Source organism: Plutella xylostella, chromosome 22, assembly GCF_932276165.1.
Source record: "Plutella xylostella chromosome 22, ilPluXylo3.1, whole genome shotgun sequence".
In the NCBI taxonomy this organism is placed as follows: domain Eukaryota; kingdom Metazoa; phylum Arthropoda; class Insecta; order Lepidoptera; family Plutellidae; genus Plutella; species Plutella xylostella.
Genome location: NC_064002.1, coordinates 1,537,920 through 1,826,277, shown reverse-complemented (window position 1 = coordinate 1,826,277; position 288,358 = coordinate 1,537,920). Strand labels below are relative to the sequence as shown.

Genomic DNA, 288,358 nt, shown 5'->3' with positions numbered 1-288,358 from the left:
TGCTAAATTTTATAGATACCAAATTATTTTCAAATATGAAATGTTCGTATTTACATCCCGTTGACCCCTATACAATTAAGCAAGCCTGTAGTGTCAAGTTTAGTGCCTATATTGCTCCGCGAATTTTTCGTCTGGATTACCGCGATTACCGAATAAGCGGTGTTCGAATTAGCGAGGCCCTTCTACTGTAAATGTATTATTATTATGTACTAGCTGTTCCCGCGCGCTTCGCTTCGCATTAAAAAGTTTTCCCGTGGGAATTCCGGGATAAAAAGTAGCCTATGTTCTTTCCCAGGGTCTAGATCGTATGGATACCAAATTTCATTCAAATCCGTTCAGTAGTTTTGGCGTGAAAGAGTAACAGACAGACAGACAGACAGACAGACAGACACAGTTACTTTCGCATTTATAATATTAGTTAGGATTAGGATTATTACTAACGGTTTCTCGTAATGATGTGTCTGTCTGCGGTTGTATATAATTGGTTTTGAGTTCGTTTTATGTTCGAGTTTATTGGCAGGAGATGGAAAATTATGTTTATTCAGAATTCAGGATTAATATTCAGTTTTTTTGGTTAAATAGAGATTGTATGCTTGAAATGCTTTTCATCTTTGATACTATCATTTATGTAGGGTATTTGGTATTTTTAAATTCAATACGGTGCTACTATTAATTTAACCCGTAATGAATGTTTTTCTTTTATTTATTATGTAAATTATGGCAATAAATAACTGAATTGGTTTTTTAAGTTTTAAATATACCTACCACATACCTATCTATAATTTGTTCATTAAGAAAAAACAGGTAGTACTTGTATGATATAATTATGATAGTGCGTACGGGTGCACCAATTTGAATAAGATTACAAAACTTTCCATCAAACGTTCAAAAGCTTGGTTGTCTAGTTTGTCCACATTGATTGGTCGGGGTTAAAAATGCATGAGAAGGGGTTAATTTTAAAAGTTAGCTGTGAAAATGTTTGCGTGTCTATAAATAGTACTTCGCTTCGTTGCCCACGACCGGCGACCCCTCTACTATTTTCAGTCATTAAGTACCCTTAGGCAGCGTTCCCACTACGCCGGGCCGGCAGATCTGCCGCGCCGGTAAATCTGCCGGAAGAGCTAGTGGCTGTACAATTTATATGAAGCTATTCACATTATCCCGGGTCCGGCATTTTTGCCGAGCCCGGCATTTCTACCGAACGTTTTGTCACTACGAATTGCCGGTAGAACGACCGGGCCCGGAGTAATGTGAACGAGTTTGTGCCGGTATCTGTCCCCCGCTCGCCCCGCTCGTGGTCCCCTCGCCCCGCTCGTGGTCCCCTCGCCCCGCCCGTGTTCCACTCACGTCATTCGGCTCGCATGTTCTGGTAAAAGTAGACGTTTAGCATGGATATTCAAGCAGAAACTTTAATTACGCTTGTCCAAGAGTGACCTGTTCTGTCGGATAAGACCGAAGACGTCTATAAAGACAAAAACTTAAAGTTAGCAGCATGGCGTGAAGTACCTATGTTTAATACTGAAACCAAACTTAGATGAACTGGATGAGGGTGTACCCAATGTTTTCTTTTATTTTTCCTTCTATTAAGATACCACCACAACACAACAATTTCGTCGTCCATTGTGCGCGCAGGTCCAAATTCAACTGAGGACTGTCTGAATTTCTTCCGGGATCCGATGTAATGTGAACACTCTGTCCGGTGTCCGGTTTTCGGCAGATCTGCCGGTCCGGCGTAGTGGGAACGCTGCCTTACAGGGCGCCATATTCAGAATAACTTAGAATTTTCTAAGCTGTACTGTATTTGTTGTCAGTTGATACGTGGGCACTATTTTTACACAGTGAATTTTACAACGAATCCACTCCAATCTTTGGAGATTTCGTAGTCATAGTACCCGGCGATTTATAAGTAAATACCAATAATAATATAATAATAATAATCGTTATTTGCACACCATAAAACTATTTAACATAAATGTACAAATGGTGGTCTTATCGCTAAAAGCGGTCTCTTCCAGACAACAGTTGTAGAACCAGAGTAAAAAAAGCTGAAACCCTGGATCTGGATTAACTTTGGCTTTTAACGCGTAATTGCGGCAGAAAAACTTTCCAATACGAAGCGAAGTTCGCGGGCTATAGCTAGTTCCAAATACACTCACGGGCAATGAAATAGTTCCACTCACAAATTACCGACACCCAACCAACCCAATTTTTTCAAACATATCATTTAAAATTTTAACAAAATATTACTGTTTTTAGTTGTTTATATCCTGATGCTCTGTTAAATGTACTTCAATGTTGCAGAAGGCGTCATTAAGCTAGATTTTTCAGTTTAGAAATAATTTTACGCTTTTCTCACTGGAACGTCTGGAACTTTTTCATTGCTCGTGAGTGTAAATTCATGAAACTAACTCCTCTGTGTTAAAAACCTCTACGTTTCCCAATAAGGTATCGATACCACTCCGCCATTGATGTGACACAGAACCAATCCGCGAACACCAATCTCGGGTAATGCAATCGACACTGTGATAGAGCGCACACAGAGTGTGGTTCACATTAGACATATACAATATACATGTGTATAGTGTGACAAACTTATCTGTTCCGGTGAGAGCGAACTAAATTGATCCATATCTCATTACTTACTAATGAATTGTATATTGTAAATGATTAGATGGGTTTATTAACACCGCAAGAGCGAATTAACAATACGAGCAAACTTAAAATCTTATAGAATTAAGGAATATTAGTAATTTATGTGAGCTGTCACCGGAACAGATAAGTTTGTGGCACTGTACGATGTTCTAGAGTGCGCGCCAGATAAGTCTGCGCGTGACTGCTGTGGGAAATTGTTTACCAATAAATAATAATAAATAATAATAATATGTGGGGACATCTCACACACGGCCATCCGACCCCAAGCTAGGCAGAGCCTGTGTTATGGGTATCGGACAGCTGATATATGTACACAAATACATAAATAGATACATATTAAATATCAACACCCAAGACCCGAGTACAAATATCTGTCTTTAAACAAATATCTGCCCCAGCCGGGAATCGAACCCGGAACTTCGGCTCAGCAGTCAGGGCCACTAACCACTACGCCATCCCGTCGTCTAAACAACCATACATAAATAGGAGATGGGGAAAAATCTAACTATGTATGTAAATAAAGTGAAATACGGCCTTATAATATTTCAAAAGTAATAATAGAAATATAATTAATAATATTAAATTAAAACCAAATTTTTAGAATTTCTGGCGCGCACTCTAGTACATTAGTACGTCACGCAGTCTAGTACGTCAGTGAAGAACTAACATCGGCCGTACTATTTGCACACTGCGCCGAATAGAAGAGATAACTGACCCCTTATTTATTTATTTCCACTTTTGTGTACAACAAACAAAATACCGTTACACAATATAAAGTTTGAAATAGTAAGTGAGTTTACAAACCCTTGATTGGATAAGAACTAAGGTAAATATGCGAAACTCTTTTCATTAACAGCAAAAAAAATAAATAATATAAAAAATAATAATTAAATAAAACATAAAAGGTGCTAATTCGGTTACTAAATGAAAGAAAAAAATATATTTTACGGGTTGCAAAGTTATCGTTGCCGGACTCTAGTGATTCTGTCCGACCGGATTCGGTCACGGCGACTGTTACGGCTGGGGAGGGCGTCGGTCGTGTGCCCTCATATGACTTATCCTTTATGAGTGATCCCTCTACGTAACTATTCAATATACGTACTAATCAATTTCATTGCAGAATAGCCTGAAGGTAATTGAGATGAACGACTTTTCAATAAACCCGCTGTGATATTGATAGGGTAACGACAACATGATAAATTATTATTGGACTTAAGTATGATTTATGCAATCGTCTATCTGTACGAAATATGAATAAAATTTATAACATTGATACTATAATTTTAAATAATATCACTTTTGTGACGTGGACACGGTTTTTATAAATATATTTTTATTAGATAAGTAAGTAATTGTAATTATTAACCATGGATATGTTATATTTGAAACAATGTTGCATGTCACTGATTTTTAGAGCACTTTCATCATTTTGAAAACCAAAGGTACAGCCTGCCATAAGTTTTGGATGCGTGCCAACTAATACATAGATACACCTACTCAGTATACACAAGGCTAGTAGGTAAATTATAGCCGTATTTTTTGTGGCAAATTAAAACATATGTACTTACTGCTAGATTCCAACCTGGTAAGTCTTATTCTTCTTCACTCATGTAGGGCTCCCAGTTACAGAAATAAATGATCTTTTACCCGTTGCAATGTCAGCTTTGTAGGACTCTATACTTACCTATGACATTCCTGACCAAAGGTACAATCGTTCAACGTTCAACGCAATTTGATAATTAGCAATTCACATAATTGGTATTGCCTAACAACATCTGTTATTAATATGTCCTGGATATAGGCTAGTGAATTAATCCACTGAGGCAATCATGTAACATTGGTGCACAATGGCCTTAGGCTCACAATCGGCCTTTGTCCGCTAGTCCAGCGGTTCCCAAATATTTATCGATACGGAACCCCGTTTTGGCAGAACCCTGGCTTAGACCATACATTGTACCATACACCAATTTGCGCTACACATGCTTGATTTCAGTATTCTTGTATTTTCTCGGAACTGCTGATGGCCTCTTACGGAACCTATGGGTTCCACGGAACACTAGTGGAACCACTACACTATTACACCCCGCCCTTCCCTTATTTCCCATAATAGCTCGGTACAGGGGGGTCACTCTCTAAATCGACGAACGAGCGATCAAGAATTGTCACGCAATCGCCACGCTTAGCTCCAATTTCGCCATAGTCGGTTGGATTATAACCAGGGAATGGTTCATCAATTATACGTCATCTCCATATTAAATTCTTGACAAATGTGTCAAAAGTCAATCAATAATCCCTGGTGGTCTAACTCACTATATAGAGCCGTGGTAAGCGCAGCGCTCCGACAGCTTAGGAAAAGCATAAGTACCTGCAGTGCTAACCACGACCCAATAGCGTAGTTTCAAGCGGTCCGATTATATGACAGCTCTCGTTCGTTCGACTTGGTAGTAGCCCCCCAGGCCACGCCGTAGATAGACCTAAGGAGGTTGATTATTAATAAATAGGACACCCGCAGCGTTGTCGTAATGACTTGGATGTTGGTACCTGCATGTTGTAATGGGTGGATTTTGTTCAGTGAACAGGATAGTGCCAATATCGCGTGAGTTAAGGTCTTAGCCAGAAAATAGGTATTTTTAAACGAAAACTCCTTGATAACTGATAACAATCTGTTAAACTCAGCTCTCAACTTCAAGCTTTATTCAGGCCTAAGCGATGTCGCCGTCGTAAAAAGATAGCTAGATGTTTAAACTCTATATAAGATATCATAACCATTATTTATTATTTTTTAATCGTGAGGCCGTGGGTTCAAATCCTGGCCTGTACCAATGATTTTTTTCAATTGTGTTTTCAATTAATACCACGTGCTCTTACGGTGATGGAAAACATCGTGGGAAAACCTGCACATCTAGATTCTAAAGTGTAATTCTAAGTGCATTGTACTTATTCCAAAACGGCGATATGGTTCGCAACCTATCACGTGAGTACAAATGTGCTGCGAAAAGTGGATGGCTCACTTGTGGATTACAGTCGTGAGTGCATATATATATACATACACACACACACACACACACACTCACGCCTTGTACTAATGTACTCCCTTGCGGGGTAGGCAGAGGTGCATTGCTGCACCCACTTTTCGCCAGTGTGTTATGTTAGTCCCAATAATAGGGGGCGGGCCTATTGCCATTTTACGGGCACATCCAAGACCCGAGAACAAATATCTGTGTTTAAACAAATATCTGCCCCAGCCGGGAATCGAACAAGGGACCTTCGGCTCAGTAGTCAGGGTCACTAACCACTACGCCATTCGGTCGTCTATACATATACTACTCTGTGTAAAAAGTATCGAGACTGGATCAATAAAACACAAAATGTTTGTTATTCATCCAAATTTATTATATTACCTTCAAAATATGCTCTTTTAGAATCGATGCACATATGCCAACAAATTATCCAATCATCACAATTTTTTTTATACGCTGTTTCCAGAGTTAAGCCGCAGATAAGGTTTAATCGTAGACAAGGTGTGTGTTTACATGTTTAATAACGCTTGACAAACTGGTATTCTTATAAATAAACGACCTAATTGAGAGAAAACTTCTAATTTTATAATGATGTCCTAGTACTACACTAGCGAGTATAATACAAACTTATACTCGCTAGTTAAACAAATACACTAAACAAGCATCCAAGAGGAACTTGGCATAATAAGACTCCCTCGTCGTACGCCCGATTTCTCATTTGACTTTGACTCAGTGTACCTAAGCATACATCCTGCTCACTTACAATTCAGACAATCTTAACAGCGATTTACACTTCAATAAGTACAGTACCGACATCAGTTGTTTCACATTTGTATAATATGGTCCTATCGCCGTTTTGGAATGAGTACAATATACTTCGGTTACACACCAAGAAATATAGAGGTGCAGGTTTCCGCACGATGATTTCGTTCATCGTATGAAAGGTGTTTATTTAAGATACTTTTGTATGTACATTATTGAAAAGTTGCTACACAATATAATGTATATTATGTACCTAGAAGGTAACCAATTAGAAACGCTTAGCATTTCACAGACCCTTAATACCTCCGCGTCTGAATTTAATTTTTGCAAAAGTATTCTGTAATTCCTTTTTGTAAAGCGTCTATTTTGGTTCAGCAAGGCCCTTATTTTGGCACTTTAATTGTGTTTGGAGAGCCCCCAGCGGGGTGTATTCTGAAATCCCCAGTATTGCGGACTAATGAGGATACCTGCACAGGGTGATATTTATACAGGGTGATGTTTTTAATTTAGTTTTTAAGAGTATATTACGGGTACACCATTTCCTTCGTTAAATCCAGAACAATCAACCGAGACCAGTCGACGGCATTATTTACGAAAGGATGACTTAATTAAGAATAAAGAATTAGTTACCTGGGTATATTCGAGCACAAGGGAATGTATCCCTGTAATCAGGACAGCAGTTCGGGAATTGTGAGCTTTTTACATAATAACATTATACACAATAATGTTATCTACCTAATTAAGTTAACAACAGTATAAAAAAATCTGTATTTTTTTGCTCTAGCTATCCCACAGATAAACGTTATCCAGTCATACTGAAATCGGTTAAAATCATAAACCGATTTCTCAAAGATGGCAATCCCGAACGAGCTACGAGTTTTGTAGAGCATCTTAATTAAGTTGGAGACCGCTTCCGGTGTTCCTGAGTGACCCTCATCATCTCACAACTGTCGATAACTGGAGATAGGCCCGTCCTAACAGTGTCGGTTTACGTAATGAGGTAGTAACTGGTAATCAGCCGGTTTCTTCGTTCGTTCTTTTTGCTAATTAGTCAGTTACCGCGTTTCCGAGGAGGCCGTCGGTGTGATGGCAAGGTCTACGCAACTATTATACTCTGTCCATTATATTTGATTTTTTGACAGTCGAAATCCCATACATATTTGATGACTGCAAAGGAAAACCAACTTTACTTACCAGACATAAGGAAACGTCAAAAATACAATAACATAGTGGAAGCTCTATAGGGTGCTTTTCCAACAAATATGTGCTATGCTAATAATAATAATATGTCTCCACACGTCTCACACACAGCAAAATTAAAGCAAATTATTTCCAACCAAATAGAAACATCTTTCAAAGAGTTTTAGACTTTTGCGAATACAGCTGAAAATACCACACTCTTGTTGCATGTTGCAGAAACCCTACTACCATAACAAAAGAGAAAATTATTGCATAATATTATGATAAGGTTAAGAAATTCGAGTCGACGTTTTCTGAAGTACGCTTCAGCATCGCGTAGGATTCATAATTTTGCAGCATAATACCACGTTGGATACTTGTGAAATACTACAGTCATCTTACAATGCATGGAAGCTTCTTCGATGAATTAAAAAATGTATAACTTGTAAAAGGGAAAGAATGTGAACTAGAGCAATTTGCAAACGTTGCCTACAGATTAAAGATGCGAGATATGCGAGGTAAATGTACAATTTTATTTTATTGAAAACATACTTAGAAGCGTCCGTAGTCGAGCGGGCCTCAGTGATCGTAACTGATCGCTGAGGTTAAGCAACAACTGACACGGTCAGCCATTGGATGGGTGACCAATTTCAAGTGGTGCTTTTCTGGACGCTTCCGTGCTTCGGACGGCACGTTAAACCGTGGGTCCCGGTTGCTGCTTCGGCAGCAGTCGTTAAGTCTAGTCAGAGGCCTTCGGGCGGCTTGAAAAAATCTGACATTCGGGTTGCCCACTTACCCTATAACTCTCTCTTCACAAGCTTGCTTGTGTTGGGGTCCACCAACCCGCACTTGGCCAGCGTGGTGGACTAGGCCTAATCCCTTCCTTCATTGGAAGGAGACCCGTGCCCCAGCAGTGGGGACGTAATGAGTCGTGATGACAATACATATGTTAAGTCTACGAACCGGTCTAGCTTCCAACTTAGTATACTCTGTCCAAAAAGTTATATGTCCACCAACTTTTAAGCTCAGAGGTTGCAAGGTTTTTGCTTAATTTGTTTAAGGTTATTTTAATTAACCTTATTACAATAACACACAGCGGAGACACTGAGATAATTAAAAATTTGCAGGCGATATTTTATTATGTACTTACTAATTAAAAAGTTAATAAAGTAAGTCAAATAATTACACACAAAACAGTCACACACATGCATATAAATAAGCTATTTAACACCACAATGTTAAGAGTGCATAGTTTTGTGGAAGGCCCGAATAAGGGGAAGCATTTACCTTTCGGCATCGTACGTAACCGACGCATCGCAGTCAGTATTTTTTGTACAGAAGTGCGTCCACTTCATCGGAATTGTCGACGCCGTTTCACCATACATTTATGAGAATCCGTTTGGTCCGACACTTTCCTTGCTGGACCTATAAAAAGTATAGACCTAGTTCGAAGCACTCGCATTATTAGGCTAACGCTCTGGGCCGTAAATTTCATACCTACTTATACGTAAAACAAGGCGAGGAGAGAACATAAATAAACAAACAGCGTGTTTAATTTGCAGCGTCGTTAAATTCCGTATTGCTTTTATTGAAGCGCCGAGCAGATGTTGCGTCCTTCACAGATTGTGCGAAATGTTTTCCTCCAAGCAACTCACCGTTGAAAAACTATGCTGAAAAAATACAAAAACCTACTAAGTACCTTTCTTTACTAATAAGTACCTAATTAAGTTTTTAAAGCAATCGTAAATCACATAATCACACTCATGAGGTCATGAGTAATGAAAAAGTTCCAGTGACATGGAAAGTATGGCAGGTATTTTTCATTGCTCGTGAGCATAGACTTAGTATATACTAGCGTATAGACGAACTGACAGCTCGATAAAACGTGACCAATTTTGATTTTTCAGTGTGTGCATTAGCTAGTGATGTACCTTTCTTTACTTTGGAGGACCATCGATAAGTTATTGAAGTTCGATGTTCGACCCTTGGAGAGAGTTGTTCCATAGACTGTTGTTGTCCAGATTATAATTTTGACATAGTGTAAAAAAATGCATAAATAAAAATAAAAACACTTTTTTCATCGCTCCTTATTTTATTGACTTTTAAACAGAAAAATCTTAGATATTATATTATCTGTCTGACCCATATTACTGGCTCTGCCTCGGATGGCCGTGTTTGAGATGTTACCACATATTTATTTATTTAACTGGTTCATTCCAGTTTCGTTTCCTAAATTATTAAGTTCACATTCATTCTTAAGTCGAATTGTTGCAAATGGTAGTGTTCTTCTTTGGATTCCAACCAACGCGTCCAACTAATTTCAACCACTTTCGTCTTATTATAGTATCTATAGAGGGAATCTGTTGGACAAATTATAGAAAATAATTAGTTTATGTATTTGTTAAAAGATGTACCTTGCCCTGACAAAATGGTTCAGATCCGAGACGGTAAACGCAAGCTAGCATTTATTTTCATAGGTAACATTCAAGATAAAATATCGATAATGATATCGATTAATTTGAGTCAATCCCTAGCGTACATGTAAAATAAATTGATGAAAAATATATCCACTAAAATCATGGAAATTATTAACAAATGGACTTCCACATACACAAAATATGAAAGTAAACCACAGCATTGGCATTATTTTATATTTAATACAGGATAAAAGACAATTTTTAACCAAAAATAAACGCGTCGTAGCAGTGATGACTATTTTGGTATTTACCTGTGAAATGTGCAATTTTCAGGATTATTTCTATGATTAACGCCACAATCACTCGCAGAAGATGTTACCGTTGTTGAATACACTTAGATTTACTGAAAATAAACCACGATGTACGCAAAAAATCCAAAATACTAAGGGGTTGTTTTTCCGCGTGCTGAATTGTGACGCTCTGTCATTCAAAACCAGTCACAGTTTCATTATATTCGCTATCCTTTTCTATCTTGCCAAATTTCCGTAAGGGATTTTCTTCTCCCTCGCTCGCTTTGTTCGTCTATACGCTAGTATATACTAAGTCTATGCTCGTGAGTGTACTCATAGGTAATATTTTGTATGTTTGTTACTCTTTACGCAAAAACTACTAAACTGATGTTGATGAAATATGGTATGGTGGACAACCTAGATTAACACATCACCCACAACACACGGAAAACTTTCAATAAAAATAGATATCATATAAAGATTTGAACTCCATCCTAGTTCAAGCTTTTCTTGAATAAATATCTTTCTCAAGATAATTTCCACCGCATTTTAAACAAAACACCCCGTCGCGTATAAAGATGATATAAACCTCGTTTCATACATCGCTTTGTCTCTTTCTCTCGCGTCGTAAATCAGCCATGAACACGCGACTATAAGCTCTAAGCTTCTTATTATAGCATGTTAGTTTCCCCGTAAATCTCCTGAAAATATTTGTGCAGGTTGTACAATGTTATATAAATATGACTAGGTAGATAGGTGAAATGAAATAAGATATGAAAATGAAACACAATAAAATCCATATAAAATGAAGGTTTTTTTTACATTTTACACTTAGTATTAGTGTTATTACCTACATATGGATAACATTACAAGTACGGAGGAATTACAGATAGTGAATAAATTTTTGGGTTTTTCTTTTGAGCGTATGTATTTAAAACAAAATACATTTATGTTTTCAGGTTATTTTATTTCTGCTTATATTTGTATTACTATAATATTACACTGAATTAATGATTTCTGTTTTTCAATAATTTAATTACAAGATCTAAATTCTCTGGTTTTAATCGCCTTCCGTATAAATATTTAATGAAAAGCCCCAAAACCTTCAGGTAAAAGTATTAAACATTTATTTTATTCATGTCAAAGGCACAAGGATCGTTTTGTGAGGGTGTAAAAATAGGTTTTATTTTTGTTACGCTGAATTTCACTCGTCACCGAGCAAGCAGTGATGGGTTGAATATTTAATAATTGTTTGTTAAAGGATATTTTAGACAAGAAATTCTGGGGCGGTTTAAAACCTTTTACCAAATTTTACCTTCGATTTGGCGACTCAATTAGTTTTTGTAAAGAATCCTTTCATCGAGGGATATACCTTAGTTTCATAGGTATTATTAATAAATTGTGCGATAAATAGTGCTATCCATCCTTTATCGCCATGAGTGCAAAGCCCGCAGGAGTGTTCAAATTTTATAACGTGCGCCATCTTGTTACTTTAGCTTTGTTTGTATACATTGTTAGGATTTTAGGCTGTTACTAAAGCTAACTACTAATACCAAAGTAATCAAGACCTTTATAAATCTGGGTAGGAGTAGTAAATTTAAGCGCCAAAGTATAAAATGTACATTTGTGATCTGAAATATCACAGTAGCAACTTCTTTACTAGTCTCTGAAGTGAACCAAAATTCAATTGGTAATTTGTTTACTCAATTTCGTGCAATGTGATTGGTCATAAACTTATTTGTGTTGGCTATTTTGTATAGGAGGAATTATAAAAATTTATAACAACGGCCATTTTGGCATGTCCCTCAACTTCTTTATTTATTTGCAGCCATTTCTTTCCTTATATTGGTAAAAAATGCCTTTTAACTGCAAATATAACTTATTGACTTTATTTTAAACAAAAATATATTTAAGTCCTGCTTAAACTGAATTTTTCAAAAATATTTTTATAAGTCACCACCCACCATTTTGCCCTGTCCCCGGCATAAAATGAAACTTGTAGCTCAATTTATTCAAAAATTTCTTAAGTAGCCGAACTTTTGGAATGGTTTTTACGGAAGATCTACTAAATAATTATCGTTTGATATCATTAAAAGTGCGAATAATAGCCGTTTTATATTTTTAAATCGAAAACAATTTCGGCCCTGATTTTGATACTTCCGGAAATGTCGGTTTTGTTACCGCATTTTTTCCTATAGAAAATTTACCAAATGCTTATTTTTAGTTTTTAAAATATGGCAATACTAAGATCTTATACATTGCCGGCTTAAAAAAAATAAAAAGGCCTCCGTGGGTAGCTCAGTGAGACTGTCTTTATTACCGGTCGAACTGTGGCCAAATTTGTCGTCAAAAATACAAAATACAAAATACAAAATATTTATTTTCAGTAACTTAGTCTATGTATAACAAAACATTGTTGGGGCTCTCCTATTAAGTAAAAAATACCTGTATTAGGAGACCCCGCTCTTCCTGGACCACTGTACGTAGTAAGTTACATTCAATAAATTTAAATGATGTAGGTAGGTACTTAGTTACAGAAAATAACATTTAAAAACTAAAAAACTAAAAGATTTAACATGCTTAAGTATGTGTTTGTGTGTGTGTGTGTGTGTGTGTGTGTGTGTGTGTGTGTGTGTGTGTGAGTATGTGCGTGTGTGTGCTAGGATTAATATTAAGAATAATCAAATCATGTTAGTTTATAACTTTTATTACCTATTCGTTATACTACAAGTTTAAACAATTTTTCAGTCTCATCATAGCTAAGGCCGTAAAGCCAGTTAGTCACAGCTTTTTTGCACTCGTTATAAGTAAGACTGTAGATATTAAGTTGCCTGTTGATTTTATTGTATATGTAAATCGATTGTTTCACAAATTGTCTTGAGGCAAAAGACGTGGCCACAAATGGAACTGAAAGCACTTTATCTTTCCTTCTTTTATTTGTCAGTTGTGGTTGATAATTGACCGATTTATGCAATTTGAGTGTGGAGCATAAGACATATAATTGTCTGACTGTTAGAAGGTTGCCAAATTTATAGAGCTCATCTGTGGGGAATCTATATGGTAGAAAATACATGACCTTCAACAGTGACCTTTGTGCCCGTTCCAGCTCTAACATTTTAGTTTTCGTAGCTCCACCCCAAACTGGGAGACAATAGCATATCACGGACTGAACCAACGCCTTATATATTGTCTCCAGTAGTTCATTGCTGGCTACATGTCTAAGTTTCATAAAAATCCATATAAGTTTTCTGACTCTACCCATGACTTTTTCTATATGTGCATGCCAAGATAGTCTTTCATCAATAATTATACCCAAATATTTAGTTGATGACACTTTTTCAATGGGAGAGCAGAGGCAAGTTACATTTGGTGGTGACAAACATTTATGAATTTTTAATCTGAAACTTGGATCCGGTTGGGTGCGTTTGTCGATTGAGAAGCAGATATAGTTGGTTTTCGTTAGATTAAGAGTCAATAAATTCGAAACAAGCCACTCTGCTACAGTCGAAAGACCTTGCTCAGCTATGCTACACACTTCGTCCCACGTATTTGCTGTGAATACTATAGCTGTATCGTCAGCATATGAAAATATACTAGCGTTGGTCAGTTTAAGATTACACAGCTCATTTATGTATGTGAGAAATAAGGTAGGTCCGAGTATACTCCCTTGTGGGACTCCGTAGGATATGTTTACGAGGTCACTATTTTGGTTAGCTATTTTAACGCGTTGTGTACGATTAGTCAGATAGTCCTGCAGTAATTGAAGAGGTATACCTCTTATTCCAATGTCTTCCAGCCTTTGCACAAGGATGGGGACAGACACTGTGTCAAAGGCCTTTTTCAAGTCTAAAAACACGGATATACATTTTTTACCCTTATCAACTTGTTCAACAATTAGTGAGGTTAGTGCTATCGCAGCATCTTCTGTCGATATACCGTGTCTAAAACCATACTGTGATTTGGAGAGAATTTTAAATGTATCTAAATAATTTACTAGTCTTATGTTTATGAGTTTCTCTAAGATTTTTGAAATGGATGTTAATACTGAAATGGGACGGTAATTGCTCACTTCCCTACTATCGCCACCCTTGTACACGGGGGTTATTATAGATTGTTTTAAAGCTCGGGGGAATGTACCTTGTTCAAAACAAAGGTTGACCAAATGACAGATAACTGGAACCAATATATTGTGAGCTAGCTTTAAAAAAGCTGGGGTGACGTTATCCCATCCGGGGGCACTATTAGATTTAAGGTTCATTAAGACGTCGAACACTTCCTTATGATCACTTTCAAGAAGAACGAAAGAATTTGGTTGCTTCGTACTTTGAGGTAGTTTTTTACTGCTATCGACATTCCCAGCTAATCGATTGACAACTATTTCCTCAGCTAGTGATTGGCCTACGTTCGAGAAATATTCATTTACAAAATTAAGTGAATGGTAGTTAGAGCTTGCTACACCTAGTAAGTGGTCATTACCTTTTTTCTTGCCTTTAAAATTAGTTATTTTGTTAATACAGTTCCAAAGAGACTTAGGGTTTTTATTAGATTGATTAAGTAGTTTGTTACTACCGTAATCAGTTATTTATTGACACATTTCTTACGATAAATTAATATAAAAAGGCATGGTTAATGCTAAACAAACTGTGGTATTTGGTTTATCACTGCTAGTAACTGAACGGCTCATATATTTTTTCAAAGGTTAGGTGGGCGTGTTTTGTTACTTCGATTTTGTTACTTAGGGTACGGTAACATATAGATGGAACGAAAAAGTAACAAAATCGACAGGTTTACATGGCGACTTTAATAACGGAAGTTGGATTGCTATGACTGTATATTTATTGTTATAAATGTGGTTTTTCGAGCGATATAACCCAATTTAGAGTTTAACTCTATTATTAAGATGTTTAAAGTGAATTTCATGTAAAATTGGGCCCATGTTCTAAATTTATCATGTTCAAATTTTGTGCTGGTACCATGTAAACCAAGCCCAACAATTTTGTTACCGTCCGTTTAGTAGCTGTCCCTGCATTCTGTTCGAAGATTTTGTAATATTTTGTCTAAAACTCTTTACTTTTATAATATTTTTGGTTCTAATTAGTTAGTATTAGTTATTCCCCAACCTATGTAAAAGTTATAAATGTGTTGTTGTCTAAATTACGCCTCAGGCATTAAAAAATATTCTTGATTTGTTGAGTGTGGTAACAAAACTGAGACATTATTGGATTTTTAACTGATTTCTAAAGAATATAGGACTTTTTTCCCTTGATAATGTCATTAAAGAAGACTGTGGCTTTCCTTTAAATACTTTAAATTGAAAGAATACCTAAAGTTTAATTAATTATTTAGGCCCCAAGAATGGTAACAAAACAGAAATTTATTCATAATTACCGTCACATTTTTACATTTTATTAAATAAGTACTAAAAATACCGTAATTTCACAATAGATTTTAATAACTATAGATTATAGCGGTGTTATTTCATTTACTCAAAATATATTAAAACACCAAAAAATAAAAACATAACATTTTCATCCGTTGTTATAAATTTTTATAATTCCTCATAGATATGATACCTGGTATGTTGATTTTTAATAAGATTTCGAGGATTATATTCTGCATATGTAACAATAACGATAACGATAATCGGAGAATATATGTGTTAAATAACTGTATCTTGAAAATTATAAGCCAACTAAACTAAAACGTACTAGTTATTATTCTGTGATAAAACTCAAATCACGACCCTCGCAATGCGACTGCATATAAATTATAAATGCTTCCCTTTATGACGGAGTACGCTTACTATCGATTACTTCACTACATTGTATACAGTTAACTGTACGTTTCAGTAGAAGTAACAATGTAGGGAATTCCAATGAGTATGTTAGCTACAATCGCATGAAAAGCCTTTGTTATTGTGTTTCAGGCTGAATTTTTCAGTCGTCGAAATATGACTAGTGTCCTTGGCCAACTAGTCAGCTGAACAAATATCAAATTCAGTTTTATGTGTAGTTGGGCATCGACCGGCTAAATAATAAAATACTGGTTTTATGATCTTTTTTAACAGTGATTTATTTAAATCTAATGTTTGTTTAAATAACCTAGCTGTGGTTTTTTGACTCTCGTGTAAACTAATAAATCTAATATTATATGGATGACTGTAATAACTCACGTGTCTTCAATGTCTGAAATTACAAAGAATTAGTTGTCCTAATAAACTTTTAGATGTCAGCACTTGTTTTTGTTGCAAAGTAAGCTTAGTCGAACTCTATCAATACTTATCGGCCAATCACCAAGTGCTAAACACGTGTTGAATTAAAGTTTTCCAGAATATCTACATAAGTTCATATTGTACATTAGTTTTAGGACCTAATTCATAGAAAAGTTACAATACGTTTTAAGTAATAAACTGTTTTGTCCCTCTCTGTCACAGAACAAATTGTTCTTTGTCGGAGAGGGACAAAACAGTTTATTAGTTAAAACGTTCTGTAACTTCTCTATGAATAAGGGGGTAAGTCTATAAGTATGCTTTTTTATGTCTGATTTATGTGGTGTTCAATAAAGCAATATATTATATTCTATTCTATTTTATCTACCTTTCAGATATAAAAGCTTTCGTCTACACCCGAAAGGGCGTATCGTAATAGTAATGCTGTAGTCTAGTCTAGTCAAATCTTAACACTAGATTTAGTGCATGCGCTAAGTTTTTTTTCTTTTATGGTAAATGGTTTTGCAGCGATCGCGTGGTCGAAGGCGATTGGCGGCACCCCCTTAAAACCTCTTTTGGTGAGGGCGGGGATGGATGAATACTGAAGAGAGACCATAGTAATGTATAATCGTTTGATTATACAGGGTGTTAAAAAAGGGTATAGCAAATCGAAAAAACGTAGCCCAAAGGATCATACTGAAAAGCTTTAGATTAACGACTTTTTAAAAATCGCGAAAAAAAGGTTACTATTTCTTAGAAGCTTGTGTTGGTCACATGACTTTTTTATTATGAGGGGCATAAGTTTGTTAATACAGCTTCTAAATATTCTGTACTTAACTGGTCTACCCTCTCTACTTTGTTTTTACATAAAATACTAAATGGATTAAAGTACGTTTTACATCGTAGTTAAAATGTAGCCGCTTCGCTAATCTTTCCCGCCGAGCTTCGAACACGGAACCTCATCGGTCAATGACCCGCCGCCGGCCGATCTACCCCCGGAGCTCGGGCTACTCTAGCTTGAACAAAACGAACGAACATGCAATAATACAACTAGGTAACTGCACAACAATATCCAAGGTGATGTAAAAGTGTAGGATATAAAAAAAGAAGATTTCCAAAATTCGCAAGAAAAAATCTTTTTAAAATGACCTCCTGAATCACCCACTTTCTTACGTTTAATTAACCTCCTATAGAGTCGTGCCGTGGCTAGCAGCAGCAGAATCGCTCTGAAGTATCATTATCGTAAGATAAAGTAACCCTCATAGCCGGTTCAAACCATTTATAAGACAAATACAGGTTCCATCTCCACCTCATTGTAATTAACTTGGCGCGGCCTTTGTCCCGCTGTTGCCTCCAAATTGTAGTTTAAAACAATCCATCGGATAAATGAAGACGGGGATTCGGAAGACATTGAAGAAATAAATTAATGGTTTGATTAATTTAAGGGCTGATTTTACAATGGTCAGATAAGTGTTATCTAAAGAATAAAATTGTTGCTGTCACTGTTTAATACAAACATTCAGACGCGAAAACATCAGAATTATTCCACAGAGATAACATTTATCTGACCATTGAAAAATCAGCCCATAGAATAGAATACATGTTAATAACTCTTCAAAAAAATTACAGGAGAAATAACATAGCAAAACGCATAAATAACATACCTAAATAGGTATACCTACATTTGATTTGATTCATAATCTAATACAATACAATACAATATAACTTTATTGAACAAAACACACAACATACATTAAATAACAAAAGGTAACTAAGTAAATCTAAGTACTAAATCTAAAGTCTCTGTGACTTGGTTTCAATTATTAATCTTGTAACATGGTTTGTTTTCGTAGGAGGCTACAAACCACACGTTCAAATACCAAATTTATGTAGTCAACTTTATATTGAACGGTAAATAATAAATAACTCTATACGCCATCAATATCAGTAGGTAAGTAATTAAAAATATTAATGAGTTGGCATTTCCAGGAAGTAACAATATAGATAGGAAGTACTTACATTACAGGGTGTTCAAAAAGTGGTATTATGGTTACCCAAAAGGTGGTAACCCAGTAGGTTTTTAAGGCAGAATTTTGAACATATTTTGTACTTACTATGGCTTTTGTAAAGGGCCAGGCCAGATAGAAGTGCGAGTAAGTACGCGTAAAGCTCGACATTTTTTTGTTGTTTGTGAATTACGCGACGACAAACTGGCGAAAAAGCTTGTCAAAAAGAAACTGCTCATCATGTTAAAAAGTCACTTAACCAACACAGTATTTATAAAAACAAATTTTTCGCTTTGTATAAATGTTGTTTACAATGACCCCCTGTGTCAGTCACCCCCATTTAGCTTACTATACAACACCCTGTACATCGTACATACATATTATATATTATGATGATGAGCTACATATTGAAAACGCGAACATAAGGTATTTGATATCATTCCTAAATGTTACTACGTAACTTTTGATAGAAATTCTTTTTTGGGCCATCATCAAGATTCATCACCCAGACAAAGTATATTATAGAGATAACAAAAAGCCTCAATTTTAAATAAGTATTTACCTAATAATCAGAATAACAGTAGCACTTCAATTATCCTTCTAGCTGTATCATCAAATGTTATACAAGATAATATTACGAGTGAAATAAAATCATAACTACCTATCGGCTTTCCGAGTTTATGAACGAAATGGCCTCTACCGCTTCACGAGTGTGACATTAACATAATATCTCCTGCGGGTCACAGTCAAGGTCTTGTGAAAGCAATAAATCGATAATAGGAAGCACTAGTGTTGCCAGAAAATCGATCAAACGACCAACCGATTGTTCGATTCCGTATCATACAACAGCATCGATAGGCCCAGTCATAGAATAACAAGTACAGTAGTACTACTAGTACTCGTTATTCTATTGCCCAGTGTACAATCTATGGGCCTATTGATAGTTTTGATAGCTCATTATTTTATTGCAATAAGTAGGTAATATCCATAAACAGCAAGTGTGGATAGTGTCGTCGCTTCTTGGGATAGTTTCTATAGTATAGTAAAGTATTTATAGAATATCGATAGTAATGATAGTGTTTGCTATCGATAGTAAGTAATACTGTACAATAATATAGATACTTATTGTTGATTTCTAGTGTATTTGCTGTTTATCGATAGCATGGCAACTATCGATAGTGGACTATTGAGCAACAGCACTAGTAAGTATGTACCTTTACCTTCGCATTCCATTGCACCTGCTTATTACTGGCATGTTCGAGTCATAGAGGTAGAATTCGTTATGAGTAGGAAAGGACGTTTCGAGAATAGACGAGGTACAAGCAAGTAAATGATAACTTTATTGCAAGACTATTAGAGTCGAGTTCCACGAAGAACGGTAGACGTTGTAGTTTGAAACACCGCATTTTGTACCCGTAGGTGAGTTGTGACAAATAAGAATATCTATCTATTTATCTAGACTACATACACTTAAGAGGAGAGTATAGCTTCGCGATCCTAGCGAAATAGGTATTTAGGAAAAGTATTGCTGTCGCTCGTGCACTCGCCCGCGCCGGGCACCGCACACACACATGCAAGTAGCGTCACGCACACATCGACGGACGCTGCCGCGCCGCCACCGCCGCCGCCGCCACCGCACCGCCGCGCCGGTTGGCGAGAAATTGCGACCAAACACGGAGTGTCTTCGTCTTACCTTCATATTATTATTTCTGTGTTGTGCTTGTGAGTTGTGACTTGTGAGCGAAACTTGAAATTATTGAAGATAAATAGAAAGAAGTATAAGTAATTAATAGTGATAATTTCATGTGAGTAAGTATTTTATTATGTAGGTAATTACCTACCTAGTAACGAGTTAGTAGGTAAGTACATAAAATGGATTTTTGATTATTGGAAAATAGACCTTTTGCCGGTACTTGGACTATCATTTTGTATGTAAGGTTATTTACATCTATACAGTGAATCTAAAAAAACATTATGATAGTTTTGTAAAAATATAAGTTTATAAGTACCGGCACGTTAAGCCGTGGGTCCCGGTTGCTACTTCGGCAGCAGTCGTTAAGCCTAGTCAGAGGCCTTCGGGCGGCTTGAAAACATCTGACAGTCGGGTTGCCCACTTACCCGACAACTCTCTCAGCACAAGCTTGCTTGTGTTGGGGTCCACCAACCCGCACTTGGCCAGCGTGGTGGACTAGGCCAAAACCCTTCCTTCATTGGAAGGAGACCCGTGCCCCAGCAGTGGGGACGTAATGGGTCGTGATGATGATGATGATGAAGTACCTACTAACAAAGTTTCGGGGCTGTTTATAAATCTTGAGTTGTCTTAGTATTTATTTCTTTTAGCATGAGAAGCAAAAGCAAGGAGTCTAAACTTTCAAGCGAGACACTCGAGCTTATGAGGCAGAGACGCGAATTTCCGTCGGCAGGTGACACTTCGTCAGAACTACGGGTACTCAACAAGCGTATAAAGAAGCTGATACGAAGAGATCTCCGTCGGTCCAACACACGCGCCATAGAAGCAGCAATTGAGCAAAATCGGGGGTCAAAAGTCTTCGTTCAGCAACTTGGGAGAGGCCACTTGACGAAGTTGAGGTCTGCAGATGGTAATATCGTTGCCTCTAAGCCGGAGGTTCTTGCCGAAATCGAAGGTTTTTACGGACAACTTTATGCTTCACACGCGCAGAAGTCTGTGGCTCAGCTCACCGATTCCAGAGCGCCACTAATACGCCACTACACTGACGACATCCCTGACGTCGACATAGGCGAGATTAGGATAGCCCTTGAGCAGCTTAAAAACAACAAGGCTCCGGGTGAAGACGGAATTACTACAGAGCTTCTGAAAGCTGGAGGTATTGCAATCCTCGAACAGCTCCAGAGGCTCTACAATTCGGTTCTTCACAATGGCATTACACCGGAGGCATGGTCTGAGAGCGTCGTGGTATTGTTCTTTAAGAAGGGTGACAAAACCCTTCTGAAGAACTATAGACCGATCTCGCTTTTAAGCCATGTATACAAGCTGTTCTCAAGGGTTATCACGAACCGTCTTGCCCAAAAGTTAGAAGTTTCAGTTTCGAAAAGGCTTTAGTACAATAGACCACATCCACACAGTAAGGCAGATTATACAGAAGACCGAAGAGTATAATCAGCCTTTGTGGACTATGAAAAAGCCTTCGATTCCATCGAGACCTGGGCAGTTTTGGAATCCTTGCAGAGATGCCAAATCGATTGGCGCTATATCGAGGTGTTGAGATGTCTGTACAACGCCGCTACTATGACTGTCCAAGTACAGGACCACAAGACAAGACCTATCCAACTGCAACGTGGAGTGAGACAGGGGGGTGTGATATCTCCGAAACTGTTCACCAATGCATTGGAAGATGTCTTTAAGACGTTGGACTGGAAAGGACATGGCAAATGTATAAATGGCGAGTACATGTCACACCTCCGCTTCGCGGACGACATCGTTATTATGGCAGAATCTCTGCAGGAACTCAGCTGGGTGCTAAGTGGCCTAAATGCTGCTTCCCGACGTGTAGGCCTCGGTATGAACTTGGACAAGACGAAAGTCATGTACAATGCTCACATCAAACCGGAGCCGGTCGCCGTTGGTGAGGCAACAATCGAAGTTGTGCAAGAATATGTCTACCTCGGGCAGACTATTCGGCTAGGCAGAAGCAACTTCGACAAGGAGGCTGCAAGGCGCATCCAACTGGGTTGGGCTGCATTCGGGAAACTTCGTCACATATTCTCGGCCATTCCTCAGAGCCTGAAGACAAAAGTCTTCAACCAGTGCGTCCTGCCAGTGATGACGTATGGTGCAGAGACGTGGACACTGACGGTAGGACTGGTCCACCGATTTAAAGTCGCTCAGCGTGCTATGGAGAGAGCTATGCTTGGGGTTTCTCTGATGGATCGTATCAGAAATGAGGTTTTCCGTCAGAGGACTAAGGTTACCGACATAGCTGTCAAAATATGCAAGCTGAAGTGGCAGTGGGCTGGTCATATCTGCCGAAGAACCGATAACCGTTGGGGTAGACGAGTTCTCGAGTGGAGACCACGAACAGGCAAACGCAGCGTGGGACGCCCTCCTGCTCGCTGGACTGACGACCTTAGGCGGGTAGCGGGTAGTGGATGGACGAGGAAGGCCGAGGACCGAGTGTTGTGGCACTCCTTGGGAAAGGCCTATGTCCAGCAGTGGATGATTATTGGCTGATGATGTCTTAGTATACTTACCTAAGTAATTATATCATAGAATACATTTTATTATTCGCTTTTGTGGCCTCAAGTCAATTTATAGTAAGTAAGTAAGTATTATATTTTTATGTAAGTAACTATGTTAGTTTAGATGTAAGTAAATAAAATTTTGCCAAGTAACCTAATCCATGTTGAGTGAGGATTAAATATAATATAGTCACTAGTCATTTTTTTGCTTGAAAACCTACTAGTACTTTAAACTTTTCTTATTCACATCTTTTTATATACAGGGTGTCCCAAATTAAAATGCACATCCAAATTATAGTGACTTAATTTGTTATTCTAAACAACTTTTGTTTTACGACTTTTGTAAATTCGTGAAAAAAAATCTACTGTCTATAGTAAAAAATCTCATAGCCAACAAAGTTTCTATGAATTAGCAAAAATAAAATTCGCAAAAAATCAAAAGTCTTAAAACAAAAGATGTTTAGAATGACGAGTTGTGTCACTATGATTCAGATGTGCAATTTTACATGGGACATCCTGTGTATATCTATAGATATCGATAACGCAGTTGGGATCCCATCTCTACTATCGACTTCACTATGGACATCCCTATCGTACGTGTGCTTTGCTTCCCCCCCCGACCCTCAATCGTGCGATAGAGAGCACTGCAGCTCGGGACTGACAATAGGTACTTTTCTTGATGAAATTCTTGTTTTGGGAGAAAACGTTTTACACGAACTAAATATCAACCAATCTCTTTGATTTTAGTGTCAATCGCTTCAGCTTAATATATTCTAGGTTTATAGGTTTCGCTTTTTTTTTAAAAATACGTTGTTATTGATCCACAAACGGCTTAATTCAACAAAGTCGCAATCACAAAAAAAACATTATTTGAGGTGCCTATAAGTTTGAATCTATAAAAAATTTTGAAAAAAGGAAAACCTATAAACCTAGTTATTCCTTGTGTCAATAACATATTTAAAAAATCATGGAGATTGGATAATATTTAGGGGTAGTAAAACGTTTTCTCTTTTTGTATGGACGAGCAAGTGCTATACTCTACTCTTAAGTAAAATTGCGCTGCGCCTGAGAGCCATCACTGACAAAATGGGTTCTGGACTAAGTACCATTTTAACAAGATCTTGTATTACCTAAGCTATACAAGATCAAATATAACTTTTATCCTTCTTTTATCATTGTGAATATTTTGGACATTGCGCAACAGGCTCTTAGAGTACAAAATCTGTTGTTTTACATGATACGTATCTTATCTTGTATTGTTGGTGTAACTTGAAAAGCCAATTTATCCAGCAAGATTTAAGAAAAAAGTAAATCTTGCTGGATTGACTACAATCCTGTCATTGAGATAAAGCTAGGCCCAATCAACATTACATGGACCTACTTAAGTTGGACGGCGTAGATTGCTATCAGACGTAAGGCTCATTTATTTGTCCTGTCGCCTGAGGGCCAAGTGGGTTTTTTTTAATTTTTTTATTCGTTCTAGTATTGAAAAGTTAATGCGAATTTGTATGATGTAGGTATACGGCATGCGGAGTACGAGTTTTTACACCGTTCGATAAGTGGCGCCATACATATTTAGCTTCGATTCTCACTGCTCGAACAGTTATGAAAAACCACTATATCGCGATCACTATATAGAGATCGCTATAAGTAATAAGACCCTTAAACGCCTTTTGTACCCTAGTTAAGTGTTTATGTAAAATTGTTAATTATTCGTGGTGTGCAAATAAAGAGTACTTTATCTATCTATCTACACTACGACCTAGGAGGTAGTGCTACCTGTTGACCAAATAAAAATTAGCGTTTACTTTCACTGGTCGATCAGTATAATAACTCCCTTTCCACATGCTGACGCGTGTATCTTCGCATTCGTTGTCAGAGTTTTAGCAATAAATTTTGTAACGAATTACAATTTGTATATTCTTATGGTGGGTTGACTACTAAGAAGTCAGGCAAATTGAGAAATACTGCCACATCGTGATGATCTCGGCATACATGCGGCAAAGCACACACGTTGTTCAATTTATAAGACGTCTTGAAGAGACACTGGCAAATTGTGTTTCTTATCTTGAAACAAATCATGGCATGTACTTACATAATGTATTAATTTGACAACTAAGTACGTGTATGTCAAATTAAGATAGACGAAAAAAAAGAAATCTCATCAACAGATTAAAAACATCTACAGTATACTAAATTAAGCTTATCTAAGATTTAAGAGACTTGGAAAATCTAGTTTTATTCGTGCTGCTTGCCTTTAATTAAATTAAGAAAAGAAATGCTGGTTTACTAATAAGGTAAGAAATTTAGCAGGTGTGGCTTAGCCGACGACCTTAATGAAGACATAATTATAAAACCTAACATTATTGTTTTTGTCTCGGGATGAAAAAATCTTACTTTTCACAATCTGTCTGCCGTAAAGTCATTGCTTAATATTGCCATATTTTGGTGTTGTGTTTGGAGTAATCAGCATATGTAACAGTACCTTAATGCATGAGATAGTCAAACGTCATTAGAACATGATTACGCACATGGCTGTACACACGGCAACGTTAAATGGTTGGCAGGGCACACTAACGTGTGCATGTGTCTGTCGGCGACGTCGACGTAATTATTTAGTTCTGGGCAACCCACACACGGATATTGTAAGCATGTAGTTGTGCCGGTGACAATGATTCATTGTTTTTATGATATGAAGCAAAATTTTGCAGGGCATTGTAATAGATTGAATGGCTCAGTTGGTATGATACAAGACTTACAACAATCGGTACGGTGGTTCAAATCCCACTGAACTTACAATATTCCTTTTTTGTTTTTTTTTATAGATTTAATTTATTTTTTAACATGGTTGTAACGGAACATAGTCCGTCCGTAGCAGACTTATACATTATTACAATATTTATGTATAGATGGGCGAAATTTTATTATAAGCAAAATAAGACTATACGCTGGTTGGAAAACACAACCATACCGAGATGTAGAAATGCCACACTAGTGCCATCTATTGGGTTAGACTCGATGACGCATTTCCTTATATGGTAATGTTCGGGGGGTGTTGTGTCGTTCGAATCGACAGATACCTAGAATAAGTACAAGTCTTATTGTTGACGCTTAGAGTTTAAAGAGATATCATACTAGATTCGGTTATATTATGTTTCAACCATTTATACGGCTCTGTTAATTATTGTTTGATTATTGAAATGAATGACGCCATAGTGATAAGTTATTATTATGAGGATCAGATTTGCACAACACTAATTTACGCGACACTTTACGTACTACGCCTCCTTGACGCTCAACTGAGTATCTTTTAGTTCTAATTAATCGAATCAGGACTTGAAATTAGTAAATACTAGTTAAATAATAATAATATTAATTATCAATAATTATAGAACAATAGTCCATCGGTTTATTACCTTAAAAATATTTAATAGTTGTGTTATTGTCTAGCTCAGTGGCGCCACCTGTAGTCTAGGATCTTGGGGATGGAGTTGAATCGATAAAGTTCGATGGATGAACGAAAAAAGAAAGAAAAAAAAGAAAAAGGGAGTCGATGGTCAGGGGAGGCTATAAATAGATTTCGGGAAGAAAACTGGCCCTTGGGCTTCCCGCGGGATTTCGTGTGATAACATCAAGCCTTTGCATTTTAGAGTTTTATTTAAAGGGAAAAGGGGATAGAGAATGTATTTTTATAAGTGTGTGGATACGGTGGATTGCAGCTTCGACCAGCCGGCGGCGGCGCAACAAGGAACCTCAGCTAAGTGTCGATTGGATTTTATAATAACCACTATTTCGAGGTATCACAGCATATTATTATCTATATTCCACTCCATTCATAATATCAAAATATCTATTTATTTTGATCTGGTTTCAAAATTCGAATATTTCCATAACCTAAAATCCACTTGTTCTCCATTATTAATTGTTCAGCATCTTGGCCATTTTGAAATTGAAGGCTGCTAGGGTACCTAGGTTTATTAGGAGAGACCCAAGGAAACCACCTTTTACTTCATCAATCAGCCTTAAAGATTCTATCACATAAAACAATCAATTCACAAGCATAAGTACATTCGACTATGGGAAAATTACCCCACTTGTTTCATCAAGCTATGTTTGTTTACCTGGAGGGAATAAACTTAGTTACTTATATCAATATAGTACAGATATTGAATAGTATGTTCTATTGAGATGATGGCTAATGAGTCAAGTATTTAAGTATGTTACTTTTACTCACAGCAATCTATCTACCTGAAATTGTTTCACCCAGCAGTCTTTGCATACCCAGTAAAGAACAGTAATTAGCATAATACAGACCATTAGGTGTACCTATGTTTCATTGTGGTGGATCATAACCTATGTTCCAACATATTTGGTTTACAACCTTACTAGGCTTGCACAACAATCTGAATAAGTACCTAAGTAATAATAATGGATGATTCATCAGATATATAACATAATTATGTGGAATCCTATTCAGTGATAAGTGCTTGCAATTTAAGTAAATCTATTAGGTAACATATTAGATCATTCTGAAATTGTTTAGGTTACAAGAAGATTCATATTCCTAGGTAGTCGGTACTTATTTACTTATCTCCTGAGATACACTATATAAACTTATTTCTACCAACTCCATCTAGTTCTCATGTAAGCATGTACTTATCTATTCAGTCTTGAAACCAGAATGAAGAATATGCTTCAGGTTATTCATATTAAGCTATGAATCTATTTAGCAAAATTATATTCTTATTTGAATCAGCATTCCTATTTAGTACTTAAGTAATTTAAAATCTACAGCTAGCTCAACCTACTTTGATTCTCTAAGAGTGGTTATTATAAACATTACTTATTACTTGTATTCTTAATATTTGAAATGATTTTAAACATTTTTCCACCGGGATGAAAATTGGCCGGACCATATTTTCATAAAATACTATGTTTCTACTTGAATAATTATTGTGTGTACTTGTGTGATTCACTAGTTTAATGATTCTCTATGGTTTTATTATGGGTTTAGCTACACTTGGTAAATTCAGGTATTTGAAGTATTGTTTATCATAAAAGAAAAAACCATACTTAACAATTAGGCAGCAACAAAACCAACAAACATTTAAGTGTTGTATTGTTTGCAAAATAAATCTACTTTCAAAACATTAGTTCAGAACTAAGAAACCCAGATTCTTAATTTATACTTACTTACTAGGTACTTGATACTAGGAACATTGTGTAAAATGTGGGGTTGTATAAAATGCATTTCATCTTCAAACCACTTAGATGCTAAGCAGTTAGGTTTAGACTGTGGGAGAGTAGGTTATTGAATTGAAAACATGCTATCCTTTTGTATCTCATGTGTGGTGAATGTTATTGATGTATAGTTAGTGGATCTAGGCCTCTTACTCATTGATGTGATAGATATGATTTTGGTATTTACTTACCCACCTAAGTATGTAAAGTTTGCTTTATTGGAATTCAATAGGTATTTACTTCAGTACCTCAATTACTAGTTATGTATCAGAAAACAGAATAGAATTCATGTAATTTAGTAAGTATTCCTTTTATTCAATGGTTATATTGGCCATAACTTGTACCTGACTGACTGTGACTAAGACAATTCTTATATATTCAGCAAGTTAATGATAATTTATAATACTTAAAAACCTGCATTATACCCTTTTATTAATATAAATAAAGATTGATTTTGCTTTGGAAAAGATGTTAAGAATATTAAACAAAATTAATAAATAATAGGGTCAATGAGTCAGTTGCCGACCTAGTTAAGCACCAACTTTACTTTTACTAAAGTGATCTACTTGTCTGATTAAATAAAATAAATACCTTCAATTAGATACTTATACCCGTAGGGTCAAGGTTGGATGGCGGCCATAGGAGCACTAACACTATTTTAAGTTAACTGAAATATTTGGAAAAGATAAAATAAATATTTCCATAGTGAATATTCATGCAATTTTACTTTTGAAGGTTAAATGGATATCATTGGCTATATATTATTGACTGTGACCATGACAACTTTTACATATGAAGTGATTAGTAATAATTTATTATACTTATTATCCTCCTTTAATTCTGCTAATATTAATAATTATTGATTTGGGTTTGGATAAGATGTTGATAATATTAAACAAAATTTATAATTAGGGTCATTGAGGCGATTGGCGACCGTAAGAGTTTCAACTGTATTCTATTCTAAATAAAATTTACTAAGTTTGGAATAAGATAGGAAAATATTTTCATAGTACATGAGTTACTTACTACCGATAAATAAATTGAAATGACTTCTTATCAGCTTGGGTAAAGGAAAGCAGTTGCTGAATTGGATTCTTCTTACAAACTGACCAATATACATACCATATACAGGAGGAGATGATGACAGTTAGTTATTAATAAGTAATGTTGAGCTTGACTGTGATGAAGTTAATTAGAGGCAGGGAAACCACCTCGAACAACTTGTAGGTACCATGGTAGACACAAGCCAGCATCGATAAAATATTAATTGTCACATAACTCTGAGATCTACAATATAGAGATACATTTGAGTGATTGCTCTTGACACAAGCTGAAATGGGAGATAGTAATTATATTCTAATTATGTCCATTATTGGAAGACATTGTACTGTGACGATACACATGAGTAGACTCAGGAAATATCCGTGTCGAATAAATGTATAAGTAGACTCAGGGAATATCCGTGTCGAAAATACAAGAGTAGGCTCAGGAAATATCCGTGCCGAATAACTATTACACATTATGGATACATAAGATATCCGTGCCAAATAACTATTACACATTATTAAGTAGACTCAGGAAATATCCGTGTCGAATAAATGTATAAGTAGACTCAGGGAATATCCGTGTCGAAAATACAAGAGTAGGCTCAGGAAATATCCGTGCCGAATAATTATTGCTTATTATGGATACAGAAGTAGGCTCAGGAACTATCCGTGCCGAATAACTATTACACATTATTGATACATTAAGTAGACTCAGGAAGTGTCGGTGTCGAATAAATGCATAAGTAGACTCAGGAAATATCCGTGTCGAATAAATACTTAAGTAGGCTCAGGAGATATCCGTGCTGAATTGTGAAGCTGAATAAAATATTATTAACATCATCTGGATCCCAATCAATAGATCCTTTCCTAGGCTTTGACTGACTGACAAAAAAAAACAGTTTGAATAGAGCCAGTGGGCTAGAGAAGGTAGATGGGTCTGGTGGACAGATCTGGTCGTCCTTCATAGGGTGTGCGAGGCGGGGCGCACCTTCTATTCAAATTTAAAACCCTTTTTTTTTTATAGATAATTTTGTATATATTTAAATTACTTTTGTTTAATTAAATCATGTATGTTTTAAGAAATAACTATTGCTTGAGCTTTGTTCTGTTGTCCTAACAAATAGATAAACTAGGGATTATGAACTAGGGTTCTAGGGATTAGTGCTAGGGTAGGGATTCTCTCAACCTCCTAAAAGAACTTGAGTTACTTCGGAAATGTAGAGTCCTAACCGCTAGACTAGACGATCACGTATTGGCCAAACGAATAATGCAAAACACGTATACCGTTACAAGACTTCTCTTCAGTTCGTTTCAGTTTAGTTAGGGCGAAAAATACGTCTCAAATAGGTAGGTTAGAGTCCGAAGGGTCACTACAGGGGGGTATATTACAATTGATATGCCGTAGACCAGGATAGGGTGATCAGAATTATTAGAAACAGGATCGGGTTGTTAGGAACGTTATTTTATTTGTGTTTTGCATTATTCAAAAACTTAAAAGGCTTTTAGCCTACAATTGTTGCCGTGAAACGGAAGGAGATTGAGAGAAAATGTGTAGGCGTACAATAAAATAGGCATTTTAGAGAAAAAAAAAAAAATATATATATATATATATATATATATATATATATATATATATATATATATATATATAATGTGTACACTTAGGTAATACATTTTGTTTGAACCATTTAAAAGGTCAATAACTGGTAACTTTACCCTTTACATTAAAAAAAAAAAAAAAAAAAAAACTTAGCATAATATTTGTATACTTGTATACATTTTGCTTGAAACATTTGAAGTGCCGATATGTGGTACTTTTACCCTATTGTATACAAATTTGTTGCATTCAAACTTAGTGTGCTTAAAATACGTGTAGGTTGCCTATAAATGCATTAGTAAAACAATCAAATAGGTTATAGGTAGCGTCCTGTCATTATTATTTTGGTATAGACATGACATTGTGATTTAGAAGCTGCGCACACTTTACATGGTTCACTTATACCGATCTTACCATGGTGCACTTGAAACTGGTAGGTTTGGCGCATGGATGTTGCGTCATTTTCTGTAATTATTTCATTAAATTAATAAAGGAAAAGGGGTACCTATAGTAAAATAAAGTAGGTACCTACTAAGTAAACGAGAATAAACTAGTAAGGTCAAAGACCGTTCGAAGTTAGCGTGGTAGGTAGCTATAACTAACAGATGTTTTGGTGAATGCAAACTTTAGTAAGTACCTAAGTACTTGTTTACCTATTTAATTTTTCTACGACTACGATTGTCTAGGGAATAGATTTTTTGTTATTTATACATACATATACACATATTATAGGTAGATAGTAGACACATTTTAATAAGTGTCAGTTTCACAGCGGCGGGTGAGATATATCTACTCATGGCAAATTTATTTTGATTGTGTGCATCCGATTTTAGGTTTAATTCCAAGTGTACTATCTGTCTACTGTTATTTTATACTTCTATTTACCTTTAAATAAAAGGTAAATAAGGATACAACAGGAAGAAGTTAGCTAGCTGTATTTGATGTTCGAACCTGATTACCTGTAGATATCAATGATTAATTGCAGTTCAAGAGTTTTAACACAGATGGCGCTGGTATACATATTAAAATATTTTGCATTGTATAATTTTCTTACTCATTTATTTAGGTAGTCCGTTATGTGGGTTTAATTAAACCATAAAGGAAGAGTGTTGTTATAGGGTTGGTGTATGTTTATATGCTGATATATTTATACTTTCAACGCTAGAGAAAGGGGTGTAATGAGAATTAGTTATGTATGACAAATAAATTTTGCCAGCATAGAAAAGATAGGATTAGTGTTGGGTCTTATGTCAAGGTGACTTTTACCCACAATAGAAGGGGATTGGTGTCATGAATTTGGTATGGATGTAGGTAAGTTCTAGGTACCTGACGTGTAGGTACCTTACGGACAAAGGAAAGGGCTGTTATAAGTTTAGCGAATATTATTGTTATGAGTTTTGTGGATTTTAGTAATAGTATATTCAGCTTTCGTGGGGTTAACTGAATATGTATATAGTTACCGCATTCGTGTCGACAAAATTAAAGACTGTTTTGTACAGGTTCAATGACCTTCATGTATGTACCTATTTAATTAGGCAATGATAGGTAATGTTACTTCTTATTATAATGTCAGTGACGAACAGCTGTCCAGCTCCAGTGATTGTCACTAAGGTGTTTGTCACCGTGGTTAAAAGATTATGTAGTGGGATCAGTTGTCGGTGGCTGTTTGCCGATGCCGGAGGCACTGTTCGTGTGTTGGGTACAGTGGATATGTCACTCCTTTCGTTGTACCTACTTCAATGGCATGTATGTAGTAGGTATGCGTTTTGCTAATACGCAGGTATAGGTAATTAGGTATATAATTGGAACTAGGAGGGGAAATCGATACCTAGCATGTGGAGAAAGAGAGGTTATGATATTATGATCTTATGTTTCTACATGTATGTAAATACTTAGCTGGCTGACTTTGACTACTGTCTCGAGTTCGATCCTCGGGTTTTTGGTGTTCAATGTGTGTTGTGGTGTTAAATTTATGTGCATGGAGATTGTGGAGGTGGCTCTCTGTTGTTGGGGAATTGGAGGACGTTCGTGTCCTGCAGTGTATACCTAAATACAGGCTGCGCGTGAGTGCGTGCCAGCTACATATAGTATAGGTACTGGATTGCTAATTGCGTGTAGGTGCGATTGAGTATGGATTGATATTGTGAATAATGTGCACGACATTAGGGATATTATGAGATAGAGGAATGGTAAGATTACGGTGTAAATAAAATGAGCTAGTGAAGGAAACTATGTTCGTATTTACATACTTACTTATATCTGATTTTATCAATGTGTTAAATTAGGGTGGCTTGGGTTCATCATCATCATCGGCCGTAACATCATTAGATTAAAAGTTACACACAAATAGGTATTCATAGGGTTACTTTAATGTCGTCATCACATATAGGGGGTGTTTAGGACTGTTCCCAGGAGAGGAAGCTGGAAGGCATAAGATAGTGGGGGTGAGCCTAGTGAATGTATGTTACAGTTCTTTAAAAATAGCTTGATTAGAATGACAGCTGTCAAATCCATACATTTTATTTGTCACTTCTTCGCTTTCAAGGGAAACCCAACTTTATTTAGCAGGCATAAGTCAAAGTCAAAGTCAAATGGTTTCATCATCAGCCAATAATCATCCACTGCTGGACATAGGCCTCTCCCAAGGAGCGCCACAACACTCGGTCCTCGGCCTTCCTCATCCAACCACTACCCGCCACCCGCCTAGGGTCGTCGGTCCGGCGGGCAGGAGGGCGTCCCACGCTGCGTTTGCCTGTTCGTGGTCTCCACTTGAGAACTCGTCTACCCCAACGGTTATCGGTTCTTCGGCAGATATGACCAGCCCACTGCCACTTCAGCTTGCATATTTTGACAGCTATGTCGGTAATCAAATGGTTTAGTCGACGTAAAATTTTACAATTATTTGTCGATAGTCATCTACCAGGAAGATCTGTCAATCAAACGTGGTATATTTTAAAGGGCTCATGCTATATTTTATAAACTATAATATGTGTATTAGATTATAATGATGTGTTAGATTATGATGGCCAAGATTCATAATCATCGGGCGGTTCAACATAATATTAGGTAAATGTCACAGAATAGGTATCCTTAGGGCTGCTCCGATTTTATAATCATCATCATCATCATCAGTAGGGGGTGTTTACGAATAGGTGACATGAGAGAGTGGGGGTGTCTCTTAAAGTGAGTAAATATGGGCTGCTCCAATTTTATAATCATCATCATCATCATCAGTAGGGGGTGTTTACGAATAGGTGACATAAGAGAGTGGGGGTGTCTCTTAAAGTGAGTAAATATGGGCTGCTCCAATTTTATAATCATCATCATCATCATCATCAATAGGGGGTGTTTACGAATAGGTGAAATAAGAGAGTGGGGGTGTCTCTTAAAGTGAGTAAATATGGGCTTCTCCAATTTTATAATCATCATCATCATCAGTAGGGTGTGTTTAGGGATATGTGACATAAGAGAGTGGGGGTGTCGCTTAAAGTGAGTAAATATGGACTGCTCCAATTTTATAATAATAATAATAATCATCATCATCATCAGTAGGGTGTGTTTAGGAATAGGTGACATATGAGAGTGGGGGTGTGTCTTAAAATTAGTAAATATGGTTTAAAAATGTAGGAATGTTTATGAATGAGAGTGTAGTGAGGTGATTGAATTGAGTCAATGAATGCTATAAAATAGGAAAGACGGTTGTGATGTGAATGTGGGTTAAGTATTGTTCTGTTGTTACACACGTGGGGGTGAGAGTATTCATCTACAGAAATAGATAAGAGCTTAGGTTATTTGACAATTTGAATGCATTTTAAATTTGACTGTCTTGGAGTGAACGAATGTGCTTAACTTACCTAAGTATTTCATCAACATAGAAAAATATTTTAGAGTTGTTTAATTTTGGGGGTGATACACCATTTAAATCATTGGTACTCAACCTTTTTATGTAAGGGCCACAAACACGTTTAAGTCATAGTACGCGGGCCGCAGGTTGAGTATAGCTGATTTAAATTCTCATTGCACTCCTTTAAATAACTAATTGATTTTGTAAAGGATTTTGGGTAAAACTAAAAGTTATGGATTGGAATAGGATTATTGTATTATGATTAGTGATTAGGAGAGTGGATAAATTCTTAAATCAAGGGGGTGTGTTGTGTACTTACACAAGAGGGATAGCAAATAAGTTTCTACTTGGATTTAAGTTTAGGTACAGGATATCTGAAGGTACAGTGATGATGGTCACACCGTGTAACCGTGTCATTTATTCATTGGCCCTGTAAATTTTATACTTTTGGGCGCGCTAATGTCGGTGACTATACTTTGTTATGGTAATGAAATGGAATGTAATTTTGGAGTACTTCTTCCTATACTTAATAACGTTACCGTGATAGATTACATTTTATAATATATATTTTTTTTGTGTGAAGGTGATAAGTGATGGTTTTTAAATTCATACCTACTGCTGAACAATTCGGATAAACTACTGATAGGCATATAAGACATTTGCCGAGCTTCTATAAGGGGGCTATCAAATGAGTTATCTAGTAGCATTGCTTATTGGATAATGATATCTTTGTCGTTTTTATTGTCTCGACCGACTAAGACTTTCTGCGATGGTCTACAGTGCGGGCTTTCAACGATCTCATATTTGAGAAGGGAATAGTGTGACTTTGGATCTCAACTCAAATATTTTTCATTAATGAGTTATTATTGATTTGCATAAATCACAAAGACATTGAGGAGGAACTAATTTAAATGTCACTCAATGCGCCGATCGTTCTAAGAAAGTACTGAGAGACATATAGAGCGTCTGGTGAGCTTCTATAAGGGGGCTATCAGATGAGTTATTCATTAGGCTAAAAATACAAGCCTCTTGAATAATGATACTTTTGTCGCCTTCGCGGGAGTGCTGGTTTGGTGGGACGATATTAATCTGCAGTGGGGGATTCGAAGTTGTTCCGTGTTCGAGGTAGCGAAGGGCACAACGACTGTTATCTCGAATACTTTGTTTACGCTTACCACTGGTTACAATTTTAGTATGCCGTAATTTATTAATTAATATTTACGTAACTAAGCTATAATTAAGAAGTACTTCCAGAGATGCATTTCTTTTCGTTAAAAGTTTCGTTCAGTTATTTGTTTTTCTTATAAACTTTTATCCTGTTGTCACTATAGCTTACAGGTTTACATAAAGCTAGGTAGGTTTAGTAAATGCTGAAGGTGATAAGACCCAGGGATTCTTAAATTTACCTTACAAAATTCTGTTGATAAAAGTGTTGTGAAGGTGTTGAAGTGGAGTTAATTCAAGTAGAAAAGTAAAACGATTCGGGTAAACCACTGATAGGCACATAGGGCATTTGGTGAGCTTCTATAAGGGGGCTATCGAATGAGTTGTTCAACAGGACTACTGATAGTGTAAGCCTATTGGATAATGATACCTGTGTCGTAGATGGTGTCTGCTTGACTGGACATTCGGTGAGGATCTACAGTGAGGGCTCTAATCGATCACATATTTGAGAGGGGATATGGGTCTCAACTCAAGTATTTAGTTTAACTTTGTTACTTAGGTTCTTTTCTTAATTGCAAAGACATTGGGAAGAAAACAGTAAGCAATTCACCCAATGCATCGATCGTATGGAGAAATCACTGAGAAACATATAAGGCATTTGATGAATTCTTATAAGAGAGTTATCAAATGAGTTGCCTGATAGGATTGATTATGTGCACGCCTGTCGGGTAATGACACCTTTGTTGTCCTCATTGGGTGCGCTGGCCGAGTGGGTGGCATCTATCTGCAGTAGGGGGCCTCGAACTCGTTGCATATTCGAGATAGCGAAGGGTACAGCGACTGTTACCTCGAATATCCTGGTTTTAATATTACTAAGTGACAATAAAACACTGGTTACAATACTATGAATTAAGTAAATTTAATATGAGAGTATTGGGGTTTATCACCTTCACTAAGAGATAGAGTTATCATTGTCTATCAAGTTAAGTAGGTAAATTTTTATCCAATTGCATTTCCTAAAAATTTAGGGGGTGGTTGTAACGAAACTTATTTGTATTGTAAGGTTCTGATATTAGTTTGTTATTTTCATGTACCGTTATTCATGTATAAGTCTTAGATAGGTAAATTTTTATCCAATTGCATTTCCTAAAAATTTAGGGGGTGGTTGTAACGGAACATAGTCCGTCCGTAGCAGACTTATACATTATTACAATATTTATGTATAGATGGGCGAAATTTTATTATAAGCAAAATAAGACTATACGCTGGTTGGAAAACACAACCATACCGAGATGTAGAAATGCCACACTAGTGCCATCTATTGGGTTAGACTCGATGACGCATTTCCTTATATGGTAATGTTCGGGGGGTGTTGTGTCGTTCGAATCGACAGATACCTAGAATAAGTACAAGTCTTATTGTTGACGCTTAGAGTTTAAAGAGATATCATACTAGATTCGGTTATATTATGTTTCAACCATTTATACGGCTCTGTTAATTATTGTTTGATTATTGAAATGAATGACGCCATAGTGATAAGTTATTATTATGAGGATCAGATTTGCACAACACTAATTTACGCGACACTTTACGTACTACGCCTCCTTGACGCTCAACTGAGTATCTTTTAGTTCTAATTAATCGAATCAGGACTTGAAATTAGTAAATACTAGTTAAATAATAATAATATTAATTATCAATAATTATAGAACAATAGTCCATCGGTTTATTACCTTAAAAATATTTAATAGTTGTGTTATTGTCTAGCTCAGTGGCGCCACCTGTAGTCTAGGATCTTGGGGATGGAGTTGAATCGATAAAGTTCGATGGATGAACGAAAAAAGAAAGAAAAAAAAGAAAAAGGGAGTCGATGGTCAGGGGAGGCTATAAATAGATTTCGGGAAGAAAACTGGCCCTTGGGCTTCCCGCGGGATTTCGTGTGATAACATCAAGCCTTTGCATTTTAGAGTTTTATTTAAAGGGAAAAGGGGATAGAGAATGTATTTTTATAAGTGTGTGGATACGGTGGATTGCAGCTTCGACCAGCCGGCGGCGGCGCAACAAGGAACCTCAGCTAAGTGTCGATTGGATTTTATAATAACCACTATTTCGAGGTATCACAGCATATTATTATCTATATTCCACTCCATTCATAATATCAAAATATCTATTTATTTTGATCTGGTTTCAAAATTCGAATATTTCCATAACCTAAAATCCACTTGTTCTCCATTATTAATTGTTCAGCATCTTGGCCATTTTGAAATTGAAGGCTGCTAGGGTACCTAGGTTTATTAGGAGAGACCCAAGGAAACCACCTTTTACTTCATCAATCAGCCTTAAAGATTCTATCACATAAAACAATCAATTCACAAGCATAAGTACATTCGACTATGGGAAAATTACCCCACTTGTTTCATCAAGCTATGTTTGTTTACCTGGAGGGAATAAACTTAGTTACTTATATCAATATAGTACAGATATTGAATAGTATGTTCTATTGAGATGATGGCTAATGAGTCAAGTATTTAAGTATGTTACTTTTACTCACAGCAATCTATCTACCTGAAATTGTTTCACCCAGCAGTCTTTGCATACCCAGTAAAGAACAGTAATTAGCATAATACAGACCATTAGGTGTACCTATGTTTCATTGTGGTGGATCATAACCTATGTTCCAACATATTTGGTTTACAACCTTACTAGGCTTGCACAACAATCTGAATAAGTACCTAAGTAATAATAATGGATGATTCATCAGATATATAACATAATTATGTGGAATCCTATTCAGTGATAAGTGCTTGCAATTTAAGTAAATCTATTAGGTAACATATTAGATCATTCTGAAATTGTTTAGGTTACAAGAAGATTCATATTCCTAGGTAGTCGGTACTTATTTACTTATCTCCTGAGATACACTATATAAACTTATTTCTACCAACTCCATCTAGTTCTCATGTAAGCATGTACTTATCTATTCAGTCTTGAAACCAGAATGAAGAATATGCTTCAGGTTATTCATATTAAGCTATGAATCTATTTAGCAAAATTATATTCTTATTTGAATCAGCATTCCTATTTAGTACTTAAGTAATTTAAAATCTACAGCTAGCTCAACCTACTTTGATTCTCTAAGAGTGGTTATTATAAACATTACTTATTACTTGTATTCTTAATATTTGAAATGATTTTAAACATTTTTCCACCGGGATGAAAATTGGCCGGACCATATTTTCATAAAATACTATGTTTCTACTTGAATAATTATTGTGTGTACTTGTGTGATTCACTAGTTTAATGATTCTCTATGGTTTTATTATGGGTTTAGCTACACTTGGTAAATTCAGGTATTTGAAGTATTGTTTATCATAAAAGAAAAAACCATACTTAACAATTAGGCAGCAACAAAACCAACAAACATTTAAGTGTTGTATTGTTTGCAAAATAAATCTACTTTCAAAACATTAGTTCAGAACTAAGAAACCCAGATTCTTAATTTATACTTACTTACTAGGTACTTGATACTAGGAACATTGTGTAAAATGTGGGGTTGTATAAAATGCATTTCATCTTCAAACCACTTAGATGCTAAGCAGTTAGGTTTAGACTGTGGGAGAGTAGGTTATTGAATTGAAAACATGCTATCCTTTTGTATCTTATGTGTGGTGAATGTTATTGATGTATAGTTAGTGGATCTAGGCCTCTTACTCATTGATGTGATAGATATGATTTTGGTATTTACTTACCCACCTAAGTATGTAAAGTTTGCTTTATTGGAATTCAATAGGTATTTACTTCAGTACCTCAATTACTAGTTATGTATCAGAAAACAGAATAGAATTCATGTAATTTAGTAAGTATTCCTTTTATTCAATGGTTATATTGGCCATAACTTGTACCTGACTGACTGTGACTAAGACAATTCTTATATATTCAGCAAGTTAATGATAATTTATAATACTTAAAAACCTGCATTATACCCTTTTATTAATATAAATAAAGATTGATTTTGCTTTGGAAAAGATGTTAAGAATATTAAACAAAATTAATAAATAATAGGGTCAATGAGTCAGTTGCCGACCTAGTTAAGCACCAACTTTACTTTTACTAAAGTGATCTACTTGTCTGATTAAATAAAATAAATACCTTCAATTAGATACTTATACCCGTAGGGTCAAGGTTGGATGGCGGCCATAGGAGCACTAACACTATTTTAAGTTAACTGAAATATTTGGAAAAGATAAAATAAATATTTCCATAGTGAATATTCATGCAATTTTACTTTTGAAGGTTAAATGGATATCATTGGCTATATATTATTGACTGTGACCATGACAACTTTTACATATGAAGTGATTAGTAATAATTTATTATACTTATTATCCTCCTTTAATTCTGCTAATATTAATAATTATTGATTTGGGTTTGGATAAGATGTTGATAATATTAAACAAAATTTATAATTAGGGTCATTGAGGCGATTGGCGACCGTAAGAGTTTCAACTGTATTCTATTCTAAATAAAATTTACTAAGTTTGGAATAAGATAGGAAAATATTTTCATAGTACATGAGTTACTTACTACCGATAAATAAATTGAAATGACTTCTTATCAGCTTGGGTAAAGGAAAGCAGTTGCTGAATTGGATTCTTCTTACAAACTGACCAATATACATACCATATACAGGAGGAGATGATGACAGTTAGTTATTAATAAGTAATGTTGAGCTTGACTGTGATGAAGTTAATTAGAGGCAGGGAAACCACCTCGAACAACTTGTAGGTACCATGGTAGACACAAGCCAGCATCGATAAAATATTAATTGTCACATAACTCTGAGATCTACAATATAGAGATACATTTGAGTGATTGCTCTTGACACAAGCTGAAATGGGAGATAGTAATTATATTCTAATTATGTCCATTATTGGAAGACATTGTACTGTGACGATACACATGAGTAGACTCAGGAAATATCCGTGTCGAATAAATGTATAAGTAGACTCAGGGAATATCCGTGTCGAAAATACAAGAGTAGGCTCAGGAAATATCCGTGCCGAATAACTATTACACATTATGGATACATAAGATATCCGTGCCAAATAACTATTACACATTATTAAGTAGACTCAGGAAATATCCGTGTCGAATAAATGTATAAGTAGACTCAGGGAATATCCGTGTCGAAAATACAAGAGTAGGCTCAGGAAATATCCGTGCCGAATAATTATTGCTTATTATGGATACAGAAGTAGGCTCAGGAACTATCCGTGCCGAATAACTATTACACATTATTGATACATTAAGTAGACTCAGGAAGTGTCGGTGTCGAATAAATGCATAAGTAGACTCAGGAAATATCCGTGTCGAATAAATACTTAAGTAGGCTCAGGAGATATCCGTGCTGAATTGTGAAGCTGAATAAAATATTATTAACATCATCTGGATCCCAATCAATAGATCCTTTCCTAGGCTTTGACTGACTGACAAAAAAAAACAGTTTGAATAGAGCCAGTGGGCTAGAGAAGGTAGATGGGTCTGGTGGACAGATCTGGTCGTCCTTCATAGGGTGTGCGAGGCGGGGCGCACCTTCTATTCAAATTTAAAACCCTTTTTTTTTTATAGATAATTTTGTATATATTTAAATTACTTTTGTTTAATTAAATCATGTATGTTTTAAGAAATAACTATTGCTTGAGCTTTGTTCTGTTGTCCTAACAAATAGATAAACTAGGGATTATGAACTAGGGTTCTAGGGATTAGTGCTAGGGTAGGGATTCTCTCAACCTCCTAAAAGAACTTGAGTTACTTCGGAAATGTAGAGTCCTAACCGCTAGACTAGACGATCACGTATTGGCCAAACGAATAATGCAAAACACGTATACCGTTACAAGACTTCTCTTCAGTTCGTTTCAGTTTAGTTAGGGCGAAAAATACGTCTCAAATAGGTAGGTTAGAGTCCGAAGGGTCACTACAGGGGGGTATATTACATGGTTAATAATAGTATATACGAATAAAAGCAACACAGAAAGTAAATGAAACAAGTTATTAAGTGTTAATCACCAAATTTATTCTTGCCGTAACATAAACATTAAGGATGTTACGTTTTTGTTATTTTTCGTTTTAAAACATAGTTGTAGTTTATATTAATAAGGAAAATTTTCAATTAGCAGTTTTAAATCATAATAAACATCAGAAAAGGATGGACTGGCTGTTTTACTAAAGTTAATAGGCAAGTCATTAGTTATATGAATCAACATGTTAATTAGCTAGAAATAAGATAACTTATTCCAACCTCAGTAACAATAACATCATTAACACATTGGCTTACCCATAATTGTAAATAATAATAAGTATTTAACAAAATAACTAAAATCTTATACAAATGGAAAAATAAAAATTATTGAGCTAACCCCAATAACTATAATTTACACCACTTTTTCGCGATAATATCTTACGTCCATCCTTGTCTGACTTAAAGGACTTTTCATAACTAAATATCACCACATTGTTGCACCAATCAAAGTTTAAAATAGTCAGTCGCAAAACGCACTCTGTTTTGACGATGCTGATAGGTTAGAGCAATTTTCTTCATCGGCCTCCGACACCGCAACCCAGCAGCACGCAAGTAAACCCGTACGGTTTGTAGGGATATATTGTGTGTTGTGGCCGTAGAACGGGTGCTGCAGAACGGATCAGTGCTATGTGCAGCTACGATTTCTCGATGGCGTGGTGATGCATCCGTATAGACGACTACTGTCTACATATTTCGAATCTGCGTATCGGTGAACCCATAATTGAACAGTTCTCCTCTGCAAACAAAAAAACAAATACTTAGCTTATACAAATACAAATATTCTAACAGTCAAATAAAATATTTGCAATTCTTTGTTACTTACCGTTAAACGTCTTGCGATTTCACTTATTGTAATGTTTTGTTCATATAAATACGATTATCTCCACCTTTTTGAACATGGTTAAGTGTCTTTCCATAGTGACTGCGAAGAGTAATTAATTAAATTGACAAATCACAAAGTGAATCACTTTGCAGACGCAGAGGTGAATTGTCACTAAAACTAATAACAAATTTCGTTTATTCATATTGTATGAGGGTAGAATGGTTTTAATTCTCAAATGAAGAACGAATCATATATTTTTGGCGAAGAGAAATAGTCGACAGCTACGCAGCTTGTAGTCATTTGTCAGTTTCAAATTTATTAATTTTATACTCAACAAGTTTAAATTAACGCAAAATTTGAATTAAGTTAAATAAAAATAACCATCCGTGGACTCGAACTCACGACCTATATTTCATTAGTCTAACATTCTACCAATGAGCTACGAAGTGTATAGACATAGGCAGTGAAATTTTGCTTCACATCAATTTTAAATCTATTTCACTAACATTACCGGTGATATTCTTATGTCACAGCTGGTATACGGGCGGGCGTTTACCTACGCGCAAACTCGTTTGTGCTGTTGTGTGTGTGTGTGTGTGGTTTGTTACTGGTGTGTAGACCGATTTCTGCGTTTATTCACACATAGACAACGTTAGTGTGCACACATACACTACGTTAGTGTGCCCTGCCAACCATTTGACGTTGCCGTGTGTACCTAAAGTGTTGAACTGTTGAACGCATTTGTATCGAATAGTTCAACATAGGGTTGTCACTATCTGTGCGCCACGCGTCTGTGTCAGCGCGAGTACACTTTGCAATCAGGGCTGCCAATCGAGAGTTTCAATTAACATTCACCCTTTGTTCATTTCCTATTTGTCTTCCTGTGCTGTACACACTTGCCTTTTTATTTAGGTTCGATACGCCGATTGCACGTGCAGATGAAATTGAATAGAGCATATATTTTGTACATAAATATAGGTACTATGTATACTTGTATAGGTATGCAATAAGTTGACTGTTATCAAAATTGGTTCACAAAGTGTGACTCTGCCGTAAATGCCGTAATATGTGACGAGTTAACGATGGATGTCAATCAATGTCAATCTCAGATTGAAATATTCATATAAAAACGTAATATAGAGACGTAATATTGACATTTCATTATTATCGTCCATCCTGAATTCGTCGATGAATGTTTTACAGAATAAGCTGCTTGTGCATTTTCTGACTATGCCCGTGACATTCTTCTTCTTCTTTATCAGTCTATAGCAGTCCACTATATGTATGTCTCTCCCAATGCAGGTCACTGGATACGATCTATAGCTTTCCGCATCCAATGATTACCAACATAAATTATGGTTTGATTATGATTTTTTTTAAAGTTGTAATAGAAAAAGTTATAGAGAAATGTTTTTTAGAATGACACCCTGAGATAGGTACCCTATTTTGGCCTCCATCATCACGTAGTTACCATCTTGTGCTAAGTTTTAAGTACATCACACCGTAATAAAGAGTCATCGAATGTCACCAGCAGTTTTGTACAGAATTTAACAGAAATCAATCGACACATATAATGTTCCGCATCAGCTAAAAGCAATTGAAGGAATTTCTTTGAGAAATAAAACAACTTATTGGATGGCGTGAAATACGTTTCAGTTTCTTTCCTGCACACAGAAATAAAAAAAGAAACAACAAAGTAAGAGCATTTTATGTACTTATGTAGGTATTTGTACATATTTATATGTAAAGGTACGTACTCATATGTAAGAACGGTCGCTTAACGGTAAAGTGTTACTTAAGTGATGCTGCAGCACTCAATGACATATATTTTTTTATGTAGTCGAAGGAAAGAAAAGGATGCTGTAATTCATTTTATTTTATTTATGCATTAACGATTCAGTCTTAATTTTATATTTATGAATTGGTATGAACTTAAAAACTATGATTATTGATTTTCGATCATTTAGGCTCTTCAAGCACTTTCGACAAGGAGGCTGCAAGGCGCATCCAACTGGATTGGGCTGCATTCGGGAAACTTCGTCACATATTCTCCTCGGCCATTCCTCAGAGCCCGAAGACAAAAGTCTACAACCAGTGCGTCCTGCCAGTGATGACGTATGGTGCAGAGACGTGGACACTGACGGTAGGACTGGTCCACCGATTTAAAGTCGCTCAGCGTGCTATGGAGAGAGCTATGCTTGGGTTTTCTCTGATGGATCGTATCAGAAATGAGGTTATCCGTCAGAGGACTAAGGTTACCGACATAGCTGTCAAAATATGCAAGCTAAGTGGCAGTGGGCTGGTCATATCTGCCAAAGAACCGATAACCGTTGGGGTAGACGAGTTCTCGAGTGGAGACCACGAACAGGCAAACGCAGCGTGGGACGCCCTCTGCCCGCTGGACTGACGACCGTAGGCGGGTGGTGATGAGGAAGGCCGAGGACCGAGTGTTGTGGCGCTCCTTGGGAGAGGCCTATGTCCAGCAGTGGATGATTATTGGCTGATGATGATGATGAAGCACTGTGAATCACGCATGCAGCGTGAACGTTGCTTGTAAGTACAAATACGTTGTATGTCCGTTGTACTAGAAAATACACAGCGTCCAAAACACAGTTAACACATTTACGTGCATTCATGCAATTCACTCAACACGTAGCGTGGTGCCGAGATGAAAAACGATGATTAACTAATCAAAAATGTCGCACCACGAAACTTAAAGTTCTCTCCTTTCTATTTTTGATGTGACTCTAAACGTCAAAGGTCCTTATCTCTCATTTCATAGTCGAGTAGGCGTAGGCTAGGTGAGGTAAACACAAAGTTAGATTTATTAAGAAAGTTGCCGCCGCAATCCTTTTACGCGTACCGTTCCACACCACAGGGGAGTATCATTTCGGCACAAAGTCTTGTTTGTTTGCGTTATTGTGTAAGTACTGTTTTCCTACATAAGTGTACTTATACGTAATGTTTAAAGCGTGTTGTGTGTGTATTAAATGTGGGCAAAACTCGTAAATGAAGTGTTTGTATGTAAAATTATTGTTAAGTATAATCAAAACAACAGAGTGTTAAGTTAAACAACAGAGTGTTAAGTTAAACAGGCCATAAACATATAATATAGTGAATATTAATAGGTATGTAGAATGCCTCGCTATTATTGACTGTAACGCGATTTCAGTTCATTCATGCATAGGACGTTATATTGCAATTATAAAATGTAATATTTTGGACTGAGAGTGAAGTTGTTCTTACTTTGTCCATACATTTTTCCACTGCTGCGAAAACACCTCCCCTTTATTTCAAAAGAGCGAGGGTTATTCTTATAATTAAATCGCAATAATGCCTCACAGCCACCTCTACAGTCGCAATCATGTAATTCCAACATTTATTTATTTATTTAAGCTTATAACAATCATTAGTGCCAATTTCTCCATAGTCGGTTAGAGCATAACCAGGTATTAGTTGTTGACTTTTGACACATTTGTCAAGAATTTTGTATGGAGATGACGTATAATTTATTAACCGATCCCGGTCGGTTAGATAACCGACAATGGAGAAATTGGCACTTAACCTAATGCGATAGAAATATAGAATAATAGATAGAATATGTTCATTTATAATGGTAATTATAGCGTCCTTTATTTTGTTTCAGGTACGATTGCAAATTGGGAACAAGTGTAAGACAATATTTTGATTGTGGACGTGTTAAATTTATGTTAATATCTAATTCTAGACAATACCTAAATAACATTTAACGAACTAGAGTCAATAACTATGTGAAAAGTGAACATAACAAAGGAACAAATAATACAAAGTACAATAACAAAATAAAGTGTAGGTGTCACAATCAAATAAACGTTAAATCCAACCAGTAACAGTGAAGTGTCGATTCCAAAAACAGTGAAGACATATATTACCCAAATCAACAGTAAACACAGTTTATATTACCCTAAAGAACAGTAAACATAGTGTATATTGCTATTACCCCAATCAACAGTGAACACAGAGTCTATTACCCCAACCAACAGTGAACACAGTGTATATTACTCCAACCAACAACAAACACACTGTAGTTAACCCCAAAAGACAGTGAACACAGTGTCTATACCCCAACTTATTGGTTAACCTCTCGTGAACACAGTGTCCACTACCCCAACACCACGCCACACAACTAGCCGCCACCCACACTGATGTCAGCGTGCGTGATGGAGGAGGGGCGCGAGGAGGGTGGCGGCGGGGAGGAGGGGGCGGAGGACCTGCGCCCGCGTCGCGAGATGTTGCTGAGCGGGCGGGGGCGCCGCGCGTGCAGCGAGCAGGGACCGCATCCGATGCTGCAGCCGCTTCGTGAGTACCAACTGTTTGTCGTTAACCTGTCATCTGTTTTTTTTAAATATTTTTTTTACAGCCGCTTCGTGAGTTGCAACTGTTTTTTGTTAATCTGTTATTTGTTTTTTTTTTGTTTTTATTGTAATGCTTGCATTAAGTATTAATTGGTTATTTTTTGCACTTCCCTACTTTCTGCTCCTGAACCTCCTGGGTAGGTTGACTGGTAGAGAATGCTTTTAGCAATAAGTCCACCTGATTGTTCATATACGTTTGTAAATTGTGCAATAAAAGTATAAATAAATACATTTTAAAAAAAATGCACGGGTCCGTAAAAATATACACTCACGCGCAATGAAAAATTTCCAGTGTGAAAAGCACCAAATTACTTCTAAACGGAAAATGCTTCCTTAATGAAGCCGTCTGCATTATTGAAGTACACAGCGTATCAGAATATTTCAAAACAAAAACGTGAATATTGTGTTCACATTTAATATATAAATTGTGCCATTTAGTGTCGGAATTTAGTAAGTGGAACTTTTTCTTTGCTCGTGAGTTTATTAATAAGAACACCAAAAGAGCTGTACACTGTACATACAGTGCCACCATTTGCAACGCAATAATGAAAACTAAAACCCTATTTGTTAAGTTATATGCACATGAAATAACGTCAGTTTTCAAGTGATCCTTGTACTACTGTAACACATTTGAATAACTTAAGCGTTGCCGTTGCTTGTTTCCAAGTTATTATTATTATTAATTACTGAAAAGCTCTTTCTCTTGCTTGTGAATTGTGACTCAAACTTGGTTCTTCAAGTTTTAAACCTGTCAGGTTCAGACAAATGTGTGCGGAAATGGTGCAGGTATCAAAAAGCTGAGGCATAAAGTAAAAGTAAAGTTTAACAAGCGCTTACGTATTTAAATTCTAGCGTGTGTTGAAAGTTTACCGTCAGTTTCCTTCAGCTATCAACTCAACAATCATCTTCAGTGTACACTTGAGGCGTTGTAAGTTTTATGTTAGAACTAGGTAATTTTCGCAGGTCTAAAAACCTGCACTAGACACAGTTTCTTGTCCAAATTGCTACGGGCTACGAGCTACGGCGTAGCACTTTCGTAGCGCTACGAGTCGATCTTATCGCGTGCTACGAAACTTCGTAGGCTGACTAATATTCCTGTTATTATAAAATAAATTCTTTCTTAGTAAAACAGTGTTACGTTGCTTACAAGGAATATGTACGTTGCTATGACCAAGTTTTATGTTTGACTGATCCACGAGACACTTTAATAATAACGAATTAAAAAGTGCAACAAATCTAGATCTGCCTTCCACGTCAAAGAGGCAAAGTCTTGTGTGTGTAAAATTTACTACCACTTTTGTGGGAATGGTATTGTAATGTATAACACAGCAATGGTAATAAATAAATAATAATAAAACAATGCTATGACGATTTATTATTACACGTCGCCTCAATCTCAATATACAGTTTTGGCAGAGAACAAGCCTTTTGTCGTACAGGACTAGTATTCTAATAGTATTTACCACTCAGTGAGCTACTTGGTTAATCATTAATTACATACAAGGTGGACAAGGCGATGAGCAAATAGATAGACTTAGTACCTATTAAAGCATGTCAAGTAGCTTACTACTACTCATCAGAGCCGCGAGCACAGGATTCGAAATCTCCGTTTACGTTGCGTATCGTACTGTCAAAATGTAAGGAAAATTTCCAAAAGTGGCATTTGTTTTTTTCCATATGTTTGTACGAAAATAGTATCGAATCCTGTGATCGCTCTACAGATGATACATTGCTGTAGGGCTAGTTGAATTACATGTACCTCTAAGTGATGGTAGTTTAATAACCTTACTGAATCCGTTTTCAAGGGCAAGGCTAAAAGAAAACGTCCACCTTTCAGTATCACACATTTATTAAGTTTCTTTGTTCCAATTTTCACGCAACAATAGTTTTAAAATAATATTTTACTTATTTCAAATATTTACCTGCAAAATAAACTTGAAACAATACAAAACTAGAATACATTTTCGTAGAGAAATAAAATTGATGCCCAAATTAAACTAGAGCCAGTGATAGTCGGTGAAACTTCCGTCGAAGTTTTACGTCAGAATAACAATCTAACAACGCTAACCCTGAAACTGGTAAAAGATAGGAGTTTTTTATTTTAACTGGTTGACCTACGTCGTAGACAAACCGTGATATTGTCAGAAATGACAAAGAGTAAATGTTGCCCTGATAAAGTAAACTTATTTTGGTGTTGGCACTTGTTTCTGTTGCATAGTTAGCGTTGCCTGGCTCTGCCGTATCTGCTGACTTCTCGAATAAGTAGAAGAAACTTTGACAACCAGGCTGCTACTGCACTGAGTTGGCCTGCATTTGGGAAACTTAGTCACATGTTCTCGTCGGGCATTCTGTAAAGGTTAAGATACTGTTTCATTAATTTTAAACGTAAAAAGAATTGCGAATTTTTTAAAAGTAAAATTGTAGTATGTTTGTCGAAACAGATTTATATTTTTGATACATTGTCTAATAAAGTTGGGATCTTATGAAGTTACTAGGTAATTCATACTAGACTAGACTTATCTAACTACTAGACATTCACATTCATAATACTTCAGTAAAATTGACTACGAACCATGTAGTTTCCAATATCTCAAATCAGTCATAACATAAAATGACCTTTGTTAATTATTTAAGGTCAATTTGGAACAGAAAATTTAATTAAGAGAGGGTCGTTTAATAACTTAGGTAACTGAAAGCTATTTGCTCAGTTGTGTAACTTATGTAAAGTTTATGAATTATGTGCTTTAATGGCAGTGTACATAAACGAAGTTCTTGGCACTTTTGAAAATTAAAAATAGTGTTACGAGTAAGTTACATAAAGTAAGCAAACTATTAATTTTCGGAGCATATTTGAAGTTAATATTCTGTTATTGATTGAAATTACTAATTGCGGAATCACGGAATTAACTGAATCGGCATTAAGTCTAAATTCACTAAAGGCCAATATTACACCCAGATTTTCATACTAGCAAATTATTGTTCCGATTAGTTTGTGCAAGCGGGATAATTAGATTGGTATTTTCATGTCATTGAAATGTTTCTCGTGTGTCAATTTAATTATTTTAACCCCGGCTATCTATGGATTATATCGATTATGCTGTAGGTATATTGTCCATCTCAGCTAAGGCTATTGAAAAAATGAAATGGATATAGGTACCTACTTAAGTAAAATTGTAGGTACTAGATATAAGTAAAAATTGTAATAGATTATAAGGAAAAAGTTGAAAAGATGCTCGAGGAGTTTCTTTCGCCATTTCTTTCCCTCTCAATGACGGGGCCTTTGTGAAATGGTGGTAGATGACTATCGACAAATAATTGTAAAATTTTACGTCGATTAAACCATTTGAATTTGAATTTGACATTAAAACAACCATCAAACTCCTAAATAATTATATCGACCTATCAACAACACAAATACTTCTAGGCTTACATATTTTTTTTACCTAATGTCAATATTATTTAGGAACATGAAACATGTTATTCACTAAATGGAATCGGGGCGGCAGATACGACGTTGCCATTTAAAAGTTCATAAAATAAATAAATCTAATTATTTAATTCCCGGAGTGCTTCTGTGCAAATGGCGCACACGAGGAGAATTTTTCTACTTTCGTAAACTCCGGCAACGCACGTTCTATCTCATAATATTTTTAATTGAAAGATAAAACTTCGAATCTGTGTATTTATTTACTATATTGGCGACTGGCTTTGTACTGTTGCAATTCTTATACTAATAAAAAATACGTCAATCTATGTTAACATAGTATATTAAGTATAAAAAAAACTATCTATACCTACTCTTGAACAGATTTTCATCATTCATGCAAACATACAGACAATGAGAAGTGCCTTTTTATTTTACATTTTTAATTTAGTCCTTAGAAATTTTGTTACCAATCTTCTTCTATTTATCTTCTTATTTTTATTTTACTTTCCTTAGATTTTCAAAACTTTAAGTAAGTTTTTTCTGAAACTAAATAGAACCCAAATAACTGCCGTATTATTCTATTTGCCGCCACCAAAGTAGAGCGGGCGAGCGGTGGGTGGCAATAGTAATCCAAAAAAATAGCATGAACAGAGACATGACACACCTAGCCCGCTTCGCACTGGTGGACAGTCACTCTTAGCTGTGATGCGGATTTAACGACACCCCAACTGCATACGAGACGTAGCCGGGTGCAGAACTGATGCCTCTTTATATTCATGCAGACCCAACTACTGTTGTACGGCTAATGGTTTTGTAAATGCTTCTTGGCTACACCAATACATTTTAAACGAATATACGAACGTTTTTCAACTTCTTGAAGTCATACCACTGTACAATCTGTACATTTTAAAAGGACCTATCGTACGATCGTAATTACGACTTTTTACCAAATTTAACAATCATGATAGTAGAATAAAAAGAATATATGGTAGATAAATGCTATAGTTCTTCGAATTCTTTCCAAAATTCTGCTTTCAAAGCTCTCACTCAAAGATGTAAAGTCACCGCGCACCGTGGAAAGCATCGACTGCAAACATTTTTCCCGGAAAACGCCCGAAGCATAGTCCCGGATAGAAAATCCAACGTTTGACATACGAGTACCTACAGTCCTACAGTAACGGTAGTGCTATTTGTTGACCATGATGCGTTGTAGCTTCTTCTTAGAACAAAAAATAAAAATGCCATGGAACACAGTTTTTTTTTGTTTATTCTGGAATATTATTATAAAGAATTGCCATTTCTGGGTGTTGCAAAATTGGTATAATCATCATCATTAGCCTATAGCAGTCCACTGCTGGACGTAGGCCTCTCCCAAAGCACGCCACTGGATTGGATCTTTACCTATCCGCATCCCATTTCCCATCCAAAAATTAGTATAGTAGAAAGGGAAGTTATATGCAGAAGAAGAAATAATATGGGAAGATCGCTGGAATACGTTAATAAATTCTTCCTACATCGGTGCGGCGTCGATGCATTATTCGAATATTTTCAAGCTGACTTAGTATGTGAATATAAAATAGCTACACAGAATTATTCAAGTTTATGCATCCGTATATAATGTATAAATGGTTGTAGTTCACCAATCTGAAATATTTTGCTTCAGTATTTGGTATTTCTAGAATTTCTATTTTAGAAATATCATTCTATTTCTACAAAAGTATGTCATCTGCCTCGAGTAACGTATCAATTGAATCTTCAATATGTAAGAATTCCCTGGGAAATCTAGGTTTTTTTCATACTTAAATAGAGAAGTATTAAAAGCTTGATCTAGGGATATTGTGTCTCTCACAATTCATATCCGAAATGAATAAGGCCGATTCTAATAAGCTTATGTCCATTTAATAACTCGGCTCATCGAATATGTTCCAGCTATGTTTTGTTAAAACAAAACGGAGTGACTCAGGGGGTCATTCTAAACAAATTATATATTCTACTACGAATTTTGTGAACTGATGAATACGAGTAGTAGCCTGAATATTACGGTGGGTGATTTGAAGAATTTGATGAGCTTCATGTCTGTTATGAAACTTTTACAATTTCATCATCTTTTAAATATTTTATTGTGGATACGGACAAAACGAAAGAGGTGATGTTTCTTTCAGAGAAAGCAGAGAACCACTTATATATATAACAAAGTCACTACTAACTTAAACTAACTTAGGGCTTATCCTTATTACATTGTCACAGAATGCGCTGTTTTTTTCTATTGGATGATGTAACTAAGTACCTACGTAGATTAAATATCGTAAAACACTCATGCTTGTAACTCGAGATGCTGCCATTTTGCACGCACTTTGCTCCGGTGTCGGTGTCTTACGTTATAGACACCCCCGTGGGCAGTCTTCTTTTTCTTATCAAAACTACGTACTCAGTTAACTAACCAACGTTAAAAATCCCCGATACATTCTACACTAAAAGTCTCATATTTTTTTAATAGCTATGCCTATTTTGTTATAATAAGGCAAGGACTTGGGTTAACATTACTACTATGGTCCTAAAAAAAGAAAACGAAAATCAGTTCAGCCGTTTGATAGCCGGGAGATACGCTGCCACTTACTGATACACACACAGATAAACAGGCACATAATTATACCTGTAAAATTTAAAACGCCTCTTTTTTACTGTCGGGGCATAATACTAAATATAAATTACACATTATTTAATCAGTTCCAATATTTTTTGTCGAAATAAACTAGAAATCTGTATTCTGTTGTATGTACATAATGTAAACAAACTAAAACTTCCGAAGGAGTTTACCGAACAAGTTGTTTCCAAAGTGAAAAACTTTTGCTTATTTGGAAAAAGCAAATACGAATAAAAAATGTCTTTATATTAGTTTCGTGGAAATTCACGGGGTAATACTGTAAGTACCTACCTACTAAGCCTAAACCAATTAGGAAGTTTACATATATAATTTATAAGTAGAAGTGTTGCAAATAATTTAAAAATAAATCGAGGAAAAGTACCGACATAATAAAATCAAACAATATATTTTTTAATACATAATTTGTTAATTGTAATCTACGGCTATATTAAAAAAACACTAAAGTCTACATACCTAGTTGTTACAAATAAAACTTGAAACTTTATGCCCTTAGAATACAGAAAGTCATGTCTGCAACGCCTTACTGCTGTATTAAAAGCTTTTAATAACAACTTGCTTCATAAATTGTCTGAAGTGCTTAACGTAATAAAAAAGGTCACTTTCAATTCGGAGCCAGGCGATATATGTGAGTAAAATAGCGTGTAAATACCTTAACGACACACACGTGAAGTCCTAATAAATTTAAGAGACCCTATTTTACTTGAACGCCAAATAATAAATAGCCTTTTTTATTAGACAGCATTCGAGGTGACTGGCACGGATCGGGCTGACCAGCGACGCTTATATTAAATGCACTATGAGAGGTTGTAGAGAGGAGATAGTTCAATACTCTATAACTTTAATTCACTGGTAGGCCACTGGGAAAACACAGAATGTAGTAACAATATTGGTATGTATACATGTTTCAGGCAATTTAATCACGTTAAAGATCGCATCCAGTGGCATGCTTTTGGAGAGGCCTACGTCCAGCAGTGGACTGCTATAGGCTGATGATGATGATGATAATGAATCACGTTACCCATACGACTAACTCAGATGTAATGATCCAGTTTTTATGCATTAACTAGCTTATATACTAACTGACGTACTTAAGTAATGTTTAACTTACGAAGTAAATAATATAATAGTTAATCTGTGGTTTAACGTAATATTATACAGGAAGTGTAAATTCGCGTATCAAGCACTTCGTGGTTTCATGTGCAGAATTACCCCTTTGTAATGTAACAAAGCGGCTAGCAAGCAGACTGGCGTGTGATGGAGCATGCTCTCTTATTTTATTAACATGAACAAAACTACGTCCAAAGTATGTGTAAAAATAGTGTTTCAGTATCGGCATTGCCAATTCGTTCCTACGATCCGTAGGTGGATACCATAATTCAAATCGTTGCATCATAGTCTATTAAAATAAAAACAATCTGTCAGAAATAATGAAGTATTACTGAAATCCACTTTTGCCACGGCTCGTCTTTAATGATCAGCACATCACGAGCATATTTAACTTTTTATAGTATTTCTAAAACTAGCAGTAATAAGACGTTTCCAACTTCACTATTTGTTGGGTTTAAAACTGAAAACTAATTACAACTACAGCAAACAGTTTCCAGGCTTCTCTTAGATTACTCGTTCTTGGGTAGTTACCGTAACCTTGGCCGGCTGATTGCTAGTCCGAAGAAAGAAAACTGATAAATACTATGAATTAACGAAGCGCTGTAATCAATTATTGCATATCTACCATGTATTGTATATAGCATATCGATTTAACTGGTAGATAAGTGAAAACAATTTATTGGTTTTGGACCTTTAGTTAATAGCACAGGGGTATAATCGTGACAGTTCTGACATTGCGAAAAAGAGACGCTTAGCTACATTAAGCGTGAGAAAGAAACGTTAAGCTGTAAATGTTTTTTGTCCTTTTTGCTGTGGCGCCTGTTTACGTCAGTTCTCTGTGCCAAACAATGAAACAAATGAAAAATCTGTGCCAAACAAAGGCTGACAGTTACAACAAAATTTTCTAAATGCTATTTATTTTTGATTTGCTAGTGATTTGTGGGTGTTTATTAAGTTTATTAGACTATTATCATCACTTAACGAGTGTGTGACATGGGTGGGTGGATTTTGTTCGGTTGTATAGAGCATAATGAACGAAAACACGATGGAATGATGGATGAGATATATTTTCACATGTAAGTAGATACTATCAAGTTTAACAAGCTTACATTCATCATAGTACTATCTATTGGCTCGATTTTAATATAAAACGATACTAATTTTAATACTGTAAGGTCTTTTAGTATCAGTTTTAAGTAAAAATTACGAGGTACCATATCATAACAAATCACATGGTGTTGCAAGTTATTGAAAATTTATTTTACCCACAAATATTATAGTATGCAAAGAAAATACTAGAAATTGTAACGGACTCGGGTTGGGTTTACAAATGGGGCGCACGAATTCGGTTTTTGTGAAGATTGTATTTTGTAGAAGTCATTCTCCTCTTTCAAATCAGGTGCCTCTCATTGTGAGGAAACGTTCGTTTATTTTTTTTTCTTCCATGTGTGATTTCTTCTGTATAATATAAAGTTTATTGTATTGATACGAAATACGTGTTTCCTTTAAAAAAAAACCCATCACATATTTGGCCCACGATTATAATGCTCATGCTCATCCATTTATCTCTTTCATAGGTTTCCGACAGAAAAAAAATATCAAGAAAATGGATAGACATTACCGGTCGCACAAATTGGGAACCAAGGAAACATACAAAAATTGTGTTCGGCACATTTTGAAGAGGATTGTTTCGATTAGACGAAGACAATGAATTATACAATCCACTCAGTTTGTGTATATTAAATAATTATATTGAAATCAAATAAGTATGAGTAAAGTTTTTTTTCTTATATCGTCGGTTGACAGGAAAAACTCACTAAGGCTGATTTTTCAATATTCAGATAAATGTTATCTGGGTAATACAAACATTGAGAAACATTGAGACGCAACAGCATCAAAATTATTTCCCAGCAAAACTTTTGTCTGGCTATTAAAAATTAGCCTTTAGTGACTTTTTCCTATCAACCGACGATATACTCAAGTTTTGTTTTTGTTATTATGATAAGTTAAATTTCCCCATATTTAGGTTTTATTTTTTTGTCGGCAACATCTATGGTTTGAGTGAGAAAGAGAATAGTGCACACGGCGATTGCGAATCTATTTGTAGTTGATCTGAGGTTAATAGCTTAAAGTACAAAATATGGCGGCCATATTTCGCCCACTACAGGTAAAAGGGATATATACTCGGCGACTCGTAAAAGTTATCCTATTGAGATCGACAGTATCCAATTAGCTCCCTTCGTGATTGTTGTGGCTCACATTTTGATTAACTGTGTTACGAAAAAGGTAGAAATTGGGCTACCCTTTTAATAAGCGCTTATTTTAGAAGTTGGACTTTAGGTTCATATTTGGAGGCGATCCGGCCAGATTAGCCCGGTAAGGATCCATTTATGGGAATGTGAAAAATACTTACCTTTATTAGAATGTGGGAAGGTTCTAAGAAATGACTATACTCTGTCATTGTACTTCCTTTTCCACCTACCGTACGACCACCGAAACATTAGCAATATTAACAATCCATAAGCAAGTATCAAGTAAAACACAAGAAGTATCAAACATCAGTAAGTTCCATACAAGATAAGATCAACGAAGAATGCATTGTGAATGGGGAAGAAAACCAAGTGAAACTTTGGCAGCACCAGGGAGTCCGAGTGTGCCTTTTAGGTTCTGACTAACCAAATTGTAGTGGTGAAAAAATGGCGACTGAACCCACCAATTAGAACTGGGGAATTGGGCACAGTCGCCTAAGGCGCCATACAATTAGCTTTTAGTTTTTCTCCCCATTGATAATATTCTGTATAGTGATAACCCAACAGCTTTGATCATGGAAAGATAACCATCTAACCTGTTCCTCAGAATACGGCACGTCCCACCTGTGGGGCCAGAACAGCGGCGGGCGCAAGGGCTGGAGCCGGAAGCGCACGTCGGCGCCGCAGATGAGCTCCGCGCTGGGCTCCATGCCCCGCGTGGGGCTGGTGCTGCGGTCCCGGCGCAGCTGGCCCGTCGCGCCGCAGTCTTGCCGCAGGTATGTGGACCTTGGATCATTGTGATGAGGTTGAATTTTTACTAATAATGTAGCCCCAAAGAGACCCAGCTGCCTCGCGAGCTGCGATCTTGTCGCGGGTATGAACCCTTGAGTTCCCTTGAGTAATAATCATAATTTATTTTGGCATCTGCGACTATTTTGACATGATTAAATACCTCCAGCTCCAGAGACCCAGCTAGCAGGCTCATAGCATAGCACGTAGGCGGCATCTTGCCGCAGAAATGACGTGATTAGTTTGACTACCAGTCTACCACTCAATTGGCTGGCCCATTGTATTGCAGTGTAAAACTTTCTTGTATCTTTGTTACTCGTAGATTTTGTTGCTCTGAGTTTGTTATATCTTCATAAAAAGAAAAGCTCTAGGTATGGCAGCTTTTACTCTACTATTTCTGAATATACCACGACTTATTTGCATTTGTACAAATATAAACGCCACATATATTCGTTGCTCGTGCCTACGAAATAAACAAAATAAGTAAATGTTGAATCTCCTGAGGGAGACTTTTGATAATTTATTACATTTCGGTATAAATGTCTAATACCCCCATGGCTTCGTCTGGCATTCAGGCAGCTTTTAAAGTTAATTAAAATCTATATACATATTTAATTGTATAGAATAACGTTCAAAGCCCAGCCCAAAATGTTGACTACGGGCAAATATTGAACCTGTCTTTGTACCTTAAAAGTGGTTTTGCGGTTTTATGATCGATCAATAATGACGAAACTCTGAGCGATATTGAAAAACATGTAATTAAATTTTAAGAGTTTATATTTCAAGGTCATTTTTAGGGTTCCGTAGCCAAAATGGCAAAAACGGAACCCTTATAGTTTCGTCATGTCCGTCTGTCCGTCTGTCCGTCTGTCACAGCCGATTTACTCGGAAACTATAAGTACTACAGTGATGAAATTTGATGGGAATATGTGTTGTATGAACCGCTACAAAAATATGACACTAAATAGTAAAAAAAAGAATTGGGGGTGGGGCCCCCCATACATGTAACTGAGGGATGAAATTTTTTTTTTCGATGTACATACCCGTGTGGGTTATCAATGGAAAGGTCTTTTAAAATGATATAAAGTTTTCTAAAAAACATTTTTCTTAAAGTGAACGGTTTTTGAGATATCAGCTCTCAAAGTCGTAAAAAGTATGTCCCCCCCCTCTATTTTTATAACTACGGGGTATAAAATTCTAAAAAAAATAGAGGTGATGCATGCTAATTAACTCTTTCAACGATTTTTGGTTTGATCAAAGTATCTCTTATAGTTTTTGAGATAGGTTGATTTAACTGTAATTTTGGTTAAGTTATTGTGCTTACTACGGAACCCTTTGTGCGCGAGCCCGACTCGCACTTGGCCGGTTTTTCTCTATCTATCTACTCTATCTATAATGCACTATATTAATATTGGTATCGTTATTGAAAAACCATACCACTGTCTAAACAATAGCATATTTTAAAGACGGATTTGACTGTGACTTTTTCAACGGCACGCAAATAAGAATAACATAGCCGTTTGGCTAAGTTAAGTTATTCTGGTTCTGGCCGGTGACAAACAGTAGGTAGAGTTCGTCGAGCGAGGGTACAAACCCTCGCTCGACGAACTCTACCTACTGTTTGTTTTCATTCACCACGGTGACAACACCGTGATTACCCATTCACTGAGTGCCAAGTTTGCCCTGGTACATGCCCAGGGAATAGGCTGGTAGGTCACTCGGGGAGACTCCTTTCGTCAGGCAAAGTTAGATTGATTATAAAACATAAATGATTCATATCAAAAATGTAATACGAAAATGGGTTATGCCGAGGTTTAATTTAAAACGCCCAAAATTTAATTTGTCATTAGCAATAAACGGATGGTGATGCCTGATATTTCAATTATTGAATACCAGTGTCAACTTCAGATAGATTAAAACATGGCTATGGATGTTTTGCTGGAATTAAAATGAGTAAATCTAAATTGTAATTAATAAATGATATTAGTTATGAATGTAATTTTAGTTAGAAAATCTGTTAATTAACTTTGTATTTACTTTTCGGCGCTTTATGAACATGGCGTATTCAGACGGGTTTTAGGTCTTTTTAACTGACTTCATAAAAAGGAGGCGGTTCTTAATTCGTCTGTATTTATTATTATTTTTATAAATTTTCATTATTTTCCTAACGTAGTAGATAATATTTAAGAACGCCATTAGTTGAGCCTTTTGTGTGACGCTATACCTACGTGTTATTGTTGGACCTACTGTCATTTTGTAAGGTAAAAAATATTGCAAAAAATTGTAAAAGGGCCTGTCGCCACAAAATACATTGCCATTATAATGCTCTAAAGCATCCATTTACATCTCGGCGGCATTGTTATGTACGTTATATTTTGGATACAGGCTGGTTTTGGGTAGACTTTCAAAAAATATAAGACTTTTTTGAGTAGCTCATGGGTTGTAGTTTAGAGCTGTTACATTTTCAATGAACTTTATTTTACTTTAACGGGTCTAAGCGGAATAGAACCTCCATTTATATATTTAAATGATAAATAGTGTGTTGAATTTAATTTGTTATACCACAGCATTGAGTATGAATCCCGAGTCCGCGTTGTTTTATGTACCACAGTGTGGTAAGCGTGTATCGCATTACAATTATTTTGTTTTGTTCTAAGACAACAAAATAATATACTTTTTTAAAATACCGTATTTTTTCGGAATATATTTTGTCCTTAACATGCCCATAAATATTATTTATCCATTCCTTGTACTAGAATGTTAAAAAAAAACTTTTAAATATTGCTTTGACTTCAGTTAACCTATTATATTCACTGATGATAAAAGCCTAGTAACTTGGTTAATGCAAATTACATTCGCTTAAGTGTTTAACGTAGTTTGAGGGTTAATATTGTCTAAATTAGCGTCAAAATACATTTGAACCAGCGCGTAACTACGTTACGTTACGCGGCTGCGGAGGGCCTTAACACGTCTTAAATAATTACTTAATATGATGCATACTATTACCCTATAGTACAGTTATAATATCTTTAAACACGCATTAATTGTAATAATTTAACCCCGGATTAAAAGACGCGGTGTAAAAGTGTCTTTTAAATTAATACAGTAAAAAAAGGAAATTTATTATAAGTAAGTATGAGTTGGCTATGTATGTGCTATAGATCTTTCTCAAATCTTTCAATCAAACGCGTATGAAGGAAACATAGTGTGTAGTTTTTAAATGTATTGATTTAGTAAATTTTCAATATTATTATTTAATAATATTTATGATCGGTATCATTATTTAATGATACCGATCATTTAGGATAATGTCAGGTGAGTCGCGTTTCTCCGCTCCACAATATTTCATTTTCATTATAGGTACCTACTTTAGCGACATGTTCACATTCCAATATCTAATTTAAAACATTCCATTTCCGGTAGCAAGCCTTCATTGTTTGGCGACACAATGTGGCATGCCTCCTCCTTCCTGGTAATTTGTTTAAATTTGGAAGAATTCGAATACATTTAAAAACAGCACTAATTAAATGATTGCCACGTGATTTGCCACGGTCTTTCATACATTTTCTCTCCACGTGTAAACTTGCACAATTATATCCCTTAGTTCAAGGCACATTTTGTTATCTAGAATCTAGAAAAAGCTGTCCTTCACTGTAAAATGCAAGGTAGGTACATCGATGAATTCCAAAGAACTCATCGATACAAAGGCTGGATTCAAAAATACTTCCATCGATAATACCTACCCGTCCACCATTAACCTACAGTTTAATTATTAAATAGGTACTGTGTGTAGTTGTGTACGGTCAAGTTTATTTTCAAACAATCCATGGAAAGTAGGTCAAGCATAGTTTTTTGGGCTAAAATACATTTTGGTAGTCCTTCCGGTATTTTAGGGAAACCCTGAAAGAAAATTAAGAAACTTCTCTCACAAACCAAGAGGAATCGTAATTTGGATTAGGTTACATTACACATTAAATAACAATAATACCATTTGTAAATTTATAGCCTTTTTGAAAAAAAAACCTCAAAATAGCAGGACATAAAAACCTGCAAAATTTTGGAAAACGCATTTGTTTTTTTTGAGTTGTCGCCGCTAGTCTAACCTTAAATTATTTTGTGTACAAAGATAATTGTTGTTGACACAGCTACTTTTCAGACCCGATCTTGAACTGGCTTCGATACTTTCAGCTTAGTAACCCATATAAATAATCATAAAAAATCCTTGGCCGCCAGCAAATTATCTCAACTTGAGGTTATTTACCTTTTTTCAGTCGTACGGTGGTCCCTTGTTGAGTCGAGTATAATTTGTGAGCTTCCAAATGCTTATTGTGAAGTTTTATGTACTTACATAATAAGTACTGCCTTATTAATTGTGTAGGTAATAATAAATCGGTGATATAGTCTAGTAATTTATTAATTATGATTTTAACATTAAAAAGAAAATATGATTCGGTGAAAACTTCTGAAATTTGTACTTTGGCCCATGTTGTTTTTCCGATAAATTATAGCAATAACTTAAACTACAAATAATATTTTGACCTTTCTGTAAAGCTGTAATGCATCAGCTTGTACCGTTTCTCGGATGAATATTGGCAATAAGTGTTCAGTGTTTCATGGTTCCACGGTGAGCTTTAGGAGCTCAGAATAATAACGGCTTCGCGTTTCTTTGCTTACGCTGCTTACCGTGTCTGTTTGTAAATCATCAAAATAAGTCACGCTTGAGCCAGTTTCAAAACAGAATGAAAGTGATTGACGAAGACCTATAAAACCTCATCTTGCTAGTGTGAACCTAGTTTATAGAGGTACTTAGTATGGAGTCGTTTTCGCAATGTCGTTGCAGAGATGAACTCTGGGTGTAGGCTGTAGAGAGCAGGGTATGGTGTGGTACACAGCAGGGACACCTGGGTATAACGAACGGGTTTTTGTAATTGGCTATCTATCATTATTTCAAAATTCTTATGTAAAACAAATAAGCTGTAAGTTTTCCTATAATTAAATAAATAAATTTTAACTATTTTTAACTAAGTATTAGCTAAATAAAAAACTCAGATACTTTCCCTCAATTATTTTTATAAATGTTATATTTTAGCTGGGAAGAATTTAAAACACGGTAACTTAGCGGAAAATATTAGTTAATTAAGGGTAAGTAATACGAGGTATAAAAACGAATGGTATAACATTTACAAGGTATACGCCCATATGATATAAATTTATTAAGTATAACGATCACTGTGCATAACAAACGAAAGGCATAATTACTAAATACATAATTTCGTAAAGAATAACGTTCAAAAAGTATAAATTCAATTGATATAACGATTAAAATGCATAACGTTCATAATATATAACGTTTATAACATATATTCTACAACGGATATAATTATCATAATGTGTAATGCACAAAAAGTATAAAAGATTGTCGTATCGTATTTTCATTATTATTGACGTTATGTGGGGAACGCTCCGCTCCGCGTCGCTGCGCTCCGCTTTAGTTTCGACGAACATGTGCACCTAACACGCTGCTCCTCGCTTTGCTCGTCGTCGCACCTATCTTTAGGTTTTGGTACTAGGGGTTTTGACATTATTATTATTATTGGCGCTATGTGGGGAGACGCTCCGCTTTAGTTTCGACGAACATGTGCACCTAACACGCTGCTCCTCGCTTTGCTCGTCGTCGCACCTATCTTTAGGTTTTGGTACTAGGGGTTTTGACATTATTATTATTATTGGCGCTATGTGGGGAGACGCTCCGCTTTAGTTTCGACGAACATGTGCACCTAACACGCTCCTCCTCGCTTTGCTCGTCGTCGCACCTATCTTTAGATTTTGGTGCTAGGGGGGATTTGACGGCTTTGGGTAATTAGACACAGATTATGTTATATGTTAGTATGTTTTATGAACTTTATACTAAATGCTAGTATATATTTTAAACGATATACGTAATGTATGTTATACGAATTGATATTAGTCCTAGTAAGTATTATATATTTTGATTTTATATAAAATGTACGTTATACCAATTGAATCTTATACCTTATGAAAATATAGATTTTGTTGTTATACGTAACGTTCATTATATGTTGTGAACGTTATTAATGTGAAATTATACATTTCGTTTTTATACGTCGCAATACGCACCCGTTAATTAAAGTTATGACACCACCAGTCCAACATAGGTACACATTTTAGTTATATTTTATTCTCATCACTATCGGCAATCGCTTACCAAAAATTTGAATAGAGTGAGTTTTCTTCTTTCCATTCATCGGATTATTAGATTTATCGGAAAACCGCGCTTCGGTGATTTAATCCATTAAGTTCTGCCGCACACAGAAATATTAAAGCGCATTTCAAACGTGACCTAATGAAAATACCACGGGTGTGCGGACGTAGAGTTTGTTATTTATAAGTTTAATAAAAATCTGTGTCTGTGTCATCTTATGAGCTGAACGCGTAAACCTAGTTTGTTAATTTCTTATAGTTATTGGCGAAGTGTAAAATTGTTATACTTAATTATTGTTTAAGAATTGCTAAACATAAAAACTAGGCGCCTAAATTTTAGCCCAAGTTGACCCAAGTCACTACAAATTTTACCTCGGTTGTGTGAATAACTTTTTCTGCCCTTTGGATATTTTGTAAAAGGATAAATTTGTCCATCTTCAGGATTTATGACAAAAGGAAATAGAAAGTGATGGGTAATTTTTTCCTGTAGCGTACCCAAAGGGTTCCATATTTTTTGTTGTGAAAGTTTTATTATGTTTATCAGAGATCTCTCTGTTTTCGCAAAAAGATACAGAGGTATTTTCAAGTAGTAGTTTAATGATTTTTGTAGGAAACTGTTTTCAAAATGCTTTTCTACAGATTGTTATTTTACAAAATAAATTCGCAGTTGCTTAGAGCGGGCGCCATCTATACTTAATCTACTACACTGCTACGTGAGCACTACTGAAGAGTATTTTCAGCACAGCGCGCTGAAATCATCAGGCACTTTGTAACCAATTAAAATAGATGGCGCCACATAATCCTCCAAGAAATTCTGAGTATTTTTACTAGGTGTCGCTAGCGGCTGCTTATTTGAGAGTAATTCTCAGGGCCCACGCGTGTTCCGTTCGCACAGCAGCTTTGTCTGGTAGCGTGATGTACGTTAACCCGTTTGATATTGTCCACTGAAACAAACGTTAATTGCATTCATTAATATTTAGGGCCTTTTAATATTAATCTATTAAATACAGAAGTACTTAATCAGTAGTAATTATGTTGTCATATAGATGGCTAGAAGACTAGGGTTCCCTTCTCTATTAGATATAGTTACTAACAAAGCAAACAGTGTTTCGCTTAACGAAACCCACCGTATGCACATGCAATCTCAATAATACCATAAACTTACATTGAGCGTCTCGCCAGCTTTCCCCAGCATTCCCACCGCAAAGTTCCCGCTATGAAGGTACGGGGTCAGATCCTTGACTTCCAAAACATTATTTGCCGGCCATTTAAGAAATATGGCGTAAGTTGCTGACACTTTGTCGGTCTTCAACGGCTTGGAGGTTGGCCTCAAGCCATCGTAGCTGGTTTTACGGCACGTGTACCATACGTAGGCATTCCTGGAGTCGTTCTGGTGCTGCCAGGGTGAGCTTTCGTAAATGGCCTCGCCGTTCACTCGTAGCCATTTGCCGAAGGAGAGCAGACGCTCTTGGAATATTGGCGCTATTGTTCCTTCTTTCGTCGGGCCAACGTTGATTAGGGCGTTGCCTGAGAAATAGACGATAATATTGTTTAGTATGGATGTAATGATATGGTATTATATATGGACTAGGCCTAAACCCTTCCTTCATTGGAAGGAGACCCGTGCCCCAGCAGTGGGGACGTAATGGGTCGTGATGATGATGAGTGTACCTAGGTATCTTATACAAAGAAAAAACAGTATAAATTAAAATAATTTTTAGTCACCAACTCAGTGGTACAGTGAATATTTAAATAATAATAAAATCTATGGAACTATCCTATTTATGATATGAGATATTTAGATAAATATCAAAAAACGCACAGTTCATTTTAATCCACTGTAGGACACGAAGCTGGGTTATTGTTATTATTAACAATATCCATGCGCGATGTAAGTAGCAGGGTGCAGATAACCAACATTTAAGAACTCCAGTGAAAATCTCGTGGTAACACTCACCACCGCAGCTGACAGTAGAGACCACTTCCTTGATCAGGTCGTCCAAGGTCATGAGGTCACGGAGCTGAAGGTCGCGCCGCCAGCCCCAGGACTTGCTGTCCAGGGTGAAGGCATTCTCCCATTTGTGGTTTTGTAACTTGCCTGAGCAGAAAACTATGTGTTAACACGTGTCAAATATTGATGAGTATGAACCATTACCGTAATGGATAGTAATGGATCACAACAAATGTATAAAACTTTGTAACTAGTCTGAAGACCTAGACGAGTAGAGAGGGGCGCAAAACGCGCGCGCTAAGACGAAATAAATGTTTTCCGTTGTATTCGCTTTCGAAGCCGTGCGACGTGAGAGAGCGCGTCGCAAAACTTCATTCGGCATTCAGATTATTTAATTTATCACGCATGTTTTTACTCACCAGGGTTATATCTGTCTTGGCAGTTGTAGAAGTCTCCGTGATGGCACGGTATCCCGATACCCCATCTGTCGTTCACCACAATGCGATCCTTTACTGGACTATCATTGTACAGCCAAGCGAGGAAGTCCGTAGAGTTCCAGTAACTATCCAGAGCTTCCCAATCACCATCGGACCAGAGGATAGAAGGCTCGTAATCGTTAATAAGCTGCTTTAAATCAGGCCACAGTTTAGTAGTCGGGTAGTCACGCGTAGCGAATAGCTCAGACTTATCCTTCAAGTAGATTGGGTTGAACCACTCGAAAAGAGAATGGTAGACACCGAAGACCAATCCATGGTCTTTGACGGCTTTCCCGAGTTCCCCCACTATGTCCCGGTGTGGTCCTACCTCCACGGAGTTCCAGCTGAAAGACTTCTTTGAAGGGAACATTGTGAAGCCTTCGTGATGCTTGCTTGTCAGCACCACGTATCTGTAATTATAAATTAGACCTATTTTATTAAAAGTGGCAGTGGGCCAGCCATGTTTGTCAAAACCTGCGTACAGACCGGCCAAACGAACGCCAACGAACGGGTTTTGTTGACCTTCGTTGCTGCAATCTTCCCTGTATCATGTATAATAAATATCCATCGTTGGCCGGTCTATACGCAGGCAGCATAAGAAACAATGATCGTAAGAGTAGTGGAGTTGCCGAGTCCTACAATCCACCAGACTGATGACTTTGGACAGGTAGCCGGTAGTGGTAGTAGCCATATTATGGCCTCTCTTTGGGGGAGGCTATAATGTGTCCAGTAGTGGACAGTTTATTTCCTGATGATGGTATGATTAAGAATATAAAAATAAAAAAGATTAGAAAACCATATGTGAATGGAAAGATATTCCAAGATCAGTATTAGAACGTGCATTACAAATTATTGCCTCTTCAATAATACGAGTCAAAAGTCATACTTAGCACCAGCCCTTTGAAACAGCTTGGCCCATTCATCAGGGTTGAAGAACTCTGCCGTCAGCATGGTAGCAAACTCTTGATACGTGAATCCGGGTCTGTAATTCTTTTTCATAAAGTCTACGTGAATGCTGTTGTTTCCTATGAACAAGTAACACAATTTTCAATAAAGAAACTCGTCGTGATTACGCATTAGGCTTATATAAAAAGAAAGAATAAAAGAAAAAACAATTCGGTTATTATAAAACTTAGACTAATTAAAGTTTTGGTTTAGAACCGGTTATAGAACTCGTTTTATCTTTAGTCTTAGTTTTATAATAATGGCGGAAAGTACATAGGAAAAGTTATTAGCATAGCAAAGAGAGCATAGCTCGAAAATGGTCTGTCTCAATGGGAAGATTGCTATCAATTAGATTAATAATTCAGATTACTTTACCGTGCCAATTACTCCAAAACCACTCGGATCCGTAGCTCGGTACAGAAAACACACCCCAGTGCAGAAATATACCAATTTTGGCCTTATCATACCATTCTGGCAGAGGTCTTTTGTCCAGGCTCTCCCAATTCGGTTGGTAACGACCCGTTTCACACTTAGCACTTATACAAACAGCAGCTGCGTAAGAAACAGAGAAAAGAAATATCACGAGACGCTTCATCATTAAGGAAATATTATGCTTACGATTAAAATGAAAGCTAGAACATTTTAACTAATATTTAGTTTGTCAGAGCGCGGACAAACTTTCATAAAACTGCGTTCACAGACGACGAAGACAGATAATATAATTCATTCAATCTTCCCAATGAGTTTACTATCAAAGAAGTTGACGTCAGTGACCGCACATTCAGTTTGCTGATGGGGGCGGATACAATATGAACTATATTGATATTTTAATAAAGTTGATTATGGTATATTCTGTTCTGCTATTAGATGCCACTCGAGTTTTGTTGGCCGAAGTTCATAGTATAGTGATAGTGTCGTCGAGTTCATAAAAACAGCTGAAAACAATAATGTTTGTGAATGTTTGGGTTCAACGCGACATTTGAGGCCGGTTGCTTGCTGTATGTAACTGTCTTGGTCTTTCTTGTATTTTGTTGGAAGGCACTTCAGGATTTCAGGATGTTTTAATTTTATTTTTTTGTCTTTGCCATGATTGTTATTGTATGTAAGCAATACTAAAGTTATATAGTATAGTGGAAGAAGCTCTGCCTTAACACCGACAAATTCTGCTCGAAGATTAATAATCTTATACATCTTATAAGTTTAACCCTTTTATTGGACGATATGACCAATGAGGAAAATATGTAGGTGAAAAAATCAATACAAAACCAATCACCGTATTTCTTCTTAGAACTACAAACACCCTACATTTACCTGTGTTGTTAATGTATCGGTAGTACTTGACCGTTCATAGTAAACAATGACCTCAGTCAGTTAACCCCTCTCAAGTTTGTAGCTAATAAACTGTTCAGGATGACGATCGTTAATAAATAATCCCCGTTAATGACTCCCGTTAATGATCACTTTCACATTTACCACTGACGCCAGCGGTTTGGTCCAGGACAGAGAAAAGATAGAAGAGAAAAGCCAAACGAATGTTTAAAAATCGTGACAAAAGAAGTCAAACCCATAAAAAATCCTAATGATGGGTATTATAAACGCGAAAGACAAAATGTAATTGTAGGTATGGATGGATAGCTGTTTGTTATTATTATTATTATTATGTTGTGTCTTTACCATCACGGGACCATGGGGTCCCGGGCATTTGGAAGGCGTGCATGGGGCCGAAGCCAACACGTAGAGGCCCGTTTGACAACATTAATCTATATGAAATGTGACACCAACCGACGATTTTCTCTGTGTAAACTATAGAGTAAACCCAAGAAAAATCCCCGGTTAGTGCAGGACTATTGTAGGATATGGAGAAAACTAATACAGGGTTATGGAAGGGGGTGCTAAATGGACTGGGTAACTGGGACTAAGGAAGGACTATGGCACCTGCCTGACCTATATGTTTCACACACGGATAAAAAGGCAGGGGGTGACTCGCACACACAGTAAATGGGCCCCCCAAAGCAGTCGCTAGCACATTACAGTGACGTAGCAACAGGGGGGCAACATGGCATGAGGTGCTAAGGATGGAGAGGTATTCCACGGCTCTCAGGACAATCGCGTTATCGGTCAAGATCCCTACAAGCACCTTACTGGGTAATACATCCTTCCTGGAGCATTGCTGCTCTAGCGGTACACCACTCAAGCCAGCCAATGAAGGCAAGCAAGAGTTGGGAGATCCTGTTCCTCGTCAGTGTTCACTCTGGACAACCAATAAAGGCAAGCCAGAGATGAGGAACAGGGGTTCTCCCCGGCATCGGGTGGGTTATTATTATTATTATTATTCATTATTACTGGAAAAACGGCCAGAGAAATTGAATTTTTTATACCGGAATTCCCAGGGAAAACTTATAAAGGCGAGTTAAAGCTCGCGGACAACTCTTGTAGAAATTGTAGATTTAAACCGGCTGCATAGGTAGATAAAATATCTTGATGACTGGATGATGAAATTGGTGAGTATGCCGATGGTCCCAGGTACCACATTCTAGTAAAAAAATAGATATTCCCAGGTCTTGGGTATTAAATATTTGTGTTGCTTGTGTCCAACCCGCCTGTATAGCGTGAAGATTATGGCAGTTTTGGAAGAGGTCCATGTCCTGCGGTGTACTGTTTACGAGCTGTGTTACTTCATTATTTTGTTCCAGCAAAGTGTTTGTTTAAAATAAATCGAGAATATGTTTCAATCTTATCATTTTCTAACATTTCTAAGATGTTTGGGTTATAATCTAGAACAAAAATACTTTTTATAACACTTTTATTTATATTGATGTAACCTGTTTTGTGTGCCTTAAATAAATAAATAAATTTTCCACAGTTCAGAGATTCAGAGTAACATTTACCTACCTTATTGTTATAATTTAATTAATGGCTTCTACATTATAGAAACGATTTTAAACTAGCGTCTACGGGTTCAAATATTTACTAAAATATCGATGAAAGCCCTCGGGCACTGTTAATAAAGGCTTCATGAAACATTCATTTTATTCATGTTGATCTTATATGCCCGCGTTTAGCTTCAGAATATTGTGTTTTCTTTAGTGTGTAATAATAACAACCACATTTTTTATTTTCAGAGAGATCTGATCTTATTATACAAAAAGAATGGTACTTATACACAGCTTTTTCGTGTGAGCTTTGCATCGACTTCAAAGTTATCCCTGTAAAATCAATGTTTTTTTTATAACTGGTCTATACCAAAATGTAATACATATTTGTTTTATGTAATATAGATAATAATCCTCTAAACTTTATCAGTTTATGGTATCAGAACACAGGGCATCAATGTAAACCGTTAACAACTTTTCTTCAAAGAATTTTGGAGACTCGAGAAAAAAATATTTCACGTAGGTATTTTATTCAATTTGCGTAGAAAGTCACGTGGATCTCTAAATTTATATATGCAGAAGCAATGGAGAATTTATGCATTGTATGAAAGCATGTCAAGTCAATTTTCAATGTATATTCCCATAGTCTGGTCCACTATTTACAGAACACCCCGTGTAGTTAAGTCTAGTTGGATTACTGCACCCTTCCCATATTACTCGGAACGAGATGTGACGTGTGAGCAGTGAGCGGGCAACTCTCCTGACGTCCTGTGTGACGCATAACAACAACAATCACTTCAGTCATAACTAGTTATAAGGGTGCCCGCACACGATCTACTTTTTGTAGGTAGATAATCAAGAAAAAAGGAAAAAAGGAACCCTTATAGAATCACTTTGTTGTCCGTCTGTCTATCTGTCTGTCTATTTTTTAACGGTTTTGAAAAAAAGGAGGAGGTTCTCAATTCATCTGTAAGTATGTAGTTTCAGTTTGCATAACAATTCTTACCGAATTGTGCAATGTTTTATTGCAAAAGAATAATCTTCAAAACTTTGAATTTGATCCGATAAAAATATTGTTTTACTATTATAAAGCTACAGGGATAACCCTGAGTGCTATATAGGCCGGAATTCTTACGGGAGATCCTTTAAAAGCGATCTAAGCTCGTGCGTAAAGCTACTACAAATTAGATGTAAGACGAAAAAGAAAACCAGCAAAGCCTGCAAAACAGTGTGTTTTGCATGCTCGTAAAATATGAAACAAGTGGCAAACTCGTTTAGTAGGTCACGCTTTCATATGTGAGGTCCTTCAGCATTTTGTGTAAAAAGTAAAGAAAACAGTGAGGGACTTGCTAAGCGCAACACTTTGGATTTGGGAACATTCTTATTGTTTGTGATGTAAGAGTTATTTTTAACCCGCGACGAAAAAGAGGGGTGTTATAATATGTTTGTGTACAAAAGCCCCCCCCACACACACACTCTCACGCCTTGTACTAATGTACTCCCTTGCGGGGTAGGCAGAGGTGCATTGCTGCACCCACTTTTCACCGTACTAAAGCCGTAAAAAGTTATACGATTTTTAGTGTAAAAAATCAGGGGTTTCTAACGTTGGCTAGATTAGGTTATCGACAACCATACGCACAAAGTGTTAAAGCTTTCGATATAGAAATTACCTCCTGAATAAATGTTAGCTTCCACAAGAGTGATGTCGGTAAGTGATGGATGGCTTTTTAACATCCCATAATTATTACGCAAATACAAAAGATATGTCCAAAGCGCGTTCACACGGAAAAGAAAAATGATCCGTGCTGCCTATTGAATAGATTCGATTTCACATTTTGGAGCTGAGTCAGTTTAAACTGCGTTAAACACCTCCACTGGTTGGGGTGAGTGAAGGGTAAAACTGAGGAAGTACACACATAATATAGTGTCCCATTTACGCACCTTATAAAATAAATAGGACAGTTTTTAGTAGATTAATTACCATCCCGCACGCAACGCAGCACCTTTCTTTTGACACTTTATGCTTTTGCTATTACAAATGGCCCCGGGTTGCTATTTATTTTATTTATTATTAATTATCAATACACAAAAGTAATTATTTATAATCAGGTAGACTTTATTAGAATACGTTTGAATTTTTGTAAGTTGTGGTCAGGTACTACATAAATTAAATAATTTTCTGATGTAATTAATGCCTAATGCTAAATGAAAATGAAAAAGTACTTATAAAAATATTATAGCAGCATAAAACCGCATTACAAAATCATGAGAACCGAAGTTTTAGCCTTAAGGACGTCGCGACGCTTCCGCGACTCCACCTCGACTCTAGCAGTGAGCGGAGCGCCGTGGCATGTTAGAAATAATTTAATTTCATGAAATTAGATTAGTCTTTATGTAGGTTCAAAAGTGTAAATGCTCAGTTTTCCTAATTTTCCGGCGTTTGACTCTTGACTCCGCGGGCTTCCTTGACGCCGCCGCCGTGACGCCGCCACGACTCTCGTGCGCCTAAGAAGAGAAAGAAAGAATATCGAACAAACATCAATAAGTTCTCTCAAAAAATTCGCTTTCTAATAACTCCGTCAGTTCAGGAGCTACCTAGCCACAGACATGTCACACTTATACCACATCTTTTACCCCGTAGCCAAAAACCTGCATATCCCCCGACTCTTTTTTATCACCGTTTCTTCTCCTTACAGAAAACCTTTGTGAAATGGTGATAGCGTAACCAATGACTATCTACAAATAATTGTAAAAAATCACGTCAAATAATCAACATTTCCTTACACTTAGTGGTTGCGGCACTGCTCCAGTTCCACCCACTGTAAGGTCGCGCCCCCAGCCAGGGGGGTCGACATTCAACAGGCGGCAGCGGTCGATATGGAGACGACAGGGCGTCACACCGCTGCCACCATGTATCTACACCTTTATACTACACGCTAATGTAGCGTAAACATACATACAATGTTCAGTGCCGGTAAGAGAACCATTGAAGGGTAAAGCTACGGGGAATCGTCTGTGGAGAATATTCCACGCGATTTGTGGCGAATAAGAGTGGGCTGACGTGTTACGTATGTGGCTACGTAACGTATTTAATGTGTGGAATTTTCCAGTCGGCGAAACTACTTTAACACGTTCATAGAACTTAATCAAAGTTTATAATTATAGCTTTGATTTAAACTATACAGTAATTTTGGTTTTGGTGTTAATGAATGATTCGATTTCAATAACGCTACGGGTTAATTTAAGCGTGTTTAGGTAGGTGTTGGGTCCAATTCTTTAGGAATAAAATGTCAAAAGGTGAAGATTAATTCATTTGAAAGGAGGAGATAAAAACAAATCGTAGAACAAGTTGCTCCGCAAGTCGTTTCCAGATTGGGATTGTTGAACGCAAAATTCATTTGTTTTCACGGTCCCCTAGTTTGTTGTGTTCGTGTTCAAATTGGACTGATTTAATTGTTCACGATGGGAACAAAATAAAAGATTTGGGTTGACTTCAGTTGTAGTGCTATATTTTAAATTAGCAAATAATTAGCACTTGTACAATTAGACCCGACAATGGTTCTTGCGTCGCGGTAAGTAGGGAAGTGACGTTGGATCGGTAACCGCATACGTGTCTAATACGCAGTGCGGATGACTAAGTGTGTGCGTTTAGAAATTATGTTAGATTAGTTATTAGAATACTTTAACGCTTTATATTTATTTACTTTAAATTATTTATTTATACAATTCTAGTTTTATTAATTATTAATATTTATTATTTACTTTATATAATGCAAGACGCACACATTATTAAATTTCTGAATTTACGTTGAACTAAAGACCGGCGTAGACATCTTCCCGGCCCTTGAAAGCTTCGGCTTTCAAGATTCATTGGCTTGAGGAGTAGGTAGGATGCAGAGACGATTTAGCGCTCTCCGCACTGTGCCGTGGGTAGTGCGCACGTCGGCGACGCGAGGCACGCCGTCGGAGCCCGGGTACAGCTTGTCGACTCTGCCGAGCCGCCAGCACAGGGGGGGAGCGGCGTCTTCTTTGATGAGGACCAGGTCATCTAGGAGCAGGTCCGTGGCTCTCGTCTTCCACTTCGTGCGCTGCTGGAGTTCGGCGACGTACTCGCTCGACCACCGCTTCCAGAAGTGTTGCCGGTACTGCTCGAGGCGCTGGAAACGATCGAGGCGATTCGGATTAGCTTCCAGTAGACACGGAGATTGTGAGGCCGTTAGTGGCCTGCCTATCAAAAAGTGGCCCGGGGTAAGGGGGGAAAGATCATTTGGTGAGGGACTGATTGGACATAGGGGACGGCTATTTAGGATTGCTTCGATTTGAGCAAATAGAGACGCCAGTTCCTCGAAAGTTAAATGAGTGTCTTTTAATACTCTATGCATGTGGAATTTGGCTGACTTTACACCGGCCTCCCAGAGACCGCCGAAGTGAGGAGCGTACGCAGGTGAGAATTGAAATTCAATGCCCCGACGAGCTGCAAAGTCAACTATAGAGTCAGCTTGTGACGTTAGAAAACTGTTGATCTCCTTAGCTGCAGCAACAAAGTTTCGGCCGTTGTCACAGCATATTGTTTTTGGCTTGCCTCTACGACTTATAAACCTAGAGAGAGTGAGAATAAATGAATCCTTTGTTCGGTCACTTACGGCTTCTAGGTGGACACATTTGTAACGGAAGCATACAAAAATACATAGGTAGCATTTGGTTATTTTGCAGCCTCGTCCCTTGCGGTCTGTTATTAGGAATGGTCCAGCAAAATCAGTGCCTACAGTGTGGAAAGGAAAATCAGGTTCCACTCTGTCGGAGGGTAAATTTCCCATGATATTGTTTAAAGTCTGACCCTTAAATCGACGACACACGAAACAATGACGAGTAACTCGTCGTGCTAGTGCTCTACCTCCGATTGGCCAATAGCGCTCTCACATAGAGGCGAGGAGATGTTGAGGTCCAGCGTGCATTAGTTGTTCGTGCTCTAATTCGAATAAAAGTTTTGTTAGATGGTGATCTGACTTTAAAAGAATAGGATGTTTTTTGTCGTAGGGATAGTTAGATGAGCCTATACGACCCCCAACTCGCATAACACCTTCGCTATGGATAAATGGGTTAAGGGATGCGACATTAGCTTGAGGGACAGGTTTGCCTTTCTTTAATAGGGATAGTTCGTTTGGGAAGGACTCTAGCTGAGCCATTTTTATTAAGGTCCTTAGGGAGTTTTCTAATTCGTTTGATTGTAGGGGACCTTTTCTTTGCGATTTATGATCTTTAACGGAATCAATAAATCTTAAAACATGAGCAAATATTCGTTGAAGACGCACGAGCTTTGAATAATTTGTAAAAGTTATAATTTTGTCATCGCTCGAAGACGATGCAGCCTCCGCCACGAAAGCGGGATTAGCTTTCAACTCTGGCAAATCGACTACTTCTGAAAACTCAGAGGATGGCCATGAAGACTCCGACTCCTTCAGGAACGCAGGTCCATGCCACCAAATAGTTGAGCCACCTACATGTTGGGGATCTACGCCACGGGAAACAAGATCTGCAGGATTTTCTGAAGTAGGTACATGGCGCCAGGATGAAGCATCGGTGAGCTCTAGGATTGCACATACTCTGTTGGCAACAAATGTTTTGGCTTTTTTATTAGATTTCAACCAACCTAGTACGACACTTGAATCTGTCCAATAGACGTGACGATCGATATTGCGATGAAGAGCCTGTGACACTGCTGAGCTTAATTCAGCTCCAAGAAAAGCAGCGCTAAGTTCAAGGCGAGGAATAGTCATCAGCTGGATAGGAGCGACACGAGATTTAGCTGTCAACAGACTGACGTTGACATCACCGTTGGAATTAGTGGACCTCAGATAGATGCACGTTCCATAGGCGCGTTGCGATGCATCGCAGAAACAGTGCATTTCAATAGACACAGCATTATCTATTAAAACTCGCCGAGGTCTGTGAAGGTTAGACAGTGAGTCTAAGTTTTTGGTGAAATTTGACCAGGAATTATGGATTTCTGTAGGGACCGGCTCATCCCAGTCAACTTTGAGAGTCCATAGAACCTGTAAAATAATTTTAGGTTTGATTGTACACAGGGACAAAAGACCAAGTGGGTCAAAAATTTTAAATGTAGAGGACAAAATCGACCTTTTAGTTAAAATTTTGCTAGGCGTGTACTCAATTTGGAAATGTAGCATATCAGATGGAGGAATCCATCCAATACCTAAAGTACTGGTAGAGTTGCTGATTAGGAGATTATCTTTCTCTAGCTCCTCGTTGCCGGAGAAAAGATTAGTTAGGTTAGACCGGTACTTTCGCAAGTTGAAAGAACCCTTAGCAAGTTCGCTGGAAACTGAGCGCTGAATGTATCGAAGCTGCTCCTCTGAATCTGCACCTGTTAATAAATCGTCGCAGTACAAGTCTCTCTGAATGATGGACTTGATAGAGGGGTCACTGCATTCTTCGCCTACCTGCCATATGCATCTGGTTGTAAGGAAACTAGCACTTGCAAACCCATAGGTGACTGTACCGAGTTGTAGAGTCCTCAGTGGCTCGTCTTCGTTGTCTCTCCATAAAATTTGCTGCAATGGACGATCTGACTCTCTTAGAGACACCTGCCGAAACATTTTCTCGATGTCCCCAGATAAAACATACTTGTGGAGTCGAAATCGAAGAAGAATGTTGTAGAGAGAGTCCTGTATAGTAGGACCGACCATTTGCAGATCGTTGATGGAAAATCCGGAAGTAGACCGAGCGCTAGCGTCGAAGACCACACGAAGTTTAGTTGACTCGCTACTCTCCCTGAAAACAGGGTGATGAGGAAGAAAATACGAGAGATTAGGCTGCTCTACTGGGCACTCGGAGAGATGACCCAGTTCCTCGTACTCGTGGATGAAGTCGGTGTAGGCTTTTTTCAACTCCGGTTGTCTCCTGAAACGAGCTTCTAAATTCAGAAACCTTTTTTTAGCCAGACTGTACGAGTTACCTAGGCAATCTGGATCGTCTCGAAGAGGAAGGCCTACACAAAAACGACCATCTGTAGAACGAATAGTGTTAGTGAGAAAATGTTGCTCGCATTGTTTTTCTTCAGCAGTTAATGGCTCTACCTGAGGAAAACTTTCAATTTTCCAAAATCTACTTAACTCGTCATTTAGGCTGTCAAGATTTTCATTGCTTGACACAAAATTGCACAATATGTTTTTATTTGATTTTTTATTATTATTTTTAGGCATAGTTTTAGTTATTATAGGACCTGCGATGAGCCAGCCAAACTTGGAACTTCTTAAAATTGGGTTTTTCTCGCCTAACGAGTGCTGTTGAGACCCTATTATGTCCCAAAATAGGTCAGCACCTATAAGCATTTCAATAGGGGATGGCTCATTGAAGCTGGGGTCGGCTAATGAAAAGTCAGATAAATTTAGATGCCTAATATCGAATGCAACTTTAGGTAAATTATCTGAAATCTTAGGCATTATTAGGCACGTCATTTTGACGTCATAGGATGAGTCATTGGACTGTAGTTGGAGTGCACAACGCTCCGTTTTTAAATTAATTGGTGTATTTCCAATACCTACTATGTTGGTGTTAGATGGCTGAGGGGTCAATCGAAGCTTATCTTTTACAGCTTCGGTAATAAAGGAACTCTGGCTGCCGCTGTCCAGTAAAGCTCGGACCTTGATTGACTGGTTGGTCGCAGGATTTATTAACCTAACCAGGGCAGTGCACAACAGTACTTCTGTGGAAGACTGGGCCGACATTGTTAGGGAGCTTGACTGATTTGAGTCGGAGACTTCATTTGATTGGTGAAGTAACGAATTATGTTTTTGTTTACACAAACGACACGAGCCTGGTAACTTACAATAGCGTGAATTGTGACCTCCTCTCAAACAATTAGTGCACAATTTTAGTGCAGTGACTAAACTCAATCTCTCCTCCGGTTTCTTAGACTTAAATGTGGGGCATTCATACAAACGATGATTAGCTTTGCATTCGACACATTCAAAATGAAATTTAGACGGGGAAGATGAAGCTTCTTTAGAAGTCACTACCATGGCTTTGGTTTGAGGCCTACTTTGGGTGTTGAAATTATTATTATTATTAGGTTTAGACCTATCTTGCTGCCTACTACGCTGCACGGTTTCGAGAACATCAGCACGGTTCTTTAGAAAGTGGAAAAATTGTTCTAGTGTGGGAATATCTGGCAAAGTGTTTCTGTTTTCCTCCCACTTAAAAAATGTACTGGGATCTAATTTTGCTGAGACCATAAATATAATTAGCATGTCCCACTTGTCAGTAGGTAGGCCGAGAGTGCTGAGAGCCCGTAAGTTTTTTGAAACATGATCAATAATAAACCTTAATGACTTATCGGTCTCTCGCACTGACTCGAAGCTTAGAAGTGACTTTAGGTGGTTATTAATTAGTTGCCGCTTGTTGTCAAATCGTTCGCACAGGAGTTGCCAAGCCTTGACGTAATTTAGGTCATTTACCTCTAAATTGCAGATAACTCGAGAGGCCTCGCCTTCTAAGTAGGAGTTAAGATAATGAAATTTATGGATATTTTTGATTTTTTCATTATCATGAATTAATGAGGTAAAAGTTTCCTTGAACTCCATCCATTTATAGTAAGTCCCGTCAAAATTTGGTATTTTAATTATTGGTAATTTGAAACCTAGTGTCTCATCCGGTTGGTGATGACACTGGGAATTGGCGGAACATGATGGGTTACTTAAGTTGTCCTCCTGCTTAGAAGGTGACTTAGTCTGAACAATATTTTGCGCATCCGAAGATTGCAGGTTCGTGTCCTGTCACGGTCGCCACTTTTTGTTCACGATGGGAACAAAATAAAAGATTTGGGTTGACTTCAGTTGTAGTGCTATATTTTAAATTAGCAAATAATTAGCACTTGTACAATTAGACCCGACAATGGTTCTTGCGTCGCGGTAAGTAGGGAAGTGACGTTGGATCGGTAACCGCATACGTGTCTAATACGCAGTGCGGATGACTAAGTGTGTGCGTTTAGAAATTATGTTAGATTAGTTATTAGAATACTTTAACGCTTTATATTTATTTACTTTAAATTATTTATTTATACAATTCTAGTTTTATTAATTATTAATATTTATTATTTACTTTATATAATGCAAGACGCACACATTATTAAATTTCTGAATTTACGTTGAACTAAAGACCGGCGTAGACATAATCTTCTGGAAAGTTTTGTTTGATTTATACGTACGTAGGTTTTGGATTGTATGTGTTTAAATGGTACACCCACGTATAATATTAACGTATGAAGACAAACGTTAACTATGTATTACGCCAATGCCTAATGCTAAATATTTATAAGGGTAGAAAAAGTTGTATTGCGTGTTTATGTAAGTCCTGTAGTGAGTAGGAGGCACTTATACGTGAACAGTCTTCTGTAGGTTCTTCTCCATCCATCCGGTTAGTTAAATAAATAAATAGGCACCGAATATTGTAGTAAATGCTTCGTTAGATATTATGCAAGAGCACGGAAAATGTCTAGTTAAGTACTTACCATAATAAGTAGGTACCCCAGTCTTCAGAGGTATTTGTTCCGAAGTGCAATTAGTAGACTAGACTAGCAGTTCTGAGGTCGTAAAGTGTTTGTTTAAAGTAATTTAGCTGCTAAAACCAGGAGTCAAAAGATGGTGAAAGCTTTTAAAGTTATGCATGAGTTGCATGACAAAGTATAAGTCACTTTAACGTTTTAAATAGCTATAATTTTTGTGTTTCGTTCATAGTGTGTGTCGTGTAGTATTTATTTAGTATTTACAGAACAGGTTGACAACTCATGTATTTATCATATTCTTATTTTATTATATATCGACGGTGGAAAGGCAGAATGTTTTATCCGTCACTTTTGGCGAATATGAGTTATATACATCGTTGGAATCGCCTGATTTTTCTCTTTCGAATGGTGCGGGTCTCGTTTTGATCTGAGCACTTTTTTGGCGCTTAAGACATCGGTGATTTTGGAAATCTTAATACTTTTTTCTTGTATTAAGAGCCACTTTTTTTAGTCATTTGTATATTAAAACATACATGATCAATAATTAAGTTATATAAAACATTTTACCCTTACTAAAACAGTAAAACACTGTGACTTAATTCATTTTGAATGAATGTGAATTTGTATCATTAGTTACTTAAGCGACCTACCTGATTGCGAAATAAAACATAATGGATATAAAACTAAATGCCTTCTTGTCAAATATAGCATAAAAGCACTTAATATATTTTACGTAATTGTAATTTAAGCCTCACTGACCCTTAAACCATTTTACCGGTCAGTCTTACTCGCGGCGTTTGGCGGTTAATACAACTTTACCTAAATCTGTTTAATGGTACAATTGGCACTTAAGCGGTTTTTTGCGGTTTGTAGATAATTGATATAAGTGATATAAAACAATTCAAAAGAATCGCAATGAAGCGGTTTATGGTGTTTAAGCTGTTATATTATTATTATATCCAGAAGGATATTGCGTGAAAACGCGAATATATAAATAGGACCGATTGGAAAGTTGTCACTTCAGTACCCCGCCGGGACGTTCATTGGGAGAGGACGTGCGTCTATGCGACAGTTGGCGCCGCGTGCGCAGCGTAATTATGTAGGTACAAACTCAGATTCGTTCGCCAGTATAAAAATATAAATATTTTTTATTATATCACCAGATAACTACATTAAATTATAATATCTATTATATTACGGTTCTAAATAATAGTGTTGCTATAATTAATATTTATTAAGTTATTAATAAAAATATGCACTTGGATGCTTTCTCCTAAATTGCTGTTTCTATGCAAGTAGTGAATTTTAACGTTTCTCTAAAAGGATCCAACCAAATATTTATTTTTTATAAAATATTTTTTCTTTTTTTTTTTTTTTTTCAATTCGTACATTGTTTATTTTCGCTAATAATTATTTACATAATTTATATAATTTACAATTACAGACTAAACTAACTACCTATATATTATACAAACTAAACCTATGTACATAACTAAAACTATATGTAGAAGAGACCTTCTAAGCCTGGTCCCTGTGGGAGGGTTCCCAACACGCTGGCGACATTGCCCCGCTGGATCGCCAGACTCAGGCGCTGGCGGAGGTACGCCCCGGCTCGTTTGTCCCCTGAGACGTCTGCGAGCCGGGAAGAGATCTCTTTGACCAAACTTTTGGCATCCGGACCCCATGGCCCCATTGTTTCAACGCCAAACGGGAGAAATAGGTATGTGCTGTCGAGCGACCTGTATTTCTCCCGTTTCAGGTTTTCAGCAGTACCAGCCGCCGCTCCCGCCGCCCTGGATGTGTGTGGGACGTGTGACGCCGCCAGTGTGTCGACGCACGTGGCATCCCACACTAGCGACCTCCCGTGTGCCCAGGGAATGAGCGACATCCCGTCGGGCCTCTTTCCGTCGTCGCGGATGACACCGGCAGGTTCCAGCACCGCCGGGGTGTTGACAAGGGCCCGGCGCAGGATGTCGTTCAGTGCGGCGTGGCGGGACAGGCGGCCGGCACTGCGTCTACACGAGAGGCCATGGTGGCCAAGTTGGTTGACCTCCGCTCCGCACGGGCAGTGATGGGGCTGGACAATTTTCATGCCAAGCCGAAGGCCGATCGCCGTCTGGAAAGACCTGTCGTCGAGGAAGGTTCCCACCTTCGGCGAGGGCAGGGCATGGAGCCAGAGGCCAATATTTTTTCTATGATAATATGGTTCTTAATGTAAAATATTTTTAATGTATGTATTAACATGACATTACTTTTTATACAAAATAAACTTATTCTTAAATAATTTACCTATACCGAAATCTAGTCAGAAACAGGATTTCTTATCTATATAAAAATCTAACCGAAAATGTGTTCCCAAGCGCAAAACTCTGTATCAACTTAACCGATTTTGATAATTGTTAGGTAATTATACGAAAAAGAAGACCACGTTTTAAGTTAGTGACCACGAGTACCACCACCTGTTTGTATCCCATAATTTTCAGAATAAAGTACATATTTTAACGAAAAGCAAACCTTATAGGAAAAAGTTGGACATGAATTAAATTAACTTTTACTCTAACTTCACTACATCATCCTCCATCGCTGAAGAGTGCAATATCTATTATATTGCATCTATCCTGCTTTTTATGCCTCCGTAGGAAATCCATCGTTCCCTGGTACTTTGCCACTCTTCAGCGATCGTATGGTCCGTATCAATTCGTCTTATTTGAGGGTTGGATATTTAAATTTCTGTCAAGATACAGGATAGTCATAAATCTCATCATTAATCATCATCACGACCCATTACGTCCCCACTGCTGGGGCACGGGTCTCCTTCCAATGAAGGAATGGTTTAGGCCTAGTCTACTACGCTGGCCTAGCGCGGGTTGGTGGGCCCCAACACAAGCAATCTTGTGCTGAGAGAGTTGTCGGGTAAGTGGGCAACCCAACTGTCAGACGTTTTCAAACCGCCCGAAGGCCTCTGACTAGCCTTAGCGACCTGCCGTTTTTATTAATCATAATGATTACGATTATGCATCAAGATACAAGATGCTCCTGGTATATTTGCATCTGCATCCAACTCCTCAGGTGGTGGTTAGGATCATTAAAAACTTCGACAATGTGCCATACCATCTTGAAGGTCAATTTTCCATAGTAACAAGGAGATATCCTGGGTTTTGTTGCAATGTTCTTCAAGATGCTTTGTATAGATCCTTCATGTTTTCTATGGCAGCCGATGGTTGTGGTCTCATTTCTGGACATAGAGTCACCCCTAGCAGCGTTTGTCTTTTTATAAATTTCGTTTTTATTAAGTTTACAAAGAAAATACTCGTACGCAAGTGCTTCTTTAGAATGGTCGTCTAGTTCGACGTTAAGTCTTCCTTGATGGTTGATCATATCCCATGTTTCTTTAGACATACCATTCATTCTTTAAGTGTTCCTTGTGCCTTATTATTTCTTCGCAAATTTTTAACAACACGTCTTTGATGCGACACGTCCAGACTTAGTAGATGGTATTTGTTGTCGATCTGGATACTAAGTTATCTTCTAACTTGTGGGTCCTGCAGCTTATTTACACGACACCTTTGGCAGATCTTGTGGCCTGCTCCTAAACTACCACTATCTTTAAGCAGATTTTTCTATCGACTAAGTGGTGATCACTATTGACATCAGCAACCCTCTTATTCCTAACATCCAGAAGTGTCTCCATTTTCGACTAATCGTCGGTCGATTTGGTTCTCGGTCCGGCTGTCGGGCGAGACCTAACTCACATTGTGATAGCTAATGGGGTTACCACCACTAAACATTAGCCATTAACAATCCTAAAGCATCGTCGCTTGCTTATCAAATCTAGCATATCTTGTATGAATCTGACAGATAGTTTAAAGCGAGCGACGCTGCTTATGAATTGATAATTGCTAAATGTGTCTTGCCCACACTAACATAGGTGCCGATACATGGACGCTGACCAAGGAAACTGTGCACTGAATCAGAGTTGCACAGAGAGCTATGGAGCGATCCATGTTAAGCATTTTGCTTACAGACCGTATTCCCAGCGTGGTAATTCGCCAAAAAGTCTTCGACGTCGGTATGCAGGTCACTGAACTGAAATGGGAGTCGGCAGGACACTTGGCTCGAAGGCAGGATGGAAGGTGGACATGGACAAAGGTGGTGACAGAATGGTGGCATAGAGACGGACGAAGAAATTTCGGTTGGATTATGATTATTAACTGATGAATAAGTAAACCTGATCACTTGGATCTCAATCTCAAAGTGATTTCGCGGTGAACAATATGTTAATAAAGTTTATAATAACATAATGCTTCGAGAAAAGGATGGTACGGCCGTGCCGCTTCTTTGCTCGACTTAGTGGGGACACTGCCATGCCCCCATATATTATGAAATTTTTGTTTTCAATCTAGCTGACCCTTCTTACCTTTTATACCTTCCCTGGACTTCCACAAATGTTTCTAGACCAAAATCAGTTCAACCGTTCTCGAGTTCTGAGGTCCAATTATAAGTTCATTTATTCTTTAAGTCATTCATCTTAGATATGAATTGCCTTAGTTTGGCGGTTAATTCATTCTTATGGAATGTTTAAAGTAACATAAATTATTATAAAACATTATGCTGGTGTGATGGTTAAATCTCCTTGGTCTTTAAATTGTTTTTACATGTATTTTATTAAAATGTTAATGTCGTTTAAGCGGGAACACCCAAATATTCCGAAAAACTTTTTTCCGAATTTGAAAACACCGAATATGTAATTTACGAAATATTGCAATACCGATTTTTTTAAATGCCGAATTCTAAAAATCACGTAAATTATAATTTCGAATATTATAATCACGAAGATTTGTTATTACGATTGTCAAATACACGAACGTTAAAAAATACGATTACTTAAGCATACGAAAAATAAAATACCGATTTATTATAATCACGAAAAATTCAAATCCCGATCGAAAATGTGATAATTCGTGATTTTGACAAAAAAAACCGTAAACGTCTTAAAAACCTTAGACCCAAAACCTAAAGATAGGTGCGACGACGAGCAAAGCGAGGAGGAGCGTGTTAGGTGTACATAGATATCGAAAAACAAAGCGGAGCGCAGCGTTGCGGAGCGGAGCGTTTCAAATATAGAGCAAAACAATTGCTCGGAATTTTATGGTGTTTAACCTTAAAAACCTTAGGACCTAAACCTAAAGATAGGTGCGACGACGAGCAAAGCGAGGAGGAGCGTGTTAGGTGCACATAGATATTGAAAAACAAAGCGGAGCGCAGCGAAGCGGAGCGGAGCGTTTCAAATATACAGTAAAAATATTGTAAATAGAAAACTATTTGTAGTATTTGTTGTTAAGTAACATAACAAAGCAATAACATTGCTCGGATTTTTACGGTGATTAACCTTAAAAAGCTTAGGACCTAAATCTAAAGATAGGTGCGACGACGAGCAAAGCGAGGAGGAGCGTGTTAGGTGCACATAGATATCGAATAATAAAGCGGAGCGCAGCGAAGCGGAGCGGAGCGTTTCACATAATATAGCTTAAAAAATATTGTTTTATTGTATACGGATTATGCTGTTAATAAACACACTATTCTTAATAACTATTTCTTGTTAACTAAGATACATTCGGGAATTTGTATTTTCAGAATATTAAAATTTCGGGATTCGTAATTTTAACAATTCGTTATAATAAAAGGTCATACTTTTAAAACATCGAAATAATAATATTCGGAAAATTGACTTTCGTAATTTTAATAAATATGTTGTTTGAAATTTCGTTTATTAACTATTCGTGATTTTCGTTATTCGGAAACATGAAATTCGGGATTGTAAATTATTCGGAACTATGAAATTCGTAATTTTAAAAATCGTTATTTTCATATTCGTAAAAAAGTAATTCGGATTTATGTAGTGTACCCCGTTTAAGCCAATTTTACCTGACTGAGATTTCAGATGCCTATGTCTTATGTCCCTTATTACAGTAAATAGAATATATACATTCATTTTTTATACAGAATTACATAGAAAACTATTTCAATTTTAGGTATTTTAATTTTCAAAGCCATAGCTAGAATAATTACAGAAATATGATTTTTTTTCGAAAATTTCAAACTTTAAATCGCTCTGGTGAACATTTTAAGTTATGGCGCTTCAAACATTCTGCCTTTCCACCGTCGATATGTTCATTGTTATTGTTGGCTAAAATTAAATTAAAATCGGGGATTTGGCAGGTGTCGCTTGCCAACTTTAAAGCTTAGAAGTACTTGAAGCCTGCCCGTACACTATATACTCGTACAAACGAATAATCTCGAACGAAGGGTAACGCACAGCAGGATATTGATTTGAATCAGGCCATGGCTTTCCCCTTCTTTCCCCTTTCGCTATAGAATACTATAGATGCAAACAGGTACTTTGACCGCCAATATAACTCGATCAGAAAAGAAAATAATTCAAAAAAATACTTTGATGTTGTTAACAAGGCGTTAAAGCAAACGCAATAATATTTTTTTAAATTGTTTTAACGCTTTCTCTTATTCTATAGCAATTTATAAGATTTACCATTACTCATTATTATTTTTTTACAAAATAATGTGATCATTCAGCAATGCTTCAGGACTATCCAATGAGGAATTCAATTATATACCTAGTTACACGTGAATAGTGAGTGGAGAATGCCCAACCCCAAGTTATATAGTATCAGTGAAATGAAGATTTCTGTAGAGTATCTTTTTCTTCTCCCAATATAACACAGACCTAAGTAATGAAACCAGGTTGAGGGTGCGATTTTCAGCTAAAGATGTGTTGCACACTATAAAACACATGACCCGAGGTAAATCTCCAGGCCATGATGGTCTAAGTATAGAGCACCTACAAAATGCTGGTGCTCACCTCCCAAGGATATTGTGTATGTTTTATAATTTATGCATTAGCCATAGCTACCTCCCACAGGATATGATAGAGACCATTGTAGTCCCAGTTATTAAAAATAAGACTGGTGACATATCTAGTATAAGTAATTATAGACCAATATCTCTAGCTACAATAGTAGCTAAAGTATTTGACGGTTTGATTGAGGGCCAGCTTAATAGGTATATAAAGCTCCACGATGCGCAGTTTGGGTTCAGACCCGGACTCTCCACTGAGACTGCGATACTGGCCCTCAAGCACACCGTCAAATATTATACAGATAGAAAAACAAGTGTATTTGCTTGTTTTTTAGATTTATCAAAAGCCTTTGATCTGGTGTCCTATGATATCCTGTGGGAGAAATGTAGAGAGCTTAATGTGCCTCATGAGGTAGTACACATCTTAAGATTTTGGTACCAAAACCAAATGAATAAGGTTCGATGGGGTACAGAGCATTCTGACAGGTACAAGCTTGACTGTGGGGTGAGACAGGGTGGGTTATCTTCCCCTTTACTGTTCAATGTTTATGTTGACAGCCTGATTGATGAGCTCAGCAGAACACATGCAGGATGCTATGTGGATGGTAAGAGCATGAATAACATCAGTTACGCAGATGACATGGTTCTGCTGAGCCCTTCAATCAACGGACTGAGCAGGCTACTGAACATTTGTGAGAGGTATGCTCTTACGCATGGCCTATTATATAATGTTAAAAAAAGCGAGCTTATGGTTTTTAAAACTAGAAATAAGGCTACTGCATTCAATATACCCATAAAATTGTATGGTCAGCCGTTGAAAAGGGTATCTAGCTTTAAGTACCTCGGGCATATTGTCAATGAAGACCTGCATGATGATGATGATATTGAACGGGAGCGCAGGGCGCTGGCAGCCCGCGCGAATATGTTGGCCCGCAGGTTTGCTCGATGCTCACGTGAAGTAAAAATTACACTTTTCAAATCCTATTGTCAATGTTTTTACACGGGCAGCCTGTGGGTCAAATATACGCAAAAGGCTCTCAGCGCTCTGCGAGTTCAATATAACAATGCCTTTAGGATGTTGTTGGGGCTGCCTCGCCACTGCAGTGCATCCGGTATGTTTGCGGAAGCTCATACTGATGGCTTCCATGCAATTATGCGCAAAAAGGTAGCGTCGCTCATGTACAGGGTGCGCGCCAGTACCAACAGCATGCTAGAGGTCATTGCAGGAAGAACGGATGGTAGCATATTGAAGCATTGGGTGAATAGGGTATTGGGGAAATTGTAAATACTTTTATATAAGCTTGTAAATAGTAATATCTAATATTTTTTGTTTATGTAGTCCTAAGATTGTCTTTTTATTACACTAACATAGGTTAAGTTTAATTGTTACTAACAAAATATGGCTTTTGCTGAAATAAAAAGTTTATTATTATTATTATGTTGTGTCGTTACCGTCTCGGGACCATGGGGTCCCGGGCATTTGGAAGGCGTGCATGGGGCCGAAGCCAACATGTAGAGGCCCTTTTGACAACATTAATCTATATGAAATGTGACACTAACCGACGATTTTCCCTGTGAAAACTATAGAAGTGAACCCAAGGAAAAGCCCCGGTTAGTGCAGGACTATTGTAGGATATGGAGAAAACTAATACAGGGTTATGGAATGGGGTGCTCAATGGACTGGGTATCTGGGACTATGGAAGGACTATGGCCCCTGCCTGGACCTATATGTTTCACATACGGATAAAAAGGCAGGGGGTGACTCGCACACACATTAAATGGGCCCCCCAAAACAGTCGCTAGCACATTACAGTGACGTAGCAACAAGGGGGCAACATGGCATGAGGTGCTGAGGGTGGAGAGGTATACCAAGGCTCTCAGAGCAATCGCGGATGCCGGTCAAGACCCCTACAAGCACTTACTGGATATACTTCCTTCCTCCGAGCATTTCTGCTCTAGCGGTACACCACTCAAGCCAGCCAATGAAGGCAAGCAAGAGGTGGGAGATCCTGTTCCTCGTCAGTGTTCACTCTGGACAACCAATAAAGGCAAATCAGAGATGAGGAACAGGGGTTCTCCCCGGCATCGGGTGGGTGGGGTCGCTAATGCCCAACAGCTCGCCACAAGCTGCCCTGCCGCGATTATTATTATTATTATTATAAACTTATGGAATTACGTATTGATCTAGATTAGTGCACTGAATAATGTTTCCATTTCATGATAGGTATTAAGTTATTGCTGAAATCCTGGCCGAGCATTTGGCACACATGATCGCATAATGTATTCGCGTTGATTTAATTAATTCAATTAGGTACATAATCTGTGAACCGGAGCGCACTTCGCTAATACTCAATATAATGGGAGATTTTCGTTGACAGTTTAAAAGTTCCAAAATCGTCCGATAGATGGCTTCCGGCCTGTCGTTTTTTATGAGCTGCCTTCTTCTGAGGGAACGGAAGATGTCATAAATGGTACAAAGCTGTCTTAAACTAGTTAACACTTATTATTATGCATAATATAACAGCTAGTTATTGCATATTGTTGAATTCACACTCATTGGGTTTTGTATCCGCCAGAAAGGAATGGAATCCATGCCGGCTAAAAAAATATGCAGTGCTGTTGAGTATGAAGTTTTACCAGCGCCATCTATAATCGGTTAATGCCTATGGCTGGTGTCTATGGTTGAAAATCTCCCATTATTTCCGAACAGGGAGTCTCTGCTTATCTGTGAAGGGCACTCACGGAGGTGTATTGAATGGAGCGTCTATTTTTATTTACTTATTGCCAGCCAGTTCGTTGAACGTGAAAATTTAAACGAAAATGTCTGCAGATTGCGAAGAAATAAAATACCTGCAGACGAACTGAGAACCTCTTCCTATTTTCGAAGTCGGTTAAAAAGCAACACTCGCGGGAACTTACATAGCTGTCGCATGTATTTGTGCTTTGTACGTAATTTGTACGTAACATTGTTATGATATTTTTTCACTGAATAAATATTGTCAAATGATGTTATAATTAGTGCACTGAATAATGTCATCAAGTGCACTTGTTGGCACCGACTCAATCGACTGGAAATGTCGTGGCTGCGTCGGCGCCGGCCGGCCAAAACGGCTGTCCGCCATCTTACCCGAAGCCGATGAAGAGGACGTTTTAACGGACACGGAACCCCTGGCACTTCCCAACGAGTTACGGAACCAAATTCTAGCCGATATTAGGCGTGAAATAAGGGAAATAATCCGTGACGAACTGCAGCGAACGCTAAAGTTCTACTCGGACAAGATAGACGACTTCCAAGAAAAAATCGATGAATACGAGGACAAAATTATTTCTTTAACTCACCAGTGCAACGATATCAACAACAAATATAAAAACATAAACCTTAAATACGAGGCAACCGATCAAAGAATCAATCTTCTGGAGCAAAATCTCATTGTGAATAACCTGGAGATATGTGACATCCCAAAAAAGGACAACGAGAATTTGCATGAAGTGGTAAAAAAGATTGCATTAAAAATACACCAACAACCTAACGACATCATCAACGTGTACAGGAAAAGCAGCCGCATCACATCCACGCAAAAAACTCATCCGCCGCTGGTGGTCACTCTTCGAGATGGAATGCGGGGGAGCTGGCTGGAGGCTGCGAGGAGCATCGTCGTCACCGCGGCGGACCTGGGGCTCGAGGGCGAGTCCAGGGTCTATCTCCGTGAGGCCCTCACTCCTGCTACCGCGCATCTACTGTGGAAGGCCAAAACCGACCTTAAGATGACCAACAAGTTTAAATACGTGTGGTGCAAGCGTGGTGTAGTGCTTATAAAAAAGATGACAGTGCAAAAGCTATCGTTGTGAAGTGTTTACAAGATGTGGAAAAATGGTCGCGTGACCGTGAGTAAACTCCGCCTCATTGTACCATCTTAATGTTAAATTAATAATTAAAAGAGCTTGATACAGACAAAATTACAGGTGAAGGAACTTTTAGGAACTGGAATGCATTTGCAGAGTCTATTCCATGTAATTCTCATAGCATTACATCCTTACATGTCAACATACGATCGTTAATTAAAAACTTCTCGCAATTAGAATATATTGTATCAGAAAGTCATATCAAAATTGATCTCATAATTTTAACTGAAGCTAACATAAAGGAAAATTGTACATCCTTGTTTCAACTGGATAACTACACAATGTTTTCAAACTTAAGATTATATCAAAAAGGTGGTGGTGTTATACTGTACGTTCATAATAGCCTTAACTTCATTCAAACAGAACTGAATTCTTTGTATTTTGAATCCATAATGGGTGAAATTGTAAACAGCGATAACTACAAAATAGGTATTTGTGCCATATACAGACCGCCCGAAAAAGACCAAAACAGGTTTATTAGAGATATAAGTACTTACCTTAAGAAGAATTATACACGCCAGGACTTTTTGTTAATAGGTGACATAAATATCGACCTTAAGTTAGACTCACAAATAAAAACAAATTATATTAATGAAATGTGCGTAGCGGGATTGGAATGTGGCATAAGCCAGTACACCAGAGTTGAAAAAAAAGGCGACCTAATAACAAAGTCCTGTATAGATCATGTATTTACACGTAGCCTAAAAGGACGGTCAGTACACACAGGTGTTATATGCCAATCATTAGCCGATCATTACATAACAGCATGCGCCTTTGTGTCGGGAGAATCATTGTCACGATCTCCACCTCGCGTTATCTACAAACTGGACAATGACCTACTTCATAAAGAGCTACAGTTAATTGATTGGAACCCAGCTCTTAAATACTCTGATCCAAACGAAATCTTAAACTTTGTTACTGATAAATTTGATAATATATACAATAAATGTAAACGTAAAATTATTATAAAAAGTTCAAGTAAAAGAACAATGTGTAAATGGATAAATAATAAAGCTATAAATATGTGTAATAAAAGAGATGAATTGTTAAAACTATGGAAAAAGGATGAAAAAAACATGCAAAAGCGTCTTCACTATAATATGTACAGAAACAAAACAAATAAATATTTAAATTTGCTAAAAAATAATTACATAAAAAAAGAAGTCACGGAAAATTTCAAAGATTCAAAAAAAATATGGAAAATAATTAATAGATTGTGTGGGAAAATAACTAAATCAATCGATGAAACTATTTTGAAAGCATTCAAATTGCCCAAACAAAGCCTGGCTAATAATTTTGCCAACGAATTTTTATTTAATGTTAAAAACATTGCAACTACATGTGACACCCCTATATTAAATCCAAAAAGCTATGAAAGGAATCCTGATATTGCAATGCGATTAAAACTTGCTACTAACGAAGTAATTCAAAAAATTATTCAACAGTTAAACCACAAAAAAAGTCCTGGCATTGATGGTATTCGGGCAAGCGATGTCAAATACATTTCTAATGACATAACTCCCGTTATAACCCATCTTATTAACAGGTGTATAGCTGAGTCAATTTATCCTAATAAATTAAAAATCGGAATCATTCGGCCAATCTATAAAAAAGGGTCGCATTGTGTGTATAATAATTATAGACCTATTACAATTTTATCTTGCATTGATAAGATCGTTGAGAGGTACTTCGGAAACGAAATATCACGTTATCTGGAGAAAAACCAAGTTATAAACAAATACCAATTTGGCTTTCAAAGGAACCGGAGCACCTCTCAACTGTTGTGTCAATTTACCAACGAAATAAATATGCATTTAAATAAAAAGAATCATACTATAGTTATTTTTATAGATTTCAGTAAGGCGTTCGATACCCTACGGTATAAAATGCTATTTACAAAGCTTCAGCAGAATGGTATTCAAGGCCCTCTACTCCAGTGGTTTATGGATTATCACATGAATAGAAACACGATGGTTAAGATAGCTGATAGCTATAGTAACAAAATACCTACTGATATGGGCACTGCACAAGGGTCGATATTAGGGCCAACCGAATATTTATTATATGTAAATGACATGACCAATGTTATCAAAGAGGGGTCTATTTATCAATTTGCCGATGACACTTGTATTGTTGTATCACATAAGAACTTATCTACGGCTGAATACATCATGCAGAATAATTTTAACTTGCTTTGTAAGTGGGCGCACGATGTGGGTCTAATCATTAACGCGGATAAAACAAAAGTAATGCACATTCACTCATCTCACAATAAAACCCCATATGTACCTACCATCGTCGCTCACGAACATTCATGTCTACACCTAAATAACATACGGTGCCAATGTAAAAATATTGATTTTGTACACCAACATATGTATATTGGTCTTATAATTGACCACAGGCTCAATTGGGGGCCTCATATTAATTACATTTGTGATAAACTTCGCTCAATTGCAAGCAGATTAGCTATACTGAAGTATAAACTACCATATAGGTTACTAAGAACACTATACCTTGCTCTTGCTGATAGTATTATTAGTTACGGATTAAGTAGTTATGGAAGAACCTATAAAACCTATCTTATAAATATATACAAGCTTCAACTAAAATTGTTAAAAACTATTGTTAACAAAAGAACTAAAATGTTGTATGAAAATAATGAAATAGGCTTATTTCAGCACTGTAACATTCTACCTATTAACCAAAAAATTAAGATTGCTATTCTTAAGGAAGAGTATAACAACTGTATTAGCATATTAAAACCTAAGACTCGCTATAAATCCCTGAGGACACTAAGTTACACTAAAAAATATAATCTACCTAAGTTTAACAACGTATACGGTAGAAGAACCTGCGAGTATCTTCTCCCATACTTATTAAATGATCTGAATGATGATACCACACAAAGTTACCTAAACGACAAAAACTTCATCTTATCGATCAAAAAACACTTTGCTAGTAGTGGTGACTGTGAGTACATGCTGTAGATGTAAGTATTACTATCTTGTTATTGCTTTATTTTATTTTAATTTAACTTCTAATAATATGTACCCACGGATAAGTAGATTGAACCTATTGTATAAGATATGTAGGCATTAATTTGCTGTCTATTGTGTGTGTAAATCGCGGGCGGCCCGCACACACGGGCAGGCGGGAGCGTGCTGTGCGTGCGGACCGGCCGCGAACACCAGCTGATATAAGTGCTCAATTATAAATATAATTTATCTTGCCGGGTACCTAACCTACTATTCTGTTATTGTTATTGTTTTGTAATTGTCTCAAGATCCGAACTCCGCAATCTCAGATAAACCCTGCGGGTTTTTGTGATTGTTGCATGACTGTAATAGATTAAGCTTATGGAAATAAAAACTTATAAAAAAAAAAAAATTATGAATTTAATTGCATATTTATTTCTTTCTCATTCACTAAAAAACATGTACTTGTATTTTGAAACACTATCAAGTTTGAAGGGCAAGAAAGCTATCTCAGGTATTTATGTCATACATAATAATATATTTTTCACTGACCACTCTAGACCGCTTCGTAATTCTACATCATCAACACTATTAAGCAACTACAAATTTAGGGTGCGAGATATACTGCATGTTGAACGTATGTGTATGTATTATATGTTTAATAAAAAATACTCCTATCTTTTATTGTCATCATTATCACTGTTATGTGGGATAGGTATAGTATCTGTTTATTGCTTTGTCACTTTTTGGACAACTATTTTTTATAAAGAATGTTTGTGTTATAAATGCCACCTTGTTGAAAGCACTTTATTCATATTATTGGAGCTCATAAACCACTTTCTATAATTTTATACATGGACATAATACAATACTCGTGATTGTATATTATATGGCTGGCTGTGAATGGCGCGCACCTTTATATGTCGCATGGCCTATAATACTGCCCCTGCGTTCTGTAGCTGCGAGTCGATGTGTGACCGGTCTTCGCGTTAAGTTTTACTTCTACCGCCTTTTATTGAATCTATCCGACATTACGATAACAACTCAATATATATTGAAACTGCCTATGTATTATACTAATTTCATAGTTAAGTTCTTTAAACACAAAGTTATTTACATTTTACCGTCATACGTTCAAATACACACTAGCTATTGGGTATCTACTCGTAAATGTAAGTCAAGCCACTTTATTTATAAGTATGTCACACGCAAATATCCGTTTATTTTAACACCAGTTTACTCAATTTACAGACTACTGTGGAGGTTCGATATTAGACGTTATCAACTTGACCATAGGGACATAGTTACCTACTACTTACTCATTGAACTCGTACAGTGCTTACGTATCATTGTCCGTTATATTGCCTTTCGCTATGTGTTATTCTATTTTTAACCGACTTCAAAAAAAGGAGGAGGTTCTCAATTCGTCGGGATCTTTTTTTTTTTTTTTTTTATATTTTTTTTTATGTATGTTCACCGATTACTCCGCCGTTTATGAACCGATTTTGAAAATTCTTTTTTTGTTGTATTGGGTTGAGCTCCCAAGTGGTCCCATTTTTTTTTCAGAATTTTATCTCACCCCCAAGGGTGGTTAAAGGGGTAAAAACAGGGTATGAATTTCCATTTTGGGCACATATTAACCGATTCTAATGAAATTAAGAACGTAAATATAGTTCTTATAACAAAAAAATATGATGGTGACCTTGAGCTGATCTGATGATGGAAACGGAAGGCAGTCAGGGGAACTCCTCAACGGTATATAGCAACTACTTCGTGTTTAGGCTTGAATGATTCGTATTGATTAGTAGGACTTTTTGGTATCATTTGCACCTTACTTTTGATTGAAAATTATTACAAATAAACTAAAAACTATTAAATAAAATAATAATTAAAAAAATTAAAAAACCGACTTCAAAAAACCACTAAAATGTAAGAAATAATTTAAGGTTTACACAAATTCTACTCGTATGAGACAGTACAAATATACCTAAGCAGGAACTGTTCTTTTTTGAAGTTGGTTAGCGATAGCGATTAGATAGCGAATTATCCCCTAATACTTATGACGTATTCCGTCTGGATCGAGATTTAGTAAGCTCCGGCAAGAGTACAGGCGGAGGGGTCATGATACTAGCTCGCAACTCGCTTGATGCGGTACAGCGCCCGGTTCCAGGGCTGTTCAATGCCACCGCCTCTGCCGCCGCCGCCGCCGCCGCCGCCGCCGCCGCCTCGATGCCTCCCACCGAGATGTTGTGGTTGACTGTACCTGCTCGCGCCGTGGCATCTACTGTTGATCTGCACATAGGAGTAATATACATACCGCCTGAAACACGCACTATGATGAACGATGTCAGTAATCTTTTAAATTTCTTACATGCTTTATCAGACTCTTTTCCTAAGGATAATTATTTGCTATTAGGAGATTTTAACTTGCCTTGCTTGCAGTGGAGTGATAATGGTCCGATATACCTTAAAAGAGGGCCGATTGAAATACAAAACGCTGCGTCTCAACTTATTCAAGAAACTAATTTCATGGGGTTAACTCAATACAATACACTTACTAATCATGCAGGCAACACCTTGGATCTGGCTTTTTCTAATTTACCATTAATCATCGAGAAATCACTTACACCATTTATTAAAGAAGACAAAGCTCATCCAGCATTTACTATTGAAGTACAAGATCTTTCCATAACTTCTTTAAAAGAGGTGCATGTACCAAAACCTAACTTTAGGAAAGGAGATTATGTTGCTATTAACGAATATTTAACAAAAATTGATTGGCTTACCGAATTAGGACCATGTTGTGTGGATGAAGCAGTGGATGTATTTTATCGGCACATTCTAATATGTATAAAAAAACACATTCCTTTGAAAACTAATAATTCTAAATTTCCCCCGTGGTATAGTCCGGCCTTGCTTAAAATAATGAAAGAAAAACTTAAAGTTCACAGACGATGGAAAAAGTTCGGCAATCCCAGGGATTACGATGAGTTTAAACTACTTCGCGCGAGGCAACTGCGTGTCCATAATCTCTGTTTCAAGAAATATACTTCGAACATCGAGAATTCTATTAAAGTGAACCCGGTTGCTTTCTGGTCCTACGTGAAATCACTTAGAGGGGGATCTAATTATCCTAAGGCTGTAACATATGGTGATAACAAATTTACGGATGGTCGTGATATTTGTAATGCCTTTAATAATTTTTTCCAGAGTGTTTTTGGTACTCCCATTGGAACTTTCGTTTCTCATAACTCAAGCTCAAACAACGACTGTCTTTCAGGTTTTAAGATCACTGATTATGAAGTTGAAAAAGCCCTTTTCAACATTAACGAATTAAAGGGACCGGGAAGCGACGGAGTCCCACCTTTTTTCTGGAAACAATGTACGAAGTCGATTTCTTTCCCTATCACTCTAATTTTTAACCGCTCTTTACGTGAAGGGACGTTCCCAAAAAAGTGGAAAACTGCACAAATTGTACCAGTTCATAAAAAGGGGTCGAAAACCAAAGTTGAGCACTATAGGGGAATCTCAATACTAAATACCATGGGTAAATTATTTGAAAAACTTGTTTATGATGTCATATATCCTATTATAAGCAAGGGGATCTCAGATAAACAACACGGGTTCCTTCGCAGACGCTCGACTATTACTAATTTGGCAACTTTTCTGAACTATGTGATGGGTGCTATGGACGGTGGCGGGCAGGTTGACGTGATCTACACAGATTTTGAAAAGGCTTTCGATCGTGTGGATCATGTCATCCTGCTCGTAAAACTACATAACCTCGGAATTCACGGAGATCTTCTACGTTGGATCAAATCTTACCTCACCAATAGATCTCAGGCAGTTGTTATTGGAGGATATCGGTCTGATTATGTTTCTATCCCTACAGGCGTCCCACAGGGATCTCATTTGGGCCCGCTTTTCTATTGCGCATACCTGTATGATATAACTGACTGTTTTAAATTCTCCAAACATCTTCTTTACGCAGATGACAAAAAAATATTTTTTAGGGTAACCAATGAACAAAACTGTGCCACAATTCAAGCTGATCTCAACAGATTATGTAAATTTTACGAAAATAACAATATTACTGTAAATGCGAACAAATGTGAATGTATAAGTTTTACACGCAAGAGATCCCCTATCTATTACAATTACCATTTGAACGGTATAAATGTCAACCGGGTAAGAGTTATTCGAGATTTAGGTGTTTTACTAGACGAAAAACTACTTTTTGATAAACATATAGACACAGTCACTAACAAAGCATACAAAAATTTAGGTTTTGTTTTACGTACCTGTCAACTTTTTAATGATCCGCACACAATAAAGATAGTTTATTATGCATATGTTCGCAGCATATTAGAATACGCCTGTCATATTTGGTCACCCCAATATGTTATATACAAAACACAACTGGAGCGTATACAAAAAATATTTATCAACCACCTAAACTATCGTGCTAGAAAACCCGTGGAGGCGTACATAGATGGGTGCAGATTGCATGGACTGTTAACGCTAGAAGAACGCAGAACAGTGCTTGATATGTGCTTGCTGTATGACATCGTGCGAGGATTACTGGACTGTCCTGAGCTGGTAGGTAGCGTGGGATACCGAGTACCAGGCCGTCGCACCCGTCATACGCCTTTGTTTCACGTTCCATCTTGCTCCACTAATTATGCTGCTAATTCTGTACTCAACCGAATAACACAGACTTTCAACAAGAGATTCGGAAATATTGATATTTTTAACTGTTCTAAAATGTGTTTTAAAAAACAAATTATAGATATACTCACAAACAGATAATATCTATCCTACCCCTATCATTACCAATTCTAATTTAATTAATTAATTTAATGTATTAATTATATCTATATATTTATATGTATGTATTTGATAGTAAATTTTTACTTATCGTAAGTACTTATGTATGTATTGTAATTATGTATTATCCATTTAATATTTTTATAACAGTAATTTATATATACAACTTATATTTATTAGTATAATTAGTCTTAATTCCTATTTGTTACCCTATCCTTCTTCCCAAACACTACTCTGAGAAGCTAATCAATTTTACTTGATGAATGATGGTTTTATTGCCTTACAAACAAGATTTTAATTTTAACTTTAATTACGTAAGTACTATTAATTTTAATTTTAACTTTAATTACGTAAGTACTATACTCACATCATTATGCAGTTAGTTGGACCTATTTAGTTAAACCTATTTAGTTACATTTAAGTTATCTAATTGATAAGATTATAGTTATGTTACTTATATATACCTAAGTTTTTTAAGCCTTTTTTGTGATCTGTCCCGATCTCGATATAGAATTTACTATAGTAATCTTACAGTGAATCCTATTATTAGCCTTACTGTTTTGTTTGTACTTAGCATTAATTTTTACAATGTAACGCTGTTGGATTTTCAATAAAAACTAAACTAAAAAAAAATAATGAAGTACCTACCTACACCAGCCTAAGTACATCCAAAAACACTGAAACGTCCGAAAACCGCACCAACTGAGAGCCTTTTTATTATTACTGCAATATAAATAAGCAACATCAAACGCCGAACTTATTATGCATAAACACTCCCAACAGGATCTTTTTGGATGAATATTTAACTATTTCGGCGAACGGAAAATTGCCCAGCATACCCAAATAAAAATATAATCTTACCTACGGATTATTTAGCATCGAGACTTCTGAGATGAACCTTTTTAACTATTAATGTCTTGGCTGATCATCTATGGCAGTGTTTTTCAACCTTTTTCATGACGCGACCCCCCTGGTATAAAAAAATATTTCGCGACCCCCTTGACCCTTTCGGTTTTTTATCATGTACTTATGTATGTGTATGTTACAGTATTCCCAATATTCATTCCATACGACGTTTTGATGGTCTCCGTGATTAGGATTCAAAGTAGTACATACTTATCGGATTTAAAAACATGTATTATTTTAGTTATACACTTAGAATACGTGTGGCCATGTACATAGGTACATACAACTAATGCCATTGTGACCCGGAATTTCTTTTTCGAAATTTGCTTTTACTATCTGACTTTTTTGAGCATTTCAATATCTTGAATAAAAGTTTTCAACGGTGAAATGAAAGTAAAAAGACAAACTACCTGGATTTACAAAAAAATTAATACTTGTGGTCATCGTCTTTGAACCGCAGGAAGGCCTACCCACGCTACGTTTGCCTATTCGTGGTCTCCACTCGAGAACTCGTCTACCCCAACGGTTATCGGTTCTTCGGCAGATATGACCAGCCCACTGCCACTTCAGCTTGCATATTTTGACAGCTATGCCAGTAATCTTAATCCTCTGACTGACGGAAAACCTCATTTCCGATACGATTTATCAGAGAAACCCCAAGCATAGCTCTCTCCATAGCACGCTGAGCGACTTTAAATCGGTGGACCAGTCCTACCGTCAGTGTCCACGTCTCTGCACCATACGTCATCACTGGCAGGACGCACTGGTTGAAATCTTTAGTCTTCAGGCTCTGAGGGATGGCCAAGGAGAATATGTGCTGACAAAGTTTTCCGAACCCAGTTGGATGCGCCTTGCAGCCTCCTTGTCGAAGTTGCTTCTGCCTAGCTGAATTTGCCTTTTGTCTCCCCGAGGTAGACATATCTTGCACAAATTCGATTGTTGCCTCACCAACGATCATCGGCTCCAGTTCGATGTGAGCATTGTACCTATATGACTTTCGTCTTGTCCAAATTTATACCCCGAAGCCTACACGTTGGGAAGCAGCATTTAGGCCACGTCTATCATCCAGCTGAGTTCCTGCAGAGATTCTGCCATAATAACGATGTCGTCCGCGAAGCAGAGAGGTGTGTCATGTACTCGCCATTTATACATATGCCAAGTCCGGCGGCATCGTACAGACTCCTCGACTCCTCGATATAGCGCCATTCGATTTGAAATCTCTGAAACGCTACCAAAATTTCCCATGTCTCGATGGAGTTGAAGGCGTTTTCATAGTCCACAAAGGCTAGACACAGAGGCTGATTATACTCTTCGGTATTCTGTGTAATCTGCCTTACTGTGTGTTTGTGGTCTATTGTACTAAAACAGATCCATGAGATAATTTAATTAATAAAAAACAAGCTCAGCCTTCGCATTTCAGTTTTATTTTTAAAGTATGAGTACTAATTGTATTTATTGTTTTTGTACTAAAGTTCCAGTTTCTTAGCCCTTTGGCGACCCCCCTACAGAAGCTTCGCGACCCCCCAGGGGGTCGCGACCCACAGTTTGAAAAACACTGATCTATGGCTTCTAAACTCCAGTAGCATTGGATAACACTGTAAAAACTTTGGTAATATAACCAATCAGAAAATGAATTAGTCAAGAGGCGTCTGAACTAACCCATCACATGGGAGCATTAAGGCTAATCGCTGGTGGCGACATCTGCAATTAGCCTGGTGATTTGCTTCACCATCGGTAGTTTATCAGAAAAAGTTACAGGGAATTATTGCTACCGCAAATGATTGCAGCGAATGCAATAATAATTATCTTGCCTTCGTCTCAGAGATTATTTAACCATGTAGTAGCAGGGCTACTACATGGTTAAATAAATCTCCTCGACGAAGTCAAGATAATTAGGATCGAACTTCACTTCAGGTAAGTTCGTTTGATCAGGTAAATATTGGGTATCTACTAATACACTAACTTTTTAATTGCAAAAGACTCCCTCACATAAAAATACGACGAAATTTAAAAAAATACGAATCTATAATATGTACTTACCTAATCTATTTACGTAATTTTTGTTCTTAAGTTTAAATATGTAGGTTATTGGTTAGGGACCTAATTTGGGCAACAGGGCAGTCAGTAGGTAGGTACTACGTAATTAGGTAGGTAAAGAGCTTTTAACATTATACATTCCACTTTTATCTCTATGTAAAAATGTATACCTTTTGCAATTTATTTTATGCCTATCTGCTTATACCGCGAATGTTGATGCGAGGAAAATGGATGCCAGTAATGCGCCCTTTATTTTACCACCTCGTATAAAATGTGAGCATTGGACGCCAAAGTTCACGGACTCACGTAAAAAAGTAGCGTTACTTTGATGTATGTGGAAAACTATAAACAAACTAAGCAGTTTTTTTATTTGTATATTTTTTTGGTGTTGGCTCTTTGTTTCTGACGCAAAGCTAGCTTTGTCAGACTCTATTTTCCCTCATGCATCAACCTATGCAACTGAGCAATATATTTGCGAGAATATCTGACTGCCTCGTGCGGTAAGATGAAGTTGAACTTCTCAAAGAGAATGGCGAAGCACAAAATATACATAGAGATACACAGAGACACACATTCCTCTCTAACCAATGCATGATGCAGATAACTAATAAGTACACAAGAGGGTGGCTTGATAACTTGATAATGACTATCATCATCATCATCATCATCATCAGCCTATGTCAACCCACTGCAGGGTATAGGCATCCCACGAAGCTGAAGTGGAGATGGGCAGGGCATCTGGCAAGGCGGGAAGACGGCAGATGGAGGAGGCCTTATGACTATAATGAGAGACAATGCAATAAACAAACGAAGAAAGTTGAAAAATAAAGAAATGAACGACATTAAACTTTATATATAAAGTAGTGGCCATTTATCTAAAAGCAATCCATCTTGCAATTAATTTTCACGCACTGCTTTCACTATTGATAAAACAGTCAGATGCACACCACTACACCTCAAGGCATTCCCCTATTTTGTTCTGTGGTCTTCTTCCAGCTCCATCATCAAATCCTGAGTTGATGGAAAAGGGAAAACCTCAGGAGTGCGTTTTTTCAAATAAAAAAAACGAAGTATAATTACACACACGGGCAATTCAATGGTCCTACTCACAAAATGCCGACACCAAACGACTCCAATTTTTTCAAACATTTAATTAAAAATTTGTACAAAATATTACCGTTTTTTGTTGGTAGTAATGTAATGTAAAAGTAACCTAATATCCTGATGCTCTATTAAATTTAATGTAGGTACTTCAATGTTGCAGAAGGCATCATTAAGCTAGTCTATTCCGTTAATGAGTAATTTGGTGTTTTTCGCAGTGGAAACTTTTCATTGCCCGTGAGTGTAATTGGTTCACATATTACGGAAAAATCGACTCATATTATAAAATCGCCAATACAAACCTAGCCTGTTTATTTGATTATACCAAATAAAAGTTAAATATGTGCAAACAAACCGCAACCCTCAAAGGTCTAAAAATATTTTTTTTCTGTAGTCATACTTATCCAATTCTGTGGTAAAAAGAAATATAAGTACTTACCTACCTATGTTCAAATATTTATTAAAATTTTCATTATGTTCCATTTTTAACTGACTTCCAAGTTATAGCTTTATTAGCTACAGACGTAACACTCGTAACTTTTTGTTTTGATCGGTATACCCGAGTCTGCGTTGTTCTTAGTTTTTATCCATACTCTAGTGACGTACTTTATACTTCTTAGATTTAATAGCCCAATTAATCTCTAACTCCTCGTCACCGTTGTTATTTCAGTGATATATACTTACTTCTACTGAAAATAAATCAAACAAAACTCTTGAACATTTAAAATATGTGTATGATTTATTACACTTAATTTATATTAATATCCTGTCTTGTTAATGCTGAAAACATAAAATAATAAATTTATATTAATATTAATATTTAACATCAAAAGAATCATCGCTTTTCTTAAAATATAGCTCTCACACTTGTAATAAAATTATCTTTCCTTCCCAAAAGCTACACCTATAAATTCAGTTCGGTTCACCCGTTCGGGAGCTTTCATGCTAGACAAACACACGTTTAACATATAACACTCCACTTTTACGGTCGGTGGTTAACGAATTTCACTGTGCAACAACAAATCATATAGTTCATGTTCCATGTACATACAAACCTAATAGGAGTACAATCAATCCAACTCCAGTCTAGTCCGGTATTTACTTTACCGCGGCTTGCAGCTTCAGACCGAATACCTTGTATGTGTTACTTGAATCAAGACTAGTGTTGCTTGTTCACTATCAATATACACTGCTATATATCACTGTTATAACATTGTTAGCTTCTCTGTTTTAATAGTCCTACCTATTACTGCCACCGAGAATTATTATACTCCTCTAACGAGGATATCAAGACTATCGATAACGCATTAATTATATTATCACCAATATTAATTATGTACTTTATCAACAAGTTAGTAGTTACGATTGGTGACCGGTAACACGCGAGCCCAGCAAGATGGCTACCTAACCCTCCGGTCTGTAGTGTTAGAAGGAATTATTCACAACAGCTTTGTGGCCGCACTCTTATCTCGAGGAATAACACAGAATAGAAGAAAGTTGTCTATGACATGTCTTGTCTATGGGCTGAGCGTTTTCTGACGTTTACCGGCATCTTGTTCTCAAGCATAAATTGCGCATGGCTTCATGATTCTAATTTAATAGAATCCTAACAATATTAACATAGTAAGTAAATATTTTAACGTTTAAAAGTAGTAACTGCATGTGGAAGGCCGAGGACAGAGTGTTGTGGCGCTCCGTATTAGGAAAGACCTATGTCCCGCACTTCGACCATTTACAACCCTAGACGGACTCATCCCATACATCGCCTACATTGAAAACAGGCCAATATTTTATTACTTTTGTACGTGACTGTACTGTCATTCCCTCCTGTCATGTCATTGAGTACATGAAAAAATGTGGCAACGTAAGAAAATTCTACTAAGTTGGTGGAAAATTCATAATAATGTGGTGATATTTTTTAGGGAAATTTAAATTAGTTAAAATCGTTTACATTATGATTTATCCGACTCACCCGAATGGGTTACCACCGCTGGTAATAAAAATAATGCCTGGAATGTGGAATTTAAATAATTTATTTATTTATTAGGTTCACATATATAATAATTGTAGTTTTACAATGTGTTCCACAAAACTGTTTATATACAATCGGTGGGTCGGAGGGATCGGAGTCTCTTTATAAAAAAAAAATTACTTAAGTAGGTATTTTTGTACATAATTGGTAGTATCACAACAAATAGGTAGGTTAAACATATTTTTTAAAAATTTAGTTTTAAATTTAGATAATATAGGCTCTTGTCGTATATCCTGAGGTAAACTATTAAGGAGGTTGCTGGTTTCCAGTAGTTCTCTCCGCTGCTTATAATAAATAAAATAAATATCTGCCCCAGCCGGGAATCGAACCCGGGACCTTGGGCATAGCAGTCAGGGTCACTAACCACTACACTACACCAGTCGCCGAATAGAATAGAATACTATTTATTTTGCACCATTAAAGAAAATTTATATAAAATTAATTCAAGGTAAGTACCTAATTCCAATTTTAAGAATCCAATCACGAAACAATTTATGGTACACTTTTCATGTCGACCGGGTGTCGACAGGACATTCAAGCGGTTCATATAAATAATCATCACTTTTTGGTATTTATTTTCAAGAAAAAACTGGCAACACCGACGAAAATTATATCAATATTTACTTTATTAAATTATTTATATTAATACATTATTTACAGATGGTAGGTGACCTTGTATGGCGTTTTTAGTCGACCTTTGTAGTTTCTGCACACTTTTAAAGCACATACACGCATTTTAAAAGGACAAAACTGAAATTAATGCTAACTGTCAAATATGTGTAGCACCGGCGATGACACAATAGACACTGCTAGAGCGAAATTTGTAGCGGGGCAGTAGTGCCCCAGTTTATGTATGGCAGCAATTGCTTCTCCTATGGGGAATCTAGGGTTGTATATAATCAAAGGTCCCGCAGTGGTTGATCACGGACTGATGATGCGTAAGTATATTGCCTGCCTATAATGTAGTGACATTGAAAGAATAGCAAAAAGTTTAGTATTGACACTATTGATTAGTTTTTTCAGTTTTGATCAAAACATACATATGGATGGATAAGAAAGTGATCTTATAGATAAAACTTTACCTTTTTGACGAACGGTTTAAAAATATAAATTAGAAATACCTACCATTTTTTTTCCAAGATTTAGGGCAACACTAGGCTGCATTAGCCACGGGGCGGGCGTTGGACAGATATTGCACTGACTGTGGCGCCCGCTGTGTGCCCACTGTAAACCATGTTAGTACCAGTCTCACGTTTACTATTGATGTGACCTGTGGGGCTACCAACACCGAACACAATTAACAATTCTAAAGCAAGGTCGTTCGCTTGTCTAATTTGACGTAGGGGAGACCGGGGACAAAAGTAACAGCGGATAGAAAGTAACAAAGACTCTGTGGACTTCCCCAATAGCCTTAACGTCCCAAGCGACCGCTGATTGTCAGCATGCGATGCCCCCCGTGCTTCATATCATTTTCTGCGCCCGTGCCGCGGTTCAAGGTTGTTTTAGTGAGCATTTCGTGATTTTACACACCAAAAGTACGTTTTTTGGTGTTTATTCATTTAGTGTTTACGTAGAATTAAGATGCCAAGAACCATATGACTATTTTTTCATTGATTCATTATAAGATTGTCTGTAGCATGTCATAAATGGTTTTTGAATAACACGTGCTGTTTTAAAGTTATGTCGCCTGATATTTCAAAAATGGGGATGGGTACAAAAGTAACAGCTCGCAGCAGGACAAAAGTAACGTGTTACTTTCGTAAGTTTGCCATGTCACATTGTAAATTTTTACAACTAAAAATATGTTGTTTTTATTAGATATTTGTGTCATAATATTGTATATTATGGCACAAATAAAACAACTTCTTATCAGTTAGTCAGTTTAAATGATGGATCTCATTTACAGTTTATATTAACCCATATATGCCCAGAGGGTCGCTAACGACCCACTTGAGTTTTTTGCATATTTGAACTTAGAATCTGAATCTTAATCATATCCCAAAGTAAAACAACTTCATATAAAAACTAGTTATGGGCATATATGGGTTAAGAAGTTTTTTTTAACTTTGTCAATAAGTCATAAGATTTTTTTAGTTTTGATAGTTTTTTAAGAAGTTTTCTTAACTAAATAATTTCATTGTTTTTTTCTGTTCTTTCTTTTGAATCGTATTTATAACATTGGGCAGAATTTATGGGTTGTTACTTTCGACCAATGCCTTGTTACTTTCGTCCTGACCATGGGGTCGAAAGTAACGATTTCCCTTTTTTTTTGAGGCTTCACAATTGTTAAAATTAGAGATGCATTAAGTAAAGTAATAATTGATACTTGTAGACTATAGACGAAAGTTTTATGTGACTATATTTATTTTATCGTAAATGTTATTAATAACGAGAAATCAGACAGACGGTACAAACTGTTACTTTTGTCCCCGGTCTCCCCTAACTGTTATCAGTTCCATACTGGCAGATGTCGACGGCGAAGCTGCTTTAATTGCTAATATTCGGTGTTGGTAGCACTCAGCCATATTGACACGGACAAGTGTGAATACGTTCATAGATAATGTATAAAATAATACTGCAGTGACACTGAACTGCGCCGGACCTGTGCCGGCACTGAAGCATCACTGATATATTGTGTGAATGGGCCTTTAAGCGACAACCTAATAGAAATAATTAATTACGGGAGACAATTATAAGAACATCCGAATGAAAAGCTAACGCTGAGTTGCAGAAAGGCACTTTAAGCTAATGTCGGCATTAAATCTCTGTCTGTCTCTTTTTGTCCGTATACTGTCAAAGCAAGGCAGGTATACATTTAAGGTCATCATTAGCTTAAAGTTCCTTTCTGCAACTCAGCGTAAGTAAAGCTTTTTACACAACAGACGCACCAGTCTAATACTTCTACGAGTATAATCCTCCACTTCAATCGTTTCTAGCTCATCTCTATCCGTTCTTCTACAGTTCTGTTGTGAGTGTTGTCATGGATACTTATCGGTATCGAGTGCCTCTAATCTGGGGCTTTGTCTGCATGTCACATGTAGTACAGTACTCTTTAGTACCCTTATCTACCTCAATTTTTTTACCCACTGCGTTCCTTTTAAAAAAGTCGGGCATCAAAAGTGTGCATTTTGCAACTTGTCCAAAACTTTTTAAAAGTCATTGAAATTGAGGCAGATGATACTTCTCATAATAAACAAAAAATCAACTTAACTTGTTAATAGGTATGTAAGTACCTAATTAGTGTGTACGGTAAATCGTGCAGTAAATCTGCCAGCCGTGTCTGCGGTTTGCCGCGTGGTTCTGAGAGGAAGCGGCTCATGGTGACAATATTAGGGGTGTCACCAATGATTTCAAAAGGAAGGATACGCCCGTCAGTACGTTTTGTCACAAGAAAATGGCACCCGCGCGCTGGCCCTAATTTCATACAAATTATGAAAGATTTATGAGGTTTTAGGGCCAACGCGAGGGTGTCATTTTCTAGAGCGGTTGGGCCTGTCCTTACGCTAGTAATATATAAGTCAATGGGTGTCACTCTGTAAATCGACGAGCCAACGAATGAGAATTGTCACGCAATTGCTTAATAATACAACAAGATAGAGACGTGGTAACCTTTGCAGTTTGGTTTTTCGAAGCTTCTATGCGCTGCGCTAACCACGGCTCTATCTCAGGGTATTAAGCGCGACGATTGCGTAAAAAATTGTGTCGATTAGAGAATGACCCCCTAGATAAGGGTGCTGTATTACCGCGTTGCAAGTCACCCGCTTTTCGCTGTAAATTTTGAACTCACGTGATAGGTCGCCAGCCGTATGGCCGTTTTGGAATGAGCACAGTGCACTTAGGGTACACATCTAGAAATCTAGATATGCAGGTTTCCTTACGACATTTTCCTACACCGTCTCACGGTGGTGGTATAAAAATTGAACTTAAATTCCTTATTTTTAAGGAATTTATTGGTATATGCAAGATTCGAAGACCTTAAATCTTATTAGTGTCATTACACCACTAAGGTTTTAATAAGGTATAACAGATGTATTAAATAAACATTGGTTTTACGTGTGTCTACTTTTCATTGGAGTTTGTTGAACGATTTTTAACCTCTTAACCTTTAGATTTGTTGGTTTTCCAAGTAAGTATATCTACTTAAAGAAGTTTCATTTTATGAAGAAAAGTATTATTCCTTGTACTGGGTTGGTTTGACCTTTCAACAAGGTATCCTTAAAAATAGATGGTTCATTAAAGTTAACTGGAAACAATGCGATATTTTAGGTAATATTCAATGTTTTGGGTTTGCGTTCAATAATATAGATAAGTATGTACTTACTTATGTTTGTGACATTAAAATCACAAAGTGCGCATTTTTTTAAGTAGGCTAACGATAATAAACCGTGAGTTTTGTTTCTAAATAACTCGTGATGTACAAAATTCGTTCGAACAACAACACAACAGTAGTTACAGTATAGTTGATTTAATTAATGGAAAACTTCCCAGAAAGCGTCTACACTATTTCGTGAAGCTTCTATCTGATATTATCTCTTCAGAGCTTTCGGGATATATCCGTTACACAGCCTTCAGTAATCTGTACTATTTTGTATCCGCAAAGTCTGAAATCTTGGTTGAAGGTCGTGAAGCAACATATTTATATTTATATGCGTGAATATATTTTGTATGCCTCCTGATCTGGTATTTTATATTGCAGCTTTATTTTTTTCGCTGTACAGTCGTACAGAATTCGTTAAGTTTCGGGCGCTAGTGGAATGAGAAACGATGTCTTATTAGAAATGGTGGTAGAGTGATATTATATTATGACAATGGTCAAATAATTGTAAAATTTTACGTTCAATAAAAAATATTTTATTTCATTTGATTACCTACTAGGCTCTAGAAACTTAACTATAATTTTAAGTGTATTATCTTAGCACATATAAAATGCAAATACTTGAGCAATAATTATATTTATTCATAAATATTTAACATATTGTAATATGCATACCCGCACATAATATGGACACTTGATATCAGGTACTACCATGGATAATTTTGGTACACCTAACTCCGTCTATCTTTTGTTTATTGCTCACTTCATTTTTACAAAGTCCAGTTACAGTTTTACAATGGCCAGAAAGAATGAGTTTAATTGAATTAAAAGCAACGATCCATAACAAGTTTAACTTTACACCGCACAGACCCGCCTCTTGCCAACTTATCTACTACTAACAGATGTGATTGACTTTATTGAGACTTTTACACAAATTGCTTTTAACCCTTCACCTACTATGGCTGAGGGGTGTTAGGGTCAAATTGGATTTCTAATAAAGCCTTTGTATAAATAATGTAAAATAAATAAATGTATCGTTGTTGGAACTATGAATGTATCGCCACGTACAAAAAGATCCCACTGTACTTATTTACAACTGCGCTTTCAAAGGGAGGGTTAAAAGGGGCCTAAATGAGATAGGTAGTCGTAGTGGCACTATTAGTGGCCGATCTCTTTGAACATTGGAACCTCAGCGATGCCTGAAATTAGTTTCAGAGTCACTCTCCTTTTGCCGGATATTGGCGCTTCACGGCGAAAATATCAAACTAGGTATAAGATTTGACCTTTATTATTATTGATTAATTATTAATTATCACTTCCACGGCGTAATGAAATTAGTGATGTATAGTATCAAACAAATTTAACGAAAAATATAAATAGGAAGTATAAATATTAATAATCAGACCTAGAAGGGTTATTTTATTTATAGTTTGTATAATATATAGGTAGGTAAGTAGTTTAGTTTGTAACATTGTGTCTAATTTATTATTAGTCTAAAGTTATATTAATTAGATATAATTAAATTCATTATCTATGTAAAAAACATAGGTTTTGTAAAAACATACAGCAGCTCTTTAGTGAAGAGTGTGGTTATTCAGATATACAGTAACCCCCTTATTCATAAAAAAGTTACTGGACGGATTAACTATTGAACTGTTCTGTCCCTCTCTAACAGAGAACAATTTGTTCTTTGACAGAGAGTGACAAAACAGCTCAATAGTTAATCCGTCCAGTAACTTTTTTATGAATAAGGGGGTAAGTATGTAACAGCAACTAACGGACTTATTACATCTTCTCAACGCATGGTAGGGATACAGAAATACTGAAATCTTTGCGTTTGAGACGAGCTGAGCAAGCACTGTCGATAAAGTCCTACCTTTATTTGTGAGAATCCAAAACGTGACCTAGATTCAGTTTATACCTACTTATCCTTTTTTCGTGAAGAATTTTCAGCATTATTTACTCAAGGAAGTATGTAAGCACAAGAGGCACTTTAATAGCGAATCTGAAATGTACCTAATTATTTACCTATATTTACAAAAAAATACTTACCAATGACTACTGCTTAACTCGAATTAAAGTTTATTTTATTTATAATTAATAAATAAATAAATAAATATGTGGGGACATCTCACACACGGCCATCCGACCCCAAGCTAGGAAGAACCTGTGTTATGGGTGTCGGACAGCTGATATATCTACACAAATACATAGATAGATAGATACTAAATATAAATATCTAAATATAAATTTTATTACTAACGTGATAAATCCACTGGCTATGCCCTGACTTCTGGCATTGGCTCAGAACACTTTCATTGCAAAGAAGAGCCTGTATGATAATAAGCTTAATATTTTTTCTTTTTAATATGATTCGCTAAAATTGCGTACAAAACTTCTTAAAAGCCAGTATGCAATAAATAAGTACCTAGTTCAAATTTCAGAATGGTTTAGAGTGAATGTAGCCATGTTTTGTCTCACGGGCATCTGAAATCGTATTAAAATTAACTCGATTTACGTTACTGTGGAAACACAGTCGCTGAAACATAATTAACTTGGCAATAATTACTATAAAAAATTAAGTCTCAAGTTGTAGGTATAAAAATATCATTATTAGGTATTATTATTCTCTGGTTTGACAAGTAATTTAAATATTTATTATTCAACTGAATACCACTAAGATTTCCGCATCAGTAATTTCTTATAAATCGAAAAATAAATTGTTTTGTGCGTAACTTTTAATCAAAATGCGAAAACCTTTATTATAATTTCTGTCAGAAATAATTCCCTCTTTGTGTTCACATTAATCTAATAATTAAATTGTTGTTGTTTCAGGTAATATCTTTAAATGAAGAAAGGTGCAGAAACAGCATGAATCAAATTTAAATAATTTTCGCGGCAATAATCTTAATTAAAGGTGAGGTATACAGTATACAGTGTGATATAGCACGCGCGCCAACAGAACTAGGGGTCGAAGTAATCGCCATGGCCGAAATCTGTCGGACCAAAAATCATCATCACATTATGATAAGAACGCAGGATTTATTTACAGGTAAATCCTACGTTCATCAAACAACAGGCAAACACAATGTGAGTGAGTGTGTTTGTGAATTTGTGATTATAAATATGGTAAATGTTGTCTAACCAAACCAAAAAAATTAATTTAAAATATGACTATCTCGTCCAAAATGATAGTTCTATCCATTGACTTATACATATATTACTGTTCTATCATTAATTGTGTTTTGACTCCTATTTATTTTCACAATATATTATTCTCTGTCTGTTATTTGTCATTTGGCATAAAGGAGCTTTTTATTTAAATTGCCAGCCGCCATTATTCGTGCCCGCAACAATATTTCAATTGGCATTGTTGATAGAAAACCGCCAAGCGCATTGTTCGGACTATGCCTATACAAAATGATTCAAAAGATGCAATACTCGAGTTATGTTACCGTTATTTGTATGTAAATAATTAGTTTGAGCTTTTATTTAATACTGAAAAGGTGGCTTGAGATATTAATAAAAGTTATCAAAAGGAGTAATTTTCAAAATGTATTGAATTCATTTTTTTTGGCTACTTCTGCCGATACAAAACATAGTCTCAACATTATTTATTACGTAATACAGCAGTCCCGAACTCAAAACAACGCAGCAGCGATAGTCCCTGAAAATCACGGCGTTAACACCCCACCATAATTTCAAACACAGGGTAAGTACCAATTCCGTTTCACTATCTACACCATTAGCTAATACTATATTTACATTTTACACAACACAGTGAAACATACGACGGTGTGTTGTTCATTAAAGGGCCCGCGTGGGATTTGCATAACATTTGAATATCGCTCGCAACCCGCAATCTTCCCATTGACGCCATGTGGACAATATTATACACCACATTTGGCGGATTGTGGGAAGTCGGAAGGCTATTCTAGCTTGATAAAAAACGAACGGATGAGAGCTACCATGCGATTGTCAAGTTTAATACAACGGCATAGAGTTGGATAGTTATGCCAGCGGCATTCCATACGATAGAGTGACCTTCCTGAATCGATATCCGCCCGGAGCATGAAAGCTGCATATCAAAGGTCTAAAAGTTCTAAAGTCCGTAAATTTCTAAAAATTAACGCTCTAATATACGCAACAGGCCTTAGTAAATCCTAACTAATATTATAAATGCGAAAGTAACTGTGTCTGTCTATCTGTCTGTTACTCTTTCACGCCAAAACTACTGAACGGATTTGAATGAAATTTGGTATACATATGGTCTAGACCCTGAGAAAGAACATAGGCTTATTTTTATCCCGGAATTCCTACGGGAAAACTTTTTAAGGCGAAGCGAAGCTCGCGGGAACAACTAGTCTGTTATAAATTTAGTAAAGATGAAAACAAAAGATAGCTGTACAGCTATACAAGTAACTCGTCGAATCGCGGGAATTGTTCAAATGGAGATGCATGTTTTTCACGGTTAGCTCGGTAATTTAGCGTTGTTTATTTATCTGCTCCCAGATAGAAATAAATGAGCTGTTAACGTAGTTTATCGGAGTCCGGAATTGTTACAAATTATTCCGTTTCTGAAACGCTTTGCTTGTACAAATAAAGTACTTATGACTATCATTGCGTTACGTGACCAGATTTAAGAGTGCTTCCTGAAAGTTCTACGCTATTTGACGCACGGAGTGCGAGCGGAAAATAAAAAGGCAACTATCATAATAATTATATTTTTTTCTTATTGTAAGTACTGACATCGTATTCTCTCAATACAGCAAGAGCTTTATGACAACATCAATTCGAAAACTAGAGAGTACAGAAACTTTACAACTTATTCCAATAAAAATAATGTCATTTATAATCTTCCAGGAATAAATTTCCAGCAGTGTGGTAATGTGTGAATCTGCGTATTCAACCATAATTTCCAATGGTTTATCCAGTCAGTATTCGCTGACGGGTATTTTCTAGTTTCGCCGCACGAAATGTTTAATTTGACTGAGCTCCGCAGAATGTACATTTTATGACGAAGCGAGGTCCGTAATAGCCGGGCTTGCTTAGATACAAGCTGAAATTTTACTAGATTTTCAGTTACAGCCTACTTTAAAAAGGCTTACTGGAGATGAGCTTAAATTTCTTGCGTAATAACAAAGTATATACCTTGGTATTTTATGAAAATATAAAAGGTAATGATGTTACTCGGTATACTTTTCATAATTTTCTAGCAACAATGTTAGGCAACTCGCCTTCGTAGGTTTTTAAACGTTTTAAAATCAACTAAGTACCTGATTACGATTGGTTTTTTACGTAATATTGTTGTTATCGGATTATACCTAATTAATCGACGACCAGAATGGCGTTGTGGTTAGTGACCCTGACTACTGAGCCGATGGTCCCGGGTTCGATTCCCGGCTGGGGCAGATATTTGTTTAAACACAGATATTTGTTCTCGGGTCTTGGATGTACCCGTAAAATGGCAATAGGCCCGCCCCCTATTACATTGGGACTAACATACACTCTGGCGAAAAGTGGGTGCAGCAATGCACCTCTGCCTACCCCGCAAGGGAGTACATTAGTACAAGGCGTGAGTGCGTGTCTTGTGTTTTTTTTTTTTTAATCGATAAAACAGGATATAACTAAAGTACCTACTTATATATATAAAAAAAAGCTAAAAAGCTTAGAAAACGTATGAAACAAGACAATAATCTCGTGGTTTCCATTTTCAGAGGGCTTTGATAATATGGCATAGTTTTACAGACATTCTGTTTAAATACATAACCCTCCTTTTTGCTTCTCCGCAGTCGGGTAAAAATGCATTAGCAGTCTGTTATCCATAATCCTGCTCGAGTTTGTTTACTTCGCTTGAGGTTCCTTCAGGCTCTTAGGAAACGTATTTTAGTCTCCACCAAGAGCATATTTAACTTTCATGAAGATCATTTTATTTAACAAAAATGCTGGGTTACTTTTGTTTATATGGTAGTATCTACCTTCCTTATTTAATTAATAGAGGGTGGTCATTGTATACCCGCCCGCTACTATTTATTATTGTGCTGGATGACGTCATGAGTGAGGTGACAACAAATGTCCAAGGCATCAGTTGGGGTACAAGTGTTCTGGAGGACCTCGACTACGCGGATGACATTGTACTGATATCGCCAACATTAGCCCAACTGGAAGCAAAGTTGGAGAAACTGCGAGACACTGCTGACCAGATGGGCCTGCGAATTAACCGTCGAAAAGCAGTGGACAAGCGCGTAAAGTCGACTGACACCGACCCACTTGTACTGGAAAATGAAAGCCTACAGACAGTATCCCGTTTTGTGTATCTCGGCAGTACAGTCACCAACCAAGGTGGGACGGACGATGACGTTGCAGCAAGAATAAATAAGGCGAAAGCTGCCTTCGCACAACTAAGACCTGTGTGGGACTCCAACGTGCTCAAGCGTCGCGTGAAAATCTCCCTTTTCAACTCCGTCGTCAAATCGGTTCTGTTGTTCGGTTGTGAAACGTGGAGAGTGACTAAGGGATTGATGAACAAACTACAAGTGTTCGTCAACAAATCCCTGAGGTCGATCCTCCGTATCTTCTGGCCGAACACAATCCGGAACGTTGACCTGTGGAACGTGTGTAAGCAGACCTCCATCGAACAAGAAATCGCATTGCGAAAATGGAGATGGATTGGCCACACAATCAGAAAAAGCGAGCATTGCCTTTGAATGGAAACCGCCGGGTGGCCACCGCAGACGCGGTCGCCCCGTGCACACATGGCGGCGCACAGTGGACGGCGAGCTGCGAGCACAAGGCCTGAGCTGGACGCAGGCCAGAGCGGTTGCTGAGGACAGAACGGCGTGGCGCACGCTTGTTAAGGCCCTCTGTACCACTGGGGTACCATAGGACAGCAACAGCAATGGTCATTGTATTAGTGATCTTTTTCTATATAGCACCTACATTGTACAAGAAGCATTTAATCCTAGCCTCGTGCATAGTCTACTACAGATAACCAGAATGTTCTAATTAAATTAATAAACAACGCAAGCTAACAATATAAAACTAGGACCAACAATAATTGAAGTCGTGTTTGCTTTACCACAAAATAATATACTCACGAATCACGTTACGAGCCTTAAAGAATCCGGGGTTCCTAATCAATTTCAAAACAAACCATTCAAGTATTTATTAATAAAATAAGTAGGTATTAATTTACTTTCCATTTAGTGTTTATATTTTGTACAAATTCCTCATTTATATTCAAAATTGTCTCTCTTAGCTCGTAGGGTTGCCTGGAGGAGATCGCTTTTAGCGATAAGGCCGCCCTTATTGTATTACAGACTTTAAGTTTTAAATGTTATTTTAAGTGTTTTATGTACAATATAGTTATATTACATCTACATTCAGATGAGAGAATGAATAGAACTGTTCAGTAGTGGTGTGACACCAATGGCCGGTGCATCGCGTGCCTCCCGCCAGTTAAATAGATAGCATCACACTGTGGTCACTCGTGTCTATGTGTAAAGGTTGTTCACTTCGGTTCAGATCACCACGAAAATGGCTAGGTATATAGAACCTTAATGAAAATAGGGCAAACAATGATATCTGCACATCAAACTAAACGACTTTCCCAAAAATAAAATCTTATCCTTATACATCGCAAGTAGATGAATAGTGAAATGAGCAACAACTTCTTTCACGTAACAATGTCAGGCCAGCTATCGCGCACTTAATTTGACAACGATTTTAGGATTCAAATTGTATTGAAATTAAATGTTACTTCGTTTTGACTTCGCGATAGGCCCGCAGTACCCACAAGTCAATTTCATCATCCAACATGATTCAGACATGTTTCCACGCGCCGCAGCCGATACCAAAATTAATTATTTCCACAAACAAGCCACGGAACATGGTGTGTATCTGTCAGTTTCTGATGCCGTTAGCTCAAAATAGACCCGTCATAAACTCATAACACGTCTTAAATTCCGCCATAATTTATCTCGGTGTCGGGGAGCACAGGTGCGACAATTATTTACCGGACACCTTTGCCAACACAAACATTGTATTTAAGTATGTTTATTTGCTGGAAATTCCGCAATTTTGTTCGATTCCTGTTCATTATATTAATTGATAGGGAGTGTGAGTGGAAGATTATTAATTCTTATTTCATAAGAAGACGAATATTCAAGACGGGTTGTAGACGGTATGATCTTTTGTAAAGTTAATCATTATTACATTTATTGTTAGGAAAGGAGTGTTTTCATTAAAATATTACGATATTTCGGAAAACCTCTTAATTTTCCCGAAATATCTTAACATATTCGCACAAAAACACTTGGAAAATTCAACTGAAACTTGGACGGAACAATGCAAATATTTGCGAGGTTAATCAACACAGGATATTAAATTTTAGTTTCCGTACAAATAAACCCTCAGTCATTTTCCTCAAAGTCTCCACGGGCCTCGACCTAAGAGCATTTTAGCGTATGGAAAAGTTTTAATAAAATAAAAGTATCAAAGATGTCACTCAGTGACCACTCTATCTTTGTGCCTCTCCCAGGAACTATTAGCAAGTCAATCGCATTTACAATTTTACATAAAGTTCTGGGACTGTCCACCAACTGTCTTACAGATCAAACTTCATTACCGCATGGATTTAAAGCTCTCTAATATTAACAGTTCTTTTCAGCAACAAAATAAATCAAGTTTTAGTAATTTAAATATTTAATTGCTTATTGCAAAGCGATACAATAAATCTTTATTGATGAAATACACAACAAGATACCTACCAACAAAATTGACTTACCTGTTAGGTACTTATTCCTTGTACGCCTAAAAACTCAACAACTTATAGGCTTGTACATACTAAAGGAGCGTGCTCCATGACCTATCATTTGTTATTTAGTGTATTCGTCCAAAGCACTGATAACTATTTTGACCGGCCAATCCCAAGGTTACAAACCCTAGTCAATACGCTAAGAAGAAGAATAACTTAAAGGTAAGGTGGCCGTGAGGCTTCCAGAGTTTATAAGGGTGGCTTATATTGACACTCGTTCTTACAACTTGCGTTGAAATGGGGCAGATAATTTATACGAACAAATTCTGTGTGTAATTCGCAGAATAGGCTACGACGACTAGTAATAATGTTAGGCGTCCCCGGGACTTTCCGCAATTGGTTCCTTTTTGGGGTTAGACGTAAAGAGCTAATTCAGATGTGGATATCGATCTGTAGGAGTCCTATTTCCAGCAATCTCAGCGAGCACAGGGAAACGGGATATTGATATTGACACTCTTGAATGTGGGGAGGCCCTTGCTTACGACTGTAATCCTCTATGGAGTATTCAGGGTGACTCACAAGTGAGCAACAAACTCTTCGTAATTGTTTGGAAGAAACGTAGAAGGTGGATGAAGTTTCAATATCTACCCTTGTCGGTGACAAACACTAGAATTTGTCACCGTGGTGAAATGATTGGATAGATGGCGTCTCTCGATAAAATGGTTTGATGAGCCGTTCTAACAACGTTGTATCTGAACAATCTCTCTGCTGTTAACGTTCTCCTGTTAATACAGTCAAATATGGATATTTTCTAGATATTTTGTACCTCTAGCATTGTCATTGGACACACTCTACAGCGTAATACCAACCAACGGAAGTAAAGATCACAGATTTCAGTGGTAAAATTACGGTTAAAGCACTGTAGGTACTGTATAATTCAAATTTATCAGACTAATCAATCAGTCCTTTTGGTTACTATGTTTGGTGCTCAAACAATATGGTTGGTGAGGTAATGAATTTTGCGGGAACATCATAACGTTGTTATCGTTCGGTGCTTTCCTCATTCAGGTATTAACAACTATGTACTTGTGTAAGGTCCAGTTGGCCGAAACACAACCCATGCTATGCTTGCCTGTTCTTGATCTTTACTCGAGAATTCGTTTACTCTTGTAGTAGATGCAGATCTAGAGACTGTCTTAATATTTAGGCGCCCAAATAAATGCATCGCCTAATATTTTGTTAGATATTTTTGTGAGTATGGGTGTAGAAGCGATGTTACGATCAATATTTATATCACAATAATTGAAGGAAGAACAATTTAATGAAACGGTAAATAAAGCGGGCTTTTATTGTCGCTCCCGGTGAGCGGTGGAATGGAAATGAAAGCGATTTTATGCGAAAAGTTTTGAATCGGTAAAATAGCGTTTGCTTTTAATTACTGTTTAATACAAGTGGTTCGGATGTTATAGGTAGGTATGCGTTTTGATGATGTACAGACACTACACATATCGGTACTCCTGGGACGTGACTTAAAGTACATGTAAACGCACGAGATAATAAAAAAAAACATCTGCCATTGCCGTTGCAACTTTTCATTTCTCATGAATGTACCATATTGTTTTTTTAATAATCTGGACATATTGATAATAATTCTTAATAACTACCAACTTGTACTTATTCGTGAAACTTTCAGACGGCTTACACAGAGATGCCAGAAGTAAACATTGAAATGAAAACTCGACTTTTCAATATCTCCGCGCCGCCGCCGCCGCCGCCGCTGGTTCGAAATCATAGAGCTCACATGTAAATCACTTCGATTTCCGAGCATCCAAACAGACTGAATCAACTTCCGCACAACATCAACCTTCAGTGCACCGCCGTAAAGGCTAATTTGCCATCGACACACATTAAGTCGGCGGAGTAATACTGGGATTACGTGGATGTATACACTTTAATGCGATTAAAATGATTATGGCACTAACTCTACATAGACCACCTACTGTGTATCCTTCAGCATTCATTATTAAGCGATATCGATTTAATTCAGTCGGAGTTTATTCTGCCCTTTCAACCTACATTGTCGGGGAGAAGAAGAGGGTGGACAAATAAAGAAACTCGTCGACGAAAGTTATTGTGGCGACGAGACGTGGAGCCAGGCGGTCCCACGGCGGCCACGACGGCACGGCAACACGGAATGCTTGCCGAATATTTAGGCCGCGTGCTGCGGGAAGAAACTTCATTAATAATTTACAGCATTCGTTAGGGCGCATTACGGCGCTCACCGCGACACATCAAAGCGACTCGTCATCGCTGAAACTAGGCCGGCGGGCGTCATCCTGAACTATGCTCCATTCAAAGTTATTAGCGAGCCGAGCGGTTAAAACATTGTTCACGGCCAAACAACGAAGTGGAACGCGCTCAATAGTGACATAACATCGGAACGGTCCACAGTAACGGCTACAGCATCTCAGTCTTCAGAGCCTACATAACACAGTTTACAGGAGCGGACGCGTCGCGGCCTGGAAGCGCAAACCTTCTAACCTAAGAGCCAATTTCTCTGGCAGAGGAATGAGTGTCTTCTGAAGTTGTGAATAAAGACTGAAACGGAGAGTGGCTGTTGGTAGTTGTTGTGTATGTGCGTCCCGCTCTTGCGGCGGGTTAGTCAGTGCGCGTGCGCGGGGCGGCGCGTCCAGCAGTCGCGGTCCGCCGGCCGCCGCGTCACCTCGCCCCGCGCCCCGCGCCCCGCGCCCGACGGCCACCATGCTGGCCTGAACCAGCCCTCGCGAGCACGGCACCCTTCAGCCAACAGTACTCAAAGTGCAGACTGAAAAAAGTGCATATCTTAAACGTAAGAATATGATGATCCAACTCGGTGCCGAGACGCTTTGCGTGATGATGATGTTGATTTTGGAAATTTGTATCGATTAAGTTTTAGGAAACGAGTTATGCTTATGATGATCAGTTAAATGGAGTTTAATCCGCGGATCACGCGGTGGTAAACAGTGGTGACGTCGCGCGGCCAGTGTCAAGGACGGATGTAACAGTTACGTCCCGAGCGCACGCAACACGGTAATCTAGTTTAGTTTTCGTTTAAACAGAAACATTAGCGGCAATTGGTAGGTATTGTGTGGGCTGTAAAAGATAATTTCATTACTTAAACGCCTATGAAAGCCTATTCACAACGTGGAAAATATCGGTTCAATTTATTGTTATATTTTTCCTTCATAAATATTTTTCCGATTTGCCTAATCTTGTAAATGTAAAAGGTTACCTGAAAGATGTGTTGTGCGAATGAGAAGCACTGATTCAGGTGTTGTTTCGTTCTGTTCCCTCAAGACCCAGCTCAATGTTACTTTATTTGGGTAGGTACCTGTTGATTTCCCCTGTAGCCTTCGGACGCAGTTTAGTGGCCACCCTACCTACATACCCACCTATACATGTCACAAAACGTAACGAAATTAATTCAGCATGCTACTGAAACATAAGCCACCGCACTTGTGGAAATTATTATGTCGCTAGTATACCGGGACCAAAAAATCCTAGACTATCAATAATCGCTTGATAAAAAAAATAAGTATATTTAGCTATTTTAAATTCATTCATTCATTTCTTTTGCTAAATTGACCTATGAAAGAAAGTTCTAAACCTAGGTACGGAGGTACCTGCCCAGATTTGTCTGATGCACTGGATTATCGTCGTGTAATCTGATAACGGCGGAGATAGCAGTGGGAACCATAGAGTTCTGTTATCTCCCGAGGCCGCGAGTGCCGTGTAATTAGCCGGTTGCAGTTACTCCATTATTCATACGAGGCACAGATTAAATTTAATACACTCGCGTGCAAAGAAACAGTTCCACTTTCGATTTTCCAAATGACCCCAATTTTTTTGAACAATTAATAGGATATTTGAACCAAATATTTTGGTTTTTAGTTGGTAATATTCTGATGCACCGTTAAATGTACAAAAATATTGCAAAAGACGCCATTAAGTTACTTTAAACTTACTTTTTCGGTAAGGAGTAATTGGGTGTTTTTCTCACCGGAACTTTTTCATTGCCCGTGAGTGTGTATTAGTTACTAGTTGAGGCTACACGTTTTATCGAGAGATGTTCAGAAACGTCCGTAGCTCGTTTACTCAGTTCGGTGGAGGCACTTAAGAGATTTTAACTGTATGCACAACTAAAAGAAGACCTTTTTTGCGTTTTTCTTGCATTTCTAAGAGTTGGTATTTGCTCGGAGATGGAATTCCCATTCCATGCTCATGATATCTGAAAATATAATTATTAATATATTATGACAGTCACATAGGAAAACTCAGAACATCACTCTTTTCCAGTATGGAGGAAAGAAGTGGAAGCCAAAAGTACACGAATCCTTTTTAGGTAGGTAAGTATGTCACGAAACGTTACCTGAAGATCGTGCACAATTATTTACGAATTCAATTGTAAAAGATGTGTTAATTTACAAATGTTTAAGTACAGTAAATTTTGGATCAAATAACATGTTTCTAGGGTTCGTGACCCAAGGGTACACTAAATCTTAAGTCTTAAATTTAAAAAAAAAATTTTTTATTATAATTGTAACTGATTATGTTTTGAAAAGTAATTGCGATATACAAACACCCACATTTCAATCTTATGACTACAAATTAATTACAATTACAAAACAAAAACAGTAGACAGTACGGGGCAACGAAATCAGATCGCTCTTAGGTAGCAATTTCAGAGGTATGTGATTTTCAGCTATTTTTTGTACTGTAAAAAATATTCCCTTCATGAGTGTTAAAACTACTCTACATTATCTGCACTCCCTGAGTACGTTCGGTTAAAAGCCATTAACGGCATGGTTGTTGATTAAAACCTCAATTACGTAACCAGTTATCAACGATCATTTTCTGTAAGTAAATTATAAAAAATATTGAAACTCGCTACATCGAAAGAGTAATAATATTTCAGAGAATTATGAAATGGATTGTTTACATCGCCCAATTTTCGGAGCACACTTACAACTACCTACCATATATACATACCTAGTTTTTATCAGTTTAAAACCACTTAAAACTCGATATAATATAATTTGTAGTAGATTATTTAGAGTGAATTATTTACTTATATTGTATAGGTATAGTTATATTAATATTTTGGTTAGGTACTCAATTTAGACCATTTTCTATCGTAAGCACTACCAATCACTTTTTCAACATCACCAAAGGTTAACTGGTAGAAAATGCTGCTAGCATTAAGTTCGGGTACACTACATAATTCCGAATAACTTTTTTACGTATATGAAAATAACGATTTTAAAAATTTCGAATTTCATAGTTCCGAATAATTCACAATCCCGAATTTTAAGTTTCCGAATAACGAAAATCACGAATAGTTTATAAACGAAATTTCAAACAACACATTTATTAAAATGACGAAAGTCAATTTTCCGAATATTATTTTTTCGATGTTTCAAAAGTACGATTTTTTATTATATCGAATTGTTAAAATTACGAATCCCGAAGTTTTAATATTCCGAAAATACAAATTCCCGAATGTTTCTTAGTTAACAAGAAATGGTTATATGAATAATGCAGCATAATGCGTATAAAAACAATATTTTTATGCTATATTATGTGAAACGCTCCGCTCCGCTTCGCTGCGCTCCGCTTTGTTTTTCGATATCTATGTGCACCTAACACGCTCCTCCTCGCTTTGCTCGTCGTCGCACCTATCTTTAGGTTTAGGTCCTAAGGTTTTTAAGTTTAAACACCATAAAAATCCTAGCAATTGTTTTGCTCTAAATTTGAAACGCTCCGCTCCGCTTCGCTGCGCTCCGCTTTTTTTTTCGATATCTATGTGCACCTAACACGCTCCTCCTCGCTTTGCTCGTCGTCGCACCTATCTTTAGGTTTAGGTCCTAAGGTTTTTAAGTTTGAACACCATAAAAATCCTAGCAATTGTTTTGCTCTATATTTGAAACGCTCCGCTTTGTTTTTCGATATCTATGTGCACCTAACACGCTCCTCCTCGCTTTGCTCGTCGTCGCACCTATCTTTTGGTTTTGGTTCTAAAGTTTTAAAGACGTTTATGTTTTTTTGTCAAAATCACGAATTATCATATTTCCGATCGGGATTTGACTTTTTCGTGATTATAATAAATCGGTATTTTATTTTTCGTATATTAAAGTAATCGTATTTTTTAACATTCGTATATTTAACAATCGTAATAACAATATTCGTGATTATAATATTCGAAATTATAATTTTCGTGATTATTATAATTCGGTATTTAAAAAAATCGGTATTGCAATATTTCGTAAATTACATATTCGGGGTTATCAAATTCGGAAAAAAGTTTTTCGGAATATTTGGGTGTTCCCATTAAGTTCGCCTTTGTAACAATTTATTTTGTTCAATAAAGAGTTTATTAATAATAATAATAATAGATAATTGAAACATCTTCTCTATTATGTTGAGAAAATTGCAAAAATAGAGCATGTGAAAAGATTTTATTCTTCGAGGGTACATTAAAATTTTTGATGGTCGCAAATGATATCATCTGTCAAACGTGTTTAAATAAGTAAGTACTCAACTCATGCAATAACACAATGTAGGTGAGTGCGCGGCGGCCGCGCAGGGACAAAAATTGCTAGTCAATTGATCCCAACCCATAGCGGTTGGCAAATAGTCTCAATTGTACTGATCACTATTCTGTTTCGTGTTCAGGAGGTACTGATCGGCGATTATTTTTAAACGAAATAAAGAAAATAAGGAGGCTATCCATTCATTGTCCAAATAAACGACGGCGATGCCATCTCTAATGTAGAAATACAATTAACAGCTTTTTTTTAAAAAAAAATGGGCCGTATAGTTTTAGGAATATTGAAAGTGAATCTTTTTCATTGCTCGTGTGTGTAATTTAAAACAGGCCATCTGTGTCATCGACACGCTCGAAGAAAAAGTTTTAGATTGGATAGGTGACTAAAAAGTATTCTTGTATTTCTTGTACGTAAAGTATATTAGCTGTAGGTACACATTTGACAAACTCACAAACTGCCCATTCAAACAGGTACAAAAGTGTATAGTTACTTATGAAGCTGACCGTACCTTGTCTGGAACTAATACACTGCACATTCAGTACACTTATTAGTTAGATACTTATGTATTCTATTACACGCGTCGACAGAAGGTAATTATTGCCGAGTTTGGTAGGATTGTTGTGTGAATAAGGACGAATTATGAGATTAGCACTTACGCAGTCCATGTTCGTAGAACGAATTTGGCAAACAGGAAGGTATTAGGTATATAAATATATAAATGTGTTGATGAATTGGTAGGTAATAATAGTAAACAAGTTGGGAGGTAATTAATATCAGTGAATTAGAATTATGTGAACAAATGTATTGGACAGGAACCTATGTGAGGAATAGCTTCCTAGGGTTGGGTTGTTACTAGGAAAACATGGCAGGCATTCAAAAGACACCTTCTAAAACTTAAAAAAAAATGTTGCAAAATCTATAATATTTTAAAAATATTTTAGGCTTTAACCTTTAACAGTGCTAAAACTAAAATTCTTCCCTTCCTTTAGAACCAGCACTATCATTTCAATGGTTTTAGAATCAAAATCACTGAAATTTTACTTTATATTTGCATTGCTTTATACAGAATAAGTTTTTCATATAAGTATTTAGTAATGTAATTTACATTACACACGATACCGAAAACATACTTAATACATAATTAACGAAAACATTACTGAAATAAACAGGTTGTTTCAATAATTGAGATTTATTTGTGCACTAAATAATGTGGTCCATTACAGTGCACATAACAATTAATTAACAGTATTATGACCGTTGCGGTTCGGTTTCATTTGCCATCAGCTGTAGGCGATAAGTATCCTGTAGGTATACTTGTACTGAATACTCGTTGCAAAATACTAAGCCGACAGGGAGTGACTCATTGGGTCATACTGAACAACTTTTGTTTTACGAGTTTTGAAAATTCACAAAAAAAAATATAGTTTTTCATAGTAAAAAGTCACGAGACCAACCAACTTCCATAGAAACTTAAAGCCTTACCTTTTTTGCAACATCCTGTATAGTACAGTGCGATACACTTATCTGATTACCTACTTAAAGATGAGTTGGGTTTATTAACACCGCAAGAAAGAATGACTACTATGGGCAAAGTTAGACTCTGAAAAGTCTAAAGGAATTAAGAAATAAGTCAAAGTCAAAGTCAAAGTCAAAATTTTTTATTCATCGTACAAATATAAAATTTTCTGATGAACGTCAATTTTTACAAATTACTCTCCGTTCGGATAAGGGGGGGCTCTTTCTGTCTAAGGAGAAGAACGGAGGCAAGAAACTCCTGAGCCATCTTTTCAAAAAAAGACTTAAAACTAGTTGGTATACAATACATATAAGCTTAATTATTATTATTATAATAATATGAGCAGAGCTAACTACTTATCACAGCCATGCATTAACGTCCTCTAAGTAATCATCAATTCTATAATAAGCTTTTTTACTGAGTTTCTCTTTAATGTAACACTTAAACTTATTCTCTGGCATTTGAGCAACTTCTGCTGGAAGCTTATTATAAAATCTAATACAGTACCCTAAAAACGATTTATTAACTTTCGCCAGACGCATCGCTGGAAAAGCCAGCTTATGCTTGTTCCTAGTATTAATGTCATGATTACTGCCAATTGTATCAAAAGTTGAAATATTCTTTCGTACATACATTAAATTGGAAAAAATGAACTGACATGGAACTGTAAGGATGTTAATTTCTTTAAATAGTTCTCTCAATGAATCCCTGGAACCAAGTTTGTATATAGAGCGGATGGCTCTTTTCTGTAATACAAATATAGTCTCAATATCAGCGGCTCTACCCCAAAGCAAAATTCCATACGACAATAAGCTGTGGAAATAACTAAAGTAAACTAATCTGGCGGTTTCAACGTCGGTCAGTTGTCTAATTTTCCGTACAGCAAAAGCTGCCGAGCTCAACCTTCCAGCCAATTTGGCAATGTGAGGTCCCCATTGTAACTTTGAATCTATAGTCATACCAAGAAAGACAGTATCATTAACTAGGTCCAATTTATTCCCATCTAGAATAATGTTAGTATCGCATTGTCTAACATTCGGCAGTGTAAATTTAATACATTTCGTTTTCTTAGAATTCAATAAAAGATTATTTACGGTAAACCAATCGTGTATGTCAGATAGAATAGAATTAATTTCATAAAAAATATTTTCACTTCTTTTAACTTTAAAAAGCAAAGAAGTATCGTCAGCAAATAAAACTATATTAGTCAATTTTTCAACCATAAAAGGCAAGTCATTAATATAAATGAGGAATAAAAATGGTCCTAGAATAGATCCTTGAGGGACGCCTATCTTTACATGAGCCCCCTGTGATTTAGTATTATTAATATCGACCCTTTGTTGCCTCTTGTCTAAATATGAAGCTATCAAATCTAAAGCCTTTCCTCCTATTCCATAGTATCTCAGTTTCGAAATTAAAGTCTGATGGTCCACACAATCAAACGCCTTCGACAGATCACAGAAGACTCCAATAGCATCGTGATGGTCTTCCCAGGCGTCAAATATGTGCTTAATTAACGCAGTACCGGCATCGGTTGTTGATTTGCCTTTTGTAAAACCATACTGCTGGCTATGAAACAGTCGAGCTTCATTGAAATGCAAAAGCATCTGACTGAGTATGATCCTCTCAAATATTTTACTCAAAACTGGAAGAACCGAGACAGGCCTGAAATTTGCAGGGTCCTCCATATCCCCACTCTTGAACAGAGGTATAATTTTACTCAATTTCATAAGATCTGGGAACACACCTTCAGCGATACATTTATTAAAAATGTTAGCCAAAATTGGGGCGATTTTATTAATAATAGAAAGAACAAATTTAACTGACATTCCCCACAAGTCTTCAGTTTTCTTCATATTTAAGGACTTAAATGTTTTTATAATAGTTAATGTATTTATATATCTGAATTTAAATTCCTTATCGGTTGAAGGTGCGTTCTCCTTCATCAGGGTTTCAGCTAATGTAGCTGAAGAATCTAGGTTGCAAGTAGTCTCTAAAGGAATGTTCGTAAAAAACTCTTCAAAAACTCTCGCCACCTCGTCATTTGATGTTATTATGTCATTGCCTACCTTTAAAGATAAATTAGTCTCGCGTGTTCGATTCTTCCCCGTTTCGTTATTAATAATATTCCAAATGGCCTTAGATTTGTTAGCCGAGTCTTTAATCTTGTTATTAATAAAAATTGTCTTCGCACAGTGACAGACACATTTGTACATTTTGCTATATTTCTTCACATAAGATTGAAAGTCAGGGCGGAGTATGAATGTTTTCATCTCATACAGATCATATAATGTCGCCCTGCTTTTGCGAATACCATCTGTAGCCCAGTCACAAAATTTAATTTTATTGTCTATCAAAACTTCCTTCGTTTCAAAATTACTCTCAAACTCATCAGCTATTATCTTAAATAAGTTAGTATACATCTCATTAGAATTGCAATCTACTTTAACCCTCGGAAGTTTTTCGTCTAGTTTCTTCAAGTAATTGTCAATTTTCTTTGTAGTAATCGGTCTGCATCTAACCTTAGTTTTATTTGTCTTGTCAGTGTTTACTAAGGTAATGGTCTGCCCACTGTGGTCTGACCTCAGACAATTTATCACACTACTGTCTTTAAACTCACAGTTACAGAATATGTTATCTAGACAAGTGGCCGACGTGGATGTAATCCTAGTTGGTTCCAGAAAGACATTAAAAAGATTAAATGATTTAAAAAGTAACAGTAATTTCGATATATTAGGAGAGTCACCTAATAGGTCAACATTAAAGTCACCACACACTATTACTTCCTTTTTACTATTGGAAGCTAACCTTAGAACATCCTCCATGACAGTCTCAAAGGTAATGAAATCACCAGTAGGTGGCCTGTAGGTACATACTATTATATACTTGTTTAGCTCTGCACATGAAATTTCTATATGGTGTTTAACAGAAAGAGCTACTATGTCCTTTCGTTCTTTACATTTACAATTTTCTTTAAGAAATATAAGTGACCCGCCATGCTCGTTGCACTTTCTGTTAAAACAGCTTATAAGTTTGTAATTTTTCAATTGGAACATCATTTTATTCTCGTCTAACCAATGTTCTGTGATACATAAACAATCAATGTTAAATTTTTCCGAAAATAGTTCTATTTCTAACAATTTAGAAGAAAGACTCTGAATATTCTGATGTACCACTTTAAATTCATTCTTAAATGTCTTGTCCTTTAATAGTTTTGAGCCGAGAGAGCAGTGAACTGAATCAATCTTTATATCAACGCTATGATGCTCTCCCGTTGTCTGAGAATCTAATTTAAATCTACTGTACTATTACTATTATCAGTATTACTACTGACGATGTCAATAGGGACACAAGTTTTCTTCGTTATAATGCTTATAACTGAGTTAATAAGATGAGCTACCTCTGTAGCTAGACGTCGTTTCTGATTTGAGGACAAAAATAAACTGTCCCAAGTCAACTTAAAATTATCTACGTATAAATTAGTATCAAAGAAATTGATACAATCAGATTTACAACATGCATTGTACATTGTTTTATTTAGGCTACATGTCATATAATTGCATTTGTCAGGCAGTGTGCATGAGTAAGGAAATGCACAAACAAATACATGTTTTGTAGGAAGGCCTTCTAATATAGCAAAACTTCTATGTATGTCAGACTTTGACACCCCTAAACTATTTCCCAACATAATAAATATAGTTGTTTTGTCAGTGTGTGACCTCTCTGAAATTAATTCAACTATTTGTCCGAATGTAAGTTCTGGGTAACAATAATTAACAACTTTTCCATTTACATGATTACCCAACATGTGCCCGAAATCCTTGCCAAGCCTATCGGAATATACAACTGTGCTGTAATCCTCGCTTGAATTGCTACTACTTGTAGTAAGCCTTGTCAAGGTAGAGGGTGACATCTTAGGTAACTGCTTATTACCTACTATTCTACTAGCTGCCTGAGAATAGGTGGGTTTCCTATGTAATTTCTTAGTGGAGGCCTGAAAAACATCTGCTGCCGCCGATCCGCTCTGGATGACCTCTGAGGATGGCGCGGCCGTCGGGAGGCTGGTGGTGGCCGCCAGGAGTCTGGTGGTGGCCCTCGGGAGAATGGTGGTGGTCCCCGAGAGTCCGGTGGTGGTCCCCAAGAGACCAGTGGTGAGTCCAGTGGTGGCCAACGGGATGCTGGTGGTGGCCGCCAGGAGTCTGGTGGTGGCCCTCGGGAGACCAGTGGTGAGTTCAGTGGTGGCCAACGGGGTGGTGGTGGTGGCCTCCGGAGATGCGGTGGAGGCTTCAGCAGGTGAAGACTTCTCCGGCAGCATCTCAACCCGAACTAAGCCCACACTTCTCAGCACCAGCAGCTGGTTTTCATACTCCACAGTTCTCTGGTCTAGGGCAGACTTCAATGTGGCCAGCCTAGACTGTAGCATAGCCATGTTGAACTCGCACTCTTGGTTGTTGTCTGCGAGTTTCTGGTTGTAGTCCGACATCTGTTCTTCATATTTATTTACCAGTAGTTGTAGTCTCACTCTATCCTTTTTCAATGGAAGGTACGTCTTATGCTTTTTCAATGCTCGCTCAGACTTCCTAATATATTTATTTATTTTAATATATTTTTTAAGCCTGTTTGCACCTTTGATATTGATTGATTTGCTTGGAGTGGTGAGGTCTATTGTTGGCATAGGGGTGTGATGTAGGGTAACTAATTCATCGTACAGTGCCATTGTCTTATTTGTTTCTTCGCTTGCATGTGCTTCATTTATTTGCTGGATTTCTGTGTGTGCTTCAGCCAGTTGATGCTCCAGGCTGCAGATCTTTGTCAAGGCAGCTTCATATAAATCCTGACTCTCTGTGTTTGATCTCAGTACAATTTCCAGCTCATCACATTTGCCTTGTAAGTCTTGGTATTGGATGTCCATTTCAGCGATGACATTCTTTAGGTCGGTGTTCTTTTTCAAAAGGGAATCAAATTCCTTTTCGTTGTCCTCCCGCTCTGCCATCAGTTGGCTTGAGAGGTCACGAGACGCCTTGAGATCCTCCAAAGCTGTCCTCAGCTGGATCTCCAGGTCACGGCTCTGCACCTTCCGGGTCATCATCCTCGACATCTCTGAAAACCAACCGGGGTTACCCGTTAGTATCTTGATAGGTAGAACCGAGAAGATGATTATCCAAGACACAAAATAACCCTCTTTAGGTATAACTTGATCAAACCAGATACCAATAGGTTATAATAATTATTAAGTAATATATTGTAAGTCTATGTAAAAATGATCAAAAGGTAACTTATTTGTTAGTTATCATAAACAATGTAGTCATGAACACAAACTATAGGTGGGGAGCGAGTAATATGCATAATATGTTACTTAAATGAATAGGTACTCAGTGGTATTATTGACTTAGAATTATGTAAACTTTAAGCCAAAAAACAATCACTTGATCATTATTCAATGAAGTACTAATAGCAATTAAGTAGGTGGAGACTATGATATAGTAAGAATAGGGAATAAGGGATACAAAAGCTAATAGAAAGTTTGAAAATTAGAAATGAAAACAACAAAGTTTGAAAATGACAAAGTCTAAAAGTGGGTTAAGGAAGTGTGAAAAACATTTCACGTATGCAGCAAACTAATGAATAATGATTAAATAATTTAGTGTTTATGATTTTAAATGAGTAATACTAGTAAAAATATGTAATTTTAACAATACTCCCCTGATAGATATCCGTTGGCAAATTCGAACTTTGACAGGTGCCGTTGCTTCAAATATCCGAGTCCCGTAAGTGTTTTATTTCAGGGTTTTGAAGGCTTGTCTTCATTTGCACAGCTGTATAACACTATATTCTTTAAGTTAACACTAGTTTTATACGTAATTAGACATTAAATTTAGTAATATTAAAATAAATTAACTCAGCTGTTTTTTTGACACCCGGTTCGTAGGGTTGCCAGGGAGAAAAAAAAAAAAAAAAAAAAAATATTAGGCATTTACTTGAGCTTTCACCGAAACAGATACGTTTGTGGCACTGTACCTGTACAGTGGGCGTACATACATGTGGAGAAGCAAACAGATACATAAAGTTACGTCACAAAATCATTTTAATAGGTTTTAAACTTCTTCTTCTTGTTCTGGTGCCTCTCCACTACTGGAGGTTGGCGGTCAGCTCTGCATACTCCTCTCTATTCTTCGCCAAACTTAAACTTCTGAACATGTGAAAATGTATAGGTATAAAAACGTGAAAAAAATAATTTATTATGGTAACTAACATTGGTTAGAAAGGATATCCTATACCTACATATTTTGAATTTTATCATAATCTATAAGTAATTATTTTATTCATTAAATTAAGATACGTAACGAATCAGTTTTATTTGTACTGCTATACAGTTCCGTAACCAATCTATTGAGAGGCGAGCAGTTGCCTGATCAACTACTGCCCCTAGTAATAACGGTATTTAAGTTACTTGGCATCAATTAAAACATATTTTCATTGTTGTGCAAATAAAAATAGCTTTCCCACAACATCAATAAGAACAATGGATTCCTGTCCATCATTGAAAATTGAGTTTCATTGTTTTATGTATAATCTGTCAACGCTAATCTTGTTTATAATTTATATTGCAACCGCTTGCTTGTAACCTGTAACATATTTAGGGCCACTTGCAGAAACATATTAAATCTAGATTTAGTGTCAAATCTCGATTTAAGAAACGTCAGTCCATATAAAATTTGACACTAAATCGAGATTTAACACTAAATCTAGATTTAATATGTTGGTGCAAGTGGCCCTTAAAGAGCTTTTTACTCGACTGCGGCTCTTCTTTTGGGGGTTGCGCTAAACGACAAACAACTAAGTTTCGGAGAACGGCACTATCTTGCTGTATTATACATGCCGATTTTCTTTACCGTAGTCGGGTAATACATAGTCGAATGACGTAGTGGTTAGTGGCCCTGACTACTATGCCGAAGGTCCCGGGTTCGATTCCCGGCTGGGGCAGATATTTGTTTAAAGACAAATATTTGTACTCGGGTCTTGGGTGTTGATATTTATATTTAATATGTATCTATCTATGTATTTGTGTACATATATCAGCTGTCCGATACCCATAACACAGGCTCTGCCTAGCTTGGGGTTGGATGGCCGTGTGTGAAGATGTCCCCACATATTATTATTATTATTATAGATCAGCAGGCAAGCTTCGTCATAATTGAATCAAATAATCCATCCTTTATTACTTGTTTTTTTTAATTAAATTTGTTAATTTAATAAAATTAACTTATCTTGTAAATTTTTCGTGCATGAAAAGGTGACATAAAGTTTCAAGGATAATTGAATTCTGTTTATTTCTGTTAATATAATTATTAGATTGTCACGCTACCGCATTTCTAGATAATTATACACCATGGGCACGACCTGATTAGGGCAACAAGCTACCGTTTGTTACTATTTTGCCTCATTATATGAAGTGTTTAAACCACACTCATCACAGTTTCAAGGTACACTAAGCTGCCAAACATTAGGTCACAAAACTGCATTCACGAAAAAAACGGGTCATAATAGAATATATTTCAAAGTTTTTTTTATGCATCAATTTGATTATTACACAAAAAAGACTCTCTTGCACAAAAATTACTCTATACACTCTTGCCTATAATGTAGAGCTAACTGGCTTTACAGAAAACAAGCCACCCATAAGTTATTATAGTGTTATTCACTTCTACTTTTATAAATAACCAAAGAGTGATTTGTGTTATCTGACTCTGCCATGGCTTATTTTCTGATTCCAATAGATAAGAATACTGCATGTGCCGTGGCTCGGCTAAAAATACCCTCGCCACGTTAATTATATAGTGTAGGTGTATAGGTTTGTGCACGCCCATAATATCAAAATACACTTCACACGTGGTTTGTCGACACGAACCTGAGATAATGTTGACTGTTAGTTGAAATGTAGAATAATATGGTATATTTAACTCACTCTTCTGAGCGTATCGGTGAAAAAGTAAAGTTTAACTCTACATTTAAAAGAAGAAAGAGATTCGTCAGTGAGATGAGTTATCAATGGCCGACGTATGATATGCTGGTCGTATGTTTAATGATTGGGCTTGTTGTATAACACACTCGCGAGCAATGAAAAAGTTCCACCCATAAAGTGCCTATACTCATATTTTTCAATATTCAGACAGCTTCATTAATCTGGCTCTGGTTGGGTATCTTTTTCAGTTTAGGATGGTTGCCGTGTATACTGGCACCTAACTTTTTCATAACACCCGAGTGTATTTTCATAACTTTTGTAGGTACGATAATAGAGTATAACCCACGGTGTTAATCAATAAAAACATTCAAAAAGTGAACAGAAAAAGGCTGTAGAATGGCGTACCTGAGATATTTCGTAATTACAACATAAATTACGGTAGAGATACGACAGTAATCTTTTTAGGATCTAGCAAGTCCGATCCATCAGCCAGACAGTTCATATTTCTCGTAACACTCCCCGCAGAATTTGTTCTAAAATAATTTGTACGAATTAACGTCATAATAAATTTGTTACGTCGCGAAGAATTTAGTACATTCGTGTAACAATTTACGCCATGATACGGGACAGGGGGGTCACTGTATAATACGAAAAACGAAGTTACTGCGGGAGCCACGACTCTACCTCTTTGTATAAATATAAAACGTGCCGATTGTACGACAGCTCTCGTTCGTTCGTTTTTCGTCAGTATAGAGTGACCCGCCAGGCGCGTGTTTATTTTTGTTCATCTCGCCGGAGCGACGCCTGTTTTCACCTGCCTGTTTGTTTTAGGTCATTGGATAATTGTGTCTTGTGGTTCATATTGATCGCTGTAAGATGGTTTGGGAATGTGACCTTTTGTAAATAGACTACATGGCTGTGTTGTAGTCGTAAAGGTGCCAAAAGGTGTAAAAGTTACCTAAATATTTTACATTATACCTAAAACTAAAATATGTTTAAATAGTTTACCAAAGAGTTCAGGTTACTTGATGATGAAATTGATGAACATGTGAGTATTTTTCTATGAGCATGCCATTTATTTTGCGCAATCTTAACAACATTACACCAATATATTAATTATGTACCTAGATAAAAAATCATATTAGGTATGGTTATTGAAAAAAAAATGTATTTAAGGCTGTCACTAAAGCTGGAAGAAAATCAGAATCTGTCAAATCTAGTGAGGGGGGGTTGAGGTATGCGGGGCGTTCTACGGACAATGACATGAAATTTTAACATAGCACTCGAAAACATAAAAGTGAAGACATGCCACTTTGTTAAAAATATACTAAGTAAGTAATATTGTTTTGTGATACGAAAATATTTATTTTTATTTGAAAGTATTTTTAATATTTAATAATTAATTATATATAAAGTCGTACCCGTGCCGATATTTATACAGGTTGTTGCAAAAAGGGTTTAATACTATGCCGAAACCTACGTGTGCAGCATGTTATTGATGTTATTTCTAAGCCAGGAAATGAAATCAGAATGTAAAAAAATCGCGAAAATATTATCAGAGTTTAATAGTTCAGGGTGTTGTATTAAACTCTGCCCCCGTGTAATAAAAAAAGTATAGTTAGCCGAAAGGGCGTTACTCAGGCGTCACTCTGAAAAACTTTTATCCTACGTAATTTTTTATATTCATGAAAAAAACGCTTCTTCATATAATTTTTTTTTGGTCACGTGACCTTTTAGTTAGACTACCTGTTTTTTTTTTGGTGTTTCAAAAGCAGAACAGTAGTTTGCAGAACTCTGCATATACAGGGTGTCACAAAAGGTTACGTAGCTGGCAAAGGGATATGGGGAGGTCACCAGAAAAATAATAACATGTAAGTACCCCCGCAAGGGTACATTAGTACAAGGCGAGAGTGTGTATTTTTTTTTAAGTACTTATGTGTATTTGGGATATGATAGAAATAATATTTTTGTTTCTTAAAAACCAAAAAATTTACACCTTGCTGCGCTCTTTTGCTCACTGTAAGTACACCTACAAATATTGCTGTATTAAAAAAAACGGTTTTGTTATAACGATTATAAAAAAAAAGTTATTTTCATGTCAAGGAGTCATTTACCTAATTACGATTTCACTCAACAGCAGGTGAACTGAAAAAATAAGTTCTAGTTCTATCATCACTTTAGATCGCAAACATTGTAACTCCACTTTTCTCGGCGAAAAGTACTCTTTGGTGTCAATAGAAACGTTTTTTGAATTCACATGTTTTCCTCTTTATTCGAAAAAAAAAACTGTATTCCGCATTTTACCATTTGTTTTCCTCTAAACCCCAAACCGTGATTTTTAAACAAGAAAACTTAGTAATTATACCCTTTATTCTCATATACAACGTGCGATGTAGGCGAACGTGAACGAAAACTATGCAATAAGCCTTTGTTTTTATTACTACTTTAGTAAATTACAATAACATACTCAACAATGTTAATTTTTTTTTGCAATGTTATGTTGTTAAATTAAGATCTAATATTTTATTAACATGAAGTTACTTTCAACTTTTTTTTGCATCTATGCGTCGAATCACAGCATGACGGCTGCTGCAGCTTCCTGCTGTCCTGTCCTCCAACCAATCCCACCAGTACTGCAGGTTGCGTCGAATACGAGCCATTCTCTTCGACTTGACAAGACAGGTGCTCCCGGAAGGATCATAGATCGCACGGAACCCGTACCGTATAGAGGCAACGGACTCCTTTGCAACAGCCCCCCAGATTCGGAAGTAGCCCATGCACTGCATGGCGAGCACAGCTGCAGCAATTTTTTCGTAATGAATCATTGGGATGTCATCCCCGAAGGAGGCTCTCAGCCTACCTCACGACCTGTGTGACATTAGAAAAATGCACTGTGCTAACGCCGTTTGCGAGCTTGATTTGCAGGACCGCGTTGTATGCCAAGTTCCACAGCAGAGGGGTCCAAGACCTACCGCTGTGGAACTCCGCAACTGAACTTCTTCAGTGAAAACAAACCCTCTCTTTTCGCATCCTTAATGTACTTGTTAGACACGTATGACCTCTGTCAATTTTCTGCAGATGACGAGATAGAGAAGACAAGTGATGGTATACAAGAGCCGCCCTAAAGGTTCGCCCTCTAGGGGATAGAGTTGAACGCGGTTACTATTTTTAAGCAAACAGCCAGCGCAACAACTCGCCCGTGGTTCTTATCCTGCTCCGACAGTGAACGAACGCAAAGTATTGTACCCACTATTCGAATCCGCATTTCGGATGCCAAACTGACTGTCCGAAAGGTCGAAACCGTACCACCACAGAGGTATGACTCGTTCGAAGAGCTTATTAGGCTCTTACAGCAATCAGATGTGTCGGTACACTGAAAGATAATCTACAGGCCTGCTTTATTTATTTAGGAGCACTAATGGCCTCCTTTCAGTCATTGAGTCACTGGCACTCAGGCTGCGGTTGAACAGGAAGATAGACTGTCTAAACAAATCATTTTTAGGCTAGTTAAAAAAAACTTTAGGTGGGTAGTATGCCAACTAGAACTACAAATAAAACAGTATTTTTGTCTCCTCTAAAATTTGGTCACGAGGAGTTACGATGATTACGATCTAAGGTGACGCTGACGATATTTTATACAAGGTATTGAAAAAAAGGGTATAAAGCTTAGCCAAAAGTGGATTTAGGTGCCATTCTGATCCACTTTTCTTCTACAATTTTGAAAATTCACGTAGCAAAACCTTTTACATAGAAACTTATTCGATCACGTGACTTTTTACTATAGAGACCGAATTTATTTTTCGAGAATTTCCAAAACTTGGAGAACAAAAGTTGTTCAGAATAACCCCTGAGTCAAACCCTTTCGGCACAGTATACCCTTTTTGCAACATCCTGTATAGGTAATATCAGGTTTATAAAAGACCTGGGCCTGTAGAGTGAGACTCGGCATGGGGAGTCATAATTTATAGATCTTTTAGGTTGCAGTGGCGAATGGGCACTGGTAGCCCTGCCCTTTTCTATAACTATAACTATAGGTAATTTTATGGCAATTTAAAAATGGTATAACATTTATCTATTTGAAAAAATCATTAAAAATATACATTACCTATCACCCTAATTTTAAAAAAAAATTCAGCCCTTACACTTATAACACCCCTCTATTTCCTTCAGGGGTTAAAAAACCTGTGTATTTAATATTTTCTTATGAGTTTTTTTTTAAAAACTAGGCTCTTACATAGTTGTACATAATATTATGCGGTATTTTATTCCACTTGTAACGCATAAAATTCATAGCTACAGTAAACATTTCATTTTTTTCATGGCGAGATACAGTCGCACTTAACCGCTTTTTTGCAAAGCTTGTTAAATAGATTTAAAAAATTATGTAAATTTTAGATCTTCAATTTTTAAAAATACTTACTTATTTTTAACAACCTGTAGTGTACAGACTACCACATCTTAAAATATATATATTTTTAATTAACTACGGTTTTTGGTTTCAAATAAAACAAATTATGAACTTACTTTTCAACACCCTGTATATTGTGTAGCTTACCTACCATACACAACTTAAAATAAAATAAATTACCCCTCAGAATATAAACAGGCTCGCGCTTTGGCATACTGCATTGACCGTATAGTTCTTATTCGGAGAATCTAATAAGTGTCATTATGTGCAATGTTTACCTTTATCTATGCATCTGTAACTCTATAGTAAAAAATGTAAACAAATCGAAAAGGCGAAATGTTTTCTAAGAATTTTCGGCTTTTCTGCATCTAAAATGATTAGAAAATTAACTTTCCATAGCAAATGCATATGTATTATAATACTTGTAGTCATAATTTGTTGATTTAATCAGTTTTGGTGAAATATTTGATAAAAAATAAAATGGCGTGGGTATCGCTCCTAACAGGCCGCCACCAGGGCGACGACTGAAGAAATCTGAAATCTGTCACGGTGTCATCATTTTTAAACCGGAATTTATTAGTTTTTTGCAAAAAAAGTTGACTTCTGGTCCATTAAATCCAACTCTTTAAGGTAACTTTGTTAAGAATTTAATTACCTACACATACATATAAGATTCCATGAAAATGGGCCCTCTGATTTCGAGGGTTTTTTCATAATAAGTCAAAAAATGGCAAAAGACATGGTGTGTTTGCAATTTTTTTTAACATACTTATTATAATCCTGCACCAATTTATAAGCAACTAACATGTTCAGTATACCCTCTGCTACAAAATATATTTTTATCAATGTGATAGAAGCCACCGTTTTTCCAATCTAATCAAGTATATCAAGCCGACTTTAGCATTTTAGCTTTAGGGATCCCCTTAAACATAGGCACTTAGGCCGAGTTTTTTGATCCGTTGTCAACTTTAACCATTAGTCAAGTCACTTGTCAAACATGACAGCTGCATACGGATTTCGTTGTATTTTAACTAATAGTAGCCATTTTTTACCAATGGTTGAGTTAACTAGGGATCAAAAAACTGGCCCTTAGTGTCGCTTCTTTATTATCAATCGAAATAGCCAAAATCGATAAACCTTCAGCTAACGCTATTTTTAATATCCAGTAGTTTAGTTTATTATTGTATAATTTACATTATGTATGAATACGGTCCTTAACTGATAAGTACTTTTTGGAAAAAAAATAAGATTTTTCGCTATTTTTTTTAAGCTTGTGCTCCATCTGTTTTTGTTTTGCAAGCCGATAGAAATTTTCATGTTGAACGATAGGTAGGTAAATTTTTGGTCTCTGTATGTTTACATTATTTCGCCATTCCATGTATCATGCAAATGTTGAATCATACGAAATGTTTGTTTAGGAAAATATCCAGGGTAAGTAAGTATTTTATCCCTAAAGCTTGCCGAAAGGGCTTTGACCCTTTTGCCCCAAAAATAATAACAGGCTTATAATAATAATTTACCTTACCTTGAAAACAGTTTAAATCGTGAGGACCATGATGTCTCTAAATGCTGATGGCATTTACGTGTATAATTATTTTAGAGATATAAATATCAACTTGAACTTATTCAAAATAAGCTCACTCATTGCTCAGACCCTCCATATTGTTTGTGTATTCATTATAAAAGATATTAATTAAAAATGTATATTTTATTATTTGTAAGCTTATGGCAACCTATATAACTTTACTGCGTACCCACCAAATCTAAATTATACATAGGTATCAACGTCTATTAGTTTAGTAGAAGCTGTGGGTGCGTGATGATTTTATTAGTGCCACTAGTACTGTGTATTTTAATGAAGAATAACACGACTGCTGAAAGCATCTTAGCAACATACATCCTCCTTTTTATGTGTAATTCACGATTTTATCACCAGCTATGTGCGGGAAGCTACAAAAAGGTCGCATTTTGTGGGAAATAGTTCCCTATTTGTGTTGCCTCAGGGGATCAAAGTTTTTGTCCTTGTGTGTGTGTGTGTGTTGGGGTCTGTATGTATCCAATAAGAGGTTTTGGCCACATTTTGTGATCTAAGTAGTTTACAAAAGCTCTAACTATTGAGTGGAGGCAATGTAACAGGTTTTGTTGTAGAGAGACCGGCGTTTTGAATTAACATTAAATAAATGATACATAATTGTTATTATCCCTACAACTTAGTAGCATTATGATGAAAACTGATTTATTTCAATTATCTTATATTATTTTGCTAAAACGATCAACACACGAATTGTATAGATTTTTATAAATATCTGAATAGTAACATTTGTAAAAGCTCAATAATAATCCCACCCTAACCTATTTATGTTCATATAAATTATTACAGTCGAGCAACTTAGCCTTACCAGCTGGAATAATAAATTATGCCTACCATACATTTTTACATAAGATTCTTACAACTGTTTTCCCCGAAGGAATAATGAATTACATCATCTGAAAGCGTAATTAAAAGATAAACATCAGGAAAACGTGAATTATGAATGTTTCGCAGGTTATTCCCCAATTTATAATCGAAATTTTACCGCTTAAAGCATATTGCTTGCTCGCTGGCAAACGATCTAGAATAGACCTAGATTCCTGTGACCCGAAATTTTATTGCGGACAATTTTAAATTGGCTAAACACACACTTATGTAACTGTCCAATGTCACTGGAGAAGTAAAAATCATACGCTGGATGTGTCTGGGTTTAGTGTGTATGTAGGTACTGAAGCGACGATGGCCTAATGCCAACTAATATTTGCGAAACGTCATACAAATCTATGATATGTTGAAATCATTGGTAACGAAACGTCACATAAAACGAATATGAATATGTAAATTATTTATTTTTTAGTAACCTACGTGTGGCTGTGTCATTAATAGATTGTGGCGAATACGTGCAGTGTGACATTAATAATGTTTCCAGTATGCTTCATAATATCTCGATTGAAAATGATTTTGGCCGCCGCGCGACATTCCGGTTTGACAGGCTCCAATTTTCCACTTATCACGCAAAGTGACTCGGCATTCGGTTATATTATCGACCGTATTATCTCTTCTAACGATGTTTTAATATTTTAGGTCGCCATGAAACAAAAACAATGCCGTTACTAATCCAAGCCGACGGCCTCACGCATTACGAACTCAAGTGAACGTAATTTCAGACAACCTTTACCACACCTGCCCCTAACCTTTTGGAGCTAATAGCCGACTATTAATAAACCCGCCGACGCATCAAATCCACAGTGTCTAAACAGTGAAAAAAGGAAAGAAACAAGTGCCGAGTGATAGTGAGCGCGGACCATGAGTGAAGTGCAAAGTGTGTGTCTTGTGTTGTGAATGCGTGTGTCCGCATGTGGTGGGAGGCGAGGGCGGGCGGCTAGTGCGGGCGGGCGGCACCGGCTCCACGGTGGTGGGCGGCGGGGTGTTCCGCTGCTGCGTGCCCTGGTGCGGGGCGCGCGCGGCGGCTCCCGCTGATGACGAGGCCGACTATGCCCTGCAGGAGGGCAGCCCCCATTTGCTGCATGACCGATTCGGTGAGTTCCTCTGTTTCATTGTTTCCTGGTACTTTTAGCGAGCGTAGCACTGGCTATTTTCAACCTACATTCGCTGTAAAGTTAGATCCACGCTATATTACGACTAGAGCACACATTTGAGTAGAGCATACTGACTTTGTGAGGCTACTCGTAGTTATGTGAGCTACGAATCTGTGCTTTGTGGAAGCTTGCTCAGTGTGGACGAAGCTTGAGAGCCAAAATTGTGCAAGTGCTACGCTCGCGTGGTTTCCTTTGTACTTGCGGTTAGTGTTATACTTTGTTGGAGCTAAATCCAGCAGCTTAACTTAGCTCTTTATGCATTTAATCCCTTTCGTTTCACTTTTATAACAAAGAGTGGTTGATCTGCTTGGGTTTGTGCAAATCTGCAGATTTGTTTAAAAGCATGAGACAGATATTTTTCATTTATTTAGCGCTCATTTTTCAATGGTCAGATACCTAAACTTAACGCAATGTAAAATACAATTACAGTGTTTTTATTTATAAAACAGTATAGTTGTTCAACTATTTGCAATCTCTGGTGTGTATCTGGTTGTTTTTAGAATGAGTACGGCAGCTGGGCGGCTGTCAAATAAAATGTCTAGGTGGAACACGAAATGTCCATTTAGAAAAGTTCATAACTAAAAAATTCTTTCGACTTTGTAAATATCTTGAGTCGTGTGGTGGCTGGTGGCATAACGGATTGCCTCATTATTCAAAAGACCGTAGGTGTAAATCCTGGTATGTACCAATTAGTTATTTACAAGTAAGGAATTGAAGTGAAATTATATCACAGGCGGTTGATTGCGGTAGATTCTAGATGTACCCTAAGTGCATTGTACACATTCCAAACCGGCAATACGGCTCGGACCACGCTCGGACCTCTCAAGTGAGTACAAATGTACTGCGAAATACGAGTGACTTATCTTTCGGGGATAACAGTACACTTAGGACATTCCACTCATATGATAATACATAATACGTTAAATTCTACTATGGCATAGGGAATTCTAATATACCTTTACATTAAACACACATAAAGTTGTATAAGAGAGAGATTACACTAAGATTTATATTTAGATTCAGGCTAGTTTAATGACATACATTAGCACATAGTTTTCACGGTCCTAAATGTAAACAAACACGGGATCATAACTTTTTATTGTTCGAAATTACTGTTACTGTTGTTACATTAAATCATTTCATTGTTCAGATACCAAAATATAAAGGCTGAAGAATATAAGTCTTTCGTAGGCGTGTAAAGGATAATGTGATTGCAGTTACTCAGATTCACTGCAATTTCAGGTTTAGTTACGTTAAATCTACCTATTATGCATTTTACGCATACTTGTATATTGAATATTCATATATATATATTCATGAATATTCAGGAGCGGTGGTAGCTCAGTCGGGTGAGCGCCCGCTTCTCAATCAAGAGATGCGGGTTCGAATCCCGGCTCTGACATGTACCAATGAGTTCTTTTAACTTAAGTACAATGTATACCATCGCTCTTACGGTGAAGGAAAACATCGTGAGGAAACCTGCATATCTAGATCTAGCACATCTAGATATGTGAACCCACCAACCCGCAGTGGACCAGCGTGGTGGGAAATGGTCCAAGCTTAGGAAGGCAGTTTAGACCTTGGGGATATGCACAAAGGTTCCACTCGAGAGAGCCAGGTGCAGGTACTTACACCCCCACAGAGAATAGAATAGAATAGAATAGAAAATATTCATATTCATAATATCATTATACCTATCGTTGTTTCGGTGGTGATTCATTAAGCCTATTTCATGCTCGATGTGCCCACAGCTACAAACTCGTAGCTCAATTTAACGTTCTGATTCTAATTACCTGTTGCACTCGGCCCCGTAATAACATCATCGTAATCTGTGGTTTGCTTTGGCATAACATCCTTTCAAGCCACAGCTAACTACTAGTCAGTAGTTAGTATTTTGTATACGGTTATAAATGTAATAATTTAAAACTGTCAGAAAATGCTTATAGCATTAAGTCCACCCTTTTTACTCTTGTATTTATATTTACGCAATAAAAAACTATAATAATTGTAAAATTATGTAACTACCTATATTCTGTGCCTACTTAATTTTATTTTATTGCTGCTTTATGTAGGTGTAATGAATAATAACGAGTGAAGGTAAATGGCCTCGCCCATAAAACGCCCCAACACAGTTTTGTCACCCTAATTTCACCATTCAATGAATTTTCAATTAGTGCAAACTATCATTTACCATATCATTAGCATTAAATCCATTATCTGCTGACAGTATCGAATGTAACCTTTTACCGAATACCAATGTGACTGTGGCAGCGAAATTCCATTATGCAGGGTGTGTTAGCGATCACTCAAATATTGACGAAATTGTGGATCAATAACCGCCCTTATTTGTCTAGGAATGTGTGAGGTATGCTTCAAGGCAATTTTATGTTGAGTCTCTCTTTATGCCGGCCATACACGTGCCGGTATACTTGAACGGATAGGTATACTGGCACAAGTCAGAGGTATAAATTATGTCATTACTTATAGAAAGTAACATTTAATTTTATCGTCAAAAAATAACGAAATAATATTAATAAGACATCCACATATATCCATAACTGGCAAGTCTTTCAATCCGTTAATTTTACCTATATATTATAGGTAACTGAATTGTATTGTTGTTGTTCTCCATCTGAGTTTTCCTCTCTGTATAAACTGATACGGTTCGAGACAATGCCATTAGTGGCTGTACTTTCGTCTAACAAATCTTGTTTTAACCGAGCTAAGTGAACTTGGTAACAAAACAACCATTAACTAGTAAATCAAGTAATGGAGCACTATTGCGCCATTAATTCAAGACCTGCCAATTCCTGGTATGGCTTGCACCAAATATTAAATCACTTTAAATCTACCGCGGTCTTTCTTTGACAGTATACAAAAGTGCTATAGATTTAAATTAGTTTAATATTTGGTGCAAGCCATCCCTAGACGATTAGATTGGGCCATTTCTCAATGTGTTGGTAATGGCTAACAGTGTGATGGTATCTTTGTCAAAATGGACCCAACTAAACATTTACTGACATCAAAAAATGCGCTGAAATATGATGTAATCGATGATTTTGCTAAAAATATTGAGAAATACGTTATTCCACCTACAAAAAAGATGGAGCAACAAATGCTTACAAAAGTGATTTTGCGCAAACACTAAGATCATTGTTATCGTCGGCTCGTTTATTCCTCCGATGTGTGGTCATAAATATAAGGCGTTAATGTCGGTGGATATCTCACGTAGCGGCAGGAAATTACACCGAAACTAATGGCAGATAGTTCCGTCTTATTGAAGGGACTAGCAGTGTGTGAAAACGTTTGTCTGCATTTCCCAGTCATGTGTCTATTGGGTTGGTTTCTCATTTATATACACTCACGAGTTAGGAAAAGTTCCAGTTACAATAGCACCAAATTACCCCTAAACGGAATTGACTACCTTAATGTCCCCGTCTATACATAATATTGAAGTACATTGAAAAGAACATAAAAAAAAGAAAGGTAAAAAATTTAAAATAAAATATCGGTCGTTTGGTGTCATTTTGTGGGTAAAACCTTTTCATTTCTCTTGAATATATATATACACTCACGGGCAATGAAAAGGTTTCACTCACAAAATGCCTACACCAAATGACCCCAATTTTTTTAAAACATATCGAAAAAAAATTGAAGAAAATATTCTGATGCTCTGTTAAATGTACGTACTTCAATGTTGCAGAAGGCGTCTTTGAGCTAGCATTTTCCGTTTAGGAGAAATTCGGTGATTTTCTCAGTGGAACCTTTTTATTGTGTGTATTTCAGCAGTGAAGTAAAATAAAATACCAATATTTTCCTGTAATTGAACTAATGTTTGTTTGCCTGAGAACCATACAAAGAAGTGTGTAGTTTTCTTATTCACTAGACACGGCTACCGTAATTAAGAGCTAGGCGATTATTTACCTGCGATGGCTCCCAATCCTATCATTAATAGCCAGGCTGCCTTTTGCTTTTGCCTGTAATTCATGGTATCTGTTCATAGTAAATTGTGCTTCTTTTCAACTGAAAGTTGTGTCAGTAAATCGATTTTATCACATAGTGATAATTTAGTCTGGCAGCTGGAGGCCTAACACGGGAAGCAAGACGCGGTAAACAAGTCGTGACAAAAATCTTGCGTCGCGCTAACACACGTCGATCGGCCAACGTTTGTCACGTCTTGACGTGCGCGTCCTGTGCCCCGTACTAGGCCTTCAGGTGCAATTTAGATAGCTCTTACTAAAATAAATAAATACTAAACAGGGTATTTTTGAATTCGCGGGAATAAGTTACAGTTGAGCCGTCACTCGAGGCCTTTCATGAACTCCAACGAGCTATTGTACTCCCGTCTGAAATACTGTAATTAATTTTATTAGATAACGATTTTTCCTTCTTTCTTTCCCAAGAAAACATCCTGTACAGAGAATGGTCTCTTTGTGGCAATATTCTCACAGCACATCTTTCTGTTATTGTTTCATTACAACTGCTCTGTGGCTCGGACGTCGGGAGAAAGATAATATTACTCGAACTGTGCTACAGTGGAACCGACATGGATCTACAAAAGTGGTTTAAGTGTAAGAAGATGAAAAGATTGGGTTAGTATCCCGTTTAACCCCTGAGGAAGAAGAGGTGCTGTGGATGGATGAAGGCATCGGTGCTTAAATAGTGTAAATAATAGATAAGCTATCAAAGCCGTGGTGGCGTAAAATGGATCTCGTCATCTCATAAAAATACAGTAATTATACAGTCAGTTATTTCAATATTGGCAATAGGCCCGCCCCCTATTACATTGGGACTAACATAACACTCTGGCGAAAAGTGGGTGCAGCAATGCACCTCTGCCTACCCCGTAAGGGAGTACATTAGTACAAGGCGTGAGTGTGTGTGTTTTTTTTTTTCAGTTATTTCACTTCCGTTACTGAATGCAATATAAAAGTATTTTCCAAACATAATTTGCATTTCCTGTCAACATCAATACGAGTAGAATGCGAGCAATGCTACGGGCAGAACGTTCGATAGTAGTACAGTGAAAGCCAGTCTTTATACAAGGTTGAAATTTGTCAGTGAAAGGGAACGCAGGTAAAATAAGTGAGACCAATTATATGAAAAGCTCATGTTTTTCGATTGACTTCGTCTGCAAGCCTGCAATTTTTTTACAGAATCATATAGAACAATACATTGAGCATAGTGTTACATTTTGTATGTGCATTACTGTACAATACGTTCAGAAAATACACCGGTCGTTCCTTGCAGTTTTCCCTCCAGCAAAAGCAATTCAAATTCAAGCTACACAGCAATACTCGCGTAAGACAACATTTACCGAGGCATGTGGGTGAATTTCCCGCGGCCAAAATTTGCGTGGCATCAATGAAATCGGTACTAAAAAACAAAGTTCTAATTTTCTAATATTTTTTTCCGGTTATGTGGAATAGTAATCTATATGAAGCACTAAATATTTTATCAATAGGATTAATGGATACTTTACAAAAAAATATTAAACCTCCAAATCTTTCATTGCCGTGTTTGTCCCCAGGTCATCTCGTTTTGTATTATTCTTCACTGATGAAAAAATATTGAGTGTTTAGATTTAAACTTAGTTTCATTTGATACATTAATAGTTAAAGTATTGTTACGAAATAGATTTATTCAAATAAATAAAGAATATAACGAACGGTAAGTGAAAATTCATGTGTCCCAGAACTACATTTCATCGCCGTGACCTAAACATGATCAATGATATTGTTTTATCTATGAACTTGGGTCCCCCCCTCGGTGCGATAATCGTTTTTTGCAAGTGTTGCCTAACTACTCGACGTGGAAAGAGGTACACAGGTGTCCACGTTTTCGCGCTATAGTGAAAATTATATTTGTTTTTGGTTACTGGACATTTTTTCTTTCATCGCCGTGGATAGATATAACTTCTATAAAATTAAGTTTGTCTTCTTGAGTAAGCATTCAAAAGAAAGCATTTTGAAAATATTCATCTTATAAAGTGTTTGTTTCTTCGAATAGTAAATACATTTTTTGTTATTTATATTTAATGGCTTGATTTTCATCGCCATGCTTTCATTTCCGTGGTTTCCGTGGCCAAAATTTGCTATGGCAATGAAAAAAAAGTCGCGGCAATGAAAAAAATTTCATCGCCATGTCTTGTAAAATAATATGTATTCATTGCCGTGGCCTGGTTATTCATTTCCGTGGCCAGGTTATTCATTTCCGTGGCCAGGTTATTCATTTCCGTGACATATGTTTTCATCGCCATGGTATGTACGATTAGGCAAATAAAAATATATTTACCATCTTTTGTAATACAGTTAATAATACCGATCACTGAAATTACCTACAGGACTTATCAAATTACCTTTTTTTGCTGTTCGATAAAACGGGCGCGTATCGCGATGTATAAAAACTAAATGTATAATTTATCATTAATAACAATCACAAAATAAGTATTATTATCGTCACAGGACTAAGGTTACCGACATAGCTGTCAAAATGTGCAAGCTTAGGCAGGTAGCCGGTAGTAGCTGGATTTGGAAGGCTGAGGACCGAGTGTTGTGGCGCTCCTTGGGAGAGACATATGTCCAGCAGTGGATGATTATAGGCTGATGATGATAAAATACATTTCATATTATTATATCAATTAAAATATACTTTCATTTAGCATAGAGCTCATAAAATATTCTATCATATCACGTAATCTGTGTAAAATCCATCAACATCCACAACACCATCAAAACCCCTAGCACCAAAACCTTAAGATAGGTGCGATAACAAGGAAAGCGAGGAGGAGCGGTTAAGTGCACATGCTGCGCCCCACTTCGCTGTTGACGAACATGTGCACCTAACTGCACCTATCTATATATAGGTTTTCGTGCTTTTGGTGGTTTGTTCGGTGATTTGTAATTCAGCACAGATCATGTCACATCATAATATATTTTAAAATTAACAGTTCGTTTACTTTATAATATTATCATCATCATTATCATCATCATCTCAGCCATAGGACGTCCACTGCTGAACATAGGCCTCCCCCAATGATTTCCACCTTGTGCGATCGGAGGCGGCCCGCATCCAGTGCTTCCCCGCGGCCGGTACGTGGTCTCCACTTGAGGACTCTTCTGCTCCACTGACCATCAGTCCTTCGAGCAATGTGTCCGGCCCACTGCCATTTCTGCCATTTGACTCGATAGGCCATGTCGGTTACTTTGGTTCATCTACGGATCTCTTCATTTCTGATTCGATCACGTAGAGATACTCCGAGCATAGCCCTTTCCATAGCTTGCTGGGTGACTCCGAGCCTATTTAAGAGGCCTAAAGACTACGTCTCGGCACCGTAGGTCATCACTGGCAACATGTATAATATTATACTTTATGAAAATATAGATGTTATACTAGGTAAGGTTAATTATATTTCGATATTAATGTGAAATTAAACATTTCGTTTTTATAAGTTGCAATACGAACCTCATAATACTACTTAAAGAATTCCATACTACATTCTTTATTATTTTATACATACTGTCGTTCTTTCTTTCGTTTCAATATCTATCCAAATATTTGTACCATACATAATCTGTCTAAGTTTGCGTTTCCCTCACAGTTTTTTTTTTATTGCAGTGGATTGATTCTTTCATATCCATAGCACAGTTCTTTCATTGCCGTGGACGTTAGTTTCATTGCCGTGGATGTTTTTTTCATTGCCGTGGACGCTTATTTCATTTCCGTGAACGCATGTGTCATCGCCGTGGCACGAAATTTTTGATCATCTGTATCTCGTTAAGTTTTTAACTTATCTGATAGCCATTAAGTAAGAACACTAACATTAACAAAAACTTTAATAAAAGCGCTTTTTCAATATAAAAAACCTAAAGATAAAAAAGTCCACGGAAATGAAGATTTTTTAGGACTTGTTGAAATCCACCCATGTATTTAAATGAAACTCGGAGAAGTTGTTTGCGAGTGATTTTGTAAAGTTTATGGTGAGCTTTGACGGTAACAATAGGTAAAATTTAGAAACAGACACGTCTGAAAGTTCACCCGTAAAAGCTGCGAGATTTAATCTTCAGTACTTAAAAGTTTCAGTGCCTTTAGAATCATTCCTTCGTTTGGATTATGATTTTCTGAAACACCTTTTGCATTTCAATTGTTATTGTTTTATTTATCGTATGCTGCGTCTTTATTGGATGGATAAAATAAAAAACAATCTAAAACGGAGAACTTGAATGCTAATGAACCTTTCATAATTGTATTACTTTATTCTAAACAAGCCCTTTTCCCAATAAACAATGAAAACCCTTTATGAAATCCTGACGGCGAATGTAACAAAGCTTTGTACACGATTGTCGATATATTGATTTAACCCTTAAGTTTAATATTTAATCAGAGGACGCATTACGGCAAACCTTATTGCTATTTTATCAGTGATGATGGGACAGGTGTAGACACTACTGTCCATCTAACTATACGTTTTAAAAGTTCCACTTTAAAAATACAACCACGTAGTTCCCTTTTTTAAGCATTCAATTTAAAATTTAAACAAAATAATATATGTAATAAAGTTTGTAGAAAATATCAAATGTACTTCAATGGTGCAGAAGGCTTCATTAAGCTATATAGGCTTTTCCGAGTAAATTGGCGCTATTGACACTGGAACTTATTCATTGCTCGTGAGTGTATTATAGTTCGCTGACATTGCCGGACAGTTAAAGTGTATCGTAGTATTTTAAGCTCAACAACTTTGTCGAAGCTCGCCATAAGCTCACTCAACTGTCATCCTTATCCATGAAAGTTTGCCAACGTACTGCAGGGAATATACAGTAGGTAGGTATTTAGTTTGAATTCACGTTTCACCAAACATTATTAGTCAGATCTCTCTTTACCTACAGGTAATGTCTAGTAACATGTCTTCTAAGTACTTTTCCTAATTTCATCGGTCGCAGTGTAAAGGTTACTTAGTAGCAACCGCATTCATCAATTAAAAATATGATAATTTTGTATTTTCAATGAAACTTTTTGAATAGCAATTTTGTTTTTTTCTCTCGCCACGTAAAGGAAAGCGTATTTTTCATCATTAGAATCTCATTTAATATTCTGTCTGTAGTGTTTCTCGGAGGCGGGCAATTAAGAATTATTAAATGCTTGGAAGGCGCTAAACGAGGCCCGAATAACAAAGTATTATAGAATACGTATTTAAATACAAAATGAGGGATATTTATTAAAGGATCTGCCTGAAAAATCTAGATTCTAGATACATGGGTGGATAGATAGGTACTACTGTGAATATAATTTGTGTTTTCTTGCGGAATGGCGAGATAAAAGTTATCTGCCGAATAGTTGTGATACTGTCAAATTATTCCTAAGATAACTGTATATAAATCGGTAGGCACGTGGCTATAAGCAATAAGACTAAGAGACAAGCAAATAGTTGAACAACTCACGACATAAGGTATATTACAAAATTACTTATAAGTACTAAAAAACACAAAGCTTTTTATTACTTCCCTTTTTTACAACCCCACTTAACCTAAACCTCTGACCTCTGTTCCAGTGGCCCCAGAACCAGTGGTGAACTCCCCGCGGCCGCTCGGTCAGCAGTCCCCGCTGCCCGGCATCGAGGAGGAAGACGACTCCGACTGGCCACTAGAAGACGCCACAGACGCCACCCTCACCCCCTCCTACAAGTCCACTAAAAGCTCCACCGATACCGTCTTTACTTCATCCAGGAGTTCGGGCAAAAAGTACAGCTTTGGAAGTCCGTCTTCGGTGAAGATATGCGTGTCGTCGGCGGCGAGAAAGTATAAGAGTAGGAAGCGAGGGTCCGGGGCGGTGAGCGCGTCTCCAGAAGGGGTTGAGGAGTTGGCGCTGCCGCTGCCCAGGATGCAGGCGGAGCAGGGCAGCATCGGGGAGCTGCAGAAGTATCATGGACGGTATCTGAAGAGTCGGCGGCACACGCTCGCGAATGTTCGGTGAGTTTTAAACTTTGTAGTTGAAATACGACGGCCGTGTTTTCAACTGTATGATTTTAACCAATTAAATGTTTTTCTTTTCTATCGATTAAAGGGTTATGTTTTTGATGCGGGACATAAGCTCTGAAGAGCCATCATTTTAGGTCAGTAGTTTTTATAATGTTATGTTTTGATAAACTTCTTTTTTATACCATTTTGTTTTCTTTGCATTTTAACTCTAGCGGTTGGTAAGTAGTACGAAATCTTGGCTTATCGATGTATTATACCTACGTTTCTTTATAAAGCACGTCACAATAGTAAAACAACAGCGAGATGTCAGTAATCTGTTAGTAATTAGTTTAATTGCCTCTCAACACGCCTTTTCATTACCTAGGGATTAATTAGTTATAAAAACTTTGAGGTTATATCTCAAAGGAGTTATTACTTTAGCACTAAAAATAAAAAGGGATTTCCACTCTTATTTTATTAAAAATTCTTCATTTGGTCAGGATCAGTTTGCGGCTATTTTCATTTCAAACGAACGATTTAATATCACCGTAAAGGTATCTTTATTGGATTTTTATAATTAAATTTTTTGTACATTTTACTGGGATAAAATTTCACTACCAAAATTATTCATATACTTATGTATAACTGTACCAGTACATACACACAAACAGTTTTACAATAAGCTTATCAATAAACTTAAGTATTATTTTCAATAAGAACTGGCCAAATTTTTATAAAATTTAAATATTTATTTAAACAAAACAAGATTTTTGGAAAAAAATAAAAACAAAACATCACGTAAAAAACCTTTTTAACCGACTTCAAAAAAAGGAGGAGGTTCTCAATTCGTCGGGATCTTTTTTTTTTTATATTTTTTTTTATGTATGTTCACCGATTACTCCGCCGTTTATGGACCGATTTTGAAAATTCTTTTTTTGTTGTATTGCATTGAGCTCCCAGGTGGTCCCATTTTTTTTTCAGAATTTTAGTTCACCCCCAAGGGTGGGTAAAGGGGTAAAAACAGGGTATGAATTTCCATTTTGGGCACCTAGTAACCGATTCTAATGAAATTTAGAACGTAAATATAGTTCTTTTAACAAAAAAATATGATGGTGACCTTGAGCTGATCTGATGATGGAAACGGAAGGCAGTCAAGGGAACTCCTCAACGGTATATAGCAACTACCTCGTGTTTAGGCTTGAATGATTCGTATTGATTAGTAGGACTTTTTGGTATCATTTGTATCTTACTTTTGATTAAAAATTAAAAATTATTAAAATAGTGGTTTTTTGAAGTCGGTTTTTTAATTTTTTTAATTATTATTTTTATATCCATCGATCACGCAAGTCTATGACGGATTAGCAATTACTTACTACAATGGAACAACGATCTTCTAATTACCTATACTTAATAGTGCCACCTATCTAATCTCAGCTTAGCAAAAACTCTCATAATATAATAACTCATTGTCTAGCATATCCACGGAAAAAATGTGATTAGGTACTTATACAAATTGTCATTTTAATTAAAGATTAAACAACCATCGTTTTAGTAATAAGAAGTTTTGGATATAGACTTATAGATAGGCGCATGAAAAATCATCAGTTTCAAATTATATTGTTGTAGTATTTCATTACTGTTATTTTTCAAATGAAAAGTCAGAAATTGATTACTAATAGCTAGAAACCACGATTATCTAGTAACCAACACCGTAACACCCGTCATTGGTAAATTTACTAAAACAACACGCCGAACTTACCTACTTACTTACACCGAAAATACATTTTGAAAAGCGTAGCTCATGATTAATTCAGACTACACCTTAACTCACGCGCTTGCTGTAAGATTGCTCGCACAAAGCTGCGCGGCGTGGTGCCGGTCTTAGATTAACAATATACGGACAAGATGCTGTGTCACATACAAAAACTAAGCAAAACACTGTCCGCGTTTTGTTTACTGTCAAACCTTTATAAAATTAAACCCAATGATAAGTATTGTACCAATGAATAAAGTCACAAATAACCGAACTAATTCAAAATAAAAGCTCAGCGGTGGATGTATGGTGTTACGAGACGTTTCATTTGTCATAACACTCCATCTTATTCGCATATTGTTAATCTAAGCTCGCACAAAGCTCCGCTGCGCGCGGTGGGTGGAAATAATTTATTGTCGACACTGATTGATTTCAATACTGAACGTGATGGATGCGTTGCGCTCCGTTCGGGAATTTTCATATGAAAGGTGAAAATAATAAATGCATTTGTTATTTATAATACCTTAGGGGGTGCCGGAATGAAGGCTCCCTGAGTGACGTATCACCGTTCCTGATAATTTTTCAGCGCACCCTGGGCTGTTAGCTACTGAAAGAAAGAGAGAAAACATTTTAATACGTCATAAAATTTAAACAATCGAAACATCTAGGCCTGAGGCTGATTTTAACAGCATGCGGATTTCATTACGCTCGCGGGATGTCGATGTGGATTGAATACTTGTATGAACGCGTGCGAGGCAAATCCGCGTGCGTGATCAACTCCGCATGCTGTTAAAAACAGCCTGAGCTGGGGCCCTATCGCGAAATAAAAACGCAATAACATTCGAAGTAATAATTAGTGTCATATTTAACACATTTTGAATCCAAAAATCGTTGTCAAAGTAAGTTTGCGATGCTAACGTTAATTTGACTAACAAAAAAACTACGATGACAAAGCCTTGTTAGCTCTTGTGTTTGTTATCGAATATGATAAGAAAATAGAGAGTATTTAAATCGTAGGTATACTAAGTTTTTCCTGCTTGTAAATAGAAAGTCACATTTTTTATTTAGGTTGAGTGCAGCCTTCCAAGCTCGGGGTAAAAATTGAATGCAAAATAGATGACTTGCTTAATTAATTAAATGCAAGGAGTTTACAGACCACATTTTCTTAAGCCATGTTACGTTTTAATGAATATTAAAGTAGTATAAGGTAGGTATAAAAGGTACTAAGAACCCGTTTCAGGTCCATTTTATAAATACTTAAGTAAGAACATACCTAATATATTATTATACCTCTACTTATTGCAATTATGTGTCATATATTAAATTCAAAATAGTTTCAGCGGCCGCTACACGTGGTCATGCGACATGGCGAATAGCGATATAGTGACGTTGATCTACTTCGATAACGAACCCGTATAGCGGCAACATAATGTTTACTAAAATTATACATTTTGAACCATTCAAAGCTGTTGAAACTATACTTCATCAAGCTAAGAAATACAAAGCGGAACTGCTATTTCAGAAAACTGCGCTTCACCAAAGCTAAAGGCTTCAAAGAGAATGACACACAGAGTCTCAAATTACCCACGAGAATGCAGTCTTAGCCTGAGTCTCCAGTCGGCAAACAGTTTACCGCCCACCGAGTTTAACGTGCTGTGTATCAAACTCAAAACTCAAACTCAAAATTTTTTATTCATCGTACAAATATAAAATTTTCTGATGAACGTCAATTTTTACAAATTACTCTCCGTTCGGATAAGGGGGGGCTCTTTCTGTCTAAGGAGAAGAACGGAGGCAAGAAACTCCTGAGCCATCTTTTCAAAAAAAGACTTAAAACTAGTTGGTATACAATACATATAAGCTTAATAATTATTATTATAATAATATGAGCAGAGCTAACTACTTATCACAGCCATGCATTAACATCCTCTAAGTAATCATCAATTTTATAATAAGCTTTTTTACTGAGTTTCTCTTTAATGTAACACTTAAACTTATTCTCTGGCATTTGAGCAACTTCTGCTGGAAGCTTATTATAAAATTTAATACAGTACCCTAAAAACGATTTATTAACTTTCGCCAGACGCATCGCTGGAAAAGCCAGCTTATGCTTGTTCCTAGTATTAATGTCATGATTACTGCCAATTGTATCAAAAGTTGAAATATTCTTTCGTACATACATTAAATTGGAAAAAATGAACTGACATGGAACTGTAAGGATGTTAATTTCTTTAAATAGTTCTCTCAATGAATCCCTGGAACCAAGTTTGTATATAGAGCGGATGGCTCTTTTCTGTAATACAAATATAGTTTCAATATCAGCTGCTCTACCCCAAAGCAAAATGCCATACGATAATAAGCTGTGGAAATAACTAAAGTAAACTAATCTGGCGGTTTCAACGTCGGTCAGCTGTCTAATTTTCCGTACAGCAAAAGCTGCGGAGCTCAACCTTCCAGACAATTTTTCAATGTGAGGTCCCCACTGTAACTTTGAATCTATAGTCATCCCAAGAAAGACAGTATCATTAACTAGGTCCAATTTATTCCCATCTAGAATAATGTTAGTATCGCATTGTCTAACATTCGGCAGTGTAAATTTAATACATTTCGTTTTCTTAGAATTCAATAAAAGATTATTAACGGTAAACCAATCGTGTATGTCAGATAGAATTGAATTAATTTCATTAAAATTATTTTCTCTTCTTTTAACTTTAAAAAGCAAAGAAGTATCGTCAGCAAATAAAACTATATTAGTCAATTTTTCAACCATAAAAGGCAAGTCATTAATATAAATGAGGAATAAAAATGGTCCTAGAATAGATCCTTGAGGGACGCCTATTTTTACATGAGCCCCCTGTGATTTAGTATTGTTAATATCGACCCTTTGTTGTCTCTTGTCTAAATATGAAGATATCAAATCTAAAGCCTTTCCTCCTATTCCATAGTATCTAAGTTTCGAAATTAAAGTCTGATGGTCTACACAATCAAACGCCTTCGACAGATCACAGAAGACTCCAATAGCATCGTGATGGTCTTCCCAGGCGTCAAATATGTGCTTAATCAACGCAGTACCGGCATCGGCTGTTGATTTGCCTTTTGTAAAACCATACTGCTGGCTATGAAACAATCGAGCATCATTGAAATGCAAAAGCATCTGACTGAGTATGACCCTCTCAAATATTTTACTCAAAACTGGAAGAACCGAGACAGGCCTGAAATTTGCAGGGTCCTCCATATCCCCACTTTTGAACAGAGGTATAATTTTACTAAATTTCATAAGATCTGGGAACACACCTTCAGCGATACATTTATTAAAGATGTTAGCCAAAATTGGGGCGATTTTATTAATAATAGAAAGAACAAATTTAACTGACATTCCCCACAAGTCTTCAGTTTTCTTCATATTTAATGACTTAAATGTTTTTATAATAGTTAATGTATTAATATATCTGAATTTAAATTCCTTATCGGTTGAAGGTGCGTTCTCCTTCGTCAGGGTTTCAGCTGCTGCAGCCGAAGAATCTAGGTTACACGTAGTCTCTAAAGGAATGTTCGTAAAAAACTCTTCAAAGACCCTCGCCACCGCATCATTCGATGTTATAATGTCATTGCCTACCTTCAAAGATAAATTTGTCTCGCGTGTTCGATTCTTCCCCGTTTCGTTATTAATAATAGTCCAAACGGCCTTAGATTTGTTAGCAGAGTCTTTAATCTTGTTATTAATAAAAATTGTCTTCGCACAGTGACAGACACATTTATACATCTTGCTATATTTCTTCACATAAGATTGAAAGTCAGGTCGGAGTATGAATGTTTTCATCTCATACAGATCATATAATGTCGCCCTGCTTTTGCGAATACCCTCTGTAGCCCAGTCACAAAATTTAATTTTATTGTCAATCAAAACTTCCTTCGTTTCAAAATTACTCTCAAACTCATCAGCTATTATCTTAAACAAGTTACTATACATCTCATTAGAATTGCAATCTAATTTAACATTCGGAAGTTTTTCGTCTAGTTTCTTCAAGTAATTGTCAATTTTCTTTGTAGTAATCGGTCTGCATCTCACCTTAGTTTTATTTGTCTTGTCAGTGTTTACTAAGGTAATGGTCTGCCCACTGTGGTCTGACCTCAGGCAATTTATCACACTACTGTCTTTAAACTCACAGTTACAGAATATGTTATCTAGACAAGTGGCTGACGTGGGTGTAATTCTAGTTGGTTCCAGAAAAACATTAAAAAGATTAAATGATTTAAAAAGTAACAACAATTTCGACCTATTAGGAGAGTCACCTAATAGGTCAACATTAAAGTCACCACACACTATTACTTCCTTTTTACTATTGGAAGCTAACCTTAGAACATCCTCCATGACAGTCTCAAAGGTAATAAAATCACCAGTAGGTGGCCTGTAGGTACATACTATTATATACTTATTAAGCTCTGCACATGAAATTTCTATATGGTGTTTAACAGAAAGAGCAACTATATCCTTTCGTTCTTTACATTTACAATTTTCTTTAAGAAATATAAGTGACCCACCATGCTCGTTGATATTTCTGTTAAAACAGCTTATAAGTTTGTAATTTTTTAATTGGAACATCATTTTATTCTCGTCTAACCAATGTTCTGTGATACATAAACAATCAATGTTAAATTTTTCCAAAAATAGTTCTATTTCTAACAATTTAGAAGAAATACTCTGAATATTCTGATGTACCAATTTAAATTCATTCTTAAATGTCTTGTCCTTCGATAGTTTTGAGCCGAGAGAGCAGTGAACTGAATCAATCTTTATATCAACGCTATGATGCTCTCCCGTTGTCTGAAAATCTAATTTAAATCTACTGTACTATTTTCAGTATTACTACTGACGGTGTCAATAGGGACACAAGTTTTCTTCGTTATAATGCTTATAACTGAGTTAATAAGAGGAGCTACTTCTGTAGATAAACGTCGTTTCTGATTTAAGGACAGAAATAAACTGTCCCAGGTCAACTTAAAATTATCTACATACAAATTAGTATCAAAGAAATTGATACAGTCAGATTTATAACACGCATTGTACATATTTTTATTTAGGCTACATGTCATATAATTGTATTTGTCAGGCAGTGTGCAAGAATAAGGAAATGCACAAACAAATATATGTTTTGCAGGAATGCTTTCTAATATAGCAAAACTTCTATTTATATCAGAATTTGACACACCTAAACTATTTCCCACCATAATTAATATAGTAGTTTTTTCGGTGTACGACCTCTCTGAAATCAGTTGTACTATTTGTGCGAATGAAAGTTCTGGGTAACAATGATTAACAACATTTCCAGTTACATGATTACCCAACATGTGCCCGAAATCCTTGCCAAGCCTATCGGAGTATACAACTGTGCTGTAATCCTTGGCTGAACTGCTACTACTTGTATCAGTAGTAAGCCTTGTCAAGTAAGTGGGTGACATCTTAGGTAACTGCTTATTACCTACTATTCTACTAGCTGCCTGAGCATAGGTGGGTATCCTATGTAATTTATTATTGGAGGTCGGAAAAACATCTGCTGTAGCCGATTTACTCTGGATGACCCTTGAGGATGGCGTGGCCGTCGGGAGGCTGGTGGTGGCCCTCGGGAGGATGGTGGTGGCCCTCGGGAGGATGGTGGTGGTCCCCGAGAGTCTGGTGGTGATCCCCGAGAGTCCAGTGGTGGCCAACGGGATGCTGTTTGTGGCCTCCGAGGTGGTGGTGGCCCTTGGGAGGATGGTGGTGGTCCCCGAGAGTCCAGTGGTGGCCAGCGGGATGCTGTTTTTGGCCTCCGAGGTGGTGGTGGCCCTCGGGAGGATGGTGGTGGTCCCCGAGAGTCCAGTGGTGGCCAGCGGGATGCTGTTTGTGGCCTCCGAGGTGGTGGTGGTGGCCTCCGGAGATGCGGTGGTGGCTTCAGCAGGTGAAGACTTCTCCGGCAGCATCTCAACCCGAACTAAGCCCACACTACTCAGCACCAGCAGCTGGTTTTCGTATTCCAGAGTTCTCTGTTCTAGGGCAGACTTCAGTGTGGCCAGCCTAGACTGTAGCATGGCAATGTTGAACTCGCACTCCTGGTTGTTGTCTGCGAGCTTCTGGTTGTAGTCTGACATCTCTTGTTCATATTTATTCACCAGTAGTTGAAGTCTCACTCTATCCTTTGTCAATGGAAGGTGCGTCTTATGCTTTTTCAATGCTCGCTCAGACTTCCTGATATATTTCTTTATTTTAATATATTTTTTAAGCCTGTTTGCACCTGTGATATTGGTTGATTTTCTTGGAGTTGTGAGGTCTATTGTTGGCATAGGGGTGGGGTGTAGGGTGACTAATTCATCGTACAATGCCATTGTCTTATCTGTTTCCTCGCTTGCATGTGCTTCATTTATTTGCTGGATCTCTGCGTGTGCTTCAGCCAATTGCTGCTCTAGGCTATAGATCTTAGACAAGGCAGCTTCATGTAAATCCTGACACTCTTTGTATGATCTAAGTACAATCTGTAGCTCATCACATTTGCCTTGCAAGTCTTGGTATTGGATGTCCATTTCAGCTATGTCATTCTTTAAGTCCGAGTTCTTTTTTAAAAGGGAATCAAATTCCTTTTCATTGTCCTCCCGCTCTGCCATCAGTTGGCTTGAGAGGTCACGAGATGCCTTGAGATCCTCCAAAGCTGTCCTCAGCTGGATCTCCAGGTCACGGCTCTGCACCTTCCGGGTCGTCATCCTCGACATGTCTGAAACCACCCGGGGTTACCCGTTAGTATGTTGATAGGTAGAATTGAGAGGATGTTTATCCAAGATATATACAAAATAACCCTCTTTAGGTATAACTTGATCAAACCAATCAAAACTTGATATATTGTAAGTCTATGTAAAAATGATCAAAAGGTAACTTATTTGTTAGTTATCATATACAATGTAGTCATGAACACAAACTATGGGTGGGGAGGGAGTAATATGCATAATATGTTACTTAAATGAATAGGTACTCAGTGGTATTATTGACTTAGAATTATGTAAACTTTAAGCCAAAAAAAACAATCACTTGATCATTATTCAATGAAGTACTAATACTAATAGCAATTAAGTAGGTGGAGACTATGGTATAGTAATAATAGGGAATAAGGGATACAAAAGCTAATAGAAAGTTTGAAAATTAGAAATGAAAACAACAGAGTTTGAAAATCACAAAGTCTAAAAGTGGGTTAAGGAAGTGTGAAAAACATTTCACGTATGCAGCAAACTAATGAATAATGATTAAATAATTTAGTGATTATGATTTTAAATGAGTAATACTAGTAAAAATATGTAATTTTAACAATACTCCCTGTGGGTGCTAATTAGGTTGATTTTACTATGTCACTGTATTTTAAAGGTGGAGAAATGATGAGCAGCGTGCGTTCTTACTGATGGTTTATTTGCTACTAGAAAATGAACTCAACATACCGCCCCCCAAAGGGCATTTATTAAAGGCCCTTTTAAAAAAGTGATTATACAATGCTAATGGCCTTAAATAGATAGAATTGATATTATAGATCCTTTACTTGACTGAATACATACTTCTTTACTTACAAATTACAATGCATTTTTATTTAAACTGAATTTTAACTCTGTGGACTGTATCTTAAAGATTGATTAAGTAAATACTACATTTTTCAATAAGTAACGTTAGGTAATAAGAACATTTTAACTTAAGTATTTGATCATGCAACTTATTTCATTTAGAATTAGTTAGGTAAACAAAGCTACTGAAAATATTAAATAGTTAAGTTTTAAGTGGCAGTGTCTATAGGTAAGTAACACAATTTATTCATAGGTCTTTGCACTACACTGTTACCACTCTTCACACTGTACACTCTGGTGACTCCGTCAGCGCCCGGGTGCTTGTCCACGATGCGGCCGAGACTCCATTTGCCAGGTGGCAGGTTTTCTGTTTTTATAAGTAGAATTTGTCCTTTTTCAAATTCCTGTACTTTCTTTAGCCATTTTGGTCTTTGTTGTAATCGTGCGAGGTATTCACTCTGCCATATTTGCCAAAAGTCTGATAGGAGTTTCTGTAAATGTTGCCAACGTGTCAGTCGACTAACCTTCACTGACTTCAGGTCTGGGTTTGGAACAGTCACAGGCGCTTCGCCGATCAGGAAATGGCCTGGTGTTAGTGTTATTGTTTCAGATTCAGATTCAATTGTAGATATAGGCCGGGAGTTAAGACAGGCTTCTATCTGACACAGGAGTGTAGACATCTCTTCGAACGTGAGGTGAGAGGTCAGAATCCTTTTCATGTGGTACTTCATGGACTTGACGCCCGCCTCCCATAAGCCTCCCATATGAGGGCTATATCCAGGAATGAAATGCCATTGAGTTCCATCTTTGGCAAGTGTCTCTGCTATGTCTCCTTCAAAATCGAGTTTAGCCTCCTTCAATGCTGTTTTTAACTCCTTGTCGGCGCCGATAAAGTTTCTTCCCTGGTCACTCCATAGGTGCGAGCAGCGGCCTCGTCTTGAGATGAATCTCCTGTATGCACCTATGTATGCCTCTGATGTCAGATCTCCGACAAGTTCTAAGTGTATTGCTTTCGTGGCCATACAGATAAACAGTGCCACATATGCCTTGCATGTTTTCGCCCCTCTGCTTCTTGACATTAGAACTTGATAAGGACCCGCGAAATCAACTCCACTATTATAGAACGGTCTGGCTGGGTTGACTCGGGCTGTCGGTAGGTCTCCCATCAGCTGGTTTCTTACTAATGCTCTCTGTTTGGCGCATATCAAGCAATTACGTATCTTCGTTTTTACTAAATTCTTTACTTTCAGAATCCAATATTTTGATCTCAGGTACTCAAGCATAAGTTGGATTCCTCCATGTAACGTTTTTGCATGTGCATCAGTGATTATTAATGTGATAAGGTAACCTTCACTTGGTATAATGATGGGGTGTTTTCTGTCTTCTTCTATGTTTGCGTGTCTCAGTCTTCCACCCACTCTTACTATTCCTTCATTATCCATGTATGGTTTTAGTAAACTCAACTTGCTTTCCCTTTTGACTTCAAGGTTTTCCTTTAATCTGTTTATTTCTTCTTCGAAATTATTTCTTTGAACTATTTTTATGCATGCGTTTAGTGATTCATTCAGTTCCTTTGTAGTTATAGGTCTTTCTTTCAGGTTATCTTTCTTGTATCGCATGAATCTTCTGCAGTGTGTGATGACTATGAGGAGTTGTGTTAAATCTTCCATGTTTTCAAATTGTTTCTCTATGTTTTCATCTTCATTTACTATTGTTGTATTAATCTTTATCTTTTCTCTTTTTTCCAGGTTTGTCTCCAGGTATGCCGGTTTGCTGTAGATGACTTCTTTCTCTCTTAGCCACTGTGGGCCCTTCCACCATAGTTTGTGTTGCTTTAAATCTGCTATTTCAATGCCTCTCGTAGCTACATCTGCTGGATTCTCGTGAGTCTGGACATGATTCCAATTGTTTTTAACATCGTCTAAAATAGTTACAACTCGATTACGCACGAAGGTGTTCCATCTTGCTGGATCTCCAGACAACCAGGACAGTACGATTGTGGAGTCTGTCCAAGCATGAACTTTACTTTCAGAAATCCTCATGGCTGCTCTTATTTGTTTCAGCATCTTTGCAAGCAGTACTGCACCGCATAGTTCCAGACGAGGGAGTGTTACTGGTTTTAGTGGTGCTACTCGAGTTTTAGCGGCTATTATGTTGATTGTTACATTTCCTTCTTTGTCTTCTACTCTGAGATATGCTACTGCTGCATAGGCTTTGGTGGAAGCATCACAGAAACCATGTATAGATGTATGATCTCTGTTGCTTTCAGTCGTTTCATGCCATCTCTTTACTTGTACTTGGTCCAGCTCATGAAATTTCTCTCTAAGTTCTATCCACTCTTCTCTTGTTTCTTCGTCTACGTTTTCATCCCATCCAGTTCTTTGTAACCATAATCTTTGCATGAGTATCTTTGCAGGGATAATCGCCGGGGCAATCCATCCAAGAGGATCGAACAACTTCTGTATTTCTGCCAGGATACTTCTCTTCGTGTATGATTCCGCTGTAGCAGGTAAGCTGTTTTGATATTGAAATACATCTTCTCCCATGTTCCAGATGAGGCCTAGTGTCTTTATGATGCCATCTATACCAAATTTTATGTTGACATGTGTGCTAATCTTTGATGGTTCGAATTGTTTCAGGAAATCTACGTCATTTGAGCACCACTTCTGTAATATGAAACCTCCTTTCTGTAATATCTTCTCTATATCTTTAGCTGTTTTGATTGCGTCTTCTAGTGTTTCCTTTCCAGATACTATATCATCCATGAAACAATCTTCTTTGATTATTTTAGCTGCTTCTTCGTTAATGTGGCCTTCATCTTTAGCTAGCTGAAGCAGAGTTTTAACGGCTAAGTAAGGGGCTGAAGCCGTTCCGAATGTTACTCTGTTTAATCGATAATCTTTTACAGGTTCGGTTCCACTTTTACGCCATAGGATTCTTTGATTATCTTTGTCCTCCTCTGTTATTAATATCATTCGGTACATTTTAACTGCGTCAGCGGCGAAGCAAACTTTGTGCATGCGCCATCTCATTATAATGCTTCGCATGTCTTCTTGTAGTTGTGGACCAACTAGCAGTTCATCATTCAGGGAAGTATTGTTGGTTCCCTTGCATGAGGCGTTGAATACCACTCTACATTTTGATGTTTCTTTCTCTTCCTTCATAACTGCATGATGCGGTAAGTATACAGCTGGCTTGTTGATTTCTTCTATAGGTACTTCTTCCATATGCTCCATCTCAAGATATTCTTCTATCACTTTTGTGTATTCTTCCTTTAGCTTTTGATTCTTTTCGAAGCGTCTCTCTAGTTGCTTTAGACTTCTCAGAGCTATGTCTCTCGATCCATTCTGTATTGATAATCTATTCTCTGTTTTAAAAGGCAACTTCACAATGTACCTGCCATCTTCTGTTCTGGAATGATTTGATTCATATATTTCTTCACATCTTCTCTCTTCTGCGGTTAGGATCTTTTGCTCATGATCATTCAATTCCCACATTTGTTTTAGCATACTGTTTATTTCCAGATCAATCTGATGGTGCATTACTGTATATTCATCTCTGTGTTCCTCTGAAGTGATGTGCCCGAAGAGAATCCACCCAAGGCTGGTATTTTGAGCACTAGGGGTGCCTGGGGGACCCTTGATAATCTCGCCTTTCATAATTGCGGCACACACTTCTACACCCAGCAGCATGTCTACAGGTCCAGGTTGGTTGAAGCCGGGGTCAGCTAAAGCTATACCATGGATGTGTGACCAGGTGCGTTCAGAGATAACTCTCGTTGGTAATTGTGATGTTAAACGCGTAGGCATTACATAAACTTTCAATTTGAGGCTGAATTTGTTATCTTGGCTTGAAAGAACCTCAATTTGAGCTACGTGTTTGACTGTTGTCTTTGTTGTGCCGACGCCAGTGATTGTACCATTGCAGGGTATCCTCTTCAGCTTAAGTAACTGGGCGGCTCTCTCACTAATAAAACTTGCTTGTGATCCATTGTCGATTAGTGCTCTTAACATGGTGACACGTCCTGATGATTCATCTCTCACTGGTACTAGGGCTGTAGCCAGGAGCGCAGTAGACGTGTTGGTTGCTATGTTGGTTGATAGCTCTGAGACTGGTTCATTGATGTTGTTGTTCTCGTTGGTAGCTGTATCATGGTGACATTCCACATTGTTTGGTTGATAGGTCTCATGCAGTAGCGTGTGATGACGCTTCTTACATACTCGGCAGAACATTCTGAGTCGACATCTAAAAGCTGAATGTCCTGGGGCCAAACAATTAAAACATAGTTGATTGTTTTTCACGAACTCGCATCTCTCTCTTGGCACCTTTGATATGAACTCTCTACAATGACATAAGGTGTGGTTTTCTGTGCACATTGAGCAGCATTTCTCCTTGTTGTTATAGTTATTGGTACTGTTGGTATCCGTAGAAACATGAACTTTGTATTCTCTTTCTCTGTTTTGGCTCTGTGTTATCTTCTGTCTCTGTGGTGGGTTAACTAGCTCCAGTGTTCGATATTTAGTTTCTAAGAATCTTGATAACTCCGTCCACTTAGGTAGTTCTGCGCTGTTTCCATTGAAAGCTGATTGTTCCCATTCTTGATGTGACTCTGGGTCCAACTTCTGAATGACCAGAAATATGATGACTGGATCCCAAGAATCAGTTGATATGCTTAGGTTTCTCAGGCTGTTTAGACAATCATTAGTTGTGTCTAACAGTGAACGAATGTTGTCAGCTGTAGGTGCAGAGATCTTCCTTTGGTTAAATAATCGCTTCAACACAGAGTTGGTAATAAGTCTCATATTGTTGTATCGTTCTTGTAACAGTTTCCACGCTGGTTCGTAGTTGCATTCTACAACTTGCATGTGCTTCAGTAACGACTCTGGTTCTCCTTTGATGCTACTCTTCAAATAGTGTAACTTTTGGACATTGCTAAGTGTAACATTGTTGTCTACTAATGATGTAAACAAATCCTTGAAGGCCGGGAACTCTTCGTAAGACCCTGAGAATGTAGGCAGCTGTATCCTTGGTAGCTTGACCTGCGACGCGTCAGCGGCCTCCATGTTGGTGCTGGCTGCGCCTGCTGACTGCCGGCTGGTGGCTGGCGGCGAGCACTCAGATAATAAGTCAGTCAAATCCGCTTGTAAACCCAAGTATAATTCTTCAACTTCGTAGTACTCGTCGTTTGCAAAGTACGGGTAATTTTGTCTATTTTGTTTAGGTACTTTTCTAGTTAGGGCCAAATGTGCATTCGTAAAGTCTCGCCAATATTCTTGAATAGTTTGTAGTCTCACGGTAATGTAACCTTTCGTAAGCCTAGCCTTAGGACATTTCTTAAAATTAACTAACACTTTTTGTAACATTGATATTTTATCTTCTAAAATTTGCAATAGTTCCTTTTCCGCTTCCATTTTGCATAAACACTATATTTACGTTTGATAGTCCAAAGTGTTAGGTAGGTATATCGCACTATTTTAATGTTCAACACGTTCACAAAGTCAATTCTTATAATAGTTATTCACTTAGCGTTCATACACACTTTGATTAGGTATTTAGTTCTTTAGGTTTCGTTTTTAAGCACTGGTTAGTCCATAAGTTAACACTGTTTAAATTAATGTCCACACTTGCATTACTTTAATTTTATTTGAAATCAACACTTGTTTTCTCGACTTCACTCGACGATAGATAAGAATTCTTTTGTTCTCAGCCGGGCTGGTTACCGGCGAATTTGTAGTAAACAACTTTGATTCGGCTCGATAACGACCATTATGTGGGTGCTAATTAGGTTGATTTTACTATGTCACTGTATTTTAAAGGTGGAGAAATGATGAGCAGCGTGCGTTCTTACTGATGGTTTATTTGCTACTAGAAAATGAACTCAACACTCCCCTGATAGATATCCGTTGGCTAATTCGAACTTTGACAGGTGCCGCTGCTTCAAATATCCGAGTCCCGTAAGTGTTTTATTTCAGGGTTTGAAGGCTTGTCTTCATTTGCACAGCTGTATAACACTATATTCTTTAAGTTAACACTAGTTTTAAACGTAATTAGACATTAAATTTAGTAATATTAAAATAAATTAAATCAGCTGGTTTTTTTGACACCCGGTTCGTAGGGTTGCCAGGGAAAAAAAAAAAAAAAAAAAAAAAAAAAAAATATCTAAAATATCTGTTTATGGTAGTGTAACTCCAAAATGGCTGAACAGATTCGTTTTGTTTTTAGGGTGATATTACGTTATGTTACCTAGAGTGTTCTTAGCCACATTGTATCAAAATCGGTTCAACCGTATTAAAGTAATGCGACTTTTAGTATTGTATTTCAGGGGTTTTTAACGTTGGTTAGGTTAGGTTACGCTATTCTGACAGCCAACAACTGAGATGCTAATGAGCACAGTGAGCGCAGAACTAGCATACTGTGAACACTACATTTAAGGAGGAAGGGCATATGATACGCCGCTAACTCAGTCGACAACAAACTGAGGTGCGATCACAGGATTCGATACTATTTTAGAAACTACCCTAAGGGTCACTTTGCCCAAACGCTAAACGTATTTAAATAAAAATTAAAATACATTTTGTACTAACTGACAGACGTATGACAGGTTACTTATTTAGTAACCTTACTTACTTAGTCTGCCGTTTAGCTTTGGTGAAATTCCACCGAACATATGGAAAAAACAAATGTCACTTTTGGAACTAACTTTGCCCATAGAACAACGCGGACTCGGTGGACCATTCATACTCAATGAATTTGCCTTACATTTTGACAGTGACAGTTGACGATACGCAACGTAAACGGAGGTTTCAAATCTCGTATAATCGCTGCACTGTTTGTTAACTGGAGACGCAGCCTAAGTCTAGAAACGACTTCCTCTACCAGCGGGGGTAAGCCTTGAGCGACCAGGCTACTTGCTTTTGAAGTTGGTAACAAATGAGCGGTATAAAGCTACATGCACATGCACAGTTGCGTATCTACCGCCGCTTGCGTGAGCGTACGTTGCTATCTTTTAGGGGTCTGTTTGCAAGTGGCGAAACAAAGTATGTCTAAGTTTGTCCTATCATATCAATTTCTATGTATACTTAGAACTACTGTTAAAATTAAAATTGAGAATAATAATAATAGCCTTAATTTTTTCATACAACTGAAAATTACACTCTATATGTATAAAAACTATCCATTTATTTATCATCGGTAGATTAAGTCCATCTTACAAGTCAAGCGATTAAAAGCCCCTATTACTTATACCTAGTAACAAAGTCGATAAACGAGATAATGAATCTTTTCTCTCGTTATCTCGCTATCTGTGTGCTTAATTATTGGACTCTCCACAAGTTTATTAATTCGATCAATCTGTTAATCTATTCTGGAATATGCAGTGGTCCGCTATTGGGTATTTATGGTCGTAATTATTTTATTACAGAGGCAAGATCCACTGAAATATTCAACGAGTTAAAATTGGGATTATACTCGACTGTTGCGGATTTTCTGGCCTCGATAGTTATTCCAATTTTGTTATAAATTTAAAAATAAAAGATTAACTACCTACAAGGTATACAGGGTATACTAAGCTGAATTAATAGGGTGACTTGGAAATGCACGACAGAATTTTGCTTAATATACATATTATTTAATTAGGTAGGTTATTTAAGTAGGTATATTAGTTGTAAGATTTGCTAAAACAAATGTTAAGAGCGCGTCACGCCAACAAACTGTTGTACAGTTTGGCGTTTTTGTTTTTTGTTAAGTGTGTTTATTTCTACTGAATAAATAACTATTTAAAAAAAAAATATATACACTTTGTACCAACGGGGTAAATTAGGACAGCAACAATATATAAACTTTGTTGATTACGTAACTTTTCACTTGTTTTTTTTTGTAATTTCCCAAAGTTGTAAGAAAAAGTTGTTCAGTATGACCAAAAGTTTGCAACTGTCCACGTCTGTCAGTCCGCATTGTACATATTTTTATTTAGGCTACATGTCATATAATTGTATTTGTCAGGCAGTGTGCAAGAATAAGGAAATGCACAAACAAATATATGTTTTGCAGGAATGCTTTCTAATATAGCAAAACTTCTATTTATATCAGAATTTGACACACCTAAACTATTTCCCACCATAATTAATATAGTAGTTTTTTCGGTGTACGACCTCTCTGAAATCAGTTGTACTATTTGTGCGAATGAAAGTTCTGGGTAACAATGATTAACAACATTTCCAGTTACATGATTACCCAACATGTGCCCGAAATCCTTGCCAAGCCTATCGGAGTATACAACTGTGCTGTAATCCTTGGCTGAACTGCTACTACTTGTATCAGTAGTAAGCCTTGTCAAGTAAGTGGGTGACATCTTAGGTAACTGCTTATTACCTACTATTCTACTAGCTGCCTGAGCATAGGTGGGTATCCTATGTAATTTATTATTGGAGGTCGGAAAAACATCTGCTGTAGCCGATTTACTCTGGATGACCCTTGAGGATGGCGTGGCCGTCGGGAGGCTGGTGGTGGCCCTCGGGAGGATGGTGGTGGCCCTCGGGAGGATGGTGGTGGTCCCCGAGAGTCTGGTGGTGATCCCCGAGAGTCCAGTGGTGGCCAACGGGATGCTGTTTGTGGCCTCCGAGGTGGTGGTGGCCCTTGGGAGGATGGTGGTGGTCCCCGAGAGTCCAGTGGTGGCCAGCGGGATGCTGTTTTTGGCCTCCGAGGTGGTGGTGGCCCTCGGGAGGATGGTGGTGGTCCCCGAGAGTCCAGTGGTGGCCAGCGGGATGCTGTTTGTGGCCTCCGAGGTGGTGGTGGTGGCCTCCGGAGATGCGGTGGTGGCTTCAGCAGGTGAAGACTTCTCCGGCAGCATCTCAACCCGAACTAAGCCCACACTACTCAGCACCAGCAGCTGGTTTTCGTATTCCAGAGTTCTCTGTTCTAGGGCAGACTTCAGTGTGGCCAGCCTAGACTGTAGCATGGCAATGTTGAACTCGCACTCCTGGTTGTTGTCTGCGAGCTTCTGGTTGTAGTCTGACATCTCTTGTTCATATTTATTCACCAGTAGTTGAAGTCTCACTCTATCCTTTGTCAATGGAAGGTGCGTCTTATGCTTTTTCAATGCTCGCTCAGACTTCCTGATATATTTCTTTATTTTAATATATTTTTTAAGCCTGTTTGCACCTGTGATATTGGTTGATTTTCTTGGAGTTGTGAGGTCTATTGTTGGCATAGGGGTGGGGTGTAGGGTGACTAATTCATCGTACAATGCCATTGTCTTATCTGTTTCCTCGCTTGCATGTGCTTCATTTATTTGCTGGATCTCTGCGTGTGCTTCAGCCAATTGCTGCTCTAGGCTATAGATCTTAGACAAGGCAGCTTCATGTAAATCCTGACACTCTTTGTATGATCTAAGTACAATCTGTAGCTCATCACATTTGCCTTGCAAGTCTTGGTATTGGATGTCCATTTCAGCTATGTCATTCTTTAAGTCCGAGTTCTTTTTTAAAAGGGAATCAAATTCCTTTTCATTGTCCTCCCGCTCTGCCATCAGTTGGCTTGAGAGGTCACGAGATGCCTTGAGATCCTCCAAAGCTGTCCTCAGCTGGATCTCCAGGTCACGGCTCTGCACCTTCCGGGTCGTCATCCTCGACATGTCTGAAACCACCCGGGGTTACCCGTTAGTATGTTGATAGGTAGAATTGAGAGGATGTTTATCCAAGATATATACAAAATAACCCTCTTTAGGTATAACTTGATCAAACCAATCAAAACTTGATATATTGTAAGTCTATGTAAAAATGATCAAAAGGTAACTTATTTGTTAGTTATCATATACAATGTAGTCATGAACACAAACTATGGGTGGGGAGGGAGTAATATGCATAATATGTTACTTAAATGAATAGGTACTCAGTGGTATTATTGACTTAGAATTATGTAAACTTTAAGCCAAAAAAAACAATCACTTGATCATTATTCAATGAAGTACTAATACTAATAGCAATTAAGTAGGTGGAGACTATGGTATAGTAATAATAGGGAATAAGGGATACAAAAGCTAATAGAAAGTTTGAAAATTAGAAATGAAAACAACAGAGTTTGAAAATCACAAAGTCTAAAAGTGGGTTAAGGAAGTGTGAAAAACATTTCACGTATGCAGCAAACTAATGAATAATGATTAAATAATTTAGTGATTATGATTTTAAATGAGTAATACTAGTAAAAATATGTAATTTTAACAATACTCCCCTGATAGATATCCGTTGGCTAATTCGAACTTTGACAGGTGCCGCTGCTTCAAATATCCGAGTCCCGTAAGTGTTTTATTTCAGGGTTTGAAGGCTTGTCTTCATTTGCACAGCTGTATAACACTATATTCTTTAAGTTAACACTAGTTTTAAACGTAATTAGACATTAAATTTAGTAATATTAAAATAAATTAAATCAGCTGGTTTTTTTGACACCCGGTTCGTAGGGTTGCCAGGGAAAAAAAAAAAAAAAAAAAAAAAAAATATCTAAAATATCTGTTTATGGTAGTGTAACTCCAAAATGGCTGAACAGATTCGTTTTGTTTTTAGGGTGATATTACGTTATGTTACCTAGAGTGTTCTTAGCCACATTGTATCAAAATCGGTTCAACCGTATTAAAGTAATGCGACTTTTAGTATTGTATTTCAGGGGTTTTTAACGTTGGTTAGGTTAGGTTACGCTATTCTGACAGCCAACAACTGAGATGCTAATGAGCACAGTGAGCGCAGAACTAGCATACTGTGAACACTACATTTAAGGAGGAAGGGCATATGATACGCCGCTAACTCAGTCGACAACAAACTGAGGTGCGATCACAGGATTCGATACTATTTTAGAAACTACCCTAAGGGTCACTTTGCCCAAACGCTAAACGTATTTAAATAAAAATTAAAATACATTTTGTACTAACTGACAGACGTATGACAGGTTACTTATTTAGTAACCTTACTTACTTAGTCTGCCGTTTAGCTTTGGTGAAATTCCACCGAACATATGGAAAAAACAAATGTCACTTTTGGAACTAACTTTGCCCATAGAACAACGCGGACTCGGTGGACCATTCATACTCAATGAATTTGCCTTACATTTTGACAGTGACAGTTGACGATACGCAACGTAAACGGAGGTTTCAAATCTCGTATAATCGCTGCACTGTTTGTTAACTGGAGACGCAGCCTAAGTCTAGAAACGACTTCCTCTACCAGCGGGGGTAAGCCTTGAGCGACCAGGCTACTTGCTTTTGAAGTTGGTAACAAATGAGCGGTATAAAGCTACATGCACATGCACAGTTGCGTATCTACCGCCGCTTGCGTGAGCGTACGTTGCTATCTTTTAGGGGTCTGTTTGCAAGTGGCGAAACAAAGTATGTCTAAGTTTGTCCTATCATATCAATTTCTATGTATACTTAGAACTACTGTTAAAATTAAAATTGAGAATAATAATAATAGCCTTAATTTTTTCATACAACTGAAAATTACACTCTATATGTATAAAAACTATCCATTTATTTATCATCGGTAGATTAAGTCCATCTTACAAGTCAAGCGATTAAAAGCCCCTATTACTTATACCTAGTAACAAAGTCGATAAACGAGATAATGAATCTTTTCTCTCGTTATCTCGCTATCTGTGTGCTTAATTATTGGACTCTCCACAAGTTTATTAATTCGATCAATCTGTTAATCTATTCTGGAATATGCAGTGGTCCGCTATTGGGTATTTATGGTCGTAATTATTTTATTACAGAGGCAAGATCCACTGAAATATTCAACGAGTTAAAATTGGGATTATACTCGACTGTTGCGGATTTTCTGGCCTCGATAGTTATTCCAATTTTGTTATAAATTTAAAAATAAAAGATTAACTACCTACAAGGTATACAGGGTATACTAAGCTGAATTAATAGGGTGACTTGGAAATGCACGACAGAATTTTGCTTAATATACATATTATTTAATTAGGTAGGTTATTTAAGTAGGTATATTAGTTGTAAGATTTGCTAAAACAAATGTTAAGAGCGCGTCACGCCAACAAACTGTTGTACAGTTTGGCGTTTTTGTTTTTTGTTAAGTGTGTTTATTTCTACTGAATAAATAACTATTTAAAAAAAAAATATATACACTTTGTACCAACGGGGTAAATTAGGACAGCAACAATATATAAACTTTGTTGATTACGTAACTTTTCACTTGTTTTTTTTTGTAATTTCCCAAAGTTGTAAGAAAAAGTTGTTCAGTATGACCAAAAGTTTGCAACTGTCCACGTCTGTCAGTCCGTATGTCACAGAAAAAACTATGTATAAACAAAACAAAGTTCATATAAAGTTCACATAGGTTTACTTATTTACTTAGATTATGACTCACAGCAATCTCGATGAAATGAAACGAGAATTCATTTTCTGATGCAGGTACAGATACAGGGTGTTGCAAAAAGGGTATATTAAGCCTAAACCTACATGTGCAGCATGGTACCTATATCGAAGGCCGAAACTGAAATCAGAATTTCAAATTTCGCGACAAAAAAAAAACATTTTCCATAGAAACTTTGTTGGTCACGTGACTTTTTGCTATGGAGAATGACTTTTTTTGCTCGAATTTTGAAATTCTGATTTGAGTTTCGGGATTAGATATGTCGCAGGCATCTGGTTTAATCTTCTTTTTGATTGAACCACTAGCCCGTGCATTGGATGGCGCTATTCAGTTGTATGACTAAAGGACAACTCGTCAAGTCGTTGATTGTAACGTTCGACGTCTTGACTGAACGTCATTCAGCGAAGTCGTTGAATGGGATATAGTATAGCAACTTTGTAATGTCTGGTTAGGGTGAATATGACCAGACAAGATTTAACAAAAAGACTATGTAACAAAGCTCTTATCTCACAAATTAACTAAACAATAACAATAAACGTACCTTAATATTGTTGTTCATAATTATCCAGTTTGGCCACAATTTTTTCTTTGAAACTATCCACCCGCGGCGTAATAATATGTAAATCCACGTTGTCACACTATTTTAACATAAATAACGCACTTTAAAGCTAATTTATTTGCAAAAAATAACAATATAGGTGCTTTTTGTGTCAGTATTAGCTGTTAGATGCCATATTTGTTTTATTCACCACCTGACTGACTTTAAGTCAGCTAACTAGTTGGACGTTTTGTGACGCTTGTACAATCAACGTTCGGCCTAGTCATACAATTGAGTAGTGCCATCCAATGAACGGGCTAGTGGTTCAATCTAAAAGGAGATTAAACCAGATGCCTGCGACAGATATACCATGCTGCACATGTAGGTTTCGGCTTAGTATACCCTTTTTGCAGCACCCTGTATAATAATATTATTATTAACTACCTGAACGTACGTTTCTATTGCACAGCTGAGATTTGTGTGAGCTCAAGCACGAGTGTGAGGGGTGCTCCTATGTTCTTCAAACGTTGATGGGGTTGTTTTTGCAGTGATATTAAAATAATAATAGTAACTTTCTTTTTATAATCAACCTGCGGCTGAAAAAGTTGTATATTTGTGGCGTGTCACCAAGTGACCTCGAGTGAACCAAGATCAAGAATTAACCCCCGGGAAAATAATACCTTGATTTCCTAGAAAAGAAAGAGAGAATGATCACCTGCCTATTATTAAGATTCCACTGTAGTATCTACGTAGAAACTTAACTCAAATACTTAAACTTAAGTGTTACATTAAAGAGAAACTCAGTAAAAAAGCTTATTATAAAATTGATGATTACTTAGAGGACATTAATGCATGGCTGTGATAAGTAGTTAGCTCTGCTCATATTATTATAATAATAATTATTAAGCTTATATGTATTGTATACCAACTAGTTTTAAGTCTTTTTTTGAAAAGATGGCTCAGGAGTTTCTTGCCTCCGTTCTTCTCCTTAGACAGAAAGAGCCCCCCCTTATCCGAACGGAGAGTAATTTGTAAAAATTGACGTTCATCAGAAAATTTTATATTTGTACGATGAATAAAAAAAATTTGAGTTTGAGTTTGAGTTTGAGTTTAAATATTTCGAACCTCTCAAAAAATTTGACCTAGGTACATTATGTAATAGAGATTTTAAAGTACCTATATCGTATTGTAATAGCCAGCCGTCATTATTAATCATCGTCCCAAATGATCTAGACTCATCTAGATGACATCTGAGCAATTGATGTTTATGACTTGCTCGCAATTTAAATTCATTTGTATGCATCATTGAGAAGGTACCATTCATTGAGGCCCAGTTAGGTACTAAATCATTGTTCTAGATAGGTCTATTAAGAGACTAATTTAAGTTTCAACATACCTAATTATTATCATTTTATCTAATGGATAGCTTTACAAGATTTGTACTCACAAAATGACACTTTATTCAGTTTATTTCTCAATGTAAAAGCCGTTTTTTATGAAAAGTTTGTCCAAATAGTATAGAATCTTAGTCATGTGTCCGTATGGTGGTTCTGTGTTTGTACAATAATACAATACAGACGAATTGAGAACCTTCTCCTTTTTTCGAAATCGGTTAAAAAGGAGAAAGCACCTCCGCCGAGCTCACTAGAAACTTCCAAACATTTACTTTACACCACTACTCGTACTAGCCTGGGGAAAGTTTGCTTCACACTCACCGAGTCGCTGCACAACAAAATCAAGGAGTATCTTCACGTAATCTTCCTAGTAATCCAATACGGATCCAATTTATCCCAAATACGGGCCTGGTGCCGAAACTGTGCCGATTGATCCCTTACTCAGGACAAATCTGGGAAAATTGGGAACACGCAACAATTCTCAACAGACAATGAAGTCTATAAATAACATCGCTCGGTCATAAAACCTATTACTTTTATATCAATATCAATAAACCTACTATCGCCGTATTGTCTGAAGATTTATACAGCTATTCTTTACATTTCGGCTATAAAATGACAGATGCTGGAGAGAGAGAACGTAACGGCGTGGATATAATCCGCATCACACACGATATGTTACGTTCTATTCTAGCGTTAACGTCTCCGTCGTGGCAGCGCCACCTGGCGGAACTAGAATGCGTAAACTAATATTTTAACGTCGCTGTGTTGCGTCAATTGCGTAGACCAACGTAAACATACGGAACAGATAGTCTCTTAGTTCCATCTACTGTCATGTTTACTGAATATGAAATACATCGCATCGCCTGAATATTTCAGTCTCGCCACTGGAATGAAACGTAGAAACATTTTCACTGTAAAGGTTTTAAGAAATTTAAGAGGTAAAGATTTCTATCACTATTGATTTTTGTACTGTATCCAGTACTTTCTAGCAATAATTTAGATACCAACTAGGCGAATGAAGGTCTTCTTCTCATAGCGATGTTTACAAACACAAGGAAAAGCTGGAATAAGGACCCCATTTTACTCCCTAGTGGGCTGGATACATACGTATATTATAATTAGGATGAAAAGGGAGAAATAATAACAATGGATTTAAAATAGTCGAAACTATTTACTACTTCAAAACTGAAAACAGTGTGCACAAATGTAAACATACATTAAAACATCGTTCTGACCATGAACTACTCAGCGTACTTTGAGACGGGCAACCATCATACGGGAGAAGTGAAACGGGAACAGTGGACGGGTGGACGCGCCTACGTTTTTATGCGCACGGAGCACCCTGGGGCCCTATCGCGAAGTAACATTTACGAAGAAATTAGTATCATATAGTAAGTAGTAGTAGTCCACCAATCCGCACTAGGCCAGCGTGGTGGACTAGGCCTAAACCCTTCCTTCATTGGAAGGAGACCCGTGCCCCAGCAGTGGGGACGTGATAGGTCGTGATGTAGTATCATATCCAATACTATTTGAATCCGAAAATCGTTGTGAAAACAAGTTCAGGACACTGTCGCTAGTCTGTCTAGCCAAACTGTGGCGAACGCTATTATACCCTAATTTTGTGTTTGCCACCGACACGATATGATATGAAGAATAAGAACATCATACAACAGCAGAAGTCAAATAAACTTTTTCACTAACTTTCTATTATATATAATAATTAAATAGTCCTGCATTCATAAGATTTTTGTTTGTTTCTCATATTCAAAGTTTGAGATATTATTTATAAACATAAGCTACTTCATTTGTACTTTTTATTAAAATAGAAAATTGACTTTTAGAATATGAGAAGCAAACAAAAATCTTATGAATGCAGGACTATTTAATTTCGCTTCGGAAACGATGACAGAAAGCTGGTCGGAAGACTTCTATCTGTTCTCGTCTAGATTATAGGGTGCAGATAAGACGCTCTAGCGACGCTCTATTCGTATCGATACAATGAAGCCTAATAGGTGCTTACTATTTGTGTATCCGCAAACGTGTATGGCTATCATCTCGTCTCATCACCTCCCCACTGCTGGGGCACGGGTCCCCTTCCAATGAAGGAAGCGTTTTAGGCCTAGTCCACCACGCTGGCCTAGTGCGGGTTGGTGGACCCCAACACAAGTTAGCTTGTACTGAGAGACTTTTCGGGTAAGTGGGCAACCCGTGTATGGCTATATTGTAACAGAATTACGTACGAGTATGTATATTGCATGACTGTATTCATACATCGTAAAAATTCTAGGGCTTAAAAGTGACTCACTGAATAAATTGCGTAAGTAACTGTGTCTGTCTGTCTGTCTGTTACTCTTTCACGTCAAAAATACTGAATGGATTTGAATAAAATTTGGTATCATATGGTCTAGACCCTGAGAAAGAATATATGTTACTTTTTATCCTGGAATTCCCACGGGAAATTAAATTATTTATTATATTATTATATTAAATTAAGTATATATTTTTGTTACCCTTCTGCTGGTTGGTGGTTTTTTTGTATTTGATAAAGTTGCGTTGTATATCTGACATTCTAACTGAACAACCATTCTGTCGACACTCAATTTTCTCGCCATTCTTTACTAGACTTCCAATATCTGTAGCCAGCTGAGATACCGTTCCGTAAACAAATAGTTTCAGCGGAAACGAAAAAAACTGTATTGAGTGCTGAATGAACTAAATTGCGCGGTTGCAACATCTGTTAACAGTTATTTACTTTATTGTGATTGTTTGAGGCATCACGGTGTACAATATTATTTGCATCGAATGCAATGGTTCTGTTTGGTTTATAACTTTGACTTAACGATGCGTATTTTTTTGTGCAATGAACTTTTACTAAACCTCGAAATTAATGAAAACTAGTGCATGTGTATTTGTGTAATGTATATGGCACGGCTATGTAACTACCTCTTATTGTGTTGTGATGAACATTTTCATAATGGCAGACATGTCATTACATCTCAGATCTCGTAAAATTTATAGCATCCCTTTTTTGCAAGGATTTAAAAATAGTAAACGCCTAATGACGACGACTTGCGAAATGTGGTTGGTTACGAATGGGTGCGGAAAGCTGCAGATTCAGTGGCGTGCTTTGGGAGAAGACTACGTCCAGTAACGGATTGCTATAAGCTGATGACGATGATGATGATGAAACGCCTGTACTTGAACTCGTTGTATTTAATTTTCTACCTAATCTGCATAATGCACAATTGAATTTCAAAAAAATAAGCTAGTAGATCGTCGCTCTTTGTACCAAAAGCACGTATTACACAAGACCACACACGGCCCATGTTGCCATGACGTGCGTTCGGGACACGAGAGAAGCTGTCGCCAGATAAAAAACAAAAGGCGAACCATGAGCAAAATGCTCTATGAATTTATGAGTGTAGAGCTTGTGAGCTCTAGGAAATGTCGGGTGTTTTTTTATTTTCTGGCTAAACGATAAACCTGCTTTCCGCAGCTCCCGTTTGTTATCGTTTTGGTTTTAGGTCTTTCTGCGTGTGTATCATTTAATTCTTTCAGGCGTTTCTAAAATGTTATTTGTGTGTCGAAAGTGAGTTTTGATTGTTTTCGCAAGTGAGAAAGCTTTCGTTTTCAACGACATAAAACGTAAGGAACAACGCTCGGTTGCTAAAGCATCTTGTTTATAAGCCAGATTACCGTTGTATTGTAGTTAAAACCGTTTTCATTTGTGAAAATGATTACAAACCAGCCTCAATATACAGTCTTTACATACATCAGTTTACGATTGTTTCGCTGTATGTGTGTGTGCGTTTGATGCGACTCGAAATAAAGTCATAGCCCTGAATGAACTCGTATCAATAAACCAGCGGCAACACCATTTATTTCATTCACACACAAACAACATTAAATACACTTTCAGTCTGCGAAGATCGATTTATCGATTAACGATCGAGAGCGGTTGTAAATCTGCGTTGTCTATATTTACTTTGTCTTTGTGCGAATCATCTTTAGTTTGTTTGTTATTTTCATCGTATGTATACCTACGTTGGAGTTTATATTTTTTATCATCCCACGTGCTTCTGAAGGATAAAGTATTTATAACCATCGTGGCCAGTGTTACTATTACATTAGTTTGTGTTTAAACCACGTTTAAACTGATACACACTGGAATAAATTTATCATAACAGTCATGATACTCTAGTCACCGATCGAATTAAATTGGCGTTAAAACTCTACTTCTGGTCCCCTGTAGAAGGTCCTACACAAAAGTTAAAATTGCACAACAATCCCAAAGAGTCATCTAGAATATTCTAGACACTATCCAAGTACGGCAGACAAGGAGGCCCGTTCAGTAACTAACTTAGGAAAATAATTAACCCGGCTTGTTTCTCGGGGGCTATAAAACATGCTCTAATTTGTAACGACACCAGCCCTCTCGAGCTGGGAACTTACCAAATTAGCCTGACTGCTTTAATAGTTGCGCTCACCTGCCGCGTAATGATATTAGAGTCAAAGGTGGCTCCGTTACTTGTCTACTTATTCTCTATGGCTCCTTAGTTAGATAAGGGCGCTTCCAGCAAGAATATGATGATTATTATTTAGTTTTAGAATATTTTATATAGGTACTCAATATATTTTTTGATTCGTTCTATTTTCATGCAGTATAATATAGAAGTAGAAAACAATACAAGTTCTACTTACAAAATGCCGACTCTAAATGGCCTCAATTTTAAATTATACACAATATTTCAAATCATATAATTATATAGGTACGTTTTTGACTGGTAATGCTCTGATGAGCTATTAAATATATTGGAATTAAGCCAACCTTTAACGTTTAGGAGGAGGTAATTTTGTGATTTTTTCACAGGAACTTTTTCTTTGCTCGTGACTGTAAAATACCTAGATGATATGTGTCTATCGGGGTGCACTAAAGCAGTTTCTTCGAGTCATATAATATCAGGTGTTCCTAATAACATTTATGTACGTTAAGCGCAATCTGCTGGGCAGCTAGTGACTGAATTTGACTATTCAGTCATTTCACCACGGTGACAACCCCTAACCTAAACTGTTGTGCTTGTCACCGACACGACAAGACGTTTGTCGATCGAAAACAGATAAATCATAAAGAAATATAGATCAGAAAACAATTAAAACACTAACGCACGCAAATAAAAAGAAGTTTAACCTGTTGAATATAGATTAAAATCCACTGCCTTGGAAATAATATCAAACAACACAGACATCGGAATCGGGGAATCCAATATCGATAATCTTGCTCATCGCTTCTCTATAAACTTGGTCTATTCAACGAAATCAATAATTTAATATTACGTACCTTCGCAGCTCTACTCAATTAAATTCCAGCTCCAAAGTTCGTTGACATCCAGATAAGACGACGAAAGCGGAATACCAGAAGGGTTACTCTATACTGACGAAAAACGAGCTAACGAGAGCTCTCGTGCAATCGGCACGTTTAATACAACTAGAGTCAGAGAAATTTAGTTTTTCGTCATTATAGAGTAACCCTACAGCCTTCCCCGAAGTTGCGAATAGGAAGTTTCGTATCAAGACTAGACTAACAGCGACTTTATCACGTTGCATTATGGGTAACTATGCAATGTTCGGAGAGCCGAAACTTTGTTCGCGTTAAGTAGATACGGGTCCCTAGGCAGGAGCGGAGAAATTGAATATCTATTGTTGAAAATTTTCATGAAGACTCTTGAGGGTCGTATCTGTTTGTGGTAAAAATAACGGAGTACCAAAATGAGGAAACAGCAAAAAACATAGTCTAAACTTTAAATAAAAGTTCATTGTGTAAATTAGACACAGAACATTGTTTTTAACTAGCTCAAGGCTGACCTTCGTTTACGATAATATTTGTTATATCTAACGAAACGCAACAGAATCAAGATTCAGTTATATAAAAATAATAATCATTTTACAAACAATGGCTGAAGAGAATAAGCAACATCATCGTACAAATCTGAAATGTTCAGACATGTTATATTAAATAAATAAATAAAATAAATATGTGGGGACATCTCACACACGGCCATCCGACCCCAAGCTAGGCAGAACCTGTGTTATGGGTGTCGGACCGCTGATATATCTACACAAATACATAGATAGATAGATACTAAATATAAATATCAACATCCAAGACCCGAGAACAAATATCTGTGTTTAAACAAATATCTGCCCCAGCCGGGAATCGAACCCGGGACCTTCGGCTCAGTAGTCAGGGTCACTAACCACTACGCCATTCGGTCGTCATATTGCTTTCGACATCTTCCACTGCTCATTACTGCCTACAGTGTGGCTCCTACACTTCGGCAGAAGCCTTCCAATTATATTTTACGAGTATTCCGTTAGATTTACGCGACTCCCCACGGCAGGGTTATGTCGGGAAGGGTAGGAACTCTCATTATTACTGAATTTGTTATAAAGTTTTCAGACGCTGGTTGGTAGCTCGTTTGGGATATCGCTATTTTAAGCAAATTGAAAGTTTTTTTTTCTCGTAACCCAATTTGTTGCATGTTGTTTTAAAGCATTTTTTTGTTTATATTGTATAATGCACTTGCCTAAATCTAGCACATATCATAAGTAATTTTTTTTTTTCAATCAAAATCAAAAATGGTAGGTATTGGTTATAAAAGCAAAAAAAAACGACTGCTTTAAACGTTTAACCTCAACTAACCAGAATGTATGATGATAAGGAATCGTACGAAGGTGCTCATTTTGAGAGCGTTCACTCCTATTGAATCCTATTGAACACCGTCCAGCCGTCACAGATTAAATATCGATCCTCGGCTATGTTCAATGCTCACATTGGAAGCCACCATTCCGTTACCGGAAGCGAAATGAAAACGATGAGAAGCCATCCACCAGTTACTGATACTCGTAGGTACAACCCTTCCCAGTGTAGTGATGATGTAGTGACGACCGAATGGCGTAGTGGTTAGTGACCCTGACTACTGAGCCGAAGGTCCCGGGTTCGATTCCCGGCTGGGGCAGATATTTGTTCTTTGGTCTCATATGTGCCCGTAAAATGGCAATAGGCCCGCACCCTATTACATTGGGACTAACATAACACTGGCAAAAAGTGGGTGCAGCAATGCACCTCTGCCTACCCCGCAAAGGAGTACATTAGTACAATGTGTGAGTGTTTGTTTTTGATATAGTGTCGGTGACAAAATGATGATAAAAATAGAGTTGGGCTAGGGGTTTTTCACCATAAATGTAGTTTTCCACTGAGTTGTCTACGAAACGTTAGACGTGGCGCGTTTTTTCCTGCCCATTAGTTTGTTTTGTCATTTCGTCATTGATTAATTTGCTACATCATGCTTTTGATAAATAAACATTATCAAGATTTTGATAAAATTTACATATTATTTAGGTTTAGTTGATGGCCATTATCATTTATATAAAAATTCTAAAATACAATACATGAATCTATGTGCCTAAATAATAATATTTAGACAGGGTGTTGCTAAAGTGCTTGTTGAAACATCATTTGACCAACAAAATTTACCAAATAAATGGAAAAGAACATCATTTTTTGTCGAGACTTTTCAAAAATCGTAATCGTAGAAAGGTACAGTATACATATATACAAGATTTTCAGAATGACCTCCTGAGTCTCCCTTTCGGTTAATATAACATCTCCATTGGGTTCAGATGCGAAATGTATTTTCTTAATGTACATCTTTTACAGAAAACTTCATATTACAAAGCCATTTACAACATTTCACAGAAATGCAGAAGAAAATGCAATTGAATTGAACGTTATCGCAGTCAGGTAAAAAACCACGGGTAACATTGCTAGACGGAGAGACCAAGGACTCTTTACTTACTTTAATAAATTAAACGAACGTTTTATGCTTTTACAGCAAAGTTTAATAGCTGGCACTAAAGTACATGAGCACTAAAATTAATTGACGAGTACAAACTTACTTTCACGACGGAGTGTACCTCTGTCCCGAGTCTACCACCTGAACCACCTCTGTTGTTTCACTACAAATACTAGAATAGACATGGCAGTCAATTATTCAGTCGAAAGAAAATAGTGCGTGTGGAATTGCAAGTAATACCGAAATACTGATATAGCTGCATTAAGCCCAGCCATCTTTGGGCATTGTATTCTTTTTATAGAAATTCACGCAAGTGCGTCCACTTCATCGATCGCTTCGCCGATGTTTCTCCATAAATTTTTGAAAATTAGTTTGGTCCGGTACGTACGATACCGATAGGTAGACGCTTACCTTTATAAGACATCTAAGTGTCGTAGAATGTAGAGGCCTGCCTATTCAAATATATCAACTCAACATACGTATAAATGAAATACAATATTTAAATATTAAATTAACGGAGGGCCACAGTCAACTTCAGTACCTACTCAAAATTAGCTGACATGCCTTTAAAATGATGGCAGCGAGCGGCGGCGAACGATGCAAATGTAACGACCCATTTTAATTACACAGAGAGCTTATTTTGACACTTTCGTGTCATACATTTTAAATAAAGCGCCTTTAGCATACCGGTATGCTATTATGTTGGTCGACATAATAGCAACTATGTATGTATTTTCATTCACGAAGATTAATTACGAAATTGTGTGAATGTTTATGTTCATGTATTGTGTTCATACATGTGCAAGAAATGTAAAGTGAAAAGTAACAAGTTCACAACAGAATGGACTCGCAACATTTGTTCCTGTTGCCAACGTCTCTACTTTAAACTTTACGGTTCTTGTAGTTGCAGAAAACAGTGTTTACAGGAGATGTATACGATGAATGGATATATACAGGGTGTCGCAAAAGTGGTATACCAGATCAAAAGACTAACCTGATTTTTTTCGAGAATATCTAGAAGTCGCAGAACAAAAGTTTTTCACAATTACTGGCACTCCTTGTAAAGTAATCTAAACACACCATAACTCACAAACACACACACACACACACACATACACACACACACACACACACACACACACACACACACACACACAAACACACTTTTTTATTTTATTTTCTAACATATATCAAATTTATCCAAGATTGCACTGTATAAGTTTTATGTTCTTGTAAAGCCGTATTTAAATGGGTTAATTATTATCTCTAGGTTCTACCTTTTTTGGCATAAGATTTTTTTGCCTAATCTCGTATTGCATAGTAACGTTTGGTCAAAGTCTCGTTACGCCGAAAATCGTATGGCATAAATCTCGTTTAGTAAAAAGTTATTTCGCATAACATTGTTTAGCCTAATAATGGTATGGCCAAATCTTGAATAGCCTAATAATGCTATGGCATAGGTTTATACAAAGTAATAATATTCGTTTGGTTTTAACTTTGACGGAGCGTCTCCCTACATAGCGCAAACTGGTGCCTTGTATTGTTTCCGCTGTTTGGAAAACGCTCCGGTCCGCTTCGCTGCGCTCCGCTTTGGTTTTGATGAACATGTGCACCTAACACGCTCCTCCTCGCTTTGCTCGTCGTCGCACCTATTTTTAGGTTTCGATCTCATGGGGTTTGTAATAATTATATTGGTCGTTAACTTTCGATTTTTTGATCATACAATATCGTGATTTTCGGGATGTAGGAGAAAAATACCACAATTTGTACATTTACTACATACTTAATATATTATTTATTAAGATAACATTAGGAGAAACAAAATTATACATAGGTATAGACGAACATAAATTTGAGCAAACGAAACTTAGGTGTTTAAAGATTGTGCCTAAAGAGTTTTAGACGAAACGAGCCTTATGCCACATAAGTCTTGGCAAAGTGATGGTTCGGCCAAAAAAGTTTAGACCATACGAGTTATGCGAAATGAGTTTTGGTCAATAAAGATTATGCCAGATGAGCGGAACCCATTATCTCTATCCTCCACGGGACAGGCATTGCCTAGTGTGGGGGTCAGTACATTCACCATCTCTTGTATATTTTTAAAGGAAATAAACATTTTTACTTTTACTTTACTTTATTACCCCTGAGTCATCCCCTTTCGGCTTAGCATACCGCTTTTGCAACAGCCTGTATAAATACCTGTAGGATGAGTGTGCAGGTTCGTAGGTACAGACGGTTTTAATAAAGACAAGTTTCAGAGTGATGGCGGCATTGCGGCCCAGAGCCCCAGATTTATGGGTCTTTAAACCAGCCGGCGCGGTGACCGACTTTCAGCAGTCATGCTAATAAAAAACTGCCAAAAAGAAATGTGATCTACATCTGTGAAATAAATCCTTTCGAATGGACCAAATTTTCATGAACGGGTGACATTACCAATTACCAAACTTCTTACATAAAACCAAACGTAATTTTGATATGGTAATGTTATCACAATTGTAATACTAATTGTAATCGGGTACACTACATAAATCCGAATTACTTTTTTACGAATATGAAAATAACGATTTTTAAAATTACGAATTTCATAGTTCCGAATAATTCACAATCCCGAATTTCAAGTTTCCGAATAACGAAAATCACGAATAGTTAATAAACGAAATTTCAAACAACATATTTATTAAAATGACGAAAGTCAATTTTCCGAATATTATTATTTCGATGTTTTAAAAGTACGACCTTTTATTATAACGAATTGTTAAAATTACGAATCCCGAAGTTTTAATATTCCGAAAACACAAATTCCCGAATGTATCATAGTTAACAAGAAATAGTTATTAAGAATAGTGTGTTTATTAACAGCATAATCCGTATACAATTTAACAATATTTTTTAAGCTATATTATGTGAAACGCTCCGCTCCGCTTCGCTGCGCTCCGCTTTGTTTTTCGATATCTATGTGCACCTAACACGCTCCTCCTCGCTTTGCTCGTCGTCGCACCTATCTTTAGATTTAGGTCCTAAGGTTTTTAAGGTTAATCACCGTAAAAATCCGAGCAATTTTATTGCTTTGTTGTGTTACTTAACAACAAATACTACAAATAGTTTTCTATTTACAATATTTTTACTCTATATTTGAAACGCTCCGCTCCGCTTCGCTGCGCTCCGCTTTGTTCTTCAATATCTATGTGCACCTAACACGCTCCTCCTCGCTTTGCTCGTCGTCGCACCTATCTTTAGGTTTAGGTCCTAAGGTTTTTAAGGTTAAACACCATAAAATTCCGAGCAATTGTTTTGCTCTATATTTGAAACGCTCCGCTCCGCTTCGCTGCGCTCCGCTTTGTTTTTCGATATCTATGTGCACCTAACACGCTCCTCCTCGCTTTGCTCGTCGTCGCACCTATCTTTAGGTTTTGGGTCTAAGGTTTTTAAGACGTTTACGGTTTTTTTGTCAAAATCACGAATTATCACATTTTCGATCGGGATTTGAATTTTTCGTGATTATAATAAATCGGTTTTTTATTTTTCGTATGCTTAAGTAATCGTATTTTTTAACGTTCGTGTATTTGACAATCGTAATAACAAATCTTCGTGATTATAATATTCGAAATTATAATTTACGTGATTTTTAGAATTCGGCATTTAAAAAAATCGGTATTGCAATATTTCGTAAATTACATATTCGGTGTTTTCAAATTCGGAAAAAAGTTTTTCGGAATATTTGGGTGTTCCCGGTTCATCCCTTTGTGAGCTGCAACAACACACACAGACATACACAAACTGGTTAAATTTATAACACTCCCCTCTCTCCGTCGGAGGTTAAAAACTGCATGTAGAGTCCTCACCTCTACGGTACCCCACAATATGCGATTTATTTAATATTTTTCCCATCTGTAATCTCATAACTTGATAAGCCATAAATTACTTTTATGTTATAAATTTATTTTAAAATATTGTACAGCCCAAAGCTTAAGATTAGGCAACAATTAATGGCTAATTGTATTTTATCTCTCAAAAGGGGAATCTTACCTATCTCTACATTTATGTGGGACCAGGCGGTGGAAATGAAAACCAATTTGATTTAATCACTAAATCACGTTTATTTCGGTTAAAACATCTTGTTAAACAATTTTATGTTCGAGCACAACAACCTTTTCCAATCCTCCATCTTTTCTTAATCCTTTCACTCACTCATTCTTCGTTCCTTTCATAGACAATACTTCCTTTCATAGATAATACTCGCTTTCATAGACAATAGTTCCTATCATACACTCTGCACTATCAAATATTATTAAACGATAATGTTACATTCCTACAACTCGGCCATCCTGTATAGTAGTCTGACCTCAGGCTACTCTAAATAATCTAACACAACTTTAACTTCAATAACAAACAACAATTAAATAACTTTACAATTTTTCAACAACAAAAAATATTAATCTAACAGTTAAGTATAACTTTCCTTAAGTGACTCTAACCATTCACACAAAAAAAAATTTAAGTTCAGTTTCAGAATAGACCTCTACCTAAATTACACAAACATTTAAAATAAACAAATTACCTTACTCTTAAATAAGAAAGTTATGTTAACATCAGCTAGGGAATAAACATCACCCTTAAAACACAACAAGTACCTCAACAAAAGTATGAACTTCTTAACATCTAACACAAAAAAAACATTCTTTACCATAAAATGATAGTAAGTAGTTACAGAATAACACTGCAAAAAAAATCTTTAAGTTAAATCAATAGTATTCACCTTGTTAAACTACATAGCTACTTATTACACATAACATAGCACACCCTTACTTAGACTTCAGTAAATACAAGTCTATTATGATATTAAACACAACATTTAAATACCAATAAACATTTCATATCCCTACCTAACAAAATAACAGCTGTAACTTTATTTTTCTGAAAATAAAGTTATTATTATTGAAACATTGTTACATATTTATTAATTATTATTTTAAAGATATTACTCAACACATAAAAATACAGGTAAACTTTAATGTTATCATCTTTTTTTTTAAATTTAAGCACAATAGAAATTTAAATAACGGCTGATACCTATACCAAATCATATTGGGTAAACCTCTTTCAACCAAACTGTTATGAAATTAAAATCATGGCCACATTTTCATGTAGTCTACACCTGTTGAGGTTTTCCTAGGTCCTTCAGTATTAAGATCAACTTTCTCTACATGGTACCTACCTTTACCTACTTTCTTTACTACTTGATAAGGTCCGAGAAATTTTGGTTTAAGCTTCAAAGTATTACCGAATTGAGTTCTCTGTATGGCTACAATATCCCCAACTACATAGTCCTGAGCTTCTTTCCTTTTCCTATTATAAGTTCTTCTGTTCTCTTCTTGAACCTTCAATATCTGTACTTTAGCTGCTTGTCTAACATTGTCTCTCCTTTCCATGAAATGTTGTCTGCATTCTTCATCTAATAATTCTATGAGCTTTATATCTTCTTTCTGCTTCAGCTTTGTACCGGTGAGCAAGTTAAATGGTGATGTGTTAATCGACCTTTGATAAGTGCCATTTATCACTCTTTGCACCTTACTAACATGTTTATACCAGTGAGTAGGTTCTTCAATGCACATCTTGGTCAAAACAGATATGATAATCCTGTGGATACGTTCTACTTGGCCGTTTCCTCTTGGTATACCAGTTGTTACAGCATGATGTTGAATTCCTTCTTCTTGGCAGTAATCTTTAAATTCTTGTCCAGTAAAGGCAGCTCCCTTATCAGTAATATACCTCGTTGGATTACCATAGTCCTTCTGATGTAGCCTCAGCTTCTCTACAGTTTCCTTTGCAGTCAACGTCTTAGTAGGGTAAATCCAGACAAACTTCGTGAATGCATCTACTACTGTTAAGATATAGTTGTACATTTTCTTGGTTGCATCCAATGGTCCAAGATGATCAATATGTAACGTCTCTAGTGGCAGCTCTCCTTTGTCTATTGGACTTAGAAATCCTTCTTGTTTCCCTTCCTTCTTGCTTGCTAATATGCATGGTACACATCCTAAAATCACTCTATCTATCTTCTTGGCTAGGTCTTTTATGTAGTAGTCTTTATCTATTATGTCCATGGTCTTCTTTTTCCCAAAATGTCCAATTTCATGTGCTTTCTTTATGATTTCGGTCTCCATGATGTCAGGTATTACCAACTTTTTCTCTACACCTTTGTATATCAAGTCATTTTCTATGTAGAAATCCTTGTATTCTGTCTTCTCATTCAGTACTTCTCTTAACACACTTAAGTCGCTGTCTTCCTTTTGTGCTTTACATATCCGTGCATGTAATTCTGAATGTATCAGATAACAGTGAGGGTTTCTGCTTAATGAATCCACATGAGACATCTTAGCTCCAGCTCGGTGTTCCACTTCATAATCAAAATCTTGTAGGAATAAAACCCATCTTGCCACCTTGGCTGATACTTCTTTCTTATAAAGCGTCTTCTGAAATGCTGCACAATCAGTGACTATCTTGAAGTGTATTCCAAACAAATACTTCCTGAATTTTCTCACTCCTTCGACAACTGCTAGAGCTTCGAGTTCATAACTTGTATAGTTTCTTTGTTCCGTCTCGCTAGTCTTTCTACTCATGTAGTGTACTGGATGTAACTTCCCATCTTTCTCCTTCTGCATCAAAATGGCTGCATATCCATATTTTGAGGCATCTGTGTGCATCTCCGTGTCAAGACCAACTTCATATATCTTCAGCACTGGTTCACTACATAGTTTAGTCTTCAATACTTCAAAAGCATGTCTTTCCTCTTCACCAAAGTAGAATTCTTTCTCCTTCTTAAGTAAGTCTGTGAGAGGCCTCGCTATCACTGCATAATTCTCAATGTACTTCCTGAAGTATGAGGTAAGACCCACAAAACTATGAACTTGCTTTACTGTCTTTGGCTCTGGGAAACATCTGACTGCTTCTGTTTTGCTTGGTGAAGGCTTCACTGTACCATCTTCAATGACATGGCCCAAATATTCAACTTTTCTTTGTAATAACTGTGTCTTCTTCCAATTAATTTCAAGTCCGTACTCAGACGACACTTTCAATACTATCTTTAGTTTTTCAATAGCTTCTTCTTCATTCTCTGCCAGAATTATAACATCGTCGATGAATATTAGCACTATTCCACTAGCAATCTGCTCTCTGAAAATGATGTTAATAAATCGGCTGAAGTATTTAGGACATATAGAAAGTCCAAAAGGAGCTCGTAGGAACTCGTACTGTCCTTCAGGGCTGCTTGTCACAAACGCGGTGTATTTAACTGACTCTTCTTCTACTGGCAGATGAAAAAATCCGTTTTTCAAGTCTAAAGTACTAAATACCCTAGATTTACTCAGCTTATCTATGTGATCATCTATAACCGGCAATGGGTATTCATCTCTAATCATCTTTTGGTTAATTTTCCTATAGTCTACGCAAACCCTAATACTACCATCTTTCTTTGTAACCAATACTAATGGACTTGCATACTCAGAATAACTAGGTCTTATTATCTCCTTAGCTAACCACTCTTCCACCTGACGCCTAACAACTTCTTCCTCTTTGATAGCTAACCTTCGAGGACGCTGAGCTACAGGCACTTCATCTTTTAAAATAATCTTCAACTTTATTGGAGCCTCTTTAGTAAACATGGGCTTGTAACTAGCAACAAGTTCCTGTACCTCTGGATTACTACATAAAGGTTCATCAGCCTCAATAGGTAAACACAACATGTACTGACCACCTTCAGTTTGTGCCATGAGCTTAACTGTACCTTTGTCTAACAACACAGTTGTATTCAACAGAAATGGTTGACCCAATATGACTTCGTATGGCATAACACCGCATGGAACAATATAGAATACAGTATCAAAATATTTACCATCAACTTTGATCGTAGTATGGAACTTTCCCACGGAACATACCCTAGATGCACCCAGTCCAGTGAGCATCACCTTGTCCTCGTTGTCCTCGTCATGTCCAGCTTTGTTAAGCCGGGACAACAGCTCCGACGACATCAGGTTGACATCGCTGCCCGAGTCTATCAAGGCCTCAACGTCTACATCACTTATTTTGACTAATTTCACTGATTTATTCGAATTACACAGAGATTCACTGACCGCACTGTTTGTGTTTACATTTACTCGCATGACACTTTGACTTTGACATTGACAGTTACACGATCCCGTTCCTTCGGCTTCGTTCACTTCGTTCGTTCCGCGTCGTTCCCGTTCACCGTTCACTGCAGCGGCAGCGCCATCTTCTGGAATGACCGATACGCACATCGTCCGCTGACCGGAGGCGCCGTTTCCGCTTCCGCGGCTCCCGCCCTGTTGTTGTTGATGCCTCGTCGTAGTAGAAGATCGGCATTCCGTTCCAATATGGCCGAAATTGTTGCAACGAAAACATTTCACGCCATTGGGACACCGATTTGCGAGATGATTCTTGTCTCCGCAGTTGTAGCAACTGCGACCATCGGGTCTCGCCGTCTCTTTCTTCTCACGTGAAGATGAAAACACATTTTGCGTTTTACTTTCGACTTCAGTCTTCTTTACCGTCTTGGATTTCATCTTCTCGTAAATGGCCAACTTCTCCTTTAGAGCAGAATAGGTAGTGACACCGTATAAGATAGCCTTGTTATTCTCATAGTCAGTAATGCCGTCAACGATATATTGAATCGCGACGTAGTCGGCAAACTTGGCTCTTTTGCCCAACTCCTTCATAGTTAGCATATACTGGTAGTACGTCTCATCTTTCTTCTTCTTCCTCGTAGCCATCAGCTCGTGCATTTCCTTGCTGTTCAATGCATCGGGAAACTCTTTTTGTAAGGCAGCACTCAGTTCATCGAATGTTTTAAACGTCTTCTCCGTCCTCAGCCACAACTCAGCCGTACCAACAAGCGACCGTCGAGCGACAATGAGCTTCTGCTGGGCAGTCCATCCGAATATCTCGGCATTATCCTCAATGTCGGCGGCCCACTTCGCCGAGGAATACGTCTTGTCTTCGCCATTAAATTTGGTGATTCCGCTGAATCCGTCGTTTGACGCCATGCTACCAAGCATCGCGTTGCTGCTTGCGTCGTTTTTTGTTGTCGTCATTTTTCGTCTTCTTCTTCTTATATTCTTCTTATATTTAGTGACCAATCACTTTTTCAACTTTTATTTTATTTCGTCGTAGGTTTTTGATTTCCGTCTTTAATGGCCGTCGTCGTCCTGTGTGTTCATCATCATCACGCGTCGTTTTTTTGGCATTTCCACGCTCGATCCCGGACGAGCCCCCAAAATTGTGGGACCAGGCGGTGGAAATGAAAACCAATTTGATTTAATCACTAAATCACGTTTATTTCGGTTAAAACATCTTGTTAAACAATTTTATGTTCGAGCACAACAACCTTTTCCAATCCTCCATCTTTTCTTAATCCTTTCACTCACTCATTCTTCGTTCCTTTCATAGACAATACTTCCTTTCATAGATAATACTCGCTTTCATAGACAATAGTTCCTATCATACACTCTGCACTATCAAATATTATTAAACGATAATGTTACATTCCTACATTTATAACAATGTAGCTTTTGAATTCAGGGCACTACCCCTCGGATTCCAAGCCTGGAGTCCTATCTTATTAAAGGTAATATTTACCAAGACTCTAACTGAGGAATTCGTTTTGGAAAGAGCAAAGTTCATACCAATTTCATTTGTTTACTAAAACCTTTTCTTTGATTCTTCTAGTGGTGGGTTTTTTAGGAAAAAGTAATATCTTTAATATCCAGATGCCTTTTATAGGCAAACTCCATGCAAAAAAAAATTGGTTAACCATCTGACATCCATTTAAAATCCAGTATTTTAGTCTGTCGTCCCATGCTAGCCATGCAGAATGCCTTTCGGCTTACTATGTATGTACATATACCTCCTTTGCGACCATCTGTATTCTAATAAATATACAACTCTGCTAAATATACATAAATACAGACATGTAGTTACGGCACAAGTATGTTACTTTAGTACCTTTTGGTAGTAAATCGAAATATTGTTCATAAAATTTGGTTGTAACAAAATCAGTACGACGACATTAAATGTTACCTAAGAGCCTATTCTGATGATACCATGATGATACACTTAAATGTAAAATACATTCATCTATAAAGTGATTAAAATAAAGAGTGCGATTTTTTAATGAATTTTCATCATTTTCAGTTATTATCTTAAAGTAACAAACATTTCATGTTAAAAAAGCAGACTGACGATCTCTTTTTCACAGATTTGTGCTTTATATGAAGATAATAAATTGAAAAATACCGGCTTAAATAATTTGTTAGGATCCATTTCGGTATCAGGACTTTATAGATGTATAAGTAGATTTTTTTTCATTTAAAAATTGTCTTTTGATCATTTGTAGCAATCGTTTATTTGTTTAATTTAAACAATAACAATACACTTTAATCAATGAGCTTATCATAATGCGTAATGAATGGGTCTATTATCATCATTATTAGGCATAAAGATAATTGAAAAATCAAGGTGTGATTGGGTTTCACAGGGTGGGATTCTAATAATGTTTTGATGGTCGCAACGGAAACGATTAACGCAGATTTGGTGTGACTATAAAAATGATATGGAATCGCGGAAATAGAAGTGTACATTACATATTGTTTATAAACGATCCAGTACTTTCATAAATAATATTACGAGCAGATACATGTTTAAATATCATTCACTATTTTAACGTTTCTATTACAAACTAAAACGATGTCACCATAAAATAAGGAGTCCCGTTAACCCATTTTTTGTGGTACTATGGTAAAGGACAAAACTTGAGATATGCTATCGATAGACATGAGAAATACTTACTGTTGTATTTTTGTTATTGTTGTGTGTGTCATACTGTATATGTAGTGTGTAGTTATGACGCCGATCCAGTTTCTTATCTATGAGTATCTTTAATTAATATTAATCGCAATCAAAGACCTTTAGCTATAAATCAGAAAGTGTCTTCGTTTGTTTGTTTGTTATTTCTCTAGACATAATTAAGATAGCACAGAAAAACTTAACTTCAATTTTGCTAATAGCACTCGGTAACGATAGACGTTTTATGATTTATTTTAATATCACAATTTCCATAGTTGCAACTTATGGAGATATTAAGCGAATTTTACTTACAGGAGACAAATCTCCCGAGCATCAGCTTGTTATAAACAAAAACGATAACGTAACTGATTGTGAAATCCCAATCATCAAACTTGATTAGTCGGGAATAATTAGTGCAAACTGACAGGCTTATCTGAATAATAATACACATTGAGTAACATATAAATAAGAAGATTAGCGTTGGAATAGTCACCATTGTGAAAATGTTTCGTTTAGTGTTGGTAGCTTGCGCGCTCGGCGTGGCCGCGGCTGGGCCTTCCATCGTCCGCACCAGAGAGGAGATCCAAGAGTTCAGGAGCTTCCTCGAGAGCACCAGGAACGAAGATGGCCAGTTCACAGCCAGAACAGCCCGCAACCCCCTCGCCAACGCAGAGGAGAACAGCGGCAAGTACCAGGGAGACATCGTCCTCGACGACTTCATGATCGAGAGCATGCTTCAAGAATTCGCGATGGGCCGCAACGCCTACATCTTCCCTAACACCAAGTGGCCCAACGACACCGTCGTCTGGGAGCTCGGGGAAGGCGAGTTCGGTCCCCTGCAGACCGCCGCCATCGAAGCTGGCATCAAGGATATTGAAGACAACACTTGCATCAAGTTCCGCAAGCGCGAGCCGGAGGATGTCAACTACGTGCGTTTAACTGGCGGGAGCGGCGGCTGCTACGCCAGTGTTGGGTACTTCGAGACCCGCGGCGTCCACACTCTGAACCTGGCTCGCAACAACCCCGGCGAGGGCTGCTTCCGCCACGCCACCATCGTGCACGAGTTCCTGCACATCCTCGGCTTCCTCCACATGCAGTCCACCTACAACCGCGACGACTACGTCAGAATCGCCACCGAGAACCTCCGTCCCGGCACTGAGCACAACTTCGACATCTACACGTCTGAGTTGGTGAGCAACTTGGAGGTCGAGTACGACTACGTGAGTTGTCTGCACTACGGGCCCTACGGCTTCTCCATCAACGGAGAGCCCACTATTGTCGCTCTGAGGGAGCACGAGGGAGTGATGGGCCAGCGCGTGTACATCACCGACAAGGACTGGCTGCGCGTCAACCGACACTACAACTGCCCTGGCGCTTGGGACTGAACTAGGATAAGAATGTAGATTTTATGTTAAGAAATATATGCATTTATTTATTGTTTTTATCTGGTTGTTTATGTTTATAATTAAGTTAAGAAGGGTGGTAGGCTAACGCTGTTTGGGGTACATTCAAGCTCCTAGATTCAATATCTATTTAATTGTCGTTCTCTCTGTTTATCATCCTTAGCTGAGGACGCTTTTGAAATTCTCCAAATTGCAAGTTTTTGTTTGTATTAAAACGGAAGGGCTTCTGCAACAAGAGGCTATTTTAGCGCCTATTCATCTGACAAATTGTTTTCTGAAGGGGTTAGAAAACGTTTTTGTTCTTGCCCTACATTGAGAGAAAGAGCCATGGCTGCAAATATTCCCATTAATTGAATAAACTAAGGACCATCTCTGAATATACCTAAGATATATAGTACTAACAAACAAATACAAAATAAATTGTAAGCCCTTTTTGTTCCGTTCGTCACGACTCCAGCAATGTGAGACAATATTGTGTGGACTTACACTTATTGAATACGTGGCGCTCTATTGGAATCTCATTCCACGGCGGCGGCGGCGGTGGCGAATAACGTACGCGAAACCGATCTAAATTTAGGTGACATTTTATACGATTTATGCGATACCGAAGGATGTTTAAAATGAAACTTGATATTATGTAGGATGCTTGAACTTTCTGCAGCGAATAATAAGATTATTGGCTAAATTGGCTTATACTGTACTGAAAATAAGTTTAGTATGTACGTGAATATACGCTTACTGATATAGGCATTAAACAAACAACCATCGAAATGTGCAGTAGGAAATTTAACTAACATAGCATAGGTAATATCCAGAGTTCCATGACTACCCAATAAAAATATTACATTCTAAAATTAATATTTTTGTGTCCTAATACTACAGACATGGTGGACGGTGGTATTAATGGGCTTGTCAGTAAAATAACATGATCAAACTAAACGTTAGCTACACGAGTACAGTATCAAAATAACAATAGCCAGTAATTATTATGTCGGGTTAGTTTAATGCCCGTCTGGTTTCCGGTATAGTGCGGATAGGTTATCAATTAACGTGGCCACGAGGGCCGTCCAATCATCGCCGACATTTCACCGACACGCACCGGCGACCACAACCCGCACTGTAGGTGCAGAACAATCATTGTTGGATACACGGGAATTGGAAATAAGTAGGTATCATATAATGTGCAAAATGAATACGTATGTACTGTCGCATTCGTGTTTATTTATTTATTTATACTTTTATTGCACAATTTACAAAAGTAGATGTACAATCAGGTGGACTTAATGCTAAGAGCATTCTCTACCAGTCAACCTGCCTGTTACAAATATGAAATTTATCTAATAACTAGCTTTTGCCCACAAGGATACAATAAAGGCTCGCTTAGAACTACGATAAACACAAAAATATGTACCTTTCTTACCATAATTATCCAGGACTTCAGGCATGTTGGAGTGTTTCAGTTATCATGTAAGCCTACTAGTAAATAAGCAGTCGACTTGACGGGACACTGCCGTGCCCCCATATTTGCCAATAGTGTACAATAAGCTTTGAAATTAGTCCTCCAGGATAGTCTGGAGGGTCACTACAAAAGCTGTCATGCAATCGGTTTGATAAAATAATACAACGCAACCACAGCTCTATCTCGTACCATTGAACCTGCTGAATGCGTGGCAACTCTAGCTCGTTCGTTTTACGATTTCTGTAGTGACCCCCTTGGTTCTTTGAGGTACACTCGCTCTATTTAACAGGTCAGCAGGGAAAGGGAAGCACTAATTTCCTACACCTGCTCGCTAAAGGAAATTAATATAGGTCGTGGAAGGGAGCAACCCGTCGCCTGCTGAAATCTTCATATTAGATAGATAGATAGATCAAATATTCTTTATTTGTACACTCACATAAAATTAACTTACATAACTTAAATACTAAGACATATGTACAAAAATGGCGGTCTTATCGCTTAAAGCGATTTATATGCTGTTTTAATCAGAAATAAACTAGTTTGAAAGTGTAAACGTTGAAGTTAACCCATACTTACAAATTTTTAGTTAAACATGTTTGTTTTTCATTCACAAAACAATGAGAATAAGAATAATAATTATTTATTCAGAAAACTATAGGTAGTATTTTAACAATAGATCAACTCTTAATGCTAAAGGTAGGGGAAATACTGCTCTAAACTAGGAAATAACAGAGTTAACAATAATAGGCATGTTATTCAAAAATACTTAAGTATATATTAAATTTACACTACTTAAGTATGTTTTTTTCTTAGGTTAAGTACAAAACTGGATAAACAATTTTACCCTCAAGGTTCCTAATATCGTCTCCTGGGGACCACGTCAATATTGCGACCAAGGTACACGCAGCACAATAGAAAAGGTGTCTACCTAAGTAGCTACCTTTATCGCCAGCTTGATTGTACTCGACACAATCAAAGGGCCCAAAGGACTTCACAAAATGGTCACTTATTATAAGCATCTAATGTGAACACGCACACAATGTTAACTCTGCCATTTGAACATGCCAAACTGACACGTATTGTTAGGAGTGTAAGACCGTCCTCAACGGATAACGTTTTCCTTTAGCGAGAGTTGGTATTGAAGCGTAACAGTATTATTTTCGTAATCAAAGGGCTTTTATCTAAGTAATTTAATACAGTGTTTGAGTTTTCCCAATATGCTTATTACGGGGCTTACGGATTAAACGTTCTTTTTTCCTTTTTCATTATTGGTTTTTATAAAGGCAATCGAAATTGTAGTGGTTTATAATCATCCGAAACCTATACCAATAAACTTGTGAAGATTTCATTAAAGACAAGAGTTTTGGTTCGTTTTGTTGTTGTTTATAAATACTCATAGTATATACTTACTACCTCGTTTCTATCTTCAGAGATTCTGTCTGCGAAGTTTTAGAAAAGAAAGATGTACACAATAGGTAGTTTATTCGTTCCAGTAACTTTTATACCTCGGGGTTGGGGCAAGGTCAATGCGTTGAGTCGAAGTAGGAATAACAAAACATATATTTGATCGCGACTCTGTATTCCTATCACTATGTATTTTGTTTCTTACTTACGTTGTATTCTTAGAATAAAAATATTTATACTGTTGACAGAAAGTAGGTAGCTCAGTCGCTCATCTTCCTCTATTCATCTTCTTATCCTATGCTCATTTCTAGTGTCTTATCATGTCATTTGTATTTTATCCTTCTGAACCTTTTAAAACTGACGTCTACAAGACCTCTAAATTCTACGTTTTTGCTTGAATTCTTTGAAAAGTATCTTCGCCGGTGATTGCCTTTCCTATGTAATTGCGCTTTATATTCAGTTGAAAAAATATCAATGGAAAAACCTTAGGTAGCTGTTACAGAAAGCAGCAGAAAGCATTTCAATCACATGACTGTAATTTTCTATTTGGCTTGTAATTTGTGGCTCAAACCCAACATAATAATTTGCCATTATATCGATTTTGTTATGGAATAACCCGTCATTGAACCATTGTAACACAATATATAAAAATTGTAAAAAATACGCTTTATTCATAGACAGAACGAATAAAAGTGGAAAACTCATGATAACAATGTCAAATGTGCAACTTTTGAATGGCTGAGCTTTCGATTGTCAGTGAGGATATTCAAATTAGGATCGTATCCATTGAGATCTCATGTGGTGACATATATTATAAGTACTAGCTGTCCCGCGCGCTTCGCTTCGCGTTAAAAAAGTTTTCCCGTGGGAATTCCGGGATAAAAAGTAGCCTATGTTCTTTCCCAGGGTCTAGACTATATGTATACCAAATTTCATTCAAATCCGTTCTGTAGTTTCGGCGTGAAAGAGTAACAGACAGACAGACAGACAGACACAGTTACTTTCGCATTTATAATATTAGTTAGGATTAGGATTAAAGGACCTATTCAGAGTAAACGTATAGGTAGGTATACATTATACAGTGACCTATGTAAAGGACTTGTGTGCAGGATTAACCAGCCTTCGTTGAGTCATCACTTATGAATGTTCATCCACGGTTCAAGTTCACGGAAATTTGTTTTTTTTTCCGTACCTCTGGAAGTCACTTGACTTACGCAATATTTTCATCAAAACAGATTCATCCATTTAGACGATACCGTGCATTTCTCATCTTCAAACGGAAAATATAATTCGGTAAGGGTTATTTTTCATTCTAATCACCAGCCGGCTTTTTAGTATTTTCCTGTTGTTTCCTAAATGGCTTTTCAGCATCGGACACCTGTGGAATGATTTACAATGTTGAAAGCTCGGCCAGTACCTCAATTTATTATGAAATAGCCTCTTCCTGCGCTTTGTTTTTGAAGATACCTACTCCGTGGGAATTCTAGAATAATACACTCACAAGCAATGATTATTTTTTTTAAATCAAAGAAAAACTTAAGTTAAATAGTACCTAACTCAGGAATAAAAATTGCATTCATATTTTAAACCTTTAAAATTTAAAGTATACCTATATATGTATATAGGTGTGGTGCGGAATCTTAATTTCTTTCTGAGAGATTACAAGGAAAAGCTTTCTTTGTAAAAGTATGAGTTACTTTTCTTTCATAAGCACTGCACCAAGACTTATCGATTCAACTCAGTAGGGTTAGTAGTTAGAAATAATATGATGAACATAAAAGATACATCATCACAACACATCGTCCCCTCTGCTGGGGCACGGTCCTTCCAATGAAGGAAGGGTTTTAGGCCTAGTCCACCACGCTGGCCTAGTGCGGGTTGGTGGACCCAACTTGGACTTGGCTTAACAACAGCTGCCGAGGCAGCAACCGGGACCCACAGCTTAACGTGCCGTCCAAAGCACGGAAGCGTCTAGAAAAGAACCACTTGAAATCGGTTACCCATCCAATGAATGACCGTGCCAGTTGTTTTAATTTTATTTTTTTAATTATTGAATTTTTCTAATTACGGCAAAATACGGCGACCAACATATTAAAAATGTATCCTCCTTAAACGTAAAAAAATAAAATACCTATATTTTGAACTTGCAGTCACCACGCTGGGTTTTCCCCGGGGACAAACACAAACATTTCTGTTTGTCCAACTTGGAAGGGCTTTGCCACTTCCGTACCTGAAATCAACTCGTTATTTTTGGGGCTTCCGCGCCGCCGCCGCTCTGGCACTTCCACTTGAATAAGTTTGGGAGATTTCACCTTAAATTTCGAAATTAGAAGAAAAAATTAGCTTACTTGTTGAAGAAATTTATCGTTTTTCCTAAATTATTATAAATTACCTACATTTTTATTAGGGTTGTCAGTTCTATGCACTAGCATGAATATTCATAATTATACACCTGGCTATCAGTGCGTATCCCGTTCAACTTTAAAATGAAATAGCCTTACATAATTTTTATAACCTAATTTATTAAAACGTTCTTTTGTTTATTGTTTCAGGTAAGATTTCAGTGCATGGTTCCTGATTAAAGGAAACACTATATAAGGTTTGTCATGAGTAAGGTTCTGAGAGAAAAATACTTAAAAAACGTGGGAGAAGTATACTTAGTTTCATGAGATACGCCAAATTATTATCTTACTTTGTCAATGTTCTTGCATGTATCAAAGGCTTTTACCTCAATGGCCGAAGGAGGCACAGGACCGGGAGCGGTGGTCAATTTATAAGGAGGCCTTTGCCCAGCTGTGGGACATTACACAGGCTACACAAATAAAACAAAGGCTTTAGTTCGCACTATGCTCACTATATATTATACTCTTTGGCTTCATCAATCAACCCGTTTTCTGCTGTTTCATGATTTGTATGTAGAGTGTTCACTACCTGAATTATGAGGCCTTGTTTTAACATACATATGGGTATTATAAAAACATTTTGTAGGACACATTGTAAAACTACAATTAATATGCGAACCTAATAAATAAACAAATTGTTAAATAGGCATGTTTACATGGTTTAATTAAACTAAATTTCGGTCTTTTTAATACGTTTTATTTTGCTACTAGTCCATAAAGAAACTTTGTTGGTTACGTGACTTGACATAACTTTTTGCTCTCTCTCATCTCTCAACTCATTTTTCCACGTATTTCCAAAAGTTTTTCACGATGTCCCCCTGTGTTACTCTCTTTCAGTTTACTTTACCACTTTTGCAACACCATATATTGTTAAAGTAATACATTTACTTGTCTAAAATCCCATAAGCATAATAATCCTATACCCTCTATTATGTAGGTACGATAGATTTCAGTGAGATTTTCAGCTGGCCAAAACTAAGAACAGGAATATTATTTTTTACATGTTAATCATGACCGTAATACACGCGCACCATGTTATCGTTTTTAATATTCAGATCATAGTATGTGGTATCCTTTATATTTATAACGTAATACATATATTATTATGTCTTTTCCTTCATATAATATGCAACACAAACAAATAGTAGTGCACTGTTGGACATGACTCTCTCATGAGACTGGAGAGATTGCCATAATCTCCACCCTTGGCAGTCGTAATAATATAATTTATATTTCATGTAGGTATAAATACTAATCCTAACTAATATCATAAATGTGAAAGAAACTGTGTCTGTCTGTCTGTCTGTTACTCTTTCACGCCAAAACTACTGAAAGGATTTGAATGAAATTTGGTATACATACGGTCTATACCCTGGGAAAGAACATAGGCTACCTTTTATCCCGGAATTCCCACGGGAAAAAGTTTTAAGGCGATGTGAAGCGCGCAGGAACAGCTTGTTTAACATAAACCTACTATTTGTTACGTGAACATAATTATCTTTCGTTAAACAACTCGTAACGAATACGAAAGTTATTTATAGTAAACCAAAGATGTTCAGAATGAGCCCCAGAGCAACCTTATTACAGTTTACATACAACGAAAGAACACCCTTTATAGTATTCGTTTTTGTAAATCTGATTATTTATTATAAATAATATTAGACTAAACCCGTTTTGTGCTTTAGACAAGCTACTTATTTATTTATACATATTATAATTATTATTTATGTATATTATGAGCAAATAAGTTTTTTTTTTCGTTGCGATTGTACCTAGAAGCTTTCTGTTACTTATTGAGACTTTTCACGATAGAACCGCTAATTATGGTCCGACTAATTAGACAAAGATTCCTCGTTTTTAATTTCATTTTACAGAGTTTGAATAAAAAAAGGCTTAAGTGATTCAATTTGAATATTTACTAATTGTCGAGTCCATTACAGTTGTTTGCTAAATAGCGCCATCTTGCAATCAAGGCACGTTCTTCAGGGAAGTAATAAACTTGTAAATTAGGTGCCCAGTTAGTTGATATTAAGGTCAAACAATTCCTGTACACGTGAAGAAATTTAGCATAACATCTAACGGCTAGTTGTTATTAATAATGTTACAGAGTAATTTGCGCAGAGTTTGTTTGAGCTGATCCACACCAGAGTAAACCAGATTGTTAAAAATGATTGATATTTTGAAAGGTACCTTTCCCTTAATATAATAGCTGCACATAATATTATTATTAATAATATTAATATTATTATTAATATACTTAATATTAATATTATTATTAATATACATAATATTATTAATATACTAGGCTAGTTCTTATTTTTGGTACATGCTAAATGCCACCAAGAGTCCGTCAAACAAATTGTAAATGCGGTAAATTCGATTTTGTTATGGTGATGCAGGTAATTCGGTGATGTACGGTGTTCTATTTTATTATTTTCTATTCTCTGGGGGGGTGTAAGTACGTGCACCTGGCTCTCTCGAGTGGAACCTTTGTGCATATACCCAAGGTCTAAACTGCCTTCCTAAGCTTGGACCATTTCCCACCACGCTGGTCCACTGCGGGTTGGTGGGTTCACATGATGTAAGGTGTGCGGCACGAAGAAAATGTTGAATTTGTTATACAGGGTGTTGCAAAAAGGGTAAACTAAGCCGAAACCTACATGTGCAGCATGGTATATCTAAGATTCTAAGCCCAAAACTGAAATCAGAATTTGAAAATTCGCGAAAAAAAAACTAAACATTCTCCATAGTAAAAAGTCACGTGACCAACAAAGTTTCTATGGAAAATGAATATTTTTATTCGCGAATTTCGAAATTCTGATTTCAGTTTCGGGCTTAGATATACCATGCTGCACATATAGGTTTCGGCTTAGTATATACCCTTTTTGCAACACTCTGTATATACTCGGAATAGAACGTGCCTATTACTAAGTTATTTAAGAATTAGGTACCTTAATGGATTGATTACGATATGATAGATGGATGTTGTTTGACGCTAATTGAGAAAGATGCAGGAATAAGATGGATGACGTAAAATTTCAAAGATTCTCGTAATATAAGTTTTTACCAAGTATAATATGAATTATAACTGATTATAATCTACTCGCATCAATCAACCAAAGTTACAAGTTAAACAATTTAAGTATTAAGTTTTATTCGTTATAAAATAATAACCACGATAATACTGGATGTGTTAGTATAGGTCTGAGTAGGGAGAGTAAACGTATATGTATAGTGTAGAAATCTCGTAATAAACGGTGACCATAAATTACTACAAGGTTTCTCAAAGTCAAACAAAATAAAACATATGAACTTTTTTCGTAGTTGTGACTTATTTTACTACTTATAGAGAAAATATTTCGTAAAATACACGCCCTTTGTTATATGTTTGTTATATAATTTGTTTAAATTAAGGTTAAGATAAAATAAACAAATTATTATTTTTTGCCTGTATAATTTGGTATTTTATACTTCATGTTCAACGCTAGGAAAGCTTTAACAATCCCATCCCCAAAGTTCAGCTTCATATACATGTACATAAGGTTTCTCAAAGTTTTTTTTTAATTACTTATAAACATTATGCCACGCCGGTTTAGGAACTACTCTAAGATTATAATATTTTAGGCAAGATTGCAGTACCAATATCAAGGGGTAAGATATTTAACTGATTTATACATTTATAATCTTATAATTATTATATTGTGACATTATATCTACCTACTAAAGGTAATTAAGTATTGGTAATTGTAAATTGTTATTATATTATTATTTAAATTTTGACATGTAATATTATGAATAAATGACTTATATGCACTTATAACTATATATATATACTTATGACTTACGTGACCTGCTACCGTTCTACCACCGACACATTAGCAATTAACAATCCGTAAGCAGCGTCACTAACCTGTCAGATCCATACAAGTTACGTCAGATTTGACATGCGGGCGACGCTGCTTATAGATTGTTTATTATAGTAGGATAGTTGTACCTCACAGACATTTGCCTGACTGTACCTACAACATTTACAAATTAAGACCTGCCGTTCCTCCCAAGATGAGGCGTTATCACAAAAAGCATCTCCTCCTAACCACAAATACTTAACGATACTGTTTCCTATACTTTGTAAGGCTTATCTTTTAACCCACAAACCGTCTGCCCCTTCGGCCGATTACCCTTCAAGGGTCGAGGGTCGAGAGAATGTGGCAACGTAGTTATAAATATGTAGGTAGATAGTTATAGCTATAGATTTAGCTATACACGACGACAAATGAATAGGTATGTAGAAGAAGCAATAATAAATAAATAAATAAATAATAAATATAAATAAATATGTGGGGACATCTCACACACGGCCATCCGACCCCAAGCTAGGCAGAACCTGTGTTATGGGTGTCGGACAGCTGATATATCTACACAAATACATAGATAGATAGATACTTAATATAAATATCAACACCCAAGACCTGAGTACAAATATCTGTCTTTAAACAAATATCTGCCCCAGCCGGGAATCGAACCCGGGACCATCGGCTCAGTAGTCAGGTCACTAACCACTACGCCATTCGGTCGTCATTAACCACTACGCCATTCGGTCGTCAAATGTCTCAGGGACGTTTGTGAACTGGAGTCTATGTATTATTTTTATTTGAAAGAAAGAAAAAGATTTTTTTTGGTGCTGCACAAATACACTGAAAAATACAACAAAACAAAACAATACAATTTGAATATAATATTAAATAACACCAAAAAAAAAAAAAGACATAAAAATAAAAACTAAACTAAATTCCTAATTATAAATATTTATTACCCGTGTTTTTTAACTAGGTACCTACTGTTACTGGAAATACTGTGTGGTGTACCTATTGCGAACTTGTTTTGACAACCATTTTCGGATTCATTTGATTTGACACTAAAATACCTACAATAGTGCCACAAACTTATCTGTTCCGGTGAGAGCGAACTAAATTGGTCCATATAATCTATGTCAATATGAAATTCATTTAGTAAGTAATGAGGTATGGACCAATTTAGTTCGCTCTCACCGGAACAGATAAGTTTGTGGCACTATACTATTTTTTAGTTTCGCGCGAATAAGATGTCTCATAGAAAGCAGGATATGAAAATCGGTAACGGTTCTTTCATATTCCATCATGATTGAAAATATTGGTGCCACGTGGAATATACGCTGCATTTAAAAGGAACTTTCCTTAACCTTTAAACTTTCAGTCAAAACACATTCAACAAGTAGGGGAAATTTAACATACAAACCGATTTAGTTACTTAAGTACTTACGGAAAACACAGACTAGTTGAAACTTTACATACAATTTGCATCTAATTACATGCACAGAACCACTCTACATATAAGTTCTAGAATGTAATTTCCTAGACAGGAATTACTTAGCCCGTAAGTAATCCTGCTTCTAAATGAGTCTCAATCTAAACACGGTAGTTTCTCTGCGAAGCACGTGCGATGGACCAAACATAGCTGAGTAGCTAGGGGGTCACACTAGCTTAACAAATAGTTTCCGAGAGCTGTTCTGCTAAACGCGTCTAGACAACATGTATAATAAGTACCTAGTAACTACACATACTTCAGTTTACTATCGTTTTTTTAGTAAAACACAATATATACCTAAGTAGGGGTGTGTAAGATGCAGGGAGAAGACCCTACATTTAACAAAAATATTTTTTTTTACAAAAAAAATGAATGCAGTAATGCAAACGAGATAGAGCCGCAGCCGCGGTAAACGCAGCAAAAATTTCTTACGAAATTATTAAGTTTCTGAGCAACACTTTGCACACAAAGAAAAACTAGGATAGTATGTTGGGAGATGGCCCATATCCTGCTGTGGGTATATCCTGATTATTAATTTTTACTTAAGTAGGTATAAAAATCGACCAAGTGCGAGGCTGACTCGTGTGAGAATGATAAAGTTAAAGTTATGTTACCTTTTTGTATGAATGCCATAGTTAAAGTTAGTCGCGGTTCAAAAATCTATAAAAATATCAGCCCTTTAGCTACACTGGGTAGATTTTGGCGAGGTCAAGGGTCCGTAGACAGGGGCAGTCTAATATCTCTCATCAGTCAATTTTTATTAAATTAGCTACATAATATTCTAAAAATATTGGACCGAAATTCCTCCCAACATTCCCTTGGTGATTTCATAATTTTGATTTACCTGCAGGACCAATTTCATACCAAAAGCAGCCTTGGTCGGTAGGAAATTTTAATTTTACTGTTTAATTTTGTATACTTTATACCTTGATCAAACCTTTTACAAATAATTTACAGTCTTTTGCCTTCTAATAATAATGTTGGGATAGGTTAAAGTTCAAGGTTCATATACCAAACTTACTTTTATCGACGTGGTTTTTTAGATAGATATATTTCTAGTACTATGTCTCTGTAAAATTGGTAGCGGTGCTCATTCAGAATTCTATGTGATGCGATCGGATACTTTGATTGGCTACTTTGGCTAGACTCACAAAGTACTCTGCCCTGATTGGCCTATGTGAAACCTTTACCATTTTTCCTATCTACCAGAACCACAGAATAATAACTAGTACCAGGTACAGAAGTCCATCTTCGCAATGGCTATCAAAGAAATATGACTCTATAAGCAATAAGATCTAATTTAGATCGCGCTCCAGCCGCAAACGTTTTTATTTACTTACCTACCAATTTATTTTTGAGGGAATATGCGCCTTATTTCACTGGACTACGGTGCATAATAAGTTATACGTGGTTATACGCATTGAAAAAGAAGCCACCTTAGGGTTGCCTCAGCACCACAACTTTACTACGCAACGGATTGAGTTTGTAAAAAGAATGTCATGATATTAAAACAAAATAATTTGAATTTAGAATACAAAGCTATTTGTGGTGTTTGGACCTTTTTGATGTAGAAGTTTATTTATATGTTTACGTTGTCTATTACCGAATAGAAGAATGGTGAACAGCAAACTCGTATATTATTTCCCTAAATATCACATTGGCGACGAATAAGACCCCACGTCAAGTGTAAATAGTAAATTAATACACATAGCAAGAGCGGAAGGTATACATTATGAGTTCTAGCACATGTATATTCGGTGGTAACCTAAATTTCGACCACGCCTGTCAAGAATGGCAAATTTTCAAAGACCGGTTTGTACAGTTCTGCATAGCAAACGACATTACCGAAGAAAACGATGCAGCAGGCCTTAAAAGGAGAGCCTTGCTGCTGACGGCGCTGGTTGATGACACATAGCGGGTCGTAAAAGACTTGGCCTTCCCGACCTTACTAGACAATGTGGAGTACAAGGCGCTTGTAGCATTGCTAGACCTGCACCTGGAGCCAAAGAGGTGCAGCTTCGCAGAAAGGTGCACTTTCTACAAGGCGGAGCAGTGGGCAGGAGAGGGACTGGCCGAGTGGGCGGCTCGAGTGCGGAGGGCGGCGCAGTACTGCGGGTTCGGAACGGAGCTCGACACGGCGCTGCGCGACCGATTCGTCCTCGGACTGGACGACGCGAAGGAGAAGGAGCGACTGTTCGCGGAGAGTGTGGAGACGCTCACAATGAACAAGGCACTGGAGCTGGCGCAGGGCGTGCGGTGCGCGCGGCAGGCGCTGCGCGGCGCACGAGGCGCTGGGGAGCCGCCGCAACTGCTCGAGATGCGAGCGGGCAGCGGCGCGGGCCGCGCCACGCCGGCGGTCGCGCCGTCACCCGCAGCGCAGACACGAGCAGGCAGGTGTAAGGTGTGCGGCTACCGGAACCACACGACGGACCAGTGTAGATTTAGTAATTTGATGTGTCAGAATTGCAATAAGAAGGGCCATCTCAGAAGAATGTGCAAGTCTAGGCGGAACAATTTCCTACAGCCGGAGGACAGCGACAGCGACATTGTAGACGGTAAATATTGCGAATTGTTTCACATCAAAACTTATAATGGTGAGCCTATGCGACAGATCGTAGCGATAGCGAGTGAACAGATTTCGTGCGAAGTAGATAGTGGAAGCGCTGTTTCTGTGTTACCTAAAGGGATGTATGATAAGCATTTCAAACATAAATATAAATTGAAGCCGTGTCATATGATACTGAATTGTTACAACGGCACCAAAATAACACCGATGGGCTGTTTACATCTGCCAATATCATTTGACAATTCTGTTAAAACGATTGGCATGTACGTCATTGACACAGATGAAAGACAACCAGTGTTACTAGGGCGGGATTTTATTGGCGCATTCAATTTGAAGTTATGTTCTGAGAACTGCCTTAACATTCAAAGGGGTGACTATGAAACGTACTTAAAAGAGAAATATGAAAAATTGTTTAGGGACGAATTAGGTACGTTCAATAAGCATAAAATAGAAATTAAGATTAAAGAAGGTTCACAGTTTAAGTATTTCAAGCCGCGGCCCGTTCCTCTTGCCTTGAAGGCAAAGGTCGAAGAGGAGCTGAATCGCCTCGTGGAGTTAGGGATTCTGGAAAAGGTTGAGCATTCCGAGATCGCTACTCCTACGTCGTTGTTTACGCTTCGCGTTCGCTTTCTAAAGCGGAGTGTAACTATGCCCAGATTCAGAAAGAAGCAACAGCCATAGTGTTCGCAGTGAAAAAGTTTCACCATTACCTTTATGGACGTGGAGAGCCGTTTGTTCTGAGGACTGATCACAAACCGTTGATCACCATATTCGGTAACAAAAAGGGCGTACCGGAATTAGCGGCGAACAGGTTGCAGCGGTATGCATTGTTCTTGACGGCTTACAATTTCGAGATAGAGTACGTTAGAAGCCAGGATAATGTTGCTGATTTTCTCTCTCGAGCAATAGGTAGCTACAAAGATGATAATTCCGAAAATAATGAAACGGGACTGTATATACATTTTATGTCGGATTCTTTATTGAAACCGATCACAATAGCCGATGTAAAAATTGAAACCAGCCGAGACCCAGTTTTGATTAAAGTATCGAACTGTATTAGGAATGGATGGCCTGCCAAATGTAATGATGATGATTTGAGGCCATACTATAGGTGTAGATTAGAACTGTCTCGAGAGAACGATTGCATTATTAGGGGCCATAAATTGGTTATACCTAGTAAATTTCGTAAACAGTTACTAGATGAACTGCATAGCTCTCATTTCTCTCTCGAGGAGATAGTGGGCTCGTGCTCCGCGTGCGCCGCGCTGAGGCCCGCGCCGCCGCGCGCGCCGCTCGCTGTCTGGACATACCCGGAGCGGCCGTGGCAGCGCATGCACATTGATATGTTTTCACTGCACGACAAGCAGTTTCTAGTTGCTGTAGATGCACATACAAAATGGGTAGAATGCTATGTGATGAGCAAAACGGACACTAAAAGTGTGTTAAAAAAATTAGAAGAGCTTTTTAGCAGATTTGGATTGGTGGAGACCCTAGTGAGTGATAATGGGCCCAATTTTGTGTCAGCCGAGTTTGAGCGTTTTTGTGGGCACAATGGTATAAGCCACATCACCAGCGCACCGTACCATCCGGCATCAAATGGCCAGGCAGAAAATAGCGTTAAGACGGTAAAAAGGGCTTTGAAGGTGATACTAAAACCGGGAGATAGTCAAACAGCTTGTCAGAGTGGTGTAAATAGATATTTATTTGACTACAGGAACTCGGTTCATTTGACGACAGTTTCTCCTGCGCAGTTAATGTTCGGTCGCACGTTGCGCGGTCGTTTCGATCTGTTGCGAGGCTCACCACTGCCGCCAGCTCCGCAGGATGCGCCGGCTACAGTGTCGCTGTCGGCTGAAGCTCAGAGAAATGTTTCTGCTCAGCAAGACTCTCAATGTAGACAGTACGGTGGCCATAGGCGAGCCAACTTTTGTATCGGTGACTATGTTTTGGCTAAATGTTTTTTTAATAATGGTAATAGGACTGAATGGAAACTGGGCAAGGTTGAAGAAAAGATAGGTGCCATGATGTATATAGTGTACATAGGAGATTTAGATGTGAAAGTTAGAAAGCATGTTGATCACCTCCTGAAATATAAGGGTATTGTGGAAGATGATGATGATGTGCCATACTTTGACTGCACCGATGTTACTGCTGGCACTTGTATAGAGGGGGAGGAGAGTAGAGGCGAGGTTGCTCCTCAGCCACCAGTGGGTGACAGTGGTCGGCCAGTACGTTCCACTAGGAATCCGAACCCTATATATAAGTAAAGTATAATAAGAAGGAAATATTTTATGTAAATAATTATTTGATTTTGTTTTGTTAATGAGTTATTACTTTAGTTGGATTAATGTGTAAGGTTGTATTGATTTTTAAGTTGCTTATATTGTTTTGTAAATAGTAGGGGAGGAATGTGGTGTTTGGACCTTTTTGATATAGAAGTTTATTTATATGTTTAGGTTGTCTATTACCGAATAGAAGAATGGTGAACAGCAAACTCGTATATTATTTCCCTAAATATCACACTATTCCAAACTTTTTTTCTATTGGAAATGACCATGCAATAGTATTTATGCGTAAATCTTTTTTTTTTTAAGTGTAACCCAAATCTTTCCTTGCGTAATATGTAATAATACCACAGAATAATAACTAGTACCATAATACTAATAATCAATAAGCAAAAGACTTGGAGTTTGTAAAAAGAATGTCATGTTTTTAAAACAAAATTAATTTGAATTTAGAATACAAAGCTATTCCAAACTTTTTTTCTATTGGAAATAACCAGTAAAAACAATGACAATTTCATAGTTAAGATATTTTGAAGTAAGTACCTAAAACATTTAATTTTGTGAAAACATGTTTTTTTTTCGTTATAATTTATATTATGGATATAATTTATATTATGATACAGAACGTGTTAGTTTCGTTAAGCACTAATCCCACTCAGTGCACATTTTATAATCGATTCATTAATACATTTTGAAGGTAGTTGTGTCTGTAAATTTAATACTTTAACGAAAAAAATATTGGAATAGACTTTGTTCAACAAGGAGAAAAAAAGAGTTTGTAGTTCGTATTAATTTCATTTCAAATAAGGAACGCAGAAGAAATCAATAAAATACTTAGATTAGTTTTACCTGTCAGCATCTTTTGGTAATCTAAAAAAATTTAAATTTGGATCACGATCCGTATTTAAGCAATTAAATACGGCACAGTATTTTTTTGCTGCTTTTTCTTCTTTTTATGTCCATTTTTCTATTCATAATTTTTTATAAATACCTAAATACGACATTTATAAACTAGTACGAAATAGGAACAAATAGCGCGCGCGTGTATCGTCTTCCGCTTGCGGCAGCCGACTAAATTCGCCCCCCCGAGGCGGCAGGCGGCAGGCCGGCGCCTGCGCCGCCCACGCGCGGAGTGACATAGGCCTGCCAGAACTTAAATGTTGCCTTTAGACTAATTATAATTAATTCTGACTGATTTGAATCTAGATTCAATTAAGTACGTAAACTCAATTTATATTAGGTTCTTGGCATCTGTACTGCTACTCTTGATACGCAAGACGGTTATTCATATTGCGTTAATATTGTGCTCGAGTCAGAACCAATTTCAATTTAGATTTGGTACTCTTGACGTCTATTTGGTTACAATTCGGTTTCACTTAAAATTTGGTTATGATTGTTTGAAACTTTTTTTACGACTTTGTGAAAGAATGAATGAAAAGGAAAAAATAACAAAAACTGTCGTGAATAGTGTCAAGTTGACACTATCGAAGCGTCTGTAGTCGAGCGGGCTTCAGTGATCGTAACTGATCACTGAGGTCAAGCAACAACTGGCATGGTCAGCCATTGGATGGGTGACCAATTTCAAGTGGTTCTTTTCTGGACGCTTCCGTGCTTCGGACGGCACGTTAAGCCGTGGGGCCCGGTTGCTGCTTCGGCAGCAGTGCTTAATCCTAGTCAGAGGCCTGTACTGTATTTTATTTATGTAGCCTTGATGTATGTAACAAGTGTATCATTTGTTGGTCTTCAAATAAATAAATAAACTCTTTCAGCACAAGCTTGCTTGTGTTGGGGTCCACCAACCCGCACTAGGCCAGCGTGGTGGACTAGGCCTAAACCCTTCCTTCATGAAGGGCTCTATGTCTCCACATAGTTCATCAAAAAGTTCTTTTGTGAGGCGGTAATTATCGACGAACTCCGCCTGTCCCATTTCCACTGCTCCGTCCAAATATCTCACCATTCGCCGCTGATTTTTGCGCCTCCGGATATCTCTTCGCTGCGCATTGCGCAAAATCGCTATTCGTAGTGCTAAATAAGCCATAACACAGCATCTTTAGTCTCAAATACCAGTACCACACAAAACCACACAAAATCGCCACTCAGAAGTACAAATACAAGTAATAAAGTTACTTTTTTCTTCTTGCCTTAGCGATTGCGTATATTCAGTATGTTCAATATTGACAACTGTCAAAATGGCGGTCAAGAGTACCAACTTGCGTTCGTAACCGAATTTAGACTAGTTCACCCGAAAACCACCAAATACGGTAGGCAAGGTGGCGACACCATCGTGTTCCAGAGTGCCAAATGACTCGAAGGCAAGCGTGACACAATCGATTGCGCGTCGAGAGTACCACTACTGAACTTAGGTAATTTGTTAATTTGATTGAATAACAATTAACGAACCTGTAGTTACTTATAGCCTGTAAGGTGAAAGGGATTTCTGGTAATCAATTTATTCAACGATAAAAACGAATTGTAATTTTGGTTCTCACGGTAGAAATTAGTTGATATTAATTGCCATAAATCTTGAATTCATAACTAGAAAAGTATTTAGATAGATAGAATATTCTTTCACAAGAACAGGATTTACCTAAATATTTTTCAGTTTCATCGTTTGATTCAATTCATCGAATATTTTTTATCAATAAATGAGGGTAGTTATATTGTTATTCTAACAAGTGCGGCAGTTTTCGTTTACGGATTTTGGTTGTAATTTTGTCATTGCCTTGAGGAGTGGGTTCTCTTGCGCTTCGCTATCTTATTAACTTATATTATAAAAGTTTTGTACGACTATATTTGTCTTTGTTAATAAAATCCCGCAGCTGATAGACAAAACAATTGTACATATTTTTATATACTTATTTGAAGAACCATAAGTGTGTGTGTAATCATCAATACTTTCTCGGATTAGTCATGAAAGGGGCGTCGTCGTGCCAGCCTGAGCCACTCTAGGTATTCTTTTAAATACATTATTTATGTAACATTCGCTGTTGTATTAGTAATCTTAAGGTATGCTATAAAATTGAATATTTTCAGGGCATGGTTTTAATTAACTCCTACTAGCGCCATCTTTTATCGTGTAGCTGAACTGTGACGTCGAGCCCGTAACATCGTAGCGAGATAAATGTTCGTAGCGGTCGTAGCCTTTGCGTAGCAGTTGCTTTTCCGAGAGTCTGAAAGGTTTTCCTAGTTCAGCTTCCTTGCACAAGATGGCGTTTTTAGCTTTAGAGGAAACATGATTATTCCTTTTCTGGCAGAAACAACCTCAGCTTTACACTTTCTATGTACTGGGTATTGGGAGGTAGGTTCTAAAAATTTGAATAAGCAGGAAGAGGGCGTGTAACGAAGCAGTTTTTTTTCAATGAGGCGTTTGTTAAAAAAAAAAAAAAGTTCCTTTTTGGAGAAATAGATGGCGTTGTCTGGGGTTGTACCAACTTTCAAACCCTCAGAACACACTCAGATCACAATATGTTATTCTGTGAGGCTAACGAAATGTGAAAGTGACGTAGGTAGGTAGAATTGTAGTATTATTTTCTCTATGATGTCGATGTCACTGTTGCTTCAGCGTTCAGTGCGATTGTGCGTACAGCCGTTCTTTTCAAGTTTTCTCAGTTTCCTTGTGTTTCTCCTGTATTAATTGAGTTGTAGTTGAGCTATCTGCTCCTCCTCCCTTGATAATGTAGAGTTAGTGCACTTGAGATAGTGACTCTTTTGAGATAGTTTGAGTTTGAGTTCTTATTCTGAGTTTAGTACTCTTTGCTCTCTATGTAATTTTTGACAGTTGATACACTGCGTTTTCACGCCATCTATCCTCTTACCCAAAAGCTCAACTGACAGCTGTCAAGGAAAACGGCTCATTGGCGGCGCTAATAAGTACATAGCCTACCCTGCCTAGTACCTAGCTATACCAAATGGCTATTTTAGGGTGGGTACATCATATTATCTGAAGGAAAGCGCGTCGACAGTATAATAACTACTAATACCATATTTTATCCTAACTAATATTATAAATGCGATAGTAACTGTGTCTGTCTGTCTGTCTGTCTGTCTGTCTGTTACTCTTTCACGCCAAAACTACTGAACGGATTTGAATGAAATTTGGTATGCATATGGTCTAGACCCTGGGAAAGAACATAGGCTACTTTTTCGGTTTAGTCATCATCGGTTAGGTGTGAAAGGTTAATGAATGTTTACTATTACTTCATACGCCATTCCACAGTCGTCACATTACTGAAAAACCCACTGATATTATTGTGGTAAGTATATAAGTATTATTGAATTGGTTTAATTTTATTAAGTACTTACCTAAAAATCATTGAGTTTCTTGTTACAAATTACTAACTCAGTAAAAACTGAGCTACGGAAACCTCGATAAATACGACTAATGAGTACTTGGTACATAACAGAGATAATAGCAAATAATGAAGACATAATAACACTGGTGACGTCACGAAATTATGTACCTATTGTAATTATTAGCCAGCGCCATCTTCAGCGCAATTAAATGTTCATGTTCAAGATGTTTGTAATTTGTAAGACAATACACAGTATAATAACGTTAAAACTTTGTTTGTTTCAAAATTTGGAAACACTAAACTTTTAACAAATATGACTTTTACTTACAGTTTTATACTACAAGCGAGGCAGGTATCTCGATCATATTTTCTCGATCGAATATTGAAAGTGTTAAAAATGCTCTGTTTACGTAGGGTTCTATGGCTATCCCTACTTTTTCGTACTTACACTTACATTATGTAATATATACAGGGTGATTGGTAAGTCGATGTATTCCTTTAAATGGGTTGTAGTCGAAGGCATTTCCAGTCGATTGAACCCCATAATGCATTATCCAAAAGTCAACCATTTCTGAGTTATTTAAGTTTTAAGTTTTTTTCGGAATTTTGCCAAAATGTATGTTTAAAAGCAAAATATTTCAAAAGCGAAGGATTTTTTTAATACTTTTTTGATTGTTTTGCATTGGTGACACCTTAGTCAACTAATCATAATCATTAAATGCGCAATATTTAACTTAATTTAGACACAGTGCTTCAAAATAGTTGAAACGTTAAGAAATTGTTAAGAAAGTTGAAAACAAAAAAGCTTAATTAAAAAAGAATTTTACCTGACAATTTTTCAGGCACTACAGCTTAAAAACATAATCAATTTATAAGCTTTAAAATGACCTATTTCAATTTAAAATCGATTAATGTATGTCCAAGATATAGCCAAAACAACCGCATAGGCGGGCAAATCTCAGTAGGAAAACAAACAAGGTTTTTTTTCTAATTTTAAGGTAAAAAGTATTGTAACTGGACTTATCCGAACCGTTTACTAATTATTGTGTTCCAATAATAGTGCGGTTCCTCAAATGCACAGATCTAGGACAAGGTGGTTTCACCGAAATAATGCTTGTCCGATAACACGGTTAGCCGATTGTAATTTTCAATTATGATTGGTAAAACAAAATCATTCTTCACAATCCGGTTCCATAAAACTACTGTTCGACGACGGTTAATTCGCCGAAAACATGATTGGCCTACTGGCCAATGCTACTGCACGTGACATTAGCACTGTTTGACAATGATTGTTTTAAATACAACGTGTTCAAACACTGTGCCAAATATTTTAGCTGAAAAGTTTCACCGATTATAGGAGATGCAATTTGGTGGTTAAACAATTTGACAAACTGGGCAGTCGAAAAAGCATTCTATCGTTGAACCTATCGTCATCAAAAAGTACTTTCGGCTAACCGTGTTATCGGACAACCATTATTTCGGTGAAGCAACCTTGTAGTCGATCTGTGCCTTTGAGGCACCGCGCTATAGGAGAACAATAATTAACAAACGGTTCGGAGCTCTAAAAAGTCCAGTTATAAGACATTTTACCTTAAAATTTAAACAAAATGTAGTTCGTTTCCATACTGAGATTTGTCCGCCTATGCGGTTGTTTTGGCTATATCTTGGTCATACCTTAATTGATTTTAGATTGAAATGTGTCATTTTAAAGATTATAAATTGATTATGTTTTTAAGTTGGAGTGCCTGAAAAATTGTCAGATAAAATTCTTTTTTAAATTAGCTTTTTTGTTTTCATCTTTCGTAATATTTTCTTAATGTTTTATCTATTTTGAAGCGCTGTGTCTAAATTATGTTAAATATTACGCAATTAATGATTATGATTAGTTGAATAAGGTGTCACCAATGCAAAACAAACAAAAAAGTATTAAGAAAATCGTTGGTTTTTTAAATATTTTGCTTTTAAACATAAATTCTGGCAAAATTCTTAAAAAAAACTAAAAAACTTAAATAACTCAGAAATGGTTGACTTTCGGATAATGCATTATGGGGTTCAATCGACTGGAAACGACTTCGTCTACAACCCATTTAAAGGAATACATCGACTTTCCAATCACCCTGTATATTTTTAAGTCGGTACCTCGAGGTAAAAAGAAACTACTTAAAAGTTTTAAATGACATGTTTTTGTATCTTTTAGGTACTTAGTATGATATTTTTTTGTATCCAACTCTAGCAAAATAAAGCAGTGCACATAATAAAGTTATTAACTACCGTCAACTATTGTGTTTTGTCGTGGACAACTCTATAACAGAGCAATTCATTACAGAGTCATGTGAGTTTATTATGACTTGCGTGGGAAAAGATGCAACACAATTGCAATCGATTACATATTATTTAGATGCAGTTTCAGAACCGAATTATGAATGCCGCAATTTTTAAGTTCTGATAAGTTTTCTTAAGATAACGACAAGAAAAAAAAATCCTAATGTATTCTTTTCAGAACTCTGAAGAAGCATATTTAGGACTCTACTATGAAATGTAATTTGCAAGAAAATGGGCAAATTATGTAAACTCGATGGCATGTTGTAAGACAAGCTACTTCCTCAATCCTTTGTGAATTCATGCTGTCATAGTACCTACTCATGGTAAAGTAATAAAATAACACTCAAGGGTCATTGTCCGGCTGTCTGTCATGTCTTGTCAATAGTTTTGAAAACTTGACACATTTTCGTGGTAACAAGCGTTTTAAATTAGTCCTGCGTGGTAATGTTATGAAAAGAAATACTTTATTATACTGAAACATATTTTCAGTAAAGATCACAGCTATTATACTACGAGTACTCGCATAATAAATGAAGTTAATTCGTGAAACGTCACTTAACACTTAAACTACAACGTAATGAGCTAACTTAGTACAAGTAACGAGGTAATTTATATAACTTTAGAGCAGCTGCTTTGCCGTGTCAAAACTACTAGAGCTCTCATTCACTCAGTTTCCTTGGCTGTAGATAAATTGCTTCACAAATTCTAAAGGACTTCCCGTGACAATGCCTTATTGTTGTATGTTTCAAGGCGTAGCACTTTTAAAGTTCGGAAACTTCGTCGAAGTATAGATGGACAAAAGATGGTTCAAATATTATTTTTATTGAGATAAGATAAATTAGTTTTTCCTCGTCACTCATAAACAGTTTGAATAACTCGTCGTATAGTATAGTTGTCTGTCAGACTTTTCAGTGAGTTTGTTTAGGTTTGTAACTGAAAATTATATTGCTGACGCTTGACATTTTCGCTATTGAGATATCTGTGTATGCCTGCTCCATTTAAATTGTTGAAGTTGTAATTGATGTTAGAGGATGGGCGTTTTGGGACCTATGTTCAATAAAGATGGTCATACATGGTTGGATAGCTCTTTTTAAGACAGCAAAAAATAGTATAACGACAAATCCGTATAAGTTGTCGATTTTGAAATATATTCGTCGGAATCAAGTATTTTTCAGCGACATTGCACTCTCTCTCAAGTCTCTCACCTGATGACAGTTAGGGCGTAATACACGTAAACACGTATTATTTAAATGGGAGAAATTACTTTCAATTGGTTTAGAAAATTTAACTTCCTGCATTCGCCTTAATCGTTGCTAATAAATTGCACCATGTATAATTTTATCAACCCTACGTGCGATAAGTTCCCCTTACTGAAATTAATTAGTAAAGCGATAAGCACATGGTCTTTTACGACCTTTGCCACGCCTTGAGCCGAAAGGGTTAAACTGTTCGGTTGACCTTGTTCAGGGTGCTTATTCTGGGCAAAAGATTGTTCCCACAGCGAAAGCATGGTGGTGTGAAATGGAATCTATGTGTATTTTGTCATTTTGGTGGTGTGAAGTCCAATGGACAAATATAAAAGCTTTTTTATTTGTCCATTATTTGATAAACAATATATGAACAAGATGATAAACTAGCCAAGTGAGCTCATATTTTGAATTAGTTCATTACGATAGCTACCATTAGGTTGAACTTAAAACGTTTTTAATTGGTTTGTAGTAAACTAAATGCAGACAGTTTTTAGCTAGAATAGGATACCAGACGTGTAGGTTGCAGGTCAAGAATATGACATTTACCTGCGTCTAACTGAGCAGGAGGGTTACTGCAGCTTCATAAAAAAGAGGCGAACAACATAGATGTGGTGAGCGCAACAGCGCCCCAAAACTTTTTTTTATGCTAGAGTGACCATTCCGCTGGAGGCAACGCCATTCATCTGTTTCAACGAACTGATGAAATTCCTTTCAACACTCTAGAGTTATCTAACTGTATATAATATGTTTTTATGGGTATATACCTATAACTCCTACCCTGGGCAGTCAGCGACTACAGCTAATCTGACAGACGAATCCTTTTGAACCGATAACAATCACTAGTCTAACTCTGGAGTTTATCATCCAAAGGTAAATAGGAGAATTTTGATCATACTCTGTAATTGTACCTACCAGTAGTCTAGTGGTAGAAGCTTCGCTTCATGACCCAGAGGTCCGGGGTTCGATTCCCGGGTTCTGACCATCAATGTGTGTTTCTAAATTGCGGTTCTAAGTTTGGTTAGGACATAGAACGCTGATCACCTGATGTCCGAAACAGTGAAACGATCCATGCTGTCGGATGGGCATGTAAAGCAGTCGGTCCTGCGCCTAGCTCTCTCCAGTCGTGTTGGTTAAATCGGTCAATCCGTCCTATTGGGTTATGAGAGTCATGGAACAGAGAGTGCTCCTGTGTACTGCGCACACACTTGGGAACTCTAATCTACTCCTGCGTAGATGGCTGATCTCAAATGAGATTGGCCGCTGTGGTCAAAATTCGGCTCAGAAGAAATTATTATTACTTACCAGTATGTATATTGTATAATTATTTTAAAGAAACAGTATTCAATAACACAACAATACAGAAACGAAGAAAGAAAAAACAACAGACATAAAGTTAGTTGTTTATGGAGCGAGGTGCTACACAAATTAAACCAAATCTGAGCCGAGAAACAAAGTCCTCACTCACACCGGCGAAATTTTAAATTGAACAATTTATTACGAAACTTTTAATGATGGTTCAAGTTTCTGCTAAGAGAAAATAAAAAAAAAAAACAACGAAAGCAACACTGAAATGTCTTTTCAAGTTTCGTGAAAGCAAAAAAAAAAAGAATCCGACCAGTCAAATTGGTTTCGCTTCGGGGCGCAGCGGGCTACTGCTGAATTGAATCGCTATCGAGAATTATGTGTATTTAATACGACACGTCATAGGTTTTGCTATTTGTATATTGCGTAAGGTTTTTGCCTAGCATCTGGGCACTGTAATCATAGTATTCTACATATTATAATCGCCTTTCGCAAAGGTAAACAGCTGATACTGAATAGTATGAAATGCTAACCTATACCCTATACATACCATTCCCACTGCTCAAAAATCAGTTAAAAAAAGTTAAATAAAGAAATATAAACTCTAGCATCACAAAAATAAACGCCAGTTGAGCAGTAAGCCTCCAAATCCCCGTTATTTCGCCGGTGGTGTCGCTAAAATGCTCCGTCGCGGGCGCCGGGTGCCATGAAACATAAATGAAACAAAGCAAACACAAATACCACTCGTTTTGCTTCTTGCGGCAGAACAAATATTGTTGTCGGTGACGTAGCGGTCCCGAGTGTCCTGGAAATCGTGAAATACTGGAAATTGAAAGCGGCGTATTATTGAAACGTACTATTAGGTATTTCGAATTGAGCATGTTTCGCAAAGATGAAGGTACCTACACAATTACACAATATAGGTACATCCACATTGCATATTTTATGTAGTTTCGTATATACTGAATTTAACAAGGATGTAGAAAGTCTGAAATGCCACGCTACCTTGCTTCGTGAAAGCTGTCTAGAGCTTTACTTTGTATTCTTTATTTTAAAGTCTAAAGAAACAAAACATAAAATTAAAAACCCTATAATCTTTAAACGTGTCAGACGAAAAAATCCTTTCTATTTTCAAAAATACATTAATACAAATAATACAATAAATTTGGGTAACTTTTCAATCACGCATCCAATTTAAAAAAAAATAAGAAAAAAGAATAGAAAACCTTTTAAACTCCGATCTGATGCACAGTAATCTCAGATAGTTTTGCGATGCAAATGCTAGGTACTGATGCTCAGGTGAGGCGGCGGAATGCTGACAATGCAGCTCCGCTCTTTCCACGGATTGCAATGCAAATGTACCATTCACGGCGAGTACCCCGGAGCGACCCCCTTTGACCCTGAATAAGGAGGGAAAGCCCTAGATAGTGCTGAGAGAGACAAACACATTTTCAGGATTAGGATTTTAGCAAGAGTGACAAGGATGTATTTGAGCGGATTTGTGAAATCATGCAATTAATTTAAATGTTATTGTTAGGGCAGTTTATATTATCATAATATTACTATATGTCCCTGGGGAAACTTAATATAAAAATATTTGATTCGATTGTTGGTACGAAAAACCTTTACTAGCAATACCAAATGATATCTGCGTTTGAAGTTCTTCGTCCACTCGATACGAAACCTACTGCACGACAAATTGCGGGGGATGATTTGAATAAGCTGCTAAATTACAATAAAATTTGAGACTTTCACGTCAAGCGCTAAGTAATATTAATTTGTCTGGCTGGATGACTTTTAAAAAGAAGAAAAAGGGATTAAAACTTTTCTGCTTTCTCGAGGAGGTGGGAAAGTTTTTGAATTCGGAACGCGAGCCTCAACCGATACTGCACTGGCTGGCGGACGGATGTTACGTCACGCGCGGTCGATACAGACCTCGGGGTGCGTTCGAAAACTGGGAAACGTAGCATTCGTAGTCAGTATGGTTGTAATTTTGTCACGTATTTCTGACGAAAAATTCAGTATACCATAGAAAAATGTATTAATTATGAACATAGTGAAATAAATTCAATGCCATATAGAATTTTTTACAGTTTATTTTTTCAGGTTTTCACTAAAAATTTTGAATAAATTGTTCCTCTCAACGCAATTGATGGGACTTGGCTCACGAGTGGTAGTTTCGTGTTTATTTTTTGCCGTTTAAAATGAGTGCCACAAATTGGGCTTCGCGAATAAAACGTTGAGGTAAATCTACAGTTAACTAACAATAGGTTGTCGATTCTACCTTTGATCCTCGTTTTGATTTGAAATATATTTCATCTTACAAAACTTACAGGATGTTGAAAATGTTTAGCATTCCGACTCAGCACGTCACTCTAAACAGTCATAGTAAAAAGTCACGTGACCAAGTGATCTAATAAAACTTTAGGGAGAAGCAAATAATAATTTTCTGTTATTTACTTACTGTATTAATATACCTACTATTTATTTAATCTATTACACGTTGAAGACTATAAATATGATATAAATGCTTGATAATTTACTGGGTAAAGCCGCTATTTCAGAAGCTCTGAGATTATCCGGCCTCCATATAAATGAGTACATAATGTACGTAGGTATATAAACAAAGGACTCGGGATTCTGAATGCAAGACAAATGAGTGGGACTCTAAAATAATGGCACACGAGTATTTAAAGCTTTTGTTAGCTGCCGGATCATATAATAGGCTTTAATCACATAACTTTCAGGATTCAAAAGATAAAAAACGTATAACTTAGGTGTAAGTTTATGATGAAAAACGATGTAGATGATGCAAAAAAGATTGTCTTATGATCGAAATAAGGAGTTGAGATGATTAGATCTATAATTTACATCCATGGTTCTAAGATAATAAAGTATATTAGTATTTATGCACATCTGGAACCTACCATCATAAAAGCTCATAGTTTTTACACCTAGACACAGTTTTTATTTTTATTCATGATATTATTGCTACGACTATGTGTATAACTTAGCTGCACCCTGCACCTGCAACGGAAAAATAGAAATAATAAACATTACTTTTTAATATTTTCCTAAGTTGTGAAACTTCACGGTACGTACATTTCAGCAACGAAATAAGTTATAAGATAAAATACTCGAAGTACGAAGTTCCAGGCTGTTTCAATGAGAAACTGTTTTCTCCCCAGACCCGCTGTTCAGCGCATTTCATAAAACCTAGTAAAAAGCTTTCAGCTTATTCCTTCCATTATAAATTTGGTATAAATTACTTAACAAACTTGTTGAAACCTAAATTGAATGCATTGAGGATAGAAAATTTATTAACATGATGTATATTAAACTGGATGGTTTATCGGTTAACTTCTCTAAGACAGTCCAATAAACGACCATTGCACCCAGAAAAAGCATGCGTTACATACTATCAACTAGGTACTATCAAACCCCTCCCAAAAGGTTACCCGTACATATGAAAAGGCGAGAGTGTATTTAAAGATCTTAGGGGCAACTGACCAAAAGAGTTCCAGGTAAAAACGCCTAATTCCCGTCATTTGAAACAGTCCGGCCGTCCTCCCCAGGCGCAGACAGAGCCGTCACGGTTGTCGACTAAAAAGTGCAAGTAAGCCCAGTAATTGTCGGGCCAGGGGGGTCACTCTATGTGACAAAAAACGAAGTTTCAGAGCGCTCTATCCTGTTCTATTAAACGTGCAGCGTGTGCGTTCTATAGCAGTCCATTGCTGGACGTAGGCCTCTCCCAAAGCACGCCACTGGATGCGATCTATAGCTTTCCGCATCCAATCATAACCAGCCACCTTTCCGGTGAGCTATGTCGTCGACTTTAATTCTCTGTCAGATTACTTCGTTGCGGATGCGATCTCGACGACAGCTCTCGTCCGTTCGCTTTTCGTCAGTATAGAGTAACCCTCCGTAGCATCACGCCCGGAACCCCCGCGCTTTAATTGCTTTGGCACCGCGCCAGAGCACAGAATAGCAGTGCAGTCACGCACGCATGGAAAAATGCAACTGGTCTTTGGAAAAAGTTTTCGCTAGTTAGGTTTCGATTGTTGTAGGGAAATATTCGGGGTTTGGGCTTTTGGGGCCGGCTTCGCTTTTGTTACCTCATGTAAGGTACGGTACTAACTAATCTCCATTTCAAATAGCAGCAGTGCTTACCTATCAATAGATTGTTGAATTAACGCATCTCTGAACATCTTCAGTTTGTGAGTTTCGTAGTTTCAAATATCGGACATAATGAACACAATTATCATTCCTTAACCTGGCCTATGTATTGTCTCATGCTATTAGAGGTCAGATGTTTATTATTCGCTCCATCCGTTCTTAACCACCCCAGTTATTATTACATAATGGTGTCCTAAAAATTAAAAAGTTGTCTCCATACCACTTGCCGGGCTGCACCTCCTATATACTCAGGAAGCGGCCATGTGGCGGCGTAACAGCTGCAACTTACATACATAATACACACAGTTACATAACACCCCTCACTTAGAGCTGTTACAGCCACCTCGCAACAACTGCACAGAAGGGTTTCACTAGCTTCACAAGAAATAATTAACGGGAGCAGTCGATACTTTTGGGACTTTTTGTTTGTCTAAAATATAATAACAAAGAGTGATAGAATGTCATCCCACAGGTAGCTATTATCTAGACATTGTGAAACAGGCCCTTAATATAGCTAGTCAGAGTCATAACGCTAGACAGCCCTGTGTGCGAATCACGAATATTGTCGACTCCCTGTCGATAGTAATCCGATAGGCGGTTCACTGAAATTTGAATGTGTTTTATTAGTGTCTAACGTTACCGACATGACGAGATGAGATACAACCGCCTATCTAAATACCCATCGACTATAGAGTCGACAATAATCATGATTGGAACAGACAGGGGGCTGCTAAAAGTCTTAAACATTATCTACAGTCTTCTCCTTATAGCGTATTGGTAATTCGTTGATTGCCCAGGATGCGTTCCGACGTAGGTATTTATACGTATTTAAAATACAATTGATACTTAACTTGGGGAGGTAGTTTTCAAACACCTCGTAACCTAGAGCGACCCGCCTGGAGCAGACATCTGGAATCTTGAGACATGAGAGTGTTAATGCGTACATTAATAAATTGTTAAGCTTATTTATTTTTGGATTGTACTTAGATGGAACTTTTAACACCTAAGAACAAATCGGCAATTTTTTTTATGGTAGTGGTGTGAAGGTTTTATTTTATCATAATAATAATTTTTATTTTTTTTAGGATTATTAATAATTCCCCTGAAATCGAGCTTGAGAGCTTAGTTATTCCTACCTACTTAGAACCTTTTGGCCACCCGGTACATTTTACAGGAAACAGTTTATGAGTTAATAAAGGCAAAAGTAAACGGAATCATTAAAAAAAATAGAACACGAGTCATAAACCTTTTAATATATAAATATAGGCCAAGTCAAACACATACGTGACTGAAAACATAAATGTTACGATTTTCATTTTATAACACTTCTTTATTACTATCGAAATACTTCTCAAACATAACATTTACTATAACATCACAAATCAAACTTCAAAGCCACATTTCACTCCAGGGCCCTGATTCTCATATGCACAAAATTTATACATTTGAGTCGCAGTCTCACCATAATCTAAAAAAATAACACTTAAATGGTATTCACGTGAACCAACTGTCACAAATAAACAAATCACTGTACATCATGACTGTAATTTTTGGAGATTATGGTGAGACTGCAACCTCAATGGTATCCATTTTGTACATATGAGAATCAGGGCCCTGAACATTTCAGTCTTTTCATTATCTCGCACCGGAATAAAAAACGCAAACAGTCGACGGAAAAGAGAAAAAGCAAATCGTTAATAACGGCGCTCGCTGTCTCGCCAAACACCGCCGCGGCTTTCCCAATTTTTACCTATGAATATGAAATTTTGAACTCTTGAATATGAATGAATTTAAATTGTTCAAACACAGCGCCTCTAAACAATGGAACCGTTCAGCCCTGCGCTTTCATCCTGACTGCTCGTTTAGTCAAAAATATTTCACCTTTACAATATTTGTCGTTTACTACACGGTCGGCTTATTTGGCTATTGTGTTGGCAAATGTGTACAGTTCTAACTAAGCGCAGTCATAATTCCTGCATACATTAAGAAATTATGCAAACGAGACTTGTTTTGAACGTTGAAACGAGATCTCTTTGTTTAGATACTTTGTAATGAAACTGTTTTAACAAGGGGACGCATTTTTTAAATAATATATTTAGGTAAACGCTAGCCATGATATCCCTTCCACATATTTTTTTTATTTAAAGCTGCGGCATGATTGCCGATCGAAGCAGCCATTTTTTTCGTCCAGGAAAACGTATATAAATACCTAATATAAAAATAACCTATATACCTAATAACCTATATAAAAAAAAACTTTTGAAACATCCTGTAGATATTACCTACGTAGTTTAAACTCTTCTGGAATCCAACTGCAATGAGATTTTCGCACCTGCAAATTGAACCATCTGCATGCGAGATCTTTACTGATATTACAGCCTCAACTCTCAACCCCTCTCAACATGTACGTTTGTGCAAAATCCCAACTTTCGTGAAACTTTTAACGGTGATAAAACGTTAACGATTTAATTTACATTGTAATTTATTATTCGTTAGTACTTGCGCAGTTAATTTAATTTGCCCCCATAAAATAGCAGGCCACAAATGTATCGATATTTTACTTGCGAAAGCCAAAACAACCTTCATTTTATTGGCAATAACAGTCACGCAAAACGGCCAGGGATCCTTATTTCATTCACTTGGGGCTTCTGAAGGATACTTTCATTGTTTTCTTGAATCTTCGAGCCTAAAATTTGGGACTAACGGTCCATTTGAGTCGCAATTTGATGTTATACAATTACGTAATTATGTTGGACGTTTGATTTGTGAAGAGGGTATTAATAAATACGTTTAAATAACTTACTTTATTTAATTAAATAAAATTACTTAACGGTAAATGAAACGAACATTAAAAAAAGTGTCCGACGCGACGTTAGTGTTTATTTTACTTAGGTATTTCTTAATATTTTTTATTATGTATTTAAAATTCAGAATATCTGTAATTTAATTTACTGAACCCCAGCCTCAGCAAATTAAATGAACTTTACCAAGTACAGTCAGTTTCAAAAGTGTCATTTGTAGTTTGTGGCAAACCAAGGTTTATGTCAAGGTATAACGCATACATCATAAATACTGAAGTTTGAAATGGGTCATATTTGAGATCCTATTTGTAAATAGGATCTTTTTCTTTAAAAAATCGCTTCGTTTGCCCGTGTTTATGTCGATACTTTTGTACAGTTGCCCGAGCACAGGATTCGATACTATTTTCGAATCTACACGAAGGGTCAATTTTACCAAACGCTAAACGTATTTAAATCAAATTTTAAATACATCTTGTACTAACTGACAGACGTATGACAGGCTACTAAATACGTTTAGCGTTTGGTGAAATTCCACCTAACATGGAAAAAACAAATGCCACTTTTGGAACTAACAAATTTGCCTTACATTTTGACAGTGACATTTGACGATACGCAACGTAAACGGAGGTTTCGAATCCTGTGCTCGGGCAACAGGAGTGCGACCGAAATGTCCAAACGTAAAGACAACATTCAGTACTTTTTTACTTTTTCTGTTGACAGTACCTTACTCACTGATTGTATTTAATTTCAGCCTATCGACCATTTTCACAGCCTTCTGTGGCTAGCCAAAAGTTAATTAATTTAAAGGTGTATACCTAGTAAATACATATACAGAATAATACACAAGTTCTTATAACATAAAAAAATTGTCTTATTAAAGGAATAACACTTTTAATCAAGTTCCTTTTCCCTTTTATAGGCTACAATATAATTTTGCACCAACCTGTACCATTAAACTGAGGCCCAGCATTCCCTGTCGTAAATTCTGAACACAGTACAGGCTACTGCTCCGTCGCCACATATTTGATCAGCCCACACCTACATCGCATGGACGGCCTCTCAAGCCCCACACTACAGTATCAGCCACATCTCACGTAACCTTTCAATCTCCAACGCTCTTATCACAAACGTTGTAGAGCCTACATTCGAAAGTGCAAGGTGCTAGGACCACGTCTGTACCGCTTTGCTCTGATCGATCAAGCAAATTGCGCCACTCGGCATTTCGGAAGGTCTGATCCTGATCTGATATCGAGCCACTTGTTTTGCAAATATTCAGGTTTATACTTTTACTTTCAGGTTTTTAATAATTTAATTACATGGCCAGTTATTCTGTGTTAAGGTTATTTTAGATGGATGGTATTTTTACTCTACTCTGTGTATTGCATATATATCCGCCATTACATACATACACGCTCACGCCTGTTTCCCAGAGGGTAGGCAGAGATCAAGGATTTCCACTGGGCACGATTCTTACACACCTCTTTCGCTTCTTCCATCCGCCATTATAAGGTAAAATTAAGGTTCTTCTTATAAGGAGAGATTTAATCCTACTAATTACAGTCGTATTTTAAAGTGAGCCTCGTCTTAACCATTAGTAAGTACAGCCGACGCCCCATCCTAATTGCAACACTTGCCACTTCCAATTTGAAACTAATGACGCTTGGATTACGACGCCAAATGGTGCAAAGTGCAATTCTTATACCCAACAGTACTTAATTATTGTTACGTAGTTTTCTTACTAAAGTCAATCGCTGCACTTTGTTGAAGCAACTTTCCTACCTGCGCCAGACTGCTGCTGCAATTCAGTGACTTGTAAAGCTTTTCTTTAGAACTTGTATAGGACTTCCCGAGTTGCCAAGTTCGGACTTTGTTTGAACTGTGAAGAAAAGCTGTTATTAGTTACAGCCTTTCTCTGTATCACTTAAGATTGGATAAGTTTTTAGCAGTCACAATATAAGTTCAATCGTCATCGTCATCGCCATCAGCCCTAAGTCGTAGCCCCTACGGATTGGGCCACCACAGCATTCTTCTCGGCCTTGATAAACAAACGTACTCGTATCAAAATATTATGTAATTATAATAAACCTTCCTAAAAATTTAAAATTCCTTGTAAGTTTATATTCATCATCATCATGATCATCATCATCATCATCATCGACCCATCACGTCCCCACTGCTGGGGCACGGGTCTCCTTCCAATGAAGGAAGGGTTTTAGGCCTAGTTTATATTATACTGTAATAACAAGAATTAATAAAATCTGCCCTAAGATTACTGCAAGTCAGTTCTAGAAATTAGCTCTTAAATACAAATAAGGTCTCATCATGAGCTATAAACCATGGGTAAATATAATAATAACTATTATTCATTTTACCCTGATACGTACCGCCTACCCGCGCATCTTTCATGATGGGCAATAATGCGACTGATGCCGGCATCCGGTTGGATCAGCGCCATCGGAAATCGTATTGTTATTATATTTCTCTTGCCCATTGTCTGTAAGTATTGTGACCAGTTTAAATATGTACTAGCTGTTATCTTATTTATTAACCCCGACTGAAATCGAATAAAGAGAAGCTTCGTAGATCCGTTGCTCTTGAGGTAATTTGGAAGAATAGCACAGCTTAAAATAATGTTGTTCTACTTTGACTTTTGCACCACTTTTTGTATAGAATACTATTTATAAATGTTAAAATTATACCTCTCACTGCGAAAAAAAACTTGTTTGTTTTTAAATTAGAAATCGCACACCGATCGGATTGTCCTAGAACTTTTGGAAAAACGCTTTTAAACATATAGATATTTTTTTTTGTCGGCGCTACGCTAGTTAGCCCTATTACTTAATGCCTTTAATGAAACCGCCCCTCTCCCAGTATCAGAAGCGATGAGAGTCTCTCGAAAACTAAGCAAGGGCTTGCTCAAGTGAGCATGAAATGAAGGTTATGAAATTGACTTTTTATAGCCGTTACACTGAACTCCGCCTTATCTAAGTAGGAGGACACAATTTATGGAGCCCTTTTCTTCGATATTATATCAGTTTCCGTCTTTTTGTATTTTTTTCATTCAAATCAATAACTTCTATGAGTGGTGGTGGTAAGTTTTTGTGTGCGGTGTGTATTTAATTGGACATAAATTATGTATCTATTTACCCTTAAAATAAATAATATATAAGTTCGTATATAAGGAAAGAACATTTACTTACGTATTTGTCAAAATTAAAATAAAAAAATAACATGCTCGAGCATTGCAACCCTCTTGAAATTCTCTGCCAAAGTTGAAGGCCGTCCTAATTTCAGCGATTCAAACTCTCGAACCCGCAGCGTTTTGAAAATTGCTACAGCGCTAGATAAGCAGCGAGGCAGCTAGCATTTTCAGTTTTTCTCGAAGCGAACTTTTGCCCGACCGCGTGGTACAGCTGTTGTTACGTCACACCGGTCGATACGGTACTTATTCTAAGGGAAGCTGCGAGCTGCGAATGGCGACCTACGTTCACATTCACGTTACAATAAATGCTTCGGTTTTAATTAGGGTAGCGAGTGTACGAGTATAGGTCACCGTGTGTACCGCCGAGCGTTTGTGATTGGTCAGCGTCAACATTGTGTTTGGAGTATTGTCTAGGTTTCTTTTATCGATTATAGGTAATTACCATAACATTAGCGGTAACCGTAACCGTAACAATATATCTTGATGTAGGTAAACAATTTATGTGGAGGGTGTTTAGGTTTAGCAGTATTATTTTTAAGATGTGTACTGTTTATGTGATATTCAATGATAAATAAGGTTTTCTATGTATGGTGAGGATAAAATCTAACATCGAAGAAAAGCAAGCGAAATTTTATTTATTGGCCAGTTTATTGAGTTCAGAAGGTGCACCTGCCTACACTTGCGAAATTCTGAAGACATGGCTACACAGTTATATGCATTAAAATGTATTCATGTTTGTACCGTGTTAAAATAGTTTTTTTTTATATATCAACAACAATATACCTACTTACTTAATCACAATCATATAATTTAAGTTATTCTATACAGTAATTTATGTATTTTACTTTAACAAGGTAAAACCCACAGTAGTGTGTGTATTATATTTTACCGCTATTATTTATTATTACTATTTGTAATTAAAAAAATGTTTGATGTGGTTGAATTAGAATTAGTTTGATACCTACTTATTCTTTTTTTCATTTAACCATAGTTTGGTACAATGGTAAAAGTACAAACATCATTAAAATATTTTTGAAAATTTAAAATCCCATTATTCAAAATAATATAAATAATATTATAATCTCCCAATGTATCCGTAATACGTTGTCGAAATACCTAACAAGTACAAGTAGCCATTAGAGCAAAATAATGCACGGAGTTTCGATATCATTTCCCTAACTGAGGTTTTCCCTTGTCATTGTTCTGAGTTGTTCAGTTACAGATCAGCTGAAGCAATTTTGGGTGTGCAGTTCCGTTGGACCTTATGTCTCAGGGCATACGGGTTATAACTGCATGTCTCTGTGATGTTTCCAAAGAGGTTACACTGGAGTGGGTCGATAGCAGTTTTGCTTGGCTCCTGTGGGGTCACTCTAAATCGACGAACGACGAAAGAGGATTGTCTCGCAATCGGCACGCTTAATACATCGAGATACAGCCGTGGTTGGCGCAGCGCTCCGAAGCTTCGGAATAACAAAACAGCAGCGTTAACCCCGACTCTATCCCGTTGTTTTAAGCGTGCCGCTTGTGTGACCATTTTCGTTTGTTCGTTCGTCTATTTATGGACTGACCCCCCTGGCTGTGATCCGTACCCTCTGCCTATTGCTACATTTAGGTGATTCTCACACTGCCGCGCATCCCGCTTCGTTTTGAGAGAATGGGGACTACCGTTTTTTTGCTCACCAGTTGGCGCCACTGTCGGCTGAGGTCAAGAGGTACCATAGCTGTCAAACTTATCAAAAGAGACTGTTTCAAATTGGCGCGAAATAAAGTTTTAAAATTTTGAATCTTATAAGCTTATTAATTATAAAATAACTATCATCACATCGAGTTACTATGCCGCAATGTAGTGTAGATCCGTTATGTTCGGAAAGAAAAGGAGGACTTATGTTAACAAGTGATAAAACTGTTCTAAAACAGTGGTATGTGAAATAATTATTATCCGACAATCTCTTGTTTGTGAAAATCATTATAACCAATTTCAGAAAGAACATAATGTAAATAAGGATTAGGCATTTAATAAATACAATAAAAATAAAAGAATTACACACTGATTTAACTTTTATTTATCCTTTCCGTTTAAACACACTGCTATACAAAAAATATAACACATTAGTAATCCACACAATGAATGCTGGTTGAGTTGTTAGTTGAAACTAAATAATGGTAGTATAGTATACTAAGCCCCTGTTTCACAATGTCTGGTTAGGCGCTACCTGTCGGATAAAATACATGCTGTCACTGTCTAAAAAATTATAACAGAGAGTGACAGCATGTATTTTATCCGTCAGGTAGCCACCAACCAGACATTGTGAAACAGACCCTAAGTATTATATTATTTGTGGGGGTGTCAGTACCTGCACCTGGCTCACTCGAATGGAGCCTTTGTGCATATCGCCTTAAGGTCTAAACTCCACTCCTAAGATTGGACCTTTTCCTACCACGCTGGTCCTCTGCAGGTTGGTGGGTTCGAAAATCTAGATGTGCAGGTTTTATCACGATGTTTTAATTAACCGTAAGAGCGATGGTATACATTGTACATAAATTCCAAAGTACTCATTGGTGATAATATCTAGATCTGGAGTTTAATTTTTAGTGTTCACACTGCTATACAAAGTTTCTGAAGGCCACTCAACAGTACACTGAATCATTTTGTTGTATGATGCTGTCCTCTACGTTTCCAACCAAGTTACTGTTACGGTCATAGTCTTGGTATCTGTAAAAAGAAAAAACATAGCTGTTACCTAAGCAAACAAGCATACACTTCGTAAAAAATAAGTTTGTAAACAGTAAACAAACTAACCTCGAAATTAGCTGCTCTTTGAGACTGCTTATTTTTGCGCCTCTTTTCCTTAATTATTCAGCTTTCAACGACAAATAATCCATATTTGCGATAATTTCGCAAAAAGAGATCACTTTTCAACAGAAAATGAACGAAAATATAATTTATCACGAAGCCCGCCAAAGAAATTATATGAAAAGTAAAATGTCACTTGACCTCAGTGCACACCAGCGCCCCTAGCGGCAAATTCACACGCGTTAGCCCCCAATATAAACACGTGAAGCGTCCGTACTCGAGCTGGCTTCAGTGATCGTAACTGATCACTGAGGTTAAGTGCAACAACTGGCACGGTCAGCCGTTGGATGGGTGACCGATTTCAAGTGGTTCTTTTCTGGACGCTTCCGTGCTTCGGATGGCACATTAAGCCGTGGTTTCCCGGTTGTTGCTTCGGCGGCAGTCGTTAAGCCTAGTCAGAGGCCTTCGGACAGCTTGAAAACATCTGACAGTCGGGTTGCCCGCTTACCCGACAACTTCAGTGCATTGTACTCATTCAAAAACGGCGATACGGCTCGCGACCTATCACGTGAGTACAAATTAATGTACAGCAAAAAACGGGTTACGCGCTTGCGAGTCACCTCTGACTACCCCTTCGGGGATTACAGTCCTGAGCATATGTATAAACAAATGAACTTACGTTGAATGCATTTTCAGTGTGTGTTTTATAATTTATCCTAACTAATCCTAATCCTAACTAATATTATAAATGCGAAAGTAACTGTGTCTGTCTGTCTGTCTGTCTGTCTGTCTGTCTGTCTGTCTGTCTGTCTGTTACTCTTTCACGCCAAAACTACTGAACGGATTTGAATGAAATTTGGTATGCATACGGTCTGGACCCTGGGAAAGAACATAGGCTATTTTTTATCCCGGAATTCCCACGGGAAAACTTTTTAAGGCGAAGGGAAGCGTGTGGGATCAGTACTGAACGGATTTGGTATACATATGGTCTAGACCCTGAGAAAGAACATAGGCTACTTTTTATCCCGGAATTCCCACGGGAAAACTTTTTAAGGCGAAGAGAAGCGCGCGGGAACAGTACTGAACGGATTTGAATGAAATTTGGTATACATTGGTCTAGAAACTGAGAAAGAACATAGGCTACTTTTATCCCGGAATTCCCACGGGAATTTTTTTAAGACGAAGGGAAGCGCGCGAGAACAGTACTGAACGGATTTGAATGAAATTTGGTATACATTGGTCTAGACCCTGAGAAAGAACATAGACTACTTTTTATCCCGGAATTCCCACGAGAAAACTTTTTAAGGCGATGCGAAGCTCGCGGGAACAGCTAGTATAATATATAAACGGATATACTTCCAAGGGTTGGACGCAATGAGTGGTGCCTCAGAAGGCAGCACATTTTTTGATGTAATAGTTGGCACTTGGCAGTAAAAGCTAAGATGTGAAAGAAGAACAAACAACGAGTCTTCGCTTTTACTATAGCGAAGCGTCATGCTTACTTTATTCGTTCGGTTTATTAAGAATAAATACTTTAGTTGACTTTTATTTCTACGAAGTACTGTTTATGTAGAACTGTGCCAAATTAATAATGTTGAAGTGAAGTTCGAGCCTCAACATTGAAAATTAATTACAATTTATTATCAATACATAACCATGATTATTTTGTTTCAGGTAAGTAAATATTACAACAAGGATTTTCACTGAAGAATTTTATGTACGCGAACGTACAAATTCCAAAAATAAGGAAATAGGTAAGTATTTATCATAATTATGTATAATTAATATTTTTTGTATTAAATATACTGTGCCTTAAGGTAAGTTTTTCCCTTAGCAGCCTAATATAAAAATGTATGAAAATTAAAATACAATATATCATTTAACAAACAGGAAATAATTACCTTCTTTTCCACTGTCTTGAGGTTTGCAACAACAAAGTTTTATTGAGAAATAAAAACTGCCACGGAATTGGCCGAACAATCATTCATTGTCTCACATTACTACCACTTAACATAGTATTTGTAGTAGGTATGACTTTAGAAACAATCTAATTATTATTCATGCTCCAGAATGTAGAATAATCCAAGAAGATGCGTTTAATGGTTATTCTTTCTGCATAACTACGTATACTAACTTTTTGATTCGTGTTTGCTCGCAAGGGCAGAGGGACCCTGAACCGGAATTCTATAAAAATTGCTTATTTTTTATGTTATCAAATCTGACGTAACTTGCGATCGTGTTTAAGCATTGTTAATTGCCAATGTGTCGATGGTGGTACAGTGGCTGGAATGATTAACGTTAGCATTCACGATACTACAAAAAGAAGATGAAAAAGCTTCGCATCACCTCAAATCCTTTTCTAATCTCCTATCTCCTTATACCTAACCTATCCATGGGTAGAGATACTTAACCTAGTGTTTTTTTTATAAATTTTACGTCAAAATATTATTTCTTTTCACCCCCGCTACTCCTCCGAGGAGTCTGGGGCTGACACCAGGCGCTTCCATCCTTCTCTGTCGGTGGCCAGCAAGTGGAGCTCTGGCCACGACTTTCCTACGACTATGAACCGTTTCCAGGTATGAGCTGGTAGACTGGGATTTCCATTCTAGGGCTCCTTTCATTATGGTTGCATCCTATTAATAATTTCTACTATTTTTTTACAAACTTGACATACCTATACTACACTGAAATCAAATTGTTTTATTTTTATTTAATTTATGTAACCAATTAAATTGGGAGATTCAATACTTCTCAAATGTATTTTCTATGAGTATTTTGCATTCTGAGGTTTACACTCAATAAAGTTTTATTATCTGTAAACATTACGGGGCGGCATCAGGGCGAATAATGGATAGCTGTAAACTGTAATACAAAATGAAACATCTTCGTATCCAGGAAATTGTTTGTTTACTCCAGAAATGCATAAACTAATGAAAATATTTAGATCGTTTACTTACATAAAAAAAAGTTTTTGCACTAACTTTTTCGTCAATAAAAGTGTGACACACAGATACCTATCTGTGTATCAACTGCTATTTTATCAGTGTTTGTGTGCGTTTGTTGTCGTGAAATTCCTTCACTATATTTTTTATGCTGTGATTTAAGAGATGCCTTGAAGGAATCAAGGGCAAATAAAATACTGTCAGACTAAAAAATAATATTTTTATACTCATTTAGATATTTTTCGAATTTTCCGTTGAGTTTATTTTGTAGTGCATGTACCTATGTGCAAAATTTTGTCTAGTCAGTCCACAGTAAAAAAATAGGCTTTTAAATATAAGTGCGTGATCTCCTTCTAGCAAATTAATTAATGGCTCTTGTCGATTAACCATACTAAATTTCATGGTAGTTAACTTTGGTATTTTAGGGACATTATGGGAGATCTAAAAGGAAGTTTTACCCTGGGTATGTTTTTGGAAAATTTTGACCAGGATGTCGTAAAATTTTTGGGAGTTTTATTCTATTCTATTCTCTGTGGGGGTGTAAGTACCTGCACCTGGCTCTCCCGAGTGGAACCATTGTGCATATTTGGGGGTTTCAAATACCTACATCACCCACTATTTAACTTGTACAAAAATCTGGACGTATAACATTTTTACCTACTTATGTAGGAACTGAAATACTGAAAATGATTCGCTTCTTTTGCCGACGGTACGTAGGGCGGGTGACGTCATCGGTCGCGTGACAAAGAGAATGAATGTCGATGAGATTGAGAGTGGAGCTAAGCAGTGAAACGCTTCTACTAAATACAACTTGGAATATTCTGACAAAAACACGAGTTTATAAAAAAAAATATCATCAAGCAATACTCCTATCGCTTATTACAATGTTGATGATGAATATTTGGTATACGCCAGTAAACTAGTTTTAATAGGTACGTGGAGGTCCGATTTTACTTTAATCATTTTTGGCAACAGTTTGTATACAATTTGTTATTACTGTAAGAGCATGCTCGCTGAAAGAAGCCTCATTGACTGACGTAACAAAATTGTATTTTGTACTCGTACTGTGCAGTCAGCGAATGATAACTAATCTGTAACCCTAGTCTATTATCTATGTGCCTGTCTATGAAGAAATTAAAGAAGTAGAAGAAGAAAATAAGCTACTCTTGTCACTGTAGGATGAAAGCATAATTATGTCGTATTTCAAGTACTAAGGGTCACTTTTACCAAATGCTAAACGTATTTAAAATTGTAATTTAAGTAAAATTTTAAATACATTTTGTACCAACTGACAGACGTTTGACAGCCTACCTACTAAATAAGTTTAGCGTTTGGTGAAATTCCACCAAAGTTTTTTTTACTTATTTATAAAAACATTTAAATACATATTTAACAGCACTTCCCACACAAACATCTATAGGTTTGTGTGTGATGCGATTTGAATCAACCATAGGTACATTTTATTAGTATAGTATCGTGGCACCCGTGTGTCGAGGCGGTGTCGTGATGATATTATCGAAGGAGCAAACTACAATGTTTAGCGCACATGCTCGTAATATCGAGAAGGTCATTGACTAGGCTTTTACTGAAAATCCATACTTATTCGCCGAGGTTGCTCTGCAAAATCAGCCGGTAAGGGCGGTTAAAATTTCAATAAAATTTTAAGCTTGTTGGGTAAATTTTAACTGCTAACTTTCCATTTACACGCACTTCATATCAAAGTTAATAGTTCAAACGGCATTTAGTTTTTTATGGTTATTAAGAACTTAAAAATAATAGAGCATCGAGCGAGCGAGGGTAAAGAGTAAAAAAATAGGGTTAGCTCCTAATCCTATTTTTATCATATCGAAGAGCATAAAAGCTAGATCAGGATTTGACACTGTATGAAAAGAATTGGCCAGTCAGATTAGCCTCATCGCTGACTACATTATAGGATATCTGATTAGATGTTGTTTATGTATACTAGTATTTAAAGGAACTGTAACTGGTGTCACGTCACTTGAGAAGGCTCCTTTAGCACTCCCGCTCCTAAGTATCTGCCCTCAGATCACTGTGATTTGAGTATCTACCAAAGTAGTTTTACAATACAATACAATATAACTTTATTGAACAAAACACACAACATACATTAAATAACAAAAGGAGTAAGCACAATAGGCGGCCTTATCGCTAAAAGCGATCTCTTCCAGGCAACCTTTGGGTGAGTGAGAGACTTATTGAGTAGAAGAGGAAGGTGTACACGTATTGCATTTTTACATATGTTTTAGTGCAGAATGTGATTTTCAATGCTGTTGTTTCTAATTCCGAGTTATCTAGTTTGTCGGGAGATACACAATTACCAGGAAACAGTCCGTCCTGCACTCTCCTTCTCAGCCAGATTGGATATCCGTCCCATGAGAGTGATGGGACAGTGTTGGGAGCTCGAACTTGACACTCGATTCGAAGATTCGATTCGAATCCAACAGACGTCAACGTAGGAATTATATTTAGTCTTGCTACTGATGCTAGAGGAGCTGTGCAGCGATTAAACCTCTGTAGGTCTAGTCTTATGAGTAATGGCATTTACCTTTTTTTCATACATACAAGCAACGGAATGGAACTGGCAATCGTCAAATTTTAAATAACGAAAGGGACGGGTGGTATTTGCATTTCAGTTATAAAAGCATGGAGCCTACGATCGATCGAGATCTATGTACGTAATAATTATAATTTAATTATAAACACGTTATTTTGATATTAATAGTAGGTATATATAATATTCTGTTATACTTTTGGGAGAGTTCAGCTACAGATATATTGCTAAATTGCCTCTTCATTATGATGACGACTTGACGACTCATGCGGGACTTTATAAGGCGTAACTCAATTTTATCTAATTTCCATACATACAAAGCTAACATAAGCAATCCTTATATGTACGTACTATTGGACTTTGCATCTTATAAAAGTATATACCTACTAGCCTATATCTATATACCTACATCATCTCCGATTGTTTTTTTTTGTTAATAGGTGGGTGTTAATAGTTGCTTATGTTTATTATAAGAAAAAAACCGAACGTCGTAAATTGTGACGCCGATTCTAAAGGCATAAAAGTAATGTCAACACTTAAATTTTGGATATGTATGGCCATAGACTAATATGGTATGGCGAAAGTGATTGAAAAGCCAAATAAAGTTGAATTTCAAAAATAGAAATTTTGACATTGCTTAAATTATGGTGCCTTCAGAATCGCTACCAGTGTAAATTCATGTACCTAATAACTAATGATCTAATGATACATGCTATTCATCATGTTTGACGTTGTTAAAACACCCAACCCATTACAACCACCCCATCATCAGAGCAAACACAGTCATATTACAGGTCAAAATTACACTCACGAGCAATGAAACTGTTCCACTCACAAAATTACCTTAGATTGACCTTTTGTCTAATGGTATTTGAAATAAACCAGTAACTAATGAAGCTGACCCTATCACCCTATCGCCACACGTGCGTCGGGCAGCCGGCAGTGTCAGGGGGGTCTTTCTATATTATGTATAATGAAAAACTAAGTTTAGCAGCGCTTTTGCGCGAGCCAGGAGTACCTATGTACGACTCTATCTTGTTGCATTAGTTGCGTTTGTTAGTTTTTCGTCAATATACAAGGGTATTGCAAAAATGAGATACTAAGCCGAAGGTGGGTGATTCAGGGGATCATTCTGAACAACTTTTGTTTTACAAGATGTAGAAATGCGCGAATTTTTCGTCTATTTTCAAAATTTGTAGGTCAAAAGTTGTTCAGAATGACCCCCCAAGTCACCCCCTTTCGGCTTAGTATACCCTTCTTGCAACACCCTGTAGAGTAAGCCTCCAGGGTCCACCTTCAGGTCGCCGCGCCCGGTGGATGCGTCGCTGAAACGAGCCTCGCCGCCGCCGCCGGAGAATGCTAATGACACCGAGCTGTGGTACCATGGTTCATGAAGGGTTTGTAGGGAGTCGGTCGGCTGTTTTGGTTGGCATAGACTTCCTAGTAAATAACCGTTGTATCGTTATTGTTTGAGAAGTTAAAGTTTTTTGCGACTCATGACTTGGATGCCTTAAAATGTTATTTAAATGAGAATAGGTATTAAGATTATGTTTCTTGTAGCGGCAATGGAGCGGAAGATTTTAAGATTGTGTTTAATAATTAATAATGAATAGTTATGATATCCAAATAAATACATTATCTTTTATTATTATTGCCTACCTAACGGGCAATTATAGACGTAAGTAATATTAAATTTACGCACTACCAAAGCCACGTTCGAAAACAAATCACATTAATTTCACCTCAACCACAAACTAACTACCGACTCAACACCCACACCGTCACAAATAAGTTAATAATTTCTCCTCTCCCGCACCTACCGTTAAGTTATTCATAGAAATTGAAATTCCAAGTTAGGCGAGCAACATAGTGATGCATCAGCACGGTCGAGCGACGGGCGCTCCGCTCGCTTGCCCACGCCGCTCGTGGCGACTGACGAGCCACGCTCGCTCGCTCCAGTCTCCAACCAGCCTCGACCGCGGGCGCGCCTCCCGCCGGCCACACCAACACAAACCCGCGAAAAAACGCGATGTTTACCTAAACTGTGGAATGTGGTGTTAAAGAAAAAAAAGAAAATTAGTGACAGTGGTTGGTGATTTAAAAATTAACCGTGCTCGCGTTAGGTTTGTGTCAGTTATGGAAAAATGGTTTCTCGGCCAATTAAAGCCGGAAGTTCTATTGAACGCATTAGCGTGCGTTCGAACAATAGGTAGCTAGTTACCTGCTACAAGTGGATTAATTATTTGCAATTCGTATGTGGTCCGGAGATGTGGCCTGCAGAGCCGCGCGGCCTTGAAGTTTAGACGGCCGTATGTGGCGGCAAGACAATCAGTTGTTCAAAACACTGATATTGTTGTGTGTGCCCATCAAAACAAAAAGTAAGATTGTGTCTATGAATAGCAAACGGGTTTGTACATCCGCGGTCTTGCTTTATTCGGGCAAGAAACAATGTGTGCGGGTCACGGTCCGCCTAATATGCAGCCGCCGGGACTTGTTTATCGCATTTTAGTTTCAACTATTGTTATTTTATTACACCTACGCTACGTATGGCTTATCAACATCTGTTTATACCAGAACATTTATAAATAATATTACTTATCACATTATCAGTAAGTACTTAAGTAGATAAGTATCTCATCTCATCACATCTCATCTCGGTCAAAATCATTTGCTATTCATAGAAAGTTACACATTACAATAACATGATAGTGAACATCATAAATCTATTTCTAACAACTTTATTGTAACTTCTTATCTACATTTATTGTTAGCTTTAACTATTCAAGCGATAGCCTTTGGGCTAATAGTGTGGTCCCACTCGTATATTTTATTAGAATGATATATTACATATAGGTATACTTTGAAATCTATGTATGTATGGAGGAACCAGGGAGGAACACACTTCTATATCCTAGACAGACGGTAAAAATATTTCATGTACTTAGATTAAGCGTTAAGTATACCTACCTAGCATATTGTTCACTCTGTTACCAATGTAAGTAAGTACTTAAGTACGTAAAAAATAGCAATCGAAAATAAATCCTTCTGAAAAGTCCTTCTTCTCAATTGCTAAGTAAAAAGTCAAACTCGTAGGTAAGAAAGTTAGGTCAAAATCTGCAGATCTGTTTGTATCTAAAGATTTAGATCTCTTATCAAACGTACGTAAATAGCATCATTTTAATGGTTCAAACAAGAATATGCCGTTGACTTTTTATCTCATTGTTCGGTCGGAGAGAGATTACATCAGATTGAAAAACCTAGAATTTACTTTTGTCAGTAAATGCGTGGGAAAAAAGACCTCTTATTTTTTCTAGGTTTTCCTGAAGGACTGATCGAGACATATTATAGTGCATTAAATACCTAGGTACTTACTTACTACACCAATTTGATGAATTCATCTTAGCGTTTGACCAATACCATGTTTAAGTAAATAACTAACTTTATGGATCAATCATTTCTGTGTAGATATGAATACATTTTGATTTGTTCCGGTCTCAATACTGTCTTTTATTTGCATAAAGATAAGCTAATTCGTTCTGGTAGGAGTAGGTATGTTGCACGTCACCGCTAGGTCACAGACTAAATGAGTGCTAGACTAACCAATTAGGCTTATTAGCTGGTGACTTGTACATGTGAAACCTGAAAGCATTTTAAAATAATATAACTGAACTGAGGTTTTGACTGGTTTTGAACGAACTGAAAATTTGGTCAAAACTGTTTCGGTGGGAATTACCTACCTACACTGCCGGGCAATGAAATAGTTCCACCCGCAAAATGCCGACCAACACCTTAATATCTCCTAAGATATAGAACCTAGCTTCATGAATTAAAAAGTTTAATGAAATATAAGTTCATTATGCAAACATTTTTTTATGCAAACTCTTTTAAATAGTGTTATTTTCGAAGCCATGGATAAAAAAAGATAAGAAGCAAAATTTTGGGGTTAAAAAAACATTTAATTTAAATTTTTATTACAATATTTAAGTTTTTACATGGGAATATTCTGATGCGCTATTAAATATTTTACAATATTGCAGAAGGCGTCATTAGGCTAGCATTTTCCGTTTAGGAGTAATTTGGTGTTATATCAGTGGAACTATTTCATTGCCCGGCAGTGTATAAGTGATAAGATTTTATAAAACTATTTTAGGTAGTTTGCATTACGGGTTGCTCCTTTTTTATGTCCTAAATAAATATGGTATATGGTATATAATAAACTACATGGTATGTAGTTTATTATATATTAATATATATTTTAATATGTTATATATTATGATGCTAGGTATATAAATTATGTATGTAAATATATTCTAGGTAGTATGTTTTGGTATATTAAATATTTATGGTATATTCTTTATTCCTGCTACACTTTACCCTTTACATCTAAATATCCTTCCACCCAAAGGTTGTCTGGAAGAAATCGCTTTAAGCGATAAGACCGCCATTTGTACATATGTGTTAGATTAAGTTTTGTATTTTTGTCCATATTTTTGTGTGCAAATAAAGAATATCTTATCTTATCTTATCTTAAATATGTAATTTATAGAAATCTTAATAATTATATGCTAGTCACTGTTCAAAAATACATTTATAAAACGTCTTAATTATTTTAATAAATCATTGAATCTGGGGTGGACGATTTAGAAGGGCACCACAGTTGGTTGATCCCTCGCTATAGTCCTTTAAAGGGACCTTAATAAAAACAAAATGGTAGTCCCGTTTACGGTTACTGCTGTTGGCACAATTACATCTAAATATAGCGAAATGTCCCTTCCCCAGAAGAATAGCCGTTTTGTAGGGCAAACAATGTGGTCATATTGGAAAGCGATATATAGGTACTTTTACTAGGAACATAGTTATGCTTATTAAAAAAAAATATATATATATATATAGAACTCCTAACAAAGAGCAAAATTTATATATTTTTTATAACCCTCTGAGAAGATGACTTTATTATATAAATTATTGTGGATACAGAACAGATACGATAGCCACCGCGTCCCACTGTCGATCGACAATCCTCTTCGATACAATCTGACATAACTTTTATATGTTATGTGACAGATGTTTGATAGATGAGCTACGCTTCTTCTGTTTTTTTTTTTAATTTAAGGTTATATTACATGTTAGAGTAGAATAAGTTAGGTAAGTAGTAAATTTTGAAAAGGGGATGACTTCACTACAAATAGTAGCTCTGTAGTAGGAAATTTAGTTTATTTATATGTGTGCATAATACTAATAGTATACCGTGGTCTGGTAAGCTTAGTAAGACCGTAATGTATTATCATTGCGCGAACGTAGGGTATAATGTAATAAGGATCCTATCATAAATATTCACACACACAAGTAACATGCTTAGGTGTAAAACATAATGGGAGTCCATTTATTTCTTTTTAAAATATACTATTTTTTGTGGCGGCACCTCGCTTTCCACAATACATTGTGGAAAGATTTCCTAAGGAATAAAATAAACTCTTCTTGTCATAAGTATTGTAAATGTAAGAACTAAGTTTGACATTAATTTATTACACTTCCGAGATTTTTAAAATATTGACTTACTTTTTGCTTAATTTCCATGTCGACCCTACGCTGAGTAGATTAGACTTCATTTACTTGCTCTAGAAGGGTATAGTAAAAAAGTTAATTGTGTAGTAATTTTCTCTTGCAACAAGTGCATAGTCTGTACGTTCCTTTGATGTGGTCTGAGTCTTGTGAGGCACGGACACGCGAAGACTGAGCTTCAGCCTGTAATTTTGTGTCCCAGACTTTACTTCATTAGACACCATTTAAAATGACACTGTGCAGTGTGGGGAAAAGTTTCAGACACACACACAGCACGTTAGTCTACCGATATAGGAACAGGATGGTGTGTCACATACAAAAACAAAGCAAAATGTTTCCGCATTTTGTTTACTGTCAAACCGTTTTATGTACAAACTTATTAATAAAATCTCAAATCTTCCAACCGAACTTATTCAAAATAAGTCACGCTTATATGTGCGGTGACCTTTTAACTCATTCCCGTGGGAATTCTGATATATATGAAACCGTTGTGCGAGTCGGAATAGACCATTGAGGCCTATGTTTTTCTAAGAAATAGAAACTTAACCCGAAACGAAAACAAAATGAACATCTTTCTGTGATGTTACTTTCGCAACTGCTAACACAATTATGCAAAGGAGACTGTCCTGGACCGATAAAGATGTTATCCCGAACTTTTAAACTTCTCTCTGACTTGGAGCTTCTAGTTGCGAAACAGATGCGCTGCCAGGTGGAATAAGATGGTGAAAATACGTATAAGTAAATATTAGTTTTATTTAAATAAGGTATTATTTAAATAAAAATACGTTATATGTAGGTATAAACTACAAACATTCAACTTCCATTCTTACAAATAAAATCTACACTCAGGTAAAAAACCGTTGCTGTATAGGTATTAACGAAACCTGTGAACACTTTAAAACATATCATATGTATTTTTATTTATGTTATTTAAAAAAACAAAAAACCTAATTATTTTTCCGTTCGGCTATTTGGGGATTCTGGAAAGTCACAATATAAACAAAAATCTTTTTAAAGGTAAATTAATTCGCTGTCCAACGCAGTAGCGACAGTTTTTAGACAGTAACTTTACGAAAACCAATAATTTATTAACGTGGGGTTTTTGGTCATAAATTTATATTGGAACGGAGATATTTCCGAACCAAGGCAGTGAGTTTTCGCCAGCAGTGACCCTTGTCACAATGTCAAATGTTCACCTTTTATAAGCGTTTTTTACTTCACAAGAGACACTGTATATTCGGTGTCACTTGTCACATGCTGGCATTTATTCGCTGTTATCACATTCTTGGGCTAGTCGGATATATAGTAAACCAAATGTAACAAAAAAACGTATTTCCATATTTTTGCAGTAAAAGGTACCCTACCAGTGTAATGAAATGAAAGCGAGCTACATAATTTTGAGTGAGAGTTGTAACACCATTGACCCTTTTCTCCTAAAAACCTTTACCAATCTCGTAAACCTCTTTGTTTTACTTCGGGGCAAGCTTTAGCGAATACCATAAAACACCAATTACTCTCGAAGGCTCACGGCGAAAGGACTAAGATAAAAACTTTCGGATTTTTTGCTCTGAATATCTCATCTTACAATCTACCTTTTTGCTGACACAGTGGTGATATTCTCTTTGTTCGAATGTAAGGCCAAGATAAATAGACGAAACTAAGACGGAGTCTTAGCTTAAGCACATGCTAAGAACACGAATTCACTAAAATAGACACTACTTGAGCACAGACTATGCCAGTAAGTTCGCACTCTGACTTAGCCGAGTTCGAGTTCACATTTGTCAAGACTTGGCCCTTGCTTAGCATACATACAATTTTGTCTATTGTCACATCTGCCACACTCTCAGGAAATTATTATTCTAAGCTCTCAGGCTATCCACAGACCACATTTATACCAAATTTGCTTTAAAACTACGGAATGAAACCATGACCACAGATAAATAAATATATATTTGACGCAGATTTGACATAACAGGTTCCAAGACAGTGACTTAGCCGAGCAAACGCTAAGTATAGTGCCACAAACTTATCTGTTCCGGTGAGAGCGAACTAAATTGGTCCATATAATCTATGTCAATATGAAATTCATTAGTACAGTAAGTAATGAGGTATGGACCAATTTAGTTCGCTCTCACCGGAACAGATAAGTTTGTGGCACTATAGTGTCTATTTTAGAGACTCATTGCAACTCGACTTAGTTCAGGTGAAGTCGTACTTGGCTAAGCATTAGTTTGAGCAAGTGCTAAGCAACGACTATTTATCTGGGCCTAAGAGCAAAGAGGTTTTTAACATCTCATGCTCTTAATAATCGAGGTCGTCAGCGGAGTTTCGAATTTTAAATTCAAAACGTTCGAATGACTGTTAAACTGTTTGGCTGTTGAAAATAGGCTGATTTTCGTATTTGGAATGTGTATTGGCAGCTCAATAGGTGTAATATATCGGCGGGGTGGTTCGCAGACGAGTGGCTTCCTCGAGGTCGGCTAATCCGAAGAGGGGCAAAAGGGGGGAAGATATATGACCGCGATAATCTGGTCTCATGAAGCGCGCATTCAAAATTGCTCGGTTCTCTCTGTATCTGCTATTTATGTTTTTAAACTCATATGGGAAAAATAAATACGATTATGTACCTTATCCGAGATCTCGTGCAATCAGATACAATTAAAATTATATTGAGGTCTCGCCCACAGAGTTAATGACAGACTCTCAAAAGAAGGCACTCACATGGCGAAAAATTTACTTCAAGTTAGTAATTAAACACAATCATCAAATCTATTCAAAATAAAAGGCTACACACAGGACAGGACTTGAGGATTTAAATTCTCCATGTCAACGAGAATATTTATACCGTCCTTGCCCGTCACGTAAGGGGCGTATCCAGGGGGTCTCTCTATTTAACGAAAAACTAAGTTTCAGAACGCTTCTACGCGAGCCACGGCTGTATCTCGTATTAAACGTGCCGATTGCACGACATCTCTCGTTCGTTCGTTTTTCGTCAGTATAAAGTGACCCTCCAGGGCTGTATCAGATACGCAGCGGGCCAATGGGACCCGTCACGAGAATCGGTGTGAACGTAAATTGTGAACTGATAACAGCGACAGGTTTTTCGACATCGGTGTAAAATAAACAAGCCCCGGGCCGTTAAAAATACAGGTGTCACTGTCGTGTCGTGTCGGCTACCTGATTGTTGATTAGTCACTTTGTCATTTATATGTTACAGATAGGGTAAGCATCAGCTTTTGGGCTGATTTTTCAATAGTCAGATAAAGGTTATCTGAAGAATAATAATAATTCTGATGCTGTCGCATCTGAATGTTTGTATTAGACAGTGACAGTAACAATTTTATTCCTCAGATAACATTTATCTGACCATTGAAAAATCAGCCCTTAATAATTAATAATAATACTTATGCAGTCTGTATAGATGTTTCATTATCCGAAAAAAAATAATGTTTTATTACAACTTTGAATAGAGTTTGTGCATTAACAGGAAATGTTACTTTAAAAAAAAGTTACGTAAAAAGCTTTGTTGCGAACGTGTATGAAAATTTTATGGCCCATTAAAAATGCAAGGTTTTTAATACGCTAATTTGAATTCAAATACAAAGGTCCAAAAAGTTATAATATGGGTTAATTGTTTGCGTGCTACTAATATTAAAATATCACAATATGCCAAACACTTCTTAGATAACGGTAAGTAAATCTATAAATATAATTTGTTTGGGATACGATAAGTTTATGGATATTTGTGTTTATGATAGTGATAGGTATAGTTTCAATAGGCTGATCGGAGTAATTGAATCTCGAGGGTTTTTAACGTTGTTTAGGTTAAGTATACATAATTTTTTGGGATTTTCTCATCTGGTTTATGAAGGAAGCAGGGAGTTAATGTCTACAAGAGACGTTCATATAGCGGCTTTACAAATAACTCAAATCTACAGGTGTTATAATTATACAAACACTCACGCTAAAACGCCAGAGTATGAAGTAAGAATACCTATACCCTGTGTTGTATTTGTGTAGCATTGTGCATATCCCATGAATATAATCAACAATCCGAGAGATGCGTATGTATAATTCATTGACAGTGTTTGTGACACATTTTATACTGAGATTTACATACGAATAAATAAATAATTTTTGTGTCTATATTGGTCTGCGTGTTACGAAATGGTGTCATTTTTAATAACAATGAGTTTAAAAATGTGTAACCAATATACCTATGTACCTATGATTAAATTATATTATGTACCTACTTTGTACTTACCCATCACAGGTTTAGTAATTTTCTATAGGATTAAAATATACGCTGCCGTATAAATAAGTAGGCACCCGTCTCAAAAACTACGTCGTCATTGTAATATTTATGTAGCAGGCAACTGGTTTAATCTCCTGTTTGATTGAACCACTAGCCCGTTCATTGGATGGCGGTATTCAGTTGTATGACTAAAGGACAACTCGTCAAGTCGTTGATTGTAACGTTCGACGTCTTGACTGAACGTCATTCAGTGAAGTCGTTGAATGGGATATAGTATAGCAACTTTGTAATGTCTGGTTAGGGTGAACATCACCAGACAAGAGTCAACAAAAATACTATGTTACAAAGCTCTTATCTCACAAATGAACTAAACAATAACAATAAACGTACCTTCATATTGTTGTTCATAATTATCCAGTTTCGCCACTTTTTTTATTTAAAACTATCCGCCCGCGGCGTAATAATAGGTAAATCCATGTTGTCACACTATTTTAACACAAATAACGCACTTTAAAGCTAATTTATTTGCAAAAAACTAACAATATAGGTGCTTTTTGTGTCAGCTGTTAGCGGTTAGACGCCATATTTGTTTTATTCACCACCTGACTGATTTTAAGTCAGCTAACTAGTTGGACGTTTTGTGACGCTTGTACAATCAACGTTCGGCCTAGTCATACAACTGAACAGCGCCATCCAATGAACGGGCTAGTGGTTCAATCAAACAGGGGATTAAACCAGTTGCCTGCGACATTTATATACTTAGGTATTTCTAACTGAACATGAATAGATATGAAACTAATCACAATAAGTCAAGAAATCTAATACAATGTTGATACATATCGGTTAAGAAATCGATACAATGGCGATACAGGCTGATAAAATTATGCATCGCGACTCGAGTTTTTTATCTGCTTCAGAATTTACGTCACGCTACAGGAAATATGTGAAGATGGCTCCATTGCGTGGTTAGTTATTTTTGTTCTTCATCAGGCTTATTGAATGTCCTACACTAATGCATAACACAAAAATATTAGACTGAAGGCAGAAGCCGTTAATGCATTTTAGACGTTACACACGTTGACTAATTAAAAAAACTATAACTATAGTAAAACTATAATACAGAACTATGTTTGATTCTTGTTTTAAAAAAGTAGGTACTTAGGTATCTACTTATGACTATTTTCAGTCCACCACAAGACTCTGAATCTTATCCGGCCGACTAACGTTTTGCCGAAAACACGATTATAAAATTCTATACGTATGATTATTTTATCTACTAACAACTCGCCGGAGTCGTAGTAAAAAAATAATACCATCCTGTATTTCATCGCGTGGGTTTTGCTCGCGTAGTTTAAGTATCAAGTACGCTTTACTACCTAGTACCTACTACTACCTACCTACTGCTACTTACGAAGATGTTTTAAATCATTAGTCAAGGTCACGATCACGACCGTGCATTATACTAATGACTTTATGTTTTATGTAATGACTCCGATGTTATGTAATGTGTTTACGAATGTTATTTTAGTTTTTTGCTTTGCACATAATAGCCTTATCGCCCAGTTCCTTATTTGAGGAAATCTCACTAAGCATGATCTATTATTGTAATTTGTATCTCTGATTAAATTACATAGTAAAATTTTGTTTATTTGGCGTTCGCAATTATTATGAAAACGGGAAAGGCAACTCTGGGTTAACAAAATACAAAATTCAGGGACCATCGCAATCTTGTTTTGTTTGAAAAAGTTACTGTACAAGATGCTATATACCAAATGGCTTAACTGTGAAAACACAATACCTAAATGATAAGTTTTTTTTAATTACCTCACCTTTCTATGTAGTATAGGGCCGAGATTAACGTTTCAGTCGGAGCTCGATGCAAAGGCATTCTTGGCACTCTGAGGCCTAACTTTGTGCTTCGTTGCCACTAATTATGCAAGATCCAATATAAAGAGCAGTACTGCTAAGCAAAATTTTTATGTTCCTAAATTTCTTTCCTTATGAAATGTGAAAATTCCCCCGGGAATTAATCCTAATTAACCGGTGCGCGGAATTTTAATAAACTTTTTTTATCCTATAAAAAAATTGATAAAGAAAGTTAAGTGTCGACAAATGATAAGTGATTACGATGATAATGATGATCGCGTGCCGCGGTGTGTTCGCAAACCAGTGATTCTATTTCTACGATAAGATAAAATTATAGTTTTATTTAATTGAGAGACGAGCGGCTGACGCCCGGTTAGTAACTAGTGGTACAGTCGAGTTCATTCATATCTTTCTTCTTTCATTAATATCTATTGTAACAAATGATTTTATAAACTCAAAATTCGTTAATATGGCAAGCACTTCATAGGTACCTAGTTTGAAAAATTCCATTCACGAGTAATTAAATAAATCAACTTAAAAAAGGAGGATAAAATAAAAATAGCCAGATTCGACCAGCTCATCTAGCAAATTTTATTACTTATAAGTACAAAGACTATAGGTAGGACTAGGTCATTGCAATCCAAAATCCAAACACAATGTACGCTTAGGTACAGTAAATAATTGTTATGAACAATATGTACATTAACAAACTAAATGTTCTTATCAGTAGTAGGATGTAGGTTACTGCGCCTACACCACCCATGACTATGTTATCATGATTAGCAACTGCATAAAACAACTGTTTTATGAAATTAATCAAGAGCACTATAGTCCGACAACGCTTACTAACCCTAAGTGCCAATTTCTCCATAGTCGGTTAGAGCATAACCAAGTATAAGTGGTTGAATTTTGACACATCTGTCAAGAATTTCAAATGGAGATGACGCATAATTGATTAACCGATCCCTGGTCGGTTAGATAACCGACTATGGAGAAATTGGCACTAAATGAAATAAAGAAAAGCAAGACGGTACGTGGACATTGCAAGAATAATAAATATTGCCCTTGCCATTACATTTTGCCCTAATGATCTTTTTCTAGTGTTGGCCCATGTTTCTGTGTTATACTAGAAGGCTGTAACCTACCTATCCTAATACATCTGAATGTGGTAAAAACCTCCAAATCGCTTTGGACTTAGACACATTATGTACCAGAATATCAACACTTATATATACAAATATCAGAAAAAAACTTTCTGAATTGCAACAACCATACTCGTGTACCGTTTATTCTTTCAATTCCCGATAAAAACCTAACAAAATGTTCTTCGATTTGCATTTCGCGTATAAACTCGTTTTTTTATCACCGATTCCTTGAATATCAAATAACGTGTTCGATTTTCGTTCAGCACCTTTTTAAACGTGCACCATTAACAAGTAAATAAATGATCATTGGGCCCGTTAGGGACGTCCCACACTTACGCGAACCTGGATGATTACTCTAGCTTTGCGTAGAAAACGAACGAACGAACGAGAGCTGTCATACAATCAGAGGTGCGATCACAGGATTCACTACTATTTTCGAAACTACACTAAGGGTCACTTTTACCAAACGCTAAACGTCATAAAACAGTATTTGAATCAAATTTTAAATACATTTTGTACTAACTGACAGACGTATGACAGGTGGCAGGCTACTAAATACGTTTAGCGTTTGGTGAAATTCCACCTAACATGAGAAAAACAAATGTCACTTTTGGAACTAACAATCTGCCTTACATTTTGACAGTGACAGTTGACGATACGCAACGTAAACGGAGGTTTCGAATCTTATGATCGCTGCACTGTTGCAAGAAAGAAACTCCGTGGTTCATAGAGTGACCCGCTGAATGTGTCGATACTGCTCACTCGCTTGTATTTTACGTTTTATGAGCACGTTAACAATAATAACCGTTTTTAATGGGTGTTAAACAACGTCGGTAAATGTTAAGTTCCACGTTTCAGTTCTCTTTATCTATTTATTTATTTATTTATCTAGCTAGACTTTAGATTCAATCCCTAAAGGATAATGAACAGAACACCTAGGTACCTATTACACTTTGCGTGACGGGACGTAGAATTTATGATTATAAACAGATGTGTAAAGACCTTCGCAGTATTATTTTTTTTACAAAAATTGCCGATGCAATAAATTTTGAGATGATGAAGTTATTTTTGATGGAATCGTAAATTCAATGAAAATGTTCTTATATGTCAAATCTGGGTGTAAATATAAGCGTTCTTATCATTCTTAGATTATGCATGTACGTCTTATTATAAATCACAGTATAATAAAATTATACAAGTTCAATGAACAGTACAAAGAGGAACATGAATACTGAATAGATAAAGAATAGTGTAAACATGATGCATTGCTTAGAGATATAGCTATTTGAGTTATGAGTTTGCTAACAACTACAAGTCTCTAGTAGGTAAGTAAGTTCGTATTATACCTACCTTCATAAAATATTATTTTAAAATTCCAGCATAAAAATATTTATTCCAGTCAGATTATATTTAATAAACATGAAATAAATTTCAACTGTGCAGATTGTAAACAAAAATACTCCTGGCGATTTGTATGAAAATTTAATTTCGGAAAGTAAATATTAGAAATTGATACAATCCCGTATCGCGTATCCCTTACTGCAGCGAAACGGACAGTCTGATACGTTCACAAACAACCCGGGGGTCACTCCACCTTACAACGCGATAAGACAGCCTTTTGTACCCTAATTAAATTAGGTATATTATATTATATTTTTATTTACTTAATTCAGTATTTCTTGGTGTACAAATAAAGAGTACTCTATCTATCTACAAAAAAAAACAAAGGGGTTGTATTGCACAAAATATTTAAACGAAATTAAATCAATTGTGTCGTACTCAGTCAGTAATCCAGCATACTGTCAAAGAAAGAGAGCAACAGATTTTATCTCGCTTAAATGTTTGGTGCAAGTCACCCTAAGTTTCAGAGCGCTGCGCTGCTCCGTTTTTTGGCACTCCCATACAATTTGCTCCCTGTACCTCCTGCAGGTTGACTGGTAGAAAATGCTTTTAGCATCAAGTCCACTGCATTGTACATACACTTCTGTACATTGTGTAATAAAAGAATAAATAAATTAAAAAAATAATAATAAAAAACGACCCTATCTTTTTTAAACGACCCTATCTCCTTTCATTAAACGGGCTCCCGATCATATTTTTTTTGGAAAGCTAGTAAAGCTAAGCTTGTAAAGCAGATTGACTGGTAGAAAATGCTTTTAGCATCAAGTCCACCTGATTGTACATACACTTCTGTATATTGTGCGATAAAAGAATAAATAAATAAAAAAATAATAATTAAAAAACCGGCCAAGTGCGAGTCGGGCTCGCGCACAAAGGGTTCCGTAGCAGCAAATATAATATTACAGTTAAATCAACCTATCTCAAAAACTATAAGAGATACTTTGATCAAACCAAAAATCGTTGAAAGAGTTAATTAGCATGCATCACCTCTATTTTTTTTAGAATTTTATACCCCGTAGTTATAAAAATAGAGGGGGGGGGGGACATACTTTTTACGACTTTTAGAGCTGATATCTCAAAAACCGTTCACTTTAAGAAAAATGTTTTTTAGAAAACTTTATATCATTTTAAAAGACCTTTCCATTGATACCCCACACGGGTATGTACATCGAAAAAAAAAATTTCATCCCTCAGTTACATGTATGGGGGGCCCCACCCCCAATTCTTTTTTTTACTATTTAGTGTCATATTTTTGTAGCGGTTCATACAACACATATTCCCATCAAATTTCATCACTGTAGTACTTATAGTTTCCGAGTAAATCGGCTGTGACAGACGGACAGACGGACAGACGGACAGACGGACATGACGAAACTATAAGGGTTCCGTTTTTGCCATTTTGGCTACGGAACCCTAAAAACGACCCTATCTCCTTTCATTAAACGAGATTAATTCTCGATCGTTTTTTTTTGTAAAGCTAGAGTAGTCTTCCGGTTCCGAAGGCTGTTTCCTGCTTATGGGAAGTGTTTTTTTTTGTTTATGTTGCACAAACATAATTAAGTATGTTGGTTATTTTTCAGCCCCATCTCTTGAACTTAATTAATACTACCCAATATTATGTGGAAGTAGGTACTTACCACCTACCTACCTACTTTTTTTTCGAGTGTATTCCTTTACGGCAATCAGCATTTGGGCATAACATGAACATTTAAAATCTAACCCGCTAGAGACCTTTGGTTTAACACGACTACTATTCACTACCATAATAGCTGAGTTATCGCTGGACATAGATTGCTTTCACCACTGAAATACAGGATTTACTCGCAAGTACTAGTACCTATATTTCACCAAAGATGGCGACTTCAACTATTGAACTACACTCCCGGGCAATAAAAAAGTTCCACTCAAAAAATTCCGACATCAAACGACCCCATTTTTTTCAAATATTCAATTTACAATTGGATCAAAATATTACCATTTTTAGTTGGTAATATCCTGAGGCTCTGTTCAATGTACTTCAATGTTTCAGAAGACGTCATTAAGTTAGCCTTTTCCGTTTAGAAGTAATTTGTTGCTTTTCTCAATGGAACCTTTTCATTGCCCGTGAGTGTAGTTCAATAGTATATATTCCACAGAAGCAGCTTGGCTATTGGTGGAAAATACGTCAAAATCAATACCCCAGACGCCCCAATAATCGTCTGATTGACGTTTTAAATTCAATATGGCGGGAATGCCACCGCAATAGAGATTTTCCTGACTCAGGACTTGTCAATGATCATGGATATAATATTATAATGATTTGGTCGACTATCGCCGTTTCACTAGCACAGATAATAATTATAATAATAGTACCTAACTAGTGCTCGTAGTTAGGATTATACAATGGTTTAAGGCAAACATCAAAAATCATAACTGGTAGTCACCTTCATATTTCTGAAACATGCACGTATGCAGGTGCATATTTTCAAATTAAAATTAGCCACATTTTTATAAAATGTAAGCTTTCCACGCTATGAACTTTCCACTTCTTCCTTTCTTGCGTACATTGCAAATACCGTTACCCATGTGCCCTATGCGCCAACGTTTAGCTCATAAGCTGCTAACAATAAACGCCAATTAAAAACGGTGCTTGAGGGTTACTCTATACTGACGAAAAACGAACGAACGAGAGCTGTCGTGCAATCGGCACGTTTAACACAACGAGATAGAGTCGTGGCTTGGGCAACAGCGCTTTGAAACTTAGTTTTTCGTTATATAGAGTGACCTCTCTGCCCCCCCCTTCCCCTGCTTTCCCTTCCCAAGGGGGACTGAAGCACTAGAGGTGTGGGGATGACGTCACTCACTTAACTGCAGATTATTTAAGGAAATCAGCTTATGTCTTCATGCTGTGATCGAGAAGATGCCAAGCGCCAACCTAATTCGATTAATGCTGCTAAACCCTCACGGATAAATATGAGTGTTGTAAGTTAAACGTGTGTCAGCGATGGACATCGTATCTGTTCCACTGACAATAGCACCAAATTACTTCTAAACGGGAAAGACGCCGTATGTCACTAAAGTACATTTAACAGAACATTATTATAAATCAAATGTTTAAAAAATTGGGGCCATTTGATGTCTGCATTTAGTGCGTAAAAGAATTACGTATTTTTTTGCAGTGATTGCTAGCTTTAAAGTATCTAATTTAAACTAAAGTCATGAGTTGAATAATCTGGTAAACAGTAAACAGAGATAAATGTACTTTTCTTATCTTAGCCGACCAATCCCGTTTTACTATCGTAATGTTATCTGCGATGTCATTTTAACTGATTACGTTTAACAAATAATCGATGATCTTATCTGGATATCATGTCGGGACAGTCGACAGACTCGAGAGCTAAATATAATAGTCGCATGTTGACATTATTAATCACGAACAAGATAACGCGTGCGTAAATGGCGTAAACGTTAACTGTTACTATCATTTTTGTAGTAAACTATTTTGTAGTAGGGTACGTATTACCTAGACACTGGCTTTTTTTGTGAGTTTCAAACAATATAATTATGTACTTACACTCCTTTTTCCCTCACCTATATAATTTTTAAAATGATCCATAACCATAAACATAAACTTTTAATTATTAATTGAAGATCCAATTTATACTAGCAAACTTTTAGCTAATCATCCTTCTGACACAAGACACACCTTCTGATATCACTCGCAATCAACGGTCACCCTCGTCAATCCGTCGATGCCGTGACGAAAGTGCACATTTGCCGGCCCGAGGTCAAAGTCAGACCACTTGGCCCTGACGAGGATCCAAGTCAAACAAGGAACGGTCGGGCATTAATGTGGTGTGGTTTAGGGGATCAGCGGCAGAGGGCTCACTACGACTTTACGCACTATTTCTTATGACATAGATGTGTCATAGGTAATTGTATTTGGGAATAAGGATTTCTGACAGATAAACAAGATAGGTAAATAAGTTTTTTTTAAACTCACGACCATTGACTTATATATTACTAGCGTAAGGACAGGCCCAACCGCTCTAGAAAATGACACCCTCGCGTTGGCCCTAAAACCTTATAAATCTGTCATAATTTGTATGAATTTAGGGCCAGCGCGCGGGTGCCATTTTCTTTTGACAAAACGTTCTGACGGGCGTATCCTTCTTTGAAAATAATATTTCACTCTTTTCACCACGCTCTACAGTTTTAGCACCTTTCGGCTTGAAAACCCGGGAAAGATTGCCTGCACGTGGCGCCTCACCAGCTTAACTGTGACTTTTTCCAGAGGGCGCCACTGTCCAAGCAACTTCCTTTCCCGCCTTTTCAACTCAAATAAGAAATTAACTAATTATACGATAAACGGAAACAATTAATCCTTAACAATTAATTATACAATAAAACACTAATTATCATACAATTTCTGAATCTCAAATGCTTATTTTATAATATAATTTATGAATAATTGTTTCTATGGATTGTTTACATTGACACAAGTTACTGTGAAGTCATTTACACGCTATTATATATTATGATCATAATAAATATAATAATAAATCGCTTAGTTATATTGTCAAAAATAGTGCAATTATTACAAAATACAATTCCATAATCGTGAATCATGACACTCGGCCATCCGAATGAGTGCTCTCTCCGGAGCACGACCTAAACAAAAATCGCAATTCTTACATAACAATCAAACAGAATTGAAGTTACTAATTATAAATGTTTGCATATAGGTACTATGATAGATTTAAACAGGTAATAACATCATGACACTCGCATTAATACATTATTTTAACATCAATTATTAACAATTTATATTAAACATATTTCCATTTCAGTACAATCATTATTAGAAATACCACTTAAACACGTATGAACTATTCATATATCATATTCAATTAGAATCACTATTATCTGTAACAGAATCATCACCTACTATTTCGAGAGAATCAACATTAATCCATGGTCGCATTCGATCAGCGGATACAACAGTATCATAAGATCGCTTTTTGCTAAAACCCGGCACATTGGCAATCTGATATCTGTCATTTCCTAAGCTTTTGACAACTTTAAAAGGACCTATAAATTTGGGAAGTAGTTTTTTACTTTTTCCGTCGTTAGCAAAGCTTACTTTAGTAATTTTTATTAATTCTCCTTCCTTGTACTCTTTAGCCGGTTTTCTATTACTATCGAAATACTGTTTTTGTTTTGTTTGAGATATTTTAATATTGTCACTAGCCTCACGTCTCAATTCATCACGATTATCTATCGCGACAATGTCAGAAGAATCTATAACAACACTGTTCAATTTATTTTCAGATGCGTTGCTTAATTTTGTACCAAATAACAGCTCCGTAGGAGCTTTTTTAGTCGACGCATTTACAGTGTTGTTGATACCCCACTGTACTTTTCCTACCTGGACATCCCAATCACGCTCATCATTGTTAAAATTCTGAGTAGACAGAGCGGTGAGGATTGTTTGATTAAACCTCTCGGCCTGTCCATTAGCCCGTGGGCACGCTACTGCATTAAGAATGTGTCGAATGCCATTGCTTGCGCAAAAGCTCTTAAATTGTGACGAAGTGAATGCCGTTCCACGGTCCGATATGATTCTTATAGGGGTACCGAAATCTGTAAATATTCCCTCTAGTACCTTAATGACGGTCTTACTTTTTGCATCCTTGACAGGTCTTGCAAAAAGGTATTTAGTGAAACCATCAACGATAGTCAAGATGTAATTATTCCCTTTTTTGCTTTTAACAAATGGGCCAACATGATCTAAATGGATCGTGTGGAACGGAATGTCCTTCTTCTCAATTGGGTGTAAGTGACCACGCCGAGTTTTAGCTTCGGAATCTTTATTGTAAGCGCATTCAATGCATGCTTTTACATACTTTTTAACAAAGTTCCGTAACTTTGGAAACCAATATTGGCTTTGTATTCGTTCAAGTGTTTTAGAATAGCCAAAGTGACCAATATCGTCGTGGTTGATCTTGCAAATTTGCCATCTGGAATTACGAGGCACCACTAAACGCAATTGATCATTAACTTTTCGATACACAAGGTGATCTTTAATGACGTAATTCTTTTTTATCTCTTTAGATTCTTCGTCAGTCTCAGGTTTAAGAATCTTAGAGATTCTTAGAACTTCGGGATCAGCTAATTGTAGTGTGTGTAACCAATTTTCTGTAGTTATTTTTAATACACAGGGAAATTCACTGACATCAGCATTAGAGTTAGAACTAATGGGTTGCGTGGCAGGATTCCTACTCAGCGCATCAACATGGTTCATACGCGATCCAGGGCGGTAAACGATATCGAAGTCGTACTCGCTAATCTGCAACCACCATCTTGCTATTCGAGGAATTAAATCTCTTTTGGTTAACGTATGTCTTATAGCATTGCAGTCTGTGTACACTACAAATTTGGCTCCTAATAGATACGGCCGAAATTTTCTTAGTGAACAAACCACCGCAAGCGTCTCTAATTCGTACGAATGAAAATGACGTTCCTCAATGGTTGTTTGTCGACTAAAGTAGGCGACTGGTTTCAACACTCGTGGGTTGTCTTGCCATTGCATTAAAATGCCACCCAAACCCAAGGAACTCGCATCCGTATGAAGTTCTGTTTCTAATTTTGGATTATAAAGAGCCAACACGGGCCGATCTGAAAGACTTAGCTTGAGAGTTTGGAAAGCATTTTGCTCAGACTGTGTCCATTTCCAAGAAACATCTTGTTTAAGCAAGCACGTCAAAGGCCTCGCTATTTCACCAAACCCTTTTACGAACTTCCGAAAGTAGCTTGCCAGGCCCAAAAATTGTCTAAGCTCGTGGACATTTCTGGGTACAGGGAATTTTTTTACTGCCTCTATTTTTTTCTCTCCCGGTTTCACACCATGGGCCGAGATTTCATAACCCAAATATTCAATTTGGGTGTCAAAGAAACTACACTTAGACAATTTCAATGTCAGTCCTGCGCTTTTTAGCAGTTGCAAAACCTCTTCCAACCTTTGAAACCCTTCTTCAATGGATACCGAAGGAACAAGAAGGTCATCCATATAGGCCAAAGCGGAGGTGAACCTTTTTGAACCAAGAATTTTATTAATCATTTTTTGGAAGAGTGCTGGGGCATTGGCTAAGCCAATAGGCATCCGTTTAAATTCATAAAGGCCATCTGGGGTAACAAATGCTGTTAAATGGCGACTTTCTGGAGCCATCGGAATCTGATAATACCCCGAGGCCAAATCTAATGTAGTGAAGAACATGTTACCGCTTAAATTAGCAATTTGGTCTTCAATCAAGGGTAATGGATATTTGTCCTTTACTGTTTTGCTATTAAGAGCTCGAAAGTCGATACATAGCCGAGCTTCTCCTGTTTTCTTTTTCACAAGAATCACCGGACTAGCATAATTTGACTCAGATTCTTGCACAATATCATTTTGTACCAGCTCTTCTACAATGTTTCGAACTTTTTCACGTTCGTGTATAGACATCCGATACGGCCGATAAATAACTGGTCTGTTGTCATTTAACTCGATACGCATCTCAGCTTGAGTTGTGCAACCCAATTCACTTAAGTTGGTCGCAAAACACGAGCGATACTTTTGTAATAGACTATAAAGTCTATCTTTCTCTGCGGGGTTTAACCCATTACCAGTCTTTATGTCTGATGGATCTAAAGGAAGCTGCTCCCGAGAACCGTCTGATTGAATATTATTGACTTCAACTATGTCTGCTTCAACAGTACGACTTACTCTTGCTAGCAATAAGTCTGGCTTAAATGAAACAGTATGGCAACCGAGTACCGATACAAATATAAAACCTCTACCATTTACTAATTTGTAACAACCTCTATGGAAATGATATTCCTGATTCGGATACAAATTAGTATTACCGTCAGCATAAACATCACCAGTTATGTTTTCTTTCGCGTAAACTTCTACTATACCCCCTTTGTCTACTTTGGTTTCATTGCAAACATATAGTTTGATTATTTTATCATCCTCTGAAGTAGCATCCATTGTGCTTTGAGGGCTAAAATAGAAGAATAGCTCATTGCTATTCTTTAACGCTGTAACCGAAGGCATCTCTGTAAAGTTCTGCCCAATCAGAATGGGCATCTGTAGGTATTGATCATCAACGACCAGGAATTCTATTTCAGCTTCAACTTCATCGATTTTACACTGTGCCGTTACTTTAGCAATTGGATGTATAATCGAATTTCCAAAACCTTTTATGATAGGCAGCTGCTCAACATGTTCAGTCAGGCCAAGTATCTTTGCATCCGAGACTCGAATAATACTAGAATCACTCCCGAAGTCGATATAAGCCCTCAAACCAACACCATTTACGGTAATTGCCTTGAAAAACTTTTTAATACTTTGAGGAGTGCTTTTAGGTAAATCTACGCCAAGCAAAGGTTGGGCTGAAAGGGGCCCAGGTTTTGAACCGACTTCATTAATAGTTAATTTATCTTGTGAATCTACTGCTATCTTCAGTGTCTTTTTCTCAACTGTATTATGCGACAACAGAGGTTTTCTGAAACAGTTCTCATAGTCATGACCTACTCGACCACATTTCTGACATTTTACTATGGGTTTCGGGCACGTGGTAAACGAATGGCCTCTTTACAGTTAAAGCAAAGCATGGTTGGGCCATTCATATTATTGCCCCTATAATAGGGCCCGGGATTCGTACTGCGCGAATCCCGCTTCTTTATGGTGCTTGTCGAATGTGGCACATTAGTCTTGACCTGTTGAGATGCCAAAAATGACAACAATTCTTCTGGCTCCTTGCATCGCAGACCCTGGGCACCATTTCTCACAGACATATCCGAGATACCGTACCCTATACAATCAACTGCCTTGCGTCCTATAATTTCGCAGCGACTAAGCAACGTTAATTTTTCATAGAAATATTCTCGCAAGCTCTCATCAGAACGAGACGTTCTTGCAAGCATTTCTTCGAGCATTTTCCCATAATTTTCATCACTGGGAAAAGCCTTACGCAACTTCATCTGCCATTGATCCCATGTAAAACTGAGAGAAGACAGTGATTCGTACCACTTTTTCGCTAATCCTGTCAGCTTTTGTAGCGAAAAATGGATTGTCTGTTTCTCATCCCAGTTGTAAATAGATCTACATTCATTTACTTTGCCTAGCCATCTATCTACGTTTTGAGACTTATTGTTAGGGTCAAATTCCGGTATAACATTGTTATGATGGTTAGGTATAACATTTGGATTCGATTTGCCAGTTTCACTCCGTAATGAAGCGATGATTGCTAGCAGATCTTCTTTAGATAAACCATCCAATGCGGGCTTCTGAGTCTTTAATGGCACTTCCTCTTCTTCAGAATCTGAGGATATCACCATGCACCTACGTCTTTTTCTAACTCTGGGAGGAGATCCCGTTTCCTCCTCAGGACCCATCCTGAAAAGACCACTTACTTTAACCATTTATAATGACGTTTTTATCTTCTCTGCTCATAAAATTACTTAAACTGTTGATTCTTATTAATTAGTCTCAAACTACAGTGACTTCAGATCTTCAAGATACTACCCAATACTAAACATAGTTATCCCTCCTTTGATAACGATTATCTTGCTCTAAAAATATTTATCAATTCTCTCTTTGTTACTTCTTGTGATGCACCTACATGATCACACAATAAGGACAAGATTATTTGACCCAGACAAGAACTTCAAAAATTAAAATAACTTTTAGACCTACATCAACTTTAATTACACAGCAACCTATACCAATACTTGGTCATATTCTAGGCATACTCATAGTTTGTGAATAAAAACCCGCTCTTGAATATGTATTTTAATAACTCGTCATATCAGTTTTTTTATTATTATTTTTTTATTATTTACAGATACTTGGTAGGGTGCTTACTAACAATAATTGAACTTATTACTTGAAGGCATAATTTATTTACTAGTAATAATATAAGTACACACTCTTAACATAATCACTGTTAAATTGGTCGGCTTATTAATACAAAACCTAATCTTACGGTAAATCCGCCACACCTACATTATGTACCGGTAACACATAGAGCTCGCTTCAATCAATCACAATTCTACTACCAACTTATAATTTCATAAAAATCCTCAGCAAAAATATAATATATTATGCTGTTACCTACATAAATGCAGATAAAATGATGAAACTTCATTATTAAGTACACAGTCATAGAGCATATCACCTACATGATTGAAAAAACACTCAACATGTTAAAATCTATGGCACATCACCTACATGATAGCAAAGACACTCACAATGTTAAAATCTATTGCACATCACCTACATGATTGCAAAAACACTCAAATTGAAACCTATTGCATATCACCTACATGATAGCAAAGACACTCACAATGTTTAAATCTATTGCACATCACCTACATGATAGCAAAGACACTCACAATGTTAAAATCTGTTGCACATCACCTACATGATTGCAAAAACACTCAAATTAAAATCTATTGCATATCGCCTACATGATAGCAAAAACACTCAACATCTATAATCTATTGCATATCACCTACATGATTGCAAAAACACTCAAATTAAAATCTATTGAATATCGCCTACATGATATCAAAAACACTCAACATCTTCTTAAAATCTATTGCATATCACCTACATGATAGCAAAAACATTCAATTGCAAAAATCTATTACTTCTCACTTACACCATTGTCGAAAACACGGATAATAAAACCTCACTTCAAATAATAACTCAATTGCATTTGCACTTAACTACATGATTATAAAAATAATCCAATAAACTGTCCTTTGAACAGAATCTGCTACATTATTACACCTAGTCATGTACCAAATGCACACATTTACCTCGCTTTTAGATTAGTAACTCAATAGCATTATCACCTAGACATGATTACTTGCAAGAATAGTTAAACTTGTACCTAACAGTTAAATGCACTTCTGAGCACCAGCACAATACCTTAGCAGTTAGAAAAGCCAAAGAAAAACAAACATACGTACTGCATCATAATTAGTAAATAGAAGCAAAATAAATTTATTAATTTGAAATCCACTTATAGGTTAAATTTATCATGATTAGGTACCAATTTATTCGTGTGTTCTTCTAATATTCATCAATGCGCTTGCAATCCCCCTACATGATAGCATGACCTACCAATTTATGAAAAGTATTTTGATTTAAATGGGATCACCTACATGATCCCAACTTTCTGACCCACCATGTGATTAAGGTGGTATGAAACAATAATTTTATTATTCTATTTCGTCACCTACATGACTGTAAATATTAAATATCACTGCACCATATCAGATTTAAATTTATCTTCGTAAAGTTTTTAAAATAAATCCACTTACTTGTAAGTTATTCCAATCCTTTAAACTCCTTCGTGTGGGCGTTTGTACTGTTCGTGTCACTTCTGAGATTTGAAAATAATACACCAACAATCTTTAGACTTCTATATTTCACTCTTTTCACCACGCTCTACAGTTTTAGCACCTTTCGGCTTGAAAACCCGGGAAAGATTGCCTGCACGTGGCGCCTCACCAGCTTAACTGTGACTTTTTCCAGAGGGCGCCACTGTCCAAGCAACTTCCTTTCCCGCCTTTTCAACTCAAATAAGAAATTAACTAATTATACGATAAACGGAAACAATTAATCCTTAACAATTAATTATACAATAAAACACTAATTATCATACAATTTCTGAATCTCAAATGCTTATTTTATAATATAATTTATGAATAATTGTTTCTATGGATTGTTTACATTGACACAAGTTACTGTGAAGTCATTTACACGCTATTATATATTATGATCATAATAAATATAATAATAAATCGCTTAGTTATATTGTCAAAAATAGTGCAATTATTACAAAATACAATTCCATAATCGTGAATCATGACACTTCCTTTTGAAATCATTGCTCACGACCCTCCTTTTTCTCATGATATTTTAGCTCCCTTATTCATGGAAACAACAACCAACACAGTACAAAACTAAATAATTATGTAAGTATTTATATTTTATATGTATATCTATATGTATTTGTGTTGATACCTATATCAGCTGTCCGATATCCATAACACAGGCTTGGGGTCGGATGGCCGTGTGTGAGATGTCCCCACATATTATTATTATAAATACCTTGAGTCTCCGATACCAGATAAACGTCCACACCACATCTATAATAAAATATAGTTATTGTCAGTGTGTCAGATAGATGTTTCTTTATTTCTTTCAATGAAAATACCTACACAACCATAGAATTATTTAACTTAGCTATGAATTAGACAGCTTTCTAAGAGCTCTTTATGCACTAGTATACCTCAATGTGGCTAATCGGGGCCGCGACCTTAGCGTGCGCGCCTGAGCACGGCGGAACACGCAGCGCTGATACATTGCCAATTCCAAGAGTTCAGGCGTTCGAGTTGAACGCTCGCTCTACTGAAATCACGCTGAAATGGTTCGATCAGCTGTTGACGCTATTTATGAAGGTGGAATGGGAAAATGAAAAATGTTGGTGTCTTTAATAGCATTTGGGAGAGAAGTTTTTTGCACTCTAAACAACTAGGTATTACTTTACCTACCTGTTGCATTATACATAGGTAAGTATACATATTATACATAAGCAAAGGCCTACTAAGCATATAATTTAATTAAATACTTATGAAAACAATCTAACATTTTAGGCCTAAACAACTACGATATTGAAGATAGTATAGGTAGGTACATACCTACTTATTCTATTTTAGAAGAAAGTTTTCTAAAACGGGTATATGGTTCGCAACAATCGCAACCTATCACGTAAGTACAAATGTGCTGCGAAAAGTGGGTGGCTCGCTTGTGAGCCACCTCTGACTACCCCTTCGGGGATTTCAGTCGTGAGTCCATATTTTATGTATATAAGAAAGTTTTTTAATATTCTCCAAAATGTCCCTGTACCGCTATTATCAACCACAATAATTAATAAAACCAAATAATTTCAATATCAATTTTATTTATCGTTCCCATTATCTCCGTAATATATTTCATCTCTGTAGCTGAAATTATAAAGCAAAGAAGTCGGTTTGAATCGGGAATTATTCCGCCCGCGTCTATGGAGAAGCTAAAGAGAACGTGCTTTGATTTTGATTTTCCTCTGGGAAATCTTTTATAGACTCGTATCCAGTGAAAGCTATGAGGGTAGCGATTGGAGATAGTAGTGAAATCTTTCAACATGATCTGAGCGACGATACGGCCCATGATTGAACGTGTTTTGTTTTCTCTATGTCTATTATTCGCACCCCTAATCTAAAACCGTTACTAAACCTACAAAAAAATCTTCAAATAGGTAAATAGTGCTACTTACTAGACTGCTGATTACACATTGATTGCTGTATGATTGAAATAGGATATGGTCATGGTCATGGGACTTTATTTTAGAGTTAAAAAATGATATCTATGATTGGTCAACAAAATGTTGTTTTCAAGTTCAACCTTACAAATGTAGAGAGAATTTAAATAAAGTATTACTTACCTATCTAAGCTATAAAATTTCTACATGTTTCAGTTAGTATGTGTGTGTAAGTAACAGTATTTTAAAGACGGCGATAAAACATGAAATATGAGTAAAGTTGGGATATAGTGCTACCAGAAGTAGGGTCTTTGGTTGACACAGTCTCACTCTGCATGACTGCAAACTTCTGAGTAGGTAGGTCGTTTAAATCAGCTGGAACACATTAAAATTTGGAAGTATTTACTCGAAAATACAGCATATTTTCAGAAATGTATATTGTGTAACGTGAGTGCTTATGTGTTATTTTATTATTTCTCGGATTTAGTTATTGGAAATCTAATTAAGTATGGTTTATAAATCTATGATTAAACAATTATCTGTCTGTAGATGAGGGGTTCCGCTCATCTCGCATAATCTTTGTTGACCAAAACTCATTTCGCATAACTCGTATGGTCTTAACTTTTTTGGTCGATAGGTAGGACGTTGGTAAGGCTCGTTTCGTCTAAAACTCTTTAGGCACAATCTTTAAACACTAAGTTTCGTTTGCTCAAATTTATGTTCGTCTATACTTATGTATAACCTTGTTTCTCCTAATGTTATCTTAATAAATAATATATTAAGTATGTAGTAAATGTACAAAAAGGTATTTTTCTCCTACATCCCGAAAATCACGATATTGTATGATCAAAAAATCGAAAGTTAACGACCAATATAATTTTTACAAACCCCATGAGATCGAAACCTAAAAATAGGTGCGACGACGAGCAAAGCGAGGAGGAGCGTGTTAGGTGCACATGTTCATCAAAACCAAAGCGGAGCGCAGCGAAGCGGAGCGGAGCGTTTTCCAAACAGCGGAAACAATACAAGGCACCAGTTTGCGCTATGTAGGGAGACGCTCCGTCAAAGTTAAAGCCAAACGAATATTATTACTTTGTATAATCCTAATAAACCTATGCCATAGCATTATTAGGCTATTCAAGATTTGGCCATACCATTATTAGGCTAAACAATGTTATGCGAAACAACTTTTTACTAAACGAGATTTATGCCATACGATTTTCGGCGTAACGAGACTTTGACCAAACGTTACTATGCAATACGAGATTAGGCAAATAAATCTTATGCCAAAAAAGGTAGAACCGTAGGTGAGACCTTTTGTGAAGTATAATGTAACGTAAGTAATTGCAAGTACTATCGGGAGCGGAACAATTTTCAACACTGAACATTTGCATTTATACACAAAATGATATAATATGTTATGTTGTGACACTGAAAAATATTTTGGTATTCACTCGGCGACAACATTCGTGACCAAAGTCTTTCTTTTCTACATCGTACACATGTATCGTTTTTATTTCCTTTTCTATAGCGACGCTCATATCATATGAACCATCCAAATATATTATCCTTGCAATTTATTACATGACATTCACTCCCCATGCTACACATGTAGTCATAAATAAAACCATGAATCGTAGGTACTGTTTTCACGGCATTGAAGCTGTTTGGTATAACAGCAAAAAGAAATAAAAAACTGAAGAAAAACTGTACAGAAATAATAAGTCTGACTATCTTTACTCTGTCCATTATATTATAGGTTTTTTGACATTCGAATTCCCATACATATTTGATGACTGCAAAGGAAAACCAACTTTACTTACCAGACATAATTAAACGTCAAAAATACAATAACATAGTGGAAGCTCTATAGAAGTGGATAGAAATTGTCAAATTGTCTGGATGGCCCTACATAATAATATTTATAACATCTATAGGTATTTTGGTATTTATATCTTCGATATAAAATCTTAAATTAAACCCACATTATTAATCCACAGATTTTATTTTTTGTAATAGTAGGTTTCTTTCCATAGACAATTGATATTTGTTTCGAGATTAAAAATTCTGCATGAGTAATTATTTCCAATAGTCTTTCGATTTCAAGTTTAAGTTATAAATGGTGTATAGATTAAATTGCTTATAATTTTGTGGTTTTATAAATATACTCATTTTAATATAAACATCAAATTTAAAACTAAGTTGTACATTCAATTCTATGTACGTTAAGAATTGGATAGTATAATATAACTTTGTCCTTTATTAAGATTATTTTTACTACATTGAGATGAATATAATGTGTACGTACCTATTTGTGAATTTAATTGTTTATGCCATGAAAACTGACAAAACCTAACGCGAATACGATGGAATATGCCGAGCGCGTAGCGAAAACAGCACTTTAGTTTGCAATTCAACAAGCAGACACAAAACTTCGGCAACTTTTAACAACACATTTCACAGAACGAATCTAAAGTTCACTAAAACTTCACAGATACGAGTTCGGGATCAGCTCAATCGTGATTTATAGCCGATTAAAGCAGCCGAGAAAAACAGAATTAAAGAAAAAATCAATCTCAACTTGTGTTAAAGTGGAACTGCACCGTAGGCAGAGCCAGACGCGTCCGTCAACAGTGCCAATTGTATTATCTGAAGCAGCAGTGTCAAAAGTGTTGTACCATGAGTGTGTGGTGTCAGTGATGGGTTGGTGAGTGATGTGAGTGGAGTGAGTGGGGATGAGTCGGCACCAGCTCCGGGTGCCGGAGTTGCGGGTGTCGGGGGCGCCGCCGGAGCCGCAGCCCGAGGATGACACGCCGCGCGCGCTGCCACCCTTCGCGCTCACGCTCGCGTCCATACCGCGGCGGAGGCATTCGTGGATCTGTGGGTGAGTGGAGAAGATGATTTTGCTAGACACGTCATGTGCAATTAACAAAATCTACTGGCCATTTATGTGTTATTTGTCACTGGAACTTATCATTGCTCGTGACTCTTGTGAGTGTATTCTTGTATCTGGTAACTTGTTGTCTGCCCACAAAGTATGTAATTTGTTGAACGAAAAATCATGTCAACGAAAAGTCTATGGGTCAATCTACTGTTGTTGAGTCGTTATATTAATTCAGCACAATACACAGTTTTATTTCGCCAACTGTTATTTAATTATTATTTTATTCTAAGATTTTCAGTCCATTGACGATACTCTAGTCGCCGTACTTCCAACCCTTGGTCCAGTGGGAGGGCGTGACAACGCAACTGAATCTATGTTTAAGTTATTCGTGTGGCCGAACATCACCATCTCATCAACATACATATAGGGTCTTAGCAACACGTTGCGAAAACACGTATATTGATATCCACTTCATAGCACTCGGATAATATTTGTCTACGGATGAGATTGAATAGCCAAGATGTTGTTATGAATCCAGAGTGTTATTTTAGTAGATTGTGTGTGTGTTTGATCAGTTTCAGGGCTTGCCTAGGGAGTACAATGTTAGATTGGAAACTATTCATACGTTGATTACGGATATCAAAATATAGGTATTTAGTTTCTATATCGCCATTAGCTAATACTAGCTGCAATGTTACTGTTATTATTCAACAGTGAACTCCCTTGGGAAGTTGAAATTTAAATGCATAGGTTGATAACGTGTGGAACCTCAGCCCCTCTTCCTATCACAAAGTATATCTTAATTGGAAAGGTTAGCTCGACCACTCTTCTATTGTAAAGGGAAGAGATATCTTCACAGTAAACTTGCGAAAGACTTGCGTAAAAAGGTTTCGACTTTATTAGAAGAAAAAATTGCAACGGCAAAAATAATATACTACACTGATATTTCTAACTGTAACATGTAATAATGACCCTTACATTCTTACATTGGTGTTATAAGACGTACGTGTAACTCGGCTAGAAACATACGAATTTAAATTTTTGGTGTAAGTAGAAAAGCCAAAATTCGTGTATCACATCACACTGTCACGTTGTAAACCTGTTACAAACCTTCTGGGGGCTCTATAAAAACGAGGTTAACCAGGTTTAATGAGTTTACACGTCGGAGCTATTACGTCAATGTTTTCAGTTGACGAGAATGAGACAATTATTAGTTCATATTATTCATGACTTCAGTTTCGTCCTGAAAAGCAGAACTATCGCAGCAGAGCACGGCATTAGCACAACAATGGCAGTTCGAATATTTCTAGACAGTGCGCTGGCTACACGTTTCAATTCAAGAGCGGTGCACCGTTTACAAAAAAAATGTATTGTTTCAGTTTTTAGGGTGGATATTTCTCTTAAATGGGGCATTTAGGAATATAAGTTTTTTTGAAGACTTCTTTTCTCTGGAAGTATTAGGTCTTTGAAATTGTAGAAACTGTATCATCGACAGAAAGAACATGAACATATTCTACGTGGCCATGACTTCTTGAGACTCGTTTCAAAGTTTATTCATAGTAAACATACTTACCTACAAACAAATATTTATTGTTTATAATATAGGTGTAGCTATTAGGTGTAGATAAAGCTGAAAGCGTTGTGTTAATCGATGCGATAGACATTGTTTTGGCTAGAAGTGATATACGATGCGAGTTACCTTCCACTATTTTAAAATGAGTAAGTATCACCGTACTAGTAACATATAACAATTGTGCCTGTATAATCTAATACTAAGTCTTATGAGTGTCTAAGTTTATAATACAACCCTTTTCATAATATTTTCTGAAAATATTAATAAATAATTCAAAAAATACAAAACAAAATAGACTGCTAGAAAAGAAATTCGAAACATCGTTTTCATTAAAACCCAACGCACATCCACAAGTCTCTAAGGGGACTGTCTTTCCTTTGCAAGGGGATGCTTTTGTAAAGGAAATACTATCCCTTACCAAATTGGCACAGAAATGGACCCGAATGCTTAATTTTTGTAGTTTCCTCATGTTTTTGCAAAAGGAAAGAGAAGATTGAGCGAAGTTTCCTAAGTAGATCCTAAAGAAAAAGATCAAGATTAGGTAACATTCCGTTTCAGATTTTTTGTGTAAATGTACACCTGTGACTCTCGTTATAAAGTTGAAGAGAACAAGGACATTGTTTCGTAACGTATTTTATTAAAAAGAGCTAGTTTAATTTCATTAATAATTCTTTATTCACAAACATTATTGGCTGAGATACTAAATAGTAGCTAACGGTTTGAGTCACAGATAAAAACTTTACTCATGACACGAAACCTAAATTTAATTTGGTAAATCTAATGACACTATAATTATTTTTATAATACTGGACTTCTAATCGATTTGACCAGTAAGTAGCTATAACCTATACAAAACCATAATACTGATTTGGCCATCTAAAATAGCAAGCTACGTTTATAGCGCCATTTCAAAGGCACAATTCACTCTGAATCATTTCAGGAACGATCGTAGAATCAAAACGAACCTGTAAGTGACAGTTAAAGGGCTATTTCCCTTGCACAGATTGGCTCATAGCTCCCTGTTATAGCTGCCGAAATTACTGATATACCTATTTAAGATGGCACTCAACTATTATGGTTTGGTTGCTGTGCAAATATATCTTTGACCCAACAATATTTAAAAAAGCCTTCAATATCAAATCTTCTCGAAGAAAGAAATCGGAGATGTTGCGACAGCCAGATTTATTTCGATAAATAAATCCCTAATAACTTTACGGACACGGCTATTGGATCAATTTGACTTACAGAAAATAATTTCATCAGATCAATGCATACAGTTTCATAATACCTAATATCATTGGCGAAGGAGCGAGCTGAGATTTTTTCCGGGTGAAATTGAATCTTTGCTGAATTATTTATTTCATTGCCTATTTTCGCTTTTGTGTCAATGTTATTAGTTGATGTATTGGCTCGATTTTGTACGGTAATGTATGCCAGAGTGGAAATAAAAGAGTTAAACTGGCACAAGGTATCACTTAGGCTCTGATGGACTGTCGGTATTGAGTTACCGGCGGGAGGGCTCAATGAATGGGATCCTTGCCTCTGTAAATGCTCTTTGTTTAACATTGTTTTGGAGTTCACTAAACTAGTTTGAAACTTAACTGGAACATAACAGGATATTTGTAATGGATATGTCGGAGGGCCTTGGTAAAAAGGCCATTAGATATTTTTAATGTACCTACTCGTACATATTCAAGTTTTTAATATCGAACTTAACTGTAAATTAATTCTGTTGAAAATTATTGTAACCTCATTTAATTTTTAGTTGATGATTACATAAGTTTGGTTATTATTAAATGCATTTTAAATAATAAACTACATTAGATTCTTACTAAAACGCCTTTATAACCATAATGTCTATAATATAGTACAAAATACCTACATAGCTCCTCATCGATAAATAATTGACACTGTAATTTTTATTATATACCTAGCTGTACAAACTAAATCTATGAAGAAAATACTAGTAGTAGCTATACAGTATACAGGGTGGCCCTGTAGGTTGAGCATCGTAGATTATGAACTACTCGTGGTCGCAGACAAAGACCGCTTCAGCAAGGACTCATAAATCACCCTGTACCGTCACTTATTTCAGATTTATGTACAGAATATGTAGTTTACTCAAACATTTGGTATTATAACCGTAGTCCTTTCCACTTTGCTGTATTTATCTGCTTAATTTTTTTCCCTTGCTTATCGCTAGGTATATATCGTCCACAAAACCGCAAAAACTGTATGCGTTATTTGTCGCTGTATCCATGTATTTTGTGCGTTGTGTAATATTTATCTGTTGCACAGTTAGCGTTGTCAGACTCTACCACTGTTCGGAAATTGTCATAATAAGTTCTCTCTCTCTCTCTCAGCCTTCCGTAGTCCACTGTTGGACATAGGCCTCTCCTAACGATCGCCACCCCAAACGGTCACCCGCCATCTGCATCCAGCGGCTTCCCGCTACCTTCCGCAGATCATCAGACCAACGGGTTGGGGGGCGACCGACACGCCGTTTGCCGACACGGGGTCTCCACTCCAGAACCTTTCTACTCCATCGGTCGTCGGCTCTGCGGGCTACGTGGCCAGCCCATTGCCACTTCAGCGTGCTAATCCTTTTGGCTAATAAGTTAAGCACTTTCTAATTAATAACAATCACAGTGCGGAGCGTTGAGTAATGATGACAAATTTCAGCACACTTCAAACTTTTAGTAAAGTTTGTGGTAGTACTGGCACATAAAATAAAAATTATTGAGTTTATGAAAATGAAAAACAATGAGCTATTGCCCTGAATTTTACCTGATTATAATTTCTACTATGATTGAATAGGATTACCTAGAATACTTTCAAATTTTTCAGTTAACGCTGAGTTTTCGTCCCATTAATCAGCTTCAGTTGACAGAATTCGTCAACTTTTTATTTCAGCTGCAACAGATGAAAATGACGGGGCAAGCGAGTTCGTGCTGCACGTTTACTACATCAGATTACGTTTTTCAGTATATAAAAGTACTCAATACTACTCATTACTCAATCATTTATTGCATCCATCCATCTATGTAGGTATGAAGTTGTAGGATATTCGTATTTGTATAGTCCTACGGCACCATAGAGGCGAAGAGGGTCTCCTTTAACGTCCGCCACATCCAAATTTTTGATAATATGCCTCATTTTCATGTTGTAAGTAATATTTGCGATTATAGAAAGTAAGTGGTGCGAGGCGCAGGGCCGGCGACATATTTGAAACTTTGCCACCATCTATTTCTGCCGCGGCCGTCACGTAAACAAGCCAGTATTCTCACTGGATAATAATATACAACTATCTTCTTTTATATTTAAAAACAATTTAGAAGTATGACTCCACTGCTACTAAAAAAGCTGTAGCTAATTACCGTTTTTACTACTTTACAAGACGCGAGTACGCAAGATCTCACTACAACTACAAAACACTACGTCATCATCATACGCCTTAAATTACTACATAATTATTATACATCTACGATCTGCGTCCAATTTGCGGATGACTAAAAAAATTCCTTCAACAACCTCATTCTCTTGGCTAACAAAAGATGATTGACAGTGAGATATCATGGAGCATGGAGAATAATTTCCGTAGAATAGAGGATGCTGGCTGAAAGAGCGATGAGACGTCACGAAAGAAAAAGAAAATTTCACGGTGTGAGTTGCGCGGCACGTCGCCTGCGCAGTACTCGCCACGCCGCCCGCGCTATATCGCTGATTGAATATTTGAATTAAGAACACTTTTGAATTACGAACGATTTTCCATTGACAGCTGATGAAAAAGTTGGCGCGAAACTCCCGTGTGTGGATCGGTTTTGTGTGAAGTGTAGAGTTGTTTTGTTTCGTCATTAGTTCTTTACGTATGTTGTAAAGTGTGGTGGCGGTGTGACATAGTTTTTCAGGAGAAGATTCGTGGACTGAAACTCGGTGCTCTTTTCTTTTCAGTGTACTGAATGTGTAAATTCCGTGCGTTAGTAGTGATTAGAAAGAAATGTGATAAAATATTAGTTTTTGCACTGATTTAATAACCATAGTACTAATGCTTGTGTTTTTAGGAAAGATTCGACCCTGACCTGAAATAACGTAAGAATAAATTGTTTGACGGTATCATACATTATCAAAAATAGTCGATTGTCTAACAGCTTATTCTTTTTAACTGATAGATTTATCTTGAATTCACATTTTTTGTATAATATTATAATATTATTACTTGTACTTATCAACGTAATTTAACATTTAATGTTTATTAAACGAAGTATTCATAAATATTTTGAAAGAATTTCCCGAGCCGTAATAAAATAACGTTATCCTTCTTATTTATTTACTGATTCAATTGAGTTTATCCTCGGACATGGAGGAATCTTCAGGGAGTCATTTAACGTTATTTATGCTATCCCAAATAAATATTTGCCATGCTGTTTACTTACTGTTATTGTGTACATTGTAATTCTGTATAGGGCATGCGTGGGCTTATTAATTTACGTAACACATAACGCAATACATATTTTATTTAAAGGTTCTAATAACCCGTCACTTCAAATATTAGTTAGATTGATTAAAACCAACCTAATCACAAAACAACTGAAATGTAAGTCGAAAAAGTGAATCAGCGCCATCTGTGAGCTTTCACGGGAACTGCAAGTAGCTGAAGTAATGTTGCCGATCATCGAAGGGGTGGAGGGTGCGACGATGAGCGTGACCCACCAGCGGAGGAGCCGGCGCGACCGCGTGGTCACGGCCGAGGTGCGAGCCGTGCGGCGCCGCCGGGGGTGGACTGTTGTTGGCTCAGAAACTAGGTGAGTCTACCGCTAGATGGCAGTGTTCGGTTTTTTTCAGTTTCAGCGTGGAAGTGAAAAATATAAGGGGATGTTTGTTCTCTTGCCATGTTGTTCTATAAAAATAGGTATTAAAAGTTATGCATTTTTTATAGTTAAGTACTACTACTTAGTAGCTACCAACGTTAGTATCATGTATCAAGTCTGTAGTAATAGTTTCAGTAAGTATTTTTTAATGAAATACTTAATTTCGTTAATTGTAATTCCGTAATGCAATGTATTTCTGTATTAACGTATTATCTAGGTAGGTACCTACATCGTACCAAGTAAGTTCGGACGTATTGTCGAAGTGAGGCCTATTCAAATATTGAATTTTTGGTATTTAACAAGTAGGAAATCCCATAGCTTCACGGGTCAATAAAATGAAGGAAGGATGGAAGGTCAATTTATTATCATTTAAATTTACTATGGAAAATTAACGGTATTATAATGTTTGATGTACATATTTTTTTATCTGAAGGTCTGTTAAAGCTGCTTATTTGACTGAAACTATTCTAGTTTTTTTTTTGCATTAGGTTTTGATCCTCAATTTCATACATAAGCTTTATAGTTATTTGTGAAATTCAAACGAATGCACATTAAATATAGACAAGTGATTAATACCTTTTAAGGATATAAAAAAATATATACCATTTTTGTATAAATAATATATTTATGTATACAATTTAGGTTACTAATTCAGGAAGCCTTTTTGTAACGATTTTGGTATAGCCTGGAGGCTACTTCGCCCTGGTTCATAATTGCCAATTAGTGAGGGTAGGTACGAAACGCCAGCCTGTAGCCTGTATTTCAATTCTGAATTATACATTTATATTATTACCGGTACTTTTAGTATTAATTGCGTTGAGTAGTATGCATAAGTTGATTAAATTAAGCATAAACATCCATACTTACAAACATTGGCGTATACTTTACTATTAGTAGGATTAGATTTTCTTAAATGTCGGGCGATACATTTCAGTAAACTAAAACCTAGTTAACTAAAGCTTTAACTTCAAAAGCCAGCCACAAATTTTAATTAAGTAGCTGAGTACCTGGTTAGTATACAGGATGTTGCAAAAGTGATGTAGTCAATAGGGTGTCAACACGCCTAACAGCTTTTGTTTTACCTATTTTGAAAATTCATACTTAAGTCCTAGAACAAATTAAAGTAGTGACAATGACGCTTTGGGTCTCCCCCTTTCGGCATATTATATACCCTTTTAGGTAAGAGCCCACGTATCCGAATCGTACGTATCGGACCAAACGGACTTTCATAAATGTATGGAGAAACGGCGCCGGCAATGCCGCAGAAGTGGACGGACTTGTGAGAATTTCTATAGGTACAAATAATACTGAATGCGATGCGTCCGTTGTGTACGATGCCGAATGATGGACGCTTACCTTTTTGTAACACCCTGTATATACCTACCTAATAATATATAATTTTCATTAGGTTCCTTGTCACCCTATATGATGTGCTCTAGCTGTAACTGTTTTAAGTTAGCTTTTGCCACTTTACAGACCCCTTAGCATGAATTTTCATCGTGAACGTGACGTAAAATTACTCGATGAATTTTGTAGGGAAATTTTAGTTCTGCTACCGACCGCCAGGGGTGCTGTTCATATTTTCGTACAAAATTACTCGATGAATTTCACGTCACGTTCACGATGAAAATTCATGCTAAGGGGTCTGCTGTCTCTAGGTACTTAACAGAGTTGAAAAAATAATCAAAATGTTTAATTAATTTGTTTCTTAATCTATCCGTTATTTTTTTTATAAATAGATACTGATTGAGAAGGTTAAATATAAGTTAAATAAAAAAAATTATGTTCACATAAATGTACTTATTTAGTTGTGTGCACTTACATGCAGAACCTACACCGGCATAATATTTCGTAGCACGCATTGCTTGCAGATTTTCTGAGAAAAGCCAGCTCGTGACTAGAATCTAGAATCCTTTGCGGCATGAGCCAGAAAAATCCTAGGACACCTTTACCAGAAGGTAAATTTTATGCAGACTGTCGATCCCCTATATTTGCACTTCCTTGCCTAATATTTTACATTAGACTTGAGCTTACACTATTTTTTCACCATACAATATTTATTTTGTTGACCCATAATTGTGTTAAATTACCCCCAAAGTCTCCATTGATCAATGACGTCACATTTTGCTAGCCGCAACTCGAGCGCGGTGAAAGAAAGAAAGAAGAAAATGAATTTATTTCAAACACACACTGAATCAACAGAAACAAAAGAAAGTAAATAAAAACGTACGTGCGTGTTCAGCACCGGGAAGCTACACTCACGCTTGATGCTATGGTAGGCCATAGCGCTGGTTTGCAGCTAAAACCCTGGGTGAAGTCAAGGACTGACTTGACTGACGGTGCATTACCCAGCGAAAATAATATCCTGTTTAAAAAAAGTTTTGTTGGATATAAATTAATGTAAAACTAAAATAAATTATATATACTTTAATAAATAAATAAGTAACAGGCGAACCCCCTAGGCACTTCATTACAGGGGTCAAGATCATTTATATGTTTAGACACTTGGGTATAAGGTATAAGTAATTATATTTATTTTACTTAAAACGGAATGTTTTAAGCCAAATAATTAATAAGATTATAAATGAGACTTTTGGACGGAAAACGGGTCGTACGGGTATAAAATGTTTACCTTTTTGATCGTACCTACTATATTTGTATTTATAATTTTCCTGGCACGAGGAGGCAGATGAGTTATCTTCTTATACTTTTCCTTCTACCACGGCATTTCATATAATATTTTACATGTTAGATAAATATAAAACAAGCAAACTTTCAGGCTATAAATAGTGATTCTACGAATCAAAATTATATTATTAGGTAAATATACGTTTGAGAACGACGTAACGGATTTTGAAATAAATAGCTTTAATTGATAAAGTGATTCAAAAGAAAGCTATTTTATATTTAAATACAGGGTACCTAAATAATAAATAAGTCATTCTCACAGCGTGCGCGGTCAAGCAAAGTAATCACAAGAACAAGAAACTATCAACAAATAGCTTGGTGAAATAAATCACAACTTTAGGTACCAGTAGCGTAAGTACAACTTTGAAATATGGAAGTTGGGCGCTCCCGTAACTTTCACACAAGTATGCTGTAGTCTAGCCGCTGCATTGCATTCTGAGTAATGAGTCAGCTTTGAACTAGGTTGGGAGACACAGGTGCCCTTTACAGGCAATGTTCCGTTTTAAGGTAAGCGTCCAGCTATTGGTATCGTAAGTATCGGACCAAACGGATTTTCATGAATGTATGGAGAAACGGCGTCGGCAATGCCACAATCACAAGTACCTACTTTTAAATCCTTGCCCCAGCCTAACCAAAACCAAGCCTACCGCATAGAGTGTATTTTAAAATCCAAGTCTTGGTAAGTATTTTGCTTTTCGCACGTGAGGCGAAATAAAGAAAAGCACATTATAATATAAGTATTATAGTCGTCATACTCTCATAGAAAAAGTTATATACCTATGTACGTTTTGTATAAATATGTACCTATATTCTAGATATTGACACATTTTACGGCTTGGTTGTAACAGATATAACGATAAAATGAATTTTCAGGCAGTAAACTATTACTGTCAGCGAATAAACAATTTACTCTAGTGCATTTTTACTGCTGCGACAATTAACTACATTTACAGCCAGTGTTGTGAGAAACTGAAGTATTTTATTCACTTCGAGACTGGATTCGATTTTTAATACTAGGACTTGTTAATAAATTACTCAGAGCCTTTCGAGTTAGCTATGTGTCTTTCGAGTCTTTTGTTTTTTGAGTTATGAACATGGACAGTTTTATAAATTATATGAAACTGAGTGATTTTATATAATCACCCATCTTTTTAAATGTAAATTGGACAGAAGTTCGTTATTTTTCTAAAATGACTTTATGATAACATTTTTGTAGGTTGATATAAGTAACAACCTGAGTAACTTGCGGGGTTACTCAGCTAACACTCGGGTTCCCAGAAATTGCTAAAGGTCTATTTAATAACACTTCACGATTTGAGTCTATTACAACCCTAATCACAACCCTGCCTTAGATCGATAGATATGTGTTTCATGATCTTTATTTCTACACCAATAAAATAACATCGAAAGGTCAAACTTTGACACGTTTACACATAAGGTTTAAATTATTATGGAATTTTATATTTGTCAAGGGGAAGACTGAACCAACAACCAACCCAATGATACCTAATTCGAATTAATATTCATGATGATTCTATTTTTTTTATTTCAAAATTCTAACCCTTACATCAAATCGTATTGTAAATTAACAACAAGGTTAAAATTCACTTTGAAACACATGAGTTTCGACTCAGTAAGTCAGTAAAAAAGAAATTCGTATATCACATTGTCAATTTATGCCCATTGTAGAGTGTCAAAAAGCTCTATGAATTTGGGGGTTAGTATATAGGTACAGTGCGACAAACTTAGGGTAACGTAACGTACCTAGGGACATTTTCGACTACCCCAACTTTGAATGAAGCTATCGCAGCGTACAACTAAGATATTAATGTGAAATTTTCTTTATTCGGTAGGATATATAATCTATTATCACTAGTATTTGTGCTAAAGCTTTAGTGTGGCCAGATTTTATTAAATTAAGATAAAAGTAAAAATGCTTGTTTTGACCCAAGGTACGTTACACGTTTGTACCTTGGGACACTGTTTCCTATAGCTTTGTACTATGGAAAATGCAAACATCTAAATAACGTCTTATATCTCTGTTCTTATTGATTTACTGCATCTCTCTTCTGTCTAGTTTCACTCTGGCACTAATAAGAACAGAGATATAAGGCGTTATTTAGATGTTTGCATTTTCCATAGTACAAAGCCATAGGAAACAGTGTCCCAAGGTACAAATTTAATCGTGTCCCAAGGTACAAAAAAGTAATATTTAACCAAAATTTAAATATTTTTATTTTTAATTAATAGGAATCTTTCAGATAATTGCCATGTCATAAAATTAAATAACTGAAAAGTTATACGTGACATCCATGTCTTTTTTTTGAGCATGCCTCAATGAGATAAAGCAACACAAAAAACTATACAAAAGCTACTTTTGACTCCAAAAAACTTCATATTGTCTTCACCACACACTCAATGCTGGTCTGATCACGAGACTCACTAGTTTTGCCAAGCGAGTAAAATACTATGCCTAGGGTAGAATTTTAATGTGTTTATTTAGCCGGTTTTTAAAATACAATCAATGTCCCGAGGTACAAGCGTCCCAAGGTACGTTACGTTACCCTATCTGTTCCGGTGAGAACGAACTAAATTGATTCATATCTCTTTCTTCTTCTTATAGTTTCTCTCCATCATTGAAGGTTGGCAGTCAGCTCTTTGCAGCGCTCTCTATTCCTGGCTGTTTTAAATAATTCTTCCACGGTTTTTACACCGGTCCACTCTTTGATGTTGCACAGCCACGTCAATTTTCTCCTTCCAGGCCTTCTCTTTCCTTCCACTTTGCCCATTATTATGGTATGTAGCAGCTGGTATCGTTTATTACGCAAAACGTGTCCTAAGTAGGCTACTTTGCGCTGCTTAATGGTACGCACGAGTTCCACTTGCTTATGCATTCGTTTCAGAACTTCGACATTGGTGACATATCTCTTTACTTACTAATAAATTATATATTGATATAGATTAGATGGGTTTATAAAACCGCAAGGGCGAATTACCACTTTGGGCAAACTTAAAATCTTATAGATTGAAGAAATATTATACATTTATGGGAGCTGTCACCGGAATAGATACGTTTTCACTGTAGTTAAGATTAGGTACTTATACTTTATAAAAAAAAACCTTCGGATAGATTAAGCTAATGAAGTAACCATTTCCGTAGTCATGATACATTTCACTTCGACTTCGACAATGCAACCTTGTGCAGAATAAAGCCTCGTGCCGATTTAATAACAGTAATGGATGCAGAGTATGATGAGAATGACAACGGAGGTTCGTGTGTATGTTTGTATGTAACTTTTTGTATGGAAGAAAAATGAAATTGCTTTTTGAGATGAGCTCGAGCATGTTTTATTAGCCGACCTTATAAATAAAGCGCGAGGTTTCTCGGTCATCTTTATGTTTTCGTAAATAATTTAGAGTTTCTGTTATATTTTATAAGTATGCAATAATCGAAGTAATATATCACGGATACCTAGGAACGTAGGTCTCTCTCTCTCTCTCTCTCTCTCTCAGCCTTCCGTAGTCCACTGTTGGACATAGGCCTCTCCTAACGATCGCCACCCCAAACGGTCACCCGCCATCTGCATCCAGCGGCTTCCCGCTACCTTCCGCAGATCATCAGACCAACGGGTTGGGGGGCGACCGACACGCCGTTTGCCGACACGGGGTCTCCACTCCAGAACCTTTCTACTCCAGCGGTCGTCGGCTCTGCGGGCTACGTGGCCAGCCCATTGCCATTTCAGCGTGCTAATCCTTTTGGCTATGTCGGTAACTTTAGTTCTCCTGCGGATTTCTTCATTACGAATCCTATCCTAGCCCTTTCCATAGCACGCTGAGCAACTCTGAGCTTGTGGATAAGCCCTTTGGTGAAGGAACGTAGGTACTGATCTTTTATAGTATAATTTCCAATAACTGGTATACATATTCTAGCAACGGGTTCAGATCCGGTAATCATGGGACAGACTCCACTAGTAAACACTTTTTAAATAAACTTCTCGTGCCTTTATAAACTTCAGCCTTTAGCTAATAACTTATTAAAATCTTGACCCAGATTTCAGGATTTTCGCTCAAGCAGCATCCACACCTAAATTCCAATGTACCACTTCACCTTTGATAAAATAACCGCAGATGCGTCACGGCGCTACTGTCGCGATCTTTTCAAATGTCTCTTCTGCGAGTAAGTGTTGGCATCTCGCCATCTTAAATTTAGATGACACACTCTAACCGTCTGTGCATAACGCGACCATAATGACGACAGACGGACCGGCTTATTCTGGTTACCCTGATGGTTTATGTATAATCATCATCATCTCAACCGATCACGTCGTCACTGCTGGGGCATGGACCTCTTTCCAATGAAGGAAGTCCACCACGCTGGCCAAGTGCGGGTTGATGGACCCAACACAAGCAAGCTTGAGCTGAGAGAGTTGTCTGGTAAAGTATACAAAAACGACTGTCAAATGTTTATGTATAAGTCTTATAACCTGTTATCTCTGACGAGGTCAATTGGTATATTTTTGGATAATGGATAACTTTTACAACCAGGGGATAACATTTTGGCATAGAACGCGGACACGATACCCAATGCCTTTTTGTGATAAATCTTTATTCATTAAAGAAAATTTTTGCAAAAATTAATGTAGAACGGAACCGTTGCCGTTGTGCACAAACGATTCATTTCACATAGACCCGCTCCATTTCGCTACGAAGTCCAATCGATATCGTTTCGATCTGAATAGAGTTTTTAACACTATCGCATCGTGACGAGAATAGAGCCGCTCGCTGGAACGATACATCCGCATTCGTCGCGCGAGTGCGTCGATCGGTATCGGTATTACCTCCCACATTGTCATAGTCATGACATTTTAGTTCTTACCCTAGGTATACGTAAATATCAATACAAAAATTTTCAAAATCTATAAAAAGAAAAATTGAGATTCCTGAACAAACATAATGCCTATAGAACGTAATACTCGTATGCTAAAAAAAGTTGCGATTTGAACCCTTCTTTCTTGGGGACCTATGTCACAAGAATCTATGTTACTTTTCCCGTCCAGTCATAAACATACCTGCTACTAATAAATAAACATGAATTTTTAACAGTTCTTTTTGTCGGAATGAGTCTGCAATGATTGTAACATCATGCTGTTATTTGGGGATTTTTAGGTAAAGTCAATTTCCAGATTGCATGCAAATATACATCAGGTTTAAAACTCGTTAACTATGTAGGATAAAAACAAAAATAAATGTGCATAACTGAATACAAAATGCATTTCCATAATGGAGGTATTGTGATTAAATTACCGAGGCGTATTTGCTGATACCGTGTAGTGTGCCGCATCGGGTGGGCTATTCTAAAACCTTTTGTTGAAAAATATTCAGGTGAATAAAAAAAACTATAGAATAGTATAGTTTAGATATAGGTTAGATAGTATAGTTTAGATATATATATATATACATGTTTTATTTATTTATTTTATTTATAGACACTTTATTGCATACTTAAAAAATAACATACACATACAAAATACAAATTAAGAAGATGTTAGTACACAAAGAAACTCAAAACTCAAACTCAAAATTTTTTATTCATCGTAAAAATATAAAATTTTCTGATGAACGTCAATTTTTACAAACTACTCTCCGTTCGGATAAGGGGGGCTCTTTCTGTCTAAGGAGAAGAACGGAGGCAAGAAACTCCTGAGCCATCTTTTCAAAAAAAGACTTAATACTAGTTAGTATACAGTACTTATAAGCTTAATAATAATAATTATAATAATATGAGCAGAGCTATATATATATATATATATATATATACTATTTATCACAGCCATGCATTAACGTCCTCTAAGTAATCATCAATTTTATAATAAGCTTTTTTAAAGAGTTTCTCTTTAATGTAACACTTAAACTTATTCTCTGGCATTTGAGTAACTTCTGTTGGAAGCTTATTATAAAATCGAATACAGTATCCTAAAAACGATTTATTAACTTTCGCTAGACGCATCGCTGGAAAAGCCAGCTTGTGCTTGTTCCTAGTATTAATGTCATGATTACTGCCGATTGTATCAAAAAATGAAATATTCTTTCGTAGGTACATACATTAAATTGGAAAAAATGAACTGACATGGAACTGTAAGGATGTTAATTTCTTTAAATAGTTCTCTCAATGAATCCCTGGAACCAAGTTTGTATATAGAGCGGATGGCTCTTTTCTGTAATACAAATATAGTTTCAATATCAGCTGCTCTACCCCAAAGCAAAATGCCATACGATAATAAGCTGTGGAAATAACTAAAGTAAACTAATCTGGCGGTTTCAACGTCGGTCAGTTGTCTAATTTTCCGTACAGCAAAAGCTGCGGAGCTCAACCTTCCAGCCAATTTTTCAATGTGAGGTCCCCACTGTAACTTTGAATCTATAGTCATCCCAAGAAAGACAGTATCATTAACTAGGTCCAATTTATTCCCATCAAAGGCGGGCTTATTGCCAAAAAGCAATTTCTTCCAGCCAAACCTCGGTTGGTGGAAAACTCTGGTAAATTTGTTATGTTCTTAACTTAAAAAACTTTAAGTAGATGTATTGTATTGTATTGTATTTATTATTCATAATATTCATTACATGCTTATTAACTTATTCATAATCTTCTTCTTAGCGTATCGGTGATAAACACCAGAGCTAGGGTTTGTCACCATTTAGATTAGAAGGATTCTCCAATATTCTTTAGCCAATGAATACCCAGGGTCCGTATCGAGGATAGAGTGTATTAGTTAGTCATAAAGCCTGCGATGATACATAATACGCCTTTTCTAGATTAATAGGAAAAATACTAGGTTAAAACAATATGTAGGTAACTGAAATCTAAAGCAACAATTTCCAATACACAAGAGGTCAAGAGTAACCGAAAGTTTGTACATAGGGAACAAATACGCAACTTTTTAATTGAATTAACCTCCAAATGTTTGCCTTTCCAAGTCGAATGAAAATCTGAAAACGCTTGCGGCACCCAAATATTTTAGTTGAGCGCACCTGTCGGGTGGATTCTAGTTCGACAAAACATAACGAACGAGAGCTTTTATACAATAGCAACGGGATAAATATCGTTTCTAGCGCAGCACCGCTTCGAGACTTAGCTATAGCGTATTTTATTAGCTAGACGATCGAATTGCGTAGTGGTTAGTGACCCTGACTACTGAGCCGAAGGTCCCGGGTTCGATTCCCGATTGGGGCAGATATTTGTTTAAACACAGATATTTTTTCGCAGGTCTTGGATGTGCCCGTAAAATGGCAATAGGCCCGCCCCCTATTACATTGGGACTAACATAACACTGGCGAGAAGTGGGTGCAGTAATGCACCTCTGCCTACCCCGCAAGGGAGTACATTATTACAAGGTGTGAGTGTTTGTTTGTTTATTAGCTAGAGTGACCCTCTGGAAACTAACAGCGTAATCTTCGGATAAACTTCTCCCAGTGAAGATGGGCCACAACTTGTAGTATGGTATGTTGGAACTTGGAACTATCTTATTAAATTATGCATCGCCCCAATTTATGTATGGGACCGGTGACCGGGACGCCCCGAATCTGCGTTTCGTGGCTCATACTTGTTTGTACCTAGTTTGGAGTAGAATGTAAGGTTTTGAGGAAATATAGGTACTTCATTTGTCATTAACCTGAATATTATTCTTGTTTAACTACGATAGTGTATAAATAAGTACTTTGTCTTTTTTTGTTGCTCCCGTAAAAAAATAAGAAAAAGCGAGTTGTGACTAATGTTCCTTAGTCTACAGACTCTTCTTATTGTGTATCATTATCTGTGTAACCCCAAGCTAAGTATTCCTTTTGTCTATTTTAAAATAATAACATTAATTGAGGTGCAGCTCATTTCTGACACTATACCCTAATACAACGTTGACAACTTAAAACATGAAGCTACTTTGCTCCGAACCCTGAAACTTTTTAAAACGTAAACTAAAGCTGAAATTCAGGGTTCTAAAGTTCAAAATACCCTTACGTATGAAGTCACGTTTGGCAATAAAATGTTTCTACGTAATGAACCAGACTCTACAATGCAAAGAGCAGAGCAGCATTTTACACAAAAATGGCAGAATATTTCATCGCGATTGTGACATAAATTAAAGCGTTTGAGGGGATTAACAGCTTTGACTTGGAACTTCGTCTGTTTGTTGCTGTTGGGTAAATGTTGTTGTTTTTTGTGTATAATGTTTTTAAATCCGTCTACGCTTTTCTAAAAGTCATCCTTATTGTCTATTCTTTTAGCGACTGCCGCTTGTCTGTCTGACTGATCCTTTCCCATGACCGACACGGTAAGAAGAAGAATATTTTTTATTAGTCTTGGGCTTGGGGTTGGATTTCTATATAATCATCAAATAAAAGTTATTAGGTGATTTAAATATCATTGGCAATGTTTTAGATTTTTATATAAATATAAATTTTCTTTGAATTATTAAAATATTGCTGTATACCTGTCATTAATCAATAATAATTCACTAGGAATTCTGCTGTAAGGTACCATCTGCTCTGCATCCGCTTATCAGCAGCAGTGCATTATTTGTTTGGCTGACGGAATATTTATATCTATTATATACTGTACAATTATTTACCAAGTAGTGTCTTTAATATTTAATTAGTTCTCTAAGAGTAGTAGCTGGTAGTGATAACTATAATTATATGTGTTGTTTTCCGCTACCCAAGGAAAACTATCAAGTTTATGTTATTTGTCAAGGAAATAATAAAAGGTAAGCGTGCAAAAGTTCCCATACAACATTTGTCACAACAAAATAAAACTTAAATATTATCCTTTAACAATGATAGAAACGGCAACAATGGTTTCAGTTAACTTTGAAATCATAACCAACTTCGCTCAGAAATATTAATATATAAATACTTAGTTGCAAACTTAAACTTTTCTGTGCTTTAGTGGATAGAATTAATATGAAACAATACAAATTATGTTACTTCGTTTGTTTTTTCTATTTTTGACGCTGTGATAACATAGTTCTGGAATTGATGTTATGGTCAGTTTCTGTATAGGTAAAATATCATGATTTATCATCATCATCATCATCATTTTCAGCCCGTATTTGCCCACTGCTGGGTATAAGTCTCTTCCCTATCACGTCATCTCTTCCGGTCTTGCGCGAGTCTAGTCCAGTGTCTAGTCAAGATGATGTGTGATAATGATGATCATGTCAACTCATGATTTAGATATATTAATAATTTTTATGTTTATAAAAATAGCGTCCTGCGTTTTATGTGGATGTTCGTGTAATGTATTCCTGCTTACACACTTACATTGAACAGGCCTTAATATATTTTTTCTTTATTCCAGGTAAGCGACCGACTATATTATAAATCTTCGTGAAAGGTAGAAGTACTACAAACTAGCTTTAATTTATGAAACGAAACGGGTTGTTGCAAAAATAGTAGTTATTGTAATTCAGAAAGAATGCTTGTCACTCCTCACTTTACATAGATAAATTAATTAATTATTACAATAATAATTCTTTACTCATGCTCTGAAAATGGGTCAAGAACATAAGACTTACCAAACGAGAGGGTAAAACAATTTCTTTGCATCCCTGAAACAACTTTTAAAGACTCTATTTTGATAGGAATATCCAGGCTCGAGCATTCTACTTTCGGGCCTGCAAATAAAGGTCTTTATAACTTTCTCATAAAGTGAAATGGCAAACGACTGACACTATGTTTCAACCTTAATTGTTTATCTAGCTTGTAAAGCCCCGATTAACTAAATCGATTTGATTAATTGGTTTGTGTCGGATCAAGGGTAGCAAAGTTTGTTATCTTAGTTCACCACGAATCCCAGGACTAAGTAAGTATAAAATAAACAAGGCATATTTCCGATGACGGCGGATTTGTTAGAGGTGTATTACTGGTTTAAATTATTAATAAGCAATTTTTAGGAAATTTTAAATGAAAGTTACAAAAAATATTAAATTATTTTGATTCTATGGAGGTACCATAATCGTTACCAATATTTTTTTCATGCTTTAGTTTGGAAAGTGTGAGTGAAAGATGAAAAAAGGTAAGTGATTTTTTATTTAAGCTTATTCCTTATTTGACTCATAATGTTACAGTGGTTATTTATTTTAGGTATTATTTCGAGAATCTGACTCTTCTTTAGACTTCAGCATAACGTTTGTCAAAGTAAAGGTAAGTAAAAAACGTTATTACAAAAGAGATTATAATTGTTATTGTCTTGTTCTACAGAAAAAATACAAAATTTACGGAATCCAGCAAAAGCACAAAGCAACTTAAAATGCAATTATATTATACAGTTAACAAAAACAAAACCTTTAAAATTGTTACAGTCAAGCAGTTCCTACAAAAATGTTGAATTTAGCTTCAAGCAGTGCAAACGGACGCTTCTACAAGCCTCTTGGGTACCCCGTCTCCTCGTAATAAAACCGGCCAAGTGCGAGTCGGGCTCGCGCACAAAGGGTTCCGTAGCAGCAAAATTACAGTTAAATCAACCTATCTAAAAACTATAAGAGATACTTTGATCAAACCAAAAATCGTTGAAAGAGTTAATTAGCATGCATCACCTCTATTTTTTTTTGAATTTTATACCCCGTAGTTATAAAAATAGAGGGGGGGGGACATACTTTTTACGACTTTAAGAAAAATGTTTTTTAAGAAAACTTTATATCATTTTAAAAGACCTTTCCATTGATACCCCACACGGGTATGTACATCGAAAAAAAAAATTTCATCCCTCAGTTACATGTATGGGGGGCCCCACCCCCAATTCTTTTTTTTACTATTTAGTGTCATATTTTTGTAGCGGTTCATACAACACATATTCCCATCAAATTTCATCACTGTAGTACTTATAGTTTCCGAGTAAATCGGCTGTGACAGACGGACAGACGGACAGACGGACAGACGGACATGACGAAACTATAAGGGTTCCGTTTTTGCCATTTTG

General features: G+C 36.8%; 4 protein-coding genes and 1 long non-coding RNA gene across 8 annotated transcripts; 2 read left to right on the top strand and 3 right to left on the bottom strand.

The window, feature by feature from the left end:
- Positions 1-9,447: 9,447 nt before the first annotated feature.
- On the bottom strand, positions 9,448-10,637 carry LOC125490332. Its single transcript, XR_007267602.1, has 2 exons — positions 10,342-10,637; positions 9,448-9,973 (listed from the first exon to the last, which is right to left on the bottom strand). It is a non-coding gene; the product is annotated as an uncharacterized LOC125490332 (long non-coding RNA).
- A 53,339-nt stretch (positions 10,638-63,976) lies between these two features.
- LOC105384368 (alpha-L-fucosidase) lies at positions 63,977-67,491 on the bottom strand. The gene is made up of 6 exons (XM_038105331.2): positions 67,147-67,491; positions 66,713-66,851; positions 65,770-66,236; positions 65,357-65,497; positions 64,565-64,926; positions 63,977-64,343 (listed from the first exon to the last, which is right to left on the bottom strand). The coding sequence occupies exons 1-6, from the start codon at positions 67,367-67,369 to the stop codon at positions 64,248-64,250; spliced, it is 1,428 nt and encodes a 475-aa protein (XP_037961259.2). The 5' UTR covers positions 67,370-67,491; the 3' UTR covers positions 63,977-64,247.
- A 51,654-nt stretch (positions 67,492-119,145) lies between these two features.
- Positions 119,146-287,831, top strand: LOC119690398 (cAMP-specific 3',5'-cyclic phosphodiesterase-like). Of its 4 annotated transcripts, none has more exons than XR_007267601.1 (3): positions 119,146-119,742; positions 140,481-140,935; positions 150,543-150,680. XR_007267601.1 is itself a non-coding variant. In XM_048629259.1 (3 exons), the coding sequence occupies exons 1-3, from the start codon at positions 145,542-145,544 to the stop codon at positions 286,740-286,742; spliced, it is 468 nt and encodes a 155-aa protein (XP_048485216.1). In that variant the 5' UTR covers positions 145,318-145,541; the 3' UTR covers positions 286,743-287,831. The 4 variants fall into 4 exon arrangements, 2 of the variants coding, with proteins under 2 accessions (XP_048485216.1, XP_048485215.1); XM_048629259.1 differs by lacking the exons at positions 119,146-119,742; positions 140,481-140,935 and adding exons at positions 145,318-145,587; positions 286,739-287,831 and having other exon boundaries at positions 150,543-150,960; XM_048629258.1 differs by lacking the exons at positions 119,146-119,742; positions 140,481-140,935 and adding exons at positions 145,319-145,587; positions 200,114-200,382 and having other exon boundaries at positions 150,543-150,960.
- On the bottom strand, positions 162,973-166,117 carry LOC125490331. Its single transcript, XM_048629257.1, has 2 exons — positions 163,634-166,117; positions 162,973-163,172 (listed from the first exon to the last, which is right to left on the bottom strand). Exons 1-2 carry the CDS (start codon positions 165,682-165,684, stop codon positions 163,115-163,117), a joined length of 2,109 nt encoding a protein of 702 aa, XP_048485214.1. The 5' UTR covers positions 165,685-166,117; the 3' UTR covers positions 162,973-163,114.
- Positions 193,768-194,739, top strand: LOC105384369 (zinc metalloproteinase nas-4-like). The gene has a single exon (XM_038105333.2). The coding sequence runs from the start codon at positions 193,799-193,801 to the stop codon at positions 194,678-194,680; it is 882 nt and encodes a 293-aa protein (XP_037961261.2). The 5' UTR covers positions 193,768-193,798; the 3' UTR covers positions 194,681-194,739.
- Positions 287,832-288,358: the final 527 nt, after the last annotated feature.

Excerpts from the sequence above, each read along its gene's own strand:
- LOC105384369 (XM_038105333.2), top strand. The coding sequence starts at position 193,799 with ATGTTTCGTTTAGTGTTGGTAGCTTGCGCGCTCGGCGTGGCCGCGGCT.
- LOC125490331 (XM_048629257.1), bottom strand. The coding sequence starts at position 165,684 with ATGGAAGCGGAAAAGGAACTATTGCAAATTTTAGAAGATAAAATATCA. Across the intron at positions 163,173-163,633 it reads CCTTTTAAAACAGAGAATAG|ATTATCGATTAAACAGAGTA; the intron begins ATTATCAATACA and ends AACCTGTAAAAG.
- LOC105384368 (XM_038105331.2), bottom strand. The coding sequence starts at position 67,369 with ATGATGAAGCGTCTCGTGATATTTCTTTTCTCTGTTTCTTACGCAGCT. Across the intron at positions 66,237-66,712 it reads TTTCAAAGGGCTGGTGCTAA|ATACGTGGTGCTGACAAGCA; the intron begins GTATGACTTTTG and ends TTATAATTACAG. Across the intron at positions 64,927-65,356 it reads CTCTACTGTCAGCTGCGGTG|GCAACGCCCTAATCAACGTT; the intron begins GTGAGTGTTACC and ends TCTATTTCTCAG.
- LOC119690398 (XM_048629259.1), top strand. The coding sequence starts at position 145,542 with ATGGATCTACAAAAGTGGTTTAAGTGTAAGAAGATGAAAAGATTGG. Across the intron at positions 145,588-150,542 it reads TAAGAAGATGAAAAGATTGG|TGGCCCCAGAACCAGTGGTG; the intron begins GTTAGTATCCCG and ends CCTCTGTTCCAG.